The sequence below is a fragment of the Typopeltis vanoorti genome, chromosome 20 (genome assembly GCF_054136105.1).
Source record: "Typopeltis vanoorti isolate ZY-2024b chromosome 20, IOZ_Tvanoo_1.0, whole genome shotgun sequence".
Classification (NCBI taxonomy): domain Eukaryota; kingdom Metazoa; phylum Arthropoda; class Arachnida; order Uropygi; family Thelyphonidae; genus Typopeltis; species Typopeltis vanoorti.
Window position 1 is genome coordinate 74,630,929 of NC_143568.1, and position 288,358 is coordinate 74,919,286.

The 288,358-nt window shown below is 35.5% G+C and overlaps 2 protein-coding genes across 3 annotated transcripts; one reads left to right on the forward strand and one right to left on the reverse strand.

The window, feature by feature from the left end:
* Window positions 1–987: 987 nt before the first annotated feature.
* Window positions 988–163,580, reverse strand: Plap (phospholipase A2 activator protein). Its single transcript, XM_090410020.1, has 10 exons — window positions 163,438–163,580; window positions 127,531–127,724; window positions 107,678–107,899; window positions 100,371–100,674; window positions 86,970–87,133; window positions 70,640–70,797; window positions 63,466–63,682; window positions 37,710–37,832; window positions 22,735–22,989; window positions 988–6,267 (listed from the first exon to the last, which is right to left on the reverse strand). Exons 1-10 carry the CDS (start codon window positions 163,578–163,580, stop codon window positions 5,702–5,704), a joined length of 2,346 nt encoding a protein of 781 aa, XP_090266146.1. The 3' UTR covers window positions 988–5,701.
* Window positions 163,581–217,940: 54,360 nt separating this feature from the next.
* Window positions 217,941–277,166, forward strand: LOC150095570 (peroxiredoxin 2-like). Of its 2 annotated transcripts, none has more exons than XM_090410453.1 (6): window positions 217,941–218,097; window positions 256,372–256,513; window positions 264,531–264,647; window positions 268,949–269,071; window positions 271,612–271,742; window positions 276,981–277,166. In XM_090410453.1, exons 2-6 carry the CDS (start codon window positions 256,374–256,376, stop codon window positions 277,061–277,063), a joined length of 594 nt encoding a protein of 197 aa, XP_090266579.1. In that variant the 5' UTR covers window positions 217,941–218,097; window positions 256,372–256,373; the 3' UTR covers window positions 277,064–277,166. The 2 variants fall into 2 exon arrangements, with proteins under 2 accessions (XP_090266579.1, XP_090266580.1); XM_090410454.1 differs by lacking the exon at window positions 217,941–218,097 and adding an exon at window positions 226,275–226,397.
* The last annotated feature ends 11,192 nt before the right edge of the window (window positions 277,167–288,358 follow it).

Below are 288,358 nucleotides of genomic sequence, written 5' to 3' on the forward strand. Positions count from 1 at the left end.
AGCCAGCAACTGCTTGCATCACTACAGAAAGTTCTTTCACTTGATTAGAAAGTAAATTATACTTGCCAATAAATTATATATTCTTGTTAATCTTTATCCAAGCGAGCAAACATTGCACATGAAGTATCTTCATGACCAGGCTACTTATATACAGAGGCTATTTGACTTCACAGCAATTGCCCAATAATACAAAGTACATTTCCTTTTGGATATGTATAATGATATGCTTTATGGGAGGGCCACTACCCAGACTGGTTTCAACTTTTATTGCGGTTTCATCAATGGGAGCCAGATTCAGGGAGAACACCATGGTTTAATGAAGAAGTCATATTTCTCATTTACAAGTAGCAAATCTTCGTTTGTTACACTTAGATAAAGGATTAAACAAGAATATAATTTCTCGGCAAAGTATAATTTGCTTACAACTATTAAGACAGATAATCTCATGCATTAAAAAAAACTACAAAAAAAAAAAAAAAGTCCCAGTCAAAGATTAATAGAATCACTTATTACAAGACTTCATCTTAACGCAATTCACCTCTGAAAGGATTTACCTATTCTAGTAAAAATGTTTACGTCTGAAATTCATATACAAAGGCATAGATATATTTGAAAAGAGCCTAGTATGAACGATGCGTAAAGTAAAATTGATTTTCATATAAATCAATTAAAAAAGTAGATTCCAAATGGCATATAGCCCTTTCTTTATACTGTATATTTTAGATTGTTGATTTAATTTACATATTTGTAAACAAATAAATATTTTCCATTGTATCTTTGCAATTCAAAATAAACATTCTGACTTTAATGAATTTTCTGTGAATTATCTTATTATTATTATCTCATTCTCGCAAGCACTTACTCATGTTTTTATGTGCTCCCACTGTGCTTAATGTGTTGCAGTTATAAAATACATCTACAGCAATGCCAATCACAACAAGAACTATTAATATCTTTTATATGTGCAGTATTTAAACAAAACAAAAATAAAGGAAAACACTGTTTATTAGATTTTAAAAATGAGATATTTCAATTTGAAAATGCAGCATAAATAAATTCATTAATATGTAAATATGTATGTAGCAGTACACACCTCAGATAGTGTTTTCAGTAAACCAAAGTTTATACTCAAATATGAATTTAACATAATTAAATTTTCTTTTACAGCAGTTAGCAAATGCCTTACTTACAGAGAAATGTAACATTTTACTGTAACAATGCTCTAATTCCTAGTTGCAAATGATCAACTGCTGTCCATCAGGAAGATCTTTTTATCAAATATTTTAAATATTCACAATGAATAAAAAAAGTTTTTTTTAATAATTTTTTTTTTTTTAAAGATTTATCACATCTACTAAATGTTTAAAATCAGGATTTTATTAGAAATATTTTCATTAAAATTTTTGTATATTAGACGCTACCAGCAGCGTATATACTTACTGAATCATCACTAATAACTATTTCTTTCTAATGATATCACATTAATGCTTCCATGTCAAGCAAAGTAGTCAATGTATGTTTTCTTGTCACAAGGCATGATGTTATAGCACAGTTTGCTATTATTTTGAACTGGAAGGGGAGGCAGGATGAATGAAATAATACTTCAGTACACTATATATGTGGCAAATGTCTGGTTATGTATCCAAAAAGAATCTGTATATTTGCTTTTAATTATAATACAGATTACAAATTTCAAGAGAAATTTCTGAAATAAATTATATTAAAACACAAATATCACTTAAATTAAACTTTAATTAGAAACAGTTTAATTTTGCATTCCTATATAGTACAATAACAACTATGAAATGTTGATGACAAATTATGAAGTCTTCAAGAATGTTATTTTAAAAGTACTTTTGGCAGTAAAGGCAACTTACAATTAAAAATCAGTGACCTTATTATTCATCTATGTTTAAAGCAAGAGCTTTAAATACAGAGGGAAAATATTTCAATTTTAGGGGAAAAAAATACTGTACATCATATACTGTGCAACACTACTAACTAATGAGATAATTTGGACATGGAGAAAGAATGGGTGAAGAGCAAATGGATAAATAAGCTTTCAAGATAAGGTCTGATGGAAAGGGATGTAGAGGAAGACCACAGTGATGTTGGGAGAATAATATCCAAAAAAAAAAAAGATTTTGATGAGATGGGAATTCTGCACCGGACTGGAAGAACAATGTAAGATTCAGTGATGTTGGGAGGATAACATCCAAAAAGATTTTGATAAGATGGGAATCCTACATTGGACTGGAAGAACTCAAGACAAAAAACAAAAGTGGAAGATGGTACTTGCAGTAGATAACCTTAGAGGTGAAGTAAGCTAGAAGAAGCAGAATGTGTAACAACACAATTACTATGAAAATCATAAGAAAATGCTTATAGACTGAAAAATGTTTTTTTTTTTTTTTCCATACTTAAATATATATATCATGCATTCTGTGTTAACTTTAAGATGGTTAACATCAGTAAGGCTGGACTAGTCACCAGTTGCTATGAAAATTATGGTAATTTATTGAAAATTTTAGCTGACTGGCAAGCTAGAAATACAAAACGTTAATTTACAAATTTATTTCACACTTTTACCAAATCAAAATTATGAAACTTCATAATTAAGAAGCTGTAAGGTGATATAGTCAACTTCCAGTATAATAAACACTAATACAGCCAACTTGTGAGTTTACTATAAAAAAAAATCCTCAAGTCACATAGCGTAGTACTAAAAGAAATTCACTTTCAAAAACCATTCCTTTGATTCTTACAAATTCATTACAGTGAGAGGCCAGTATATCATCCAAGATTTAGAGTTCTAGGTTGCTACATTTAATAGTACATATTTAAAAGTATAGTTTCAGGATACTAGGCACATCATCATTAGCATCATTAAATGTTACACTCCTGATATGCAGGTACCTGCATATCAGAAGTGTAACATTTCATCCTTATAAACAGTAGATCTTTAAACCAACTATGCTTGCTTTCATTATTATTATTTTAATATTTGGGGTCAGGATAATATGCATAAATTCAATTTATTTTCTTACGTGTTATGTACTAGTTTCCTGCATTTCACTATGCCTAAAAGCAGGCTATGACATATAACGATCAAAATTATGACAAACTTTTACTTATCAGTTATTCTCTAAAATGGTGCAAGGCCCAATTAATTCAATTACTATATAAGCAATAAATGTGCAAAAATGAATTTAAAATTATACACATTTACTGAATCTCTCTCTCTCTCTTATGTTTGTTCATATTTGTATAATTTTAATGAATAAAATACATTTATTATATATTATTCTCATATCAACCTTCATGGAGCCAGCAAACTTGTTGTGGGAGGTCCACTCAACCAACTATATGTTTATCATATTGAACCTTAAACTCCTTAACACTACCAGCATTCACAACATTCCAATAATACGTTCTAATCACCCACAATTCTCCACATAAAAAATCTATTCCTCACACTGTTACATAACTTCCAGGATGGCCTCTTGTTCTCTCCCCCCCCATCTTCTACTTTTTAATAATCCTCTATATTAATCTGATAAATTTCTATTATTAACTTACACATCTCGATCATATCGTCTCATTTTTGCTTATTCATCAAACTTTGCAATTTACATTTAACCTCTCTCCATAACCAAAATTCCAGTCCTGATTGCTTTAGTCGCTCATCTCTAGAACTTCTCCAATGAAACCTAGGTAACCATACCAGACCACAATTATATATATATATAAACTAAATACTTCTTAATTTTTAAATGATGCACTGAAATCATATTAGAGACTACATCCGACCTATAAGAAAAGAAACTTTTTGGGGGGGATAAGAAATCTTCCTACTCCAATTCTCTTAAAGTTTAGTTGAAACTAAGAAATTCCAAGCAATTTTCAATTTTTTGTATGAAAAAAAAAAAAAAAAAAAAAAAAAACTTTTTGGTGATATCTAAAGTGGTTAATTACCTGCTAGCCAGACGTATGCAGCATTTCAATGGAAAAGGTGGGAGAGAGAGAATATCAATATTCTATTCAGTAATCAAGATGTAGAACAATATCATTAAACAGAAAATGTGCTCATTCTGTCCTTAGTGTGATACAATTAAAGCTTTGTTCTAATTTATATCAGTAATACTACTACTAATAATAAAAAGAAGCCACTTTCATCTGAAATGACATTTAATCTAGATACCCGTAATTAGTGGCAGCACATTAACAGAGTAAGATAGATAATAAATACAAGTGTAAAAGATCGGAGTACTGTTAGTGTAAAAAATTACAATCTTTGTAAAAACAATTATCATATAAATTATGTCTCAGAAAAGCATACAATTTTCTTTTTCAAATGAATTGCAAAATGTAATTCATTTAGACTTTATATCTCATTACATTCATTAGCTAATCAATTTTTGGAAGAAATCAGTTTTTCAAAAAGTACTAATTACTGTATTCTTGTTTTTAATTTCACTATGAAAGAAAAGTTTCAATCTGCAGCTAACAAAATATTTTCTGTAGGTGTTCTTTACTTTAAACATTAACAACATACATTCCTAAGGTCAAATCACATTTAAACTGAACATGCAATTATTGGAAGAGTACTAAGCACACAGTAAAATGGTCTATGATGTTGTAGGTAGCAACCTGCAAAACTACTCTCATTCTAATTATATCAACATTCACTTGGATCTGGAAGCATCTAAGCTTAAAGCTTCAGTCAGTTTTAGAAATGGCTCCAAAATTAATCAGAAAATGTTCCTCTTTCTTAAAGCATTCATTTGTAGCAAATATATCACTACTAGAAAGGAGTAATATACTTTCATGAAAAAAATTAGTGTAATTTAACATACAAAAGCTTTGTGTAATGGAATATAAAGAAATGCTGTATAAAGACACAAATGACAAAATTAAGAAATATTAATTTAACTAACATTATCACGTTCCAAGCTTGGAATTTGCGCACTAATTCAAGTTCACTCAGTTAAAAAATAAATGAGTATTCTGATGCTTACCTAATACAGAGACATTTCTCACTACAGTTGATAACACTAACAGATATAAATTTGGTTGCAGAATGCTCAGAAAGCATTGAAATATGTATGTGCATATTAATAAAATTTACATAGGAACAGTATATGCAAAGGAATGTGCTTCACTATTAATTCCTGGATTACAAAACTCATAATACTAAAGAAGTCATTTCAATTTTCTAAATATCGAAGAAATCACCTGTGCTATTTTCTGCTTATAATAATAACAATATTTTCAGTAACAATATATATATATTTTATAGACAACTAGATATATATACCTAGGTATACACAAATGTGTTCTTACACTGTCTCAATGTGACACAATTTTATTAATTTACTTAAATAATTTTATTCAGTTTACTCACAAGGTGCCATATAAAGAACAGGAATAGAACGGTATTTTAGGAGTATGTGTAGAATAGCATAATATCTGATTTAGACATTCTGGACTGTTTCTTGACATTTACAAATATAATACTTTGAATCACATCACAGTAGCCGAACAACATGATTGATGTTGTCCAAATACAACACTGAACAGTAGAACAGAGTGCACGACCAACAATACAATCAACTGGTTGTTAAATTTCCTTCCCCAAGTAAATACATTGGATGAGCAGCTGCTATACTTGAAGTATTTAGGCACTATTAGAGAAGTCACATTACTTAAGAACTTCAAGTAATGATTCTGCACACTGTTTAACTTTAGGAGTATCATTCAAATTTTGGAGAGGTTCAACAACCATACTAATTTCAGACTGCTTAGCACTCTCAATCACTTCGGGATCTCCCCATAGCAGGGTACCAATGCACACTAATAAGCGAAAATTGACTTCAGGATCATTAGCAACATTTAGCAATTCTTTAGCTGCTTCCATGCACTTCTTCTTAGCTTCTGGATCAGGATTTTTGTGAAATGCCACAGCATAGTTAAGATATAAAGTTGCTAAGGCAACCTTTGTGTTTCTATTAGAATATCTAGCACAATTCTTAGCCATAATTAGGATGCGTTCATGAAGGCTAAGCACCAAAGTTTCTCCAAAGGAATGACCAAAAAGATTGCAAAGTGTTCGAAGAGAAAGCATTTGGTTAGCTGAAGGATTATCTTGGGAAAGGAAATTAAGGAGATGGTTTACAAGAGGAACTCCTGCAGACTGAGAAACTCTTTGATTTACTGTTAATCCTCGCACAGCAAGCCGCAGTACATCTAAAGCTGGAAAAACCATATCTAAAGAAAAGACAGAGAAGTAAAAACAGTTGATTACTGCTATTTTCTAATCTATAAACTGACTGTATTATAATTATTTTTATATATCTCAGTTCTGAAAAATTTTTCAGTTTCTATAGTAGTATTTGTAACACATAAAAAAAAAAAAATCTACATACAAATCATTGATCACACATTGTGTGTGAGTGAGAACTATCTGCAGCATTCCACAAACCTTTTAATTGATTTTGGCACTCTTTCTTTATAAATGTAAGAAAAGGAGTGGTGTTGTCCATAGATAATAATATAAGAAAATAAATTAAAAGCATTAGGAGGCTTCATGAAGGCAAAGTACCAGTAATATTCAAAATGAATTTTGAGAGTTGTATTCCATAGTCACTTTTGAGAATTCAACCATTTCTTAGTCAAAGTTATGAATAAATGAACTGGCTAAATTTTCAAGTGTCGATATATACAGGGTGTTCGGGATAAATTTGACAGTTTCGTAAGGAAAAAGAAAATCTTCTTTGTATCTATTAAATTTAATGAATTGACAAAAAACATTACAGGCAGAGTTAATTACAATACTATCAACAAGATTTACTCAAAATAACCACCATTAGCATCGATCACAGCTTCAATCCTGCTTCGGAACCTCGAACAAGCTGATGCTACAGTCTCCCTGGGAAGGGCTGCAAAAACTGTTTTAATTTTATCCATTAACTGGGCTTTTGTATTACTGGAAGTGCGATTGGTGTCTTTTTCAACTGCGCCCCATACAAAATAATCCATGGGGTTAAGGTCTGGGGAGTTTGGAGGCCAAACATTTGGACTGGTGAAGTCGTAGAAATTTTCAGACAACCATTTTTGACTTTTCCCAGAGGTGTGGCAAGGGGCCGAATCCTGCTGCCATACATACGGCCTACCATTGGCTACCCTTGTTATCCAGGGCTTGACTACAGTGTTTAGCAACTCCACGTAGCCATCTGAAGTCAACCTGAGGCCCTCTTGGAAAAAATGCGGAGGCATCACATTGCCTTCAGAGGATACACATCCGAAAACCATCACAGTTTGGGGAAATTTAGTCTGCATTACACGAGGAATGTCCTTTGTACTGTATGCAAGCCATCTGTTATTCTGCGTGTTGTGTTTTTGATCCTGGCAAAAGTTTTTCTCATCGGAAAAGAACCAGATTGTTTGTGGTTCCGCAGGATGTTTCACTTTGCTTAGAAGTTTCTTTGCGTTTATCAAACGTTTTTCACGGGCCTTTTCTGTAAGCAGCTGACCTTTGCGGCGCTTGTATGAGTAGTAGCGGAGGTCTTCATTGAGTGCAAGCTTCATAGTAGAGGCTGCAACATTCATTTCACGTGACAAAGCCCGAATTCCAATGCCAGGGATCTTCAACACCTGTTCCTGCAGATTTGCGAGGAATTCTGCTGTACGAACGCAATCAGATCGTCTGCTAGGGATCTTTCTTCTTGCTACATTCTCGTAGTCACCATTGCAAGTCTCTAGTTCATGCCTGATTGTTTTTACTGTATTCAGGGAGCATTGGGCAGCAGTCGAAATATCCTTATTTTGATGGCCGGCACGAATCATCATGATACAAGTTATTCTCTTCCATGATTCAGGTGGGTTCCAGCTATCCATCCTTTCTGACATCTTGTATATGAATGAAGAAGGGTCCAACCTTTTAAATGAAGAGAAGTGTGTGTTAATACATGTAACTTACGGAAAAATATAATTAATTATAAATATGTCAAATTTATCCCGAACACCCTGTATATGTACACAAAACCAGTCAATGAACGAATCATAGTAGCAAGATTTCAAGCAAAACCATTTAATATATCAACAGCCCAGATATATGCATCCACATCTGACAGCACAGATGAGGATATTGATTTATTTTACAAAGATCTCACAGAGACAACAGAAACAATAACAAAGGAAGATGTACTAATTATTGAAGGAGATTGGAATGCCAAAGTCGGAATAGATAATGATGGTTGGGAAAGCGTCATGGGAAAATATTGTTTTGGAGAAAGAAATGAATGAGGTGAAAAAATGTTAGAATTTGTTGTGGACCACAAGATGATGATCTGTAACACAAGATTCCAACAAAAAAAACTATAGAAAATGGACGTAGCAATCAAATGATTGGAAAACCAAGAACATGATCGATATGATTACAATTAAAAGAAGATGGATCACATCAGTACAATAGTGTCGAACTTTTCAAGGAGTGGATATAGACTCGGATCATAGTTTAGTGATTGCAAACATCAAGTTGAAATTAAAAAGAAAATATAAACCCCATCATCAGAAACGAAGAGGTACAGCAAGAATAAGTGAAGCAGAAAGAAGAAGGTACAGAACAGTGCTAGAAGAGAAACTTAAAAGTGTGGACAAAGAAAAAAATTCGAATCTGAGAGTGAAAGGAGTAATGAAGGTGATAGAAGATGCAGTTGAAGAAATAGTACCAGAAGAAGAGAAGATCAAGAAGAAGTGGATTTTCAGAACAAATAGAGGAGCAATATAGAAGAAAATGTAATGAGGTGAAAAAGCAGTCAGAATGGATAAGATGAAATAGTTAGAAGCCCAACTATGGAGAGCATAAAACTAGGGTGGTGTGCATAATGATTAGAACCATTAATAGAAGGTGGCAACCAAAACAGACCACAATTAAAGATGAAAAAGGCAAAGTATTGATGAGTAAAGATAAAATTGTACAGCAGTGGACAAGATACTGTAGCGAGTTATATGAAGAAAAACTAGAGTTAGATAGCGTTGGGAAACTGACTGAAGAATTCAAGCAGATATCACCACCATGTAATGAGTATGATATGGACATTTTAGGAGGAGAGGTAGAAAAAGCAACAGGATGACTAAAACAAAAGTCCTGGTAATGATATCACTGGAGAAATGATTAAATATGGTGGCGAAAGTATGGTTACAGAAATGCACCAATTATGTAATATGGTATGGAAAGAAGGGAGAATGCCAGAGGAGTGGGTGAAATCGATTAGTGACATTATAGAAGAAAGGAAATAAGATAAGCTAGAATGTAAAAATTATAGAACAATTGCCTTGACAAGTCATCTTGGTAAGGTGGTGGTGATGATAATATTGACAGAAAGATTGAGAACACAATTGGAAGCATACCTTGCAGATGAGCAAGCAGGATTTAGGAAAGAGGAAAGAACTACAATTCAACAAATTTTGACAATGTGGTTAAATAGCAGAGAAAGCTAGGAGAAAAAACAAAAACATACATACTTGCTTTGTTGATTTTCAGAAGGCATTTAACAGTATCGACCAGAAAGTGACATTAGCAGTGCTAGAATCCTATGGAATTGACAGAAAACTAATAGCTATATTAAAAGATGTTTATAAGAATGCAGTTGCAGCAGTTAGAATAGGAGATGATTTGGGGAAATGGTTTAAAACAAGCAGAGGTACTAGACAGGGGGACCCAATATCACCAAGCATTTTCATCGCACATTTAGAAAGAGCAATGGATAAAATGAAGGAAGATGCAAAAGGACTATCAGTGCATGGGATGAGAATTAACAATCTGAGATTTGTGGATGACACTGTTATTATTGAAGACGACGAAAGAGAACTGTAAAAAACATTGAAACTGTTAAATGAGGAAAGGAAAAGATTTGGACTTGTTATGAACTTGGAAAAGACAATGGTAGTTGGTGAGAAGAACATGAAACAAAAGATACAAGTGGATGGAATTGATATAGAAAATGTAGAACAATTCACATATTCGGGAAGTAAAATGACATATGATTTGGATTGTAAAAAAGAAATAAAGACCAGGCTTGCAAAGGGAAGAACAAGTCTGAAGGCCATAGATAACATCTGAAAAAGTAAAGTGATCAGCCTGTAAACAAAACTAAGAGTACTGGAAACATGAATCTTTACTGGTGTACTGTATGGATCTGAAACGTGGATAATAAATGAGGAATCAAGAAAAAGAATTTTGGCATTTGAAAGAATTTGTTACAGGAAGATTCTAAGAATAAGATGGGTACAGAAAGTCACAAATGAAGAGCTCTATCGGAAGATACAACCAAAGGAGAATCTAATGCAGAAGATTATAAAACGGAAGCTGCAATTATTTGGACACATCTGCAGAATGAATGAGGACTAGAAGATAAAGATTCATGTTTGGTATTATGGATGGTGTGAACAGAAGAGGTAGACCATACAGAGAATGGATAGACAACATAAAGGACTGGTGTGGAATGAATGTGCAGAAACTGCGACACTGGACAAAGACAGGTGGAAGAAGATAGGGAAAGAAGCATCGGACACCAATGGGCACTGAGCCCATGGTTTGTGATGATGATGATGATATATATATATATATATATATATATACACACACACACACATATATATACATATACAGCAACCCCTCGATTAGTGCACCTAATGCGTTTTTTAAAACAGGCGCATTAACTGAATACACACTAATCGAGTATAATAACCTATGGGAAAAAGTATAATTTGTTCTTCAAATTTATTTTTTGACCCTTAACTTCGTTTATAAAAGAATTACGATATGTCTCAGGGCCTAGTTAAAGGAAACTATGAAGCTGAAAGACAATAAAACATATTCAAAATATAAATCTATTATTCTGGCAGGCATTCTGTTTCTTTTTTTCATACAACTGCTTCTTTCAAATTTTCCTGCTTCTCTCTTCACAAGAGCTAGTCTCTAAGCATTGCTACTTAAAAGTTTTGGTTGCATGAAAAATATTTTAAATTTGTTTCTGCAAAATCTCTTTGGGCTTGTCACTGATTAAATTTTCTTCATATTCTTTAGGATCTTCCCGCTGTGCATCTATATTTAGCAGGCCGAAATCACTCAGTTTCTCAGAATGAGATTTAGTTAACTTAGATTCATTTGAAAAGGCTCTAAAATCATTTGCACAACGTAGAAGAATGTGCTTCCAAATGGATCGCATATTGCTAGCAGTAATTTCATTCAACTTTGGAACTTTATAACCAGGCTGAGATTTCTCTGATTTAGCCAGAAAAGTCTTGGAAGGCATTGGCTTCCAAAAAAGGCCAGTTTCATCGACATTAGATATTTGTTGGTCACAATAGCCCCCCCCCCCTCCTTATACAAATTTTCTTCAAATCTCTGGATAATTTGCGGCTACCTCCTTATCGGCACTTGCAGCTTTGCCTGTGATTAGAACATCATGTAGGCCATTTCTCAAACCAGCCACCACTAACGTGAAATTCTTCTTTTCCATCATTGATAGCCTTTTCTTTCAAGGTTGCAAAGAGACTTAATGCTTTTGATATAATAAGGTCAGTTCTTAGTAGGATCTGTTTTTGGTTACAATCTTCGATCCGTGTACAAAGAAGTCTCTCTAATTCAATCATTATAATACTTTGTATTCAGCAGCTTAAAATTGCTCTTATAGTTGATTCACCCATTTTTGTGTTCTTGTCTTATCTTTGCTCTGGACTTGTCTTGTTCACTTTCTTTATTATTTCAAGTTTTTCTTCCAACAAGATTACTTTTCGAATAATTTTCACGCTCACTTTTTTGCTCACTAATTCTTTTCCTCATGATGAAAGGTTGGGAAAATACTTTAAAATAAAAAAAAAAAAATGTAAGGAAAATAATGCAAAGGAGGTACGATATATGATCAGGAAAAATGCTATGTAATTAGCATACGATATAAATTTTGACAGTAAAAATTTGGAACATAGTAAACATAGCGTACACGGAAGTAGCGTAGTATGCCATTAAAAATAACTTTGTAAAATGCTTTAAATCAGTAACTAAATTATTTCATTCTGGTGTGATTTTTTAAAAATAATTAGCCATAAAAAATGTATAGATAGAAAATTTTTAAAATCTGTAGCATTTATTTTTAAGATGTATATAGACGCACTAATTGAATTTTGGTATCGAAAAAAAATGACACACTAATCGAGGGATTACTGTACTCAGCACAATAACAAAAATGGATTTCACTTTTTCTGTATCTATAAAATATATATACAGTTACACCCCAAGTTACATAACACACGACTTACATAAATTTACAGTTACGTAATAAATCTACCAGTGGGTATGAACATGTTTACAGCTTTGCGCAGGTGTGTCTTTGACAGCCTTTAATACCCTTAATAATAAAACTATATTATTACTGAAAGAAGACTATCCATAAGAAAGATGTTTTTCTCATGTTATCTTACATAGAATTTAGCTTTGATGTAGTTTCTAATTAATTAATTTGTATTTTTTTTATACTAGAGGTCATGCCAGTAGAATAACTGGTGATTAAATCATTGTTTCTTTACTTACTGTGTGTAATGTAACTCAGCTTGTCCTTGTATATTTGTATATACTCCAGATGATGATCTTAATATGAAGATTGAAACGTCGGGAAATTAAAAGAGTTATTTATAACACGGTTGTAAAGTCCAAAATTTCTAAAATAATTCAAGTATACCAACCAAATATAGTATTCTCCCTAAGTATTGTTTTGTAATTTTTGTAATATGCCGGCCTGGTTGGTCGAGTGGTTAGTGTATCAGCTCACCAGCCAAAAGGCTGTGGGTTCGAATCCCACTGTGAGCATGGATGTTTGTGATTGTCTGTGAAAATAGTGGTGGTCGGCAATAGATGGAGTTTTTGTAGATGGAAAAAGTAGTTGCAGTTGGTGGAGATGGAGAGTTGCAGAATAGGTGCCAACCCTCAATGAGTCTTTGGACTCCCTGGAGATGTTTTGTAATAATAATATAATGTAAGGCTTGGTAAATTTGGAGCTTGTGTAAAAGTGGTGGTTTTTATCTGCTTTATTGTGTTTTTCCCCTTAGAAAATTTGTGTATTATAGAATATTAATGTAGATTTTTGTGTTTTTCCATATTTACTTGATAACTCACCCTTGTGTATATCTCGCACCCCTGATTTTACTTTATGAAAAAAGAAATTGAAAAATTTCACATGTACCTCACACACGAAAAAAAGTTTAAAACTTTAAGAAATAGATAGTGAATGTTGTTATGGCAGTTTCAAATATTTTGGAATTCAGTTGAAGAGAATCAGCATTTCAGCTTAGCAATCGTCAGTTGTCATTGAGTCGCACAATCTTTTGTTAATACCGCACCAATCATATGCACATCTTTATAGCTGTGCTATCTCTACCGGTCTACCATTGCTGTCCGTTTCACACTCCGCTTCCACTTCTCATTAGTCATTCGTGAAGGATTGTTCATAATGTATCTCAAGTCTTTCATATTTCAAGCAAAAATTGCTAGTAATTTTTGCTTGAAATATGGAGAGATGTTCAAGTTACAGTGCTGGTTTTAAATTCAAAGATCATATAATTCCAAAATGATAAAAGGAAAAGCAACAATGAAACTGTTTGTTTTAATTTAATTACAGAAGCATTGTCACTAAATATTCAAATATATTGCTTGATGAAGGTGAGCCGCCGATCGCATAAAATTGATAGTTAAAATTTAAATGCATTCATTTTATAAATAATGTGAGCAATTATAAATTCTAATGAATACTGAGGATTTAATTATAAATGTTAATTTAGTTTTTTTCTGAAAACTTCGGTTTCCAAAAATCCTTGCATATATCTCGCACCACAATTTTTTAACTTTAATTTAAATTTTAGGGAAAAAAAGTGCGAGTAAATACGACATAACATATTCTTTGTTAAGATATTGCTAAAATAAATATAGTTCAAAATGGGTCAAAAACACACAAGAAACGTAATGCCAAGAAAAGCAGCAAAATTAAGAACAAGAAGTAACCTCCTTAGCTCCTCGCACAGCTAAGGAGGTTACTGAAAATGAATTAACCTCCGAAATAGCGAAATTAAAACAGATTATCAGAGAGAGAGAGAGAGAGAGAGAGAATGCGGGAATTACAGAAAGTCGAGGAGCATTTGAATGAACATAGGGAGGAAAACAAAATTAAGCAGCAAAATAAGAAACAACAAAGCACAGAATCAGGTAAGTCAGTAAGCAAAAATCAGGTAAGTAATGTTGGTTGTAACATTACTTACCTGATCATATCTGGTATGGTGACTCGATCATAAAACATGCTGTTGAGTGAGTTATTACATCAAGTTTTCCAGTAGCTAATTAAAAATTATGGCCTAAAAAACTATGGCCTTTAAAGGACAAGATCTAGCAAGAGCTAAAATAGTAATAGATAACAAGATCTTAGAACAGGTGAATTCATTTAACTACCTAGGATGTATGATCACATATGAAAATGAAAAAGATATAAACGTAACAATTGCAAAATATTTAAAAATAACAGGTGTAATTAACTCTATATTTAAACCAAACCTAGTTCAAAAACAAACCAGACTAAAAGTATACAATACATTAGCTCTACCAGTCTTAATGTATGGAAGCAAAATCTGGATAATAAAACAAAAAGACAAACAAAGATTAATAACAGCAGAAATGAAGTTTATGAGAAAAACTGCAAAGTATATCCTATTTGATCACAAAAGAAACGAAGAAATTATGAAAGAATTAAACCAAGAATGAAAAACCAAAACAAGCCTTAAAGTAAAAGCCATTAGGAAAAAGAAAACCAGGACGTCCTCTTAAATGATTACTTCTAAGGCCGGAATAGGCCATGCTAGGCCTAAATCCTTGATACGCATGATGATGATGATGATGATGATGAAAATTAAAAATATAGCACATGCAATTCAAAAACAGAAAAGTAAATGAGATTGTAAATGTAGTAGGTACTAATGACTTAACTAGTGATAAGGTCAGTATGATGGGGCAATGAAAAGGGTTGTGGGAAGAGGTGAGAGTGAAGAGTGAGAAAGCAAAAATAGTATATTATCTCGATGAAAAAATGAATTAAGAAGAATGATGGCAAACTATTCAATGCTGTGTAGAAGGTGTGGATGCAAGTTTTTTGATCCAAACGCATTCAAGTGTAGACTGTTGCTTGATACCAGGAGTCCTGAAAAACTAATAATTGGTGAGACCTAACACGGAGAGTCAGGGAAATTAAATTATAATGGGAGGAATGATGAGAATATAAGTGTAGGAGCGACAATGTTAGGTAACTGTGTTAATGACGAGAAAGGGCATTATCATGGAAATGATTACGAGGAGAGAACAATTTAGACTGTGTTTGTCCAGTTCATACCCATCAAATGTGTGCAAAGATGTCTGCATGTATAGGATGCTACAGAAGAATAGAGATCTGCAAGTTGTCCAACTGTGTCATGCAGAGTGCAGACGAGCATATACAAAAGAACATGCAGGTAGCTTATTATGTCTATATACGAATGCTAGAAGTACCAGAAACAAAGAGGCCGAGTTTGTTTCTTGGTCAATATGTTGGGACCTCCAATTGTAGGTATTAGTGAGACCTGAATATCAGAATCAGACATACTAACTGGTAATTGAGTGTAAAGGGTATAGTATTTTTAGGAAGGACAGATCAATTAGATAGTGCAGTGTTGTTACAGACCTGGTGGATCAGTTGCTAGTGATGAAGAAATGCACCACCAAATAGAAATGATGACCATGAAGAGTAATCATAATGGGAAACTTTAATTATCCAAATATTGATTGGGTAGCACTAAAATCTCACGAGAAGAATGAAACTGAATTTATTGAGCTGTTGCAGGACAACTTCCTGAAGGCAGGATGCAACAGAAGGAACTTCAAACAGTGTTAGATTTGATCATAGTGTTAGAGGATGTTTCAGTTAAAGACGTAACTATTCTTCTTTGGGGTTGGTGACAGTGATCATCCCGTACTAACTTGGGAAGTGACAAGTTTATGAATGTTCCATTTAGAAAAGGTTACATGCTAAACTACAAAGCAGGAAATTATGACCAGCTGAGGTCAATTTCCTGACCTGAGTAAACTGAGGTGTATACAGAGTTCAGCAAAATGGTATCGGTTGCTGGATGGGAAGGATGTCGACAGTGCATGGGAAGTATTTCAAAAATACTTAAATGATGCAATATCAGAATGTGTCCCAAGAGTTCAAAGAGTAAATAGGATAGGAATCAAATGGATGATGTAGAAGGAATACTGTCTGCATAAGGATGATCTCTGTTATGAAAGTTTATAAGAAGCAGGCCAGAAGTTTCAAAACTGTTGTACGCAGGAGCGCACCTAGGGTATTTGCCGCCTGGTGCAAACTTTTATCAGCCGCCCATCTAACATCTAAAAGTAAGGGTTATTAATATTATATTAGTTAATGTCATGTTAAAGTCAATGTTGCTGCCCGGGTGCGATGCACCCCTGGGTTGGCACGGCCCTGGTTGTACGGAAAGCTAAGTCTGAGTATGAAAAGAAACTGGCTCTGACAACCCACGAGAATTATATCAGTATGCTTCAAGTAAAAGAAAGAATGAATATGAAAGAATAACTCTTCTGAATGCAGATGATGTGAGGGTGACAGATGCAGAAGAGGTTGTTCAACTAATGAGTGCCAATTTTGCTAAAAGCTATCAACCTGGTGTATGCAACACTGAGTTCACTGCTACCTCTTCTGAAGAAACTCAGGTGTACGAAAAGGAGGTATTAGAGCTGTTGCACAAATTGAATTAAAATTCAGCCATAGGGACTGATGGGATGTCAGCAAGGTGCTAAAAGTGTTCAGATTTGGTTCAAAGTTTGCTGAACTGACTATTCCTTTGACTATGCTATATAATTTGAATCTCAGAACAGGGTAGATTCTGCAGGAATAGAAAGAATGTATAGTAATCTCATTGCACAAGGGAGGTGCAAAGACCAATGTATCCAACTATGTTAGGGCTCGCATTCATTCAGAAATGGGTTGACAGTGAATCTCTACTTTGCAATGAACAGCATGGATACTAAGGGAAGGTAATGTTTTAGCTACTTGCTCACATTCTATAATAATATTGCCATTGAACTAGACAAGGGGAATGGACACACCATGATACTTTTGGATTTTGCTAAGGCTTTTGACAGAATACAGCATGGTATTATGTAAAAGTAAAAGACTGTTATATAAACTGGAGAATATGGGTTTGGATTATAATATATTGGTGGTTAAGAGGATGACTGATATCAAAAAGTGGTATACGGGGGATGTGAGTCTGCAAGATTTAAGTTAACTAGTAGTACCACAAGGATCAGTCCTTGGTCCACTACTGTTATTCAATCTGTACATTAATGATATTGGGAAGGAATTGCCAGGCAATATACAGCTATTTGCTGATGATGCAAAAGATAAGCGGATTAATCAGGAATGCTGCTGATATGTAGTACTTGCAAAATGGATGTCATTTCAATATCAGTAAATGTAAAGTCATGCACTTTGGTGTGATTAGATATCCAATGTCATATTATATTGGTGGTGTAAAAATAATCATATTAAAAATTTTGAATATTTTTACGTATTAATTATGCTTGTTAGTTTTGTTTTCATACACGCAGTGTCGGCACTTGTGATGTGCTCGTTATGAAAATGTTATATTAGAAGTAACATGTAAAGAAGTAAAAAATATATTGATGTACTTACTAAACTGAATATTTGTGTTACTTATAAGAAAGTTTGTTGTGGTTTAAAAATGTTGAATTTTGTGTTTTGTGAAAGACTTTCTCTTAGCGCTAATGGATACAGCGAGTCAGCCATTTTTATTGCAGTGCGTAGTTTCTGACTTTTGTGGAGTGCGCATGCTCCCGGAGAAAAAAAAATTATTAAAATTATTATTAATTATTAATAAAATTATTAATCATATTAAAAATTCAAAATTTTTAATATGATTATTTTTACAGTGGGATTATGCTAGAAGAAACTGATCAGGCTAGGGATCTTGAAGTATTAGTAGATAGCAAGTTGAAGTTTAGGGGCCATGTAGCAAAGATTGCAAATACAACTCAAAAGACAATTACAATGCTGAAACGAACTTCAACATGTAAAGATAAGGATGTTATTTTGTCTCTTTACAAGGCCTTGATAAGACCTCACTTGGACTATGTCTTGGTTTCCGTTGTGATTCTGATACAGTGGGAGAGTGCAATGGTGAGTGTTAAAAATTATATCAGGATTGTGGAATACTGATTATGAAGACAGATTGAGAATTTCTAGACTGCATACACTACTAGCAAACAACAGGAAAAAGAGGGGGTGATATGATTGAGATGTACAAACTTCTGAAAGGGTCATACAGTATTTCATTTGATGGAATTTTTCATTTTATGGAGAGTGGAGAAAGGACAAGAGGACATCCCTGAAAGCTGAGAATGAATGCAGTTAAGTAGGGGGGAGGAGGGCTAGGCTTTTCTCTGATAGGGTGATGCATGAATTCAAGAATAAGCATGATAGCTGGTGTGTGTAGTATGTGGCCTCCCTCGATGAGTTCCTGACTCCCAGGCAGTCTCTCTTAATAATAAAATTGATATAATAATATACTGAAAACAAATGCATTCATCCCCCCCCCCCAAAAGCAGATTTGGTTAACTGAAGAACCTTGTCACAATGTGACACATTGGTCAATATGCAAATGTAAAATTGTGGAAGAGTGTTTTAAATGCCTCAGTGTGAACATGTTAAAGCTAGAGATGGCACTGAATTTTATTGAACAAGTTATTGAACAATATATATATATATATATATATATATATTGAACTTAGCTCAACACACACACACACACACACACACACACACACACACAGTGCTAAAGAACCCCATTCAGTCCAATCTGTAGAAAGAACTATTAGAAGAAATACTCTCATCATGGGTAAGAGATTTTGCAATAAAAAAATTACTTCAAAAAATGACATACAGGGAAAATATGGTACTGTGAGTGAGAAAAGATGGTGAATTTTGCATACCATGCGAGCCATAAGGCAGAATAAATGGAAAAGCAAGACTAACTCTACAGTAATTTGACATGTGCAACGGGTCTCACTTTCCTGAAAGTGCCTTGTTTGTGAAGTGTTTCTATATGAATGGGAAAAATGCCTGCAACAGCAGCACTTTGCTAGTACAGACGCCTAAAGACTGAAAAGCCCAACAAAATTGACACCAAATACAATGCAATTCATGGTTTGTCAATTGATAGGCAGTTTGATAGTCCAACCAGCAAGATGGCATAAATCCAAAATTCTGCAAATGACCGAAGATGTTGCAATTGCAGTCGTTAAGCAGTCAAATGAGAATGCTGTAAGTTCATGCATTGCACATACTATACCAAGAAATTAGATCTGCCATACACAGCTGTTATGGGAACTTTGTGTGAAGCATTGTAATGTCACCAGCATAAACTCAGCCACAGCCAAGAGTTACAAACAGGTTATTGTCAGTATCTGAAATATGTTTGTGTTAACATTTCTGGCATGCATGGAAGTGGACGATGATTGGCCTTGGAACATCCTACAGAGTGATGAAGTGCATTTTTATGTTTGTGGAACAGCAAACACTGAAAGCTGCTGCTCTGGGCCACAGAAAATCTCCATGCATCTCAACAAGTTTCCTTACATTTGCTAAAGGTCACAGCATGGAAAGAATTTACATTCATTATCAAGCTGTTTTACTTTGAAGAAATCCATCAAACCAGACCTGTGATCTGCACGCAGCCATGGCAGTGCATTATCAGGATATGTTGAGAAGTTTTGTCATACTGCAAATGCAAAAAAGATAGTGCCTGAACACAAACAGTGTTGATGCAAGATGGAGCACCTCCCTACACATAGAGTCAGCTAGCTCTATGTGATACGTTTCCCACCCCCCTCACATTTTATGAAATGAGCAAAATAAACATCATCAAATAACTTCTTTGGCATTGAAATATTTTGCAGTTCACAATGTAATTTTCTCTACTCACAGTGCCATGTTTCCCCTATCAGCCATTTTTGCACCCCCCCCCCCACCATCAATGAAGCTGTAATAGCTCACAAGGTTGGAATGCAGCCACCTGTTATTTTCAACATGCTAAAAACACTCTGGATCAGTAGGATGTTTGTGTATCGAACTATTAACCATACAGAAGACATATCTGACTGCCAAAGAACAGGACCATGCTGCATTAGGACACAACAGCTTGTGAGGGATGAGGAAACACACCTCTGCCAAAATCCTGTGAGAACACAAAGTGATGTTGCAAGAGATGCACTTTTCACAGAGAATGATGTCATGCATACTAACTGATGACCTGGGGATGAGAGCCTATCATTGTTCTACTGGACATTTCCTAATGCCACATTAGGAAATGTCCAGTATATCTCTTCACAGATGAGAAGATTTTCACCTCTGAAGAGTTGTTTTACTGCCAAAATGACTGGGTATATCCCCTGGATGGCAGCACAGAACATGCCACAGCACCCAGGATTCTAAGAGGTAATCACTGCATTGGCAATCGTTTGGTGGTGGTGATGGTGGTGTGGGTGGGGGGATATTCAAGTTGCAATTCTGCGAGAAAGGGGTCAAAACCTCTGCCAGTGTATCAAGACAACATGCTGAAACCTGTGGTACAGCACCTGAACATCTTGCTTCATGGTAGGCAGTGGACCTTCCAGCTGGACTCGTCTGCTGCACACAACAGTGGTTGGAGGCAAATCATCATCATATAACTTGCACTTTTATCTCCAAAATTAAAGCTAAAAAATCGTACCATGAGATATATGCGGGACTTCTGGAATCTAAAGTTTTTCAGGAAAAAACTAAATTGACGTTTATAATTAAATTCTCAGTATTCATTATTATTTATAATTGCTCACATTATTTATAAAGTGAATGCATTTAAATATTAATTATCAACGTTATTTATGCGATCTGCTGCTCACCCTCATCACGCAATATATTTGAATATTTTAGTGACAATGCTTCTGTAATTAAATTAATTATTTCTGCCAAAATCATGTCCCAAGATCTCAAAATTCAGTTGCACAACAGTTCTAATGATGGTCTCTTAATCCACCCTCATGCAATCTAAGATCGAGAAGAAGTCAATGCCCTCACTCCCACATTTCCTCTACTTGTTGCTTCCATCTCTATGCATATGATTGGTGTGGCATTAACAAAAGATTGCACGACTCAACAATGAAGGCAAGCTGATTGATGAGTTGAAATGCTGATTCTCTTCAACCGAATTTCAAAATATTTGAAACACATAACATTCACAATCTATTTCATAACGTTTTCAACTTTTTTTCATGTGCGTTTTTTTTTTTTCTTCAAAAAATTAAATTCAGGTATATGCAAAACTTTTTAATTTCTTTTTTTCATAAAGTAAAATCAGGGGGTGCAAGGCATACAAGAGAGCGAGTTATATGGTAATGATACCCCCAGCATCCCCACCCTGAAGATGGATTTGGAGTGAGCAGTGGCAGCATTTCTGTTGGATGTTGTGCATGCTGCCATTGATGTGACCTCACAGACTTCAGGCATGCATGTAGGCAAAAAGGGAGACATTTTAAACATTTATTTATTTATTCGTATGGAGTCTCCTCCCTTTTTCTCCCCCATCCCTACTGGGGCGAGTTGAGCCCCCCTCATGGGGGATTAAGTATTTATGGCTGTAGATCCGTGTGTGTTCATGGGGCCGATTTGCCTGCTTGCGGGATGAAAACGCCAGATGAACTGGCAGAAAAAACCCTACTGCCCGCACCCAAGACCGGCTAACTTGGCTTTGGCTGAGGAAGATCCTCAAATTCCTCACATCTTCGACGGGAATCAAACCTGGGACACTCCTTTCCCAGTCATATGGTTGTGAAGCGCACAGCCACTAGGCTAACCGCACGGACATCTTAAACATTAGTGCTGCTATATGCATGTTATGCACATGGTTTATATGTGCTGAAAGCTGTAAATGATTTACTTATAGATTAAAAGTTTGTGCACTTTCCAAGGTGTGTCTGTGTCCCCCTTCTTTTATCAAGTGATATGAGAATTGTGCCCCATGCACATAATATGGTTTGTAAAATTTCTCGTAACTGGGTAATCTAAAATCAACTGAGTTATTTCAGACACCTATTCAGATTCCAATCTGAAGTAATGTCAAAGTTTGTTATTTTGCAAAAGCTAAAGATACAGATGTTTAATTTTGTGTAACAGAGTAAGTGTGAACTGATATGAATTCTCATCACCTAAGTTATATGAATTTGTTCTTATATTTTACTTATTTGTAATTTATTCTTGTTAAATAAATGTTACTGTTTTGTTAAATTATTAATCTCTCCTGCTCTCTACAGACAACTGATATATAAACTAAGTTGATATATAAAACAATATGGCACGACTCAACAACAGCATTTACAATTCAATATAGAAATGCTGAATCGACACATACACAGTTTTTATAATTAATAATCTAGTTTACATTATCATTTCCTAAAAAATTAGAAGCCATGTGTAACCAATGTATAAGCTTATCTACAAGAATCGATATATAGTTACAAGCAATTTTTCTTATTCAAATTACAGAAAGACAAAATAAAAAATGGTGCTAAAGTAACTCAATTACCTTTTGGCCAATGAATGATACTTTCTAGAGAAGACAATTGTTCATCTGTAACCTCAGATACAGAATCGACTAGAAGAAGAACTTCTTTTATCTTATTATCTGATATCTGCTGATTTACAGGAACTTTCCTATTTAGTTCAAATAATTTATTTTTAATACCCTCAGTGTTTGCTGCATCAAACCGCAAGTATGTTTGTTGAGGAAAATATAGAGTCCCTTTGTTATTATCACCTGCTGCTCCATCTGGAGACGAATCTGTCAAATAAAACAGTTCCATTTTAAAGCAAATAAATGATATATTAACTTTGAGATGCTCAACCTAAAAAAAAGTCTGGGTTTTCACACCACGTAAAGGAAGAAATACTTAAAATTTGCATAATAAATTGTAAAATTTACAAAATTAAGAAATAAGATTACATTAATAATTTAGAACTGGTTCAACCTATTTCAGAGAGAGAGTCTGCTGGTATTTGCAATACATGCCAAGCTAAACTCACATAACTTTATTGCCATTGTTTTATTTACTACATACATACATACACACACTGTGTGTGTGTGTGTGTGCGCGTGTGCGGTATATGGTACAATTGACTAACTGTACCAAATGATCCTTAAAAGTTCATTAAAGCCAACTGCATTTCTGCATTCAGGCTTAAGTGCTAGTTGCTCATATTTTGGTTCATGAAATGAACACAATTGTTCTGTGTTGCTTGTATGCATGTCACAATTCTTACATTGTATCCTTGATGTTTCTGTGACAAAGATGAAAAACCGGATGCGATAAGCCAATGTTTCTGTTGGTTAAATGCTGGTTTATTGAATCCAGTATTACGTTCTTGTTGCAGAGACATCATCAGCACAAGGAATGATGTCTCTGTGATGATATGTTGGAATGGAATCAATAAACCAATATTTAATTAATTTCTTTATCTATTTTTTCGTTATAACCAAAAAAAAAAAAAAAAAATGTAGACTTTTAGTATGTAGCTGAAGACACATGAACTTGTATTTAGAATGTTAAAGGACAGTTACTATCTCACGAAGATTTATATGCAGGGCTCAACAAATATGTTAGTCTTTGCCTCTCTTAGAGGCAAAGACTAAAATCCAGAGGGAGATATTGCAGTAATATCTCCCTCTGGATGATACTCTTGCAAAATGTTCACTTAGTAATTCTACTAGTTCGACTAATTACCTCCCTTCTATCAGTATTCATTAAAATCATTCTGTCATAAACATTCTTCTTTTTACTTGCAACATATCGGAAGAATTGCTTGGGATTATCTTTGGCCTGTACTGCTAATTTCTTTACATACTCTCTGCTTCTGCCTTTCCTATCACACTGGTTACCCTTCTGGCCTGTGCTTTGTACTGCTCACGTGCCTGCTGGTCAGCTTTCTCCATGAATTCCCTCTGTAATTTTTTATTTTTATTTTTTATTTTTTATTATTTTTTTTTTTAGCTCAGCTTAATGATGATATTCATTCAATTTAACTCTCACTTGATTTACTCTCCTGATTCTAGGTATGCAGTCTGCCATTACTTCCCATACACACTCCTTTACCACTTCCCATGCACTACTCCTTTACCACTTCCCATGCACTATCAACATCACAGTTTCACATGCCATGGCTGTAATCCAAGCAATCTCCTATACTTGTGATACTTACCAATCCTGTAATTCCACACATTTAACCACCTGCCAGGTCAAGACCATATGATCACTCTCACCAATTGGTGGCAACATGGTCATATTGGTTATAGACAAATTCTCAGATGTAATTACAGTGGTACCTCGCTAATTCGAACTAATATAAACCGTGCTCATTCGGATTAGCGAATTTTCTCCCAAGAGACAACAATAACTAGCGTTTAAGACAAAAATAATCAGATTCTAATGGTACATCAATTTAATTCTGTAAATAAATGAAGTAAGTGATAGAAAAAAAGCTACTGCACTGTAATGTAAAACTTAATAAAATAATACAGTACACAAGTTTATTTTAGTAAAAAATTTAATTTGTATGTACCTGTATTGTTGAGGATTCTGATTTAATAAAATTGCATAGTCCAGTAGATAACTTAATTTGCGTAAAAAATATTACTTTCTTGTTAACACAAAAAAAAGTTTTTTTTATTTCTTTATAAAAAAAAGTCACTGATTTTCTTTTGCTTCTTGGAAGCTAAACTTTTTTCGAATGCTTCTTCTCGGAGCTACATTAGCAACAAAATTTTGTGGAATGGCGTATCATTCTGCTTAGCCCATTCTATACACATATTAAAACTGTCAACTGCCTCTTCATGTTTTACTTTTTTTTTCTTTCGAGTTCTTTATCGTCATTATCATCTTTCATTCATTCTGTAGTGTCATATTTATAATTTCAGCATCTGATTTGATTTCAAATTCACTTTTGGTTTTACCTGTAATCCATTCCATAACAGCTCTTTTGTGAAATTTACGCAGTATAAAAAAGCAAACACGAACACACAATAAATCAAAATAGGCCTACAGTATAATCGTACAATCGACAGTATGAAAAAAATACTGTACTGTAATAATAATAATAAAAAAAAATAATAATAGTTAAAATAATAATTATTAAATAAAAATAATAGTACACAAAATAATAATGCATAATAAATAAAACTTCTTTCAAACTCAGTTCGGATTAGCGAGATATCACTGTACTAGCTCTAGCACTCAAATCTCTAGTACATTTCATCACGTTGTCTCAGATAATTATTCCTTAGTAACTACATAAATTCCATTTCCTTCCTCCCATATGTCTTCTCCTCCTTCCAATCTATTCGCATAGTTGAAATCTCCCATAATAATTACCCACCCTCCACTCATTGAGCTTATTTGCCGATGCATACCATCTCCAACATCCTTTCCATATACTGGTCTACAGAAGCATCCAACTATATATTTTGTTCTGCTGACCTCTATCTCACATCAGATAGCCTCAAATGTGCCGTTTTCACTGGCCTGCAGTTGAACTTCTATTCTCATTAGTTGCAGTTCATTGGCTATCATCAGTAACCCCCTCCCCCTAATTCTTCACTCTCTGTCCTTCCTGAATACACTATATCTTTCACATTCTATCCCACTAACTATATCATCTTCTGTCAACCGTTGCCTCAGCTTGCACTACCTTTAGGGTTAGTTGCTGCAGCATCCAGGTATTTGCTTACGCTTGGAATCGCCGAACTTTATATAGTTTCTACTATATTCGGCATGAAACTCTGAGTTTCTTATTCGGCTAAGAAACTATATGGGATGTAATATCCCTTAACTTAAACATGTCTCACTACTACCAATAACCTTAGTTCATCTTGGCTAGGGTTAGCCAAGATGAACTAACCAATGCCAAAAACTCCTCATTTTCTGAATGCTCCTGGCATTAGTGTACAAAAAGTGCAAAAGCCCCTTAGGTCCATTGCTATCCTATCTCCAATTCTGGTTTGTTAACAGTGGTACTAATTTAGGTATTTAAGCATATTCTTTCACTCAATTGCCTCACCAATATCTGTACATCTACTCAACAGCTTCCTCCATAAAAGCTCTAGTTTTCCCAATTTTACACATCCACTTTCACTTCATTCAACAACACTTTTTTCAGACTCTGAACACCAAATGCATCCAGATGAAAAACCATCCTTCTTGTATAAGTCCTTTCACCTGTCAAACTCACTCCACACATCCACAAACTTCACATTATTTTCTCCTGCATAACCTATGCATCGAGTCATTCGCTGTTATGACCCTTCTCCTCAGCTCTACTCTGACATACCACAGCAACAGACTCACTATCTTTCTAGCTCTTCTCTTTTGCTGTTTCCAGTAATTCTTTCATGTCCTCCCTCATGCCATCCTTTTCTCCTTTCAAATCATTTGTTCTAACCAAAACGATCAACTCTTTCACTTTACTCTTTTGCACTCTAATAGCCTCACTAACATCATTAATTTTTGCACCTGGGAAGCACGATTTTTTCAATCTCTTGCCAATCACACCTTTTACGATATAATCGCCATACAAGACTTGCTCCTTGATTTTTTTTCTTCTCTCTTGGTCAAGCATTCATTTCCCTTTTCTTACACTTCTTTCTTTCTGATATCAGCTGATTCATTCACTGCAATTCCCACTTCGTCCTATATATCACTCTATATAGGTGAGCTATCTCCCTCATTACAGCCAACTCTGTTCTTTTCATTCATCATACTATTCTTTCAATCAACACTTCTGCTCTCTATCTCAAATGTGCGACTTTTAAATACTGTTTCAAACCTATCTGCCATTACACCATAACAGACATTTTCACGTGTATTCTGTTCCATTCTCTGCTTCAATCTTACGACAGCATTCCACCAAAATCAATTTCAAACTAAATTCCATTTGCTTTTTGCCTTTGATGATGTGTACATCTCACAGATAGTGCACTATACGAAGTCCCTTTAGTTGAATTATTTAAATAATGATGCCTTGGACGCCATTGTTTTCTTTCGCATCTGTGCGATGAGCCATGCAAATAGCATGGCTCATCATTAACTATACTAAGATAAAGCTTTTAACTTAAATCTAATTAACACCACAATGCAATCTAATTCTAATTTCACAATTTTTAACTAATATCACTATTTTTTTTAAAGCTAAACAACTTAGCTTGCAGAGCTCTCCAAACAGAGGCCTACCACCACATGCCACCTGACAGTATTCAATATAATCGCATAAACTTCTGATTATGCTTATAAAAAATTAGAAAAAAATATTCTTTTCAGGATGGGCAATGCAGAGTTTCCTGCTGAATATCTAATATTATAAGTTATTTGTCATGATTGTATTTATATATAACATATTTGAAAAGTCTTGAAATGGAAGGATAATAAAAGGAAATTTGTGAGTAATGCAAGTTTTTTTTTTCTTTTTTTTTTTCGGTATCATAAGTTGACTGCACCTCGTTATTACTATTATAAGTAATAAACTGTCATAGAGTCTACACACTCACTGTAGGAAGTCCCACTCAACTAGTAATATTTCAGTTCGAAAGGTTCAATATAAGACTATCATAATGGATCTTAAATTCATTCATTCATTCACAGCACCTTAGTAAAATATCTCTAATAACGTATTCTGATCTGATCTGATTTTCTATTTCAGTCGTTTCTGACCGTAGGTGACTTTGTAGGCATTGCCGACAAAGTATTCCTGGTGAGATTTTTACAGGGTAGTTCACCACTGCTTTTCCCAACATCCCAATTTTATCTGGGCTCAAGACCGGCATGTAGCTGGGACATATTCATGACTGTAATCCACATGTGTTCAAGGGGCTGGTTTGCCTGTTCTGGGGACGAAAAACCCAAGTTTCTGGGTGAAAAAACCCCCTACCTCTGCATGAGACCGGCTAACTCACCTTTAGTTGAAAGAGACCAGATAAAGGTTCCTCACGTCACTGATGGGAATGAAACCCCAGATCTTTCTGACCAAAGGGCTATACTGAGCTATGGAGGCTCTGATTAACAAATACTGGATGAGTAGAATAACGTATTCTACTCACCCAGTATTCTCAATGTAGAATATGCTCCTTATACAACTTTTAGGTATGACCTCTTGTTCTCCTCCTCCTTCCATTCTATGTATAATTCTTACATGCTAATCTTGTAAATTCTTTTCACCAAATTAATCATCTCCACTATATCACCTCTTTTTTTTTCTTTTCTATCCACTAAATTCGGCAATTTACATGTTTTCAACCTCTCCCCATAACCAACATTTCAATCTTGATATTGTTGTACTCATTTGTCTCTGGACTCTCTCTCTCTCTCTCTGGTCTTCTCATTACAATGAAAGTGTGCATAATAGTCACGTGTTGTAGTCTGACAAAACCTTGTACAATGTTCAATTATTTATTCTGTCAGTGGTATAGCAGAACACAGATTCAGATCCAGGATATTATTATAAAAATAAGTTAACTTAAGAATTAAAAAGACTGAGTGAGAGGCAAAGTTAATTCAAAATTATTTACAATTAAATAATATTAGCGTAAAGTTTGGTATTGCATGGGTGTGTGTGTAAAATGTTTGTTTTGCAAGCAATATATATATATATATATATATATATATACACATATATACATACCTGCATTATACATTATACCACAAACTTAACATCAGACAAAAGATCTGATGTTAAGTTGAGAGAAGATTTCTTCTTTTCAGATCACAGGATTTGATAAGAACACATACACAAAAGCAGTTAATTTCAAACTTATAAAACAGTTTCTTCCTCTCTCAACAGTGGTCATTGAAATATAATTCTTTTATCTCTTCTCTAACATATCAGTGCCATTTTCTATTTCTTTGGAACACAAAAGATAATTTTAAAGACCCCCCCTTTCTCCCCCAAATTTCTTCCTAACTTTCAGCAGAAAAAAAAGCTCATCTCTTTTGTGTTCAAAACATTTAATTAGAACAAGTTTACTGCTTAATGCATCAAAAGGAGCTGCCCATTACTTCAGGAGAAGATATATAATTTTTATCATTTTTATCTATGCTACACTCCAACTTAGCATCCTTTTAAAGAAATTCCATTAATTTTGGGAGAACTGCTTGTTTCTCTCCTAATGCTCTTTTCCAGATTTTTTTGATTTAAGAAATATCCTTTCCTTTAAACTATATTTCTCTCATAAACTTCCAACTTTCAGACTATATTCTGTTCTAATCAACCACTAGTTTTTTTTTTTTCTTTCTCACTACATCAATTCCTATTCAGAAATACAAACTCTGCACAAGTGCCCTACTGCCTAGTGTGGCAAACAAAATGGCAGTGAAACAAAAACAAAACCATTGCTTGTTATGTGAACAAGACTATGGTTCAGTCAGAAAGTTCAATTTTTATTTCTCTTGAATTTTAAGTTACAGAAATGAAACTAAATTTGAGGTGAGTCATTTTCACTTGCTTGATATTTAGAAATATCATAATTAAACAGTTTGCAACAGGCTGTAATATACAAAGATTTCTTTTATACAAAACATAACCAAACAAATTTCTAATCACAAGAAATAATGCATTATTATTTTACATTTAGTGAAATGTTCATATAATAAAACTAAAACTTATCCTTTCCTTTTTAATTATTTATTTTTTCTAAATTGGCCATTGCTAAAAAAAGTAAGATAATTTGATATTTCCAAATAACTGATATCCTACAGTACAAATGTCACTTTATTACTTTAATAATACGTTTGCCTTATTATAGCAACAACGAACTGTGCAATCTTGCGATGTGTCTTCTGATGACAATCATCCACCAAATCCTTAATCTCATCCAATAATACAGTAAACAACCTTACCCCTCTGTACTCAAGAGTACAATGCCTTGCACTTATTAACAATAAAAGTGCAGTGCACTGTTAATCACCCAACCAAGCTAAACATTATTGAAAATTTCCTGCAAGGACTTGATATTAGCATTACTTCTTATAATTCTTCCCAATTTTCATCATCAGCAAATAACTGAATATCTTGTTCAATGCACACAAAATATAAAAAAATAAACTGAATAATATTTGTCAAGAAAATAATCTTGTGGCACACCACTGGTTTTCCTTCCACTTCTCTGAATTTCTCCCTGCTATAAAACTTTGGTATCTATTAGACAACAATCTACTGCCCATCTGACTAATCTATTATCTATTCTCATCTTCTTCCCCCAGTGGATAATAATACTATTAGTCAGAACAGGGTAGTAGACTCACCTGTATACCCACTTGCCAATGTGGCAATCTGTCAAATGCACCAACAAAGTTCAAAAATATCAGTGTGTGTGTGTACTACTACTACTATCTAACATATTTTGTCTCTTTTTCATAAAATGTAGACTGCTAAGACAATTCTGACATCATAGAGAATCCTCTATGAACTCTTGACTCTACCTTGGTGCCAGTAGCATTTCTTCCACCAAGCTCCTGACCCCCCCCCCCCCCCAACACACCCTACTGTTGAACTCTCATTAAATAACCAGCACAGAGCACAGCTCCTTAGTACATTCTCTAAAAATATGCTCACGATATCACCATTCAAATTACTGGTTGGCCAAATGGTTAGCATATTTGCTCTCCAACCAAAAGGCTATGGGTTTGAATCCTGCTGCAGGAACATGGATGTTTTTGATTGTCTTTAGATGGAAGATGAATTTCATTGCCTGTATACCTGGTGTAAGACCACTACTCTGCTTAATGGAGGCCTGAAGTCACCAGAAAAAGTTCAGTCTCTAGCGTAGTTTCCAGAACAGGTAAAAGAAAAAAAAAAAATCATCTACATAAAATTAAAAAATAAATAAATAAAAAACTAAGCCCACCCACAGCATGAACGTACTATAGGTTTTATGGATAAGAACCACAATAAAAAAACCTACAACTTTATTAACATCTAGCCTAATGTTTTTCAAATTGCTGGTTGTGACCCATTAGTTGGCTGTGAAATCAGCTTAATGGGTCAAAACAACATTTTTTAAAATGAAATATAACAGAAAATATCAGTGTATTTTCTCCTGGATTTTGTACCTTTAACACATTCACGGCACATCCTGCATTTTTAAGCTGATTGTTTTCATTCCAGATGTCTCCAGCTTATATTAATTATTGCTATTTATAGTACATACGCTAGTTGTGACCATACTGTATTTAGTGGTATAATAAACTACCTTGTTTTTCTTGTGTTTGGAGTCTGGTGTCTGTTGGAAACAGGATATTTATCACTACGCAAGAACATTTTCATTCATTTTCCAAAACAATAGGTATAGTAAGCAAAACTGTTAGTTCAAATTAATAAAAACCAATCCTCCTATGTTTTATGGCACACTGTGGCATTAAATAAAGTATTTTCTAATTTTTGTTTTGGTAGTTTATTTTTATTTTTTCAATGTCGTATTAAATCTTAATACAATTCGTTTTGGTATTAACTCGTTACATTGTTTTGTGGAAAGTTTAAGTTTAGTATATATACGAGGGTGGTCTGAAAAGTTCTCGGCCTAACAATGAAAAAACGAATTTATAATTTCGAAATTTTTATTTTTCAACATAATCTCCCTTAAGACTAACACATTTATTCCAGCGCCATTATTCCGTCCATGTAGTGGTTCTCAGTAAGATCTGCAAAATACCCCTCTACAGCTGCAATCACCTCTTGATTCGAAGAAAAACGCTGACCAGCGAGGAAGAGTTTTAGTTTTGGGAAGAGATAGAAGTCAGAGAGAGCTAAATCTGGATAACAGGGTAGATGTTCCAACAATTCATAGTGCGGATCCCTTAATTTTCCCATTGCCAAAACACCTATTGTGGGCTGTGCATTGTCCCATTGTCCTGATGAAAGATGATTTTTTCCTTTTGCAAACTGGGTCTCACAAATTTTTTCATCTAGTTTGGTTAAAAGATCAGAATAATATTCCCTGGTTATTGTTTTTATCCTTTTCAAGATGATTAATAAACAAAATGCCTTTAGCATCCCAAAACACCGATGCTACGACCTTTCTTGCTGATGGAACCAACTTTGTCTTCTTTGGTGCTGAACAACTGGCTTCTGTCTACTGTTTGGATTCTGGTGTGTAAATGGCGAATCCAAGTCGCATCCATAGTAATAAATCGATGCACGAAATCTGTTTTATTCTTGTTAAAATGCTCCAAGCACTGTTCAGAGATTTTCATGCGAGTGCGTTTTTGATCTGCTGTGAGCAAGCATGGCACCTATCTTGCACAAAGCTTTTTCATTTGCAATTCTTCATGCAAAATATATCCTACATGTTCTTTTGATATGCCTATAGTCTTAGCAATTTCACTCAGTTTGACTCGCCGGTCATTCAATAACATATTGTGCATTTGATCAATGATTTCTGGTGTTGTTACACCTTTTGGACGTTCTTCATGTGGATCATCTTCAAGGCTGGTACGCCCAAGTTTAAATTTGCCAGCCCATTTCTTAATTGTTGAAAATGAAGGAGAAGAGTGCCCATAAACTTTTATGAACTTCAAATGAATTTCTTTTGACATTAAACCTTCTTTTACAAAGAATTTTATAACCGCACGATACTCAATTTTATCCATTTCAAGGGATACAGACAACACTTTTGCTTCAGACAGCTGTATAAAACAAACTACTTGATAGAATGATTTGCAATTTCACATGGATGCTTATGACAGATGTACCAACTTAGAAAAAAAAAAAAAAAAATCTTGCCGATAGTGTTCTATGGTCAAAAGGCTGAGAACTTTTCAGACCACCCATGCATGTGTGTACACACACACATACACACACCCTCCCCGATTTAGAAAGAACAGCAGGGAAACTTGGGGCAAAGTGGAGTAAGTTCGTGTTCACGTATACATGCACACAAACATACACACAGCTCTCAGATCCATAACCTAAAACTAGTTTTGAACGCTGTCTGGTATATGCCCAGTTTAGTGTTTTGGCTAAGTTCTCTTTCTTACTTCATATAAATCTATTCAACTGGCAACCCACCATATCTTTGTTTATTCTGTTGTCTCTTTCCAGATTTAACTTGCCATCTTCACTAAAAACTGTGCTAAATAGCTGAAATATTTTATTTGTTCTATAGACTCTCTATTAAGAATACAGCAGAAGTTTTCTATGTTCCTGCTTGTTTTTTCCCCCTCATAGTTTTAGCCTTTTTATTGCTGATTTTCATGCCAAATTTGTTACAACTGTTATTGAATTTAATTAAAGAATCCTAAAAGCTTGCAATGGATGTGCTTAGGAGTACAACATCATCTACATAAAGGAAAGAGGTAAATTTAATATCTCCTTCTAATATCATAAACTTGATATGCCATTTTCTTTCATAATGCAATTCATTATGTTCAATATGATGAATAAGAATAGAGATAATGTGCATCCTTGTCTTACACTTGATTTTATATCAAGCTATCTTCCTGCATTTTCTCCAATTCTAACTGCAAACTTACAACTTAAATATAGGCTATTTATTGCCCTGTATAAAGTTCCATTTATCCTATATAACTGTAGTGTTTTGAAAAGCTTTTCCCTGACATCTTGTTAAATGCCTTTTCCAGATCTAGAAAATTTAAGTACAGATCCTTGTCATACTCCCATGACATATCAGCTATTTGTCATAAAGTAAAAAATCTGATCCTGACAACTTCTATTTGGCCTGAATCCAGCTTGCTCTTCACCGAGCTTTCCTTCCACAATTTTTCTTAGCCATTTCTCAAGTTTATTTGCATAAATCTTGCCACAAACATTCAGTAGGGAAATACCTCTGTAATTCCACATTTAGCTTTATTCCTTTTATTTTTATTTATTTTTACAGAGGGAAAACTATGAGAGGCCTACTCTAATAATCTGGAATTCGACCTTCTGACCAGGCCCTCTGAATTGTGCAGTGTAGCTAATGCAAAACTTTTATACCTCCATATTTGAGAATTTCTGATCAAATATCATCTACTCCAGTTGCCTTTTCATATTTCACATATTCAACATTAAAGATATATTCCAACATAAACTAAACAATAGATTTAAAATTCTTATTATAGATGACAATGCTGATCCATCAGAAAGTAATGACATTACTACCCAAAATATTTTGCAATGTTCACTTGAAATAGCCAAGCAGAACAGAAACAAGACAATTTCTAAAGAAACAAAGAGAAATAAAACTAGCGGATAACTCACAGAATAAACTGATTACACTGAATTGCACAAAACAATCAGAAAATGTATCGAGGAAGAAATAAGAATATTGAATTGTAAACTCATACAATAAACAATCAAAGACAACTGTGATCTCAAAAATGCAGGACAAGTAAGACAAGAACACACACATTGATAAACAGCAATAAACAAATAGTTGCAATCAAACTATAAGATAGGACAATAACCAAAGATAATTATACTTTAACAAAACCAATTGAAGAATTTTACTCAATATAGGATAAACAATCAAATGAAGAAGACAACTACGAAAAAATAACTCAAGTGCCACAGATTCTACCAAAAGAAGTTATGTGGAGCATCCAGAGCTTACAAATGGAAAAGCTGCAGGTTAGGATGGAGTTATAGCTGAACTTTTAGAAGCAGGCAGGGAAATGATTCAACAAAATCTTGGCAAAACTCTTTACCCTATGTCTGAAGAAAAATTTATTTTCTTCAGACATAGGGTCATGGAAAAAGGCTACCCTAATTCTGATAAACAAAAAATATCCATGAAGTAGAAGACTTGGCAAACTACTGACCATCAATCTACTATCAGTGGTTTACAAAATGTTTACAAAAGTCTTGGCTCATAGGCTTTGGCAACTTTAGACATAGCACAATGAAAAGAACAGCCAGGCTTTCAAAGTGGCTTTGGCACAATGGATCATATTCAAGTTGTACAACAAATTATTGAATGGTGTAATGAATATCAACTACCATTATGTCTTGGTTTTATTGATTATGAGAAAGCCTTTGATTCAGTAAAAACTTGTGCAATACTTAAAGCATCACGAAACTAGCAAATCAACAGCAACAATTCATTTCAGTGAAACATCTCTATTGTGGAAATACAGAGAGGTATAAGACAAGAACACACAATATCTCAAAAACTATTCACAGCATACCTAGATGAAATATTCAAACTCTTGATTAGGAAGAAAAAGGTCTGAAGATATTTAAGCCATTTATACTTCAGATGACATAGTTAGTTTGCTTCAACCACACGTGAATTACAGACTCGTATCTATGAACTTTAAATTGCAAGCAAAACAGCTGGCCTTAAAGATAAACCTAAAGAAGATCCAAGTTATGTTCAATAGCTATGCATAACCAGAAATAATAAAAATCAATAACGAAACTGAACAAGTAGATTCCATATAAGTAGGACAACACATATCAATGGAACAAAATATCATGGATGAAATTAAAAGATGCATGATGCTTGGGTAGAAAGCATTTGGAAAATTACAGTCAATATTCTTGAAAGCCAATTACCATTATGCCTAAAATGGAAAGTTTTTAACCAATGTATTCTTCCTACACTATATTCACAAAAGTATTTGGACACTTTACATGCCATGCAAATATCAGATCCTACCACAAGCAAATTCAGGGAGTGTGTGTATGTATGGTAATAAAAGTTAGGATGTGCTGCATGTTTTGCACTGTACTCTATGTCAAGATGCAATGTTCAGCTGAACTGACAGACTACCAACATGGAATGGTAGTTGGGTATCACACTTCAGTGGTCTATTTTTCTGTGACATTGCTACCCATGTATACTGAAATCCACCATTGCTTATGTCATTCGTAGCTGGAAAGTTGATGGCGCCATGACAGCAGGAAAATGCCTTGGGAAGTAAGTCACTGACCAAGATCAATAAGCTGTCTCAGAATGCTCAAGCATCCCACGCATCATCAGTGGCAGCACTTGCAGTCAACCCGGAACATGTTGCAGAAACATCTGTCAGTACTAGAACTGTCTGCAAAGAGTTGCATGTCTTAGATTACCATGGCAGAGATGCTACATCATCCCCCTCAAAGCCAAATGACATTTGGAGTGGTGTCTTTCACAGTTCCTGGCTGTAGATGATTGAAAAAGTGTTCTGTGGAGAGACAAGTCACGCTTCCAAATGTTTCACTCTGACAGTTGTGTTTGGATCTGGAGATTACCTGGGGAACAGTTCTGGCAGGACTGCATCATTCCAACTGTGAAGTTTGTTGGAAGTTTGGTAAGGTATGGAGTGTTTTAGTTGGATGGGGCTTGGTTCATTGATGGATGTGCCCAAAATCATGATGTCTAATGGCTACCTGGACAACTTCATACTTTCAACACTGTGGAAGTACTTCCGGCAGTGATCCTTGCATTTTTCAGCATGACAATGCTCCATGCCACATGCACTGTGTGCCTTAGACTGGTTTCCACAAACAATGTTGAAGTGTTGGATTGCCAGCTCAGAGTTCAAACTTCAACCTCATCGAACATCTTTGGCATGAATTAGAATGCTGAATTAGCTCCAGACTAAAAGCAGCCATCACCAGCAAGGTTGGGAGGGGGGGGGAGTAGCTTTGCAAAAGAATGGAAGAATATTCTTGTTGCAACATATCAGAAATTGGTTGAAAGCATGCCCTGAAGGGTAATTGCTGTCATTCAGGTCAAAGGTGGTCTCACTTGGATCTAAGTGTCAAATACTTTTATCAACATAGTGTATATTGATATATGCTGTGAAAAAAGGACACTAAATGCAAAGAAAATTCAAAAATTAAGCACACAATTTAGTATGGAAAGAACTATGCTTAATATCACACGACTGGATCACAAAAGGAATACATGGATAAGAAATCAAACCCAAGTCTCTGACATCATAGAGTGAAAAATACCTGAGGTGGCAATGGACTGGGCATATTGCTTGAAGACAAGATCAATGATCTTGTCAAGCAATATGCCCAAGTTCAAAGTGAAAAAAATTTCACTTTTCACACACACTGTTTCTGATTACTATAAACTGTTTCAGTTATGCTACTCAAATAAGATTATTCATCATTCTTCATTTTCCTCTAAATATACTTAAAAGATGAGATGCACAGTCCAACTTCAAATACACTGAACTAGCTTCTCTTCTGGTTCTCTTTGATTCTATTCTTCGCAGGACAAACATCTTTATTCTGTATTCCTAAAGCATTAAATAACTTGCAGTTGATGCTCAACAGATTCTATCCTTGTTCTCAATAAGGATAGAATTGGCCTGTGCATGAAGGTTATATTAAAAAGTCTTTTTAGTCAATTTTTCTGACAGGAAGTAATTATGTTGAAATGGCTTGCTGTTATCATTAACATAAATGCAAAACTATGACTAACTGGTAAGCATGCAATATATCTGGAGTCATATGAGGAAAAATTTTATGTGGAAAAATCTGCTGCCCTAGGCAAGTTTCTACAGGTGACACTTGAAGATACTACATTACCTCCACTTTCTTGGACGGGTGAGTGAAGAGGAAGCTGAGAATTAGCAACACTTCCTCCATTATACTCGCTACGAATATCAGTAGATGAAGAAATAGCACCTCCTGGAACATATCTTGAGCCACCTAAAAAAAAAGTTTAAAAATTAAACACTTCATTAGCCTTGCTGAACTACACACGACTACAACAGGACAATGATATTTACAATTAGATGTTAATTTCCTGCTTAAAGCTATCTGCATTCAACTAAATTAGTAGCTGTGAACACATTAGGAAAAAATAACACACTAACAAATAACGAAATCCGTATTCCACTGCCTCTTAAGAGTCGGAAATGATGGCACCACCTCAGACTTACCCTATAATGAATGAATAAGTGTCAAGAAATACCACTATTAACAGCTTAAAACCCAATACCCCCTGAGACAAAGTTCAAAGGCAGCTTTATGCCATCGAATTTTGTGTTGTATTTATAATGAATTTATTAAACTTAGCAATATATGTAAAAGTGTATCATTTCTCAACACAGTTCTAATGGTCTGAAAGGAGCCTCCATAGCTGGTTCAGCCATTAGCAGCAATGCCCTTTGGTTAGAAAAAACCTGCATTCAAATCCTGTCTTGGATGAAAAGAATCTTTTTTAAGGGCTTTTCAACTGAAGGTGAGCTGGTCTCATACAGAGGCAATCAGATTGTCCTCCTGGAAAACTGGTCAAAAGAATACACAAGTAACAGACATAATGCATATTGGTCTCATAGCCTTAGTTGCTTTGGCTATAATTTGAAACAACAAAACCCAATTTTGGTCTCATCTGAAATACACTTCCAGCAGTGCAGAAACTATGTACTGGCAGGAAAATCTTTTCTGTTCAGCATCTACCTACAAATGGACTACCTGATCATTAACATGATACCCTGCATTATCTGACAACATGCTACTCAAAAACCCTTTTGAGTGGCTTCCAGTCATATGAAGTTTTACCTTGTGACCAAGCCTGACTAAGCTACAGAACCTTGCAGCAATATTATCTGCTGCAGCTATCTTTTCACATTTCTAGTTTTCCATGAAGTTTTTTTATCCTGTTCTGTTTGTTATTATCTAATTTAATAAGTTTAAAGGGTTTTTTTTTTAAATGAAAATCCCACTCATAGAGGTAGTAAACCCATGTCCACATTATTGCTCCAGTTGATTTGGATAAGATAATCCAAAACCTAGATTATCTGATCTATATTATAAACTTGGACTACATTATAAAGACTAGACAACTTTTTCACTCTGCTTCAGGCTTCCCAATAAGTAGGATGATGGTTTCACACCAGCTAATTAAATTAATCTACTGCCTAAACTTCTTTCATGAATGTCTAGTTTCCACAAAATAGGTAGTTCGGCAGATTGCTGTGTGTGTGTGTATGTGTGATCTCTTGCAAGGAAGATGTTAATAGTCAAAGTGCCCTAAAAATAGAAGGAAATAGATACCATCATTGTATGTGTGTGTGCATATATGGGTTGTTTAATATTTTCGTAAGGCTACCATGAATCATCTGTATTGTCTATCCACTGCATGTGTTCTCTAGCTGGCGTTCCTGTTTTGTAACTGGAGAACTCACTCTAGTTTCTTGGAGAAAAACACTTATAAAGATTGCTTATGTTTTATACAGGATTTTAACTCTGATGTCGTAATTACAACCAAACAGGAGAGAGAGAGAGGATATTAGCATATCCTATCTTCAACTAACATGCTGTGTTGTGATTGTCATTAAGTGGGAGATGAATTTCATTTCCTAGTATGAGCCCACTGTCCCACTTACTGAAGGCCTGAAGTGACTTGAAAAAAAAAGTCCCATATTTGGTCTCTAGAGCAGGGTTTCTGGAGTATATAAAAACTAAATAAAAGTACAAAATATATACAGTAAAACTTGTCAAAGGCTGAAAGTGAATAAGGAGGAAACTTGCTCATTGTGAAAAAATTATATAGTCCCAGAAGAATAGGCATTACAGTGTTATTTTGTATAATGCGGAATCTGCCCAATGTGGAAACGGAAAGCAATATTTGAAGAATTTATTAAAAATTACCTGTATAAAGTGGAAAATGTTTTAAAAATACACTTATATTTATTAGATTTTGGCACTTGTTGCTTTTACTGTTTCGTAAAACAATCAACAAATTGATTTCATCATATGAACCTAAAAACATTTACAATGCGGACGAAACAGGATTGTTTTTTCAGGCATTAACAACAAAATCATTCGTGGTTAAGGGAGAAAAGTGTACTGGGGGTAAAATGTCCAAAGAAAGACTTACAGTGTTATTGTGTGGGAATATAGTGGAAGAAATGGAAAAGCAGCAAAACAAAGATGTTTTAAGAACCTGAAAATTAATAATTTACCAGTGATTTGGAGAAACAATAAAAAAAGCTTGGATGACTGCAGCTACAAAGGAAGAGTGGTTAAACATGTTTAATGCAAAAATGAAGAAGGAAAATAGAAATGTCATCCTTTTTCTTGACAATGCTACCTGCCACCCAAAGGTAGCACTTTCAAATATGAAAATCGCCTGGTTCCCAGAAAATGCAACAAGTGTATTACAGCCCATGGATATGGATGTTATTTACACATTCAAATCGCACTACAGACGATTTCTGATGCAATCTTTGATTTCGAATGTAGAAGAAGCCGATAGTCTTACGCATTAACAAGATCTGTATCAGTTCTGGATGCTGTGAATTGGATCAGGTTGGCAGTGAAGAAAATTAAAACAGAAACAGTAAAAAATTGTTTTGCTAAAGCTGGGTTTGGGGAAAGTGATGTGGCAGATAATTTGGAGGAGGCAAGTAAAAACATTTGCTGCAATATCCAATCTCTGCCAAAGAAAAAAACTTTCCTGTGATACAGAGAACTTTGTTCGGAGTGATGCTCATCTAGCCACACATTATAGCTTTGAATCTGCTACAGCTCTACTAGCGATAAGAAATACACAAAACGAAGATGTGGAGGATGAGAAGCAGCAGCCGGAGAACAGGATATTTCAACGAAAATTCATACACATGAACAGGTCCTTCATTGCATCAGTGAAGTAATGCAGTTTGCAATTGATTCAAACTCTTCCAGCCTTCTTGAACTATTGTATACAGTTAAGGACTGCATTCAAAAAGACATGATCACAAAAAAGTGGAAACAAGTTTCTTTGTTGGATTTTGGAAGAAATCTCAACGAGTTGTATATTGGAAATGTGTAATGTGCAGTGTAATAGAGCATTAATACAGTACTTTAATAATGTGTTATTATTATTACTACTATTATTTTAATAACATAGGTCTACAAGTGAGATTATGATTTTCACTCATAAACAGGTATGTACCATGTAATATGATTTTAATGGATTTAAAAATTTTTTTTTTTTTTGCAATTTTGTATAATGCAGAAACTTGGCCAATGTGGAAAATATATTCAATCCCTTGGGATTCCGCTTTGAACAAGTTTCCCTGTATATATAAAATTAATACAAATAGGAAAAAATCTTTAGTCCACCCATGGTACAAATATACAGGTTTGTAGAAGCCTTAAGTCCCTTCTTTGAAAATAAACGAAATTCTTTCAATATTAAAGTAGTAATAATATACATAATCTCACCTGTTAATACATTAGGCCCAATGGACTATTACAGCCAAATACCTTAACAACTGAATGAGTGTATGTGTTCTCTAGATGGTTTATTGATCTGCAAGAGAATTTTTTTTAAGAGAAAATTCCTTCCACTTTCATACAATTCATCTTCAGCTGAATAGGCTTTCATATTAATGTTCCAGATGGTAATGGAACATGATGTTCTTCTATAAAGGTAGCAGTATTCATAATACTTGGCTGATATATCTAGCACTCATACATTCTCAGTCATTTAGGTCATATTGTTGGCTCATTATCATGTTCTAGTTTTTATTATTATTTGACACCTCCAGAGAGTCCAAAGACTCATCGAGGGAGGGCATCTACTCTACAATTCTCTATCTCCACCACCCACAATAAACCACAACTTCACCAATGCCATCTACTGCCCATCACTAATATTTTCACAAACAATCACAAAAAATCCTTCCCACGGCAGGATTCGAACCTGCAGCCTTTTGGCTGGAGAGCAGATACGCTAACCACTCGGCCAACCAGGCCTTTTTGAGGGAAACTTGTGCCATAGTATCATAAATTATCTACACGTAAACACAAGAAGTATTTTTCATTAAATATATTGCCAAATATTTCATTTTGAAACTAACAAACTATAATCAGTGGACTGAACAACATTTTTTACAAGGTAGAATGTAAACAATTGAATTATTCAAAATTATTCTACCTAGTAAAAAATGTTGTTCAGGCCACTGATGATAGTCTGTTAGTTTCAAACTGAAATATTTGGCAGTATATTTAATAAATATTACATCTCCTTGTGTTTGTGTTTACATGTAGATAATTTATCATTATCATGTTGAATTGTGTATGAATGTGCACACATCTGCCTAACTACTTTATACAGCCTGGAACACGATGCTGGTAAATGCTTTGCCCAACATCCACAATTCTAAGAATGATAGGAGTATATTTAATATACTGGATACTCGGTGCATATACACTTATGAGCCAAAACATAACCTAACTAATAGGTGGTTATAATGTATTGGGCTTCTTTTGACCAAGATAATGACTTGCATCTGCCTTGGCATCGACTCCAGCAGATCATGGAAAGTGTCCTAATTTATTCTGGATTACCTAGTCAGAATAACATCCCAGAGATCAGTGACCAATAGAGACAGTGGTGTCAAATGGAGTGGATGCTGTGTAGACAGCCAGGGAAGCACATGCAATACTTAGGTATGTTCTTCAAACAATGCATTGTGATATCATTGTCTTGCCGTAAGAGACAAGATCCATCGGGGAACAGTGTCACCATATAGGGCAATACCTGGTCCAAAACAATCCCCAGATAAGAATTAGTGGTCAAGGTGTATTCAATGGGGTGGAGAAGATCCGATGATGTTCATAGGAACAATCCTCACACTAGGATACTATCTGTAACCAGGTTTGTTTTTGGCCAACCAGACTGCATGCATTGCTGCCCAGAAACAAGCTAGGTGGTGTCATAGTGTTTTGGCTTGGTGTGTGTGCGCGTGCACACGCACACACACAAAATCTAGTGTGTGTGTGCGCGTACACACACACAGTAGATTTTGGTTAATTGAGTCACATTTGGAAAAGCATAATTTAGCCAAATTAAATGAAGTTGCATTTCAAGAGTTTAAATGGTGTATGTACATAAGACAAGATACAAGTTTAGACAAATTTTTTTGTTTACTGCATAGCAAAATCACTGACAAACAACTGGCTTTAATTAAAGTAAAATATTGCCATAAAATAATTTCATTTATATATGCATTAAACACGCATGCAGTTCTTGGCGGTTAATAATGATGTAGGAACTGATCGAGAATAGCCCGTTTTGTTTTTCTTTTGAATGACTAAACAAAAGTTAAACAAAATTAGTGCAGGTATTTGGTGCAGATATGATAATGTCCTCCTGAATGAAACGATTGTAATCTAGTAATAACTTTTCTATCATCTTGAGTGGCTACTTTTTCAAGCTTTGGAGTGTCATCCTCTTCACTTCCTTTTTTCTTCTAATGTCCACTGATGCTTAGCTTCAATTTACTCATCAAAATCTTTTTTCATTATAGTACTGAAGGCAACTGTCAACAGAAGCAAACACTTCATAGTTTCATAGCAGTAAAAATTTTCTTGATTTCTATTATAATTCCATGTCCCAACTCATAAACCAATTTTTAAAAAACTCAGACATCAACCATACACTTTAGTTCGCACAGTACTGAATTCCTAAAGTCTTGATTCTAATCCCTTTAAAGCAGGGGTGTGCAAACAGTGGCCTGCATGCAGCCCTGGACTGTTAGTAATGCTTCCCCATAAGATCTTTTAACATTATTATATGATGCAAAAAATATGTTTTTCGTGTCATATAGATTGCAAAAAAAAATATATATATATATATCAATTTTTTTTTGTATATTTGTGACTCCATTTTCAGTCGACATAAATACATTACCTTTGAATTTTCATATGGAATGCATAGAGTTGTAATCAGATATTCAACTCAAAGAAAAATTTGATCATGTCTCTTTGCTAGATTTTTATAAGATGTATCTTCCCAGAGAAAAATATCCTTCGCTTCACAATCACAGTTTATTTATGTCCACTTTTTGGTAGAACATACATTTGTGCAAAACTATTTTCAAGAGTGAAGCATACGAAGAGTAAAGTTAGATAAAAAATTTCTGACGAGAACCTTGAGAGCTCACTAAGAATTGCAACCACATCCATCGAACCAGACATTGATGCATTGGTTTCATGTAAACAAGGCCAAATATCTCACAGGTTTTGCATTTATGCTGCACACATTTTTTTTGAATGTTATAATTAAAAATTAAAAAAAAAATAAATGAAGTTTTGTTACTTATATATGAGGGTGGTCTGAAAAGTTCTTGGCCTCGACCATAGATGGTAACACTATCGGCAATATTTAATTTTCTAAGTTGGTACATCTGTCATAAACATCCATGTGAAACTGCAAGTCATTCTATCAAGTAATTTGCTTTATACAGCTGTCTGAAGCAAAAGGGTTGTCTGTATCCATTGAAATGGATAAAACTGAGTATCGTGCAGTTATAAAATTCTTTGTAAAAGAAGGTTTAACTCCAAAAGAAATTCATTCGAAGTTCATAAAAGTTTAGGGGCACTCTTCTCCTTCATTTTCGACAATTAAGAAATGGGCTGCTGAGTTTAAACGCGGGCATACCAGCCTTGAAGATGATCCACATGAAGAACGTCCAAAAGGTGTAACAACCCCAGAAATCATTGATCAAGTGCACAATATGTTATTGGATGACTGGTGAGTCAAAGTGAGTGAAATTGCTAAGACTATAGGCATTTCAAAAGAGCATGTAGGATATATTTTGCATGAAGAATTGCAAATGAAAAAGCTTTGTGCAAGATGGGTGTCATGCTTGCTCACAGCAGATCAAAAACGCACTCGCATGAAAATATCTGAACAGTGCTTGAAGTGTTTTATCAAGAATAAAACTGCTTTTGTGCATCGATTTATTACTATGAAAAACAGTGGCTGGTTGTTCAGCGCCAAAGAAGACAAAGTCGGTTCCATCAGCAGGAAAGGTCATAGCATCAGTGTTTTGGAATGCTGAAGGCATTTTGTTTATTAATTATCTTGAAAAGGATAAAACAATAACCAGGGAATATTATTCCAATCTTTTAACCAGACTAGATGAAAAAATTTGTGAGAAAAGACCCAGTTTGCAGAAGAAAAAATCATCTTTCATCAGGACAATGCACCTGCCTACAAAGGTGTTTTGGCAATGGGAAAATTAAGGGATCTGCACTATGAATTGTTGGAAGATCCATCCTATTTCCCAGATTTGGCTCCCTCTGACTTCTAAAACTCTTCCTCGATGGTCAGCATTTTTCTTCGAATCAAGAGGTAATTGCAGCTGTAGAGGGATATTTTGCAGATCTTACTGAGAACCACTACAGGAATGGGATAATGGCACTGCTGGAATAAATGTATTAGTCTTAAGGAGATTATGTTGAAAAATAAAAATAATTTTGAAATTATAAATTAGTTTTTTCATTGTTAGGCCAAGAACTTTTCAGACCACCCTCGTACATTAACTATATTATACATCTTGAATGTGGCCCAAGACAATTCCTCTTCACTCAATTTGGCCCAGGCAAGCCAAAAGATTGGACACTCATGCTTTAAAGCAGTAGTTCTTAATCTTTTCAGTCACAGAACACTTTTGATTATAAAAAAAATTTGGGGAACACCAAAAGCATTAGGGTAATAAAACTAACAATAAAAATATACACGTACTTGCCTTTTATAAAAACGGAATTTATTTTAATGCGATGAGCTTTTCGGTTTTTGCAGATTTCAGCAATATCAGGTCTAATATGTGATATAGGTACCCTCATTTCTTCGTAAATCTTTCACGATTTTAGTTTTTATATTGGTTAATACTGAGAAACCGAGCTCACACAAATATGATGTTGAAAACAAACAAAATTTTCAGTGCCCTTGTGGAGAGAGCTGGGTATTCGGCTTGGACAAAAATCCAAAATTCCTCACGGGTTATTTCAGAGAATTTCATTTTTAAAGTACGATTCCATTGACAAGGTAACTAATTGTTCTGGTAATGAAAATTTACAATTCGATGTATTAACTGTGCCAAACGGATTTCACATCCAGTCATAATTGCGTGTATTTAAGGAAGGAAAGTAACTTGAAATCTTTTCTTCCAATATTGTTAAATGTTCTGTTATGTTATAATGGAATTCCCTCGACATTTTTATTATGGAGTGAAGAAAACATATCTACTGTATTTTTTTCTGACATGCGGTTTTTCCAAAGAGATACTTTTTTTTGAAAGCTGACAATTTTTCGGTGGATGTCAAAATATTTTCATTTTTCCCTTGGATCCTTGTATTAAGGCTATTTATGTAATTAAAATATTAGATAAATAGGCAATTTTAGCACACCATATATCATTTTGAAGACATTTTACAAAAGCATCTGTACCTTCATTTTGAAAAAGGCCAATAATTCATTCTTAAGTTCTAAAATTCGAAATAGCACTTTACCGTTGGATAACTATCTTATTTCAGTGTGCAAAAGCAAAGATCCATAGATATGCAAATTTTTATAAAAAATGCATGCTATTAAAGGTCTTGATTTGATGTAATTTACCATATTTGCAACTTGGTCTAGTACAGGTTTTAATATTGCCAGTAATGTTTTTGAAACTAGGGATTCTCTGTGCAAAAAAACAGTACATAGATATAATATTTGGGTTTATTTTCTTTGCAAGGGTAACAAATCCTTTAATAGAGCCTACCATTGATAGAGCACTGTCCATACAAATATCTACACAAAGCTCCCATGAAATTTTAAAATTTTCTAAATATGATGTAACAGAGTCCAAAATCCTGGGGGTGCTTAAGGGTCAAAGCTGAATAACTGAGAGGAGACCTCCACATAGCGCTTCTGACATAATGTCCAATCCTCACCTTCTCGTGGTGCACCCTGTTGGGTACCTACCTGTATAACTGAACGAACAAGGATGGGCTGACAATTTGGGATTTAGCCGACCAAATTGTATTCTTATTGGCTTAAACCAATATACAAAATGATGGTAAAACACGATAAAATTTCATGCCAGCTGGGGCATCGCCTGGTTAAACAAGGCTCCCCATTGTTATTGCCAGGGAACCAGGACGAACAGCGAAAAGTCAGCTACTGGAACAAATCTGAAAACAAATGCCAACTCAACATCACCAGAGTTAAAGATCGGTACTATCAATGTAAGAAGCCTGAATGGCAAAGAAATGGAGCTAGCTGAGGAATTACATAAGTACCAGATCGACATAATAGGGGTGACTGAAACAAAAAAGACAACAACTGGTGAGATCTTGATGAGCAATAAATACAAAATGTTATAATCAGGCAATGACAATCAAGGAAAAGAAGAGGGTGTAGCCATAGTATTCAACACAAAATACGAGGCTCATCTTGAATGGCAGGCAGTGTCAAGTAGAGTGATGTGGGCAAATATCAGAATGGGGAACTGGACAATGAGACTTATTTGTGCCTATGGTCCCACAGAAGGCTCTACTAAGGTAGAAGTGGAGGAATTTTTTGAGGCTCTAGAGAAAGCTACTGACACAATGAAAAAGGAAAAGTTGGTCCTTGTTGGGGATCTAAATAGCAGAGTAAGAAGTGATTGTCAGACATACAAAAATGTTTTATGAAAATTTGGAGAAAAGAGCAAGGCTAATAATAATGACAAATACCTGTTGGATTTCTGCTCAGGACATGGACTGGTTATTACTAACACCATGTTCCAACATAAAAATGTGCACAAATTCAAATGGAGAGAAGAGGCAAGGAATAAGAAAAGTCTCATTGACTATGTTGTTGTTGTTGTTGTTGATAGTGATGTTTTCTACCCGGTGCAGGACACCAGTGTACAGAGAATTTGAGCAGCTCTCAGATGTGAACTGTAGACTAAAATACACAAAGATTATTGAAGAAAAATGAAAGAGTTTGAGAACAAGAACCAGACCTTGGAGATTCAGTGGCAACCTTGAAGAAACACCCTGACTGACTTAGAGAGGCATGTGGTGAGGTTGTCTGCAAGGATAGAAAAATCAGAACTCAATGGTGGACACAGGAAGTTAAAGAGGCAGTGAAGGAAAAGAAGAAAGCATATCAAAAGTTCCTAGCAAATAAGTCAGCTTATGCTCTTAGAGAATACAGAGAGAAATGTAAGAAAGCTAAACAAAAGTCATGGGAGGATTTTGACAAGAACATAGAAATTAAATATCAAGAAGGTGGTAAGATATTCTGGAGGTTGTTGAAGAAGCTTAGAAATGGAGGAAAAAGTGCTGTAAAAGGAATTAGAGATGATAAAGGTGACATGAAAATGGAAGAAAAAGATATCCTTGAAGAATGGAGTAATTACATCGAAAAGTTGCTAAATGAAACAAGAAGTGATAGCACAGTGGTCAAAAACACTCAACAGGCATACAGTCAGGAATACATATCTATACTTGAAGTAGAAAAAGCCATCAAAGGCTTGAAATCTGGAAAGGCAGCATTAGTAGATGATATCCAACCAGAAATGCTGAAGTATGGTGGTATAAAAGTCATACAGTGGCTGCACTGCATAGTTCAGAAGGCCTGGACAGAGGGACGAATTCCTGATGATTGCAGTAGAGCTCTAATAGTACCCATATATAAAAAGGTAAATAAAACTGAATGTGACAATTACAGAGGTATTTCCCTACTGAGTGTTCTGGGCAAGATTTATGCCAGTATACTTGAGAAAAGGTTGAGAAGAATTGTGGAAGAAAAGCTTGGTGAAGAACAAGCTGGATTCAGGCCAAATAGAGGCTGTCAGGATCAGACCTTCACTTTACGACAATTAGTGGAGAAAGCATGGGAATATAACAAAGATCTGTATTTAAGTTTTGTAGATCTGAAAAAGGCACACAACAAGGTGCCAAGAGAGAAGCTATTCAATACGCTACAGTTATATGGTGTCAATGAGGCATTATATCAAGCAATACTTAGTCTTTATTTGAGTTGCAAGTCAGCAGGCAGTTAGAATTGAAGGAAGTACAGTTAGATGGTTTAATGTTAAATCTGGTGTGAGAGAAGGATGTACATTATCCCCTATGTTATTCATTATCTCTATGGATCATATTATGAAGGAAAGTGGTATGAAACATGATATCAGAATTGGAGATGTTAATGTCAGCTCTTTGCTTTATGTGGACGATGTTATACTACTAAATAAATCCGCAACAAGTTTGCAAGATTCCCTGACTAAATTGAATAACTTTTGTAATAGATATGGTATGAAGGTCAGCAATAAAAAGACAAAGACAATGAAAATAGGTAGAATCGTTGAAACTGTCAACTGTGTTTTGAATGGGGGAACCTGTGGAACAAGTAAAACATTTCAGCTAGTTAGGCATGATTTTTAGTGAAGATGGTAAATTAAATATGGAAATAAACAACAGAATCGACAAAGCTGGTATTGTAGGAAGTCAACTGAATAAATTCATATGGAATAAGAGAGAAATTAGAACATTAATTAGCTGTATACAATACAGTGTTCAAACCAGTTTTAACTTATGGATCTGAGAGCTGGGTCAGAAGTAAAACACTTGACCAAAGACTAGAGACCGCAGATATTAGAGTCCTGAGAAAGATTAGGGGCGTGAACAGATGGCATGAATGGCAATATCATATTAAAAACGAGGATATTAAGAAAGAAGGTGACATTGTCAGCATCCACTCTGCGTTAGCAGAGCTAATCTCAGGTGGTATGGTCACTTGAACAGAATGGGCAAAGAAAGATTAGCAAAACAAGTGTTCTCTGCCAGATTGGCAGGAAAACGACCCAGAGGAAGACCAAGATATAGGTGGAGTGATACGGTACAAAGTGCCTTAAATGATAGAAATATAAGATTTGATAATGATATTGGAGTCTTGACAAGTAACAGACTGATTTGGAGGAAAATTATAGATAGGAAGTTAGTAATGAGGTAAATTTTTCATGAAGTACTATCATATCCTGTACACCCCCTTGAGGGAACATGTCAGGAATTTGATGATGATGATATCTTGTCCTGTTGTACATTCAGCAAGTTCTCTTCAGCATGCATTGGAACAAACGAATCCTAGTATATTAGCTTTACCGCTAATGTCAGTGGACTTGTCAATTTGTAAAGCAAAATGCTGTTTGGAAAGTTTATCGGTAACTGTTTTCTCAATATCATCTGACATACCTTTAATTTTATTTTTTTATTGTATCATCCGAATGAGGAATTTTCATAAATTTATTTTTTGCTTCGTCGCCAAACATAATGTCTACTATTTCACAACATGCTGATAAAATAAGAGACTCTGCTATAGTATGTGGTTTTAATTTTGCAGCAATTAATTCAGCTACCTTATATGATGCAAGTTGTGCCTTATCGGAAATTTTAACAGTCTTCTCAAAATATTTTACTTCAACTTGCATGTCCAACAATCTCTTAAAATAATCTTTAGTTTTTGAAGCAAGATTGACATGCTTTGTAGTAAAGTGGCATTTCAACTTAGCAGGAACCATTGGGCTATTGGATACTTATTAAATGAATCACGTTTTCATTTAATAACAAATTTATCGATTGTGTGCTCTTACGATGTTAGACAACCTACAAACCAAATACACATTAAAAATGGACTGCGTGCTATTATTATGTTACACAACATGCACAGCAGTTTTCAGTTGTTAGGATCAGAGTAGCCAATTACACTCAGAACTGTGTTATGTGACATCTTTCACCGGCAGAACACCTGTAACCAGTTAGCGGAACACAAGTGTTCCGGGGAACACCGGTTAAGAACCACTGCTTTAAAGCATCAAGGTCTAGTCTTTTTTCCAATAACTAACGCCTACCAATAACTGTGCCATACTAAAGGTTACAAAATTAGCATTTACAGAAAATTTAAAAACAATATGTCTGTACAAGAATCTAGTTTCACAAAGCAGCATCTCTAGGTAAACAGAACTGCTGCAGAGGGCACAGCAACACACAAGGTCAGAGGTTATTAACGTACTGCAAAAATAGTTAACAATATAAGTTAATACATAATATATGAAACACTAAGCCTAGGTATGCAGTATATATGTAAAATTATAATAGATGCCTTTATAGCAGTACAAAAATAGGCAAAAAGGGATTATTATACAATATGCATGGATGAAAATTAAATTTAGCAATGCAGTAGAAACAGAATTTAGAACACATATAAACAGAATTTAGAACACATATAAACAGAATTACTAGAAAGTACACAAATAGGTAAGATGTCCTACAGCACTACATGATTATTCGAAAAATAAAGTAGTAAATAAGATGCATACACAAAATGTATGTTAAGTGATGCAGTTATCTACATATAAACAAAATTACTGCAGAGATTTCAGCAGTACATAAATAGATAACTATAGGTTAACATATGTATATACAAAACAAGTCAAGGAAAGCAGTGTCTACATCTAGTAAGATTATAACAAACATTATTATACTAATACTGAAAGAGACAGAAAGGAATTATTATACAGCATTGATGCATAAAATTTAAGTTTAGCATTATGGTATTTACATATTAACAAAATTACAGCAGGGTGATACAAATATACAAGATCAAGGCCCATGGTAATACATAATTGGTCAGATTTAACCTAATGAATAATATATATGTATGAAAGTTAAGTTAAGCAAAAAAAAAAGTATTTACATATAAACAAATTTATGGTCAAATGAGTTTGTACAAATTAATTCTTTCTAAAAAAATTAAAAACCTCGTGCAATTTGCCTGAGTCTGCTAGCATTTCCCTGTGTATATGGCTTGGTTAGATAGGTGAAAATTTCATTCCTCTCTCGTGTAAATTTTTGACAATCTACCAGAATATGATGAATAATGAAATGTGTGTTGCATTTTTCACATATGGGAGGGTCATCAGCTTTCAGTAAATAAGAATGCGTAAGGCGACTGTGACTTATGTGGAGCCTAGCAAGGACAACCTCCTCCCTTCTCTTTGTACATTGACTAGAATGCCAGTGTTTAATTTCAGGTTTAATGTTATATAATTTGTTTGTTGATGTTTCTTGCCATGTTAACTCCCACTAAGCAATTAGCTTCGATCTTATAAGTTGTCTGTAGTCTGTATATGGAACAGTCAAATAGTATGTAGAGAAGGGTATGGGTTGATTTAGCAGCTGCATCTGCAGCCTCATTTCCTTTGATTCCGATGTGGCTGGGAATCCAGCAGAACTGGACATCGAAAGGATTTTTATTTTGTGAAGCAGATGTAGCACTTCATAAAGTACTGGATGAGGATTATACATAGGAGAGGAGATAGCCTGTAAAGAGCTCAATGAGTCTGTATAAATTATACACTTTTGGTAGCAGTTTTCTTTTATATGCATAAGTGCAAGCTGAATGGCATGTAACTCTGCTGTATAATTACTGCAGTCTGGTGGGATCTGATTTGAGATAATGTCAGGAAACACAGCAGCACAGCCAACAGAAGTGTTAGTCCTTGAACCATCAGTATAGATGGGTACGAAATCAGCGTGTGCTGCTCTGTGTGCATTAAACAATTGTAGGTAAATGGATGATGGGGTATAAGATTTCTGTAGCTGACAAAGTGAGAGGTTGCAGGATGGTGTGCAAACCTGCCATGGAGGAATGTTGTTATGTTTAGTGTAGCTAATGTTGTCAACATTTATACTAACAGCTTGCACAGTTTCTTTAATATGCATACCAAAAGGATGTATAGCAGTTTGATGTGTGTGATATTGAGCTTCCCAATGCAGAGAGAAGATACTATTCCATGTAAGGTGATCTGGGAGAGATTTTATTTTTAGGGAGTAATTAAGAGACAACTGTTTCCGTCGAAGTGATAGAGCCGGTTCATTTGCTTCTACATAGAGACTTGGGGTGGGTGAGGTGCAAAAGGCACCAGTAGCTATCCGTATATCCTGATGTTGGATGGAATCCAACCATTGTAGGTTACTCTGTCTTGCCGAACCGTAGATTTGGGACCCATAATCCAGCTTTGAACGTATAAGTGCACGATAAAGATGGAGCAATGAAGCAATGTGAGTTTTCTGTCAAAAATGAGTCCCAAGAACTTGGTTTCTGTAGTTACTGGAATAACAGTAGGTCCCATTCTTAGTTCAGGATCTGGGTGATGAGTGCGTTTTCGACAGAAGTCTACACAGACACTTTTTTCTGTCGAAAACCTAAACCCATTATTAAGAGCCCACAGAGAGAGAGAGAGAGAAATGATCAATTGCTTGCTGAAGTTGTCTTTAAATTACCCTCATGTTACATGAGTGACAGTAAATTGTGAAGTCATCAACATATAGAGCATTGTCTACAGTGGGAGGAAGCTATCCAATGATTGAGTTGATTTTAATAGCAAAAAGGGTTACACTTAAAACAGCCTTGGGGAATACCTTGTTCTTGAAGATATGGTCAATCTCTTCAAGAACAAGTCAAAGTGGGAAGTAATAGCATACTTCCCACTTTGACTTGGAAAGTTCGCCTAGACAGAAAGTTTTTAATAAATATAGGGAGGTGTCCTTTGAGACCTAGGTTATAGAGGTCTTTTAATATGCCATATCTCCAGATTGTGTCATAAGCTTTTTCCATGTAAAAAAAAACCGAGACAAGATGTTCTCGCTTCAGAAATGCATCTCTTATACAAGTTTCTAACCAAACTAAATGGTCTAAAGTTGATCGATGTCTACGGAAACCACATTGTGTATTGGAAAGAAGACTGTTGCTTTCTAAATACCAGAGAAGTCTGGCATTAACCATTTTCTCTAGTATCTTACAAAGACAGCTGGTCAGAGCAATGGGTCGATAATTATTTGCTAGTGTTGGATCTTTTCCTGGTTTTGGGATAGCAATGACAATTGACTTATGCCAAGAATTTGGAAACTCTTCCTCTGCAAGTATTCTATTGTATAATAAGAGAAGAGCATCCATAGAAGATGATGGTAGATGTTTTATCATTTCATAATGGATGTCATCAGGTCCTACTGCACTAGGGTGAGATTTTAGGAGAGCTTTTTAGTTCCTCCTTGACAAATGGCTGATTATATGGCTGAAAAATGTTGGTAGAAAAATTAAGCCTTTGTTTCTCTTGCTGCTCTTTCAGTATTAAAAATTCTGGAGAATATGAAGCTTTTGCTGAGATTTTAGCAAAGGTTTCTCCCAAAGTATCTGCAATAGCTTTAGGATCAGCAAGAACACTTCCATTATAGTCTAAGGTGGACAAACAATGTGTAATATATCTGCCTTTCATTTTCTGGATTTTATCCCATACAATTTTTGGACTGGTCATTTGATTAATTGATGTAGTAAATTGGATCCATGATTGTTTTTGACTCTGACGTCTTACAAAACGTGCTTTGGCTCAAGCACACTTGAAAGTTATTAAATTTGATGTGGTGGGGTATCTACAAAATATGCTCCACATTGATCTTTTTTGGCTGCCTGACATTCTGGGTTCCACCAAGGCTTTGGATAGACTAGAAATCGAGATGATGTTTTTGGGATGGAGGTTGTTGCTGCCTGGACAATGCATTCTGTTATATATTTTACAGCTTCATTGATAGGTGTTTGACTAATGGCATCAGCATTAAATTTTGCAAGATGAGAGAAAGTGTTCCAGTCAGCCTGGTCCATTTTCCATGTAGGTATCCGTGTGGGTGAACATGGTTCCTGTGAAGACATTGTACAAAGAAACAGGAAAGTGTTCACTTCCATATATGTTCTCTTCAATGTCCCACATGAGCAGTGGAAGAATGGAAGGGGAACAGATTGTAAGATCAATTGCAGAATATGAGAAGGTAGGCATATGGAAGAAAGTATTGAGTTTATTATTTAGAAGGGAAAGGTTATTATTATCAAGAATTTTTTCAATGATTCGACCTCTTCTATTAATGTTGGCATTACCCCCATAGAGTATTGTGACCGTTAAAGTCACCCATCAAAAGTATGGGTTCAGACAGTTGCGAGATAAGGTTATCAAGATTAATTTCATTTAACTCAGCATTTGGTGGTAAATAAATTGAACATACTGTAATAAAAAATCCCACAGAGAAGCGAATCGCTATCGCTTCCAGAAAAGTATTAAGTTGGACCTGATGGAAAGGAGTATGACTGCCCACTAGGATAGCTACTCTTCCATGAGCAGGACCATCTCCAGTTCTATCTTTACGTACAACAGCGAAATTCCTAAAAGTACGGTCCTCATTGGGTCTTAAGAAAGTTTCCTGTAGACAGAAACAGAAAAGTTTGTGTTTCTGCAACATCTTGATATCATCAATATTCTGGCAGATCCCACAACAGTTCCATTGTAAAAATTTTCCTATTGTTTTGATTTTATTGACTTGTCTGGTTTTCGAGAGGTTGAGGGCTTACCTTTGTTAGATTTATATTTATCCACTGTTTTAGGGAAGTATGGACAGCCACTGTCCATCTCTTCTTCTGGTAGAGTGTTCAGAACATCAAATGTGTTAGGGTCAGTTACTATACTTAGTTTGCTTTCAGTGGGTATCGAGGAATCCATTTTTTCTGTGCGAGTATCTGGTGGTTTTTATCTCTGAGCGAAGTCTCCACCATAATTTTTTTGACAGATGAGTTTTCATTGAATGGGACCATTTTTGAAGTTGTCTCTGGAGTAAGGCCATAGGTCTTGTGATTAATGCACTCAACAGAGAAGCGCTTGTGATCATAAAGTTCAGATATGGTGAAATTATCAAATGGTGGAAGAGATATACATGTTTGAGTTGCTGTTGGCACTTTTTTTAATTGTTACTTTTTCAGCATAAGAGAACAGGTGTAATGGTGGCTAGCTTTCTTTTTGCATCCTGATATGCTATGTTTTGTTCTGTTTTAATTTTTTGTATCTCTTTTTCATCTTTCCATTTCTGACATGCACGAGAGTATGCTGGATGATCTCCCTGACAGTTGACACATTTAGCTTTTTTTTCCACAGCAAGATTTATTTTCATGTTCTTTACTACCACACCGGGCACAGGTAGTAGAACCACGACAGGCAGTTTGGGCATGCCCATATTTTTGACATTTAAAGCATCTCAGTGGGTTAGGGATGTATATTTTAACAGGACAGCTGAGCTATCCTGCTTTTACAGATGTCGGAGGCCTAGGTGTATCAAAAGTAAGGATGATGTTCTTGGTTGAGACCAGGCGACCATCCCTGCGTATCAGGATGTGCCTCACACCCATCACTCCTTGATCTTTAAGCTCTGAACATATCTCCTCATCAGGAACATCAAGGAGATCCCATTCTGATATCACTCCTCTACTGGAATTGAGTGTTCTGTGAGGTGTTACTGCAATTTGTATTCAACCCATTGTTGTTGCTCTCAGTAGTTTCTCGGAATGTTGTTTGCACATTGTTTCCACGAGGATATCACCAGAACACAATTTCTTAACAGTTTTGGGAGGTCTTGCCAGTCCTTCTAAACCTTTTTGGATAAAGAAGGGTGACATTTTCCCAACTGGTTTTTCACCTGTTGCATGAATGATTAAAAAGGTTGGTACATTTATGTTAGTATCCGATATCTTTTGTTTCTTACTTCTGTTTCCATATGTTGTGTTTTATTATCAGTACTTGGTTGGGACTTTGTTAGGGTCCCTGAAACATTTGAGGATGAAGAATTCATATTTAAGGAATTTTTAATTCGGTGCCAGAGCTCCCCACCCACCACGGAGTCACATGTGGACGCCCCCTACCCGGCAAGCAAAGATTACGCTCAGGAGTGGAACGGCAGTACCCTGGACACTATACCAGCACTGCAGCAGGTCTAGGATCCCGACCCCGGACCATGGGGTGAGAGACTTGCTGCAACACTGTCGACTCTTGCAGGCAAGCCCACTAGCTGATTGATCCTGGCTGGGCCATCCAGGACCACCCGTCTTGCCGAAGCAGGGGTCAAAGTAGTGCAAGACTACCAGGATCCCTCTTTCCGGATGTCCATGGGTCACACCGCACGGCAAACATGGTGGCAGGGCATTGGATCCCAGTGATGGTGGTCTGGAAAAAGGATAGTGAAAAAGACTCAGGAGGAGAAGTAGAGCAAAGAATACGGGAAGAAAAGCAAAGAAAAAGAGGAAGAATGAAAAGGGCCAGTACCATCACTGGGAGGTCCCCTCCACCACGAACAGGTGCCCCAAATGGAGGGGAATAACACAGGGAACCATCTGATGTGGTACGATAAAATAGCTGTTTCCTCAAGTTTTGAAGGTATCAGTAGCACTAAATTTTTGAATTAAGGTTATGTAATTTTTTCTAATACTCCACATGGCAGATGTCATTGGATGGCCCAATTACACATCATTGTGTTCCAAATAAACAAAGCAAATTCCTGTTATATTCTCATTTTGTTTTTGTTCTTGTTTTCTGATTTTCAATTCAGACAAATTCTGCTAATTATGAGACCAACCACAGCAAACACAACTTCATTACATGTCCAAACAAAGCAAGAGGAAACACTATCAGTTGTTAACCCTCCCCTATGCTTATTTAAAAATTCAATGAAAATATCACCCTTGCTGTAAACTTTATATAAAACATTTCACTGTAATCATGCACTTTGTTCCTCATCTTCAGAAAGAAATATCACAAGGAATTATAAAAGATTAGAATATAAATACTGGAAATACACTCAATTACAGATGCCATTAAGATTTAAAGATGGAAAAATTGTTTTGTCAATTGCCTGACATCAAGATAAAGCACTGAAAAAACAAGTGCAAAATAACATTCTTAGTCTGGTGATTTAATCGAACTTAAATTTTGTCATCCTCTTACTTCTAAACTGTATGATTTACCAAAAATTTACAAAGTTGGTATAAGTTATCCAATTTACTTCTTAATGAAATACTTAGCTAAGTTTTTGAAGAAACCACATAGAGCATACTGATTCTTTCATTGAAAATTTTTCTCATTTTATTGGAAAACTTTCCAAACTATTGGTAAACTATTCTGACATTCCAGCTAGTTTGGATTTATTGTCTATTTATGTATGTATTTTATGAATTTTACAAGTAGAATATGAAGCTATTTTTTATACAATTTCATCTCTTGTTCTCACAAGATATAACAAAACTTTTTAAGCACTTCCTCCACTATTCTCACTTCAATATAGGTTTTAGAAAGACGAGATCTATATTAAACTATATGGTTCTGAGTTCTTTGTTATCATCACCACCAAACTAGTCATAGAGTTGCATTACACAGGCAATATCTTTATTGTTTGCACAGCCTGGATGACCTAACTTTGCTGTCAAACTAATGGCCCATGGAATGAAATTTTGCAGCCCTCCAAATGAAGAATAAACTTAAATTTTCTTCCCTATTTCATTATCTCCAGTAGAACATTCTATCCTAAGCCATATCAACCAAATGTGTATGATTATGGGCCAACAATCTTACTTTTTTTTTTTTTAAATAAATATGATTAAAATTTACTTCAATTATAAAAAGGCTTTTGTTAAAGTCAATCATAATAAGCTACTGGAAATTTTATAAAATGCCAACATTCCTAACAAGTTAATTAAAGTAATTTTCAATATAACAATAACCAAATTAAAATAAAGATAGTCACACAAAAATCTGAATCACAGAACACACATGGAGAGCATGCAGGTGTCCAACAAGGATGTAGTCTATCATCGCTCCTCTTTAACATCTATAGTAATAATACTATAAGAGAGTGGAGAGAAACAACCAGTTTGACATTCACTTCACTCCTCTTTAATATCTATAGTAATAATACTATAGGGTGTCCCAAAATTCACGCAAGATTTAAACTTAGCGCCATTTGTGCGGTAAAGTGTTGCCAACAAGAAAAAAAAGACAGTGTGACAGCTGACAGTTCAAGGTTATTAAAAATGGAGAGCTACACGAAAGAACAACGCATTTTCATTGTTGAGCAATATTTTAAAAATAATGAAGGTTTGGCAGCTACAGTTCGCAATTTTCGTACAAAATATGGTCAAAATAGTTATTTAACTTCATCAACTGTGAAAAGATTAATTAAAAAATTCAAGGAAACTGGATCAATTAGTGATCTTATACACTCTGGCCGTCCTTCAACGTCGTTCAACAGAAAACATCGAAGCAGTTCGTGAGAGTGTTGCTGAGAGTCCAGGAACATCAATTCGGCACCGTGGTCTTGAATTGGAAATTTCGAGAAGCTCTCTACAGCGTATTCTCACGAAAGATTTGCATCTTTATGCTTACAAAGTTCAATTGACTCAAGAACTGAAGCCTACTGACCACACACAGCGAAGATAGCTCGTTGAATGGATTATGGAACAACAAGTGGATGCTTATTTTTCGAACAAAATCATCTTCAGTGATGAGGCTCATGTTCATCTTGATGGTTTTGTTAATCGACAAAATTGTCGCATTTGGTGTTCAGAAAATCCACGAGTGATTGTTGAGAAACAAAATGCATCCACAATGTCACTGTTTGGTGCGGATTTTGGTCTGGAGGCATCATCGGTCCATTCTTCTTCGAAAATGCGGCTGGTAAGGCAATAACAGTTAATGGTGCTCGCTATCGCGACATGATAATCCAGTTTTTTGTGCCTAAATTGCAAGATATGGATGTGGACGACATGTGGTTTCAACAAGACGGTGCCACATGCCATACAACCCGAGAAACAATTCAATGACTGCATGAGTCATTTCCTGGTCATGTAATTTCCCGTTTTGGTGATCAGAATTGGCCGCCCAGATCATGTGACTTAACGGCGTTGGACTTTTTCCTTTGGGGTTTTTTGAAGTCCAAGGTTTATGCCAACAAGCCCACGACCACCCACGCCTTGAAGGAGGAAATTGAGCACTGTATCAACGAAATTCAGCCACATTTATACAAAACGGTCATGGAAAATTTCGACAAAAGAGTGCGTATGTGCCAGCAAAGTCGTGGAGGCCATTTACCCGATATGCTATTCCATGCATAACCCTATACTGTATACTTTATGAATCAATAAGAAATTACAATTTTTAATTAAAAACCTGTGTTTTTTATCAAAATTACTTCTTGCGTGAATTTTGGGACACCCTGTATAAGAGAGTGGAGAGAAACAACCAGCTTGGAATTCACATAAATGATTACATCAACATCGATACAATTTTATTTGCTGATGATCAGGTTCTAATTGAAGGTAACGAAGATTCACAGCAAGTAACCTTTTCATTAAATGAAACAAAAACACACAACATGGAATTCTCCAATTCCAAAATCAAAGTCATGGCATTTAAAAGCCGAGATCCAATCAGAAGCAAATTTTGCATCAATGACATTATAGAGCAGGTTTAATCTTTTCAAATATCTAGGCATACCACTTATCTTATGAAAGAGAGAAAGATATACAACATAAAATAACCAATTATATAGGAATAACAAAAACTATTAATAAGATATTCAATCCAAATTTAATAAGCAAGAAAACAAGAATAAGAATCCATAACTCAATAGCAAGACCTATCCTAACATATGGTTCAGAAGCCTGGATCATAACTCAAGAAGATAGAAAAAGACTGATAAGCTCTGAAATGAGATTCATGTGCAAAACAGCTGGATATAATAGACTAGATTTCAAAAGAAATAGTGATATCTTAAAGGAACTTGAGGTGATATCTGTTTTAGATTACAATGATCTTTATAGAGAGAGAGATGGAGATAACATACAGAATAAATGAGTGAAGGAAGACTCCCCAGAGAGAGATATCAACCTTTCAGCTATATGCCCCTTGTTACCGACTGCTTGATTATAACTTTGTAAATATGGCACGACTAAAGAAAACATTGGAATTGCTGGTTTTCTGAAAGAGATAATCATCTTTATAGTCATATAGCTGGTATTCATAACAAGCTACCATTGTTAAAATCAAATCAACAAAGAAGCAGTTTGACTCTTCCAAAATTTTCAAGAAGCTTTTTGATGAAATGACAATACTCGGTGAAACTATAGATTTTAAAGCATTTGTTCTATGGTATAAACAATTTAATGAACTCAAACCAAACATGTACCTGTTAAGCAATATACTGAATGATTAAAAGCACAAACACCATTTATCAAATGAAAATGTATGAACTTCAAAAGCAAATGAATTTATTAGAACTTCACTGAAGATTGGAGTAGAATGGTTTACTTTTCTTAGTGAGAAATACCCAAATATAAGAGATTTGAGATTGAAAATTATTACAATGTCTGGAGGTACTTATATATGTGAGAGGGCATTTTCTGATATGAAATATACAAAGTCAAAACAGGAACTGTATGAATCACTGTGCACTTGAAACAATTACTTTGACTTTCCATGACAAGCACTGAAGTGGATGTGTAATAAATTATAGCTTTTAATGGAGTCTAATCATAGTTCTCTCATTAACCGAGTTTTTATCAAATTTTAAATTTCAGTCGGTCTAATTTTAATATTAAACCTTGAAGTTATTTTTATGTGAATTAAAATAGCTTAAAGATTTAATAAATTAAGCACAGCATCTTTACATTTACATCATCTTATGTATATTTCAAAAAAAATTACAGCCCACCTCCACCACCATCTAACTCTTTTAAAAACCTTGTCCTGAAGCTCTATAAACGTTGAACAGATAACAGGCATTTTTCAAAAACAAAGATGACACTTCTTTTAATTTTTATAAATGGTCTACATTCATCATCAAAATAGCAAACTCTCCTTTTTTAGACATGCTTGCCAATAAGATGGTAGCAGTGTAACACTGAATGTTTAGAGAAAGTCCACTCAGATGGCATCTTCGTGTCAGCTCACTTTACCATACCCGGCAAAAAGTTGGCATTTTTACCAGCTTAAAAAAAAAAAGTTATATGTATCCTAGAAGAGGACATTGACCATCAATTCATTCTAAACTGTTACCCAAAGAGAGCTATTTACAGACTGTTATATATAGAAAAACCTGCACATGTCATTACAGACATCACATATAATAATTTCATCTCTTTATCATACAAGACCTGTCATCAGGTCTGTAAGGCTTTTACCCCAAATAAGTTTTGTTTATTTTGTTTTGTTTATTTGAGTCTACAGTTCCCCTAAAAGCTACATAACTTATCTTTTTACAACTTCTGTACTTCTTTTTAACATATCAATTTTTATCTTGCTCAAAATTAAATGTTATTCACTTCCTATTTCAAATTCCATTGTCTATTCACAACCTGAACTTAACATATCACTGTGACAAATGATAACTAACACTGGATTTAATAGGTTGTGAATATAGATAGTTAAACCGACTAGTTTTGCCACATATGCTAGTGGCTTCTTCTGGATTAGGAAGAACAAAATAATACAATAAGCAGTAAACATGAACCATTCTATACATGAACATGTAGGAACTGTTATACAAAAGTCAAAAAAAAAACCAAACACGTAGTGCATAGAAGCTGGCATGGGTCAGTAGGCATGCACGATAGTTTGCAGAAAAGTTAAAGTCTGACATGTGGAAAGATCTAATGAGTGACTTCCAAATATCACATAAAATCATTCCATGGTTTCTGTTGAGTGTGCCTTGTGAGTGAATAACCATCATAACCTTTGTGATGTTGAGGCCACTGAAATTGCCGTTTATGTAAGGCATGGAGCTCTTGTCCCATTCAATATTGTGATGAGTGTGGAAGAAATGGAAAGCTAGGTCTGAGCTGTCTTCTCTGATGTTATTAACATCTCCAATAAGTTCTTTTTGTCTAGTTTCCAAACTTGCAGATGTTTGCCCTATGTAAGCAAGGCCACAAGAACATGAAATATTGTAAGCTCCAGGATGTTCGTTGAAAGGGTTGTGATCCTTAGGTGAACGTATTAGAGCTCGTATAGTCACAACGGGCTTGAAAGATGAAAGCCACTCTTATGTCATAAGATTGGCGATTTTGAGAGAAAGTTTGCCAATGGAAATCAAGGCTCTATAGTGAATGTCAGGGATATGTTGTGGACAGGAGTAGAGAATAGTATTCTTTGTACCATTTTCTTAGAATATCCATTGCTCACCAATAGTTGGAGAAGAGAATGTAATTCTTCTTTTAGTGTTTCTTCATCTCCTGTAAATAGAGAGACCCCCCCCCCGCATATGCATAATAGCTAATTTTTGCGATTTATGGTGCAATGAAGAAAAATGTGGGTAACAACCTGTATGTTGGACTTACAGTATATGCTAAGAGAGAGAGGCCTCCTTCTGCTTTTTTCAAAATTAAAATAAAGGTAAAATTAAGATATCATTATCAACAATGACATGGTATCTATAAAGCTGTTCCTTTTCTTGTGTTGTTTTCCTTTCATGTGAATTTATGATCATTTGTGTTGAAACATGGTATCAATAATGACTAGTTCGTGTTCTGAGCAGAAATGCAATAGATACTTAATAGATATTAAGATCTTGGTTTTTTTAAAAATATTACAAATAATATTATATTGAGAGAGTATTATTTTTTCAAGAGATTATTACTTTTACTATGTGATAATCTCTTGAAAAACATTACCTGTAAAAGGATCAGATACTATTCCAGGAGTCTGCTTTGGCACTGTATTTTTACTGTTGATAATAATGAAATTTGCTACTTGGTCTAAGAACAACTGGCTGAGATTATGCTTATAAATAAACTTTTGTGCAGCCAACCAGGGATCTTCTGAATTATTGTAAGGTAACTTTAATGTCTTGCCATCTTCAATATCTACATTGAAAACATAGTCATATTCCTAAAAAAATAAAATGCTATATATATTAAAGTGCACATAAATTAAAAATGTTCCAATACACATTATATAAATTAAATTTAAACACTTGTTCATATATATATATATATATACATATATATATATATACTGTACTATCATCATGAGTAAAATATACTGCTATATCAATTCTTATCACAATGACTTCAAGGATCAAAGGAACAATCTGAGGTTTGATATATGACTTTAAAGTTTGAGAAAATTTTTAAGTTTTTACAGTTACTGAGTTTCACTATAATAGTGCTTGCAACTGTGAAAGCTGACTGTATAATATTTGTGACTTCTGTGATCCATGATAGCTAAAATGGATTCCCAAGTTTGCATTTAAAGCTGTTTACCTATTACTGATGTTTAATGTCTTAAATGCAGCTCTCCATGTCGGATTCCACTTTTAAGTAAACTGATAACAAAGTACAGGGCCTAAGTAATGTGATGCTAGTGTAACATAACATTATTCAAAAGTCCAGTATAATTCATTTATCAGTAAAGTTCTTTCATTTCTGTTGGCACATGTGAATAATCAACTTTTACAACTATCTTTTATCATTTCTGTTTCACTATAAGTCATGAAGGGATTTAAAAGAAGTGGTTTTTCATAACTAATAAAAAAAATATATATCCAGGTTCTATATTTCATTATAACGAAAAAATAAAATAAATAAAAAAGTTATTAAATGTTTAAACCCATTCATGACATATGGGCCACCCTATAGTTCAAAACATACTGCCTTTCAAATTATGGCAGCCAAACACAAAGAGGTTCCTTAAGTTCTCGGTCTCATTAAAGTGGTGGTCAAAGAATCTTGATAGCAGACATCCTGCTCTTTATTCTCATCATCTAATTGATTACCACCACCTCATTATTCCTCCAAAATGACTGGTTACTTTCATCTATTTACACCTACATTACTGAATTCTTAACCTCTAGAATACATTCAGAGATTGCTGCTATTAAACATATCTAGACAGTTAATAAATTTGGATTTATCCAAATAAATCAAATCTAAAGCAGACTTTGTAAGGGCTAAATGCACTAAGCTTGTCTTCAGCTTCCTCTCTGACCGTTCACCATAGGTTATGGTAAATGGTTTTCTTTCATCCAATTTCTCAATTCTGGTGTATCCCAGGGCTCAGTACTGTCACCTATGCTCTTCCTTCTATATATTAGTGACTTTCTCTCCCTGACATCAAATCCTATTCACAGCTTTGTTGATGAACGTACTCTCCACTCCCCTTTTTCATTTTTAAAACTTTGTAGTGCTCAGGTAACTCATGCTTAAATCATCTTTAACCAATATCTCCTAAACACTGATCTTATCATTCTCGTGTGAGGTAAGGATAACCTGGTGAATTTTGCTGTTTTAAGGATACTTGTGAGATAAGACTGAATGATAAATGCACGTAAACACAAGAAAGATATTTAATTAACCAAATATTTCGGTCCAGACCGAAATATTTGGTTAATTAAATATCTTTCTTGTGTTTACATGCATTTATCATTCTGGTGAATTTTAATGCCATCAAAATGCAACCCAATCTAATTTTTATAAAGAAAAAAAGACCATTCTGACCTTTCCCTCCTTGGGTTAGCTTTCACATCCAATATATCCTGGCATGAACACATCAATTAATAGCTTTAATGGAGTATGTGCACTAGACATATTAAAGTTTCACGGCTTACATATTAACAAAAATATACAAATGAATCAGACTGTATGCCAATATCCAAGTTTTGGGAAGTGATTGCAATTAATTCTTCACAAGGTTTTTTTTTTATTTTTTTATTAATAATTATTTTAAATTATCTCTGCAACTTGCTACATTGTTCTTTTCAACTCTATTAGTGTAATATCATATACTTCAGCTGCAATCAAAACATGAGCTAATATATGCATGATTTATGAGTCATTATTTTGATTCATCTTTTGAATGTAGTTAAAGTTAACAGTCAATCTCCCTAATGATGTCCATGTAGCATTGGATGAAATATATTGGAGTTTTTGAATAAATTCTATATAATTTTTGTTACATGTGTAAGATGTGTAACTCACTTTATTATGCTTCTTCAGCTCCAAAAAACTAGGTATTCTTTTCTGTACCAAACGGTACTTTCATCATGCTCAGCTCCTGACACTTTATAAAGCTCAAATCTGTCCAACCTTAAAATGCTGTTCCCACGTTGGGGGGGGGGGTGCACATTAAACTTTCCTCAGAATGCTTGACTGTATATAGAAGCAAGCAATTGATTAACTGATAAACCCTCCTTCACAGCCTCCCTCCAGTCACTTTCCTATAGATGTTCTGTTGCTGCATTGTTTTTTCTACAGGTATTTTCATCATAAGGACTATTCCTCTGAACTGGTCACTACAATCCGTCCACTTTTCTGCGCTCATATATGAACGAGGAGCTTCCAGTCAACACTGATATGCAGTTCAACTCCAAATTCAACGAACCAATTTCTCATCGTGTGCTCTTTGAAATAGTCTTTCCCAATAACTACAATCCTCAAAAAAAACCCACATCAACAAATTCTTCTCTTCCATCTAACCACTTATTCACACATAGCACTGCTATGCCATAGGTCTTGATACCTCTCGTCTTTGAGGCTGATATATATAAAAAAAAAATCTTAAGGGAAAAAAAAAAGGCATTAAACTATGCCTTAAATCAATTCACAGTTTCTGCCATCACCACACTTTCAGGCAATGCATCACACTCACCAACCACTCTCAATGAAAAGCACCTTCTCCTCACCACCTTGCTCAATCTCTCCTCCTCCTCCTCCTTATACAGTTTCCAAGGGAATGGCCCTTTGTCTTCTTCTAATCTATGAAAAATCTCCTCCACAATAATCTGGTAACAACCCTCTCACAAACTATGCATTTCAATCATATCCCTCTCCTTTTATTCATTCATCAAGTTGTATTCTCTTAATCCATTCTCATATTCCACAGACCTGAAATCAACCTTTGCCAGCCTGGTTAGCTGAGTGGTTAGTATACGAGCTCTTAATCAACAGGCTGTGGGTTTGAATCCTGCCATAGGGATGAATGTTTGTGATTCATCCCTACGTCAGGATCAATAGATGGGTAGATGAATTTCATCGCCAAGTGTGAGACAACTGCCCCGCTTACTGGAGGCCTGTAGTGGCTTGAAAAAGTTCCACATTTTGTCTCTTTCCATATATGTACTATAGGTTTGCAAATATCTTTGTGTGTGTCAGAGCAACATAAAAAAAAAACTTAATGAACCCTCTTCTAAACCCTCCCTAATATATTCTCATCCCCTTGAAAACCAGGCAACCATAAATCTGTGCACAGTAGTCCATATGCAGCCTGATTAAAGCTTTATACAAGGGAACCACTACCTCTTTGCTTCTGCATGTTAAGGTTCCTCCACATCATGATGTTCTTACAGTTTAACAATGTAATCCCTAAACTTCAAGTCTCTGTCCACCATCAACTCCCAGATTTCTCATCTCTTTTCTATCCTTCAAAATTTCTCCATTAATTGTACTCTGCATTCAAATCTGGTCTACCAAATTTCAAGACCTTACACTAATGCAACATTAAACTGACAGCTCCACTCACTTGCACACTCAGTCTACTGAGATCCTCCTGAAAATCCTGTTTCAAGGGTGCACTTAATTCCTCATATACCTCTTACTCATCACCATCAGTTCTTCCTCTACAATTTAAATGCTGCTATCTCTTTGTGATTATCTTCCTGTGATGTACTGAAAATGGCTATGAAACAGAAAAATTTTACAAATAAAATAAACAATTTCACACAAGTGACTTTTGACATTAATTAGTATTATAAATACTAATTATTTATATATATCTTATCTATATCAGATAAGCTGTTCAAGCAAAATGTGAACAGATTCCTCCTATTCCTCTTACCCACATGACACTAACATGCTATAGGTCTTGTGGCCTTTCATGTGTGGATCAGATATGACACACACCATTGTCATCAATGTAGTCTTCCAACAGTCATTCTTTCTTCTACTTGCCACATATCAAAAGAAACCCACTAGGATTTTTTTCCTGGTGGCTTCAATGGCTAATTTCTACTCATAGTGCACTTTACACTCTTGACCAACAAAAGTCACTTTCCTGGCCTGCTGTCTGTACTTGTTATGCAACTGATTAACATCAACATTCATTTTGCATGGCTTCTATAGTACCTTCTTCCATCAATCATACTTACACCTTAGCCTTTTCACCTTTGGAATACACTCAAACACTGCTGCTGTCAGAAAGCTTGATCAATGCCCAAGCAGCATCTGTCTCCTTTCCACTCAACTCCTCTTTCCATGATATAGCTCTCAGCTGTCTCTTAAGTTTTCCATTATCACCGGCCCTATAATTCCACATATATTCCTTCCTTCCTCATATGACTGGTTAACACCAAGATCACTCTTGTCAACTGGAGAAAGATTACACACTCCATTCACATGTCATCTGATGATATCAGATTTAAAAATCTCAACCCTCATTTCTTTTCCATTATATATTGCCTTAGATAGTTATCCTTTAAGAACTCAAGAAATTCAATTCCCTTATTTCCTGATGCATTCTCCTCAATCCAGTCAATATTGCCATAATTAAAATCACCCATAATGATCACTTTTTCTTGCTTACTAAGCTAAGTTGCCTATACATTTCTCTCTCTCCACACATTCCCAAGCCTATAGCAATGCTCAACTAAATATCTCCTCCTACCAACCTCCACCGCACTGCTTCAAAACTTCTGTCACTATTTCCCCCTCATATCTTAACCTGTGCAGATGTAATTCCCCTGATATCATCAGAGGTACTCTCCCCCTCTTTTCTTACCCTTCCTATCTTCATGAAAAACATCATATCCTTCAATATCTATTCCTGTGAGAATATCATTCTCCTCTAACCATGTTCCACTCACTCAACTATTTCTGAGCAAATAAACTCAAACAATACAACAATTTCATCTCCCTTATTTGTGATACTCCTGGCATTCGTATATAAGCATAGCAATTCATTTCTTCGTCTATAACCAATTTTACCCATACTATCTTTCATCTGTGACTTCTTCACACCTGCTCCTGTCTGCTCACCATTACCCTTGTCTCATCTATTCTATCTATGCTGACCAGTTCCATACATGCAATGGGTGAGCCTAAGATGCATGAAGTTTGAGGCTACCTTTACACTATCTCCCTAACCCACTTCTCCAACCCCCTCACATTATGGGAACAGAAGCATCAGGAAAGGGTAAATTTTTTCTTTAATAATAAATTTCTAACACTGGCATATCACACAGGCAATATTTATCTCTCTTTATTGAAACAAATTATACTTGATCTCAATAAAGGTCAGTTTAGGTCTGGCTAGTGACCATTTTCATCCACAGTACATCAGTGCTGTTAATGGGCACAGAAAGGCAAGGAGAAAAAAGAAACTTGTTAATATTGGATTTAAAGACCTGTAGATTGTACTCCTGGAAATCCATGAAGGAAAAGTAAACAATAAATTACATGATAACTACAGTAATTAACTTTAATGAAATGAAAGTACAGATATTTCATACTGAAAATAACAGTACATCATCCAGTGGGAGGAAGCTCGTCTTCTCCATAGAAGCAGGTTTAAAAATGACAGCTTTTCAATGAAAGTTGCGAAGTCCTTTTACATCAGCCAAATCTGAATTGGAATGATTGTTGCTCTCCCAAAAGTTTGGGAGATTCTTATTTTATGTAACCATCAAAAAGTTTTTAATATTATTTATTAATATTAATTTCTAGGATGTAGCAACAGTTTTTAATTGGTAAAACATTGAATGCTGTATGTACCTTGTATTCCCGTTTTCTTGATCTGCTTGTTCAAGCAGATCAAGAAAACGGGAATTAATTGTAAACAATGAAAACTAATTGTTTCTATGCACTGATGATGTATACTGTTATTTTCAGTACGAAATATCTGTACTTTCATTTCATTAAAGTTAATTACTGTGGTTATTGTGTAATTTATTGTTTATAGTCATATCGCAGGTACCTTTAAAGATTAAACATAAAGAAAAAGCTATTCTAAAGGACAGCAGTGGAAGGGATGTAATAAGCAGAACCAAGACTCAAACTCTATTCAACCCTCCTCTGATTTTTGGTGTAATCAATTCTATCCTCCTAGTAGATGTTTTTATTGGAGAGGCATGGCACCCTACATGATCATTTGTTGTTATACCTTATTCAGGACAGGATCCTATTCATGGCATATTAAGAAACACTCACTCACAATCATTTGATCATCTATAGTATATCTACTAGAGTATGATACTTCACCTGACTTTCACATTGTTTAGATGTTTCCAGCCAAATGACTAACATAAACCTGATGTTTATCACACCATTCCTGGGATTCCGTTGCTAATGGACATCTAGCTCCCACTATCATTTCTCCACTGGAAACTCAGGTCAAATTTTGTGCACATCACACAAACCTGAAAGGGACAATCTACTGCCTGACTAAACATAAAATCTACTGCCTATTGATACCTGATACGTGCATTATTAATCATATGCTACTGGTTGGTTCTATTTAGAAAAGGACGTAATATTCTGGTCACTGGATGTATATAAAACACAAACAGGCATATGTTTACATAATTTTTGGGCAAAAGCTTGAGAACGACAACCACCTTCCTTGAGTGCACTTATGAGCAAAGATTTGTAGCATGACAGTGAAAAAAGGACAGAGAAAAACGTGGTTTTCTTAAATGCAAAGTAAGAATGGAGTATTTTTTCTCACCACTTCCCTGGAATTCCAAGAGGATCTAATAATAAAATAATATACTGATAAAAGAAGTTAGTGAATTAGCAAGAGAGAAATGATAGATTCTTAAACAAGAATGAATATCTGGATGAAAAAAAAAAGCCATACCTCTCCTTCAAACAGTGTTTTTCCTGAAGTTTCCTGAGTGCTTCCACTTGCCCCCACCACATCTCCAATCTTGATCCACCGCTTGTCTGCCACACTCCACTGATGAACTGAAACTTGATTTCCATCTCTTATGAGTTTATTTTGTCCATCACGCTTACCTATATAAACATAATAATTTAATTATTATTGTTATTATTAAAACTTCCATGGAGTCAAGAACTCATACCAGCTGTCATAGCTTCTCTTAAACTCATTCACACTACATGCATTCACCACTTCCATAGGCAAATTATTAACCATGTACAAACAACTTTCATGGATCTCCCCACCTTCCATATAATGAAAACTTTCATCAACTGATATTCAGTATAGATTGAACAAGAATGGGTTAAGGACAAATTCCTGGGGCACAACAGTGATCACTTAAATATGCAAGGTTCAAAACCCAATATATATGCCACTTTCTGTCCACCAGCCACCTGCTTATCCAAGTCAACAGTTTATATTCTAATCTCATATCCTCCAATTTATGCAGTTTTCATCCTGATAAATGCCTTAGCAAAGTCTGACAGTATCACAGTACATCCATTCTCTTTATTCAACTCAGCTGTAATATTAATATGAGCAAACTGCTAAGACATGATCTCTCTTTAGTAAACCTATGATGTTCCTTGCAGAGTATGGCTTGCCTATCAACCTATTTCTGTATGCAGGATTCTTACAACTTCTCTAAAATCTTCACTATCACTCCAACAGGGTGATGATGCATTCTTTCCATTACTATGGAATTTTTAATGAGCCTAGGACAGATTACAGAACCATATCAAGAGCCTAACCAGTTTAGCTGAACATTACTTCCACATACATACTGATATCCATCTGTTGCTATTGCTAAATTCTTATTCAGGTTATGCAACAGCTCTAGAACCTCCTTCTCATGCACCTTTATCTCTTCGTTCATTGTAATGGTAACACCACAATGATTTATCCTTACTGAAATGGTTTTCATACAAAGGAAATGTTCTCCAAACAATGAGAAAGTGCCAATAATCACTTTGTGGAACTCCTGTTGACTTATGGTCATATCATTAAAAATGGGAAGGGAGGTCATGAGTAAGTACTTTGTGTGTGTGTGTGTGTGTGTGTGTGTGTGTGTGTGTGTGTGTGTGTGTGTGTGTGTGTGTGTGTGTGTAGCAAGTAGGATTTTGTATAATTTGTAAAGCTCTTCACCTGGTTGAAGAGCTTTACAGATGACGCATGGGTAGTCTGAGTACATGGTTTGTTGAAAGTGTAGGATGAATGAAGTATACTATTGTCAGTGATACTGTGGACAGGATTAATAGTGACAGGGTAGGTTGTTTATGTATATGAAAGAGAGGGTAGGTGATAGACCACAGCTCTGAGGTACTCCTGCACTGGTGACAAAGCTTGAAGAGAGGGCGCCATCCACCATGCCATGCAGTAATAACCAGAGAAATATAGCTGAAGCCCTGGAAATGTCAACAGTGACAGCGCATATATTTTCCAAACCATTCCTTGGCATGTCTCCTCAGCTTTTATCACTCACTAGTGGAGACATGCCAAGGAACGGTTTGGAAAATATATGTGCTGTAGCTGTCATGCGGTCAGCTACAGATCTAAATTGGCAAAATCCATACTGGTGGTTATTACTAATTAACTGGTAAGCCTCTAGGTAGTGGAGATATTGAGTGATAACTTTATTATTTTAGAGGGGAATGAAGTGATGGCAGTTGGTCAGCAGACTTTTTATCTCTCCTTTTTTTGAAACAGACAACATATGCTTGCTTCCATGCATTGGGATAAGTGCCAGCTGAGTAGAGAAGATTGACAAAGGACAGATGTAAATTCTGAATTACCTCAGAATATAATTGGAGATGCCATTGGGATCAGAAAACGTTTTAGTGACCAAGTAGTCTAGTATTTTTCTGATGTCTTTTTGAAAAACTATAGGAAGCATATCGGTGCTGAGTTTCTAGTAGTTTCTGAGTTTCAGCTTCAGTCCTCTATGTAGGGGGTTGTAGGAAAAATAGTTGGAATGCAAACATTAAAATCTTTGAAGAAGATTTCACTATTAGCAAAGATGAAATGGAGAAAAATTAAGATTTAAAGAAAGGAAATCAAAAGTTCAGAATGATTTGGTGGTATAAGGATAGCAACAGAAAGAAAAGCCGAACGAGAAAGATTTTTAGCTAAAGAAGATCAAAAACAGGTTATATAAGTCAGAAAATCTCTGTCGCAGTACATCATGTGTATATCTGACATGGTATGTCACGATATATTTGACAAAAATGACATGTCATTTTTGAAACAAAAAACAAAAGTCAAAGCATGTGTAGGAAAACTGAGATGAGTAAATACTTAAAGATGAAATTTGAGTATGTTAGGTTTTGTAGATTGTATATGGAAATCAACATTGTTGAAGTTAAAGTAAATAATAACGTGTGTGTACAAACTAAAAAAAAAAACTTGATCAACCAATCCAGCCAAGTGAATTTGAAAGGTTTGCATTTTTCTGGATGTAAGCTGTTTCTGTTTACTTGCCTTTTCCTGGTTATTGCTTAAGTCAAAATTGAGAGTGACATGGAGTAATGGATTTTCTATTCATACTCATCAGTGTCTCCCCACATATCATTATCAACTCCTCCCAGATGTACATGGCAAAACAGATAATCTGAAATAAAACAGTACATTGTTTTCATAACTGTTTCACAGCTGCATCCCTTGAAAGGAAGAAATGTTCAGTCACTCCATATGTGACAAAAGTAAAAATCTCACTCATATTGCATGTTGGGAAGAAAAAAAAAAAAAAAAAAAAAAAAAAAAGGAAAAATAAACTGAAACTTTGTGACTAAAGTCAAACATGGTTTTTGGTCACCGCAAGCATCCAATAAGCAAAGTGGTGGTATTATATAGGAATGAAACTTTTCTACCAGCTAGTGCACTTATTTATTCTTATAGCAAAAAGAATATAATGCAGCTATTCCCCTGTCTAGTCCAGAAAGCCAATCCAGGGCCTCATCAGTCACCTCATGGATGTCTTGGAGGTTACCATGAAATTGGCACTTTGGGCAATCATTCACAATATGAGTGATCATCTGGGCTATGAGGGATGAGTGATCATCTAGGCTACGGGAGAATAGTCGCAATAAGGGTGGTCTGACAGTTTTCATTTGTGTAGAGTAGGATAGCCACATCTGCCCTGGTAATTCTGATCCTGTTGACAGATGACCAAATCTTCCTAGAAAGAGCAAAATCAGACTGCGGAGCACGGGGGATCTTCAACTAGGAAGCCATTTGTTGAGAGATTGTTGGACCAGTGTTCTCTCCACGTGTCAGATGTTAATGGTAAGGCAGCAGAAAGATAGTTCGTCCATACACCAGAAAGGGTTTCTTGATTTTAAGCAAAGACTAGGTGGATTTTTGAGAGTCTGGTGCAAGGGCAGGAGCAGGTTGCTCATTACTTTATTAAATTTTTTAATCGAGGCTTGTCTTCTCCATATATTTGGCAATGTTGGATAGGACAGGCAGCCAGGGGAGAAGGGTGCATCTCAGTGTCCTGCTAATTGTGCTCTTGGTAGTTTAGCTGGGTATTTATGATGTTAGTGCATGTACAGTGATGAACCATAATAAATTTAGTTTAATCCTTTATCCAAGTGTGAGCAAACAAAGTTTGCACCTGAAAGTATCTTCAGGACTGGGGTAAGGTGGTACAACACCGGGCAACTCGCAGCAAAGGTGGACCAAGCTAACATCACTCCTATCTTAGTATCGCCCATAATGCAAAGCACATCTCCTTGCAGATATATATAACGTTATGCATTAAGGGAAGGGCCACTACCTAGACTAGTTTCGACCTTTATTGAGATCTCTTCAGGAGCCAGGCCCAGAAGTGGAGGTACAAGGCAGAAGCAACGGCAAGGTCATCTTTACCTACAGGAGTTGCCAAAAGGTTTGCCACCTTTTTATTAAATTACTCTGGATTTAGAGAAAGATGTTGAAAGTTTATTTTTCACTTGGTTAGACTATAATAAATTTAGTTTAACCCTTTATCCAAGTGTGAGCAAACAAAGTTTCCACCTGAAAATATCTTCAGGACTGGGGTAAGGTAGTACAACACCGGGAAACTCGTAGCAAAGGTGGACCAAGCTAACATCACTCCTATTGAAGTATCTCCCATTAACTGTACCCCAGAGAATTGGCCTTTTCTCTGACAATACATCTCAATTCTTGCATATGGTGTTTTACAACTAGATAGTTCCCTCTGGTACAATAGATATTAACTGGTGGAATGTTGCCACGTTAAAGAAGAAATAAATAGTTATTTGTGTTTTTTTACTTTGATGATGCCTTTCTTTAACAATGAATTGTCAAAAAAAGGCATCATCAAGGGCATAAAAAAAAAAACTACCTAATAGTCAAAACTATAACATAACCAGATGTTTTGATGTGTTCTGCCTCTGTCTTAGAGAGGTGCACAATGTCTGAAGTATATAAACAATACAATATGAAATGACGTTTAATGTATAATCAACGAAAGTATTCTTCTGAAGATATATAATTCAAGAAACTGGAGAATAAGTTGATGCCTGGTGTAGAAGAAAAATATTTCTGAAGGTCACTATAACAAGTTCACAATAGCATTGGAAGAAATGCTAGTGCTCCTTATAACTATTTAACATATGAAAAAGCAAAGAACTGTTCAAGAAACAACTGCAAACAGAGTAATTAAATTTATTTCATACGAACCATAATAGTACAACAGGTACAATAACAGTACAATTATCATACTACAGTTTAGAACTGATTCACCAATGAAAAACATTAATGCCCTTTTAACAACTGTGGGAATTTATACTTCAGATGTGTTAGCACAGACACTGACAAACATGGCATCTACAACAATAAACTAAATAAAGAGAGAAATCACAGATGCCATATAACATGTACAACTTACCTCTATCCAATCAAAGATCTTTCTATTACTTTGACTCAATATACTAAACAAATCCGTTTTGAATGTCGCATTAAAGAGAATGAAAAATCAATGCAATATGGAAAATTACTAGTGAACCTTTAACTGGTAATTAAATGTAATGAACAAAATCAAAAATAAAGAAAATAATACCATCATACCATGTGTTTAATACATCATCATCAAATTCCTGCCATGTACCCTCAAGGGGGTGTACAGGATATGATAGTACTACATGAAAAAAATCATCATTACTAACTTCCTATCTACAATTTTCCTCCAAATCAGTCTGTTACTTGTCAAGGCTTCAACATTATCAGATCTTATATTTCTATCATCTAAGGCACTTTGTACCGTATCAATCCACCTATATCTTGGTCTTCCTCTGGGTCGTTTTCCTGCCAACATGGCAGAGAACACTTGTTTTGCTAATCTTTCTTCGCCCATTCTGTTTAAGTGACCATACCATCTGAGATTAGCTCTGCTAATGCATTCTTGGATGTTGACAATGTCAAGTTATTTCCTAATATCCTCATTTTTAATATAATATTGCCATTGATCCCATTTCTTCACGCCTCTAATCTTTCTCAGGACTCTCATATCTGCAGTCTCTAGTCTTTGGTCAAGTGTTTTACTTCTGACCCAGCTCTCAGATCCATAAGTTAAAACTGGTTTGAACACCATCTTGTATACAGCTAATTTAGTGTTCTGACTAATTTCTCTCTTATTCCATATGAATTTATTCAATTGACTTCCTACCATATCAGCTTTGCTGATTCTGTTGTCTATTTCTATATTTAATTTACCATCTTCAGTAAAAATCGTGCCTAAGTAGCTGAAATGTTTCACTTGTTCCACAGGTTCTCCATTCACAACACAGTTGACATTTTCAATGATTCTGCTTATTTTCATTGTCTTTGTCTTTTTATTGCTGACCTTCATGCCATATCTATTACAACAGCTATTCAATTTAGTCAGAAAATCTTGCAGACTTGTAGCGGATTTATTTAGAAGTATAACATCATCCGCATAAAGCAAAGAGCTGACATTAACATCTCCAATTTTGATATCATGTTTAATACCACTTTCCTTTATAATGTGATCCATATAGATAATGAATAACAGAGGGGATAATGTACATCCTTGTCTCACACCAGATTTAACATTAAACCATCTTCCTGTACTTCCTTCAATTCTAATTGCTGACTTACTACTCAAATAAAGACTATGTATTGCTTGACATAATGCCCCATCGACACCATATAACTGTAGCGTATTGAATAGCTTCTCTCTTGGCACCTTGTCATACGCCTTTTCCAAATCGACAAAACTTAAATACAGATCTCTGTTATATTCCCATGCTTTCTCGACTATTTGTCGTAAAGTGAAAATCTGATCCTGACAGCCTCTATTTGGCCTGAATCCAGCTTGTTCTTCACCAAGCTTCTCTTCCACAATCCTTCTCAACCGTTTCTCAAGTATACTTGCATAGATCTTGTCAGGAACACTCAGTAGGGAAATACCTCTATAATTCTCACATTCAGTTTTATTTCCCTTTTTATATATGGGTACTATGAGAGCTCTACTCCAATCATCAGGAATTCGTCCCTCTGTCCAGGCTTTCTGAACTATGCAGTGCAGCTACTGTAAGACTCTTATACCACCATACTTCAGCATTTCTGGTCGAATATCATCTACTACTGCTGCCTTTCCACATTTCAAGCCTTTGATGGATTTTTCTACTTCAAGTATGGATATGTATTCCTGACTGCATGCCTGGTCAGTGTTTTTCACAACTGCACTGTCATCACTGCTTGTTTCATTTAGCAGTTTTTCAAAGTAATTACTCCATACTTCAAGGATATCTTTTTCTCCGGTTTTCATGTCACCTTTATCATCTCTAACTCCTTTTACAGCACTCTTTCCTCCATTCCCAAGCTTCTTCAACAACCTCCAGAATATTTTGCCACCTTCTTGATATTTATTTTCTATATTCTTGCCAAAGTCCTCCTATGACTTTTGTTTAGCTAGTTTTACACAGTGTTTAGCATTTTTTCATTTGTCTCTGTATTCTCTAAGAGAACAAGCTGACTTATTTGACAGGAACTTTTGATATGCTTTCTTCTTTTCTTTCACTACCTCTTTAACTTCCTGTGTTCACCAGGGAGTTCTGATTTTTTTATCCTTGCAGACAACCTCACCACATGCCTCTCTAGCAGAATCAATCAATGTTTCCTTCAGAGTTTGCCACTGAATCTCCAAGGTTTGATTCCTGTTCTCAAATTCTTTTATTTTTTCTTCAATAATCTTTGTGTATTTTAGTCTACAATTCACATCTGAGAGCTGCACAACTTTTATTCGCTTTAAAACTTTCTTACATGTTATTCTTTTCAATATGAAATTCAATTTTATCCTGCTCAAGACTAAATAGTGATCACTTCCAATTTCAAATCCTCTGTACACTCTAGGGTCCTGCACCAGGGAGAAAACATCACTATCAACAATAACATAATCAATGAGACTTTTCTTATTCCTAGCCTCTTCTCTCCAGGTGAATTTGTGCACATTTTTATGTTGGAACATGGTGTTAGTAATAACCAGTCCATGTCCTGAGCAAAAATCCAACAGATATTTGCCATTATTATTAGCTTTGTTCTTTTCTCCAAATTTTCCCAAAATATTTTTGTATGTCTCACAATCATTTCCTCCTCTGCTATTTAGATCCCCAACAAGGACCAACTTTTCATTTTTCATTGTGTCAGTGGCTTTTTCTAAAGCCTCAAAAAATTCCTCCACTTCTGCCTTAGTAGAACCTTCTGTGGGACTATAGGCACAAATAAGTCTCATTGTCCAGTTCCCCATTCTCATATTTGCCCACATTACTCTACTTGAGACTGACTGCCATTCAAGAAGATTAGCCTCGTATTTTGTGTTGAATACTATGGCTACTCCTTCTTTTCCTTGATTGTCATTGCCTGAATATAACATTTTGTATTTATTGCTCAGAAAGATCTCACCAGTTTGTCTTTTTTGTTTCAGTCACTCCTATTATGTCGATCTGGTACTTATCTAATTCCTCAGCTAGCTCCATTTCTTTGCCATTCAGGCTTCTTATGTTGATAGTACCGATCTTTAACTCTGGTGATGTTGAGTTGGGGTTGGTTTTCAGATTTGTTCCAGTAGCTGACTTTTCGCTGTTCGCCCTGGTTCCCTGGCAAAAACAACGGGGGCCTTGTTTAACCGGGCAACGCCCCAGCCGGCATGAAATTTTGTCATGTTGTACCATCATTTTTTATTTTGGTTTAACCAATAAGAATACAATTTGGTCGGCTAAATCCCAAATTGCCAGCCCATCCTCGTTCGTTCAGTATCCAGGTAGATACCCAACAGGGTGCACCACGAGAAGGTGAGGATTGGACATTAGGTCAGAAGCCCTGGTCGGTTCTCCGCATTCCTTTAAAGGCTATGTTGAGGTCTCCTCTCAGTTATACAGCTTTGACCCTTAAGCACCCTGTGTTTATCACATTATAGTATTAATATACTATAATATATTAAATGCAAATAGTGGAAAATACAGTACATGATCCACTGTTGTAATAAAGCTATGCAATACTGAAAGATGTGCTATTTACATAACCGTGGAAAATGGCCAAAATATGCTCATCATAAAGAAATATCATTCTCATTACATCATCATCAACCAAAAAAAACCTATATTTAAAATTATTCTACCGGCCACTGCATACAAAAATACGCAAAAAACAGCCTCGTTAAAAGAAGTTTATTACATTGCAATTTTACTGCAAATGAGATGCCAGCAAGTTATAATCATCCCATGACATGAAAATTCTGAGTGGTATGGCAGAAGAGAAAATTGTTAACGGAAGGTAATAACAGAAAAACATATTTGACATAAAAATATTTTCTAGATTAACTGGGATGTGCAGTTAATTGAGGGGGGGGGGGGAGAGTAAAGAATGATGGACGATTTAGAAAGCTGGTTGATCTTACCCAATACAGGTAACCCTAGTATAATGCGGATGTTAGGTTCCATAGAAATGCCGCATTATATAAATCGCGTTGTGCAAGACTCAGATCACATATAAAAAGTAGGGTTAGGTTCCGAAATCGTTTTTTTTTCCCTTTTTTAAATATATATAAACCACAATGACATACCCAACAAAAATATATTTTTATTTAATTCAGGTAATTCATGTAAGTTAAGAAAACATGTAAACTATGAAACAAATACATAGTATAAACTTATAAAATTACAAATCATACTTAAACTTCATTGCACATAATGCATAAACGTTTTAGGCAACATAAAATAAAAGTGCATATTTTAATCGTCATCGCTGTCTTCAAAACTAACATTTCGTAGGTGTTGTTTATTTACAAGTGCCATCACTTGAAATCACTTGGACAGTATTTGTATAATTCTCACTGCATACTTCGGCTGGTTTAATTATCAAGAAGTCAGTAATAAAACCTTACTTACCACTATGCTGCAATTTTTTTATTAAGTTCACGATATGTAGCTAAACAAATATCCAATTATCTTGTGAATTTTCTGGGACGCTCCATTCAGGGATCGTTATCCCTCAATGCAAGTGAATGGTGTCTCTGTTTTCCAACTTATGGTCATGGGTTCAAAATCCCACTGTAGCATAGATGTTGAATATCTTTAGGTGGTAGATGAATTTCATCATCATCAAATTCCTGCCGTGTACCCTCAAGGGGGTGTACAGGATATGATAGTACTACATGAAAAATTTACATCATTACTAACTTCTTATCTACAATTTTCCTCCAAATCAGTCTGTTACTTGTCAAGACTCCAACATTATCAGATCTTATATTCTATCATCTAAGGCACTTTGTACCGTATCAATCCACCTATATCTTGGTCTTCCTCTGGGTCGTTTTGCTGCCAACCGGGCAGAGAACACTTGTTTCGCTAATCTTTCTTCGCCCATTCTGTTTAAGTGACCATACCACCTGAGATTAGCTCTGCTAACGCATTCCTGGATATTGACAATGTCAAGTTCTTTCCTAATATCCTTGTGTTTAATATGATATTGCCATTGATGCCATCTGTTCATGCCTATAATCTTTCTCAGGACTCTAATATCTGTGGTCTCTAGTCTTTGGTCTACTGTTTTACTTCTGACCCAGCTCTCAGATCCATAAGTTAAAACTGGTTTGAACACTGTCTTTTATACAGCTAATTAATGTTCTAATTTCTCTCTTATTCCATATGAATTTATTCAATACTTCCTACAATACCAGCTTTGCTGATTCTGTTGTCTATTTCTATATTTAATTTACCATCTTCAGTAAAAATCGTGCCTAAGTAGCTGAAATGTTTTACTTGTTTCACAGGTTCTCCATTCACAACACAGTTGACATTTTCAATGATTCTGCCTATTTTCATTGTCTTTGTCTTTTTATTGCTGACCTTCATACCTTATCTATTACAACAGCAATTCAATTTAGTCAGAGAATCTTGCAGACTTGTAGCGGATTTATTTAGAAGTGTAACATCATCCGCATAAAGCAAAGAGCTGACATTAACATCTCCAATTTTGATATCATGTTTAATACCACTTTCCTTCATAATTTGATCCATATAGATAATGAATAACAGAGGGGATAATCCTTGTCTCACACCAGATTTCACATTAAACCATCTTCCTGTACTTCCTTCAATTCTAACTGCTGACTTACAACTCAAATAAAGACCAAGTATTGCTTGATATAACTGCAGCGTATTGAATAGCTTCTCCCTTGGCACATTGTCATATGCCTTTTCCAAATCGACAAAACTTAAATACAGATCTTTGTTATATTCCCATGCTTTCTCGACTATTTGTCGTAAAGTGAAGATCTGATCCTGACGACCTCTATTTGGCCTGAATCCAGCTTGTTCTTCACCAAGCTTTTCTTCCACAATTCTTCTCACTGTTTCTCAAGTATACTTGCATAGATCTTGCCAGGAACACTCAGTAGGGAAATACCTCTGTAATTCTCACATTCAGTTTTATTTCCCTTTTTATATATGGGTACTATTAGAGCTCTACTCCAATCATCGGGAATTCGTCCCTCTGTCCAGGCCTTCTGAACTATGCAGTGCAGCCACTGTAAGACTCTCACATCACCATACTTCAGCATTTCTGGATGAATATCATCTACTCCTGCTGCCTTTCCACATTTCAAGCCTCTGATGGCTTTTTCTTCTTCAAGTATGGATATGTATTCCTGACTGCATACCTGGTCAGTGTTTTTTTACCACTGTGCTGTTAAAACTGCTTGTTTCATTTAGCAGTTTTTCAAAGTAATTACTCCATACTTCAAGGATATCTTTTTCTCCCATTTTCATGTTACCTTTATCATCTCTAACTCCTTTTACAGCACTCTTTCCCCCATTCCTAAGCTTCTTCAACAACCACCAGAATATTTTGCCACCTTCTTGATATTTATTTTCTATATTCTTGCCAAAGTCCTCCCATGACTTTTGTTTAGCTAGTTTTACACAGTGTTTAGCATTCTTGCATTTGTCTCTGTATTCTCTAAGAGCACAATCTGACTTATTTGACAGGAACTTTTGATATGCTTTCTTCTTTTCCTTCACTGCCTCTTTAACTTCTTGTGTCCACCAGGGAGTTCTGATTTTTTTATCCTTACAGACAACCTCACCACATGCCTCTCTGGCAGAATCAATCAATGTTTTCTTCAGAGTTTGCCACTGAATCTCCAAGGCTTGATTCCTGTTCTCAAACTCTTTCATTTTTTCTTCAATAATCTTTGTGTATTTTTGTCTACAGTTCACATCTGAGAGCTGCTCAACTTTTATTCGCTTTAAAACTTTCTTACATGTTATTCTTTTCAATATGAAATTCAATTTTATCCTGCTCAAGACTAAATAGTGATCACTTCTAATTTCAAATCCTCTGTACACTCTGGTGTCCTGCACCAGGGAGAAAACATCACTATCAACAATAACATAGTCAATGAGACTTTTCTTATTCCTTGTCTCTTCTCTCCATGTGAATTTGTGCACATTTTTATGTTGGAACATGGTGTTAATAATAACCAGTCCATGTTCTGAGCAGAAATCCAACAGATATTTGCCATTATTATTAGCTTTGTTCTTTTCTCCAAATTTTCCCAAAATATTTTTGTATGTCTCACAATCATTTCCTCCTCTGCTATTTAGATCCCCAACAAGGACCAACTTTTCATTTTTCATTGTGTCAGTGGCTTTTTCTAAAGCCTCAAAAAATTCCTCCACTTCTGCCTTAGTAGAACCTTCTGTGGTACCATAGGCACAAATAAGTCTCATTGTCCAGTTCCCCATTCTCATATTTGCCCACATTACTCTACTTGAGACTGACTGCCATTCAAGAAGATTAGCCTTGTATTTTGTGTTGAATACTATGGCTACTCCTCCTTTTCCTTGATTGTCATTGCCTGAATATAACATTTTGTATTTATTGCTCAGAAAGAGCTCACCAGTTTTTGTCTTTTTTGTTTCAGTCACCCCTATTATGTCGATCTGGTACTTATCTAATTCCTCAGCTAGCTCCATTTCTTTGCCATTCAGGCTTCTTATGTTGATAGTACCGATCTTTAACTCTGGTGATGTTGAGTTGGGGTTTGTTTTCAGATTTGTTCCAGTAGCTGACTTTTCGCTGTTCGCCCTGGTTCACTGGCGAAAACAACGGGGGGTCTAGTTTAACCAGGCAACGCCCCAGCCGGCATGAAATTTTGTCATGTCGTACTATCATTTTTTATTTTTGTTTAACCAATAAGAATACTATTTGGTCGGCTAAATCCCAAATTGCCAGCCCATTCTCGTTCGTTCAGTATCCAAGTAGATACCCAACAGGGTGCACCACGAGAAGGTGATGATTGGACATTAGGTCAGAAGACCTGGTCGGTTCTCTGCATTCCTTTAAAGGCTATGTGGAGGTCTCCTCTCAGTTGTACAGCTTTGAACCTTAAGCACCTCCCAATATAAAACTGCTTTGTTCATTGGAGGCCTGAAGTGGCTTGGAAAAGTAGCATGTAGTCTTTAAAGCAGTTTCTAGATTTTCTAATTTTCAGCCCACCTGCAGCAGAAGTCCAACCAGAGGTTTAGATTTCATGGAATTGGGGGGGGGGATTCACAAATATATAAACAAACATTCATGTTTGAAATTAAATTTTACAACTTCAAGTTTAGTAATAAAATATCTGGCTTGGTTTAATAGTCATTAATATTATATACAAGTAGATTATGCACTAAGAACCAGTATCTTCTTCAGGGTGGTAGTTTAAGAAAGAACTACAAATTAAAAACAAAACTTAGGTAGCGGGCTTCATGGTGTATAGTGTTTGCAGAGAGCTCCCAAAGAGAAGTATTATTTTGAGAATAAATTGGCAATATTGATTTAATCTTGATGTTCTATTGTTTGTTTTTGGTAGTTTGGTGTGTCTGTGAGATTTTTGGTGTGATTTCTAGTAGTATTTAGTAGTTTTCTAGTAGTTACAATTGATAGTATAGCACATGGCGGCATTGCGACGAAAAACAATGGCGACCAAAAATTTGCTGTCTTTGCTCAAAAACTTGAATGTTAAGGAATTCATCCAGTGTGATATGTGTGGTATGTATGCATTCTCAGAAGAGGCTGGAATTTGGATAGATAATGATAGTGGTGGGAGAAAGTGCCGAAAGTGAGGAATTGTAGTGTGGGTCAGGTTGTGAGATAGTTGTTGTAGAAGAAAGCCAGAATGTGAAAGTAAATAGTGGTTTGACAGTAAACTGTGATGTTGTACAAGATGGCAATGAGAGCGATGATGAAAGAGAGAGTGGAAGTAATTATAGAGAGAGAAAATGGTGTGAATGATGAAAAAAATGAGAAATTAGCTGTAATGAGTGAGATCGCACGGTTACGCGGCATAATACAAAGGCGAAGCAAGAGTTGGAGAGACTGCAAAACTCCTTCCCGAATGCCACGGCAAACGGAAATTAACAAGTGTAAGAAAGGAAAAATAGGTGTATGATTGGGAGTGTTTCAGTAATGAAGGAAAGAGTGTTGTACGGTGACGTGTTAGTAAGAGGTGTGATAGATGCGAGTTTAACTAAATCGTACTTACTGGGTGCGAAAATTAAGGATGTAAGTGAGAGCATTAAAGTGCAGAAACAGAGGGTGAAAGAAATGATAATCGTAGTGGGAATGAATGATTTTAAAGGAGATAAATTTGAAATGAGAGAGGACGTGAAGGAATTATTAGAGGTAGCGAAAGAAAAGAGTGACAGAGTTAGGATAGTGAGTCTGTTGCCGCAGTATGACAGAGAAGAGTTTAGAAGGAGGGCCATTATCGCAAATGACTTTATGCGCAGGTTATGCAGACAGTGTGCTGTGGAGTGAGTTTGATGGGCGAAAGGACTTGTACAAGATGGATGGCTTACATTTGAATGGATTTAGTGTGCGAAGACTGAAAAAAAGTGTTGCTGAGTGAAGCGAGAGTGGATGCAAAAATAAGGGAAACTTGAACTATTAAGGAGGGGAAGAAGCGGATATGCAGACATCAGTAAGGCAGTTGAGTGTAAGAATGCTTATAATGTACCCAAGCCAGTACGAAGGACAAGAAATCAGAATGGGATAGTTAGTATAACACATCAAGATAGGGGTGGGACAAATGGACCTCTGCATTTCATGTATACTAATGCCAGGAGTATTAGGAACAAGAAGGAAGAATTTTTGGCCTTGGTTGGCTCTTCCTGGCCACAGGTTATTGGCATTAGTGAAACATGGCTGACAGAAGATGACATAGTCAGTGGGATTGAATGTTAGGGTATAGTGTGTTCAGGAGGGACAGAGGAGGAGGAGTGTTACTGATGATAGCTGATGAACTGCAACCAAGGAGAATAGAAGTTGTATTGCAGGATAGTGAAAAGAGCTCATTTTAGGCTATTTGGTGTGAGATTGAGACTAACGGAACAAAATGTATTGTTGTTTCTTATTGTTTCTTAGCCGAATAAGAAACTCAAAGAGTTTCATGCCGAATATAGAAACTATGTAAAGTTCGGCAATTCCAAGCATAAGCATCCTTTTATATGGATACCAAATATGGGATATAATATCCCTTAACTTAAATAAGTTGATGTCGCGAATTGAAGCCTTTGGCTCTTCATTATGATTAGTAATTTAATAGGACACCTCTTGGCACTTCTCATAGAAGGGATGCAAGTTCTGTTCGCTACAAACTTGGTATTAACTTGGTCTACCTACTCACTGATGAGACCTCAAAAAAGGTTGAAACTGGTCTGGGTAGTGACCTTCTCTCATAATGTTGAACAATAATACCGCTCCTAGGAGTTAAGTTCACATTATGGGTAAATATCAAGAACAGTGATCGGAGCTTGCTCCACCCTTTGTATGGGTTGCCTCAGCTTGCACTATCCAAGTATTTGCTTACACTTGAAATCGCCGAACTTTATATAGTTTCTATATTCGGCTAAGAAACAATATGGGATATAATATCCCTTAACTTAAATAAGTTCATGTCGCTGAATTGAAGTCTTTGGCTCTTCATTATAATTAGTAATTTAATAGGACACCTCTTGGCAATTCTCATAGAAGGGATGCAAGGTCTGTTCGCTACAAACTTGGTATTAACTTGGTCTACCTACTCACTGATGAGACCTCAAAAAAGGTCGAAACCGGTCTAGGTAGTGACCTTCTCTCATAATGTTGAACAATAATACAGCTCCTAGGAGTTATGTTCACATTATGGGTAAATATCAAGAATAGTGATCGGAGCTTGCTCTACCCTTTGTAGAGTTGCCTTAGCTTGCACTACCTTCAAGGGTCAGTTGCTGCTCTATCCAGGTATTTGCTTACGCTTGGAATCGCCGAACTTTATATAGTTTCGATATTCGGCATGAAACTCTTTGAGTTTCTTATTCAGCTAAGAAACAATATGGGATATAATATCTCTTAACTTAAATAAGTTCATGTCGCCGAATTGAAGCCTTTGGTTCTTCATTATAATTAGTACCATACAGGTGTTTCTAGGATTTCATGTTCTGGTGTCTACCTTACACAGGTGTAAGACAAGAATATGGAAACATGATAGACAAAAGATTCATATACGTGCCACATTGTATCAACAACTGATTGAATTACTGTCAGTGACTGAAACGGATTGCAGAAAAAAAAAAAAAGGTGGAAGTGCTATATTAAAGTCAACTGTATCAGAGGTTTAATTAAATAGGATTTATTGCACATTTCTTTAGTCTTTAAAAGAGCTCTTTCAATGTTACTCTTTTAAAGACAAAAAAAATACCTGGTTCTAGGAGTACTTCTTTCCCAGGAAGTTCTTCAATTTTAAGGTCTCCTATTTCTCCTGATGGTACAGCTGTTTTTGTTATTTCATGTTCGAATGCTTTTTGTTCTTCATCAGGTGCATACAACTCCTTATGCCAAGTAAAAACTCGTGCTACTCCATCACTGTAAGAATAATATGGATTACTTTTCAAAAAAACGATGGATTCCAGTATGAAAGCAACTAAGAAATTAGCTCTAATCACTTATGTATTAAATAATTTAAAACTGTACAACATTTGCTCAATTCATTTTCACCAACTTAGGTAATTAAAAGTCACCTATTATTAACTCTTTGTATCATTAACCATAAATGCTAACCAAGAAAATTACCTCTAAAATTCTAACACATTAAAAACAAGAGCATATAAAATTGCTATTAAGCATATTACCCAAATTCATCCTAACACAAATTTTATTTATGAGGGTGGGCTGAAAAGTTCTCGGCCTGGATCATAGATAGCAACACCATTGGCAAGATTTTTTTTTTTTTCTAAGTTGGCACATCTGTCATAAGAATCCATGTGAAATTGCAAGTCATTCTATCAAGTAGTTTGTTTTATACAGCTGTCTGAAGCAAAAGTGTTGCCTTAGTCCCTTGAAATGGATAAAATTGAGTATTGTGCAGTTATAAAATTCTTTGTAAAAGAAGGTTTAATTCCAAAAGAAATTCATTTGAAATTCATAAAAGTTTATGGGTGCTCTTCTCCTTCATTTTCAACAATTAAGAAATGGGCTGCTGAGTTTAAATGTGGCCATACCAGCCTTGAAGATGATCCACGTGAAGGACGTCCAAAAAAGTGTAGAAATCATTAATCAAGTGCATGATACGGTATTGGATGACCGAGTCAAAGTGCGTGAGCTTGCTGAGACTATAGGCATTTCAAAGAACGTGTAGGATATATTTTGCATGAAGAATTGCAAACAAAAAAGCTTCGTGAAAGATAGGTGCAGTGCTTGCTCACAGCAGATCAAAAACGCACTTGCATTAAAATCTCTGAACAGTGCTTGGAGTGTTTTAACAAGAATAAAACTGATTTTGTGCATCGATTTATTACTATGGATTCACCATTACACACCAGAATCCAAAGAGCAGTCAAAACAGTGGACAGAAGCCAGTTGTTCAGTGCCTCAGTTCCATCAGCCGGAAAGGTAATGGCATTGGTAGTTTGGGACGCTAAACGCATTTTGTTTATTAATTGTCTTGAAAAGGTAAAACAATAACTGGGGAATATTATTCTGATCATTTTAACCAGACTGGATGAAAAAATTCGTGAGAAAAGACCCAGTTTGCAGAAGAAAGAAATCAACTGCTCACAAAGGTGTTTTGGCAATGGGAAAATTAAGGGATCTGCACTATGAATCGTTCGAACATCCACCCTATCCCTGAGATTTGGCTCTCTCTGACTTCTATCTCTTCCTCGCTGGTCAGCATTTTTCTTCGAATCAAGAGGTGATTGCAGCTGTAGAGGGGTATTTTGCAGATCTTACTGAGAACCACTACAGGGACGGGATAATGGTGCTGGAGCATCGCTGGAATAAATGTATTAGTCTTAAGGGAGATTATGTTGAAAAATAAAAATTATTTTGAAATTATAAATTCGTTTTTTTATTGTTAGGCCAAGAACTTTTCAGACCACCCTCATAGCTTTCATGAGACAGCAGTGTATTTTACACAAATTCAGTCAACTTACTATTTCACTTTGATCTTATTAATATTCAAAACCATTCAGAGGATTCTCAAAAATCTTACCTCTTCACAGGCATGTTGCAGGTTCATCAAATTATATAAATCTAGAACTCCCCTCCTCCTCATATACATGGATTGCCAAAAATCCATAAACATGATGGACTACCGTGCCAAACTGAGGATACATTGATTTATTTAATTAGTCTTTACAAACACAATGTTCCAACATAAAGATATGCATAAATTCACAAGGAGGGAAACAAGAAAAATCATATTGACTATGATTATAAAATAACTTTATGGTTTACACATGTAGCAAAAATTAAACAGAATTTTATTTAAAGACTCCAATATATTTTATCCAACGTTATGCGGACTTCATCAAGGAGACAGACCATTAATTACATTAAAAGATGAATCATAATAATGAATCTTAATTCATGCACTCTCGTCTCAGTCGCAGCTGAAGTATATGATATTACACGATTAGAGTTCAAAGAAGCAATTGTAAAAATTGCATAGATAAAAATTATATATATATATATATATATCAAGGGTGAATATTCCATGTGTGCGGTGCTCATCCACGAAATATCAGTATCATCCATATCATATTTTTGCATTTATTCCCGGTAAAGACTCCCCCAATTGTTTGCAGATTTCGCACGATTCCTAAAATTGAACACAATATACTGTACTAATGTTTCATTGTCCTCTTCAGGAGGGTAATAAAGCATTAGTGCTTCATGAAGAATGCACTTTTCTTCATAAAGCTGCGTAAACATTGTGCCACATTCGCGTTAATAGCCCAGGTGTGCTTTTGAAATGCATACGCCTTTGAGCCATTCGAAAAGATGTAAAAAGGGCACATCCGGACAAATTCTTAGCTTTTTAATATTTTTAAACCACTGAGAAGGCGGGGCCGGGTGAGCTAAAATTTTGTGCTCACTCATCACCTAGCATCTATGATTGGTTATTGTGTCAACCAATCCAATTGGACGTTGTCACTTGTCGTGAGTTGAGCGCTTTTTGTATCCAATATATATTACAAACAGTTGTTACGCATGTTTTCTGGAACTGAAAATTTGAAAGTGGATGTTAGGAGAAAAATGCTAATTGTTTTTTCTTTTGCTTGTACAGTATAGCATCTGTACAAGCAAAATTTTGTACAGATTGCAAAGTTTTTTAACGGTATACAGAGACATTTTTATTCTAGTTTTCGGAAATAACAGACAGTAAAAAATATCTATTCCTGAATAAAAATGAATATTCTGTGTATTATAAGATGTTGTTGATCTACAACAAAATACCAGCATATGTGAGATTGATAAGACAGATAGAACCGCTGATACTAAAAAAAAAAAAAAAAAAAAAAAAAAAAAAAAAAAATATGATTCCTGAAAGCGTGGATAATTCCGATAATGATCGGATGTTATGTATACTTAATCTCAGTAAACAAAATAAAATTCTTGAAAAACGGAGAGAAATATACACAAACCAGAGAAATACACATAACATGTGCAACAAATTTTACAAGATGATTGCTGCACCATCAAACCATATTTATTCCTGCAATATTCTCTCTCTCTCATCATAAGTTTTATTTTTTTTAATTATGCCAACATAAATTCACTTATTCATGTTTAGAATTTATAGGATCCTGCTATTCGCTCTATCCAGCAACTTATATGACACACATATCACAAATGATAATTATTAATTATTCTTTACCATTAATGAAAGTGTTTCTATTCACACTTATTCTTTCCTATTCTCACATATCTTATAAATGATGGTTCACATTTTCATCTTTGAGTATTTCAAAAATACGAACCAAATACAGGTAACCCTCGTATAATGCGGATGTTAGGTTCCACAGAAATGCCGCATTATATAAATCACGTTATGTGAGACTCAGATTACATAGAAAATGTAAGGTTAGGTTCCGAAATCATTTTTTTTATTTATATAAACAACAATGACATATGCAACAAAAATATATTTTTATTTAATTCTTGTAATTCATGTAAGTTAAGAAAACATATAAACTATGAAACAAATACATAGTATAAACTTAGAAAATTACAAATTGTACATAAACTTCATTGCACATAATAAAGTGCATATTTCAATCGTCATCAGTCTTCAAAACGAACATTTCGTAGATGTTCTTTATTTACGAGTGGCCGGAAGTCGTCATCACTTGAAATCTCTTGGATTTCAAGTGATTTCATTTGTATAATTCTCATTGCATACTTCGGATGGTTTAATTATCAAGAAGTCAGTAATAAGACCATGCTTACCACTATGCTGCAATTTTTTTATTAAGTTCATAATATGGAGTTAAACAAATATCCAATTGTCTCGTGAATTTTCTGGAGCTCTCCATTCTGGGGTCATTATCCGTAAAATAGCTTCCTAACTTTCTTGCCAAGTCAAATCCTTCTGCTAATGTCTTTAAACTGAATTTTTTAACAGATTCATCACAATCAGAATCTTCGACAGAACTTTCCCCGCCATTTGGTTTGACGTCATCTATTAACTGTACCAGTTCCTCCTCATTTAAATCTATTTCCCCATCAATTAATTCACTAATTTCATTTTCAACCATATCGCAAAAACTCTCCATGTGGCCATTACTAAAGAAATAATTTTTTTACATAAAAAAAGCATTACATATTGTATGTACGTAACTCAGAAGAAAATAAAGTGCTCAGCTTGAGAAGATTAACACACTTTTGATTTTTAATGCGCTTTCCTGGCAAAAAAGGAAGACACTTTCAACAATAATTAACACTTTATACGGTAAACAATTGACGTACATACGTGCTAAAGGATATTTCCCCTAAAATTCGCTACTTATAACCATGCGTGATACGGGCAGACACAAATTTAACGAAGATAAAATATATGAAAAGATAAAGGATTACTGCAATTCGTAGATCGCGTTATATCAAAACTGCGTTGTATAAGTACCATGTTATACAAGGGTTGCTACAATTTGTAGATCACGTTATAATGAAACCGCGTTGTATAAGTACCGCGTTATGCGAGGGTTACCTGTATAGCATTCTCCTTCACTGTTGTTTTCTCATAAATCCTAAAACAGATTGTTCCCCTCCTCTATGCAGAAGTACTCAAAGTTATCCTGCAATTAATTGCATTGGACCAATTAAGATGAGCGCTGCGCTATACCCTCTCAAAACTTTCATCCATAGATAAAATGCAATCACACGGTCATGGGCGTCTGCGCGTGGGGGGGAGACAGAGCACTTCTCCCGGGATCGATTAAAAAATTCCACAAATTATAATTGTAAAATTGATCGAGATAGGTAATCTTACACCCTCGATCCTGGGAATGCTTGTTTGTCTTAAAATTTTATTATGGGTTGGCCTGTTTCAGCCCACGGCAGGGTAGCCATAGAACATGTGTTTTATTGCAGCAATAAATCACGTGTTCCTGCTTTTGGTTCATCTTTTTCTGATTTGTGAAAAGTGACTGGTTAGTTTTCCCTCTGTGTCTAGTGAGTTACTGAGTGAAGTGTGAAATGCAAATTTATAGTGAAACAAATTTAAACAGAAAAATAAATTTTTAAAAGGAAGTGTATGTAATTTAATATTATTTTACTTGTTAGTTTTATGTTTTTTTTGCTTTTAAAGTGAAATAATTTAATTTAGGATTAATTAATTAGTTAATTTTTAATAAAAAATATTATTATATTATTATTATGTAGACCTGGTACCCACCCTCAATGAGTCCTTGGGAGTCCAAGGACTCATTGAGGGAGGGTACCAGGTCTACAACTCCGTCTCCACCATTCAATCACAACTGACCACAACTACACCAACGCATTCTACTGCCTACCACCACTGGTATTTCCACAGACAATCACAAACATCCATGCCCACGGCGGGATTCAAACCCACAGCCCTTTGGCTGGAGAGCAGATACGCTATCCACTCGGCCAACCATGCCGGTCAATTTTTTTATAATAAATTTCAATTTCAATTTATCTAGCACGTCACGAGAATGTACTAAACCTCAACTCAGCTAGGGTAAGGTGAAGCCTCAATGCCTTCAGATTTAAAAAGAAGAAGTACAGTGCCACCTACCGGATCATCATATGCCCTATATAGAAGAGAACTACCGTTCCAGAACCTTCAAGGAGGCTGCTATGGTCGCCAGTTCAACAGGAAACCTAAATAAGAATCAAGGTCTAAATCCTACAGGAAATTTGGAAAAAAACTTTAATTAGATCACTAAACATCAAAGAAATGAAATGAACTTTCACGCCAATTACATTATGTCTTGTAACAAAGGGTCAAAGCTGTATAACTGAGAGGAGACCTCCACATAGCCTTTAAAGGAATGCGGAGAACCGACCAGGGCTTCTGACCTAATGTCCAATCCTCACCTTCTCGTGGTGCACCCTGTTGGGTATCTACTTTGATACTGAACGAACGAGGATGGGCTGGCAATTTGGGATTTAGCCGACCAAATTGTATTCTTATTGGTTAAACCAAAATAAAAAATGATGGTACAACATGACAAAATTTCATGCCGGCTGGGGCGTTGCCCGGTTAAACAAGGCCCCCGTTGTTTTCGCCAGGGAACCAGGGCGAACAGCGAAAAGTCAGCTACTGGAACAAATCTGAAAACAAACCCCAATTCAACATCACCAGAGTTAAAGATCGGTACTATCAACGTAAGAAGCCTGAATGGCAAAGAAATGGAGCTAGCTGAGGAATTAGATAAGTACCAGATCGACATAATAGGGGTGACTGAAACAAAAAAGACCAAAACTGGTGAGATCTTTCTGAGCAATAAATACAAAATGTTATATTCAGGCAATAACAATCAAGGAAAAGAAGGAGTAGCCATAGTATTCAACACAAAATACGAGGCTAATCTTCTTGAATGGCAGTCAGTCTCAAGTAGAGTAATGTGGGCAAATATGAGAATGGGGAACTGGACAATGAGACTTATTTGTGCCTATGGTCCCACAGAAGGCTCTACTAAGGTAGAAGTGGAGGAATTTTTTGAGGCTTTAGAAAAAGCAACTGACACAATGAAAAAGGAAAAGTTGGTCCTTGTTGGGGATCTAAATAGTAGAGTAGGAAATGATTGTGAGACATACAAAAATATTTTGGGAAAATTTGGAGAAAAGAGCAAAGCTAATAATAATGGCAAATATCTGTTGGATTTCTGCTCAGGACATGGACTGGTTATTACTAACACCATGTTCCAACATAAAAATGTGCACAAATTCACATGGAGAGAAGAGGCAAGGAATAAGAAAAGTCTCATTGACTATGTTATTGTTGATAGTGATGTTTTCTCCCTGGTGCAGGACACCAGAGTGTACAGAGGATTTGAAATTGGAAGTGATCACTATTTAGTCTTGAGCAGGATAAAATTGAATTTCATATTGAAAAGAATAACATGTAAGAAAGTTTTAAAGCGAATAAAAGTTGAGCAGCTCTCAGATGTAAACTGTAGACTAAAATACAGAAATATTATTGAAAAGAAAATGAAAGAGTTTGAGAACAGGAATCAAACCTTGGAGATTCAGTGGCAAACTCTGAAGGAAACATTGATTGATTCTGCCAGAGAGGCATGTGGTGAGGTTGTGTGCAAAGATAAAAAAATCAGAACTCCCTGGTGGACACAGGAAGTTAAAGAAGAAAGCATATCAAAAGTTCCTGGCAAATAAGTCAGCTTTTACTCTTACAGAATACAGAGACAAATGTAAGAAAGCTAAACAGTGTGTAAAACTAGCTAAACAAAAGTCATGGGAGGACTTTGGCAAGAATATAGAAAATAAATATCAAGAAGGTGGCAAAATATTCTGGAGGTTGTTCAAGAAGCTTAGGAATGGAGGAAAGAGTGCTGTAAAAGGAATTAGAGATGATAAAGGTGAAATGAAAACAGGAGAAAAAGATATCCTTGAAGTATGGAGTAATTACTTTGAAAAACAGCTAAATGAAACAAGCAGTGATGACAGCACAGTGATAAAAAACACTGACCAGGCATGCAGTCAGGAATACATATCCATACTTGAAGTAGAAAAAGCCATCAAAGGCTTGAAATGTGGAAAGGCAGCAGGAGTAGATGATATTCGACCAGAAATGCTGAAGTATGGTGGTATAAGAGTCTTACAGTGGCTGCACTGCATAGTTCAGAAAGCCTGGACAGAGGGACGAATTCCTGATGATTGGAGTAGAGCTCTCATAGTACCCATATATAAAAAGGGAAATAAAATTGAATGTGACAATTACAGAGGTATTTCATTACTGAGTGTTCTGGGCAAGATTTATGCCAGTATACTTGAGAAAAGGTTGAGAAGAATTGTGGAAGAAAAGCTTGGTGAAGAACAAGCTGGATTCAGGCCAAATAGAGGCTGTCAGGATCAGATCTTCACTTTACGACAAATAGTCGAGAAAGCATGGGAATATAACAAAGACCTGTATTTAAGTTTTGTCGATTCGGAAAAGGCATATCACAAGGTGCCAAGAGAAAAGCTATTCAATACGCTACAGTTATATGGTGTCAATGGGGCATTATATCAAGCAATACTTAGTCTTTATTTGAGTTGTAAGTCATCAGTTAGAATTGAAGGAAGTACAGGAAGATGGTTTAATGTTAAATCTGGTGTGAGATAAGGATGTACATTATCCCCTCTGTTATTCATTATCTATATGGATCACATTATGAAGGAAAGTGGTATTAAACATGATATCAAACTTGGAGATGTTAATGTCAGCTCTTTGCTTTATGCGGATGATGTTATACTTCTAAATAAATCCGCTACAAGTCTGGAAGATTCTCCGACTAAATTGAATAGCTGTTGTAATAGATATGGTATGAAGGTCAGCAATAAAAAGACAAAGACAATGAAAATAAGCAGAATCATTGAAAATGTCAAATGTGTTGTGAATGGAGAACCTGTGGAACAAGAAAACATTTCAGCTATTTAGGCATGATTTTTACTGAAGATGGTAAATTAAATATAGAAATAGACAGCAGAATCAGCAAAGCTGGTATGGTGGGAAGTCAATTGAATAAATTCATATGGAATAAGAGAGAAATTAGTTGGAACACTAAATTAGCTGTATACAAGATAGTGTTCAAACCAGTTTTAACTTATGGATCTGAGAGCTGGGTCAGAAGTAAAACACTCGATCAACGACTAGAGACCACAGATATTAGAGTCCTGAGAAAGATTATAGGTGTGAACAGATGGCATCAATGGCAATATCATATTAAAAACGAGGATATTAGGAAAGAACTTGACATTGTCAGCATCCAGGAATGCGTTAGCAGAGCTAATCTCAGGTAGTATGGTCACTTAAACAGAGTGGGCAAGGAAAGATTAGCAAAACAAGTGTTCTCTGCCAGGTTGGCAGCAAAATTACCCAGAGGAAGACCAAGATATAGGTGGATTGATACGGTACAAAGGGCCTTAGATGATAGAAATATAAAATCTGATAATGTTGGGGTCTTGACAAGTAACAGACTGATTTGGAGGAAAATTGTAGATAGGAAATTAATAATGATGTAATTTTTTTTTATGTAGTACTATTATATCCTGTACACCCCTTGAGGGTACATAGCAGGAATTTGATGATGATGACATTTCCTTGTAGGTCAGAAGCACAGATATTTGTCAATGATTTTTATTTTTGGGTACTTATGGTTGTCATATTTTTAAGAGTATAAGCTAATTTTGTGATTTCCCAAAGGTCTGATTAGTTTTCCACTAGAAGATCAATATCATCAGCAAACTTCAGATGGTTTACTCTTCTTCCTACTACCACCACTTCAATATCACAGTTCTCTAGAGCTTCATTTACAACATATTCGAGGAAGCAGTTGAATAACACTGGTAATAATTTGCAGCCCTATCTCACTCCATTGGGAAGGGAGAACTATAATTCCTCTTGATTTCAACCATCATTTCAGAAGATGAGTACAGAGATTCAATCAGTCATATTATTTTGTTATCTATTCCGTAAAGAAGACAATTACAGTAAAAAAAAATATGGAAATATTTTGTTAAGAAAGTAGATAAATATCATGAAAGCAGAAAAGTGATCTGGAAACCATTGAAAAGAATAGAAATTAAAATACTATAAAAGAAGCCAAAGATGACGGTGGTATAATATTAATAAAAGATAAAGGTATTCTGGTATTTGGAATAGTTCTTTTGAAATAAACAATGACAAAAAATGGTAGGAAATATTCAAGAGAAATGTAGTAAGTAGTACATATCAATATTTGATGTTGGAAAAAAAATCACCAGAAATCTGACAGAATTAATATCATCATCAATTTCCTGATATGTACAGACAAGGGGTGTTCAGATTACTATGACAGCACTACATGATTATGTTTACATTATTATTAAACTCTTATCAACAATTTTTCTCCAAATCAATCTATTACTTGTGAGCACACCAATACTGTCATACCTAATAATGGATTAGATATGACAGTATTGGTGTGCCTTGGAATATAGAAGTGCCTTGGAAGCATGAAATGCTTCCAAGGCACTTCTGACTGAATCAATCCACCTAGACCTTGGTCTTCCCCTGGGTCTCTTTCCTACCATTTTGGCATCAAACACCTGCTTTGCTAACCTATCTTCACCAATTCTATTGAAGTGGCCACCACCTTAGATTAGCTCTGCTGACACATTCTTGAATGCTAATAATGTCAAGTTCCTTTCTAATATCTTCATTTTTAATATGATTCTGCCAATAATGCCATCAGTTAACTTCCCTAATTTTTCTCAGAGCCCTCATATATCTCTGGTCTTTGATCAAGTGCTTTATTTCTAATCCAACTCTCAGATACATAACTTAAAACTGGTTTAAACACTGTCTTGTATACTGCTAGTTTGGTGTTTTGGCTAATTTCTCTCTTATTTAGCTGGCTAACCACCATATCAGCTTTGCTTATTCTGTTGTCTATTTCCAGATTTAACTTGCCATCTTCACTAAAAAAAAACTGCTTAAATAGATTAAATATTTTACTAGTTCTATAGGATCCCATTCAGAATACAGCTGAAGTTTTCCATGCCCTGCCTATTTTCATAGTTTTGGTCTTTATATTGCAGATTTTCATGCTAAATTTGACATATCCAATTCTAATATCAGGCTTAATGCCACTTTCTTTTATAATGTGACCATATGGATGATGAATAAGAGAGGAGATATTGTGCATGCATGTCTTAACCCTTATTATATTAATCTTTTATCAACAATTTTCCTCCAAATCAATATATTACTAGTGAGCACTCCAATATTGTCATATCTAACATTTTGTGCCTAAAGCACTGCTGATTGACTCAGTCCACAAACCATGTTCCTGTATTTCCTCGATTGTAACTGCTGACTGATAACTTATATATAGACTATGTATTGCTCTGTATGATGTTAAATTCATCCAATATAATTGTATTGTTTTGAAAAGCTTTTCTCTGGCACCTTGCCGTATTCCTTTTCCAGATCTACAAAACTAAAGTACTGATCCTTATCATATGCCCACTATTTCTTGATTATTTGTCTTAAAGTGAAAATCTGATCTTGACAACCTCTATTTGGCCTGAACCCAGCTGTTCTTCTCCAAGTTTCTCTTCCAGAATCTTTCTCAACCTCCTCTTTTCAAGGCTTGTATAAATTGTACTGGAACACTTAGTAGAAAATTCTTCTGTAATTCTCACATTCAGTTTTATTCCCTTTTTTTATAGATGGGTACTATGAGAGTTCTTCTCCAATCATTTGGAATGCAATCTTCTGAAAAGGCTCTCTGAATTATGCAAGGTAGTCAACGCAAAACTTTTATATCTCCATACCCAAGCAATTCTGGTCGAATATCATCCTACTCCAGCTGCATTTTCACATTTCAACTTTTTGATGACTTTTTCTACCTCAAGTATTGATATGCACTCCTCTTCAATACTTGAGGTAGAAAAAGCTATCAAAAACTTGAAATGTGGAAAAATGGAATTAATAGTGAACTGGAAATTATGCTGGCTACACCTGAAAATTCAGAAAGCCAAGTAAGAAAGATGAATTCCAGATGATTGAAACAGAGCTATCATAGTACCCATCTATAAAAAGAAGAATAAAAGTAAATGTGAGAATTATAGATGAATTTCCTGAATGAGATTTATGCAAAATAAGATAGCCAGCATACTTGAGCATAAGCTAAGAAACATTGTGATATTAACCTGGGGAACAAACTGGATTCAGTTTAAATATGAATTATCAGGATCAGATTTTCACTTTAAACAGACAGTTGAGAAATCATGGGAATATGATGGGTTTATAACTAAAACACTTTTTTTGAATGTTAGTCAAGTGTGTTTTTAATTTATTGTCCTACATGTTTCGCCGATTTTTGCTATCAGCATCTTCAGGGAATACAATTGGTAAGCTATATGAAGGTAACAGACTAGGTTTTAACTGACAGTTGTAATTCATACAAAATTAGTATTGTGCGAGACAATGCATGTGTCTTGGGAACATGATTTATTTGTTACGAGACATAATGTAATTGGCGTGAAAGTTCATTTCTTTGATGTTTAGTGATCTGATTAAAGCTTTCCAAATTTCCGGTAGGATTAGACATTGATTCTTATTTAGGTTTCCTGTTGAACGGGCGACCGTAGCAGCCTCCTTGAAGGTTCTGGAATGGTAGTTCTCTTCTATATAGGACATATGACTCTTATCCCACTCAATGAGATGGTTGGTAGAGGCAAAGTGGCAAGAAAGGACTGAAATATCTTGTCTGTTGTTTCTGACATATCCTATGTCAGAAACAACAGACATATAACACAGCCTATACAAAGAAGAATTTTTACATCTTTATGATCGCGAAATAATTGCGAAACTGTGTTGAATAATGATAGAAACATATTTATTGCTCTAATTTCAGAATTCAAGTGAGGAGAATATCATATCCTCTTCATAGATATCTGCAATAATAAAATTACTATATTTTTGGAAGTTTTCTGGCAACTTGTACAGGTAAATATGACTTCTCCATTACTTCCACCGTAGTATCACTGCCTCTGGATCTGGCTCCCACTGACGAGACCTCAATAAAGGTCGAAACCGGTCTGGGTAGTGGCCCCTTAATCATAGCATTATACATAAGACAAGTGATGAGAGCTTGGTCCACTTTTACCACGAGTTGCCTCAGTCCTGAAGATATTTCAGGTGCAAACTCTGTTTGCTTACACTTGGATAAAGGATTAAACTAAATTTATTATATCTTGTGGATATATGTGTATAATAAATGTTATAATAGCATAAGTTCCAATAAAAATTCATCTAATGTTCTCACTGGGAACTTTTAGTACCCGGTAAGACTAAAAGTAACCTTTAAAGGTGCCCATAGAGGCAACTTCCTATATAGGAATTAAAAAACTAGACTATCTCAATTTGAGGCATCACAATGAAACTAAATCAAGAAGTATTTAAAAAAAAGTCCCACTGATATCAATAGGATTCAAACCTCAGACCTTATTGAATAGAAGATAATTTCCATCTGGGCCAATTAAGAGAAAACTGAAGATATATTTAAAAGTTCACAACAAAATATAAACATAAAGATAAAAAAACAAAACAAAAAAAAAACAGATTTATATAACAGAAAATATTTACCTTGATCCAGCAGCTATATCTCCATTACTAAGACAAGCAACTGTCCAAACTGATTGTGCTGGAAGACAAATGGTTTGTTGGCATACTTCTCTATTCCAGATACGTATAGTGTGATCTTCACCACATGTAACAAAGCCTTCGCTATTGCACATGGCCGCAACTCCATATATATAGTTAGTATGACCATAATAAACTTTCAGACATTCTCCAGTAGTCTGCCAATGTCTCACTGTAGCATCATTAGAGCAAGACAAAAATTCCTTAGTTGAAAGTACTGCAAGACCTCTGACACAATCTTCATGTCCTAAATTAACAAAATAATATGAATAAGCTAAACTTTTAGAATGTTTGGTGTTTTTATATGAACACAGATTAAGATTTTAAATTATTGATAATATCTTAAAAGTAATTTAATTGCCTGAAAATGCTATATTCAAGCAATGACAATCAAGGAAAGAAGGCGTTGCCATAGTATTCAACACTAAATACGAGGCTAATCTTCTTGAACGGCAGGCAGTCTCAAGTAGAGTGATGTGGGAAAATATGAGAATGGAGAAATGGACAATGAGACTAATTTGTGCCTATGGTCCCACAGCAGGTTCTACTAAGGTAGAAGTGGAGGAATTTTTTGAGACTTTAGTAGAGAAAGCAACTGACACAATGAAAAAGAAAAAGTTGGTCCTCGTTGGAGATCTAAATAGCAGAGTAGGAAATGATTGTCAGATATACAAAAATATTTTGGAAAAATTTGGAGAAAAGAGCAAAGCTAATAATAATAATGGCAAATACCTGTTGGATTTCTGCTCAGGACATGGACTGGTTATTACTAACACAATGTTCAAACATAAAAATGTGCACAAATTCACATGGAGAGAAGAGGCAAGGAATAAGAAAGATCTCATTGACTATGTTATTGTTGATAGTGATGTTTTCCCACTGGTGCAGGACACCAGAGTACAGAGGATTTGAAATTGGAAGTGATCACCATTTAGTCTTGAGCTGGATAAAAATTGAATTTCATATTAAAAAGAAGAACATATAAGAAAAGTTGAGCAGTTCTCAGATGTGAACTGTAGACTAAAATACACAAAGATTATTGAAGAAAAAATGAGAGTTTGAGAACAGGAACCAAATTTTGGAGATTCAGTGGCAATCCCTGAAGAAAACACTGACTGATTCAGCCAGATAGGCATGTGGTGAGGTTGTCTGTAAGGATAGAAAAATCAGATGGTGGATACAAGAAGTTAAAGAGGCAGTGAAGGAAAAGAAGAAAGCATATCAAAAGTTCCTGGCAAATAAGTCAGCTTGTGCTCTTAGAGAATACAGAGACAAATGTAAGAAAGCTAAACACTGTGTAAAACTGGATAAACAAAAGTCATGGGAGGACTTTGGCAAGAACATAGAAAATAAATATCAAGAAGGTTGTTGAAGAAGCTCAGAAATGGAGGAAAAGAGTAATGTAAAAGGAATTAGAGATGATAAAGGTGACATGAAAACAGGAGAAAAAGATATCCTTGGATTATGGAGTAATTATTTTGAAAAACTGCTAAATGAAACAAGCAGTGATGAGAGCACAGTGGTAAAAAACACTGACCAGACATGCAGTCAGGAATACATATCAATACTTGAAGTAGGAAAAGCCATCAAAAGCCTGAAGCGTGGAAAGGCAGCAGGAGTAGATGATATTCGACAAGAAATGCTCAAGTATGGAGGTATAAAAGTCGTACAGTGGCTGCACTGCATAGTGCGGAAGGCCTGGACAGAGGGATGAATTCCAGATGATTGGAGTAGAGCTCTCATAGTACCCATATATAAAAAGGTAAATAAAATTGAATGTGACAATTACAGAGGTATTTCATTACTGAGTGTTCCTGGTAAGATATATGCAAGTATACTTGAGAAACGGTTGAGAAGGATTGTGGAAGAGAAGCTTGGTGAAGAAAAAGCTGGATTCAGGCCAAATAGAGGCTGTTAGGATCAGATTTTCAATTTACGACAGATAGTTGAGAAATCATGGGAATATATCAAAGATCTGTATTTAAGTTTTGTAGATCTGGAAAAGGCATATGACAAGGTGCCAAGAGAGAAGCTATTCCAAACGCTACAGTTATATGGTGTTAATGGGGCATTATATCAAGCAATATTTAGTCTTTATTTGAGTTGTAAGTCAGCAATTAGAATTGAAGAAAGTACAGGAAGATGGTTTAATGTTAAATCTGGCGTGAGACAAGGATGTACATTATCCCCTCTGTTATTCATTATCTATATGAATCACATTATGAAGGAAAGTGGTATTAAACCAGATATCAAAATTGGAGGTGTTAATCTCAGCTCTTTGCTTTATGTAGATGATGTTATACTTCTAAATAAATCCGCTACAAGTCTGCAAGATTCCCTCACTAAATTGAATAACCGTTGTAATAGATATGGTATGAAGGTCAGCATTAAAAAGACAAAGACAATGAAAATAGGCAGAAACATTGAAAATATCAACAGCATTGTGAATGGAGAACTTATAGAACAAGTAAAACATTTCAGCTACTTAGGCATGATTTTTAGTGAAGATGGTAAGTTAAATATGGAAATAGACAACAGAATCAACAAAACTATGAAGTCAACTGAATAAATTTATATGGAATAAAAGAGAAATTAGCCAAAACACTAAATTAGCTGTATACAAGACAGTGTTTAAACCAATTTTAACTTATGGATCTGAGAGTTGAGTTAGAAGTAAAACTCTTGACCAAAGACTAGAGACTGCAGATATGAGAGTCCTGAGAAAGATTAGGGGCATGAACAGATGGCATCAATTGCAATATCATATTAAAAACGAGGATATTAGGAAAGAACTTGATATTGTCAGCATCAGGAATGCATTAGCAGAGGTAATCTCAGGTAGTATGGTCATTTAAGCAGAAAGGGAGAGGAAAGATTAGCAAAACAAGTGTTCTCTGCCAGGTTGACAGGAAAAAGACCAAGATATAGGTGGATTAATACAATAAAAAAGTGCCTTAGTAGACAGAAATATAAGACCTGATAATATTGGAGTCTAGACATTTAACAGACTGATTTGGAGGAAAGTTGTGGATAGGAAGTTAGTAATGATGTAAATTTTTCATGAAGTACTATCATATCCTGTACAACCCTTGAGGGTATATATCAGGAATTTGATGATGATTAAGTAATTTAATTCAACCACTGAAAACCTGTGTAACATTATTCAATTTTACTACAAAAATAAAAATAAAAAAGTGCTGAAATGAATTACTTTCACAATGTTGTTTAATTTGGCTATACAATATATATATATATATATATATATTCAAGCAGTGCTTTTTTTTTTTTTGGAGACAGTACGTAATGATATATATATATATGTACCAGCAGTTCTATTAAACAGTGACTTGTGATACATGGATATGGTACATTTAGAAATTTGTAATAGTGAGTAATTTTTTTTTTTTTACATGTTTGCCTACTATTCAAATAAGCTTAGTTATTTAATGAAATTTGCATTTTTATTATGCTTAATGTTAAAATATTTGCTATAATTATTTTTTGAATTTTAAATTAGTTTCATGTTTATATAATTTATTAACACATTCATGACAGGCTGTCTTTCGTAAGTTGCATCTCAAGCAAGACCGTACTGTATTGTAGTGCTACAATGAACCTTACTTTGTTTGGTTTTTGTGACTGTGCAGTACGGTGTTCATTATAGTTCTTTTAATGTGTGTGTGTGTGTGTGTGTGTGTGTGTGTGTGTGTGTGTGTGTACGTACATATATTAGTTCTTTGATATGTGCAGTTTAACTGTTTTATAACTCTCATTACAGCAAACTCATAGTGACAACAGGAATAGTCTGGTATAATGAATTTCATTTAGAATAACAAATAACAGCTTATCTTATCCAGTGGCTATTAACAGGCCTTTAAGCGCCCACAACCTTCAAAGCATGCTTGGATTTCATATGAGGATAAGATGGTCAGCCCTATGCCTCTAAGTATTCATGACTAATTCATGTGCGTTCGTGGTCCGGTTTGCCTGTTTGCGGGTGGAAAAACCCCCAGATAAACTGGGAAGAAAAACCCCTGCTGTCCATGCCCAAGACTGGACAACTTGGCTATGTGAAAGATCCTTAAGCTCCTCATGTCAGCAATGGGAATCAAACCCAGGCCACTCCTTTCCCAGGCATATGGTTATCAAGTGCAAAACCTAACCTAACTCTTGCCTATGAAAGGACATTAACTATGAAAACAACTTGAAGAAATTGGCAAAATGGAAATAACAGTTGGATCATCAACTACAAACAAGGAAAGTTGGCACAGAAATCAAGCCAACATGGAGACCAGTACGCAAACACTGCATAGGAAACATGCACAACCCTTGCAGTCAAATATATGCTCAACAGAACATTACATATTCAATTCACTAACATTTGTAGCTCACTCCAGCCTTAATAGCATCCACTACCACCTTCAGTCTACCAAACCCCACCTACTCTTCCTGGCAGAAACCCAAATCTCACCCTCCCCCCAAAAGCAGTACTCATCTCAGCTTTCCCAACTACACATTGACTCCTTTTGACACAAGGGTAGCATCTGCGCATATATATGCTTTGACATATCATTCCACACATTTCCCATCTAGAATTGCCTGACTTTGACCTTCTTTAATTCAAATTCATTTTCTGTCTCTATTACTGTTCCAATATCACCACCCACTCGGAGCTGTTTAACTTCCTCTCCTTAAACACTGATCTTTTCCAGTTCCATTTCATTAACAGCAAAATCATCCTTGTAAGAGATTTTAATGTCCACAACACCAACAGGCTTTCCTCCTCCAGTTGAACACGCCAAGTATGGGGAGACTGAAATATTTGAAATTCCATCACTAACGACCTTATATAAATTGCACACAAGCCTACAAGAATACCACATAACCCTAACTTCATCCCAAACACCTCAGATCTCTTTCTCACCAGTGGCCTTGTCAAGTAAACAGCAAATATAGTGCCACCTAGGTAATTCAGACCACAATTTAGTGCTTGTGTCCACTCCTAAACAATAGTTTGGCATTATTAACAGTGCCAAGTGGGATGGTCTCCATGACTTCTCTGCCTAATTCCCATGATTGGACTATTGTTTTCGACTTTCCAACCCAAACATATCAAAGCAATCCTTACTGGTATGTCATGGAAACATGCATTCCTGCACTACTCTGAACTGCCACCCCCTAACAAAGCTCTCTGAAAAGATGTGCCAAGGCTGCACAAACAAAAAAAAAATCAAGCATATCTCAAATGGCTTACATCATGAACTCCATCTTCCTTTAATACTTATACTCAACGCCTGAAATTGTTCCAAGAAAACCATCAATGTTTCCAAAACAGAATCCAAATGAGCAAAAAGCATGAAACTTGCATTTTGTCCAAACAACAGACAAGACTTTTTGGTCTCTTGCATAACTGGTCATAACTTTTTGTGCAGCACTACTCCTTCCTCTATCATACCCACATGGATCTACTGCATCATCATCATCTACAGAAAAAAACAATTTCCTGGCTTCACACTTTGTCTCCAATGTATGCATGACTGACCATGGTAAATGTTCTCCAACCATTCCAGATGCCCAATACTCAATGTCTCCTCTGTTCTTTCACCAGAAAGGACACTGTCCTAATTAGACATAAAAAAGCCTCCTGGCCCTGATGACACTCCTGTAATTGTCCTGAAGGTTTGTGCACCAAAACTGATGAGCAGATGAACTGATGAACAGATGACATAGGACATTCCTGTCCTATGTCATCTGTTTTGCTCTCTTACTTCACTAGCATCTAATCACTGAATGGAAACTAGCCAATGTTCAATCCATTCCCAAGAATGGTGATAAATCACCACCGTCAAACTATCACCCTATCTCACTCACCTCTATCCTATCTAAAGTAACAAAGAGAACCATCAATACTCAACTCCTACACTACTTTGAAGGTACCTAGCTAATAAATGACCACCAGTATGGATTCTGTCACTGTCGATCAACAAGAGATCTACTCACATGTCACACATCTCTGGACAAATGACATGGGAAATTTTGGTGAATCTTCGGTGGTTGCAATTGCCATCTCAAAGCCTTGGACCAAGTCTGGCAGAAAGCCTATTAATCAAATGCTCATCATTTGGTCTGTCCCATAACTTCAGCAATTGAATTGCCAGATTTCTGACTGGATGCATATTATGTGTAATGGTGGATGGTTCCTTATTCTTCACTATTCAACTAACGCTGGAATTCCATATAAAGTTCTGTTCTCTCATAAACCCTCTTCCTTCTGTATATCAATGACCTATTTCAGTTAACCATTAACCCAATACATAGATGACAGTACATTGCACTCCCTTTAACCAACCTTATTCTAGACAAATCACATCAACTAACAGAACACCAACCACCACTGTCCTCAAATTCTGATCTCCAAGCCATCCTCCAATTGATGAGGTTATTCGAACTGCATTGGAGGATGGCTTGGAGAGCAGAATTTGCCTTATTTCCCACACATACACACACACACAAAAAAAAGAACCAGTTTCTTCCAGTATCATCATCATCAACAACACTCAAATCTCTAAACAAGATAAGGATGCTCGCTCTCATCTTGGAATCAACCTGACATCAAGCCTATTTATAGCATAAATACATCACAACCATTTCTTCTTCAGCTTTCAATAAACTAGGATTTCTCTTTTTTCAATGCATTACTTCACCTTCAAACAGCTGTTAACCTTATACAAATCCACTGGAAGTCAACTATTCCCACAGAATCCCTGCTATTGCTGTACTGTGGAACACTACATGGTATACTATTATTAGTATACATGGTATACTAATGTATTATAGGTGGATTAACCAACTTCTTGCATATAGGCTCAACCTGAAGAAAAAAAAGAAAAAATTCCCTAACAATAAAACATCTTGGTTTCAATAGAATAATTTAAAGTTCATCAGAATCTTAACTAAAATTATTTAGTCAGTTTAGGGTTAATCAAGCTATTTAAACCATAATAAAGTAAAATATGCTTTCTCCAAATGAACTGATGTTTCTACTTAAATCATGAATATCAAAGTTTCATATACAGTAGTTTAGTACACTTCTAAACAAAGAAATATATTTATAAATATTTCATTTCTTATTAAGTCACAGGAATTATTTGCATAAAAGTATCTTAATACTTTCCAAAAAAGAAAATGAAATACAATAAATTAATAATAATAAAATAAAATAAAACAGTTATTAAAAAGACTTCCTTTACCTAAAAATAACTTTTCACAATGTCCAGCTCTCCACATTCTAATTGTCTTATCAGCTGAGCCTGTAAGCATAAGATCTTGTTCTGGAAGAATCTGCACTGTCCAAACTGCAGCTTGATGGCCTTCAAGGGTCATGGAACATTTTTGTCCTAGCCAAACTCTAGCAGTTTTATCCCATGAACCACTAAGAACTGTACCAAATTTTCCAGCTGCAAGCGAACAAACTGAAAATCGAAGTATTTTGAAGTTTCAAACATAAAATATTTGTGAAATATCACTAATACTTATGATACATTACTTTTAAAATGTTTAAAAATATTCTAAATTTGTTCTGTATTATTTAATGATGAATCTTATAATGGTTACTTTAGGTGTCTCTGCTCATATAACAGAGAGCTGAACTGCACATTTTTTGTATGTAGCATGCAAAGAATGAGCAGAAGTGATCATGGCTTCTGAACCAATCCAATCCTTACATTTTCATAGTGCACCATGTTCCTGAGTATCCATTGTAACGATGAACAAACCAGGATGGATTGGCAAGTAGGGCTTAATGATCAAACTGTATTCTGTATTAGTATAAACCACAAACACAATAGTACAACATGAACAAATGTCATGCCAGCCAAGGTCTTCACTTTGAAAACAAGATGAAGTTTTTTGGCAGGAAAAAAAAAAAAAGGAAGAAAAATCAAACTTCAGCTGTTAAAGCAACTTGAAATTCAACTGAACTGAAGACAGACACAATCACCATTAGAAGAATCAATGAAAAAGAAGTGAAGCTAGTAGAGAATCTACAGAAATAAAGTCAACATAACTGGAGTTACCAAATTGAAGAAGATTAAAACAGATGAGATCATCATCATTAAATTTCCTGATATGTACCTCCAAGGGATGTTCAGGTTACTATGACAGCACTACATGATTATTATTAATCTCCTATCACAATTTTCCTCCAAATCAATCTATTACTTGCAAGCACTCTAATATTGTCATATCTAACATTTCACACTTCTAAATGAATCAATCTGCCTAGACCTTGGTTTTCCTCTGAGTCTCTTTCTACATCTTGGCATCAAACACCTTTTTTGGTAACCTTTCTTCACTCATTCTATTTAAGTGGCCATACCACCTTAGATTAGCTCTGTTTATATTCTTGAATGCTAATAATGTCAAGTTATGCTAATAATGTCTAACATCTTCATTTTTAATATGATTCTGCCCTCAGATTTACACATTAGATTTACTCCCCTAATTTTTCTCAGAATCCTCACTCCTATCTATGGTCTCTAGTCTTTGATCAAGTGCTTTATTTATAACCCAACTCTCCAGATCCATAACTTAAAACTGGTTTAAACACCGTCTTGTATACTGCTAGTTTGGTGTTTTGGCTAATTTCTCTCTTATTCCATATATATTTATTCAGCTGGCTACCCACCATACTAGCTTTGCTTATTCTGTTGTCCATTTCTAAATTTAACCTGCCATCTTCACTAAAAACTCTGTCTAAATAGCCGAAAAATTTTACTTGTTCTATAGGATCTATATTCAGAGTGCAGCTGAAATTTTCTATGCTTCTGCCTATTTTCACAGTTTTGGTCTTTTTATTGCTGATTTTCATGCAATATTTTGTTACATCTGTTATGCAATTTAGTTAGAGAATCCCGGAGACTTATACTAGATGTGTTTAGGAGTACAACATCATCTGCATAAAGCAAAGAGCTAAGTTTAACATCTCCAATTTTTTATATGAGGCCTAATGCTACTTTATTTTATAATGTGATCCATATAGATAATGAATAAGAGTGAAGATGATGAGCATCCTTGTCTTACCCCTGATTTTACATCAAAATATCTTCCTGTATTTCCTTCAATTCTAGCTGCTGACTGACAATTTAAATATAGATGTATTGCTCTGTATAATGTTCCATTCACCTCATATAATTGTAGTGTTTTGAAAAGCTTTTCTCTGGGCACCATGTCATATGCATTTTCCAGATCTACAAAACTTAAGTACAGATCCTTGTCATATTCCCACGACTTCAACTATTCGTCTTAAAGTGAAAATCTGATCTTGACAACCTCTATTTGGCCTGAACCCATGTTCTTCTCCAAGTTTTTCTTCCACAATCTTTCTCAATTTCTTTTCAAGTATGCTTGCATAAATCTTACCTGGAAAACTTTGTAGAGAAATTCCTCTGTAATTCTCCCATTCAGTTTTATTCTCTTTTTCATAGATGGGTACTATGAGAGTGCTACTCCAATCATTGGGAATTTGACCTTCTGACCAGGCCCTCTGAATTATGCAGTAAGCTATTGCAAAACTTTTATACCTCCATACTTAAACATTTCTGGTCAAATATCATCTACTCCAGCTGCCTTTCCACATTTCAAGTTTATGATAGTTTTTTCTAACTCAAGTATTGATATGTACTCCTCTTTGCATTCCTCTTGAAAATTTTCTAGTATGGTTCTGTCACTGGTTGGTTCATTTAACAGTCTCAAAGTAATTACTCCAGACATGCAGGATATCCTTCTCCTCAGGTTTCATGTCACCTTTGTCATATCTAACATTTCACACTTCTAACTGAATCAATCTGCTTAGACTCTGGTTTTCCTCTGAGATTTTCAAGAACATTTTACCAACTTCCTGATATTTATCTTCAATATTCTTACCAGTCTTCCATGACTTTTGTTTAGTTACTTTTACACACAGCTTAGTTCTTACATTTTTCTCGGTATTCTTTTAGGGCATCTGCTGACTTATTTGCCCGGAACTTTTGGTATGCTTTCTTCTTTTCCAGGACTGCTTCTTTAACTTCTTGTGTCCAGAATGGTGTTCTTATCCTTGCAGAGAACTTCACCACGTCTCCCTAGCTGAATCAATCAATCAATCAATGTGTTCTTCAGAGTTTGCCACTGAGACTCCAAGGTTTGGAACTTGTTTTCAATTAGTTTCATTTTTTCTTCAATAATGTTTGTATAGTTGAATCCACAATTTACTTGTAAAAAGTGCTCAACTTTAATTCTTTTTAAAACTTCCTTACATATTGTTCTTCTCAATGTGATATCCATTTTTATCCTGTTTAGTCCTAAGTAGTAATGGTCACTTCCAATTTCAAATCCTCTGTACACTCTTATATCTTGAATGAGCATGGAGATATCACTATCAACAATATCGTAGTCAATGATTATTTCTTGTGTCTTCTGTCCATGTGAACTTGTGCATATTTTTATGTTGAAACATGGTATTAGTAATGACCAGTCTGTGTCCTGAGCAGAAGTCCAGTAAATACTTACCATTATTATTAGCTTTGCCCTTTTCTCCAAAATTTTCCAATATGTTCCTATATGCTTGGTGGGATTCATTTCTTACTCTGCTCTTCAACAAGAACCACTTGTTGAAGATTAGCTCCAGCTTCCTGTTCTAATGACTCAAAAAATTCCCAATTCTTCCTTGGGAATTTCTGTGGGACCATAGGCATAAATAAATTTCATTGTTCACGTCTCCATTTTGAAGTCTGCCCACATAACTCTACTTGAAACTGCCTTCCAATCAAGAAATTTATCTTCATGTTTGGTATTGGATACTACTGCTACTTGTTCCTTTCCTTGATCCTTATTTCCTGAATATAACGTCCTATACTTATTATTAGTAAGATCTCACCGTTTTTGTCTTCTTTCTCTAAGTAATGCCAATTATGTCCACATAGTACTTTTCCAATTCTTCTACAAGTCCGATTTCCTTTCCATTAATACTCATATATTGATCGTTCCTATCTTCAGTTCTTGATATTGGATTTATTCTTCTTCTTCAAGATGTTGAGTTGGAGCTTGTTCCAGTAGCTGACTTTTCACTGTTCGCCCTGGATTTTGGATGAAAACAAGGGGGGGGGGGGCTTGTTTAAATGGGCAACTCTGAACTTCAGGTCTTCTGAAGTGCAGCCACTGGAAGACTTATATCTCCCTACTTAAGCATTTCTGGTCAAATATCATCTACTCCAGCTGCCTTTCAACATTTCACGCTTTTGATGGCTTTTTGTACTTCAAGTATAGATATGTACTCCTGATTGCATGCCTGGTCAGTGTTTTTTACAACTGTCCTGTCACCGATTGTTTCATTTAGCAATTTTTCGAAATAATTACTCCATACTTCAAGGATATCTTTTTTCTCCTGTTTTCATGTCCATGTCACCTTTATCATCTCTAATTACTTTTTCAGCACTCTTTCCTCCATTTCTCAGCTTCTTCAACCTCCAGAATATCTTGCCACCTTAATAAATTTAGTTTAATCCTTTATCCAAGTGTAAGCAAACAAAGTTTGCACCTGAAAATATCTTCAGGACTGGGGTAAGCTAGTGCAACACCATACAATTCCGAGCAAAGGTGGACCAAACTCTCATCACTCCTTGTCTCAGTATCTACCACAATGCAAAGCACGTCTCCTTGGTGTTGCACCACCTTACCTCAGTCCTGAAAATATTTTCAGGCGCAAACTTTGTTTGCTTACACTTGGATAAAGAATTAAACTAAATTTATTATAGTCTAACCAAGTGAAAAATAAACTTCCAACATTATTATGACCTTTTTTCATGACCACTAGTATTAGTAAATTAAAGACTTAATTCGGTATGTTAGTCTAGTAAATAATTGTTTAATATCCGCCATGTTTCACTGACTAATATCTGTCAGCATTTTCAGGGATACACTGGTAAGCAATGGAATTTATTTATTACAAAAACTAGGAAACCAACCGACAATTCTAAAAATTATATAAAGTTATCACTGTGCGTGATACAATACGCATGTCGCAAGTACAACATTTTATTTGTTGAGATATTTATTGTAATTTTCATGAAAGTTCATTTCTTTTTGGTTAAATGATCTGATTAGAGTTTTCCATATATCTGGTAGGATTAGGCCTTGATTCTTATTTAAGTTACCCGTTAAACGGGCGACTGTAGCAGCTTCTGTGAATGTTCTGGAATGGTAGTTCTCTTCTATGTAGGGCATGTGACTCATATCCCATTCAATATTATGGTTGATAGAGGCAAAGTGGGAAGAAAGTCCTGATATATCTTGTCTGTTATTCCTTACATAGCCTATGTGTTCTTTCTTTCTTGTTTCAAAACTTCTAGATGTCTGTCCGATGTAATTGATGCCGCATGAACAGGGTATGCTGTAAACTCCAGAGTATTTGTAGTAAGGATGGCTATCTTTTGGGGATCTTATAAACTTTTGAATGGTCTCCATAGGTTTGAAGGTTACTCTGATATTATATGGTTTTAGAAGAAGATCTCATTTTTTTGGATATGGTACTAACAAATGGAATTGTTATAGAGCTGATGTATTGGGCTTCATCTCGTTGTCTTTGTGGTATGTCATTAAAGAGAATCTTGTTGATGAGTCTTGTAGGGTAGCCATTTAGGGAGAGATCTCTGGATATTTTCATTAATTCTTATTGTAAGTTGCAAGGGTCTGTGGTACACTGTACAGCTCTTTTTTTAAGCATATGGATAATGCTGAGTTTCTGGGATATGTGGTGAGACGAGTTGAAATGGAGGTAGCGTCCAATGCTGGCAGGTTTTCTATATACTGACAGGTTGATGCTATTGTCAGTTTGTTTCTTAATAAGAACATCTAGGAATGGAAGTTTATTATCTTTTCTAGTTCCAATGTGAACTCGATAGTGTTGTGGAAGCAATTAATTTTGTTTAGATAATCCATTAATTCTTCTTTTTTGTGATTCCGAATGATGAAGATGTTGTCCATACCTAAACCATGTGGTTGGTTTAGGGGTAATTTGGGATAAAATTTGAGTTTCCAAATTTTCTAAGAATAGATCGGCACAAGAAGGAGAGAGAGCGCTACCCATGGCTAATTCAGTAAGTTGTTTGTAGAAAGAACACATAGGCTATGTAAGGAATAACAGACAAGATATATCAGGACTTTCTTCCTCCTTCGTCTCTACCAACCATAATATTGAATGGGATATGAGTCATATGCCCTACATAGAAGAGAACTACCATTCCAGAACATTCAAAAAAGCTGCTACAGTCGCCTGTTCAACAGGAAACTTAAATAAGAATCAAGGCCTAATCCTACCAGATCTATGGAAAACTCTAATCAGATCATTTAACCAAAAAGAAATGAACTTTCATGAAAATTACAATAAATATCTCAACAAATAAAACGTTGTACTTGTGACACGCGTATTGTATCACGCACAGTGATAACTTTATATAATTTTTAGAATTGTTGGTTAGTTTCCTAGTTTTTGTTAGTTTCCATTGCTTACCAGTGTATCCCTGAAAATGCTGACAGATATTAGTCAGTGAAACATGTCAGATATTAAACAATTATTTACTTGACTATCTTCTTCTATCTTTCACTATGCCTTATCCCATGTTAAACGGGGTCGGCGCACCGATCATTAACCTTCTTCTTCCAAGTTCTCCGGTCCAGGGCGTCCTTCGGACTCCCTCCTTTCTCCCTAAGATCCTCTGTCACCTTATCCCTCCACCTGAGCTTGGGTCTGCCTCTTTTCCTCCTTCCCTCCAACTCCATATACTCCACTCGTTTACCAACATAGTTCTCACGCTTCCTCTCTACATGTCCAAACCACCTCAGCCTACTTTCTTGTATCTTCTTGCCAATTGGTCCCACCTTAACCGTCCCTGTGATGTAGTCATTCCTTATCCAGTCCTTCTTTGTCACACCACTCATCCATCTCAACATCCGCACCTCTGCTACCTCCATCTTCCTCTCCTGTGCCTTTGTTATAGGCCACGTCTCCGCACCATGAAGCATCGCCGACCTCACCACCATCTTATACAGCTTTCCTTTCCTCTTACAACTCACTCTCTTGTCGCACAGGACCCCACTCATCTTCCTCCAGTTCATCCAGCCGCATGTTATTCAGTGCTGTATTTTCTCATCCAGGTCACCATTCCTCTCGACGACCAACCCAAGGTACTTGAATTTCTTCCCTGAAATTAGCCTTTCACCCTGAAGTTATATGATCATATCCTCGTCACTTCTTCCCGTTGACATATATTCAGTCTTCTCTGTTAATTTTCATGCCTCTCTCCTCCAATATCTTTCTCCACTCTTCCAGGGTATTTTCAAACTTCACTCTGGATGATTCGCATAGAACAATGTCGTCGGCAAACAGCATGCTTCATGGTGCCTCCTTCATGTCATGAAGGAGGCACCATGAACTCTTTGATCCATGACCAGATCAAAGAGATAGGGGCTCAGAACTGACCCTTGGTGTAGCCCTACGACAATGGGGAACTCATCTGTCATGCCAACACTAGACCTGACCTGAGTTTCTGTTCCCTCATACATCTCCTTCACCATCCTCACGTACTTCTCCGACCCCCCCCCTCTTCCTCATACACCTCCATACCTCCTGCCTGGCCACTCTGTCATATGCCTTTTCTAGGTCTATAAAAACCATGTGCAGCTCCACTTGCATTTCTCTATATTTCTCCATCAATCGCCTTAGAGCAAATATCGCATCTGTTGTCCCTCTTCCTGGCATAAATCCAAACTGCTCCTCACCAATTTTCATTTCCTGTTGTATGCTCCCTTCAATTACTCTTTTCCATATCTTCAATGTGTGTGACATCAGCTTGATCCCTCTATAGTTGCTACAGTCTCGAACATCTCCTCTTCCTTTGTAGATTGGGACGAGAATACTTTTCCTCCATTCCTCTGGTATCTTTTCCTGTTGGGCTATTTTCCTCATCAGATCCCATAACATATCCACGCCCTCACTGCCCAAACTTTTCCACACTTCCCCAGGTATCTGGTCTGCCCCCACAGCCTTTCCATTCTTCATTTTTCTCAGTACCCAATCCACTTCCTCTCTACTTATGTCTTGCACCGGTCTCTCGTTTGCCTCTCTATCCTCACACCTCTCTCTCAGATTCTCCTCATTTAGTAGTTTACGGAAATATTCTTTCCATCTTCCTCTGATTTTGTCCTCCTCTTGTAATACTACTCCTGAGGCATCCTTTATCTGCTTGACTGATGTTATGTCTTTCGAGGCTTATCTCTAGCTTTTGCTATTCTCAACAACTAAGCTTCACCACTGTTTCTCTCCAGTTCTTCATAAACCTCATCAACTGCCCTCGCTTTCGCTATTCTCAACAACTGAGCTTCACCACTGTTTCTCTCCAGTTCTTCATAAACCTCATCAACTGCCCTCGCTTTCGCCCTTGCCACAGCTCTCTTTGCATTTTTCTTCGCTAATCTATATGCCTCCTTGTCGGCTCTAGTTCCAGTCATGTCCCATTTTTTCTTTGCCTCTTTCTTATTTATTATTAATTATTTACTTGATTAACATATCGAATTAAGTCTTTAATTTATTAATACTAGTGGTCAAGAAAAAAAAAAGGTCATAATATGAATAGAATCGACGAAATCACAAAATGAAAGGTATGCAAGCTTGAAAGTTTAAAAAGTAAAAAGGCTAGGTATTTGAACCATTTGACTTTCTTAAAAAGGTGTCGTGACAACATTATCCCAAAATTTCTTCGCCAAAAACAACTTTTTAAGTCAAAAAAAGATATCATTTACCACAATACAGCATTCGCTCTACTTAGAGAAAGAATTTGTCATTCGAGATTCATACTCAACCAAATAGACTCTCAATGCTATGACTTATTCACAGACGTTTCTAATATACTAGATGAGGAAACTTGGCAACTTTTGGACAACATGATTCACAAAAGTTATATAAAAACCTTCAATCAAAGTAAAAAGACACAAATTAAAAAATTTAACATCACATCAACTCTAAACCTTCCCTACCAGACAACCAAGTCATTGTAAACTAATCTAATCACATCTTAACAAAACCAGAGATTTCTATTCTCAAAAAAGGATTCAATTTCGCCTTAAAACCAACTACTATTCCAAAAATGGACTTTATCTGCAACTTAGAAAAAGCCTTCTCATTATTTTCACACATAATAGCCAATGACCCACAATTAAAAAGCAGCTTAATCCTCTCCGCTCCTTCTAGATATTCTCACACCAACTCTAGCACTATGGAAAGAAAAGTACTACTCACATTAAAGAACAACAAAGAAATCATTATACTGAGAGCAGACAAGGGCAACAACACTGTCATCTTAAATACTAAGGAATATGAAGAAAAGATCAATAATCTATTATCAGACACATCTGTCTATGATGTTCTTAACATAAATCCTACTCACAAAAACCATCTTGATACCAATGAACTATTACGTGATATGACCAACTGGCCTGTGGACGTAATCAAAAAACTAAAATCTATGCATCCGTTAACTCCAAGAGTATATGCCATTCCCGAAATCCATAAAGAAGGTACACCACTACATCCAATAGTAGATGGTATCCATTCCCCTACTTACAAACTATCAAAATATCTAGCCAAAATGTTACAGGAACACATTCACAACATGGATTCTTATATCAAGAACTCCCAACGTTTCTCGGAGAAATTTTTCGAATAATGTTATCTCTGAAGATAACATTATGGCTAGCCTGGATGTCACATCTCTATTCACAAATATTCCAGTTTCAGAAGTCATCGACATCTTAGAAAACTTGTTCCCACCAAACATCAAGTTGTTCAAGCATTGTTCAACTTCAAATTACTTTACGTGGCAAAAAATCTACTACAAACAAATTACTGGATTAGCCATGGGTAGCCCTCTCTCTCCTTCTTGTGCCAACCTATTCTTAGAAAATTTGGAAACTCGAATTTTATCCCAAATTACCCCTAAACCAACCTCATGGTTTAGGTATGCGGACGACATCATCATTCGGAATCACAAAAAAGAAGAATTAATGGATTATCTAAACAAAATTAATTGCTTCCACAACACTATCAAGTTCACATTGGAACTAGAAAAAGATAATAAACTTCCATTCCTAGATGTCCTTATTAAGAAACAAACTGACAATAGCATCAACCTGTTGGTATATAGAAAACCTACCAACACTGGATGCATCTCACCACATATCCCAGAAACTCAGCATTATCCATATGCTTAAAAAAAGAGCTGTACAGTGTACCATAGACCCTTGCAACTTATAAGAATTAATGATTATATCCAGAGATCTATCCCTAAATGGCTACCCTACAAGACTCATCAACAAGATTCTCTTTAATGACATACCACAAAGACAACGAGATGAAACCCAATACATCAGCTCTATAATAATTCCATTTGTTATAGAGCTGATGCATTTGTTATAGACCATATCCAAAAAATTAGATCTTCTTCTAAAACCATATAATATCAGAGTAACCTTCAAACCTATGGAGACCATTCAAAAGTTTATAAGATCCCCAAAAGATAGCCATCCTTACTACAAATACTCTGGAGTTTACAGCATACCCTGTTCATGCGGCATCAATTACATCGGACAGACATCTAGAAGTTTTGGAACAAGAAAGAAAGAACACATAGGCTATGTGAGTAATAACAGACAAGATATATCAGGACTTTCTTCCCACTTTGCCTCTACCAACTATAATATTGAATGGGATATGAGTCACATGCCCTACATAGAAAAGAACTACCATTCCAGAACATTCAAAGAAGCTGCTACAGTCGCCCGTTTAACAGGTAACTTAAATAAGAATCAAGGCCTAATCCTACCAGATATATGGAAAACTCTAATCAGATCATTTAACCAAAAAGAAATGAATTTTATGAAAATTACAATAAATATCTCAACAAATAAAACGTTATACTTTCAACATGCGTATTGTATCACGCATAGTGATAACTTTATATAATTTTTAGAATTGTCGGTTAGTTTCCTAGTTTTTGTTACTTTCCATTGCTTACCAGTGTATCCCTGAAAATGATGACAGATATTAGTCAGTGAAACATGCGGATATTAAACAATTATTTACTTGACTAACATACCGAATTAAGTCTTTAATTTATTAAACCTCCAACATCTTTCTCTAAATCCAGAGTAATTCAATAAAAAAGGTGGTACACCTGTTGGCAACTTCTATAGGTAAATATGACCTCTCCTATTGCTTCTGCCTTATTATCTCCACATTTGGGTCTGTCTCCCACTGACGAGACCTCAATAAAGGTTGAAACCAGTCTGGGTAGTGGCCCTTCCCTTAATGCATAGCAGTATACATGTCTACAAGGAGATGTGCTTTGCATTATTCGAGATACTGAGACAAGGAGTGATGAGAGCTTGGTCTACCTTTGCTCGGAGTTCCTTGGTGTTGCACTACCTTACCCCAGTCCTGAAGATATTTTCAGGCACAAACTTTGTTTGCTTACACTTGGATAAAGGATTAAACTAAATTTATTATAGTCTAACCAAGTGAAAAATAAACTTCCAACATCTTGCCACCTTCTTGATATTTATTTTCTATGTTCTTACCAAAGTCTTCCCATGACTTTTGTTTGGCTAGTTTTACACAATGTTTAACTTTCTTACATTTTTCTCTGTATTCTCTAAGAGTACAAACTGACTTATTTGCCAGGAACTTTTGATATGCTTTCTTCTTTTCCTTCACTGCCTCTTTAACTTCCTGTGTCCACCATGGAGTTCTGATTTTTCTCTCCTTGCAGACAACCTCACCACATGCCTGTCTGGCTGAATCAATCAATGTTTTCTTCAGGATTTGCCAGTGAATCTCCAAGGTTTGGTTCCTGTTCTCAAACTCTTTCGTTTTTTCTTCAACAATGTTTGTGTATTTTATAACTTAAGTTTTTAACGGTATTAAACAACACCAAACAATTTAAAAGATGTTTAATTAACTGCTTATATTTCGCCGAATTTCAAATCAGTATAATCAGAGCACAACACACTTGTACATGCGACAGTGAGTAAGTAAAACAATAAAATTGCAGTGTACAAAAGATATAGTTCTATTTATGGCACCCTCTAATGTTGGGAAAAAAAAAATCATTACAGCTATGTGGGAGTTGCTCGTAAGATGACAGTCTCCAAAATCTTTGGCAAATTAATGCAACCATATGGTTGCATTAATCTGAACATCTGAACTCATATGTGAAAAATCTGGTGCATAGAATGTAAAAGATTGACCACCTCTGTTTTATTATATCGAAATGGAGGTATTATATATATCCATCTATATTTTATATGGTTAAATTAATTTCCCAAAAATTTGGGAGACTGTCATCCTAAGAGCAACTCCCACATAGCTGTAATAATTTTTTCCCCCAATATTAGAGGGTACCATAAATTGGACTTTAGATCTTTTGTACACTGCAATTTTATTATTTTACTTACTCACTATTGCACATACAAGTGTGTTGTGCTCTGATAATGCTGATTTGAAATTCGGTGAAATATAAGCAGTTAATTAAACATCTTTTGATTAAATTGTTTGGTGTTGTTAATACCATTAAAAACTTAAGTCATGAATAACCGTCAACACCTATGCTTATCTGTTAGATTTGTGTATTTTAGTCTGCAGTTGATATCTGCAAGCTTCTCAACTTTTATTCGCTTTAAAAATTTCTTACATGTTCTTCTTTTCAATATGAAATTCAATTTTATCCTGTTCAAGACTAAATGGTGATCACTTCCAATTTCAAATCCTCTGTACACTCTAAGTGTCCTGTACCAGGGAGAAAACATCACTATCAGTCAATAAGATTTTTCTTATTCCTTGCCTCTTTTCTCCATGTGAATTTGTGCACATTTTAAGGTTGGAACATTGTTTTAGTAATAACCAGTCAATGTCCTGAGCAGAAAACCAACAGATATTTGCCATTATTATTAGCTTTGCTCTTTTCTCAAAATTTTCCCAAAATATTTTTGTATGTCTGACATTCATTTCCTACTCTGTTATTTAGATCCCCAATAAGGACCAATTTTTCATTTTTCATCGTCAGTTGCTTTCTCTAAAGCCTCAAAAAAATTCATCCACTTCTACCTTATTAGAATCTTCTGTGGGACCATAAGCACAAATAAGTCTTATCGTCCAATTCCCCATTCTGATATTTGCTCACATCACTCGACTTGAGATTGCCTGCCATTCAAGAAAATTAGCCTCGTATTTAGTGTTAAATACTATGGCTATTTTTTCTTTTCCATGATTGTCATTGCCTGAATATAACATTTTGTATTATTGCTCAGGAAGATCTCCCCAGTTTTTGTCTTTTTTGTTTCAGTCACCTCTATTATGTTGATCTAGTGTAACATTAGGCGTTATCTGCCTATATTGTAAGCCTGTTAGGTTACCGTGCTATTGTAACGAATGAGATCTAATGCGTTATTGTAATATCTTCTTTATTCTAATTAGCAGTGCACTTTTGCTTTCATAACCTTTCTTACTTATTCTATTGCGTACTATGTTTATCCACCTTTTGCATTTACTAGTTGTATACCTATGAACACTGGAAAATTTATTTTTTAAGACTGCACCACCAGTATTTCTATATCGACATAAGACTCAGTAATAAGTCCGGTAGATCTCTCTTACTAGCATATATTCCTTCAATAAAGTTTACATAAACAATCGTGGTTCTTAAGTACTTAAACTACCTTTTAATGCCTTAGTTATTTGCCGCTCGCATATCCGACTATATTTAGGAACAGTGCATTGTAAAATAAAAGATCAGGCGGCACTCTATTGACATATAATTAAAACACATTTATTTACATTAATAACAAAGTGTCACACCCTGATAACTTAAGAATGTAAAAACCCTGTATAGATAACTAAGTAAGCAAGCTTGTTCCTAAGCAGATATTATTAAGAACCTTTGAAAGAAACGAATACAAAAAAAAGAGAAAGAAAAACATGCTTGCATCCAAGTGAAAAAAAAATATAGCTGAAATTGTTTGTTGAAGAAAAAAGAGGGAATTTTATTACAGTTCTGATATGATAAAATAAGGTTAAATAAAGCAAAGAACATTAGTCATAGGATTTTGTATGTGAGAGGCTAGTTTTTACACTTGAAATAAGAGATTAAAGATTCGAGTTAATTCTTAGAAAATTTTGGAAAGGGGATTAATTTAGTATAGATGACATAGAGGTTAGCTTAAACAAAAACCAAAGCTCAAGGTCATAATTCCCGAATTTGAGACTTCGTCACGTGCACACTGACTACATGTTTTGGCAGAAAAACGCCACTCTAATTGGTCAGCGAAATCGACTCCAGTAAGGTGGAAAGAAAAGAAATTGAAGAAGGTGCCGGTAGGAACCATCGTATAAAAGAGTTAGGAATCCCTCCCCCCGAAAGAGGGCTTTTTTTTTCTCAGAGTTTTACTTCACGAGTCTTCGTATAGATCTCACACGGTTTTCCTGAGTGACGGGTTAGGAGTTTTCTCCATTCCTACACAACAAGGAAACAAAGTGTGCGGGATTTCGATTCCATGTTCTTATTGTAAGAAATGAGGGACGCCATTTAGTTAAAAGGGGAGAAGATAATGTCAGTGTGTTTGATCGTCCAGTCATCGTAATGAGAGAAAGAAAATTCTATAAAGAAGTCAGTGCCCACGTGGTGAATTTCACAGCCATAGAATAGATGATCCTATGTATGTCCTTGATTGAAGAATGTAAGGTAAAGATTGTGAAAGCCCATCTTAGTGCCAAAAGAACTTAGGAGTGATAAGTTATAGAAGAGCTCGTCCTAGGAAGGTAAAATATCGGAAAAAGGAAGAGACCAGTGTAGAAGACCCAAGTCAAAAGGTACTGTAAAATCTCATGTCAATTCAAATCACATGTAACTGTAGTCATTGTTCAATTGCTGAACAGTTGAAAGGATCAATGAGAATTATACTAGGACTTTAGTACATGTCAAACTAGAATGAAATTGAGCTTGTTATTATTAATTAATACGTAATTCATGTGCCTAGAGATTTATGCATGTACATTTTATTTTAATTAAGAGACTTAAGTATAAAGAGCTAATAAGCTTCATTTCGGCAATGAAAACATTATTTAAATTAAGGGGATATTAAATCCCACATAGTTTTAAAACCGAATAAGAAACTCAAAGATTGGAATCAGAGAGTTTCTTGCCGAATATAGTATAGTAAACTATAAAGTATCGGCGACCACTGGCGTGAGCAAATGCAAGTGACCCTAGCATGTAGTGCAATACCAGAAGACTTGCAGCAAAGTCGGTAAATTCTGATCGCTATTCTTAGGTATTTTCCATAATGTAAAAACACATTTCCTAGGAAATGTATGCTGTTATTACACTATGGTATTTAGGTCACTACCCAGACCAGTTTCAGCCTTTTTTGAGGCTTCATCAGTGAGTAGCTAGACCTAAAGGTTTAGGCGCCTAGCTACTTGAATATTTGTATCTGGGTGATATCTCGTATATAAACAAGATTTGGACAAAGACAAGTAGAGTTTCACATGTAAGGATAGTTGAAAGCCTAATAATAGTAGATTGGGACACAACATAAATGGTGCAGTCGACAGGATGTAGTTTAGCTAATTAAATCCTAATTACAAGCTAATCACAGCAAGTTGGTATTAGGTGCAGGTCAGACAACCGAAAGGAAAAAGTTTAATTAAGTGTTGTTGAAAATTTTAAAGAGTAAATTACTGTAAACTGGATGCAAGTATGACTGATCCCTCTAGTAGTTTAGGCATGGATAACAGCAAATTGTTTCATTATATTAACCCACAGCAGTTGTTCCCACAATTTTCGGGCGAGGAGACTGATGACGTCCTCAATTTTTTTAGTTATATAGAAGAGCTTAGAAGAGTTGGAGGATGGACTGATTTTCAGTTGTTAGTCTTGCTCCAGAGTAAACTGGTGGGAAAAGCTAAAGCTTTCCTGTATCCCCCCCATTCTCAAGGAAACCCTGGATTACTCCTGATTTAAGACAGTCCTAATTTCTGAGTTCTAAAAACTGAGAAGCTTAGGACCCAACTTATGGAAGCTCCAGAGGTGCACTCAGAAGGAGAAGGAAAGTGTGGCTGAGTTCCATAACAGGTTACTGATGGTAGCTAGTACCCTGAGTGTCCTTAGTGAAGAAAAGCCTCACTTAAACTGGGCCATCTTCCAGCACTTTAGGGCAGGATTGATACAAGAACTTAAGGAAGCGGCATACGGAAAGGATATATCAAACTTAGAGGAATATTATAATGCAGTAAAACAGAGGGAACAACTTCTTGGAGACATTTGTCCTGCAGGCGTTATTGGGTCTGTCAAAGAAGAAAAAGACAGCACTAAAGATCAGGGCACTGAAAAGGTAGAACATCCTGAGAGGAAAGGAAACGAGAGGGCACAGAAAGGATGTGAAGAAAATAGACCTGAGACAGTCTATCGGGTTGCTACTAGCAGTCCAAGTCTTAGCGAAGTTCGTTCTATGGTTAAAGAAGAAGTTGAACGACTTCAACAGTCCGTAATGGACCATCTTGATGCTGTACTGAAACTGCTGGTGGCAGTCACAGGTAAGACTTCAAAATCATCTATTCCTCAGCCAGAGAAGACTAATGAATTAATCAGACTAGAAGCAGACGGTTCAACACAGACTTCAACAGCCTATATTGAACCGTCTGGTTGATGTAATGCAAAAGTTGGCGGCAGTGACAGAACGGAAACCCGATGTGTCTCTACCTCAATCACAGAGAAATAATGACCAAGGAGACAAAAGAGAGCCTCCTAGATGTTTTAATTGTAACAAGACTGGGCATTTAGCTCGTAACTGTTTTAGTAATAGGAGACCCCTCCATGAAAAATAATAGAAATGAGTTGAAGTTTGGGCAAACTCCTCATAATTATGAAGGTAGACAAAGAAATCATGAACAACAAGGAAGGTCAAAAATGATAATTAAGGGTAAGATTCAAGGATCGCATTGTGACGTATTGTTAGATACTGGTTCCCAGGCCTCTGTCATAACGGAAAATTATTTTCAAGGAATAAAATCCCATGTATGGCAAGGCATTTCTAATCTAAGGAGACCGATCAGATTATCGGGGTTATCGACATCTAAAATTTGTGCAACAAAAAGGGTTAGAGTAAAATTATACTTACCTGAGTTTAACATGTGTGTTTGGCAGGAGTTGTTGGTCCTCCCTAGGACATCTCGTCCACACATTCAGATAATTTTAGGAACTAACTTTCTAGAGAGGTACAAGTTCTCTTGCAACTTCTCTAGAAATGAGATAATCCTAATGGGAAATAAACGGTTTAGTAGAGGGAACGAAAAATTTAAAGGTAGAAATAGAAATGAGAGATCTTGTGAAGAAAGAATGCATAGAAAAGGGAATGTCGCGCCAACTGATAGAGTTAATGAAGTGTCTCAAGATATCCAGATTGATTATGAATTAGCTTCAACTTCAGAAGTAAACAGTCAACCTGAGACTTACCAAATATCAAGCGTAGAATTTGTAAACGACCAAGGTGTAACAGAAGAAAATTTAGGGGAGGATTGTCCGAGAACAATCAAGGTAAACTACATTGAGATAATTAATAGATCTAGAAGTTCCTATAACAGACCGATAGGAACAAGTACAGAAAACATGAAGTTATTATACAACATCAGCGGCAGTTTGATTATGCAAACTTCCTCTGTTTTCTTTTTATGCTTAGAAAAGCTATAAGTGGTTTATTGTGTTGGAATTTAGCAACTGCTACAAAAAGGTGCACTTACCAACTGATTGTGCAAGCTTTATGAATAAAAAGAATGGAATGTTCGTCCCGAGAGAATTGAGGGAGAATAAAAGAGTTTTTCTAGAAAATTAGAAAACTTTTTTATAAAAAGGGAGGACCTTTGTTACACCCTGATAACTTAAGAATGTAAAAATTTCAGTTATCATGATGTAACAGGAGAAGAAATAAAAACCCTGTATAGATAACTAAGTAAGCAAACTTGTTCCTAAGCAGATATCGTTAAGAACCTTTGAAAGAAACGAATACAAAAAAAGAGAAAGAAAAACATGCTTGCATCCAAGTGAAAAATATAGCTGAAATTGTTTGTTGAACAAAAAAAAAAAAAAAAAAAAGGAGGGAATTTTATTACAGTTCTGATATGATAAAATAAGGTTAAGTAAAGCAAAGAAGATTAGTCATAGGATTTTGTATGTGAGAGGCTAGTTTTTACACTTGAAATAAGAGATTAAAGATTCGAGTTAATTCTTAGAAAATTTTGGAAAGAGGATTAATTTAGTATAGATGACATAGAGGTTAGCTTAAACAAAAACCAAAGCTCAAGGTCATAATTCCCGAATTTTAGACTTCGTCACGTGCACACGGACCGCATGTTTTGGCAGAAAAATGCCACTCTAATTGGTCAGCAAAATCGACTCCAGTAAGGTGGGAAGAAAAGAAATTGAAGAAGGTGCCAGTAGGGATCATCGTATAAAAGGGTTAGGAACCTTCCCCCCCCCCCCCCCCCCCAAAGGGGCTTTTTTTTTCGCAGAGAGTTTTACTTCACAAGTCTTCGTATAGGTCTCACGCGGTTTTCCTGAGTGACGGGTTAGGAGTTTTCTTCGTCCTACACAACAAGGAAACAAAGTGTGTGGGATTTCGATTCCATGTTCCTATTATAAGAAATGAGGGACGCCATTTAGTTAAAAGGGGAGAAGATAATGTCAGTGTGTTTGATCGTCCAGTCATCGTAACGAGAGAAAGAAAATTCTTTAAAGAAGTCAGTGCCCACGTGGTGAATTTCACAGCCATAGAATAGATGATCCTATGCAGTCCGTGTGCACACGACTGACATCAAACATCCAAATCCAATGAAAGCTGTGGAGAATAATGCACTTGTACATTCTTACATATACCTTCTTACCTGTCCTAACAAATTTTTTTTTTTTTTACAATTCTGGAATTCTCAGGAAATTACTCACCTCATATCCATACATCGATGTGTAACATGATAGAAAAAGACCAGATTCTTTTAACATTAATTTCTGAGTCAACTATTTATGTTAATTGCACAAAGAACATGTGGAAGCAAAATTTTGGTTAATTTAGCATACCGGGACTCAGGCAATTAAAGGAATTGCCACTGAAATGGCAATTCCTTTAATTGCCATTTCAGTGGATATATGAAATTAATCCTGAACAAGAATGGAAATCTGTTACATTAATGAAAATAAACCATTTTTCCAAAAGCACTATCTTTAAGATGCCATGTAAAATAAATAACCAGGCAAATGTAAAATTGAAAGCAAAATATATTTGAGAACTGTGAATTTGAAAATGGGAGAACTATGATAATGGATGCTGTGGTGGTGAGGTATGAAAATTAAAAAAAAAAAAATAATAAATAAAGGTTAAAAACACAATAATACTATTACAAAATGCGTAATTTCAAAACAAATGAGAATCATTCATAAACTCCAAATTAAAAAATACTATGGTTATAGGATCTCTAGGAAATTCCTTAACTGAATATTGATTATAATAGTATGGAACAAGAAAAAGGTAATTCTTAAACATTGCACAAAAGCAAGAAAAAGAAAGCAGAATAAGCAATTTTGTGATAAGTGATATTTCTGTTATTACACTAGCTCTTTTTATGATCCTTAATATCAAAGTTGCTTATCTTTATTATTATATGGAGAGTAGAGGGTTTATCAAGGAAGGGCATCTTTGAGAAAATGCACTCACAGCATCCACTGGCTAGCCATTCTACATACTCGCCACAGGTCACGCAAAGAGACTCAATCTCACATTTCCTAACCACACCCGTACCCAGTGTCCAGGGATGACCTACGTACAAATCTATGTAATGGCAGACATGGATTTTATTTGTTGTATATTTCCATTTAATATAAAATCATAACATTTAATTTAATCTAATTAAAATGTAAACATTTAAATAATAAGTTTTTCTCATATTAAGAAAAAATGTATAAAAAATTAATACCTGTACCACTATGTCCTAGTAATTTGAAAATTGGCAATGGTGAATCTAAACTGAAGCCATAAATTGCACAGTCATTGCTGCCAACCAAGATTAGTCCACAAGGATATTGATCACTAGGGGGAAGAGTGCAAAGGCTTGAAATAAAATTTGTGGGTCCAGACATGGAATGGCCCTCAGCATAGCCTTGATCTCGACTGCGGCAAATTAAAGTAGTAAAATTAACATAACAATTATTATTTTAACATGGTTACACTGATCAAAATGTGCATGTTAAACATGTTTCAAGTAGTAGTTAAATGAAGAAATTCCAAAAAATGTAAACATTAAGATTGTTATTGAAATAACAGATAGCAGAAACTACAGTTAAATTTTACTATAGAAAGAACTGTGTTACACCAAACCAAATTAACTCCTAAATACATTCCTCAATTTTTAATATAAAAATAACATTTAGGATGCAGATTGAAACCACTATACTCTGTGATAAACAAGTCTCAAATTAGAAATTACATCCTAGAGTGACAGTGAAAAAACAAACTGAAGAATGGCCATATTACACACAAAGGCAAGTACCAGTCAAAAATTAGCAGATTGTTTTGTTTAAAAATAATTTTTTTTCTCTTCAAAATTTCCATTTATTATTTGTTTGAAAAAAAAAAAAATTAAAAAAAAAAAAAAATATATATATATATATATATATATATCCTTATACATATAAATTATTTTATTTTTAATTTTTTGACATTTAATATACAAATTCAACACCAAACATGAAGATAAATTTCAAGTAGTTATGTGGGCAAACTTCAAAATGGGGAAATGTAAAATGAAACTTATTTGTGCCTATGGTCCTACAAAAGATTCTCCTAAGGAAGAAGTGACGATATTTTTCCAAGTCATTAGAGTAGGTAGTTGACACAAAAAACAAACAGAAAAAGTGGTATTTGTTGGAGATCTAAACAGCAGAATAGGAAATGAATTCCACAGGCATATAGAGACATTTTGAGAAAATTTTCAGAAAAGGGCAAGGCTAATAGTAATGGTAACCATCTGCTAGATTTCTACAAGATACAGAATAGCCATTAGTAACACCATGTTTCAACATAAAGATATGCAACAGTTCATGTGGAAGGAAGATACCAAAATTAAGAAAAGGATCACTATGTCAATGTTATTTTTATTATTATTGTACAGGTACTTCATTGTAGTCCGAAGGCTCATTGCAGGAGACCTGAACAATCCACACAATCTATCCTACCTCTCCTTGAACCAATTAACACAAAGCATTCACAACTGACTCTGGCAATCCATTCCACTCATTCACAACTCTCTAAGCAAAAAATCTAGTCCTTACATCCAGTGGCAGCGCTAGGGTCTTTGCCGCCCTCATGCAATTTCTATCTAAGCACCCCTGTAACGATCTGGGCCTGTATGTGCCCCGGTGGCAGCGCCGCCCTTCGTAGCAGCAACCGCATGCTCTGAATGCCCACTTCTGCTGGCCCTGCTCACATCCCTACTAACCACACCTTTATTCAACTTCCAGGGATGACCTCTTGTTCTGGCTCCTCTAGCCAAGTGCTGAAACATTTCCTCTGCATCAATCCTATATAAAACCCTTCAAGCAACTTAAATGATTATATCATATTCCCTCTTTTTCTCCTATCAACCAACTTCTGCTATCCATATACCCTTGTTCTGGCTCCTCTAGCCAAGTGCTGAAACATTTCTTCTGCATTAATCCTATATAAAACTCTTTAAGCAACTTAAATGATTATATCATTCCATCTTTTTCTCCTATCAACCAATTTCTGCTATCCATATACCCTTGTTCTGGCTCCTCTAGCCAAGTGCTGAAACATTTCCTCTGTATCAATCCTATATAAAACCCTTTAAGCAACTTAAATGATTATATCATATCCCCTCTTTTTCTCCTATCAACCAACTTCTGCTATCCATATACCCTTACAATCCATTCTCATAGGGAAAATTCCACTGACCACTTATCATTTTGGTCTATAATAAATTTGTTTAATCTTTTATCCAAGTGTAAGCAAACAAAGTTTGAGCCTGAAGTATCTTCAGGACTGAGGCAACTCATAGTAAAGGTGGACCAAGCTCTCATCACTCCTTGTCTCAGTATCTCCCATAATGCAAAGCACATCTCCTTGCAGACATGTATAATGCTATGCATTAAGGGAAGGGCCACTACCCAGACTGGTTTCGACCTTTACTGAGGTCTCGTCAGTGGGAAACAGACCCAGAAGTGGTGATACTAAGGCAGAAGCAATGGAGAGGTCATATTTACTTATACGAGTTGCCAAAAGGTGTACCACCTTATTATTAAATTATTCTGGATTTAGAGAAAGATGTTGGAAGTTTATTTATTTTTAAAAAATAAATAAAAAATAAAAAAATAAACTTCCAACATCTTTCTCTAAATCCAGAGTAATTTAATAATAAGGTGGTACACCTTTTGGCAACTTGTATAAGTAAATGTGACCTCTCCATTAGTATCACCACTTCTGGGTCTGGTTCCCACTGACAAGACCTCAATGAAGGTCGAAACCGGTCTGGGTAGTGGCTCTTCCCTTAATGCATAGCATTATACATGTCCACAAGGAGATGTGCTTTGCATTATGGGAGATACTGAGACAAGGAGTGATGAGAGCTTGGTCCACCTTTACTATGAGTTGCCTCAGTCCTGAAGATACTTCAGGCACAAACTTTGTTTGCTTACACTTGGATAAAGGATTAAACTAAATTTATTATAGTCTTACCATTTTGGTTGTTCACTTCTGAATCTTCTCCACTGCTTCCTCATTCCCAAGAAACCAGACTTGAGCACAGTAATTAAGATGTGGATATATCAACGATATATCCACAACTTCCTTATCTCTACTTGTTAGTGTTCGATAGCCAAGTAATCTTATGGGCTACCTTAGCAATGTGTCCTCTAAACTTTAACTCTGTCTATCACAACTCCTAAATATTTAGCTTGATCTATGTCCTGGAGTACAGTTTTATCAATGTCGTACACAGATTGTAATCTATCTCAAAATGCATGACTACATTTCTCCACATTAAACTGACACCTGTTATCTTTTGCCCATACTGGCAGCATATTTAAAATGTCCTGCAAGCTCTCAACATCGCCTTGATTAACTATTATATCCTCAGTAAACAAGTGAATATTTCCTTTCAGGCTATTTCTTATATCATTTAGGTACAAATTATTAAACAGTAGTGGTTCCAGTACTGAACCTTGCAGAACATCACTAGTCACCTGTTTTCACTTTGATTCTGCCGTTCCATATACCACTTTTTTGATATCTGTCCAACAGTCATCCACTTCACCAATGTCATATCCATTCCCATTTGTTCTAATTTGGGTAGCAGAGTTCCAGGTAGTATTCTGTCAAATGCCTTTGCAAAAAAACAGAAGAATCATCATGTAGCCATTTCTTTTATTGAACTCAGCTGTTACTCTATTATAAAAAGTCAGTAAATTGCTAATGCATGACCAACTCTTCACAAGGCTATGTTTCCCCTCATGCAGTATCATATTATAATCCATCCATTCTTGAATTCTCATTTTGACCAATTTTTCCAGTACTTTTACCATCATGCCTGAGATACTGATTGTTCCATAATTTGCTACTGACTCTTTTGAAACTTTATCAGAACTGAGACTTAGAGCCAGAGGCATTGCCAGTTTCCTTGCACATTCTCGCAAAACCTGAGCTGATATCCCATCTAATGGGTAACAGAGTTCCAGAAGTCATCTCTTCACCATCAGCAGTCATTAAAGTTAATTTTCCATAGTCATTCTTCCTTGCCACGTAACAAAAGACTTCTTTGGGATTTCCTTTGGCATGATCAGCTAGATTCTTCTCATAATCTGATTTTGCCTTCCTTGCCATGCTGGTCATCTTTCTTGCTTGAGTTTTGCACGTCATCTTTCTTGCTTGAGTTTTGCACTGTTCATGAGCTTGCAAATCACCTTTTTCCTTATATACCCTCTATAGCATTTTCTTTTTCTGCAGCTCAAGCTTAATGACATTACTCATCAATCTAATGCCTACCCGATTAAACCTCCTAACCTTAGGTATACAATTTAATATTGCTTCCTCTAAATTACCCTTAACTATCTTCCATGCACCACTAACATCTTCCCAGTTTTTTATGCCATGGCACAGATTTAAGCTACCTCCTATGCTTGTCATAATCACCTGCCTTGTAGTTCCACATATACCCCTTCTTGACAGAATATTCCTCATGTTTTCTAATCTCTCAAGTCAAGAATGTATATTCACTTTTGCCATTCAGAGGCAATGTGGCCACCTTGGTTATAAATAGCTCTTCTGATCCTGTTACCAGGTCCAATACTCTCATACCTCTAGTCCTCGTCCATCACATGCTGCCTCAAGTAATTATCTCTCAGTAGGTGTATAAATTCCATTTCTATATCTACATAGATGAAGTCTCCTATAATAATTACTCGACCTGCACTCATTGTACTAATTTGCTCATTCATATCTTCAAGATCGTCCATGGAACCCCCTGGCATATATCAACAACCACTGTATGTTTTGTCTTACTGACCTTGATCTCAACACCCGACTGCTTCACATGAACAGCTGCCCTCCTACCTATCTCTTATTCTTTTTGGCTGCAATTCATCTGCTATCATTAGCAGTACCTTTCCCACATCCTATCTTCTTTATCTTTCCTGAAATTCTAAATCCTTCTCATTCTAGAAATCCCTGAAACTACATCATCTGCTGTTAGCCGAATCTCACTAATGCCTATAGCTTTTGGCAAGGTTGCACTAACCAGTGCCAAAACTCCTCCCTCTCGTTCCTGATACTTCTGGAATTAGTATATAGAAACTGCAGCATCCCTTCCCTTTAGTTCTCCCCCCCATCTTTAGTTCCTGAATTGATTATCTTATTCAATATTTTTCCTTAAGAGACTAGATTCTGCACTTAGTCATTCTCACTCACTTGCCTCAGTCCTTCACACAAACTCACCTACTTCTGCCCATAATAGTGATATCTTAATGCTGGGTTCAGGATAAAAGTATACAGATGATCTGAAATTAGAAGTGATGACCATCACTTAGTTTTAAGAATATTAAAAATGAATATCACATTGAAAAGAATAGTACATAGGAAAGTTTTAAAAATAATTAAAGTTGAGCAGCTTTTACAGGTAAACTGTAGGCTCAACTATACAAACATTATTGAAGGAAAAAAATGAAATCTTTCAGAAACAAGAACCAAATTTTGGAATCTCAGTGGCAAGCTCTGAAGAAAACATTGATTGATTCCCTAGCCAAGTAACCAATGGCTTGTGGTGAAGTTGTCTGCATTAATATTAAAATAAGAACACTGCAGTGGACACAAAAGTTAAAGAAGCAGCCCTGGAAAAGAAGAAAGCATACTGAAAATTCCTAGATAAAACAAGCAGTGAAAGAACAGTAGTAGAAAATTTACATTCAAGAGAAACATAAATAGTAGTGGAAAGGACTTAAAATATGGAAAATGTAGAGTAGATGATATCTGACCAGAAATGCTCAATTATAGAGATATAAAAGTTTGCAGTGGCTACACTGCATACTTCAGAGGGCCTGGTCAGAAGGTCAAATTCCAGATGATTGGAGTAGAACTTACTTAGAACGCTTAGAGACATTTCTCTACTGAGCGTTCAGGGTAAGATATACTTCTCAAGTATTCTTGCATACTTGAGAAGAGGCTCTGAAAAATTATGGAAGAGAAACTTGGAGAAGAACAAGCTGGATTCAGAGACCAAATAGAGGTTATCAATATTAGATTTTCACTTTACAACAAATACTTGAAAAATCATGGAAATATAACAAGGATTTGTAAGTTTCATGGATCTCGAAAAGGCATATGGCAAGGTGCTCAGAGAAAAGGTTTTCAAAACATTACAACTAGATGGGGTAAATGGATAGAGAGGGTCTCCCACGATAAGTCTCTTGACACCATGGAGTGCCATATAAATAATAATAATGGAACATTATAGAGAGCAATACATAGCAATACTTAAGTTGTAAGTCAGCAATTAGAATGGAAGTTAAAACAAGAAGATAGTTTGATATAAAATCAGGCTTAAGACAGATGCATATTACCTCCACTCTTATTCATCATCTATATGAAAACATTATGAAAGTCAGTGGCATTAAACCTTATATTAGAATTAGAGATATCAAACTTAGCTCTTTGCTTTATTTCAGATGATGCATTTCTAAACAAATCCAGTGAAAGTCTTCCATGATTCTCTAACAGCTGTAGAACACACAGATACTTGTTGCGCATACACTCGCCATTGTCATGAGAAACATCTTGCGGTGTGTACAAACATCAACAAAGTGGATCAAGTGACAAATGAACACTTTTTTTTTTGTTTTGTTTTACCAGGTAATCAGTAAGTAAAGAACAATTCATTAAATTTTTTCTCTCGAATTTTAAACTTTTTAAATTAATTTTTGTTTACATGTTATTTTATAATTTTCTTAAGGAACCATGGCCAAATGCATATTAAATAATATGTAAATATTCATTTATTATTTTTAGTAATCCTTGCCATGTCAAAAAGATGTCAATGGAAAGACGATTATGTTGCTTACGGATTTACTTGTGCAACAGAGAAAGACAGTACTCAAAGACTACAATACATTTTATGTTGCAAAATATCTTCAAACTCCAATCTTAAACCGTCAAAGTTGTTAGAACATTTTAACAATTTCAAAAATTTCAGCATGGTGGTAAAGCTGCAGGACATAACATCTTGAAATCTAAGAAGGCACGATTCGACAGCAGTGGTACCATTACAAAATTTGACTCTGTGGTAATTCAGAAGCTAGAAACTTCTTATCAGGTTATATCAGTTCATATCTGTGCGTAAAGAAAAAAAAAGCCTCATACAATAGCTGAAGAATTGGTGAAACCATGTGCATTGGAAATTGCAAAAATTGTATTAGGTTCTGAAACACATAAGAAAATTCAGCAGATTCCATTATCAAAAGATGTGATTCGATCACGCATTCAAGACATCAGTTCATGATATTTTACTGCAAGTAGTAAAAGATATAAAAACCAGTCCTCTGAAAATGTGTATTCAATTGGACGAGTCAACTGACATTGATAATTGCAGTGAGTTATTATTTGTGCAATACATAAAGGAAAAGGAAATTTTGGAAGAATTTTTATTTTATGATCAACTGGAACTGACGGCAAAAGGAATTGATGTTTTTAATCACATTAAAAACTTTTTCTTGAAACATCAAATACCAATGGATGTGATTAGGTCAATATGTACTGATTGTGCACCTGCGATGTTAGGCAAAAATTCTGGTTTTTTTGCCTATATCAAAAAAGAAGTACTGCATAAGATGGCTCTCCAAGGGACATATGCTTTGCAGGGTTTTTGAAATGCACGAGGAGATTATTCAGTTTCTTACTAACCAGAATTGTAATTTAGTTCAAGACTTTGAAAGAAGAGATGCAGTAATTCAATTGGCCAACTTAGCAGATATTTCTGCTCACCTAAATGAATTAAATATATCAATGCAAGGGTATGGTAAGAACATAATAACATCTAGTGAAAAATTATTTGCTTTATTGAAAAACTAAAAATTTGGATATGTCAAGCTGAAAATGGTAATTTTGCAAAACTTTCCCTTGCTTGATGAAATTGTTCTGGAAAACAAAAAAATCACAATTTTACCTGAAATTGTAATGCATTTGCAACAATTGATTGATTCTTTTGATATTTTTTCATGGGAGATATTGGCAAAGAGCAGCGGTGGATACCGGATCCATTTCTTTTTGATCTTAATTCTATAAACGACAGTAATTTAATAAAAGATGATCTTATCGAAATGCGAGCCAGTGTACATATTGAAATGGAATTTGAAAAATTGGATTTAGAACAATTCTGGTTTACTCAGAACCATTTCCACAACTGGTGAAGGCAGCACTGCAGGCACTTCTACCATTTGCTACCACCTATCTTTGGGAAATGGGATTTTCATCACTTTTGCACATAAATACAAAAGCCCGAAATCACTTAAATGTAAGTGATGATATGCGAGTAGCCCTTTCGAAAAAGGAACCTCGCTTTCAAAATATTATTATGAAAAAGCAACAAATTAGTCACTAAAAATTGATATGTTATTTTGATTTTATGTTTGATACATATATGTATTTTTCAATAAATTTTCTTTTCTAACAAATAAAAAACACATTTTTCAATGGGGTGTGAGAATGTAAATTGAAGTTCACTGGGGTGTGGGCCAGTAAAAAGGTTAAGAACCACTGATCTATACCAATGCCATCTACTGTCCACCACCACTAGTATTTTTGTCTGTAAATTGCACATGTTTTCAAGGCGGATTTGTCTGTTATGCGGGATGAAAAACCTGAGTTTCCAGGAGAAAAAACTTTGCTACTTCTGTATGAGATTGGCTAACTCACCTTCAATTGAAAAAAAAAACCCATATAAAGATTCCTCTCATCACGACAATATTCGAACTTAGGCCTTTTCAAATCGAAGGGTGCAATGTACAGTCATTCTTCCAATTGTGCCACAGAGGTGCTAAAACTATAAAACAAATAAAATATTTCAGCTATTTCAAGCATAGCTTTAGGTGATGACAGGAAATTAAATGTGGAAATTGACAAAAAAATAAGCAAAGCTGATATGGTAGGGTGCCAGGTGAATAAATTTATATGGAATAAGACAGAAATTAGCCAAAACACTCAACTAGCAGTACATAAACCAGTTTAAAGTTATGGATCTGAGAGCTGGGTTAGAAACAAAGCACTTTAAAAGATTAGAGACCATGGATATGAGAGTCCTGTAAAAATTTGGAGACTGAATAGATGGCATCAATGGCAGAATCATATTAAAAATGGAGAAATTAGGAAGAAACTTGATATTGTTATCATTTCAGGAATGTGCAAGCACAGTCAATCCAAAGTGGTATGGTCACTTAACCAGAATGGAAGAAGAAAGGTTAGTAAAACATGTGCTTGATGCCAAGGTGGCAAGAAAAACTCAGAGGAAGACCAAGGTCTAGGCAGTGATGGCGAACCTTTTTACCCAGGTGTGTCAAACATCTTTTTTTTTTTTTTTTTTTTTTTTTTTTTTTTAAAATATTGACGTTGTTGATGTGCCACTTGCATACATGCATTATAAATTTAACTACTTAATCATAGATGGTAACTTATATCATATTAGGCTATTTATTTAATAGGACATTGATATACAATCTATGAATTCATATTATACAATTAATTTAATAAACTGAAATTATTGAAATTACTTTTTTCATCAGAATACCAATATTTTTCAACATCCAAGGTGTGTCACCTGAAACCCTCAAGTGTGTCAGTGCTGACATGTGTGTCATAGGTTTGCCATCACTGGTCTAGGGAGATTGATTCAGTCATAAGTGCCTTAACCCCTTAACGTACCAATTAAAAATCAGAAAGCGGTCGTTTTTCTGCCAATTTTTTGGACGAGGGTGATTTGCTGGATCAAATTCATCATTATTTGAAAAATAATGATGAATTTGTGCAAACGCAAATGAAATAGCCGATACATGACGTTGGCAACTTTTCTCGGCTGAAAGGAAATAGGCACAAGATTGTCTAGCATCTATATTCGGTTGTATTTATATGTGAAACCAAAATTGAAAATCAATTTTGGTGCAATAAACAAAAGAACGTGTCACAGACATCTTTGTATGTTAAGGGATTAAAAGAACAAAATGTTAGATATGAAATACTGGAGTACTAAGAATAGATTAATTTGGAGGGAAATTGCTGATAGGAGATTAATAATAATGTAAACTTAATCAAGCAGTGTTTTCATAATAGCCTGAACAACCCTTGAAGACATATCATTAAATTGATGATCCATAAATTTAACCTTTGTTTTGCACATATTGCATGGTTGTACTTCATGTAGGACATATCAATGATATTCAAGAATTAAATGCTCTAAATCAGCGCTTCCCAAACTGTGGGCCGCGGCCCATAGGTTTTGTTGAGGGGGGCCGTGAAATAATGAAAATAAATTTAAAATGTTTTAAGACTAAGTAGTTTTTTTATTTTAAAAGAAACGTATTTAACTTTTATTATTTCTTTTTTGTTATTTTTTATATTTTAATGGAAAAATTCACACATTGGTGTTGGTTCACAAACTTTGCTTCCTGCATAAACCCCCATCGGGCGCGTCCCCTGGTGGCGGATCAGGGAATGCTCGTCATAGTTTACTATGAAGGGTAGGAGGGAAATAAAATACCTCCCGTGGACCAACAGGATAGCACTTCCCTCATAGGCCGGTCTGGGGGACTCGAAGGCGGCAGCCGCACCACCAGACTCGGGTGCTGAAGGCTAATCCCCTGCACACCTTAAAATTTCACTCATTAAAAGAAATAACAAAGAGATAGCCGAACTGCCTAAATGGTTAACGACAAAGCGAGGAAAAAGGTACATGAGATACGGAACATGGAACTTTAAAACTCTACATGGAAAAGAAAACGAATTAATTGATGAATTTAAAAAATCAAGATTGGATTTGCTAGCAGGCACAGAAACAAAAAAGAAAGGTCAAGGCTGCCAGAAAATGAAAGATGGGTGTATATACTTTTCTATTCAGGGGTAAACCCAAGAGAATGGAGAAAACAAGGGGTAGCTTGCATAATTAAACCAGATCTCAAAGAATATATTACTAAATGGCAACTAATAAACGAAAGGTTGTTGACAATCACTATAGATTTTAAATCAGACAACCAAGTATTCACTGTAATTGTTGAATATGGCCGAAACGATAATGCCAATAAAGAAATTAAAGATGAATTCTTCGAACTCTTACAAAAAAACAATTGAAGAAGTTCAAGGGCATATCACCTACTAGGAGACCTTAATGGCCGGGTAGGGAATCAAGTAGATGAAGAAACGAAACAAGTGTTGGGATCACAAGGAGAAACAAACCGGAATAATAATGGAGAAAGAATAATAAATCTTTGCCTTACAAATAATTTAGTAATAGCGAATACTATGTTCAAGCATAAAGAAATCCATAAGTTTACCAGGGAAGAGCCCAATAGAAACGAAAAATCTATAATCGACTACGCCATCATAAGCAAATCATACTGGAAGTATACAAAAAATGCAAGAGTCTACAGAGGTCCTGAAATAGGCAGTGACCACTACTTATTAGTATTGGAAACAATCCATAAAATAAAAGTTGAAAAATGTAGAAAAAGTAGCAAGGAAATAAATGTTAAGATAAAGAACTACAAACTAAAGAAAGAAGAAACAGCCATTGAGTATAAAAGTAAAATAGAAGAGAAGATGAAAGAAGTAGAAAAAGAGATATATGAAGACCAAGATGTAGAAAACCTATGGTACAGGTTCAAAACACTTCTTCTAGAAACAAGCAAAGAAATTTGTGGTGTATCATTAAATAATAAACAGAAGAAACATAAAACACCCTGGTGAACTGAAGAACTAAAAGAAGAAATTAAAAAGAAAAAGCAATTATGGAAGAGATATATAACATCAAAGCTGCAGGTTGATAGAGAACTATACAACAACCAAAGAAATAAAGTTAAAACCTTAGTGAAAGCAGAGAAAAGAAAATGCTGGGAAGACTTCGGACATACTTTAGAACAAAATTTTAAAGGAAACCAAAAGCTCTTCTATAATGTTTTAAGAAGAATGAGGTCAGAGAAAGAATGCCCCATAAAGTTTATCAAAAATAAGGATGGAAAGTTACTCACAAATTCCGAAGACATCATGGAAAGATGGAAACAGTACTTTCAAGAATTATTGGAAGATGCAGGACACAGAAAAAATAGAACCCTAAGAGCAAGACACACAAGCAAAATAGAAGATCAGAGTGAAGAAATTCATGCAAATGAACTGTTAGCAGCAATAAATAAAATAAAACTGGGCAAATCAGCAGGCCATGACCAAATAACACCAGAAATGGTAAAGAATTTAGGAACGAAAGCCATAAAATTTCTTTTACCCTATTCAATGTTGTATGGAAAAAGAAAATTATTCCCAAAGACTGGGAAGTAGCTATAATAATCCCTATATTTAAGAAAGGAGACAACCGCAAATGTGAAAACCATAGCGGAATTTCGCTTTTAAGCGTTCCAGGAAAATTATATACCCGCATTTTAGAAGCAAGGCTTAGGAATCAAATAGAGGACACACTGGATGAAATGCAATATGGCTTTCGAAAAAATAGAAGCATACAGGATCTTATCTTCAGTCTTAGACAAATATCAGAGAAAACATTGGAATATGGAAAAGAACTACATTCATGTTTTATAGATTTTGAAAAGGCCTTTGACCGAGTTCCCAGACACTTAATATGGCAAACATTAAAGAAAAACAAGATACAAGATAACTTAATAGCAGCCATACAAAGCCTCTACAAAAGTAATAGAAATTATGTAAGAACCAGTAATAATAGATCAAAAGAATTTGAAACAAATGTAGGAGTGAGGCAAGGCTGTATCCTCAGCCCTCTTCTCTTCATCGTAGTAATGGATGAAATTTTAAAGGCATGCCAAACAAAAACAAAAAAATTCCACTTAGGATACAGGAAACTGAAAGAAACCAGGATTTCACATATGGCTTTTGCAGATGATGTAGAGATTCTAGCAAATACAGCTGAAGATCTGCAGTACAATATCAACATTTGGTATGAAGAAACAAAGAAAAGGAATATGACCATAAATATAAATAAAACTAAAACAATGATCAAATCTAGAAACCAACAAAAACACATAATAAAAATAGAGAATCACCAACTGGAACAAGTCCACTCCTTTAAATACTTGGGATTATATATACAAGGAGATGGTAGACTAGACACAGAAATTAAGAACAGGATAAGAGGGGGAACAAAGCTATTCTATGCAATGAAAGGCTCACTCCTAGATAAGAAAGAAGTCACCCAAAATACCGAAATGGCGGTGTACCGTTCAGTGTTTCTACCAACATTAACATACAGTTGTGAGTCTTGGTGTTTAACAACAGGAAGCACAAATAAACTACAAACAATCGAAATGAAATATCTCGGGAAAGTGGCACAAAAAACAAGACTAGACCGAATAAGAAATCAAACCATAAGAGACAGCCTTCAAGTTGTACCTCTGAATCAATTCATAACACAAGCCCAAATGAGATGGTTTTGACATCTCAATCGAATGGAAGAAGGAAGAATAGCAAAAACTGTATACGAAAGCCAGAAAATAGGAAAAAGAAACATAGGAAGACCAAGGAAAGGTTGGCAAAAGGAAATTAAAGAAAAATTGGAAAAGAAGGGAATTAACTGGAAAAAAGCAAAACAACAAACCTTGGACAGGACGACATGGAAATCTCTTTGGCAAAATCTCGACGCTTAAAAGCATAAGAGATCACGGACGAAGAAGAAGAAGATGATGAATATTAGTAAATATTGCTTATTTATATGTTTCATTTCAAAGCACTGGTTAATTGTATTTACTTCGAATGCTCTCCAGGGAAGCTCCAAATCTTCCTGTCCCTTTCATCACACGTTCGTAATCAGGGACTGTTGATATTAACTTTATATACATATCAAAACTTGTTTTATATTATCACTGTCATCCGAACTAGTTTTCTGTTACCAATAAAAGTTTTGCATATACTTCACACAAGAAAAAAGCTTAAGTTCATGTGGGGAGATAGTAACTCCCTTGCAGCTACTATACTGCAGAGGCAATAAAAACAAGTACTTTTATTATGCCAGTGAATACGGTATGAGGAGTCTGTGTAATATATTTCTCAACAAATAATGCAATTAGAGACAACTGGGATAAAAACACACTAATTAATGAATCACATGTCCCCTCATACAGAAACTATGCTGTATAGACTGAAACAAAACCATATGTTGCATGGGAAAACACAGTATCTAACTAAAAACTATTGTTATTAATTAGATGTGTGTGAGTTCGATTTCCCAAGGTAGCAATAAAATTCAACCGAACATGTTAAAATTTGTAAAAGTGTTAAAACTAAGTAATATATATATAATGAATGTTATGGCAGTTTCACATATGGAATTCGGTTGAAGAGCGTTAGCATTTCCAGCTATGATTTTATCTTTCGGTTGCACGATCTTTTGTTAATACCGCACCAATCATATGCACGTTTTAATAACCTGCCTTTGCTGTCTGTTTCGTGTTAGGCTTAATTACCTTAAAGGGAGAAAAGTCACAAAAGAGAAAAATGTTCCTGGTCCAGGGATTCCCTTATTCAGGTAATATTCACTAATTTCATGTTATCAGTCTGTGCTATGCCAGTATCAGTAAGTGGTGATATTTGATCTATTCTACGTTAAAAAATTTAACCCTGAGATGGATAAGTGGCTGATAAAAAATTAAAAAAATTCCCGCAAACAATCAGAAGCAGCAGAAACAGACTCAAAAAAAAAAGGACAGTATTTCATATTTTACCAGAACAGCCCGCATCGTCTTCAGAACCAAACGGTAAGAGGCAAAAAATGTAATATATGCATTTGATTTTTGCAATATTCGCTGTGTATGTTTTGTATTGAATATAAATACGATAAATATTATAATAATATAGCTCTCTATTACAAGATTTTTTTTCGAGGGGGGGGCGTGAAATATTTTAATTTTGCAAAGGGGACCCTGACATCCAGAAGTTTGGGAAGCACTGCTCTAAATGTTTTTTCCAGATAAAGTCTCAGGTCTATACATGTACATGATTGCTCAACCAAAATGGAACAGAACAATATTTTAAACATATGTGACCAAGGTAAGCTAATAAGAGCTAATTATCCTGCTTATTGGAGGTCTGAAGAGCCTTGAAAAAGTTCCAAGTTTGGTCTCCACAGCAGGATTTCTGGACTATATAAAAAATAAATTTTAAAAATACAAAAAATTAAAAAAAAAATCCTTAGCCCACCCATGGTACCAAATGTACTATAAGTTTGGAAATAACCTTTCGTGGACAGGAGCAACATTATAAAATAAACTAAAATAAACTGGAACTCTGTGCTTTTGTAATATGAAATGTCTTATTAACTGGAATTCAGCTATATGTCTAAAGCACTCAAAACCAAAAAATTATGGCCATAGTAGAAAATACTACATGTGCAAGGCACAAGAAAACAATTAATTGAATTGTTTTCTTGTGCCTTGCACATGTAGTATCGTTTTCTGAAGGTAGAAGGAATGTCAAACCAGAATGCGATTTTTATTTTTCTCAACTGTAATTTTTACAAATACATGGTAGTCTAGGAGGAATATTAGCTGTATTAGCTGCAACTAAACATTTACATGATTGCTCACCTACCTAGAACAGGACAATATTTTAAACATGTGACCAGATAGTATAACTGACCATAACTAGAGAAAGCTTTGTATATGGTGTGCAGGTTGGTCCTTTTTGTTTGAGAGTGATGAGAAGATTCCAGAAAAATTCCAGAGTGAACTGAATACCATCAGATCTTGAAAGCTGGCAAGAACAACAGAGGAGCTGATATGAAACATAAATAAATGAAAGGTTTCACCAAATCGATGAGATCAGAGTGGGAAAAAAAAAGGGGGGGGAGAACCATCTCTAGAATTTGCATATGGAGAATGTTTTGAAAGGAAAAGTAGGATTTTTTTTTTTTTTAAAGTGAAATGCATTGCCAGAGAAATTTGCTGAGTAGAAATGGTGAATGAGTACAAAGTGCAGTATTATATGCAGTGTATTAATAGTTGAAACTTCCCACGACAAGCCTGGTAACTCAATGGCTGTCTCATGATAAAATATCAACAACCTGATGATCAATGAATAAACTTGTTTGCCAATGGAATTGGTAGGATACAAGATTTTATATTTTATAATTTCATTAAGACTGCTTAATTGCAAGTTTGTTGAATAAAAATCCTTACTTACATATTATTGGTTTTCATGCTAACTAGGCCATAAACATGTAGAAATAAATACAAATAAATAAATTGGAATATGAACATCACTTCTTATCTTGCATCTCATGGGAACTGATCTTGGGAATGGTGAGAGATGGACACTGCCTATCTATTTCCATAAAGTTACAGTTAAATGTTACCAACTCACTTTGGGTGATGAAAAATCCTTCGATTATTTATAGGAAATTTTCTCACTTGATTTGGAAGTATAGTAATTTGCTTATTGCTTAACTCAAATTATTGTAATTTTTTCCTTTGATGAAGTGAACTACAATGTACACAAAACTAGTAGATGTTTTAAACTCAATAAAAGAACTGATCAACAAACAGTCTCCATTCAGAATTTATACAGCTAAATACGAAGTTAATGCTAGTTCAGAACAACTGAAAAAAGTTTCTACAACCTTCTCTCATCTAGGGTATTTTAATAATATGTGATACACCATTTTACTATTTGTAGAGGGAAAATTACTTCTACACTGATTCAACCTCAGTATCTTCCTGGGTCTTGGTAATATGATCCTTCACAAGCAAACTTTGAAAAACAAGAATATACATCAGATAATTTAGTTACTTATTTTTAATACTAAACAGAATTAACTTCATAATGAGTTATCCTAATGTCAAATATTTAAGTGCAGTATAAATTCAAATGGAGATGGTTTGTTGATCAATTACTGATTTAAACTAGTAGAGGTTTAAACCTCTACTAATTTCATATACAATTATAATTCACTTCATGAGGAGAGTGAAAAATTATACATTAAGCAAATTGATGATGGTACCAGTAATATAGAATATTTGAAAAATGATTAACAATGGCAAGTGTGCACGATTCATGTATTACGATTACTAGCTATGTGAAGAGAAGAGTGTCCAAGATCTGCATGTCAGGTTTTTGATGAAATATGACCAACCCTGTTGTAGGCTTTTTAAAAACATTTCCAAGTCAATGTATTCCATTTTTGTATGGTGTATAGTATTCGATATTTTTTCTCTGTTGTATGCACTGCTAGTCCTAATTTGTTTTTTCTCCATGTCTTTGATGTGCATTTCTCCTGACTGGCAGCATCCCAAGTAGCAAATTCTATATGCACAAGATCTCATCTCCTTGAGATAGGACTAAAGAAATTATCACAATATGCTGTAGATGTAACCTGCATTCAAATAGCAGCCATACTACTTAAAGCCATGCAGAAATATCCTAAAAAAAAAAAAATGGTTGGTGCTCCAAGAACATTGTAATATTAAATATGGACAAAGGTAATGCCATGGAATGGAAGTTGCGAACATGTTGAAAAATTGTAAAACATACTCAATAATACCATCTACAAATTCTACTTGACTGTGACCCCACTTTCACACACACAAAACATGAACAATTTAATTACTCGTTTTAACTGGCCTGAAGTACCAAGAAATGTCTCACATCTAGACATAGCATACACTTTAGTTCCCAGAATTTTGAACCTCCTAAGATACATAGACAAGACATACCACTGTGATGACCCATAGTGGATGTCAAATATTTGTCCACCTCTCTTCTCCCCAAATATCTTGCACAACTGATAGTCCCACTTAAAGGCAAGAAAGACAACTATATCAGAAACATAGTGCAATTTATTGAAAAAAATGAAGGATTCTAAATTAAAATCTTCTGACCTACTAGAAAGTTTGGACATCATCATCAACCTGTTCACCAATGTACAGAAACTACAGGCCTACAACAAGAACTATTTCCACCAGACACTGTTTATCTGAACACTGCATCAACATATCCTTCCAATTTCAGAAAATTTTAGAAAGAAGGCCTATCAATAGGCTTGCACTTTCTCTGCTTTTAGCTAACTTCTTGGTGGAACTGTAGATGTTCCACCAAGAAGTTATTACATATATGGCCAAGCCATATATCATCATATGGCTTGGCTCTGCAAAACATCTACAAGACTGTTGTTCATCTTAACAACATTCATTCCTGAATTAAGTTCACTATTGGATTAGAAAACAATGGGCACCTGCCTTTTTTTTAAGATGCTTTCTGAAAGCCTCCAGACAAAACAAGCTAGGCTATTCACAGCCTACAGAAAACCAATGCATACAGTGAGATATCTCCATTCCACAACCATTTGTCACAAAAAAATGTTAAAAAAAACCCACAAGAAACAAGACACGATCCCACATCAGGTTTGGCCATCTTTTGACAAATACCTGATGCATGTAGATCTAGGATGCTCTTCTCAGATCAAGTAGCTAGCCATCATAATACATACATTATGACAAACAAAGATGTAGAGTTATTATTCCTCTTTATAAGGCTATGATTTGGCTGCATCTTGACTACTGAGCACAGATTTGATCACTAGAATTTCTTGGGAATCAGAAGATGGCAGAGAGGAGTGACTAAGCTGGTGACAGGTCTGTGAAATGCTCCTTATGAGGAGAGAATGAAGGTGTGTAGATTGAAAGGCAGAGGAGATGGGGCACGATAGAAACTTATAGATTACTAAAGGGACTCTATATAAGATTGACACAAAAGAAAATTTATGCTTGGAGACTGATGAATGGTGAATGTGGAGTGGATTGCCAGAAGTAGTTGACTGTGTCCTGGCAGGGCAGTGAATGAGTTTAAGGAGAGATATGATAGCTACTGCATGAATAATGGTTACCATGGGTCTCTGATGAGTCTTCTGTCTTTATGGAGACACACTGTATAATAATGCTAATAATAATAATAACATCAATCATATGCAATCGCCACTGTTAGTCCTTTTCAAATATTCTATGTTAACTGTTTCTGATAATTTTGTTACAGAGAAAAGTGGATATTGAAGATCCAGCATTATTTCATAGCCGAGTGTTTGTAGAAACTTATGAAAGTTTCATAAAATTTGATCTGAGAACTTATGAGAATATAATCTTCGGCATCGGAGTTGCCTTAGCTTGCACTACTTAAAAGAACATGACCACTGTCCAAGCACCCATATGTTCACCTTTTATTAGCGCATTTTTTAAAGGTTTCACAGGCCTGATAGCTGTTTCGAACTGGGTGGTTCTCTTCAGAGACCAGGCAGAAACTTTAAGAGAGCAAAAACTCTCATTCAGTGCTAAAGAAATCAAATGTTAGAGAAATGTATTTTTCGTAAGAACTCTCAGTCGGTGCGTAAATGTAATTACTAAAGGAAGAGCCATACAGCTTCATTCCGGAGATGTACATAGAATTACATAGAAAAGTGGATATTAAAGATTCAGCATTACTTCATAGTTGAATGTTTGTAGAAACTTATGAAAGTTTTGTAAAATTTGACCCGAGAGCTTATGAGAATACAATCCTTGGCATCAGAATTGCCTTAAAAGAATACTGCCACTGTCCAAGAGACAGTATGTTCGCTTTTTATTAGTGAATTTTAAAATGAAACCTTAAAGGGAAACTTTAAAAAAATGCATTAATAAAAAGCAAAAAGGAGGTAATAGAGCTCTTTTTAGTTCCTCCTTAAAGAATGGCCAATTGTACAGTTCTAGCCCATTTTTAGAAAGTTGGGGCTGTGGTTCTCTTGTTTTTCTTTCAATATTAAAAGCTCAAAAGGAGATGAAGCTGTTGTAGAAATTCTAGCAAAATTCGTTGTGTCTGCAATGGCTTTCGGTTCAGCAACAGCATATCCAATATGTTCCAAGGTAGACAAATAGTGTGATCTATATCTACCATTCATTTTCTGGATTTTATCCCATACAATTTTTGCACAGATGACGTAAACTGGATCCAAGATTGCTTGACTCTGACGTCTAACATAACATGCTCTGGCCTGAGCATATATGAAAGTTATGGCATTTGATGCAGAAGGGCATCTACAAAATATACCCCATGCTCTGTCTAGATCTGTTTTGGCTGTTCGGCACTTAGGGTTCCACAAAGGCTTTGGATACAGAGGTTTAATCAGATTATGAGAGAAAATTATCTAAGCAGGCCAAAGTAAATCCAAAATTATTTCACTATGTAGCGAGTAAGCAGAAGAATGTTTATGGAAGGATATAACTTTAATCAATACTGATGGTAGGAAGGTGATAAATGCAGAAGAAATATTGGGTTACTAAGCGATCGCTTTATGAGGATATATCATCCAGGTGAAGATTTTGCTCAGACAAGTGATGTGAAAATTGAGGTAGACAACTGGAGGTGTTCGGCATATTGAAAAATATTAATCTGAATACAACAGTAAACTAGATGGCATGTCAATCCATGTGCTACAAAGGATGTGCAAGAGAATTGGCAGTACTTCTGATGAATTTGTTTAATCTAAGTCTCAGCTATATTCTATATATTCTTGCTTTTCACTACTCTCTACCTAAAACTGACCTTCACAGGACACTATATATTTAGAATACATCAGCACACCACCCTTTTCAGAAATATGGCATCATAAAATCCTTAGTGACAAGAGCACACAGGATTGGTTCTTCTGAAGGGCTGCTCAAACAGGAATTGAAAACCATTAAACTGTTGTACTAAATGGATTATATAACGGAAAACAACACAAAAAATGGTTAACACCACTCCAAGACAACATCCAAGAGAAGAAGTAGAACTACACAGAACTCCATTCAAAGATGTGTTTGGAACAAGTTGCAAAAATAATAAAAAAAATATCAATTTATCGCTGCCTTCAAACCCATTAACAAATTCATAATCTGTTACCCTCTCCAAACGATAAACTCTCAACAATGATGCTACCTGGAGTATACCAAGCCCCGTGTTCATACAATCAGTCATACTGTGGACAAACAGGAAGAGCAGTTTACAAATGTATTTCTAAACATCAAGACCACATCTGGCTCATCAAACTGCACAAATCGAGCTTGACTCAGAATGGAATAGTTTCTGTTCTCATTCAGTAAATATGTATAAGATGACTGTGACCTATGAGGAGCATATCCCAAAAGTTTGGAAAACTGTTATACTCAATTGTGTTAAATATATTGTATCATTTGTTTAAGTTAAGGGATATTACATCCCATATAGTTTCTCAGCCGAATAAGAAACTCAAAGAGTTTCGTGCCGAATATAGTAGAAACTATGTAAAGTTCGGCGATTCCAAGCGTAAGCAAAATACCTGGATACTGCCGCAACTGACCCTAAAGGTAGTGCAAGCTGAGGCAACTCGTGTCAAAGGTGGAGCAAGCTCCGATCACTATTCTTGATATTTACCCATAATGTGAACTTAGCTCCTAGGAGCTGTATTATTGTTCGACATTATGAGAGAAGGTCACTACCCAGACCGGTTTCAACCTTTATTGAGGTCTCATCAGTGAGTAGGCAGACCTAGTTAATATCAAGTTTGTAGCGAACAGAACTTACAACCCTTCTACGAGTTTTGCCATGAGGTGTCCTAATAAATTATTAGATATATGAAGAGCCAAAGGCTTCAATTCGGCGACATATAACTTGTTTAAGTTAAGGGATATTACATCCCATATAGTTTCTCAGCCGAATAAGAAACTCAAAGAGTTTCTTACATAGTTTCTACTATATTCGGCACGAAACTCTTTGAGTTTCTTATTCGGCTGAGAAACTATATGGGATGTAATATCCCTTAACTTAAACAAGTTATATGTCGCCGAATTGAAGCCTTTGGCTCTTCATATATCTAATAATTTATTAGGACACCTCATGGCAAAACTCGTAGAAGGGTTGTAAGTTCTGTTCGCTACAAACTTGATATTAACTAGGTCTGCCTACTCACTGATGAGACGGCCCCGAGAGAAACCTCCATGTTCCAGTCTTCTTTTGGATTCCAGTTGCCAGTTACCAGATCCCGAGAGAGAGCTCCTATTCCAGTATTGTTTGGTAAGAACCCTTCTAGTTTCTCTTTTGTTGGTTTTTACCTTTTTTTGCGGCCTCGTTCCAATCGTTGCAGGTCCGTTTTAGGGTATTTCCTTTCGGGGACTGAAATTTGCTATTCCGTTCATAAGGTATTTGCTTTCAAACAATGTCGAAATTCTTGCCAAGAGTTCGTACTCTCAGGATCGAAATTGACCCAAACATCGACAAAGCGACGTTTGTGAGAGCTCTTCTCAAAGTCGTCAAAGCAGAAAGTATTTACGGGCTTACCCCTTACGGGGGGGGGGGGGTAGATTCCAAATAGTAACAAACAACATAGAAACAAGAGAAACGCTCCTTAAAGGCGTAGAATGTGAAAGGAAAAAATACCTACCCTTTCTAGTCGGGAGTATTTTAAAATCCGTAATAATTGACAGGTTTCCACTCGAATATCTAGAGAAAGGGGAGGAAATCATTAAAACCATTTTCTCCAAGTGGGGGACTGTCCGAAACGTAACAATCGGACAAGACGCGGATATCCCTGAGTGGAAATCAGGGGAAGTGAGCATTTCAATCGAGATGAAAACCGAGATTCCCAACTTGATTTTTTTAGGCTCAGCAAGAGTAATAGTCAATTATCCAGGCGTAAGAAAACAATGTTTTCGGTGCACCGCTTTGGGTCACCTTAGCGCTCACTGCCCGAAAAACAACACATGCCGCAACTGCTTATCGACAGAACACACATTGAATCAATGTGAGTCACCATGCCGTAAATGTGGGAACATATCCCATAAAATAGACATTTGTCCTAATAGGACCCTTGCAGAAAGAGCAGGAGGCGCCATAATACCTGTGGCAGTAGCCCTTCCTAAGCTCACAACACAGGACTCTCGAGCTACCGGCCAAACAGTAAAGGAACCACAAACAACTGAACCAGAAGAGTTTCCAGCCCTCCAACCGCCAGCTATCGCAACGACTACATTAGGAAATCGGGCAATAACTGGGAGGAACGCAGAAGGGAGAATTAGGAAGAAAAAGAAACAGAACACTAAGAAATCGGAAGGCAACAATGACAGCACAGAAACAGAGGAAATGGAAATCAACACCAGTACAACTAAACGACCCATCGCGCCGGAAGAAGAAGGAGAAATGAAACGAAATAAACAGGACACTGAAAGCCAAATAGAAGCCTCAAGTTCAGATGAGGATGAGGAAGGAAATGAGATAATATCGCGAAACAACTCAGAAAATGAGGAAGAAACCTCATCATAAGAAGAAGACAGAGAGCAAGGAAACAATCCAGAAATTAAGGAAGGAACAGACTCTGTTAAAAGCAAGACTCCAAATGGCTCTGTCATTCTGCAGAACTTTAAGGGATCTCCTAAAACGGCAGAAAAACTATTTCAGATAATGACCACAAAAGGAGAGCCAACTTTCTTGTTCTTTAAGAGGAGCAATAGACTCATATGGGGAGAACTCTATGTAAAAGATATAACCAAGGTCGAGCCCCAGCAACTGGACGGTCACCTGGACTTAACAGAGGAAGAAAAACAACACTTATGCGACACATTGAAGTCGCTGACACGAGTAGATCTGGAAAAGAGATACTCAGGGATAATGAGGGAATTTGAAAAAAGAAATTTACCAGTAGATTCAAACACCGGTTCTTCTCACCCCATTACAAAACCGGTAAAAAGAAAAGACCCCCGATATGAATATTCGAATGTAACAAAACGAATCCTATTCTATCTTAGGAATAAACCCGAGATAAAAAACAAAGTCCACACAGCAGTACAGGAAAAGGGAGACGTGGGTTTGCAATGTGAAGGTGAGCTAGAGAGTCATAGAATATGGCTCAAGTTTGGGAAAGTCACTTACGACCGAGCGGAATGGAATGAATGCTTGAAGAGAATATGGCAACTTAATGATGAAGAGTTAGTACACGTACTCACAGTGATGGAAAACATGGTAAAAGACTATGAGGAAGCGGTAAGAGATAGCAGGGCAAATATGGCATAATAATAATAAAAAAAAATAAAAAAAAAAACCCTTCTAAGTTTCTTGGTTCTGTTTCTGTATGTTCAGGCTTAATCCAAATAGGAGGGGGCAGACCTGAGAACCCGAGCGGCGAAGGCTTACAGCGAGGCGGTGCAGCTCCTTGCGGGCTGCATCACTCGGGCCAGGCTCTTCCCCCGTTCTTGCAGTACTTTTCTGTTAATTCAGTGACTTTTGTTGTTCTGTTTATGTGTATTCTAGCTCCTTTGTCGTTTCTGTTTATGTGAATCTTAGTTCTTTTGATTTTCAATTTATGTGTGTCTTCCTGCATTTGTCTTTTCACTTCTTTCATCGGCCAGACATCTGAAGAGGTGGCTGGCCGGAGAACGCGGAGGAGAACGGATGGAGGGAGATGATGTCGGAGATCTGCTTGGTGCTGGCATTTAAGTCAGGCCAAGTAGATCGACTGAGGCCTCTTTTAACTATCTACTACTATCCACTCTACCTTTCCTCTCCTCTCTCACTATCAGGCTGACTCTCAGCACAACTTTTTTTTTAAATCTAAAGAGGCCAGTGATGAAAGGCATGAACTCCCATTCTACCTCAATAAAGGTTGAAACCGGTCTGGGTAGTGACCTTCTCTCATAATGTCGAACAATAATACAGCTCCTAGGAGCTAAGTTCACATTATGGGTAAATATCAAGAATAGTGATCGGAGCTTGCTCCACCTTTGACACGAGTTGCCTCAGCTTGCACTACCTTTAGGGTCAGTTGCGGCAGTATCCAGGTATTTTGCTTACGCTTGGAATCGCCGAACTTTACATAGTTTCTACTATATTCGGCACGAAACTCTTTGAGTTTCTTATTCGGCTGAGAAACTATATGGGATGTAATATCCCTTAACTTAAACAAGTTATATGTCGCCGAATTGAAGCCTTTGGCTCTTCATATATCTAATATTGTATCATAATAATTTATCATTTCAGCCCAATAGTTTTAACTTAACATACAACTGCTTGTACAGAGGGATTCTCTTTTTTTTTTCTACGTTGACTAGAATACCAATGCTTAATTTCGGGCCTGTCATGTAATATGTTTCTCAATGCTTCCTGCCATTAAGAGAGCAAAAACTGTCATTCAGTGCTAAAGAAATCAAATGTTAGAGAAATGTATTTTTCATAAGTGAACTCTTAGTCGGTGCATAAAAGTAATTACTAAAGAAAGAGCCATATAGCTTAATTTCGGCGATGTAAAATTACATCTGCCATTGGACAATTAATTTTGATATTATAAAGTGTCTGAATATGGTAGTGTTAAACAGTATGTTGAAAAAGTATGAGCTGGTCTAGCAGCTGTAGTCTCATTTCCCTTAATTTCAATGAGCTGGGAATCCAGCCCAACCAAACATCAAAATTAAAGGTTTTCATTTTGTATAACAGGTGTAACACCTCACGCAGAACTGGATGTGGATTATACATAGGAGAGGAGATAGCCTGTAGAGTTTTCAATGAATCTATAAATTATGCACTTTTGGTAGTGATTTTCTTTTATATGTACAAGTGCAAGCTGAATGGCATGCAACTCTGCTATATAGTTACTGCAATTAGGTGGGACTGGTTGGACATAGTAATGTCAGGAAACAGCAGCAGAGCCAACATAGATGCCAGTTCTTTAGCCATCAGTAAATGGACAAAAAATTAGAGTGGGCTACCTCTGTGTGCATTAAACACAGGTAGATGATGAAGTGAGAAGTTGTAGGATGTAGGAAGTTGTAGTTGTAGGAGTGCAAACCTGAAATGGAGAGTTGATGTTATGTCTGCTGTAGGCAATGTTGTCAACATTCAGGCGAACAGCTTGCATTGTCTCTTTAATACACACACACACCAAAAAGACATACGACTGTCTGCACCACTGCAGACAGTCATATTTGGGGGCAAGGGATCCTGCCCCCCCCCCAAAAAAAAGAAAAAAAAAAAAAAAAAAAAAACACTAGAAAAATTTCCAAAAATCATTTCCTAATTAAAATTCATTTTTTAAAATTTATGTTGTGTCTTCTATTTCTATACTACTTATGAATTAGCAGCCACATAAAGTGGGAATACCCTATAGCTCTCGGGAATCCCGGCCACTGTGAACGCAAGGCAAATGAAGTAGTGCTCTTGAGGACTGAGCGCTACTTCATATGCCCTAGGCGAGCCACCAGAGGAGATCATGGTATCATGTATTGGCAATCACTGCAGATGCTCAGTCATAAGTCGTATGCAATGCAGTGTGCATTCTCAAATCATCAACTCAACTCGTCCCCCCCCCCCAAGATTAAATCTTGAGTGCTCGGCCCCCTCCAAGATTAAATCCTGAGTGCACTACTGACTGTCTGACATGTGATATAGGGCTTCCCAATGCAGAGAAAAGAGACTAGTCCATGTAAGATGATCTGGAAGAGACTATCTTCAGAGCATAATTAAGAGACAACTGTTTCCATCTAAGTGATAGCGCCAGTTCATTTGCTTCAACAAAGATTTAGAGTGAGCAATGTGTGAAAGGCACCAGTAGCTATCCATATATCCTGAGGATGGATGTGTCCAACCATTGCAGGTTATTCTGCTGTTACACCTGATATCCTGAGAATATAACATTCTCAGTTATCATGGTGTAACATGAAAAATAAATAACATAAATAAAAACCCCTGCATAAAAGGAATAATTTAATTAATATAATATTCTTGCATCCAGTGTAAATTGAGTAAATTGTAAAGGTCTATTGTTTAGTTAAGATAACAAAAGAAAAGAATGTATTAAGATGTATTATGACTAAACAAGGAATTTGTATTAAATAAGTAGCTAACTAAGAATTAATATAGTAATGCGATTAAGAATGAAAGAGTTAAGTACATAAGTGGAAAAGAATGAGTCATGGAATACGCTATGTGAGAGGCTACAGATTAAGCATTAAGTAGAATTCTGAGAAAGGTATTTGAAAGGGGTTAAGATAGAGGCTAACAAGAGAAATAATGGAATATCGCTTAGGGCCTGTACACGGATAGAAACTTCGTTGCGAGTTGCCGATCAAAATGACGTATGGCGCCAAAATGCTACCCAATTGGTAGACAGACGGAAAACAAGTAGGAGGCGGGAAAAAGAAGTAAGAAAGGGCGCCGTTAGGGAAGCAGCTATAAAAGGGTTGGTAACCCCCCCTTCGAGGCCTTTTTCAAGGAGTAGACTCCTTTTGGTTTTTTGGGGAAGACGTTTAGATAGTCAAGGAGGCTTGAGGCCTTTTTTGCCTTTTGCCAGAGGAGAAGAAACGTTTGGATAGTCGCGGTGGTTTTAGTTTGGTTTTCGAGTGGATTTCACGGTGTTCCTGAGTGGAGAGATATGGCTTATATCCTCTTGCCACAACAAGGAATCGAAGGTGAGCGGGAAAGCTATTCCCGTATTCCTATGTAGAAAGCGAAATATGCCATAAAGTCATAGGAAGCTGTGAAAATATCGATGTCCTCGTTTCGGATAGTACAGCCGACAGCGCCGATGTTTATATAGCCCTGAATTGCAAGAAGTTATGCATGCAAGTTCGTTCAGTAGAAGGTAAAGGCCCGTAAGTGAAGCTAAAGAAAGGTTTTGTGAATTTTGTCTTATGTTAACTAGAAGTTGTTTGTGATAGGTACCATTGTCATAATACGGAACTGTTAAAGTGATTAGGGACAAATTATAATAGGACTTTAGAATTTGATAGCGAGTGTTAAAAGTAAGCTAGCTAGTGTTGATAATTTGTGAATAATTAATTGTCCTAAGAATCTTGAGTGCCTACTATATTGTAAAAGGAAAGTTAATGACATAGATATGTTAATGAAGTAAAAGGTTTTGTTAATATTGAGTTTGATTAGTGTGAATTGAGTAATCAAGTATCCTGAGGAATTTGAATGCCTAGTGTGATGTGTAGAGAATCGGAATTGTCATAAGTATGTGCTAGAGTAGTTAATGATTTTGTTAGTGTACTTGAAGTTGAATAATCTAATAGTGTGTGATAATCTAATTTGTCCATGTTAAGTGAATTCATGTTTTGTATGAAATTTTGTGGCGGCATGATTGTAGTAACTTTTGTCGAATCATAGTCCATCTACTTGTATTAAGCTAATTTTAGTGTGTAAGTAATTTAGTTGAGTATTTTGATATGTACCATGCTTAGAGAAATAATAAACCTTTTATTTAATGATAAAAAAAGTTGTCTGATATCGCTAATCCAATGCACCGCTTAGAAACATTCGTGCCTAATCACGCGGGAAATTAATGTTAAGAAACGGGAAGTTTAAGGAATTAATGTTGAGTAACAAGAAATAGTGTCATGACTGCAATAGTTACACTTTCAGATATTTGAGTTCTTTTTCTCTGTTTATGTATAAAATATCCTAAACTAAATATCCCAAAGGGCGCAGTTAAAATACAAATACTAGGGATACTACGGGGAAGAATAACTCAGAAATTAGTAGAAATTTTGGTGATGTCTTGAAAGTAGAAGTTAGAAGAATATAGACGAAGGCAATTTGTAAGATAAACAAAATCGTAAGATAGAATAGGGACATAACACTGCCTACAGAACCACAGACTTGAGATCTATAATCCAGCACTGAACATGATAAAGATGAAGCAATGAAGATCAATCCACCCCATTCAGTAGCAGATACAGTGCAAAGGATATTCAATGCTCTCTTGCACTTTTCTTAGTTAATGAATCTGTGCAAAGAATGTAAGTTTTCTGTCAAAGATGAGTCCCAAGAACTTAGCTTCTGTTGCTACTGGAATAACAGTTCGTTCCATTCTTAATGCAGGATCTGGATGAAGAGAGCATTTTTGACAGAAGTGTAGAGACACTTTTTTCTGTTGAAAACCTGAACCCATTACAAAGAATCCATAGAGAAACATGAGCAATTGGCAAAAATGAAAAAGAAAGGAAAAGAAAGAATTGTTTGCTGAAGTCGTCTTTCAATTACCCTCAGGTTATGAGAGTGACAGTAAATTGTGAAGTCATCCATATATAGAGCATTGTACAGTGGGAGGAAGCTCTTTGATAGCAAAAAGTATCACACTAAAGACAAAGCCTTTGGGAACACCCTTTTCTTGATGATATGGCAGACATAGTATACTTCCCACTCTGACTTAGAAAGTTCACCCAGACAAAGTTTTTAATAAATACAGGGTGTCCTCTGAGACATAGGTTATAGAGGTCATTTAATATGCCATATCTCCAGGCTGTGTTATAAGATTTTTTTTTTCCATGTAAGTAAAAACTGAAACCAGATGTTCTTGCTTCAGGAATGCATCTCTTATACAAGTTTATTAACAGACCAAATGGTCTAAAGTTGAACAATGTCTAAGAAAGCCACATTGTGTATTGAAGAGAAGACTGTTGCTTTCTAATACCAGAAAACTCTGGCATTAACCATTTTCTCTAATATCTTATAAAGACTGCTGGTCAGAGCAATAGGTTGACAATTATTTGCTTGTGTTGGATCCTTTCCTGGTTTTGGGATAGCAATGACAACTGACTTATGCCAAGAATCCAGAAACTCTTCCTCTACAAGTACTTTGTTGTATGTTAAGAGAAGGAGATCCATAGAAGATTGTGGTAGATGTTTCATCATTTCATAATGGATGTCATCAGGCGCTACTGCACTAGGATGAGAAGGTTAATGAGTTCCTCCTTAATAAATGGCTGATTGTATGACTCAAGCCCATTGATAGAAAAATTTAACCTTCCTCTTGTTGCTCTTTCAATATTAAAAATTCAGGAGGATATGAAGCTGTTGCTGAGATTCTGGCAAAATTTTCTCCCAAAGTGTCTGCAATAGCTTTGGGATTAACAACAACACATCCATTCTAAGGTCTAAGGTAAATAAACAGTTCTACCTTTCATTTTCCCAATTTTATCCAATAAATTTTTGCACTGGTCATTAGATTAATTGATGAGGTAAATTGGATCCAAGATGTTCTTGACTTTGAATTCTCACATAATGTGTTTTGGTCCAAGCACACTTACAAGCTATTATATCTGATGTGGTGGGGTATCTATGAAATATACCCTATGCTCTGTGTTGATCTTTTTTGGCTACTTGGCATTCTGGATTCCACCAAAGCTTTGGATAAAGTGGAAATTGAGATGATGTTCTTGGAAAGGAGGCTGATGCTGCCTGGACAATGCAGTGTTATATATTTTAGTGTTCCACTGATAGGTGTTTGATAAACTGTATCCGTATAAATTCTGCAAGATGGAAAAGGGGTTCCAGTCAGCTCTGTCCATTTTTCCATATGAGCATCCAAGTAGGAGAACATGGTTCCTGTGAAGAAATTGTGCAAAGAACAGGAAAGTGATCGCTTTCATATGTTCTCTTCAACATTCCATGTGAGCAGTGAAAGAATGGAAGGGGAGCAGATTGTAAGTTTGATTGCAAAGTATGAGCAGTTAGATATATGGAAGAACGTATTGAGCCTATTGTTCAAAAAGGAGAGGTCATTATTGTCAAGGATTCATTCAATGATACGACCTCATCTATTTGTGTTGGCACTACCACACAGAATGTTGTACCCATTAAAGTCACCCAGAAGTGAGTTCAAGCAATTGCAAGATAAGGTTATCAAGATCAATGTCATTTAACTCAGCACTTGATGGTAAATCGAACATACTGTAATAAGAAATACAATGGGCAGGCAAATCACTGCTTCCAGAGCAGTATTAAGCTGCAAATGATGGAAAGGAATATAACTGTCCACTAGGAGAGTTACAGCTACTTGAGCAGGACCACTTCTGGTTCTGTCCTTACATAGAACAGTAAAATTCCTTAAGGTACGGTTCTCATTTGGTCTTAAGTATGTTTCCTACAGACAGAAACAGAAAGGTTTGTGTTCCTACAGCAAAATCTTAATATCATCGATATTCTAGCAAAACCCATGAACTTCCATTGTAAAAATTTTCCTTTTGTTTTGGCTTTATAAACTTCTCATTTTTGGGAGGTTGAGGGCTTATCTTTGTCAGGTTTATATTTATCAATTGTCTTTAGGAAGTATGGATAGCCAAGGTCCATCTCTTCCTCCTCTAGTAAAATATTCAATACATCTGATGCTTCAGGGCAGTTGTCCAGTTAAATTTACTTTCAGTGGATAAAAAAGTATCAATTTTTTTCTGTGGGGGGGGTCTCTATCTTTAAGTGATATCTTTGCCATAAATTTTTGACATGTGGGTTCTCACTGAATGGACCCATTTTTAGAGTTGTCTCTGGAGTAAGACAACAGCTTGTACAACTGATACACTCAACAGAGAAGCACTTGCAATCATAAAGTTAAGATATGGTGAAATTATCAGATGATGGAATAGACATATGTGTTTGAAATGCTGTTGATATTTTCTTAGCTGCGACTTCTCAGTATAAGAGGATCTCAGAACAAGTGTAGTGGTAGTTAATTCCTTTTTTGCATCCTGATATATTTTGTTCTGTTTTAATTTTTTTTTGTATTTCATCTTTCCACTTCTGGCAAACACGAGAGTAAACTGGATGATCTCTGTCACAGTTGACACATTTAGCTTTTTTTTTTTTGCAGAGCAAGATTTGTTAATTTATCATGCTCTTTACTACCACACTGAGCACAGGTGGTAAAGCCATAACAGTCAGGCGCCATTTGGGAGAATCAGTTTGGGAGAAACCGTTTGTATACTGCTCTGTCCTGCACAGTTGAAACAATTTTCTTATTTAATTTTTTTTAAATCTGGGAGAACATTTCTCTTGTGTATATCTACACAAGAAAATTGCTTTGGCATTCATAAGGGAAGAGAGAGAGTAGAGCTCAATTTTTTCTACTTTATTTATCAATATATTAACTAGCAACAAAAATTCAACATAGTAATGAAATTCATCGAAATTGGAAATAAATCATGGAAATATCTCGGAAGAAAAGAATGGACACTGCTGAAATGAGAATGCTGAGATTTGTGAGTGGTGTAACAAGATTGGACAAGATCAAAAACTCATTGACCAGGGGAACAATGAAGGTAACCCAAATATCTAAAAAGATTAGAGAATCAAGAGTGAGGTAGTTTGGTGATGTTATGTGGCGAGACAAAAGCTATGTGGGAAGGAGAGTGCTGGAGATGAAGCGACCAGGCAAAAGAAGTAACAGGAGACCTAAACAATGATTGCTGGACAGCTTGATAGAGAAATCCAAGACACTGGACTAGAGGAGAAAATGGTCTTGTAGAGAACTGAGTGGAGGAGGTTGAACCTCCTCCACATGACAAAAATGCCATGTAGGCTGGGAGCAAAGTAATCTGTTAATATTCTTCTTAAACAGCTGGAGGATGTAGTCCTTGAGGAATACTTTATGGGAAAGTTTGTTCTGCAGAGATGAGACAAATGGAATAAGACACCTTGGAAGTAGCAGGTTGGTGAGTCTATGAGTCAGCAGCTTTTTAAAAGTGACAAATGCAGAAACACACCATCTATGAGACTGTGGCTGAAGAGAGAAAGTATGAGAGAGGAATCATCAATCAACCAAACCACTCTCCTCTGATTTGCATAAAGAATTTTAGAGGGGTATGTGTGTGTCATCCCAAATGTAACAGAAGTATTCCAAGATTGAATGGAATACAATGGAAGAAGAGTAGTTCCTTGCATGAAAATAAGGATGCTGATTTTGTTAAAAAGCAAAGATGCTATAAGAGTGATGTGATGCTTGGATAGGCTAGGCATAAAAATCAGTCTAAGAAGAGGGATTTGATCTTGATTTTTAAGTTGAAAATTAGCAAAGTGGAGAAAAAATAAGGTCTTTTTTAATGAAAAAAAACAGATAAAACTATGTTTTGGAAGCAATGAAGGTGACTAAGTTGTTGTCACTCCAATGAAGAATGGTGAGGAGATTAGTATTTAGTGCACTTACGAGAGACAATCTTAAAAATTGAAAAGTGTGAGCACTGCAAAGTTTGTTGTATGAGTAAGATGAGCGGCAAGGACTCTCATTAGCAAAACTGTGAATAGGGTTTGAGGTCAATGAGAGCAGGTTATATATATATATATATATATATATATATATATAAAAGAAGAGGATGGGTGAAATAAGACCTTTGAGGAATGCTTGAATTAACAGAAAAATCTGAAGAGAGAACACCTCCTTCCATCATTACACAGTGAACAACCTGAAAAAACTGCCAATCCAATTACAAGGAAAGAAGACAGACCATAAGATGGCAATTTACTGAGAAGTCCTTGATGTGAGACCCTATTAAATGCCTTGGAAATGTCAAATACAATAGCACAATTTCTCTAAACTTTTCAATCACGTGTGTTCAAAGGTGGGTGATGTAGGCCAGCAGATCAGTTGTGAATCTTGATTGGTGAAATTCATACTGATGGTAGTCCATTAGTTGACAGTTCTCCAGATGTCAAAGTAGTTCATATTGATAACCTTCTCTATTACTGTAGACAACACTGACACGAGAGTAGTAAGTTGATGGTAGACATCACCTTTCTAGGAATTTGCTGGATATATGGGATTACTTCCATATACAGCCAATCCACCCATGCTGTAGGGTGGATTCCAGCTGAGTATAATATAATGAACAGATGATAAAGAACAGGTGTTAGTTCATGGCATCTTTTTTCAGCACAAGAGATGGGATTCCATTAGGACAAATGCCTTTTTGGTATCTAGGATGTTCAAGATTCTTCTGATGTATATCTTTTTGGCAAAAACCTACAGGAGGCATGCAATGTAATGTTTTAATTAAAAGAGGTGGCAATTATCCTTCATCATGTATATTGGAGTTGGATGGGAAGGATGACAGCAGCAGATAAGTCTTATGTTTGCATAATATTGTAATGCTACCATCTGGGTGAGAAAGCTATGCTCAAAAGTTTTTATGAAGGACCAGAAAGCATGACTGCCATTGGCAAAGATGATGAGTTTTCTACATTTAGCTGCATCACAGTTAGACTTGGCACTTTTAACAATAGTTTTGCAAGTATTGAAGGCTTTGGTGTAGGCTGTGAATGAAGATGGAGTTTGTCTCAAGCCACTTAAGATAAGCTGCTTACTTTTTCTTGAAATACCCTGGCATACTCTTTAGAAAATGACGACTTTGATATAGGATAGGAATTCTGAACAGAGTGAGGAATAAAAACTTCCATTCCAACATGGATAATTTCTGTAACAAGTATCCAGATCTAAAGATCAGAAACATTAGTCTGATCACAGAAAGGAGGATTAAAAGTTATGATGATCTTCCTACTTGGTGCTGTTGTAATGCCAAACCACATGAGGTTGTTAATGGCTGAGGGGAAGACATTCCACAAGCAATGAAACTTGGATGAGACTGTAATCTGAATTACCAACGAAGGGAAACTGAATAAGAAAAACCTAGTGTTGAATGAATGAAGAAGGTTGTTAGAGATTCTAGTCAGGCAATGAATGATTTGTTTTAAATTATTATTTACTGCAAATACTTCTGCTGCTTAATATCAAATGTTTCTTTGATATATGCTATACTAAGACCTATCCTTAGCAGCCACTGGGACATGGTCGTCTGCAATACATCAACATTCTTCATATTTGTCATATTTGGTAGACTAACCACTCATGAATGAAAACTGAATGCTGTTACTACCATTAATAATTATGCTAAAAGAACTAAAATTTTCCCTGGGAGGGAAAATATGAGATTGTTGCTTCATCCTCTGTTGAAAAGTTTTCATAAACTTTTCTTTTCTATATACAGTATGAGTTTAATCATACTCTATACAGGATTCACAGGCTTGTTTATTTTAGCAAAAAAAAAAAAAAAGTTAATCAAACTAACACTTTTGAGAACAGCTCTAATGGATCGATTTACCTTAGCATTCAATCCATATGGAATCTGACATGATTTTAAGGCGGGCTAAAATTCAGGCTAAGGCAACTAATTCTGTAAAGCATTTTGTACCTGATTTACCAGTTTTGTGGAATGGAAAAAAAAAAAAAAAAAGGGAAAAAAAGCAGAATGTCCAAAAAGGAAAACCTTAACAACTGCATATGAGATATAGCTAGCTCATTCTCAACAGAAAAGATCTTCAATTGAATAGTACCTCCATAGCTGAACACTGCAGACACCGTGTCCTTCAAATGGAATTGCCTGAGTGCATTCATGATGAACAGCATCTTTATATGGACTTTTTCAAATGAAGGTTGGCTGATTTCATCCAAAGCTAGAATAATTTTCTCCCAGAAACTCAGGTGTTTTTATCCTGCATACAGGCAAATTGGCCAGAAAGAAAAGATAATTAACAGCCAAAAATACCATTCATGAGCAGTAGATGACATTGTGTAGACAGAGGATTACGTGTAGGCAGTGGGCTGTTTTTATGCTTTTCTATGCAACTGATTCTCCCACAATAAGTCTTTGGAGTGTCCCAAATTAATACAACAGTTCCTTTACACATCCTAGAGGATTCGAATTTAGATCTTTTTGATGACAGGTAAGTATGACTTTCCCTATGAATGCTCCAAATTGTAAGCAAAAACGTTTAAGTTTGCAAATTTTATTCCATTTAATAACCTGAATGAATAAATGTCATTAATGTTCGATTTATTATTATTACATCACACCTCCAGTGAGTCCAAAGACTCATCGAGGGAGGGCATCTACTCCACAACTCTTCGTCTCACTACTTCACCAACCTTCATCATCTAACACCAACGCTGACTACCACCACTAGTACTTTCACAGACAATCACAACATCCATGCCCACGGCGGGATTCGAACCCACAGCCTTTTGTTGGTTGGAGAGCGGATACGCTAACCACTCGGCCAACCAGGCCGGCATGTATAGTTGTATATTATAAACAGGTTTATAATATACAACTACAACTGACCATTAAGTTAAGCATGTCTGTAACATGCCTCTGTACATCTTTTAACTACAGTACCATACTGAATGGATAGTAAGTTAATTTACAGTTTATATATATTTTTTTTTTTTTCATTTTTTTTTTTTTTTTTTTTAGGATTTAACTACTATACCAAGCGGTGCCCAATATACTATGAATCAGAGTTAGTTAGAACTTACTCATTTGGGATCCACACTTTTATTGTCTTATCTCTCGACCCAGTCACAATAGCACCTTCAGGAAAATAAGCCGGTGCAATTGCACGAACATCCATTGAATGTCCGATAAGCGAACATCTCAGTCTATACGCGTTAAGCGCCATTACTGAACGTCGACGACGCCCTCTGAAAGTTAATAGCGAGAAATTTGATAATTGCGATTTATTTGTCAATGAAGTTCATTTAAACTACAGGCAGCATTTTTATTCTCCAGACATCTTTCTCTCAATCGACGATTATTATGTATGAACTTCTCTCTCTCTCTCTCTCTCTCCAATTAATTTATCATAATGGATTGAATAAGTCGCTAGCACTCTGTTAGATATTGAAGTATCATGTACACAGCAGCTGCTGTTTCTGAAAGGAGGAAAACTAAAAATCAATTTCTAAAGAGTTCCGTAAATGGACTGCTGTGATCAACCTATATATTAATGATAGTATGTATTATTTTAAGGAAATTAATTAGGAATGGTGCTGATGTGTGTTTCCTTTAGGATGATTTGGATAAAGTAGCAAAACAAAGAGATAAATCATATCAGGTCAATATTTTTTTTCTTCATTTTTTTTTTTAATGAATCCTAACATGAGAATTCAAAAACCTATTGTACATTAGTATTATGTGGGCTTCGGAATAGATACTCAGCAAACTTTGCTCTAAAAACGAAACATAAAACTTTTTCAAGCCAAATCAGGGCTACAATAAACAGGGCAGTGATTTCCAACTGGGCGATGAAATTAATTTCCTACCCGAAGACATTTAGAAATATATTTAGGTGGCGGCGCAGTAGTGTAGGCTCGTTTCTAATGTGCACATCTTTAAATTAAAAAAAATTATATTTTATGGCTGTGTATTTCTCAGTTAGGTGCTTCTTTCAAGTCAAGCGTGTTTATTTTGTGTCGAGTAATTTTGCATTTGGCATAATTGGTTTGTATTTGGTATCAGATTGTATGATTAGGCATCGTTGCAGCTAAGCCTAATCTCGCTATTGTGACTGTTAAATCTTCTTTGTAGCTACGTATGTAAATCCTTGTGTTAGATATTTTTGGTTATTCATATAATGACGTGTTTGATGAAACATTTTGAGAATGATATGTTATAGTGATCGCGTTCTTGTTGTTAAGCCTATTACTGCCATTCTCTGAGCATATATACTGGATGTTAAATGAAATCTATTGATTATAAGTGTATAATACTGAGATAATTATTTCAAGCAACGTATGTAAATTTTGTTAGGTATTGTTTAATGTTGGTTAATATGAGTATTTTATTTTAAGCTTAGTTCAGAACTCAATATGATAACAAGATCACAGATAATTTGTTTGAAAGGGCACAATTACACACCTAATATATTATCTGTTTTTAATAAATTACTTGCTAGTGAAAGTTTGGTGGATGTAACATTACTGTGTGAAGGAATGACCCTTAAGGCTCACAAAATAGTACTATCTGCAAGCAGCACTTTTCTATACAGCTTATTTTTAGAGAACCCAAGTAGTCATCCTGTTGTGACATTAAATGACATGAAGTTCAACGACTTAAGGTTGATGATCCAATATATGTACCATGGTGAAATTAATATTTCATGGGATATGCTTCCATCATTGTTAAAATCTGCAGAGTTCCTAAAAATGAAAGATTTTTTGGAAGTTGCTAATAAGTACAATGATTCTGTGGAAGGCATACAGCAGAGCGCTTTAGATTATGATCGTCACGAAGCAGGGAAACCGATCATTGTTCACTTGGTTGCTGAGGGTCATCTGTCAGGTGAAAGTGTGCATATGGGTGTATTGTCTTGTTCAGTGTCTGATGCTACAGTTGATTCTCACCTAACAGTCACAACCTTGGGTTGTGATGACAACAGTCCTTTCATCAATTCAGGTGAATGTGTGCATAACGGTGTGTTGTCTGTTTCTGATGCAGCAATCACGGTTTTTAGCGGTGATGATCGTCCTTTCATCAATTCAGGTGAATGTGTGCATGGCAGTGTGTTGTCGGTTTCTGATGCTACGGTTGATTCTCACCTGCCAGTCACAAACTTGGGTATGTCATCTGAGTCAGCTATTTCTTCTGTGGTTGCTGATGATGTCAATCCAGATTACTTAACATCTTGTGTTTCTATAGTATCCCCTCTTGAATCTGATGTCAAAGTAGAAACGAAAGACTGTGCAGTCCATTCCACATCTAATATATCAAATGTTTTGCCTGTATTAAGTGACTCGTATGATCGCAGAAGTTTTAATGTAATATATGATGATACATCTGGTTTGACTAATATCCCAAGTTTAAGTGATCATCAAGACTTCGCAGTTAGCTACCATCAGTCACATAGGGAACATACATGTTTTATACAGCCATATCCCAATGTATCGGATAGAAGCATGTGGAGTAGACTGTGTTGTGCAAGTTCTCCTGAAACAAATGAACGGACATTTTTAAATGACTGTAATATATTTTATAATTTTGATCTGACCAAATTGTATAATCTATCTTTTAGAATTCCAATATGTTCTAATATTTTTTATGGAATAGGAAGTATGGGGGGATTAAGAATGACAAAGTATGAGAATGACAGAAGTGAATATGTGCATGGAATAAATAGTGCAGAAATAGATACAACATATTGCTGAGTGATATACTAAAGAATGTGAGAGAGGTTCAGGAACAAAAACAAGCATCAGTGGGAGTAAACGATGTCAAATTAAGAAGAAGCAAAAAAGATGTTGTGCTGTATGGGAATTCTATAATTAAGGGTGTGAAGGATGGTAGAGTAATTAAAGCGTGTTACCCAGGGTCAAAGATTAAGGATATAACTAGGGCTGTGAAATTGCAGAAAGATAGAGTGAGTGAGATTATTGCAGTTATAGGGACGAATGATCTTCGTAGCGAAAGATTTTCTGTAAGACGGGATTTGAAGAATTTAATGATTGCAATGAATGCAAAGAGTGAGAGTGGAAAGATCATGAGTGTGCTACCACGATTTGATTGTGATGAAATGAACAGAAGAGCAATTATAGTAAATGGAATGGTGTCCAGATTGTGTAAAAGGTTTTGCAAAGAAATGAAACTGAATATTCATTTTATGAATGTCTGGGATGAGTTTGATAAAAGGAAGGAGTATTTTAAGAGAGATGGTTTGCACTTAAATGGATTAGGAGCTTGGCATTTAGAACATTTATTGATAAAGGACAGAGTAAAGGGTCATAAACAGGGAAATGGGATTTGCTAGGGAGGCAGGTGATAGAGTTAGCTGTAAATAGTACTAAGGTCATTAATCGTTGTGAAACTGGGATTAATTGTTCGCAGAATGTTAACAGTAGACAGAGTGGGGTAATTCGCACACAGGGATATTATGGGAGGAAGGGTGTATTGCAGTTTATGTATACCAATGCTCGAAGTATTAGGAATAAGTGTGAAGAATTTTTGTCATTACTGAGTACAACATGGCCAAAAATTATAGGAATTAGCGAAACTTGGTTAACCAAAAATGATATAGTTATTGGGATTGAATGTAAGGGGTACAGTATTTTCAGGCAGGACAGAGATGACAGAATGGGGGGAGGGGTTTTATTAATGATAGATGAAACATTAAAGCCAAAAAAGATAGAAGTACCTCACTGTGACAGGTATGTAGAGGGCAGTTCATTAGAGGCTGTTTGGTGTGAGATAGAGATTAACAAGGCGAAATATGTAATTGGTTGTTGCTATAATCCAAGGGGAATAAGGGAGAATGTACATAGCATGTATTGGCAAATTAGCACGATGAGTAAAGGTCAAGTAATTATTATGGGGGATTTTAACTTTGGGGACATAGATTGGGGGAAGGAATGGTCACAAGGAACAACGGAAATGGAGTTTATACATTTGTTAAGAGATAATTACCTGAGACAGCATGTGATGGAAGGGACAAGAGATTCTAGAGTGTTAGATCTGGTCATAACATCGGAGAACATATCAATAAGTAATTTAGTTACATTGTCTCCACTTGGGGAAAGCGATCATGTGGTCTTGACCTGGGAGATTGAAAGACGTACTGAATATTCTAATAAGAATGGGTATATGTGGAATTACAAGGCTGGTGATTATGGCAAGCTGAGAAGTCAGCTTTCAGCTGTATTATGGCATGAGAAATTCAAGGGGAGAGATGTTGATGGTGCGTGGGAGATTCTCAAGGAGTATTTGAAGAAAGCTGTATCAGACTGTATTCCCAGAGTCAGAAGGAGAAATCAAGTAGGAGTAAAATGGATGACTAATACTATTAAACAAGAGTTGCAGATAAAGAAAAGGTTGTGGAAGACATATAAAGAAAAAGGTGATGAGCGTTCCAATGAGCAATATAAGGTACAGGCAAAGAGAGTAACCTGTATGGTAAGGAAAGCCAAAGCTAATTATGAGAGGAAACTAGCTGATGAATCCAAAAGAAACCCTAAAGAGTTCTTTCGCTATGTGGCTAGTAAAAGGAAGAATATCCATGGAAAGATTACTTTAAAAAGTGTTGATGGTAAGGAAATTACTGAAGCTAATCAAATAGTTGAGTTGCTTAGTGATCATTTCGCAAAAGTGTACCATCTTCGTAGTGATAGTGCAGTGTCAGATGTGCCATTGACAGATGAGAGTATAGAGATAGATGAAATTGAGGTGCTTAATATATTAAAGAACCTTAATGCTAACACTGCCATTGGGTTAGATGGCAATTCGGCCCATGTGTTACGAGAATGTGCAAGAGAATTAGCAACTCCTCTAACCAGGATGTTTAATTAAAGCCTCAGTTCTGGTAAAGTGCCAATAGAGTGGAAAGAGGAGAAAATAGTTCCATTGCACAAGGGAGGCTCTAAGACTGATGTTGCAAATTATAGACCAATCAATATATCTGGAGTGGTGGTTAAGATTTTGGAGAAATTAGTTAAAATTAGAATTCAGGACTGGGTGGACAGCAATATGATACTTTATAAGGGGCAACATGGTTTTGTGAAAGGTAGGTCTTGCCTAAGTAATTTGCTTACGTTCTATAATAAAGTAACAGTGGAGTTGGATAAAGGAAATCCTTACTCAGTGATACTGCTTGACTTTGCAAAGGCTTTTGACAGGATTCCACATGGAACTCTGTTACATAAATTAGAGCAAATGGGTTTGGATCCGAAGATGGTGATTTGGATTAAAGGATGGCTGGCGGACAGATATCAAAGAGTGGTTTACGGAGGAGCTGAGTCCAGGAAAAGGCAAGTGACTAGTGGTGTACCTCAGGGCTCAGTTCTTGGTCCTCTATTGTTTAATTTGTACATCAATGATATTGGAAATACCTTGAATGGAAATATCCACTTGTTTGCTGATGATGCAAAATTGGGAAGAGCGATAATCAGTTCAAATGATGTGGATATTTTACAGGATGACTTAAATAGGCTGACGCTATGGACTGAGGTAAATGGCTGTCAGTTCAACGTGGCTAAGTGTAAGGTGATGCACTTCGGGAGGATGAAATCGCATGCTGTTTACTATATTAACGGAACTGAACTGCAGGAAGTTGATGAGATAAGAGACTTGGGAGTTATTGTGGACAGAGAACTTAAGTTTAAAGGGCATATTGCTAAGATTGCCAAAACATCACATCAAATTACATGGTTGTTGAGGAACACACTAACAAGCAGGGATAGGGAAGTTATTATTCCACTCTATAAGGCATTAATAAGGCCGCATTTGGACTATTGTGCACAGATCTGGTCGCCAGGATTTCTTGGTGATGCGGAAGTGGTAGAAAGGATTCAGAGGAGGGTTACAAAGATTGTTGCAGGTCTGTGGGATGTTCCCTATGAGGATAGATTGATGATCTGTGGGCTCCAAAAACTAGCTGATAGACGTAGGAGAGGAGATATGATAGAGGTATTTAAATTGTTAAAGGGATTTTACAGGATTGATACTGATGATATTCTTAAGACCAATGCAGGATGTGCGAGAACGAGGGGTCATCCCTGGAGATTGTGTAAGAGTGTGGTTAACAAGGGTGTTAGGACTAGATTTTTTACTTGGAGGGTTGTGAATGGGTGGAATGCTTTGCCAGAACTGGTTGTGAATGCTTCAACTGTGAATGAATTTAAGGAGAGGTATGACAGGTATTGTGTAAATAATGGTTAGTGTGTCAATGTCGGGTCTCCCGCGATGAGTCTTTTGACTCCATGGAGACACCGTTAAAATAATAATAATAATAATAATAATATTTAGAGTGAGTTTGATGGGAGAAAGGACTTATACAAGATGGATGATTTGCATCTGAATGGATTTGGTGTGCAGAGACTGTAAAAAGTGTTGCTGAATGAAGTGAATGTGAAGAATCAGAGAAACTAGAGCTATCAGAGGGGGGGAGTGGATATGCAGACATCAGTGAAGCAGTTGAGTGTAAGAATGTGTATAATATATGATAATATATAATAACCACTCAGCCAGCCAGGCTGGCTGGGTGGTTAGCATATCCGCTCCCCAGCGAAAAGGATGCGGGTTCGAATCCCGCCGTGGGCATAGATGTTTGTGATCGTCTGTGGGAATACTAGTGATGATGATCGGCGATAGATGGCGATGATGTAGTTGCGGTCAGTTGGTGGATTGTGAGTGGTGCAGATAGAGCTGTAGAGTACATGCCCTCCCTCGATGAGTCTTTGAACTCCCTGGAGGTGACAAATAATAAAATGCCTGAGCTAGTACGAAGGACAACAAATGAAAATGGGACAGTTAGTATAAGGCATCAAGATAGGGGTAACAGGCTTTTGCACTTCATGTATACTAATGCCAGGAGCATTAGGAACAAGAAGGAAGAATTTTTGGCTTTGGTTGGCTCTTCATGGCCCCAGGTTATTGGCATTAGTGAGACATGGCTGACAGAAGATGATATAGCAAGTGGGATAGAATGTGAAGGGTATAGTGTGTTCAGGAGAGAGAGAGAGAAAAAAGAATGGGGGAGGAGTGTTATTGATTATAGCTGATGAACTGCAGCCAAGGAGAATTGAAGTTGAACTGCAGGATAGTGAAGAGAACACATTTGAGGCTATTTGGTGTGAGACTGAGACTAGTGGAACAAAATATACAGTTGGGTGCTGCTATAGACCAGGTGATGGAATAGATGGTGGGGATAGTATGCATAGACAAATAGATTCAATGAGTGAAAGGAAGGTAATTATTATGGGGGATTTCAAGTATGGTAACATTGATTGGAAGGAGAAAACACATGGGAGGAAGAAATTGCATTTTATGCAGTTATTAAGGGATTACTACCTGAGACAGAACGCAATGGAATATACTAGGGGTTCGAAAGTGCTTGACCTTGTAATTGCATCTGAGAATTTGACTGTAATGAATATGACCACGTTGCCAACAATTGGTGATAGGTGGCTAAATGTGTGGAATTTTAAATTAAGAAAGGATACATGTGGAATTAATGGGCTGGTAAGTATTATAAGCTTAGGAGATTGCTTGGTTCAGTACCGTGGCATGTAAAACTGCAAGGAATGGGGGTTGATAGTGCATGGGAAACGGTAAAGGAGCGTTTGAGGAGGTAATGGCTGACTGTATACCTAGAGTGTGGATAGTAAATCAAGTAGGAGTTAAATGGATGAATAACACCATTAAGCTTGAGCTGCAAAAAAAGAAACAACTGTGGAAGGAATTTAAGGAGAAAGGTAACCTGCACGCACACGAACAGTATAAAGCACAGATCAGTAGGGTAATGAGTGTGGTAAGAAAATCAAAAGCGGATTATGAAACGAAATTAGCCATGCAAGCTAAAGAGAATCCCAAATAGTTGTTTCGATATGCTGCAAGTAAAAAAAAAAATGTATACGGCAGAATGTTTTAAGGAATGCCGATGGTAGGGAGGTAACTGAATCAGTTGATATAGTGGAATTACCGAGCGAGCATTTTGCAAGAGTATATTATCCAGGTGGTGTTATTGCAGGAATGAAGGAACCAATAGCTTATACGGGAATTGGTGTGAATGAAATGGGGGTGAATAGTATATTACAAAACCTTAATGTGAATACATCTGTGATTGGATGGTATACAAGCTGGGTCATACGTGAAGCGGCAAAAGAATCGCCAGTGCCCTTGACCATTTTGTTTAATTTGAATCTCTGGTCTGGGTTAGTCCCGACCAGGGACCAGGAACCTTGACAACGACTCCTGATATGCTGTTGCAAATTACCGACCGTTCAGCAAATCAGGAGTCGTTGTCGAGGTTTTGGAGAAAGTAGTCGAGAAAAAAATACAGGAATGGATAGATGAAAATGGGATACTGTATGGGGGGCATCATGGTTTTGTGAAGGGTAGATCATGCCACAGTAACTTACTCACGTTTTATAACACAGTGGCAGCTGAATTGGATAAGGGTAATCTGTTTACAGTGATACTGCTGGACCTTGCTAAGGCCTTTGACAAGACACCCATGGAATTCTAATCAGTAAACTGCAGCATATGGGGATGAATATAAAATTGGTGAGATGGATAGAAGAGTGATTGATGGAGAGATATCAGAGAGTAGTTTATTCAGGAGTAGAGTCCAAAAGATGGCCTGTGATTAGTGGTATGCCGCATAGTTCTGTTCTTGGACCACTGCTATTTAATTTGTTCATTAACGATATAGGAAAGGATCTGAGAGGAATATTCATTTGTTTACTGATGATGCAAAGTTGGGTTGGGCAATAGTGAATGCACATGATGTCAAAATTTTACAGGATGATTTGGATAGTTTGGAGGACTGGGCTAAGAAGAATGGATGTCAATTTAATGTGGCAAAGTGTAAGGTTATGCATTTTGGGGTGAAAAGATTAGCAGCAGTATACCACATTGGTGGAACTGTACTCCAGGAGATTGACGTGGCCAGGGATTTGGGAGTGTTGGTGGATATGGAGTTGAAGTTTAGGGGACACATTGCAAAAGTGGCTAAATCAGCTCAACAAATCACTTGGTTTCTGAAGAATACCTTGACGAGCAGAGACAAGCCAGTTATTGTTCCTCTGTATCGAGCCTTGATAAGACCCCATCTTGACTACTGTGCCCAGATCTGGGTGCCAGGGTTTCTTCTTGATGGGGAGGAGGTAGCGAGGATCCAGAGGCGAGTGACCAAGATTATAGCAGGTCTATGGAATGAACCTTATGAGAAAAGGTTGAAGATTTGTGGGTTGTTACAGAAATTGGTTGATAGGCGGAAAAGGGGTGATATGATTGAGACATTCAAATTACTGAAGGGTTTCTATAAGATTAAGATTAATTCAGAGGATATTTTTCAGAACAGGTCTGGTGGTGGGAGGACTAGGGGCCATCCATGGAAACTGGGCAAGAGGAAACTCTAGTTAGCAATGGTGTTAGTACTAGGTTTTTTACTTGGAGAGTGTTGAATTAATGGATTAAGTTGCCAAAGTCTGTTGTGGGTGCCATGACTGTAAATGAGTTGAAGGCAAAGTATGATAGATACTGTGTGGAAGCTGAATAGTTGTTCTTGACATGATGTTTAGAGCCTCCTTCGATTATTATTATATAATAATAATAATAATAATAATAATAATAATAATAATAATAATAATAATAATAATAATAATATGGAATAGCAGTAGGATTCGAAACGGCGATCTATTGGTTAGAAATCGGAGAGGCTATCAATTTAGCATACTAGAACAGCATCTAAATGGAATTTTGCATTTCTGAATTCAAAACATAATGATATATAATATACTTTGTTGGAAAAATCTTTTGACACATGGAGGAAAAAGAATTTATTCATTACAGTTATTCCGGTTTTGTGACCACGTTTATTAAAGAAACTGCTTTTAAAACTAAACATGTAGTAAAAACAACATCCCACAAGTTTCGTTAGCCGTCAGACTAACATCTTCAAGGGTAAAGAGAACTAAAAGTTTAAAGCACAAACTACTAGAAATTACGAAAATTAGTTCATTTGTTGGTATTGTGAACATCTAAACAGTTCGTTAAAACCGAATAACAGATTTTTACAACCCTTAATGCGTGTTCGCCGGAGGCAATGCTATTTGTTGTCGCGTTCTGTGGTTCACGTTTACTCTGTCCGAGATCTGAAATTGATAATTTTTTAATAAACGATGACCAATCTTGATTTAAAATCAAACCTTGGTGTTTATTGCATTGCGTAGGAATTTTAATCATATTTGCTGCCTCTTTGAATTTTCTTGTGAAACAGTTTTTATCAACGTAGGACATGTTTGTTCTATTCCAGAGAACATCATGACCGATAGTGGTTGTGTAAAATGCCAATCCCAATTTATGTTCTCTCTTATTTTGTATGTCCTTTTGATGTTCGCTCATGCGGATTTCTCCCGATCTCCCCGTCTGGCCCACATAGCAGATGCCACAGGAACAGTGAATATTATAAACCCCTGTTTTTTTTCAATGGGTGAAAAAAAACAGGAGTTTATTCACTGTTTTTCATGTGGAGGTTTCGGAGGATGAAGAGATCATGATATTTTTTCAAGTGGCAGGAAAGTCAATCTTTGCTTATTGATTTATTTTGTGTGCTATTTCTATCATCAAGAAAGATATAGATTCAATCTATGCCAAGTGAACACAGACGGATTACAGTCAGGAACTTAAGAAAGGATCATTACTTAAGAAACTGTCTCTTCAGCCATAGTCATGATTCATTAGCTATGCCGGTCCCGAGCCTGGATAAAATAAGGGAGAATTGAGATGGTGCCTTAAAAGGAGCTCGCGGCCGTTGTATCATCATACGAAATAAATAAAATCTATAACTGACTCAAGATATTTTTTCTAGGCTATTTATGATTGGTCCTTGAGTTATTCGAAATCCGTTTGACATCCTGTAACAATGGAGGGAATGTCCCAATGATGAAAGGTGAAGATGTAATCTACTGATTTCGTTCAGTTTGAAATAAATCAGTGCATGTTATTTACTTTGGGGAAAATGGAAAATGATTTAAATTCAATTTATTTATTTATTTATGCAAATCAGCGCATTTAAATAATTAAATGTTTGTAAATCTTTTTGGCATCTGAAAAAAATGCCTCATCCCCACTGAGTCTCCTGACTACCTTGACAGTAAAGAACTAATGCTAAGCATTTTATCACAAAGAGTAAATAACCTATCCTTCCTTCCCAGCTTTTTCTTTCTTTATGATCGTCCCAGACAATTTTAACGAATACCATGTAAGGAAAAGATAGAGAAGAAAGATGTGATTCTTGTTGTTTAGCATTATTAGTGCAGAAGAAACTTATTTCAGTGTGTATTCTGGTCGAAATGATGTTTTTTAGGGTGAAAACTCTGAGTTTTCGGTAGGAAACCCAACATTTCTGTGCGAAACTGAATAAAATCGCCTTCAGTCGAAAAAAAAATCTTTTATAAAGGTTTTCGCGTTTTAGACTGGTCGTCTTGAAACCACTTTTTTTCGGTCAAAAAGCATCAATATCGACTCTACCGAGTCTCGGGAAAGAAAAAAAAAAAGCATTAACATTATCAGAGAAAATCTACACACATTGTGTTTTAGGATATACATATAAATATAATTTTCCACATAATACCAGTAGACAAAATGAGATTGGTTGATTAGTTCTTTTGGATATACGGCCGTATCAACTATGGCTGCAAGGCCATTATATTATAGGTATTATTTCTCGAAAAATTCCCAAGCTACTTCTCTAAAATAAACTATTATTTTTATGGCTAATATAGCCTACTTTCATTTAGGAGTGTCCCTTTTTTTACGATGTCATTGGCTCTTTACTTAAATCTGGCATTACTGATATGTTATAAAACTAATATATGAAGAATAATATAGGAAACAAAACTCGGACATACCTTTTTTGGATGTTGTTTGCTGTCTCCTTATCCTGGCGGTGGGAGTAACGGGATGTGAGCCGTTTCGACAGTGCCTCCTCTTCGGAACTCTTGGATGAAGTGGAGGCTATGTCATATCGGCTAGGTGTTTCTGTCTTTGGTGTACTTGTGTACTTCTAAAACCTACTTGTACTTGTGTTGTCTCCTATTGGTCGGAGACAACACAAGTACAAGTAGGTTTTAGAAGTGTTGCCAATTTTTGGTTCGTGGTGAACACCAGCTTATAGTCGGTGTGTCAGAGAACAAATACAAAGCCTACAAATACATTTTCAAACACACTGACTATAAGCTAGTGTTCACCACGAACCAAAAATTGACAACACTTCTAAATCCTACAAAATCTCACACACACAAAGAAATAGTAGAACACCACACCGTAGTTTACAAATTTCCTTGCCATAAAGACTACACAGGTTCTACTATCAGGTCTTTAAGGGGAAGACTACAAGGAACACTTCCGAGACTGTAACATCCCTATTCCAGAACATTTAAACCATATAAAACGCAACAACAAAAAGAAAAACAGAACACAAAGTACAAAAAAAAACTAAAATAGCAGTCCACCCCTTCAACAGAAACACACCCTCAGCAAATCGACAAGGCCATAATATTAGACATACAATGCTTAGAATATTGGAAAATAGCCATAAAATGTCATGAAATCTCAATAAACCCTACATAATCTCCGAGAGTTGGATGCTCCATAACATAAAAATTAGGTCACGACTCCGACCAATAGGAGACAACACAAGTACAACAAAGACAGAAACACCTAGCCGACATGACATAGCTTCCACTTCATCCAAGAGTTCCGAAGATGAAGCACTGTCGAAACGGCTCACATCCCGTTACTCCCACCCCTGACATTTTCTCATCAATCTCTCCTCTTCCCCAAAGAATAATTTCTATTTTCAGATCCCTATCTCACTTCCCCTCCCGAATGCTTTCTACCCACCCTTAGTAAAAATAATAATATTATATACATATATAAAAAATGGGTTTTTTCTCAAATAATTTCCCCACATTACTTTCCCCCCACTTTCCCCAAAAAAACCTTTTTAACGGCTTAACAGCAGATGAATGCATAACCGGCAAAGGTTGGTCGATTGGTAGAGCCTTTGCTACTAATGGCACAGTTAAGTAAGTTTGAGTGCGGTTAGTAGTTGCAAAGGGGCCAATCGTTCGATGCTGTTGACACATTCTCCCTCGATGAGTCTTTGGACTCCCTGGAGGTGTCAAATAATAAAAATAATAATAACAATTTATCGCCAGGATAAGGATACAGCAAATAACTTGCAAAAAAGGTATGTCCGATATATTATTCTTCATATATTAGTTTTATAACATATCAGTAATGCCCTAAGATTTGAGTAAAGAGCCAATAACATCGTAAAAAAAGGGGCACTCCTAAATGAAAGTAGGCTACATTAGCCATTAAAATAATAACCATTATATTATATCTCTGAATTGCGTGGCCGGTTTAGCTTTTTTTTTTTTTTTTGGATGAACAAACAGATTTAGGAAAGACAAACTACCTCCATTTGAGACTGGTTAAATCACTCCAGTTTAAAAGTTCCTTTCAAGGTTCTTTGTGTTGTAGAAGGGAATCGGTCTTCATTTCAGAATTTTCAGTTGAAAAACTGAAGAGTATCGTAGGTAGAACGAAGGGAAAGAAATCTTTGATTTTGAGTTTCATATGAAATGGAAATGAATCATCACTGGTCTTAAGATTTAGAAGAAAGTGGAAAGGTTACCGATGTTAATTTTTTATAACCATAACAATGGAATTATATGTAGAAAATGCATGCGTCAGCAATAAAAATTTAGTGACAGAAAATAGAGTAAATAGGGGACGAGAGAAGTCACTAGAGAAACGGCATTACTTAGAAGGGATTTCATAGAATCTTGTCTTATTTACATACTTCAGGTAGGTCACATGTATGCTCTCACGCAAGGAAGGATTTGTGTTTAATCAGCAATCAAACTGCATTCATGCATTCTACTTATATTATATAAATGCATACATATAAAAGATACAAACATATTCACATGCATCAATTATATGTATCAATATTTCATACAAGCATACATGTGCAATGAAAGTGTATTGCTATATTTTACAAATTTTAAAGTAAAGTATGGAGGTGTTATATATATTTACACTACTGTAGTTGTAATATGTTTGGTTAATATAGCAATTTCCATTTGAAAGCTTGTTAAGTTTATCTGTGGATGATATTGGTCAGCTTATTCAATTGAAGGAGAGTTAGAAGTTCTGATAATGAAGGTGGCAGGCTTTTCCTTCCGGAAACTAGAATTTTGGGCAAAAGAACAATCGCAATTTACAGATATACTTTACTGCCTCATCGACTTAGATGCTTCGTTTTTTTTTCCCTAGAAATTAATTTTATTTCAATCATTACAGATCTTGAACAACAATACGAATTACTCTAACGTATATCGTTTAAAATGCAAAATAGTGAACAATAGCTGGAGTTCAAAAGTTAAGACCTCTTTGACGTACTCTTCCTTTTATTTTGTAATCCAAAAAACTGAGTAGATTTCCGGAAGTATGATTAATACATTATCGTTGCTAACTGTATATTATATTTAATGCTTATTATATTATTTGCATTAATATTAGTATTAATTTTAATATTAATACTTCAACTTAGAGAGCCTGTGTAGCTCAGTGGATGTGGCGTTTGTACACCACGGCGCTTGACCGCACTAAGAAAGACTTTGTTTCAAATTTAGTCGTCGACTAGAGGAACTTTTTCTAATCTTTGTTCGACCGGTTCCCGAGATAGTCGATCTCTGGCAAGGGCAAGCGAGTTTTTTCTCCTGGAAACTCGGGTTTTTCGTTCCGTAAACTCAAAAAAATCGACCGTAGAACCCACATTATTTCAGACATTAAATATATTGTGTTAGGGATCACGAGATGGCGGAACTTGTTGAGACTGCTCTCTCTCCTCACTGCGTGCCGTTTAATTAGTGATAGCCTTGGGTTAGCTATCTCTGATTGGCTGCCAGTGGAGATTGAACTGCCACTCAGTCTCCAAAAGTTAGATAGGGCTAAACGGCCTTGCCTACTCCCTATATATACGGGAATAAAAAGGCGTTAGCTGATTTCTTTTTTTTGATTTACTTCAACTTAATAATAAAATCTTATTTAATTTATAAATTAATAAAAAATTACTAAAATAGATAAGAAACATTAAAATAAAAATATGTAGAAGATTTCACTGTCATTATATAATGGCATTAAAACATTTTTTTTCTTTTTAAGGCATATTAAAACTCAATTATAAAAAAACTTTTCCTGTGAAAACAGGAAAATGAAGCAAGAAAAGAAGACTGTAAGAATAAATTAGTGAAAGAGGGAAAAGAGATCATTTTTACAACTATTCTATGATAAGGGAAGTACTTCACGAAAGCGCTACAAAATCTTTTCTCTCTGGGGTGAAAATTAATAATATTATTGATGCTATCCAGAATGCAAAAAGGGAAGCTGAAAGAATTGATTGCTTTGACTGGAACCAACGGCATTTATGATAGAGGGAGGAATGAGAAAGAGTTATTGGATGAAGCAAGAAAGAAAAGGGAGAGGTTGAAATTGGTAAGTTTTCTGCCATACGTCTGCACAACCTGTACCAATACGCAAGTTGAGGAGCATCTGCATGAGTACATGATCATCAACCAATAATCACGAACTACAAAACAAAAGAGAAAATGTTGTGGAGGATATATAATGAGAAATGTACCCAGCTAACTCAATTATGTATAGTACAAGGATCAGCCAAGAAAGGTGACCAGCATGGCAAGTAGGGCAAAATAGATTATGAGAAGAAATTGGTCGAGTAGGCAAAAGGACATATCACAGAGTATTTTCGTTATGTCGCAAGTAGGAAGATGAATGACTATGGAATGATAACGCTAATGAGTCAGGATGATAAAGAGGTAACAAAGGCAGACGAAATTCTTGAACTACTGAGTGACAATTTTGCATTGGCATATCATCCAGGTGAAGATATTGTTATGGTAGAGGTGACAGGAACTGATGTGAGAACAGAAATTGATAAAATTGGAAGTGCTTAGGATACTATAGAATCTGAATGCAAATACAGCTGTGGGACAGGATGGGATATCGGCTTGCCTTTTATAAGAATGTTTAGGTGGAAGTGGAAGAGAGTGGGAGGAGGGAAAAATAATTCCTTTATATAAAGGAGGGTCTAAGTCTGTGGCAGAAAATTACACACTAATCAGTATCTCAGGAGGGCTGAAAAGTACTGGAAAAGTTGGTCAAAAAGAATTCTGGAATGGGTGAATAACAATATAATACTCTATGAGGGGCAGCATGGCTTTATGAAGGTTGGTCATGCCTTAGTAATTTACTAATTTTTTATAATAGAGTGACAGGCTGAGTTGGATAAAGGGAATGGTTAGATGATGATTGCTGGATTTTAAAAGGAGTTTTGACAGAATACCACATGGAACTCTGTTATGCAAACTACAACAAATGGGGATGGATATGAAACTGGTGATATGGACACAAGGGTGACATTTTTGGTATCTGATTGTGCATATGCCAAAAAGTAATATATGGAGCAGAAGAATCCAGGAGAAGGCAAGTGACTAGTGGTATGCTGCAGAGCTCTACGCTAAGATCACTGTTGTGTTTGTATCGTTTTGTTCTCCTACGACGAGTCTCAGTACTTCATGGAGGTGCCTTGCAATAATAATGATAAGAAGAAGAAACACTTAGAAAAACTTCTTCCAGTTGACAACCAGAATTAAACATAAAACCGATATCGTTGAGTACGCTTCTGTCGAGAGAGAAAATTCTAGGCAAATAAAGCATTGCATAGAATAAGAATCCGTTTTTATTACTTTTGCGACCAGTTATTGTGGTGAAGACTGTTCTTGTGAAAGTGTAGATACTAGTTCTTTGCTGTAAAGAAGAACAACTGCAGATTTGGTAGTTAGCTGAGTATGTATATGGATAAGGGTGAAATATTCATTTTCTTTGTGCAAACAGCCACAGGGGAGATTGCAATTTACCTAGACAAATAGTAATTTGTCTCTGTAATTTCTCATAATTATCAAATGCCTCGGAAGACATTTGATAATTATTAAATTATTACCCCTCTCTCTCTCTCTCTCCCTTCTGGATGCAGAGGCTCATACTGCACCTTACTTTCCCAGTATTTTTTCTTCTTCTTCATGTAGCTTTCTCAATGCGAGGGTACAACACAATGTTCTTCCAATCCTCTCTGCTGGCACCTCTTCATTTTGTTTCAGCATAGTCACATGATCCTGTCCATGATCTTATATCATCATACCATGTCCTTCTTCTTTTAAATCTTGATCTTATTCCCATAATCTTTCCTTCTAAAGATGTTAGTGTCCACTGTCCTGTTGATCCACTCAATACATGCCTGCCAATCTCATCATTTCCTGCAATAAAGATTTTTGTGTTTGCATTCTCTGTAGTACCTCTGCATTTGTCACATGCTCTGTTCATGAGATTTTCAGGGCTCTTTTGTAGCATCATATTTCAAAGGCCACTATCTGTTGTCTTACTCTCTTCTTGAATACTTAGGTCTCACCACCAAATGTGAACACTGGCAAAAACTAATGATCTGATCATTCTCTTCTTTGTCTCTATACCCGAAGAACTTTTGAGCAAATCTTTATTTTTCCAGAAGGCATCTTTAGCTACGGCGGTTCTTATTTTTATTTCTTTATCTTGATTACAGTCTGCAGTAAAGTAATCTAAATAGTTGTATTCTCTTGTATGCACAATGTTTATATTTTTTATGATTATTTCTGGTTCGGATATATTCTGTTTTGAGATTCTCATAAATTTGATCTTTTTTTTCATTTAAAGGTAGGCCAAAATCTTTACCTTCTTCAATTAGCAGTAATTTGATTAATTGTTTCTGTTTTCTGCAATTAGAATGGTATCATCAGCATATCTAAGATTGTTGTATTTTATACCATTGACACTGATCACTACATTTTGTTTTTCAATCTTTTTCATCACTGTCTCACTACAAATATTAAACAGATTTGGTGAAGGGATGCAGCCCTTTCTAACTCCTCTTTTTATTTCCACTTCAGAAGTCTCATAGGTAAACAGTTGCATTTTCTCAGTATTACACTTGCATTGAATTAGTATATTCCAATTCTTAGTTATATAAGGAAGTGCTTCCTAGGTGAATTCTGAAGTATTTCTTTCCTTCTGTAGAATACAGGCCAAGCATAAAAGAATTGGTTCGGATTCTACATTTTTCACTCCACAATCTTGTAGTTTTATGTATGGTTAGTTTGGCTCCTGGAGTTGCTTGATATTCCTTGTGAGAGAAGTCCTCCTCCTGGTGGGCTATAATAATAAGCATATGCTCTTTAGGGTTATAGGACTCTAAATAAGAAAGATTGGGAGAGGTTGCCTTAGCCAGCATGTTTGCTTGACATACAAAACGTTCTATAGCGGTTTTATAAAGGACCAGAAAGAGAAACGTCTTGTTTGCCTCTGCTGTATGGTATGGATATGGTGAATCTGTTGTTTACCTGTATGCAGAAATGAGAATTAGAACTTAACATATTAATAATTTGAATGATTCCAATGCCATATCCGAAGACTTTCAAGTGCCTGAAGAAGCAACGATTCAGTGCAGTTGAAGGCATTTTCTTGAAGGCATTATAAAGATAAGAGATCCGTGGTTTCACTATTGTTAGCTATAATTATGAGATCCTTTAAGCCTTTATTTCGAGTAGAGTAGGCCTGAGTTTGTTGTCAACGGCTTTTGATGTTATATTACAGTCAATGTTTGTAATGGAGATGCGTCGCCAGTTTTCCAGTTTTTTAAATCACATTTCTTTGGGATAAGCTTGATGAAAGATGTTGTCATATGGGTAGGAAGTAATTGGTAGTTGCTTTGGCATATACTCTGTATAGAAGAGATCCAACTGCTCTCAGAAAGATTGCTAAAATTCAGTAGAGTAAGCCTATGTCAGAAGATTTGTCTTTTGATAGAAAAGTGAAGGCAGACTTTTATCAGAGGTTGCACAGAATGATGGAAAGCTTTGTTTTATGGCATATCGTAATGAAGTGACCCTTCAAGCAGGAGTTCACTGAGATCTTCTGTGATGCTTCCACTCACAAGGCTAGCGGACACTTGTTGAATATTTTAATGGAAAATAAATAACTTGTGAGGGAATCTCTGAAGTTTATCTGCCTACATGTGTATATCACCTCTGCAGAATTCTCTTCCAAATATGAAAGATGGTAATGTCTGGCAACTGATATCCTCAGAGCCCAGATGATGGGCTATATGCTGTTATTGCTGTAGTTGGCATGAGATTAACTGCCCGCTGAGATTCGGCTTGTGGCTGTACAGCCTTAGACTTGAAAAATTACTACCAGTAAGCGACTGGTCATTATGTGAGCATATTTCTGATTAGAGTAGCAGTAGTAATTGTATAGCTTATGAAGCTATTCAGGACATCTGCGTATTTTAGAACGCTGTTGTTACACATCTAGTATTCTCTATTTTTAGGCACAGCGTGTCTAGAAATAGCGATGCGGAGGAAAATGAATTCACTGCCCAATACAGTGCGTGGAAAGAAGTCATTATATGAGGAACAAACTGCCATGGCGCCCACTTTAATAAGAGTAGGACCTCTTTCACTAAGATGATCGCAGCAATCCGACGGGCAAACTTTCCACAAGCGTACGATTGGGATCAATGCGAATTTTGGACCATTCTTCCTATAGACATGTGATGAGATCCTGGACCTCTTAACAAACTTCAGTTTGCTAAGAGATACAACACTACGTGAGATTCCAAACTCTCTAGCAATATCCGCAATTTTGCGGCCTTCTTCAAACTTTTTAGTAATTCTTCTCTGTCTAATGATGTCTTTGCGAATTTACAAGACATCCACGTTTGTAACTTTATTCCTTCGCGAAAAGCGCTTCCTTCAAACACAATTCGCTTAGCTCAGCCGTTTGCCTTTTATCTTGTTGAGTGCTACCACGTGACCCATATGCGCACGATTCGAAAATTGGAATGTGTACCCGCTGTCTATTCGAAATCGTCAGTTATACTAATTGGCACAAGCTGATTCGTCCGAATTTGCTGTTATACTCTTCAGACATAGTATACGGGTATCCTTGGCCGTGTAGAAACCACTTTTTAGTGTGGACGTAGACGTCTGAATATATCAGTCAATTCGTGACTGTTGATTATATCCTGGAAGAATTGAGTTTAGACTATGCCTGGCATTGTTGTTTATCCACTATAGGGTTCAGGGTACAGTTAAAACTTCTGACTACTATGAGATGGTGTTGTTAACATTGTTGATGTCTCGTTGTAAAAAATTCGTAGCTGAATGCAAGATGTTCATTAATTGCATGTATTTTCTTCCAATAGTAGTTAAGAGTGCATAAATCACACTCCCAGAAAACTACAACGATCTATGATTTTAATGAGCTTTGTGGTGGGCACAATAGTTTCTGTGATGCATGCAGTTGTATGGCTGGGTAATGATACCTAATGTATGGCTAGTGCTTTCATGTCTGAAGGTGTGTGTGTTTGTTTGTGTATGTATGTTTGTGGTTGGTGAGGAATGTAAGTTAGTTTCTGATAGCATGACTGTTTCTGGATGGTGGTCTTGGATATGCTGTAGGATAAATTTGTTTCACAATGGCGTGGCACATTCTGTGGATCTTTTAAATAATTTAATTTCAACAGGCAACTGTTACAAAGGTAAATCACTTGGGGAACATGCTCATACACTTTAGTGTAAAATAGTAATAAAAGTACAGTCACATCAAACTCCCTATCTAAAGTAGCAGTAAATGTATTTTTCAAATGTGCAGATTTCTTCTTTGTACTATAAGAAATGATCAAATAATAATAATAAGAAGAAAAATATTCCATATTCTGTTTTTCATCAAGATTTTAATAATTTCATACTTTTTCAGAGACCTGTATTTTACATTTCGGTAAACGAAATCTATAACTTCACTTTATCTGTCGAGACATGAAATCAAATAATTATTCTCTTATCTATATCCATATTTCTTTGCTATTTGATTATTCCAACCATTCTTCCTACTTTCTTTTCTTTCGGAGTTCCAGTGTTCAGTTATTTAGGGAACAGCGATCAAGTAAAATTATTGTATTTTTTTACAAATAAATTACCTGTCGCTTCTGTTTCTACAGAATATTTCCCCCTTTGCCATAACAACATTATTATTATTTTGCTATTTTGTAATAAAATATTAATAGTGCTACTTTGAAAATTTATCATCTGTGGCGCACGCTGCTATGAAAAATTTAAGACAAAGTTGCCCTATCGGCAAAACGTACTCTTATTTACTAAAGTCGGTCTTATAATAGGCAAATTTCCAAAACCAGTTGCATTAGTGGGAATGTTTCAAAATTTTTTTTAAAAATCCTGATAAAAACTGGTATTTCATGAAAAACAAAATGACTATTATGAGATAACATGAGCATCTTCTGTTGAAGTTTGCTTTGTAGTTATTTCTGAAAAGTGTATCTTCTAATAACAAATGGTTTTCTTTATTTTCTATTTGAAATGAAATTTGATAATAACAGTAATCGTTAATCTTATTTTCATTCATTCTTCTTAAGACAAAGAGAATAATAAAATGTTATGTAACTAGTGTTATTATCACTCTACTGTTATTATATAATACATTTTAGCCTCCATAGCTCAGTCGATATAGACGAAGCCCTTTGCCCGGAAAGACCTGGATTCGATTCCCGTCCATGATGTGAGGAACCTTTATCTGGTCTCTTTCTGCAAAAAAAAAAACGAGTTAGCTGGTCTCATACAGCCCAAATTCATACCACCAGCTTTGTATCCATTCCTATTTGCATTCCTATTTGTATCCAGTTTTCCGTATAGTATTCTGTCAAATGCCTTTGCAAAGTCCAACAGTATCATGGTATAGCCATTTTCCTTATCTAATTCTGCTATCACTCCATTATAAAATGTAAAGCAGGACCAATTTTCGACAAAGCAATGCTATCAACCATACAGTATCATATTCCTCTCCACCTATTCCTGGATTTTACAATTAACCAACCAAGTTTTCCAAATACTCTAATCAACTTCTGTGATGTTCACTGGTCTATAATTTGCTACTTCCATCTTGGAGCCTTTTATGTAATTGGACTATCTTACCCTCTTTCCATTCCTTTGGAACTTTCGTAGAGCTGAGAATTCTCAGCTAATCAGCTAAACGCCTTTTATTCCCACATAGGGAGGAGGAGAGGCCGTTTTAGCCCTATCTAACTTTTGGAGACTGGGTGGGGCAGTTCAATCTCCACTAGAAGTCAATCAGAAATAGCTGGCCCAAGGCTATCTCTAATTTAAGCAGCCTGCAGTGGAGAGACTGCAAACCGTTCTGACACTCTAACTTCTACTTCAACAACGAGGACAGGTTGGCCACCGTGTGAACGACTGTCCTCCCCCCCCCCGGTACCATAACCATCTTGCAATAACGAGAGAGAGAGAGAGTAATCACGGGATCCCTGTACTAATAATCTCACCTTTCATTGAAACAGATTGGAAAAAGATAAACATTTCGTTTGCAAACTTCTAATTGGCTTAGTTTGGATAGAAATAAAGATGATTATGATGTTTCAAAGAAAGCAAGTCAGAAATAACACCTATTTCACTTCCAGCAAAACTTCATATGAGAAGCTTATAGAGAGTCATCTTCAAGTAGGTGTTAGAAATAATACCTACTTCAGTATCAGCAAACTCTATGAATGACCCTAGTAAAGAGTCGTCTGCTTTCACATTCTTTCCACTCTAAACTCGAATACTAAGAGAGATTTTGTCCATATCAGAACAGCATATTTTTACAGCCCGGTAGATGGCGCTGTGTGTTGATGGTAGTCGTGTCGTGTAGAGAATTAAGTAAGGGAGATGGTGAATTGTAGTGGAGTGATGTGGCCTCCCATGATGAGTTCCTGGACTCCTTGGAGGTGCCAGGTAATAATAATAATAATAATAATAATAATAATAATCAATAATCTTTTAGCAGGTAATCACTGCACTTCCGGTTAACACTACCCAAACGTGATGATGTATGTATACAAGGTTGTTAATAAAGAAATAAAAAAAAAAAAACAACGATCAGATAATCGGATATAACTGTGTGTCCAATATCGAATGACGTAGATCAGATATCTGATGGGACAGGTGCACTACCAGGGCCGGTTTTAAGGTTTCTATGATCCTAAGCTATAACTTTTAAGAGGTCGGCTGCAGAATAAACTTTGGAGGCCATAAGCTTGTTTAGCTTATGCGTAGATCATGCCCAGTACTGTCGTGTTCGCTTTGTTGTTTATTGTACTTTCGTTTTTTATAGTTAATTGTAGGAATTTTTTTGAAATGGGTAAACGAGATATGCATTTCACTAAAGAATTCAAAAGAGGATAGAAAATATGAATGCTTGAAGAAAGTGGAAGATAAGGAATACAAAAATGTGGTAAAGAGAGCGCTGGTGTCACACGAAGAACTGCGAAAATGTGAAATGAATAGCCAATTCCCTTGACGATCGATTTTATAAAATCAAAAATAAACAACTTGAAAACTTTTTTCATAAAAAAGAAATAAAAGTTTACTTTAAATGACTCTCCCATGGCGAGAAAACTGACCCTAGAGGTAGAGCAACACCAGGCAAATCGAGGTAAAGGTGGAATAAGCTATACCCACTTTGCTGCTTTTCAAAAATCAGTTTAAAATCTTGGGGATATTAAACTGATTTTTGAAACTGATTTTTCAATGCGGCCCGTATCAGATATTATACTGATAAGTATAAGAAAGAACATAGCAGAGTTGTGAAGGTAACTTATATTCTTATATCCTCGTATTATATTTCGTACGGCATTTCTCATTTGAATGTCATTTTTTTTTAAATCCCAGACATTGATATGGTATATTGTTTTATTTATACATATATTCAAAATAATATTAAAGAAAGGGGCTTTACGTTTATTACTGTTTTTAATACAGATTGTAGAGTGGTTTTAATCCATTTATAGTAAAGAGTTTTTAGTATACCAAGGAGTTTATATCTATTTCTTCAAAAGCTTTTTCATAATCTGCGAATGCTAGGCGCGTGTGTAATTGAATTCTCTTCTTTTCTTGAGTAATAATTTGACAGTGAATATAAAATCTATGCAGTATATGTGGAAGATCTTCTTCCAAAGTTCGTTTTTTTTTTAAAGAAGCCCCGTTCTTTAAAATAAAAAGGAGAAAAAACTATGCAAAAAGAAAGAATTCTCCCAAATGCATTGGATGACTTGATTCAAAAACTCAACAACCGGTAATTATTGTGGATAACAGGTCTAAGGGAGGAGATACTACTGTAGGCTGACATTAAAAAATAAATGAAATTTTAATAAAATATATTCCATCGTTAGCGTAGTTTGAAGAACGACGGGCATTACTTTTTTTAAATTAGGAAATAATGAGTTTGATTCTCGTTATGATGAGAATCATCTTTTATATGAGCTTTTTCAATTGGCAGTGAGTTAGCCGATCCATACGTTTTATTTATTTTTAAAAATATTTATTTATTTTTTTTATTTTATTTTTTATTTTTTAAAATTTTTATTTATTTTTTTAAGTTTTTATTTTATTTTATTTTATTTTCGCGAACCTCGGGTTTCTCATCCGGCACATACAAACAAATCGGCAAGAGCACACAGAAATAAAAGACGAAAATACGATTAGTGGGCAGTAGATGGCGTTATATGTAGATGGTGATCAAGTAATAAGTCGCGTGGTGTAGAGAATTTTTTTCAAACTTTTTTAGTTATAGAACATTTTTCATCCCACAAAATATTTACAGAACACTTATATTCCCCACACCACCAGTACTGTGTAAATATGCAAAAACGTGTCTGCGAAGGGTACTTTGTTTTATCCTCCGTAACGATGCATGATATGCAAAGGTTGGTCGCAGGGCCGACGGAAGCGGGCATGCAGAGCATGCGTTGCATGCGGGCGCCGCTACGATGAGGGGGGGGGGGGCCGCCGCCAGGGAACGGTCATAAGTTAATTTTTAAGAAACAAAATTTTTATCATAAAAACAAAAAATTCTTAGATGATCAATATTAAAATAAATAAGGCCGGATACACCGAATAAAAATTTAAAAAAAAAGTATATTGCCGCCTCTTTGATCAGCTAGCTGTTTACAAAATGTTGGAGTTTTAATGGATTTTTTACAACACTCAGAAAGGATTCAAAAGAATTTAATACTTCCTATATTTCGTCCTAGTCACTAGGACATCTACGGGGATTACAAAAATAACTAATGTAACATAACACAAATATCATACAATACTAAGCCCAACCAGGTGGGTGACATTAAAGTCCTATCTAGGTGAAGCGCCCTCTAAGGGCGGTTGTAGGTGGCCTGGAATATAAAGTAGGATCTCTGGTGATGAGTGTTTCCCAAATTTTCGGAAGCTTACTGCAACCGTATTTTTTAAGATTTGGTTGATTTCTAAGAGCTGCTGCTGCTTCTAGGAATAGTCTCTCTTTCTTGAATTTGCTGTGATGGAGCATGGTGGTTTTCTTCCATGATACTCTGTGGGTGGTTTCCAAGACTGAGTTTTGTAAAAAATCCATTAAACCTCCAACATTATGTCTTCACAACACTTAAGCCTCTATACACGAGTAGCTGTTTACAATTTTGCAGCTAGAGCAGGCTAAATGCTTGCCTGCAGAATGTTGTGCCTCCTGCAATCTATCTACAGTGAAACGGTGAACGGTTTTCATGCGCAGAAACGAATTTTCGTACAAAACATTTGTTGCTAGTTAACCAGTCATGTGGTACACATCTTAGTAGGCTACTGACAGTAACGCAGCGCCGACTATTATTTCGTCTGTGTCGTGTTGTGTAATAATTTCTTGTGGGTATAAAATAGAAATGGAATCAAAAATTAAAAAAAAGTTATTCGGTGCACAAAATCGTAAGCGTCATGCTGCGAAAGAAGCAGATATTAAGAAACAAACTGGGGCTCTTAATAAATTTGTTAAAATATTAAAATATTCTGATGCAGATTGTAACCAACTCAATACATCAGAAATCAGAGTCGAAGAACCGTGCACATCAACCAGTTTGCATCAAAGTACTATTGCAACTATTGAAGAAGATAATTGAACATGATTTAAGTGAAAAATAGTTAGGATTTAGTCAACTACAACAAGATTTAGTTGTAGTTGACCACGAAATTAACACATTGTTAGTGTCTGTAAATTTAGAAGATCCAGGTGAATGGGGAAATATTGATGAAAAATTACGAGTTGTTTTAATTGAAATGAGGCCTGTTCAAAAGAAAAATATAATATATCCCAGAGATATATATGGTCGTAAATTTGGCGACACGTATTATAATAGAAAAATGGGGGAGCTCTTGCCAAGAACATGGCTCATTTATTCAGAAACTTTAAATTCTGTTTTTTGCTTTTGTTGCAAACTTGTCGCACTTACTGAATCAACTGAATCACCTACCGAGTCTTGTAGAAGGTTATAATGATTGGAGAAATGTAAGTACAACTTTACATAGACATGAGACTAGTTTAACTCACATGAAAAAATTTTTAAAATGGAAGGAACTTGATAAAAATTAAAAAAAAAAAAAAAAAAAAACTACTATTGATTTCCAGACTCAAAGCATGTATGAAATGGAAAAGAAACAACGGTCGAGTGTTTTAGAACGCTTGAATGAAATTATAAAATTCCTTGGTAGTCGAAATTTAGCTTTTCGCGGATCATCTGATAAATTATATGAAAGGAATAACGGCAATTTTTTAAAATTAATCGAACTGTTTGCTTTGGTTTATCCCGTTATGGAAAATCATGTTAAAAGTGCCCTACAACGGAACAATAGGGTACACTATTTGAGTAAAGATAGTCAAAATGAAATATTGGAAACTTTAAGTAACGCAATCAGGGATACAATTTTATTATCAATTCGCAAATCTAAATATTATTCCATAATTTTAGACTGCACACCTGATGCAAGTAAAACAGAACAAATGACCATTATTATTCACTTTGTTTCCTGTGACAATGGAATTGTCAAGATCAGAGAAAACTTTTTAGGTTTTGCAGATATATCAGATTTCACAGGACGTGGTTTATGTGCAACAATAATGGAACAACTGGAAAAATGGAACATTCCCATTGAAGACATGCGAGGTCAAGAGTATGACAATGGGACAAATATGAAAAAGAAAAAATATGGGCTTCAAAATTTGCTTTCGAACAAAAATCCTCGAGCTTTTTACGTGCCATGTGCTGCTCATACTTCAAATTTAATCATTAACGATGCAGCCAAAGTGAATGCAGATACAATTAGTTTCTTTGCCATTATTCAAGAAATATAAAATTTCTTTTCATTCTCTTACAAACATTGGGCAATCCTTTTAAAGTTCGTAAAAAATTTAACATTGAAACAGCCATCAGAAACGCGATGGGAAAGTAAAATTAATGCAATCCGCCCTCTACGATATCAGTTAGGAGAAATTTATGATGCACTTTTTGAAATTTTAAATAATGAACATTTTAATAAAGAAACTCAGCATGAAGCACAAACATTATGTGCTAAAATAAAGGACTACAAATTTATTTGCTCTCTTATAACTTGGCATGATTTACTTAACAGAATAAACCCTGTGAGTAAAATGCTTCAAGACAAAAATATGAACATTACACTTGCTTGAATCTATCGAAAACTTAAAAATATTCTTACAAGAGTATCGATCAGATACAAATTTTAAAGAAGTTCTAAAAACAGCAAAATAACTGAGTGAAGAGGTGGATGGAGAACAAGAATTTAAAACTGGTACGGAAGTTCGACGACAAAAGAAGACAAGACTACGAGCATCATGAAGAAACGCCACAATCTCCAGAAGATAAATTTAGAGCGAATGTGTTTTATACACTTCTAGACGTTGCAATGTGTTCGTTAATAGAACGTTTTGAACAACTAAAAACATATTATGATAATTTCAATTTCTGGTATAGATTACTACAAATTAATAACGAAGATTTACGTAGAAATTGTGACGATTTAGAGATTCTCTTGAAGGACTGCGACAATAAAGACGTAAATGCAGTAGAACTATATGACGAGTTATGTGCTTACCGGGATATTTTTCGGAAGGATAATTTAAATATTCAAAAGCCCTTTCGATATTCTTAATTTTATTGGGTCCAATAACTTATCTTTCCCTAACTTTTCAATTGCTTTAAGAATACTATTAACCTTAACTGTTAGTGTAGCGAGCGGTGAACGTTCCTTTTCCTAGTTAAAAATTGATTAAAACCTACTTAAGAACAAGTATGTCACAAAAAAGCTTGTTAGTTTGGCATTAATAGCTATTGAAAATGATATATGTGCGGAATTAGACGTTAAGACCATTATTTCTAATTTTGTGAATATGAAAACAAAAACCTTAAAATTTTAATTTAAAAAATTTCAAGTATATTTATGTAATTTAATTTATTTTCTGTTATTCTGTAAAGATGTTATTTTTTGAATACTTATATTAAATGTTCTAATTATTTCTCAATTCTTTTCTTATTTTCTCATCTATCTTGAGTTTCTTTTATTTTTCTAAAAGATAGTTCCACTTATTAGTACTCCAGACTAAATCGTATACGAATAGCATTTTTGCGACATTTCATAGATGTCATTACTTTTACGCATACTTCTCTATGCGAAGACCGCTAAAATAAAGTTTTATTATTATTATTATTATTATTATTATTATTATTATTATTATTATTATTCCTGATACCTCGTCTATTTGATTATTAGTCTATGCCAGAATATTAATAACCTAAAAAATGGTCAAAATTATAATGATATAAAAGTGGTGTACGTACAAATATGCAAAATTTATAATAAGTATTTTAAATTATTAATTAAGATTTTTCACCGAACATTTGTTTACATTTCACGAAACTGCAGCATTCCGCGGAACATAGTTTGGGAAACGCTGGTGAAGAGTGTATCCTTCCACGATATGTGCTTGCACTCCTTGGAAGTGTCACGTAATAATAATAATAATAATAACAATCTGATAATGGTGTTGATGGATAAATACATGCAGATAAGGGACCAAATCAGAACACTTCCAGTTAAGATAAGAATATTTTGAAATGTATAGTAACAATGCAGATCGTTATATATTATGCTCACTTACAATGCATAACGATCACTAGTGCCACCTGTTTTAATATACGCAACATTAAAGCTAATTAATGCAAGGATCATTTTAATTTATTTAATAATATTGGTTTCGACCCGTTAATTAGCACTTGTTTATAAGAAGCTTCCTTTGAAGAGACTTGCATGGACTTGAGTCAGAACTCGATCCAGTTTATTAATCAACACCGGTTCCATGTGGAATATCAATTTTGTAACTTAAGGACATTACTTTTCAAAAACTTAAGAAAACTGGCCATTGCCAAAATATTAAAAATATACATTTAAGATTGGAAAGTAATATATTATAAATGAGTTCTTCAGGAAGTGATTTTAATTTTAATCTCCCTAAAAAAAATTTTTTTTAAAAATCACACTTCCGTCAAAACAGTATAAATGTGTATATTTTTACAAATGGAAATAATAAACTGAATGTAGAATTTAATACATTTCATACTTTAGTATTGGACAGACATTATTTGTTAATTATATTCCAAACAACTATTTTGAATGATTTCAAGATCTTCTGGATAGGATTCCTCCCCCCCCCTTCCAAAATAAGACCCTGAGTATAAAGTATTACGCATGTTTATAAATATAAGCAGTCGAACTACCCAAGCAACTTCGACTGCATATGTTCATTTCAAAATAAACAAACGAATCTGGTTTCATGAAAAAATATATAAAATAGTAACCTTAGCAAAAAAAAGTTGAAATACACTTGGGAAGAGACATTTGGAAAACAAGTTGTCATGTGAAAACAAATCTACTTCTATTTTGGCCTCAAATGTTTATCAAAATCTCCTGTTGTATTTTCGTATATTGTATATTTTCTCAGCTAAGACTACAGAATAATGGAAACATCTTGAATGAGTTTCCCTCACACATCTCTGTCAGCATACAGATAAGATAAGCATAGAGATATGCGTACATATATCTTTTTTTTTTTTTTTTCCGTTTTAGGTCGTTTACAGACCTAAAAACGACTGTGCTGAAATCGAGGATTTTGAATGTGGAAGTTATAGGTTTGTCATAATTATTTGGAATGGAAAGATAATGGTTTTGCTTCAAAGACTTTTGTATTTTCATTTTCAACATTCAGAATGCTTTTCAAATATCGGCTTTTTATAATGATATTATCTCCTTCCTGTCCGCGCGGTTAGCCTAGTGGCTATGTGCTTCGCAACCACCTGCCTGGGGGAAGGAGTGTCCTAGGTTCGATTCCCATCAATGACGTAAGGAGCTTAATGATCTTCCTCAGCCATAGCCAAGTGAGCCGCTTTTGGGCGTGGACCGGGTTTTTTTCCCGCCAATTTATCTGGTGTTTTTCATCCCGCAAAGCAGGCAAACCGGTTCAAGGAGACACACGGATTACATTCAGGAATACTGACCCAGCTATAGGTCTGATTCGTCAGCTTTTGCGGGTTCCGGAGCCCGAATAAATTTTTTTTTTTTTTTGGGGGGGGGGGCTAGATGGTACCGTAAAAAGGGGAAACGCAATATAATCACACAGAATTTATTTGTTTTCTATCTTCTTCCTAAATGCCTTTGAAGCTATTTAAGACTTTGCTACAAATTTTCGACTTCGTGCAGGTCACAAATAGTAAATTCATGGGATTACAAATAAAGTGGCCGAAATTAAAGATATTGTCACTATAGAATAGTCTGCTGTGCGGTATCATCATAAATGATAGCTGTACGGATATTCGATCGACTTACTCGGAGGGTCTGATCTGAGAAGGGGCGATTTACAATGCATAGGAATTTTGATCGCGTCCTCATAAAAAAATACAATGTGCTTAGTTTAAAAAAAATTCCGTGAAAGCATGATATAATTAATAAAGGTGCAACATGAATGACCAGAATCAAAGAATATATATTACGTTTTCTTCAAAAGTCGATAATCAGGACTTCTCGTGAACAAGTAAATAATTTATTTCCTCTGATTACTTCTTTATAAGAAGTTCCTTTTAAAGAAGTGTAGCGATTCGTTTATTCCCCCCCCCTCTTTTCTATGTTTCATTTAATTTCATTTTTATCAGACGAATTCAGCATTTTAACAAGAAAATTTTTTTTGACATATTTTTCATTCTGTGATATATGACTCATGTCGTCCAGTGCCGCTCGCCATCATCCACATGTAGAGGTTTGAAGTGGCTTCAGAAAGGTCCATATTTGGTCTCTAGAGCAGCCAGCATATCTAACCCTTACTTACTTACGGTACATTAGTACCGTAAGTAAGTATACGTTTCCAACCGTTTTTGTGCATTGGATTTACACACCCACATAAAATAATAATAGTAATAAAAAAATTAAAAGTAACAGATCGTATCGCGTGTGTGATGGAATGAGTTATCTGACACCTTACGGCGCCTCTAGTGTCACATTTCACGTAATGTGGATATTCTAAGAATAAATGTTATATCAGCAGTACAGAGTGCAAAACACTATGCACTATGTATTGCTATAAAAGTTGCCACGAAAATCCAAATAGTGAATATGAATTTTAATCCTTACAGTTATATATAATAAGCTCATCGTATAAAATATCTCTAGGTAATCTGATTTGTAAAAATATGCTCTGAAAAGGTAAACATAATTTGTTTTAACATAATTTATCTGCTTAATTGTCATTCCAAGCTGGATATTTAAAATCTACTCAATTTATTCGTTGGCAGAGTTTACTGGATGAGCCACAAAAGGTCAAAGAGCTTCTGTAACTTTTTTTTTTCTTAAAAGATGTAAAAAACAATCTGATTAAGAGATCTCTAAGATGCTAGATAAAGATTGTTAAGCGGGAAGGAAAGCTAAATCGGAAATAGGAGTGAATCTAGATTTCATTCTTCCTCCAGTTGCAGATTAGAGGAACCTTTTGACAAATAGGGTTTCTTTATTTCTTACACGGTTTTTAACCCCACATCTCATGCCTGATATCTAAAAATGCCAAACATGGAAGAATTTCAATCCATTTCAGGCCTCTGATAAGTTGGATTGTGGTCTTATATTGAGCGATAAAATTCAGCTACCATCTGAAGTCAGTCAAGAAATATAACATGATTGCATTGAGATTCGAATCCACAACATATCGATTGGAGAGCGGAAGCACTATCCCACTCGACAGGCAATTAGACCCTTAGAAATATATACATGTTTGCACAAGAATAATGTTTAATTTGCCAAATATTTCGGTCTGAATATTGCAGACCATCTTCAGTGGCTACATAGGAATAGCTTTGAAAAACAAAGTGGAATACAAACAATTGATCATTCATACATAGAACGAGCCGCGTGATGTCATATCGCTAAGTATTAGAAGAGTTAACATTTTTAAAGACATAATTAAAGATATTAATTCAGACATTCATATAATAATCTTAAATAACATTAGACTGATATAAAAAAAAATTAATGTGTTATCCTGATTAAACTTTCCCAAAATTTTGATACAGATATACAGTCATTACGATTCAAGTTAGGACGTTGAAGTAAGGCCTCCACACTTTCTTTAAATAAACGTTCAAATTTGTAGCGACATCTGTGTAGGAGGAGAGTCTTGGACCAAAGGATGTTGTGGCTTGTTTCTAATCCATGCTGAGCTAATCCAGATTTCTCAGGTTTGTTGTGTTGAATTGAACGTTTATTTAAAGAAAGTGTGGAGGCCTTACTTCAACGTCCTAACTTGAATCGTAATGACTGTATATCTATATCAAAAATTTGGGAAATTTTAATCAGGATAACACATTCATTTTTTTTTTTTTGTAAATTTCTTATATTAGTCTAATGTTATATTTAAGATTATTATATGAATTTCTGAATTAATATATTTAATTATGACTTTAAAAATGTTTACTCTTCTAATACTTAGCGATATGACATCACGCGGCTCGTTCTATGTGCGTGAATGATCAATTGTTCGTATTCCACTTTGTTTTTTAAAACTATTCCTATGTGGCCACTGAAGATGGTCTGTAATATTCAGACCGAAATATTTGGCAAATTAAACATTATTCTTGTGCAAACGTGTATATATTTCTAATCATTATGTCACAAGTATCGTTAAAAAAATCAATTAGGCCCTTAAAATACATGCATACAAGCAATTATGTTCTCCAAGGTTCTTTACGAAGCAATTTTTGTTTACTTTTTTTCTGATTTAGTGCAATTACTATGTAATTATGTTGAAATCAGTAAAAAAAAAAAACAATAATACACTAATATCGTATAGAGCTTACAGAGCTTTATTCATTTGCTAATTTATTACTTACAATTAAAATGAAATCGTCTAACAACTTTTCGTACTTTGTGCCAAAAAAAAAAAAGATTCAGTAACCTATTGTCATCAGTAAAGAAAAGGAATAATCAATTCAAATGAAAAAACAAACAGAAGAATTCATCAAAGCATATTCATTCTATAAAAATGAGAAAAATTATTCTGAATAATGTGAAAATTAATTATTTAGAGTAATCATTCGAGTAGATTAGACAAATGTTTACAGATCTTCTTGTATGTTGAACACTTGATAACGATAAATGCACTTTATTTGTAAAAACCTGAGTTTGAATCATGTCTAGGAGGAGAAATAGATAGTTAGTCAATCGGTCTCATATGAAGGTGGAGGGTTTTCCTTCCTTAAATATATATATACACCCTCTGTCCAGAAAGGAACCGAACTTTTCGAAAATAGAAGAAACTAGTGGCGCGACCTGTTGTATCTTTTTGTTGTCGAAAGCAGTAACCTTCCTTAGTGCTGTGTGAACAGTGTGTGACATTTGTTTCATTAGAAGCCGAGTTATAGTGCCAAGAGTGGCAGTGTGTTTTGACGAACGGTCGGAAAATGAGTTTCAAACAGAGAGCTGCGATTGACTTTTGTGTTAAACTTGGTAAACGTTTTACCGAAACGCACGAATGCTTCAAAAAGCATATAGTGATGAATATACTCAAGTTTACGAGTGGTTTAAGTGATTTCAAAGTGGTCCTGAGACGCATGAGGACGACGAAAAGCCGGGCCGTCCAAAAACTGGACCAAGCGAAGCTAACATCCAAAAAATGTGTTATTTCATCAAAGAAAATGAGTTTCATTTTCATTTTCTTCATCAAAGAAAACCCGAAATCGTCCGTGAGATTGATTGAAGATTCCAAAATCAGCTGTGCACAACATTTTGACCGAGAGTTTGGGCCTTCGTAAATTGAATTCGCGATTTGTTCCCCACAAGTTGACCGACGACCAAAAAATGTATCGAATTGAAAACTGCAAGGACCTCATTAAAACCGCTCGTAAGGGTTCAAATGTCCTTGAAACGATTGTTACTGGTGACGAAACGTGGTGTTTTGAGTGTGAGCCCGAAACAAAGCGTCAGAGTGCTGAGTGGAGACCACCAGCAGAGGGGCATCCGAAAAAAAGGTCGCTTGGAGAAGTCAAAAGTAAAGACAATGCTGATTTGTTTCTACGATTCCAAGGGCATTATCCATTCGTTCCGCCTGGCCAAACGGTCAATGATGAGTTTTATCTCGAAGTGTTGAAACGATTGATAACGAGAATTCGTCGTGTACGGCATGAATATCGCGACGACCGACCGTTCGTCAAAACGCACTGTCACTCTTGGCACTATAACTGGGCTTCAAATGAAACAAATATCGTAAACAGTTGATACAACACTAATGAAGGTTGCCGCTTTCGACAACAAAAAGATACAACAGGTGGCACCACTAGTTTCTTCTATTTTTGAAAAGTTCGGTTTCTTTTTGGACAGAGGGTGTATATATAAGTGACGTTTACGCATATGCAAAATACTTGGTCACGTGCGTCACCACGTGTTCTAGGCAATTATTTTAGAATGCTACTGTCAGTAATCGTCAACAGTTGATCACAGTGGGAAAAATAAAGGATCTCTCGGAGTTCGACAAAGGGCTTATTGTGGGTGCCTGTCTGGCTGGAGCCAAGATTTTGAAAACAGCAGAGCTGACTGGCTTCTTAAAAGGCGAGATATTCTGGGTGTGTAATCAGTGGAAAAATAACCCTCGTTGCTTGCCTGAGAAGCATAACTGTGGTCCTCTGACAGTCTATAAGGAATGAGATCTCCCTCATCTGAGAAGGCATGTACGGAAAAACATAACTTCCTTGTGCAGCAATTGACCGAAGCATTTAATTAAGGCTGTTCCATATCTCGTGGAACTATGCGCAGAAAGTGAATACGATCGGTATTGACAGTCGCATTAAATAGCAAATTAATGTGATCTTTGGGATTACGAATGAGTTCTTCCCATGTACTTTTCACGTTTTTGGACCTCATTAGAAAGCTATGACGGGAATGTAATTTAACTCGGAAGATACTGGTATATTAGGATTCATTACATGGTCACATTCTTTCTCATGTAACAGTCGTTTTTCGAAGGGAAGAGAGACATGTTTCTAACTCGGAACGGGTTAGGGCACACGTCTCAACTCAACTGACTTGACAAATTTCATTTAGATAAATAAGTCTCTTATGTTTAATTTTCAGCTTGTCCACTTTGCTTGAAGGACTTCTTCGTCGAGTGTTACAAGGTTGATAACATTGGCAAGTTGCAAATGTTATCAAACTATAGATAACAACTTACCGGCTTTCAAACTAAATTTTGAATAGCCTCCACAGATAGTATATAACAAGAAAAAAAAAAAGAATGGTTTTTCGCGATATAGTATACGTCTTATTTACAGAACAGTTTCGCTGAGTGTCTGTGAAGGGCAGTAGCTTGGTCTAACTTGTCGCTGATATGACATAGTCTCAATCACTCTAACATTGGAAAGAAATATTAATTTAATTGTTTTCAGTTTTGTAGATCAGTTTGAGATTATCTAATGATTTTCTGCCAGCAGATACTCATCGATGATTTCTCCCCGTTCCTTTTATTTTTATTTTATTTATTTATTTATATATATATATATATATATATATATATATATATATATATTTATTTATATATATATATATATATATATATATATATATATATATATATATATATATATATATATATTTCAGGCGCAAACAGTTAAGTTTGCGCCTGAAACGTAGTTCAAGTCTGAAGATGGTACAACACCAGGGCAACTCATTGTAAAGGTGGGTAAAACTCTGATCGCTATTCTTAGTATTTCCCATAATGTAAAGCACATCTCACTAAAAGATGTATACGGCAATACATTATGGGTGGGGTCACTACCCTGACCGGTTTCAACCTTTTTTGAGGTCTCCTCAGTGAGTAGCTAGACCCTAAATACCAAGGTTTTAGTAATACAGAGCCTTATCAACTTTACCTATAGAAGTTGCTACAAGGTGTTTTAATATTTAATAAAAATCTCTGGAGGAGATATAGATGAAAATGAATTTTTAACTTGGGGATATTGTATATTGCATTACTTGGGATTAGGAGTAAAAATAACCAAGCTTATAAAATTACTTGGTTATCCTAATATACAATATCCCCAAGTTAAAAATTCATTTTCATATATATATATATTATATATATATTATAGATAGATAGATAGATAGATTTTTTTTTTTTTAATTTAACTTGTTAAAATAAACATTACACGATAGGTAACAAGGACTATTTACATATTATATATTATAAGTTTTTAAGTATATATATTTCAGAGAAAGAAACATTTTCCTTTCGGGTGTACAATACAGAATGCAACAAATGAATTAAAAATTTACAGTTCAGTTTCAGTCTGAGTTATCTTTCAGATGAAGCACATTGTCGTCGTCAATCCAGAAGAGGGTACCAGTCGGATTCCACGCCTCTATGAATTTCGCGACAGTTCTTGTTTCTTTGAAGTGCTCAAGTTCCAATATCAGCCTGCTTTTTAGTTTCCGACGGAGGATATACATGAGGGTTTGTGCAGTTTCAGTGATGGATGGGTGCTGGTTACTTCTTGTCTGTTTTAGGTAGAAGCTGTAGATGACGGCCTTAGCGCAGATGAAGAGGAAATTGCATGTTCTGTGTCTGTTTTCTTCTGTGTGGACTAAATTCCAGTAGTCTTCTTGGCTGTGTGCGTAGTTACAGGTGCTCGAGGCAGTATTCAGGGCATAGGTGATTATCATTTTGTTTGCGGGACAGGTCAGATATGTGTGTTCCAAGGTACCTGAAACGTCACAGAATAGACACAGATCCGTGTCTCTTAGCTGAAATTTGTAGAGCTTAGAAGGAGTTGGCAAGATGTTGTGCCATAGTCTCCACTGTATATCGGAATCTGGTTTGGCACATTTTGATTTATATGGCAGATCCCATGAAAACTGTGTGGTATATGCAGCCTTGTAGATGAGAGTGTTAAGACTGAGTATAATAAGGGCGAGGATGGGGACACTGACATGAGGAAGTGGTATATTTTCTTGTAGTTGGAGGGAAGAATTGGAAGTGAGGCTTCAGATTGTACAAGATGAAATATTGGCCCCGAGCAGTTTCTAGAAGGAATACGGATTTCCTGAGGTGTAGCGATATCTGGATAGGCTTTTATAATGGAGGCTTGCAGCTGTTGATATTGCTTTTCAGTTTTGGGGTTGTTCATTGGTAGGCTTGTGAATGCTTTCCACTTTAGGGTGTGGGTTAGGAGGTCTCCTATGACTCTTATTCCTGCCCCGTTCCATGTAGGGAAAAGAAAAGGCTGGCCCGTTGTGAGACTTGTGATGTTTCTGTTCGCAAATAGTGGTTCTGTAAGTACAGCTGATTCTGTTGATCCTGTGAGTGTGTGATGAAGTCCTGTGTTTTTCCATTGCTGTAGAGCGTCTTTGTAAAAAAGAGGTAGCTTAGGAGGAGATGGTGCAGGACTGACCATTCGGAGGATTGTGGAAAGTGTAAGTCCTCTGGTGGATGATTTCGTGATGTAATCGAAGGTGGTCACATAAGTGTGATTGCATTGAAGTGTTTTTAGGAGGAGGATTAAGGATCTAATCTTGTTTTCAAGGGAAATCAGGCCTTGACCTCCCTTGCTGAGTGGCTTGCAGAGTTGAGGGTATGTTGTCCAGTGAGTTTTGTTCCAGAGGAAACGTTTGATTTCCTTTTGAATGTGGTAGAGAAATTCTTCAGGAGGTGTGAGTACTTTGAGGGTATGCCATAAGATACTCGCAGCCATCTGGTTAACTATTAGTACTCTTCCTCTAAGTGAAGACATGGAACGAACGCTGTTCCATTTACCTAGCACCTGTTTAAAACGATTGTGCAGCTGTGTCCAGTTCAGTGTGTTATATATTTTGGTGTTGCCAAGGTGTACACCTAAGTATCTTTATCCTTCGCTTGACCAGGTACATTCGATCGGAGAATCATTTCTAGACTTCCATCTGCCTGACCACAAGCCCGTGGTTTTGGCAGAATTTAATTTGTCCCCTGAGGCTTGTACATAAAGTCTGTGTGCTTCTTCGGTTACTGACATTTTTTCTTCATTTCGTACTATTACAGTGACGTCATCGGCATATGCTGATAAGGTAATTTTTATGTGGCTCTATTATTCTGGTTCGTTTGGAGATGATGGTGTCGTGTACTCTTTTTAAGAAGGGTTCTATGGCCAGTGTGTATAATTGACAGGAGAGGGGGACATCCTTGCTTGATCCCTCGAGAGTATGACAAAGTGCGAGTGAGCCTGTTGTTGATTTTTAAGCAGAAGTGTGCATCTCTGTAAAGCAATTGCACTGTTTCAATGATGAGAGGACCATACCCAAATGACTTGAGAACTTCATAAAGGTACTCGTGCTCTACCCTGTCGAAAGCCTTCTCCTGATCAAGGCTGACGAGAGCTAGGTCTTCATGTTGGCTGTTTGCGATGTGGATGAGATCTCTTATTAAATGGAGGTTATCATGTATTGATCTTCCTGGGACAGAGTACGTTTGATGTTGGCCAATAACTTCGGACAGTGTTGGCTTTATTCGGTTTGCTATAACTTTGGAAATTATTTTGCAATCGGTATTAATTAGGGAGATTGGACGCCAGTTCCGGATATCCGTGTGGTCTCCCTTCTTTGGTATCAATCGTGCTACTGAGGTCGTGACGGATTGTGGGAGGCCATCGATGTAGGCTTCTTGCAGTGTTTTGAGAAGAAGTGGTCCAAGTTGATTCCAGAAGACTTGGAAAAAATCTGACTTGAGACCATCAAGGCCAGGAGATTTGTTCTTTGGCAAAGATGTGCATGCGGTTTTCAGTTCATCTAGCGTGATTTTCTTTTCTAAGTGGTTCCGATCTGTTGCAGAGATTTTTTTTGTTTCTTTCAGTATTTTGTGAATGGCATGATGGGATGTTCCTGTAGTACTGTATGCATTCTTGTAGTATTGTAGGATTTCAGAGGTGATTTTGTAGGATCTTCTGTGATGCTGTCATCTTGAAGTCTGATAGCAGAGATGGAATTTACTGCCTGGCATTTTTTTTCCAAAGAGAAAAAATATTTTGTGGGGGCGTCTGAAAGATTTATTTGTGTATGCCGCGATCTAAGTAGGGCACCTTTTGCCGATAATTCTGCCTGTCTTTGCATGGCTTGGAAGGCAGAATGATGTTCAGGGCTTTCTTCTGGGAGATACTTGAGCTGTTCTTCAAGTTGTCGGATTCTAATGTTCCTCTGTTGATTTTTCTGGTGACTGTAGATCTGCGTAAAGGATTTTATTCGTGATTTTAAGTGGGGCCACCATGTTTTCATTGGTTCTGTATCCACTTTCGAGTGAGTGAGGTTGGTTATTAAAGCCTGAATGTTTGTTATATAAGCTGGATCTTTCAGGAGAGTATTGTTGAAGATCCAATAGGCACTTCCTGATTTGGATGCTTCCCAAGATAATGAGAGTTGCAGCTTGACGAAGCAATGATCTGAAATGTAGGAAGGGATGTGTGAGATGTTTCTAACTAGAGGCAGGGTGTGTTTGGAAATGTAGTATCTGTCCAGTCGTGCTTGGTAGAGTGGCCTATTTGTCGCTGTGATTGCTGACCTCCATGTGCAGGATTTCTTATCAGGATGTTGATGCCGAAAGACGTCGATGAGTTCATTATCGTTTACCAGTGTTTGAAGTTTGTTTATTAATTGGCTACGATGTTCACCACACTGAAGTCTGTCTTTTTCTTCTTTAACATATATAATATATTGTATATATATATATATTCCCTAATGGTCTCCCAAAGGTACACAAAGAAAACTACCCACTGAGACCTATAGTAGATAGCATTGACTCACCCACCTATAGGTTATTAAAATATCTGGCATCATCCTTAAAAGCTTTTGCAGGGAAATCTTCTCATATAAAAAACTCAACAGACTTTGTCTTTAAAATTAAGAATATAGAACTCAAGTCTTCTGATATCATGGTCAGCTTTGACGTAGTAGCCCTATTAACAAACATTCCGACGCAAGAAGTTCTCCATATTTTAAGTAACAAGATTTCAAAGAAGATGTTTGCTCTGCTATCTCGCTGTGTTAACTCTGGCTACTTTGAATTTGAAGGTAAACTTTACAAGCAGGATAAAGGATTAGCAATGGGCAGCCCCCCTCTCTCCAATACTAGCGAACATCTTTTTTGAAGACTTTGAACAAAAGGCAATCTCCTCTTCTACTTTTAAGCCAAACATTTGGCTTAGATATGTGGATGACATATTCCTCATCTGGGAACACGGTATTGAGAATCTTCACAGTTTTCTCAATCACTTAAACCACTTCCATCAAGACATCAAATTAACCATGGAGATGGAAGAAAATGGATCTCTATGTTTCCTGGACGTTAATCTTACTAAAACTCCTAAGTCCATAAAAATCTCCATCTTTAGAAAACACACACACACACACACACACACACACACACACACACACACACACACACACACACACACACACACACACACACACACACACACACACACACACACACACACACACACACACACACACACACACACACACACACACACACACACACACACACACACACACACACACACACACACACACACACACACACACACACACACACACACACACACACACACACACACAGATACCTGCATGCGTCCTTGCATCACTTATCCGGCACACTATCCTCACTATCACTATCCGTCTCGAGGAACACCAAAGAGACATCGCTTACAAAAGAACTAGAGCAAGTGTCCTCTCAAGCCATGTCCTGTTTTCGGTTAACACAAATAATGAAGGCGACCAACATGAGATAAACTAGACAACAACTTCAAACCTGAACATATGCCACGACGAGGTAGAACGCCGCATAATCGAGTCTAAAGAGATTGTCATGGACTCTCTTCATATAAACAGTAACCTCAGCTATAATTTGCCTGACTCTTTTAGCTCTGCTGTCAGATATTGGCGCACTCGTGAAATCACACGTGCACAGGTTTCTAGCAATAGAACTTTAACACGGACTGCAGCTCCAGTTCAAAATAAATGTAGTTTATAGTCGATTTTATAATTTATGGTTTTATAGTGACTCAATGTTTCTTTACAGTGTTTTTTATTGTCTGTCTATGTTCTATCACGCCTGAAGAAGTCGGCCACCCCGATGAAACATGTTGCGTATTTTATTAAATTTCATTATTTATTATAATTCTCGGATCTCAGTCAGTATATATATATATATATATATATATCATCATCTTCATCTTCATCATCATGCTATCAAGGATTTAGTCCTAGAGTGGCCTGTTGCTGTCAACTTAGAAGTCATCGTTGAATCGTTTAAGAGGACGTCCTGGATTTCTTTTTCCTAATGGCTTGTACTTTAAGGCTTGTTTTGGTAATCTTTCTGTTTTCATTCTTTGAACGTGTTCCATCCATTTATATTTATATTTTTTAATTTTTTCTCTTACTGATTCCTGGTTTAATTCTTTCATAATTTCATAACCAGATGAATACATTTTATTTAAAAATAATAGGAGTCTTTCTTTGAACCTTGTTCCTGCATAATTATATAGTTCTGAACTTAGCTTATCTTCTCCAGGTGATTTTCCGTTTTTCTAGTTTCTTTCAGGCTGATTTCTAATTCTTCTTTAGTTATTTCCTTTTCATTTTCATTAAATGTTTGCCAGTTATCTTTTTTTAAAATATTTAACTCTCCACAATTCTGTATAGAAATTTAGAAATTTTTCTGATTTCAATTCGGTGTTTAATTTTATGTTTTCTTTGGTATCTGCATTTAAGTGTTTCAAAATCTTATATACATTGGGTCTTATTTTATATAAATCATGTTCTAAATTAGAAACAAATTTGTTCCATGATTCTCTATCTCTTTTCCTGACTTCTCTTTTAGCTATGGCTCTTATTCTTTTATATTCTATTTCATCTTCTAATCTTTTATTGCTTAACCACTTATGATAGGCTTCTTTTTTTTTTCATTTTGATTATTTCTTTGATTATATTATCCCATATCTTCAATTTTTTCCTTCTATTGAATTTATGATCTTTGTTAAGCTTTCATTTGCTGCTGCATTTAGTATCGTTTTTATATTAAGCCATTCTATTTCTATTTCTTCATTTTATTTTATTTTATCTAAATATTGGTTAATTCTTTGTTCATATAGCCATTGTATATTTGTGTCCTTTAATAATCTAGTTTTATAAGCAAATGTTTTAATTTTTCTTTCTTTTCTTGTTATTTGTAGCTATTTAGGTGATAATCTTAATTTTATTTTAACGAGGAAGTGATCACTACTTATTTCACATCTTCTGTGAGCTCTAACATCATCTTATCTTATCTTCCTTTTTCCCTCTTTTACCTTGCGGTGTTGAAGGTCTCTTAATCATCGGACCTCAAACCGTTCACAGGATAAGGTGGTCAGCCATACATCCCGGTGTATCCTATATGTATCCCGGTGTATTCGTACTGTTGAGTTCTCAAGGCCGGTTTGCCTGCTTTGCGGGAGGAAACTCCAGGATAAACTGGGGAATAAACCCTACTGTTCACGCCCAAGACCGGCCTTGGCTATGGGAGATCCTTCAGCTCCTCACGTCACCGACGGGAATCGAACCTGGGACACTCCTTTCCTCAGGCATATGGTTGTGAAGCGCACAGCCACTAGGCTAACCGCGCGGACCAACTCTAACATATATCTTTATATATTGCAATAATCGCACCATAGAATCGATTTCCAAATCCCGTCGGCTATGTATTTATTACAAGTCTATTTAGACTCATTAACTGGAGCTGGCCTAAATTCCTCTACTTTGACCTTAGACCAAGTAAGGAACGAGTGGTAACCAGTTTAGCGTCTGCTTAAGGCAGACGCTAAACTTTTGGAATCCGGTGAAGATATAAAGAAAATACTTTAAAAAAAAAATTAATTTGTGCGAATGCTTAAATATGATCCTTAGAAGAATTTTTTTAAATATAATTATTGCTATCCTTACACACAATTTTTAGTAAATTATGTTCTCATAAATATGAATTTTAATGGCCCTTTAATTAAAAGACTCTTTTAGTGCCGTTGCACATAAATCCGAGATCTACTTATTCCAGTTTCTCTGCCTTTTGCAACTACTGCTTCTTCTCTCCAGCTCTCCCAACCAGATCCATGTTAAAGCGCCCTTGGACTTACTCCCGTATCCATTTTCAGTATATGGTCCATTCATCTGCGAGGTTTCAGATTTAATGCTAGTAAAGCAATATTATTTCTCTCCCCCATCCTCATGTACGTAGAAATCGAGTTTTAATAAACTAATCTTAAGTTCAAAACCACTTTTTTGTCTACGAGAAAACAGCGATTCTTCAGGGAACATTTGGATAGCTGGATTGCAGTTGGTCGAACTTCACAGATAGAATGGGTAAAAGTCAGAGTGGTTTTCGAATTTTGGAGACTGGTAAATACAGTTAATGAGCAAAAGCAGGGAATTCTAAATTAGCCATTCTCTGGCAAGCAATGTTAGATTATAACAAAGGCACAGGAACCACCTTTGTGAAGAAAGGCATGGTGCAATGCGTAATTTGGGCGTAAGGTGAACACCAACTGATGTAGCTGCAATTTGGATTTTTCTCAAGAGTAGGAGGTCTGTTCTGGAAGTCTTTAAGTCGTGGTGGCAGCGGATGTCACCTATGTTGGTGTTTATGCCAGGAACAGTGGTAAAGTGGATGAGAAAGAGGGACGTTTATGGGGATTCTGGCCATGTTTTGTGTGTTGTGCTTGGTCTTTTTTATTTATTTATTTTTGAGAGAGACTTGTCATAGTCGTAGTGTTACTCTCAATGTTTGTATATTTCATTATTGGTTTTGTTTATTGTTAGATGAAAGGATACAATACGGACATACAAAAAGGGGAGTAGACTCTTGGACATGATATGACACCCATGGAGAGAGCAACCAGTTCCCATACCATAAAGTGGCCTCAATGTATACAACATGTCACCAATCTGACTCTCTCTCTCTCTCTCTATATATATATATGTACTTATCTGACTGCTGTCCTGAGGCACTACTCTTTTTACTGATGTATCCTCGAAATAGAGGAGTTTGGGGTCTTTGTTTGATATCCGCAAATCACATCTTGAGAGTTTTTTTGCGTCGCCAGCATTAATGTAAATTTAGAATAAACATTAAAATAATATAAATTTTTATACCTTTATATCAATAACTCATCCAGGCGACAATGTAATTTTATATTAGTAGTTTGCAAAGAACAGTTGCACTCCATTTTGATATGCTTATACAGTTTTGTTGTATTTTAAGCAATTTTATTTAGCCAGGTGATAAAAATAACCAGTATTCATACTTACCACTTAAATGTAATTACTGTTTCCATAGGACCCAAAAATTTTAATTTTAATTTCAATTTTCGTAGCGATTCTATACTGAGTCAAATTTATTATTAAAAGTCGCCACCGTAAACATAGCAGACATTATCATTCAGTTATGGTGAAATAATGTTTGATGTTCGAGTGACTACAACAACTTTAAAACTCTCCGAAGGAAGAATAGCACACCGTAATCCTAAAAAAAATATCTTATTAGTTGATGTACTAAATAAGTTGAAGGATGCAACAAATTTTTTTTTTAAATTGCATTCATTTTCAAACGGCTATCTAGGCTGAAAATAAACGAAAACCAGTTTTGCTTTACCTCCACCTGTCAAGAGTCTCTCTCTCCGAAAAATTTAATTATAAAAATTAAAAACTAATGTAGTCTAGGTTTACAGTCTTTCGTGGATAGAAGTCACATAAAAAATTCTTTCATAGAAGAAAGGCTTCACTCAAGGTGCTTTGGGGTATACGTTCACTATACGTATAAATAAAGCACATAAAACTCACACAAAAAACAGACCTGTGGATTCAATCTAGAGCTTACAGGGTAAAATACAAAACTAGGAAAAAGAGCACTCGAAACACCTGAAGGAAGTGGCCGCCATTTTGAAAAAAAATTAGTTTGTCCGAAAATGCAAATAAGAAATTAACAAGTATGCATGCACCTTGAGCATTCAAATTGGGGGAAAAAATCAGAAATGGGACAATCTGGAAATAAGCTGAGATTAATTGTAAAATCCTTGTAAACTAAACTAAAAAATTCGGTGGATTCGCCAGATAGAAATCACTATCATATAATACGTGGGTGTGCGTGAGTGTGGAGAGTAACCAAATACTCCCTTTCATCAAAATACAAAATTATGAAGCTTCAATTTAATATTTTTAATTTGTAAGTTTTGGAAGCCCTCCTATACTTTCTACGGCTTAATTAATTAATTTATTTTTTATTTCACGTGCTACACAAAACTTAATCGTGATTCACAATTAAATACGAGGTACAATTTGCGAATCAATCGTCGAAAATTATATATATATATATATATATATATATATATATATATATATATATATATATATATATATATATATACAGTATATATATTTTAAAAAAGGGTTTTGGATTGTGATTACGATTGAGGATGAATCGTGGTAGTTTTTCTTTCTCCTAGTTTTCAAGATGGTTAGGCGACGGATTTGACTGGAAGGATTTTACCGATTGGATTCGTTCAGCGCAAGGTAAGGTTCTGGCTTTAATGCAACCCTCCCTCTCCTGTCCCCCCCCCCTCTGCCCGTCAGTAGTCTTCTACCTCTAGTAGGAGATTTCAACAGCCGGTCTACACTTTGTGGAAAGAAGGGACAAGGCAAGTCTTGAATCACACAGCCCCATTAAATCATGGGTTGATTTAATTTAAATCATTGCTGCTACTTCGAGCGTTTTTCCAACGCTCGGTTTTGCTGGCAGTCCTTTGCTGCTGCGGGATTCTCTCTCTCTGTGGGTAGACCATTGATTGGATCTATGGGCCTTTTATGCAGACCTAAGCTTAAACAGTGCTTTTACACCTCATTTTCTCAAAATGAGTGAAGTTGATGCTGACGCCCTGGTAGAGTAACTTAACAGATGGCTAGCCATAAATATACTTAAAAAGATGCTTAAAAAATTTAAAATCAATTTTTACTCTATGTCAGGGGACGACGAAGAGGGTGACGAGAATGCTCCAACAGAAGAGAAGCTGGACTTGGTGATCTCCGCCCCCTCTGACTTCACTGAGGTTCGAGCGCGTAAGAAGCGAAAAACCACGGCCTCTGAACCACCAAAAGAGGATGGAATGGAAGAAGATGGCCCAGTTTCGGACCCTCCACCAGAGAAAAGGTACCTCTGATCATACACCGCGAAAAACAAACATCGATGTCTCTTAGGGTCACCATGTCCAATCTAAAGATCTCTTATATCACTGCCAAAAATGTCACCTACGGCATCAAGATAGATACAGCCCACCACAGTGATGGATTACCGAAAATCGACAGGAGAAATATCACACCTTCTCGCTCGGCTCAGAGAAAAATCTGAAGGTGGTGCTCAGAGGAGTGTCTGAAGACGTATCAACAAAAGAAGTGGCTGCTTATCTACGCCATCAGGACCTGCCATGACCATCATTCAGCAGAATGACCAAAAAAGAGAAAGATTCCAATGCCAGTGGTTGAGATTCATCAATCTTACGAACAGATTTATGACTTGACGTCAATCTGTGGACTTAAAATCAGCCCAGAACCCTTAAGGAAAAGGGCTTCAACAGGTCAGTGCCACAGATGTCAAAAATTTGGCTATGCCAAGAAAATGTGTAAGGCTGAGTTTAAATGTCTAAAATGCGGGGGACAGCCACCCAACCTATATCTGGAAAAAGCTGAATAACTACCGCTGCTAAATGTGCCAACTGCGTTGCCCCACACACACAGCCAATTACAGAGGATGCATTCAAAACCCAAAAAAATTGAAAAATCAGAAACAGACAGACACTCTTCCTCCCCCTGGTAGATCCACGCCAGATGCCTCAGCTCCGCAGCCTCTCAATGACCAGCTAAAATTGTCAGAAGCACATCTGCAGGTTATCAAGTGGAACGGGAACGGCCTCAGAAATAAGGTCTTGGAGCTCCAAGAGTTCACCCAAAGACATCAGCGGGATGTAGTTTTGATAAACAAAACGCATATAAGATCATCGGACAACCCCAAAATCAGGGGATATCATCTGTACAGAACTGACCAAGAGAGGCGGCGGCACTGCCACTTTAATCAGGAATTACATTAGTCATCACTCTGTAAATATCCCACCTACCACTAATCTTGAGATTACATGTGTAGAGGTTTCTCACGAGCTCGGCTGGTAGACTAAAAATCAATACAGCATACAGTCCTCCTCCGTTAAAATCATTACTGTCCGGATTTGAACGTCATCTTGGACATTAGAGAGTCTGTCATAATTTCCGGTGATTTAAACGCCAAGCATCTCGCCTGGAACAGTCGAACTACCAACAGGAATGGCCACATACTTGCTAACTATACAGGATCCAACAATGCGGTTGTGGCAGGTCCTAATGAACCTATCCATCATAATACGTATGGCACTGCTGATGTCTTGGATATAGTCTTACTGCAGAATCCAGTACAGTTTAATGACACTAAATGACTTTCATCTGATCACAATCCAATACTGCTACAGTTGGGAAACCAAGAAAAACTGTCCCCCCCCCAACACACACACCCTCATTCATATCACGGGAAAGGTTGACCAAAGTACTCCCGAAATATATTGGTCCTGTCCCGCTTATAAAATCCAAAGAAGAAATTGAAACAGCTGTTAAAGACCTGACCCAACAAATTAACACAGCCTTTCCAGCAGTCACTACTTCCACAACTGCCCTCAGGCCAAACCACTTGCCAGAAGATATCATGAACTTGATCAAGGAGGAAAATAAGGCTAGAAAAAGGCTTCATAATACCCGCACACCACAAGACAAACGAATCCTGAATAGGCTCGATTCTGCAGTGAGAGATACCCTTAAAGCATATAGAAGACTTTGGAAGAGAGATTGACTTCTATCTCTCCTGACAAATTTGGAATGTAATCAGAAAGATCAAAAACAAAAACAAATCTCTTCCTCCCCCCCCTCTCCAAACAGATCTGGGCCTCATCTACACCGATGAGATAAATCCGAAGCAATAGGAGAAAACTTAGACAAGCAGTGTAAACCCTCATATGAACATCTAGACTTCAATCACAGCTACAAGATCGATCAACATGTCAGATGTTCATTAAAATCTTCTGTAATCTGCTCCAATCAAATTGCACCCAAATCACCAACAGAAATATATGATATAATCAAGAAATTAAAAAACAAAAAGACTCCTTGACCTGACTGCATCACCAACAAGGTGATTAAGCTGCTGCCTCGTATAGCTATTGTACATCTGACCAATATAATTAATTCCATCCTCCGTTTCAAACATTTCCCTTCATGTTGGAAGGTGGCAAATATAATTCCAATCCATGAGACTGGAAAAGACCCACACCTGCCTCAAAATTATCGGCCCATCAGTCTCATCTCAAATTTGGGTAAAATAGCAAAAAAAAGTTATTCTTACCAGACTCCAAGCCTCCGTACACAAGTTAAACAGTCTTCCTAAAGAGCAGTTTGGATTTCGTCAATTCCATAGTACCACCCAACAGATACATAGACCAGTCGAATACATCTCCATTGGATACAACTGGCATCAATGTACTGGGGCTGTTTTCCTTGACATAGCCAGTGCATTTGATAAAATTTGGTATTTCGAATTACTGCATAAACTGATCTCAACTGGAATGCAATTGGAAATGGTTCACCTAATTAAGTCATACCTTTTTGACAGGCATATACAAATCAAGATCAACTGTACAATATCAGCACAGAAACGTATCGTGGCTGGAGTCCCACAAGGATCCTTACTAGCACCGATTCTGTTTACATGTACATGTTCTGATATCCCGTACAATCTATCATGGCCCTATACGCGAACGATACAGCAATATTAGCCAGATCTCTACAACCACATCTTACCATCTGCAAGAAAACTTATTACAGATTGAAAAATGATTTTACAAATGGAGACTGCAAGTAAATTCCCAGAAGAGCATAGCCATGTATTCACCAGAAGACTGATGCTTCTTAAAGGGGAGATCTTCCTGTTTAACACAAAATAGGAAGATGTCCCCTGGCAAAGAGAAGTCAAATACCTTGGTATACTACTGGATAGAAGGCTAACTTTCAGCTGCTATACCAAGGCTCTCTGTGCAAAGGCATCAAAAGCCATTGCTCAACTCTATCCTCTAATCAACAAGAACATAAACTAAACACCAGAATCAAACTACTTATCTACAAACTGATAGTTCGTCCTATACTCACTTACGCTTCTACGGCTTGGAGCCATACAGCTGATACTAATATTCTCAAATTACGAGTGCAAAATAAATGTCTACGTATGATCCTAAACGCTCCATGGTTCGTCAGAAATGTGCAACTTCATCGCGACACAGATGTCCCCTATATTGACACTTTCCTGCAAACTATAGCAACAAAGTTCTTTTCAGAAGCATCTGTACATCCCAACAAACTGGTTCAACTAGCTGCAAATTACGAAGCAACGGATTACTACAAACATAAATGACCAAAAGCCATCTTTAACTCCAATTCTAATGTTTAAATCTCCAAGCCCGCTCCGGGCGAGCAATTGGCTCATAAATATTTCTACTCACTGTTTCCCTATCAGATAGCAGAGAGTATGAAAAGCATTTTGCCTCACACTTTATGTCAGAAATGTTAATCGTTAATATATATCACTACTTTGAGGGTCAGCTAGACTCGCAATACTGCAGGCACAAACTTGACTTGTTTGTCTGTTTGCTTACTTGGGAAATGGAGTAAAACCAGGTTTAAAATAGCTTGGTATCTTTAACAATTATTATACCCAAGGTAAAATACTTTCTACATTTATATATATATATATATATATATATATATATATATATATATATATATATATATATATAATATTCATCAAAGCTTAATTTGCTTCGTCAGTCTTAAGAAAAGGCTGGTTATATTCGACTAATTCGAGCTCTACCCAAGGGCCTATGAGTTGTGCAAATACTTTCTGAAAATGAAAGCTGTGCCGAACAAAGCGGCCTTTTGCAGCGCTGCCCAATTTTTAATCTATCTAACTAACTAATTATATAACATATATATATATATATATATATATATATATATATATATATATATATAATATATATATATATATTAAATATATTTAATATATATATTTAATATATATATATTAAATATATATATATATATATATTTAAATAATTCAATGTTTATTAGTATTCCTTTCCTTTATAAATACCTGAAGAAGGCTGCTATATGCCGAAACTAGTAGTATTTATCATTAAAATCTTTATATGTTATCTCGGTCTTGGAGTCATTAAATCTATTTTTTGAAATATATATATACATATATATACATATATATATATATATATATATATATATATATATATATATATATATATATATATATATATATATATATATATATATATACATATATACATACCGTATATGTCGGCGTATAAGACGACTCTCAAAATACTACAGAAAATCCCTCGAAATCATGGATCGTCTTATACGGCGAGTATAAAAAGGGAAGCTTAATTTCTTGGATTAACATTTATGTAGTTACAATACATGGTTATATAAGAAAATAGGCAGTGTTTATAAACAAATCAGATTAATTTTTTATTACATAAATTTATTTAAAATATAACAATAGATTAAGTCTTAAAAAACAAATAATAATTATTCATGTTAATTTTCAATATTCATTGTATAAATGATGGTCATATGGATCCAAGTTCGAATCCGGTGAATTGATTTCGTTTTCATCGTCATCAGTGTCCCACAACAGATCATTTTCCGTACCATCCATAAGATTAGAGCTACCACACTTTTTAAATGATTTTGTTACAGTCTCTACTTTTACTTTATTCTATGCTTTGATCACAAAATTGCACAACATATCAAGTGACGTATAGATTCACCGTTTGTAAATCATTTTTCACCAGTCAACATCCATCTCGCATGTGATCTTTAAACGGTTTGTTCAAGAAGACTTGAAATCCCATACTAATAAACTACGTTTCTTCATTATACTGCCTGGTAGCGTGATCCACACATTATTTATTCATAATTTCACACCATTTTCGTGTGAAAATAACAGATATGCATAGATATAAAAATAACGGATATAACAACAACAACACCTAACATTGCATTAATACAAGAAAGAAGAAATGGGGGGGGGGTCGTCTTATACAACCGAAATAAGCTAAAAACCTAAAAATAGCCTAAAATTTAGGACTCGTCTTATACCCCGACATACACGGTATATATATATATATATATATATATATATATATATATATATATATATATATATATATATATATATATAGTTTGTTTTTTTTCTTGCTGAAAAAATTCAGCCCTTCGGTTTTTAAATTCATTTATATATATTCGACAATATCACACACTGTACAGGTATGCTTCGAAATGTCAATCTGTTTTGTATTACATGCAAATAAATTTCTTTGGTTAGTCTGTTGTTATTGTTCTTGTTTAGGAATAAGACAGCACAAATAAGGTCGACAACAATGAGTGCGTGCTGTGTGCAGATTGCGAGTTCCTCCCCCCCCCCCCCAGTTATTTGCACTGCGTGTGAGAGAAACATCAGTTCTTGGTGAAAAAAAAAAAGTAAAGCCACTGCCATATTGAGATCAGCTAACTCACATTCAATTGAAAACGCTGTTAACTGTTTTGGGTTCCTACGATCAAAGTTAGTGTAATATATTCTGATGTCTGATAATAATACTGCTACATACTGAATTAAGAGGGTCGTAGAAATGGATTCATGTTTTCATCTTAACAATTGTCTTCAAAAAAAATAAATAAATAAAATAAATAAATCGATGTCGCCACTTCGGGTGTAGTTGTTTTTTGTTTATTATTTCTGCTTCTGTTCTGCATTTTCATTGTTCATATTTCTTAAATATTACATTTTTCGTGATCTCTCTCTCTTAAACATTTTCGACCTTAAGCGTCATATTCTGCAAAGATTAAGGAACTACGTGAAAAAAAAATGCCGTAAATTTTTAAAGATTCCTATTCGGTTTTAGATAATTAAAAAAAAACGCGAAAAAAGGTCCTTATTCCTTAATTAATACCTTGTCACTAAATAAATTTCACAATAAATATTTTGACACAGTAAATACAGTATTTTGTCCCAATGTATTTTTGCCTCACGCGTCTTCCCGCAGAATAGACGCTAACCGAAGCAATTATAGACCTTCTTGCTTCGGTCATTCCAAGCAGCCCAGCTCAACTCAAAGCATCTTCAGATGGCAAAAGCCGGCGGCAAATTTTGTTAACAATGACTGGACAAATACTGTAGATAAAAATAACTCTCCTACCTACTTCCAAAAAGGACCAAGGGACAGAGAAGTCTACCCGCTTTGGGGAAATAAAAGGCGTTAGAGGAATAATAATAAAATATCTTAGTACTTCATGTTGGACTAATTTCAACGCTAATATTACCGTGAAGTTAATAAATTCTTCAGCACAATTTTCTTATTTTTTTTCTTGTTGTTCTTTTAATTCCAACTCGCATTACGTCCACACCTTCAATGCCAAAGCAGCTTCTGGAGGTCAATGATGCGAGATACGAAAGGATCGTCACCACACCACTTTCATTAATCTGTCAAAGCAAGGATTAACTACCCGAAGAGTTTAATCCACAGCTAGTCCCTTATCTACAACTGGTTTCCTTCTTTTATGGCAGTAGTACTAAACCTTAAAAAAAAATCCTTAAATTCGAACAGACTTGCGTGTGTATGTGTGGGTACAAGAGAAATCCAATACAAACTTATATGGTTTATAACCTTTTTTTTTATTACTATTCTTATTTTTATTATCTAGAAGTAATATTTATTGTCACAAACAAAAAACAATCCCATAAAAAGTGATATGGTTTGTAATGTTTTTTTGTTTGTATTCTGATTTTTATTTTCTAAACAATAATAATGAAGAATACAAAACAAAACATTATAAACCATATCAATTATTATCAGTATTTCCAGAAGTATTCAGAATACACAGAGTCAGTTCATATTTAGGGACGTCATAAACAACAAAATTATAAGCTACACACCAATAATAATATCATTAGTATTAATATTTTATACGTAATATAAATTCGATTAAAATCAGCTGGTTTACAATGAAAACGGTAATATATTTTTATAAAAATATATTATAAAAATTATTTTATAATATATTTTTATATAATATATATACATTTTTTTTCAAATATTTTTCATGCAATGAAAAATATTTGAAAAAATATTCGACCTCAAAAATCCTAAAATTTAAAACCGCTAAACATTTCTAAAATTTTAGGGTCTCAAATATCTGGGATCTTGATACATCGCATCTTTCTTCCCATCTTTAGTTGATCCTGATTTTATATTATTATTATCCGAAAATCTCATGGAGTCTTAAGACACATTGGCATTTACTCTCATACGTATTAACATTTTATTATATACGCAACAGATGACATTTGCAAATAATGTCGAGAAAATAAACTGCTGAAATATTTCGTTAAGCCATGACTAAGCAAAAATTCACTGACCTGTACAGGAACGGATATAAAGAGAGATTTTCCTGTATCAGAAAAAATGGCTTGTGACGTAACCTATTTCCAAAGGAATTCGAAATCTCATTTTAGCATGTTCGAAAATTAATTTGAAAGCATTGCACAAGCTCTGGCTTTCTCTGGCTTCTTACTAAACCGGATATTACATTTATATTACATTATCTATGGATTTCAAAACTTGCAATACTAGTACATCCCATAATTCTCATTATTTCTACGAAATCAACCAGGAAAAGCATTTGTGAATGGGTGTGGCGTGATTCATCCTGTTTCAGAAATACCCAGAGGCTTATGTACTCGTACTTTATGAAGAAGAGATAAAGATAAGTTTAAAAGTGATATCTCGGTCATTTCGGGAACTGACAGTGTAAGCGGCGGATACTTGGTTTCATTTTCCCGTTAAGTTTCTAAGCTACTGCGAGACTCGTTTTCAGGTAGGTGTTATAACCAACTTTCTACGAGTTTCTATAGAGATCTTTCAAAATTAATAATAAGTAAAATTTTTAATTAAATTATAGAACTTTCTTATAATAATAGCAATTATTATACTTTTATTTTAAGGAAGCCATCATGATAAGATAGTAAATATCGATATTTTTCTCTGTTTATTATTCTCATGTAAAGAAAATAGCCATTTCATCCTATAAGTTTTAGAGTCGGCATGATTGTCCGCAAATTGATATCCATTTATTTTACAAAATGGAACGTAACTACATATGACAAAATATGAAAAAAAAAAAAAAGAGAAATGTAACATAATTCCTTTTGTATTTCTTTCTGATTTTTATAATAATTTCTTTTCGATTTTCATCAAGTCACTTCCACTCACGAGAACTAGCTAAGCCTATATCAGCGCTATTTACAGCTTGGCTTCAGGTACATTATGCAATTTTCCTTTATTTAAAAGTTGAAGTATTAGCTTTTCAACCGTACAGTCACGGATCTTCATAACTTACAGCATGCGCAGTTGTAACACCAAACTAATAGACATGACTGCCTCTATATTCATGTACTACAGCAAAATAATAAACGGCGAACGGCCAGCTCTTCTGTTATAGACTGTCTTCAGACTTCGACGATGTTATCTGCGCATGCCTAGAGTCGTAAACATTAATGATCGCAAAGTTGCACGAATAATATCATAATTTTACTTGACACTTCTGCGTTTGAAATAAACTAGAATGTTCTAAAATCTGAAATCTGCCTGAGTGGGTGGATTTAAAGATCTTCATTTGGAAGTAGGATAGGCTTGGGTCTCCTATATTTGGAGAAGTCTGTTTCATCGTAATTTGCTGCTTGTTGCACTAATTCATTTGGATGTGAAGAGATGCTGAGAAGAACTTTACTGCTGAAGACTGCGGGGAAGAGTAGATGTAGGGGATATTTGTATCCCGGTGGAGTTGGACATTTCTGATATACCATGATGCGTTTAAGATCATGCGGAGACATTTGTTTTACATTTTCTGTAGTTTGAGGATATTTGTAACTTGAGGTGTGGCTCCAGGCTGGGGATGCATAAGTAATAATGGGTCGAATCATCAACTGATAAAGGAGCAGTTTTATTTTGGTATCCAGCTTGCTATTCCTATTGATCACAGGGTAAAGCTGTGCAATGATTTTTGATGCTTTTGTACATGAGGCTTTTATATGTGGACAGAAGGTTAGTTTTCTGTCCAGCAGTACACCCAGCCAGATATTTGGCTTCTGCTTTCCAGGGAAAGCAGATATTAAATTTCCTTGATATTAAATAGGAAGATGTTATCTTTGGGAGATATTGAGTTTTTAGTGAAGAGCATGGCGATACTCTTCTGAGGGTTTACTTGCAATCTCCATTCCGAGAACCAGTGTTCTAATCTACGCAGGTTTTCTTGCAGTTTCTTGGTGACAAGGTGCGGTTTAATAGATCTGATTAGTATAGCTGTGTCGTCTGCGTATAGGGCAATGATAGATGACATTGGATTGTGTGGAATGTCCGCCATATAAATCATGAAAAGTATCGGTGTCAGTAGGGACCGTTGAGGCACTGCTGCCAAGATTCGTCGCTGGGTAGATAATATATCATTTAGTTTGACTTGCATTCGTCTGCCACTAAGAAATGACTTTATAATTTGGACTACATCTAATGGAATGCCAGCTAAAATCAACTTGTATAGTAGTCCAAAGTGCCACAATTTGTCGAACGCCTTTTCTAAGTCAAGAAAAACTGCTCCGGTGTATTGGTTCCAATTGTAACTTGTGGTAATGATTAGTCTATGAATTTGTTGGGTGGTACTGTGAAACTGGCGAAAACCAAACTGTTCTGAAGGATGTATAATTTTTTACTGAAAGTTGAATTCTGGAAAGGATAGCTTTTTCTGCTATTTTGCCCAAATTAGAAATCAGACTTATGGGACGATAACTTTGAGGCTGCATGGATATATATATATATACACTAGGGGGCTCTTTCCCCCTGGCGCCCAACTCCCCCCCGAGTTCTGGACTGGTAGGCCGGTTCTCCCCTCAGTTTTAAAACGTTTCAAATAACTTGAAAAAAACGTGACATATATATATATATATATATATATATATATATATATATATATATATATATATATATATATATATATATATATATATAAATCAGGGGCGAATATTCCAGGTGTGCAGTGCTCATACACCGGAAAACAATATCAGCGATATTATATTTTTGTATTATTCCCGTGATTCCTAAAAGTAAACACAATATAGTAATGCTTGATGAAGAGAACACTTTTCGACGCGTAAACATTGCATCATATTCGCGTTAATAGCCAGGGTGTGCTTTCAAAATACATACACCTTTGAGCCCTTTAAAAAGATGTATAGATGGCGCAGCGGTCTGAGCGGTTTAAAACTATTTGAACGTTAGTTCTACTCGTTTTAAACCTCTCACCAGGTGAGAATGGGTGAGCTCAGAGGCAATAGCACCTAGAGGCTGTGATTGGTTATTATGTCAACCAATCCAATTGAACGTTGTCATTAGTCGCCGTTGGTTTTCTGAGTTTCATCTGTTTTGCATGCGTGAAGTGTAAACTGACGTGGTAGGCCAGTTTTTATATATATTTTTCGATAAATTTATAACTTTTTTGCCAATATTTACAATGGGCAACTTTATTGTAAACGAAAAAGGTAAGCCTCGTTCTCCTCTTCCAAATTTTACACCTTTGAGTAATTCAAATATAACATTCGCTTTCATTATTGTTGAATGATATAATCACGTAATCACAAGAAAGATATTTATTTAACCAAATATTTCGGTCTGGAAATAGCAGACCATCGTCGGTGGTATTACAAGAACAGTTTAAAAAATATACAAGCTAGAATACTAACAATAGATCGTTGAAATTAGAACATGCCGCGTGATGTTATATCACTAAGTATGAAACGAAATATTTTGAAGTAGAAACATGATTGAATTTGCTATTAAAAAAAAAAAAAAAAAAAAAAAAAAAAAATATTTTGAAGTAGAAACATGATTGAATTTGCTAAAAAAAAAAAAAAAATTAATGAGTAATCTTGATTAGGCTTTCCCAGATTTTTGATATAGATATGCAGTCATTACGATTCAGGTTGGGATGATGGAGCAAGGCCTCCACGCTTTCCTTGAACAAACGTTCGAACCTATAACGGGATCTATGTAAGAGGCGCGTTTTGGACCAAAGGATGCTGTGGTCAGTTTCAATCCCGTGTTGAGCCAAACCAGACTTTTCAGGTTTATTGTGAAGAATGGATGATTGATGTTCTTGGATTCTTTTTTCAAGAGAACGTCCAGTCTGTCCAAAGTAAGAGAGATCACAGTTGCAAGGAATTTGATAAACTCCAGGAAGAGATAAAGTTGAGCGTTTGTCTTTAGGAGAAGGAAAATGAGAAGACAATTTGTTAATAGGAGAATACGTAGCTGTTAAATCATATTTCTTCAAAATTCTTGCGATAGGTTCTGAAATACCGGAGATATAAGGAATAGGTACTCGACGTATTGAATCTTTGTTGTTTTGTGGAGGATTATAAGATGTAAGAAGACGTTGAATACTTTTTTCAGAAAAGCCATTGAGTTTCATGTGTTGCTGGATAGTAGAAAGTGTATTATAGACACGTATATAAATATATATTATATACATATATATATACATATATATATGTATATAATATATATACATATTATATACATATATGTATATATATATTATATACACGTTGAAAAAAGTATTCAACGTCTTCTTACATCTTATAATCCTCCACAAAACAACAAAGATTCAATACGTCGAGTACCTATTCCTTATATCTCCGGTATTTCAGAACCTATCGCAAGAATTTTGAAGAAATATGATTTAACAGCTACGTATTCTCCTATTAACAAATTGTCTTCTCATTTTCCTTCTCCTAAAGACAAACGCTCAACTTTATCTCTTCCTGGAGTTTATCAAATTCCTTGCAACTGTGATCTCTCTTACTTTGGACAGACTGGACGTTCTCTTGAAAAAAGAATCCAAGAACATCAATCATCCATTCTTCACAATAAACCTGAAAAGTCTGGTTTGGCTCAACACGGGATTGAAACTGACCACAGCATCCTTTGGTCCAAAACGCGCCTCTTACATAGATCCCGTTATAGGTTCGAACGTTTGTTCAAGGAAAGCGTGGAGGCCTTGCTCCATCATCCCAACCTGAATCGTAATGACTGCATATCTATATCAAAAATCTGGGAAAGCCTAATCAAGATTACTCATTAATTTTTTTTTTTTTAGCAAATTCAATCATGTTTCTACTTCAAAATATTTTTTTTTTTTTTTTTTTTTTTTTTTAATAGCAAATTCAATCATGTTTCTACTTCAAAATATTTTTTTTTTTTTTTTTTTTTTTTTTTTAATAGCAAATTCAATCATGTTTCTACTTCAAAATATTTCGTTTCATACTTAGTGATATAACATCACGCGGCATGTTCTAATTTCAACGATCTATTGTTAGTATTCTAGCTTGTATATTTTTTAAACTGTTCTTGTAATACCACCGACGATGGTCTGCTATTTCCAGACCGAAATATTTGGTTAAATAAATATCTTTCTTGTGATTACGTGATTATATCATTCAGTCTTATGTCGCAAGTATCCTTAAAACAACAAATCATTATTGTTTGTATTATACCGTATGCTAATCTAGTATACTAGATTAATATATATTAGTATATACGTGTCTATAATACACAGGGCGACTCGTGCATTGGTATTACGGAACTGAAGTAGCCCCAATTTTTCTCCATATATAAATATATTTATTAATTTATTTATATTTACTTGTAATATTTAATTTTATCATCAACAATCCTATAAAATTCTCTTATTTTGTATAAAAAATAATAAAAATCCATCTTTTAGCACTTAGGAGGGCGAAGGACTCTAGCAGTACTGTCATATTGCTACGCGCGCAAGTATATGCACGTCATAGTGAGATACGAGCTATTAGTGTAATGCGGCACTGCCCTTCGCGCAGTTCCACTGTTGTTTATATGCAGTTTGCGCCAGTAGTAGTAGTGTTCGTAGTGCTTATCGTGTTTACTCCGTAAACACAATAAACACTACGAACTATTTTCCATGATCAACAAAGAAAAACTTGAAACTGAACTTCCAGTATTCTACAGTAGACCCGATATGCATGATTCTTGTAAATTAATTGACTTGTTAAAATTTATAACAGAAAATAATTTAGATTGTGTTCTTAGTGAAATTACTGTATTGATAAAATTTCTCTTGACATTACAGTGGCATCTGGTGAAAATTTTAAGTGGGGATGCTGCATATACAAAAAAAAAAAAAAAAAAAAAAACTTTTTTTTCCCCTAATCAGTAACGAATTTATTAATAAATAAATTTACATATTAAAAATTGCTTTATTAAAAATATTTCATCCTTACCACGAACAAACACCAATAATAAAAGTTTCGTATCAATAGCAATGACAAGCTCGCTATCGGCATTAGAACGCAGTGCAGCATTTGTTTTGTGTAACGATAATTTGAAAACATATAATTCTTTTCATATTTTCAACAATGACACTCGTCATAATTCAGCCTGGTATCTATAATAAATAAATAATTATTTATTTATTATAGATAACAGGCGACCCCTGTTCTAAAGTCTTTTTAGAACAGGGGTCGCCAAACTTCTTTGACCGTCGACCCCTTCAAGAGTTTCTTGACTTTTTATCGACCTCCCCCCCCCTCTGTTTTACTATTACGTAATTATAATAGGATAAGCAAAAAAGACGCTTGTTGGTAAATACGTCATTTTGGCCCACTTGATTGGCCTCTGTAACTATTTTCATGACCTTGCTCCATCTTACAGGTCCTATTCATGTCAATGTTCCCACGATTCACTCTTAATTGCGTTGTCATTCAGGATGGAGATAATTCAAGTTAACCGAATTAAATATTACCTGTACAATGATGTCTTATATTTTTCTGTCGACCCCCTAACAATGTTATATCGACCACTTTGGCGACCACTGATTTAGAGTCTTAAATATCGGCCTTAGATCGCAGTGCATTTGTTTCGTAATCTAAAGCAGTACTTCCCAAACTTCTGGATGTCGCTCCCTTTGCAAAAATTAAAATATTTCACGGCCCCCCTCGAAACAAAATCGTAATAGAGAGATATATTATTGTAATATTTATTGTATTTATATTCAATACAAAACATACACAGCGAATATTGCAAAAATCAAATGCATATATTACATTTTTTGCCTCTTACCGTTTGGTTCTGAAGACGATGCGGGCTGGTCTGGTAAAATATGAAATACTGTCCTTTTTTTTTTTTTTGAGTATGTTTCTGCTTCTTCTGATTGTTCGCGGGATTTTTATTTTTTTTATTTTTTATCAGCCACTTATCCATCTCAGGGTTAAATTTTTTAACGTAGAATATATCAAATAATGTCACCACTCACCGATACTGGCACACCACAGACTGATGAGATGAAATTAGTGCATATTACCTGAATAAGGGAATCCCCGGACCAGGAACATTTTTCTCTTTTGTGACTTTTCTCCCTTTACGGTAATTAAGCCTAACACGAAACAGACAGCAAAGGCAGGTTATTAAAATGTGCATATGATTGGTGCGGTAGTAACAAAAGATCGCGCAACCGAAAGATAAAGGCATAGCTGACAATTGAGTTGAAATGCTAACTTTCTTCAACCAAATTCCATATGTGAAACTGCCATAATATTCATTATGTGTATATATATTACTTAGTTTTAACACTTTTACGAATTTTAACACGTTCGGTTGAATTTTATTGCTGCCTTGGGAAACCGAACTCACACACATCTAATTAATAACAATAGTTTTTAGTTAGATATTGTGTTTGCTCATGCAACATATGGTTTTGTTTCAGTCTATACAGACTAGTTTCTGTATGAGGGGACATGTGATTAGTGTGTTTTTATCCCAGTTGTCTCTAATTACACTATTTGTTGAGAAATATCTTACACAGACTGCTCATACCTTATTCACTGGCACAATAAAAGTACTTGTTTTTATTGCCTCCGCAGTATAGTGGCTGTTAAGGGACGGCATGTTGTTTACCACTGCAAGCGAGTTACTATCTCCCCACATGAACTTGTTTAAGCTTTTTTTCATGTGTGAAGTATATGCGAAACTTTTATTGGTAACAGAAAACTAGCTCGGGTGATAGTGATAATATAAAATGTTTTGATATGTATGTAAAGTCACATCAACAGTTCTTGATATTAAAATATAAAAAATAACAAAAAAGAAATATTAAATAAAAGTTAAATACGTTTCTTTTAAAATAAAAAAATTTACTTAGTCTTAAAACATTTTAAATTCGTTTTCATTATTTCACAGCCCCCTCAACAAAACCTACGGCCTCCAAGGGGGACCGCGGCCCACAGTTTGGGAAGCGCTGATCTAAAGCGTTAATCGAACAGTTCCAATTATTAACTATTCAATCAATGTCAAAACATAAACTGTCACCTTTAACATGTTATATTGCATTTATATAATGTTGTAAGCATTGTTATTATTTATAAACACAAACAAAATTTAAATTTTTCATTTTTTCCTTGGGGGTACTGCAGTGTCGCAGTGCTTATGTACGGGCAGCCACTGCTTGACAATTCCTATGACTATATCAGAGACTGAACGCTGTTTTTCAACATTAAAGAGAATAAAAACATTTCTGAGGAGCACTATGAATCAGGATAGGTTAAATGCACTTGCGATGATTTCAACGGAGAAAAAATTCTTCAACAGTCACACAAACATCAAGGAAAAAGTTATTGACCTTTTCGCTCGAAACAAAACAAGAAGAATTGATTTTATTTTTAGGTAATTTTGAATTATACTAAACTGTATAATTTTATCGATAATAAATAATTTTTTTTCATGTTTAATTTTTTTAAATTTTATATTTTATCCAAACACGTATACACTGTACTTACAGTGTATACGTGTCCTTGGATAGATTGTTACTGCATGATGCTGCTTAAGATGAAAAATACCTATTAAAGTCTGGGTGGGTGTGTTTTGCGTGACATATACCTGAAGCTTGTGGCGCTAGCGTAGATAGTAAGTTTGAATAAAGAGACTACATAGCATTCAGTCTTGCGGGTCTTTTGCAAGCATTGGTTGGCTTCGTTTCGGCGTGAAAATCTCCTGTGTTTCAGTCTTTTGTTAGGTGGTTTTTATTGAAAATTAAAGGTGAGATAGATAATGCAATTTTTTTTTGTTGTTTACTTTTAATATTCTCGATATTTAAAGTTGTACTGTAGCTAATTATGATAGTTGCTTTGAAATCGATTTTTTTTTTTTTGTGTGTGTGTGTGTGCAATAACACATTTTACAAGTTAGACTGATAATCAACCAGTTACTGCAATTTGTTATTTCCAGGAACCTAGTATGGATGAGCGAGCATCTAAGAAATCTACTAGCCGACTTAGCATAATTCATTACCAGAATACAGTTGTCACAATAATCTAGGAGGGCATTTATTTAGTAATAAAAAATCGCTCTTTTCTAATGCAGTAACTTATTTTACATTGATGCAATGAAATCGAATCAAGACGCCTTTGTTCGAAAAATCCGTTATGAAGGTTCTTGTAACGAGATTCAATTGTATGGATTCCATAGGTGACGGTACTGAGACTGGCTTCACTTGAATGGATTAATTGTGCATTAAAAAACTCCTGGAAAAACATGTAAATCAACTATTTCTTAGCATAATCTGTGGGTATATGAATTACTTTAAAAAATAGCAGTGAAAAGTACTAAATAAGCTGTGGGTTTGAATAGCTGATATCATTAATAATACTGCTGTGGATGTTTGAGGTAACAAGCGACTTTCCATTTTTCTGAAACAGCCTAAAAAAGTTGTTTGGCATCTATGAGGATTCCCAGTTTAACCCTTTAATCTACTTACAGTACTAATGTGTAATATGTTTACAATTCGCTTGTGTTGAAGACATTAAAATAGCTTCAGCTTTGAAAGTGACAAAGAATTCAGCTCTGACAATATGAACACCACTTGTTCATCTTGCTAAAAAAAAAGTTATAACAGGAAAAATTATAAACTGATACTATTTGCTGACCTCAAAATAGCTGTTGATTTAGAATTAGGAGATGAGAGTAAATGCTCAATAGATGTATTTGATAAAAGTATTAAAGCGAAAATACAAAAATGACAGTTCACTTCTAATCTGGAAGATTAACACTACATATACACGTTTGTTTTAGTAAGATGTACAACAGAAGATTATATTAATGTTAATTGCTAGTCTGGAAATAATGTCGAGGTTAAATCAAAGCACCTTTTTAGCTCGCCGTTAGTTGACATGCAGAAATTTAATTGCACCGAAGCATGGAGTAATTAAAGTACCAAATATGTGTCTGAAACATGAGTTCTTTGCATCTTCTGCTAAACAGATTACTATTATTGGGTGACACCTCTAAGAAATCCAAGGATTCATTGTGGTAGGATACACCACCTCACCATGCACAACTTGCTACCCTACTTAATCCTCAACTACATGCAGCATCTCCTCCCAACCAACAGAATAGTGTTTTTTGTTTATAGTCTGCATGTTCTCATTATAAATTTCACATGTATGTAAATTGTGATTATCCCTAAATGTAACCCATCATACTTGTACAACCTTCTGTGTTTCAAACTAATCAACCAATGGATTAGGAGATAAGCACAAATAAAACCAGTGTCAGACCACCAGCCTGTTTAATGGAGTGCTGAAGTGTTGTGAAAAGTTCTGTTTCATCTGTTTCTGTTTTGGTAGTTAAAAAAAAAAAAAAAAAAAAAAAAAAGCTTGCCTATGCTACTATATACTTTAATTATAATTTTTTTCCATGTTGTGTATTTGTTAAATTAACATAATTTTATACTGGTCTAGTGACATCAGATGTAGCAGGTAGCATCATGTGTTATGGATTGAGGTAGCAACGAAATGTAAGATTGGCTATTTGACCATTTTTGAATGATTCATTAGTTTTTGATTATGTTGAGTGATTTCATTTGTATTAAAACTGATCTCAGCAGTCACACCTGTGAAAGTAAGACAAAAAAAAAGTTTAAAAATTTTGATAAATTGTCACACCAAAGTTGGTCACTAAACTGAAGCAAATGGGATTGGATGATAGACTAGTGAGTAGAGTAGACTAGTGAATGGCTGTTGGATCAGCAAGTTGTGTATGGGGCACTATCTCGAAAGAAAAAAGTCACTAGTGGTGTGCCACAAGAGTTAGTTTCAGCACCATTGTTATTGAATTTGTATATTAATGATGTTGGGATATATGACTGCAGATGATCCAAAATTGGGGGGAGTGATGTGAAATCAAGCAGATGTGGCTTTACAGGAGGACTTGAATAGATTGTATGAGTGGGCAACAGTATGGAACTGTCAATTCAGTGTTGCAAAGTGTAATGGTGTGAAATTTGGTAGGCAACAACAAGATGCAAAGTATACACTTGGTGGGGAAATTTTGGAGGAAATTAAGATATGACCTTGGAGTGGTGGTGGTGGTGGACAAGGATCTGAAGCTCAGAGGTCACATTGCACAAGTTGTGAAGACATCACATCAGATTATGGCAATGATGCAGAGGACCTTAACTTGTAGAAATAGACTTGAATAGATTGTATGAGTGGGAAACAGTATGGAACTGTCAATTCAGTGTTGCAAAGTGTAATGGTGTGAAATTTGGTAGGCAACAACAAGATGCAAAGTATACACTTGGTGGGGAAATTTTGGAGGAAATTAAGATATGACCTTGGAGTGGTGGTGGTGGTGGACAAGGATCTGAAGCTCAGAGGTCACATTGCACAAGTTGTGAAGACATCACATCAGATTATGGCAATGATGCAGAGGACCTTAACTTGTAGAAATAAGGAGGTTCTGGTTCCATTGTATAAGACTTTGGTCAGGCCTCACATGGATGACTGCACAGATTTGGTCCCTTGGATTTCATGGTGGTGATGAGGACATTTTGGAAAGGGATCAGAGAAGATACAGGTGGTAACTGGTCTTTGGTATGTGGAATATGACAGATGGAATGCAGTTTTCAGTCTTGTGAATGGGAAGAAGAGAGTGGGGTGGGATATCATTGAGACATTTAAGTTGATAAAGGGTTGTTATCAGTGTAATGTGCACAATTTTTCATAGAATAGGGGAAAGAATAGAACAAGGGGATATACCCGGAAGTTATAAAGAGGGTGTGAGCAGGGACAAAAAGAGTAGATTCTTTACATGGAGAGTGGAATGCTTTGGCTGATTGTTGTTTAATGCAGATACACTGAATGAGTTTAAAGCACGGTTTAAGCTTTGTGTAACAGCTTTTACCTCTCGTGATGGTCTTTAGACTCCATGGAGGTCTGAAAAACTCAACATTTATAATAATGTTGAATTTTTTATTTTTTATTTATTTATTTTTTTTAAATTTTTTTTACTTGGCATCTACTATAAATTAAAGATGCCAAGAAATTATATTCTTGGTTTATCCTTTATCCAAGTGTAAGCAAACCATTCACCTTCACCTCAGTCCTCTCCATTCAGAATGGTGTAAAAAAAAAAAAAAAAAAAAAAAAAAAAAAAACTTCATTAGAGTTTCACCTGTTAATGACCAACCTGGATCTACACAAGATCTTCCCCTATGTTGCCCACCATTGGACATGTGCATTGAAAGAAGAAATGAAATCTGTGTTCACACTTTGGAGCATCATTTGATTGTGTCTGGCTTTGAGGCCTGCTCAGTAAATTGCCATCCTTTAATTCATTATTCCATCCCATGTGACTAGGTAGCCAACTTCCTCTCTGATCATTCACTGTGGGTCAGGTGGATTGACAGGATTCCACCAAGGCAGGGTGCTTCATGCTCTATTCTATCATTTACTCTTTGTCTTATATTAGTGACCTCTCATTGACTAATAATTCTGTCTAGTTTTGATATTAGTACTCTGTTCTTCCTACTCATTTGATAACCCCTGCAGAGCACAAACATCCCAAGCTTCAAGATTTATAGCCAGTGCCTTATATTATTTTCCATACCATTCTTTAATGGAATGAGGATAACTTGGTTGCCTTGAGTGCTATCAAAATGCAGTCTTTGCCTTTTTTATTTTATTTTTAATTGCAAAAAGAACATCTTCAGTGATACAAATCGGACAATATCAGACTTCTTCTCTTTAAACTGATATTTATAACCAATGTCAGGAATAAATGGATAAACACGTTACGTGGATAGCTTTTCAGCCTCACAAAAAAAAAAACGCAAAAAAACTTGCCATTGTTTTACTGTTCAGGATGCCACTTTTTGCCTATCCAGCTACCAACTCTACAAATTCCAAATTATCCTGTCCTTAAAATACTGTTCACATGTTTGAGGTGACGTATCTGAAACCTCCCTAAAAAAAATTCTTTATGCTGTTTAGAGTAGAGATTCAGATGATCACTTCTTCACTGATTTACTTCAGCCACCATCTCAGATGATCTTTCAGATCTCTAACTGATACTTCATTGGGACACTGCTCTACCAGACTGGCAACCATCTTTCTATCCTTTCTGCTATGCTTGTTAAGACATGAAGCTCTCATCAGTTTTTCAGTCCAACTGCACTGAACCTGCTTCTCTTCTTTCATCTGCATTTTTCTTTGCAATAGTGAGGGCCAGAAAAGAAAGATATTTTTTTTTTAAGAAAAAAAAAATTCACCCTCCATTTTTTCAAAAAGAGTTTTTTTTTCTAGCCCTCACCTACATTCTACCGATATGCTATGGATTCTTCTACCTCTCATATGTACAGTTGATATGGAAGAAGCCACAGTTGATTGTAAACATGATCCTTGTTTTAGTTTGCATACAAGAAAAGTCACTGTTATAAACAGTGACTTTTTGTGAGATGTTGTGAATGGTGGACTGCCACCATTTATTTCTACTAGATCTCATTTCTGATGCCCTATAGTCTAACAGATTTTTGTTTTACGACTGTGCCAGTTAGACTATGTATTTAGTGCGAGATTATAAGATTTTAAACTAAAGACAAAGCAGATATTGTTAGCATTCCCGTTTATGTTAATCTTTACTGTTAATTAGTTGTGCCTTGATTATTGATCACTTAAACTTTATCTTATGCAGGTTCGAAATTTTCAGGATAGTGCATTGACAGAATCAGTTCAACGTGTTGTTCACAAACCATTTAATTAAAGAGGAATATTTACAGCTTGATTCATGTTTATATATGTTTGTTTATATATGTTTATTTATATATATATATATATATATAGTTTATTACAATTCTTTGTTATTTTCAGTTCTTCCTAATTCAAACTTAGTTCTAATTTACTTAAAGCTAAATCACAATCTAGATTATCTTGCTAATCATATATATACACAAACTGACAGCATAGCTTGAGTAAGCTTATTTCAATATCAATTTACATTATCTGATTGTACACATAAACACACTCTTGGTGTATAATCTTGCTCAGAATCAGCACATAAGTGCTTACAGTTCTTGTTCAGCACTGCTTCTTGCATGAATTTTTGTTCACACGGAAGTGCTCCTTGTCTTTCTTTCCTTCTGCTGGTTCATTCTTGATTTCCCACCAAATTTCTTCTTTGTCCGAGTAGTTGATTATTCCATGCCCTATAGGACCCTTAACATGGCAGCAATGTGCAGCTGTTTCCTTTCGATTCCCGACATCGAACCTCACATGGTGGCAGACTCAAGTAGAGTAGAAGATTCAGAAGTGTACGGCATGTCTCTTTTGATTACTGGCAGCAGACCCAGGTAAGAGAAGATGAAAACCCTAAGACAAAGTCTTCTCAACGTCTTGCCTTATATAGGCCCAGATTTCGTGCTTGCGTCTCTTGAAACTTCCATATATAGTCGCATATTGACATCAGACAACGATGTCATAATTCACATCTTTTTAAATTGCCATATATATGGCAATTCTTAGAATTCTTTGCTATTCTTAGAATTAGAGTTACTAATTAGACATGGAGTAAACATTGTTACAAGTCATGCACCACTTTATTTTAACAAAGGCTCATGGTTAATTTATTACAAATGCAAGATTATTTCAGAAAAAATTTGACATTTCTTTAATCTCCTTAGAAAAATATGTAAAAGTGAACATGAGTTGCATATCATGAGAGATTTTACATCACTATTTGGACTCATGTTAAACTTTGTGCTATTTGTAGGAATAGAAATAGTCTACCAATTATTGGTGTTATCTATTCAAGTGACATGTTATCCTAGTCCCTTCCACTGCTTCTTGGAATGGCTTCTTCCCAGTTGGCATCACCATAATAATATCTAAAGATAAAGCTGATCTTTGGCTCTTTTCTCTCCCAACTCTTATATGGTTGACCAAGGGAAAGACTCCCTGTTCTATCATTAATAGCCTATATGCCTCCTTGATCTTTTGCCGGGAAGACATCAAATACAACTCAAGCCACATACTACCCACACCAGTAATTTCTGGTGTGGATAGTATGTGGCCTTGTCGATGAATCTCTAACACCCTAGAGGTGTCTCTTAATTATAATATCTATATAATAATAAAGTGTCTCCTGGTCCAATAGTACTCTCCATCTCCCCAATTGCACTCAATGTGCACTGCACAATTTCTGCTTATCTCCAAAAGTGGACAATTCAAGCCAGTTCAAACTTGTTCCATTATTCTCATTTCAGTCTTTGAAAACAGTGGAGAAAGTTATCAGCACTATCTGCTTCCTGGATTCTTGTCACTTAATCAGTGATTAAGTGACATGTTTCTTTATTTTTGCTACAGTTAATCTCTTGTCAGTCTTTTCCACCTCTTGTAATACAGTGATAGGCGTGCCTGCAGAAACTAGTGCTGGTTGCTTTGGCATTTCCTGGTATGATTGGGTCTGACACAGAATCTACTTGTCAAGCTACCATGTTATGGTCTGCCTTGAGTGCTTTTGTAATTGGGTAGTTTGATTTTCTTTTTGGTTATTCACTATATATCAGATGGATTTCTTCTTTTAATTTCTTTTGCTACTAGAGTACTTTAAGGCTCTGCTTTTTGCTCATTTCCCCTTACATTCATCATTAATGAAATTTGTATTCTTGCTGACAGCAGCACACAATTTTTTAGAGTAAGCCATGTAGTGCTAAAATTAAAACTTCATGTCTTTCAAAGATCTTCATGATCTTTGACATTACCAAAGCTCTCACTTCTCCCCCTCTCTTCTGATAATATTCAGATCTCCATTCAATATTAGATTTCTTTTCTTGAGCCAACTTACACTTCTAGCTTTTCCTTGCACAAACTTGTTTATATCCATATCCTCATCCTCTAAAACTTAATACCCTCTTATTTGAGACTGTTCTCTGAACAACTCCTATCACTATCTAATTAAAAGAAACATGCGTATTAACCACAGTGAAAATTATTTAATTGTAAATATTTCATCCTAAGCATCTTAGGACATCATCAGTACAGTAGTTTAAAACAATAATAGGAATAACATACCGTTAGGGCGCATGATTACAATAGAATCTCATGAAATGTGTGTAACATGTTACAGAAGTAAAATAAATAAATAAATATTAAAAATAAATAAAATAAATTAAAAAAAAATAATAATTATTTAACACAATTTTGTATGACAATTTCCCATACTTTAGGAATAGTAAGAACTTCATTGTGGTTTTAAGTTTGGTCTGTGTAGTAGGGCTTCAGAACTTTCTTTGTATAAATGTTCATGTTTATATAAAGATCCATGTAAAAGTTTAGATTTTTCCCAATGTATCCTATGGTTTGGATTTTCAATTTCGTGTTGAGAGAGACCAGATTTCTGCAGTTTAAAAAGACAAATGTGGTCTTGATGTTCGAGATGCGTTTCTGAACAGACCTACCTGTCTGTCCAAAGTAAGACAATTTGCATGAGCATGGAATCTCATAAACGCCACGCAACATCAAAGGTGAGAGTTTGCCCTTAGGAGAAGGTAACAAGTTGTAAATTTGGTTGATAGGTTTGTAAGTAGGGCCAAAATTGTATTTCTTCATAATTTTAGAAAGACGTTCGGAGACGCCTTTGACGTAAGGTATGGGAATCCTATGGACTTCTTCCTGTCTGGTTTGATGTGTGGAGAAGTGACTGATGATTTTTTGAGTTGTTTTAGGATTATATCCATTTAGGATGGCTGTATTTTTGATTACTTCTAATTCCTGGTTTAAAGATTCTTCAGAGGAACAGAATTTGTGTGCTCTGGAAACTAGCGATTTAATAATGCCAGATTTCTGAGATGGATGATGAGTGGAAGAATTGTGAATGTAGGCTTGCGAAAGACAGACGTGGCGATGGAACCGTCTTCTTTTCTTTGGATGTGTAAATCCAAAAAGGAGGTACCCTGTGGAGATTCTTTTTCTAACGTAAAGTTGATGCGATGATGAAGAAGGTTAATTTTATCTAGAAACATTTGTAATTCATGTTCGGGATGATCCCAGAATGCAAATACATCGTCGACATGTCTTAACCAAAATTTTGGTTTGGGTTCAAAAGTGAATATTTTTTCCTCAAGGTGTTCTAGAAACAAGTTTGCTAGGTTTGGTGAATAGTGCTAGTCTTGCTCTATTCAGAAACGCATCTCGGAACATCAAGACCACATTCGTCTTTTTTTTAAACCGCAGAAATCTGGCCTCTCTCAACACGGAATTGAAAATCCAAACCATAGGATACATTGGGAAAAATCTAAACTTTTACATAGATCTTTATATAAACATGAACGTTATACAAAGATAGTTCTGAAGCCCAAATTTAAACCTCAACGACGTTCTTACTATTCCTAAAGTATGGGAAATTGTCATACAAAATTGTGTTAAATAATTATTTTTTTTTTTAAATTTATTTTATTATTATTTTTAATATTTATTTATTATTATTTTTTTTTTTACTTCTGTAACACGTTATGCACGTTTCATGAGATTGTATTGTAATCATGCTCCCTAACGGTATGTTATTCCTATTATTGTTTTAAACTACTGTACTGATGATTTCCTAAGATACTTAGGATGAAATATTTACAATTAAATAATTTTCACTGTGGTTAATACATGTTTCTTTTAATTATGATCGCACCACAGGTTTCGTTATGTAAAAAAAAAAAAAAAAAAAAAAATCACTATCTAAATCCTAAACTTTGGAATAATGTACCACAGACCATTTCTTGAAATGGTTTTTCTTTCCAGAAAGAGGAATGATCTATTACTGCTTAATAGATCATTCCTCTCACAGATTCTCACCAGTCACTTTTCATAATGTATAGTTTCTATGTTATGCCATGATATTTTAATCGTTATTGAACCAAAAACTTCAACAAATTTTAATGCACGAGACTGCCCCAAATCTGAGAAGCAGTCATCCTCAGATCTTCAGCACAGTGGCCAAGACCACCCACGCTAGCCTATTACAGGATGCCATTTAGAACCAGGCCTAATTTTCATTGCCCTTCTTCAGTCTGATTTGCCCTGTGTTAGCACCTGCATACACATCTTTTTTGTGATCCTTGATGATGGCAATATAATGTTGCTGATATATAGAAAAGCATTGGTTTTTATAATTAATATCTTAGTATGTTATTTATGGGAAAATAATGGGCTTATACATTGGTTACTCATGAGTATCTATCAAAATTATCAATTTAATGTTGCAAAATGTGGGGTTATGCACTTCAGGTTGAAAAGGTTACATACTGTGTATCATATTGATGTTACTGAACTGCAGGAAATTGAAGCTAGGGACTTGAGGATAATGGTGGATGAAGTTGAAGCTCATAGAGCATATGGCAAAAAGTTGGTAAAACACCTCAAAGGATTACTTGATGTTGAAAAACATACTAACAAGTAAGGATAGGGAAGTTATTATCCCTCTTAGGATGTTTTGGCTGTGCTCAGATTTGGTCATCTGGGTTTCTTGAGGTGGTAGAGAAGATTCAGAGATAAGCCGGTGACAAGTCTGTGGAATGCTCTCTGAGGATATAAGTTGAAGGTGTGTGGGTTACAAAGTTTGGTTGATAGGTGGAAAAGAGGGAAATAATAAGCTTAAGATATTAAAGGAATTTTATAAAATTTGATGCAAAGAAAATTTTTAATGACAAATGGTCAGGTAACTAGGTCATCTGTGGAGGTTATGTAAGAGTGTGGTTAGTAGGGATGCATAGACTAGATTTTTTAGTGTTGAATGAGTGGAATGGATTGTCAGAATTTAGTTGAGTTTTCTGACATTGAATGGGTTTAAGGAGAATTATGATTTTGTGTATATAAACATTAGTGTGGGTTTTCCACATTGAGTCTCTGGACTCAATGGAAATAACATGGAAATACCATATAATAATAAATGAATGAATGGTGCTTCAAATAACCATTTGTCCCTCCAGGAATAAAGCTGCTTTACCAGAATAAAACATAGGAATCATTAAATAGCTGTATTATGTCATTTGTATTAGTCAAGCGGCTATCATCTCTCTCTAGCAATATCATTCATCCGAAATTTTCTTCCTGTTGGCCACATTACTGAAAGAACTACTTAGGATTCTTCTTGGATAAGTGTTGGGCTTCCTTTTAGTATAACTTTTCTCTTTACTATGTTAGTCACCTTGTTCGTCTTGCATTGCTCATGCCATAATCACCAGCCTTGTAGTTCCACATATACCCTTCGCAAAAATCCTCACATAGTTGGCAACCACCCAGGTAATCACTTCATAGTTACTCTCACCAACTTGAGGGAAAGTTGACACCTCGTAATATCTTCTAAGATGATCAAATCCAAGACCCCTCAATCCTCATGTGCCCTTTGTTACATACTGCTTGAGGTAGGTTGAAACCCATTTTCTTTACTTCCATTTGTTATCTCATAATTCTAATTTGTATTTCTGTAATTAAGATTGCCCATAATGACCACCTTTTCCTATTTGCTTAGATAATTTGCTTATACTTTTCCTGGTCACTACCCTCCACATTCTCAGGTCTATAGCAACATCAAATAAAGTATTTCACTGTTTCACACCATACTGCCTCAAAACCACTACCATTATTTATCCCTTGCATCTCTACCTTGTATGGACATAATTCTTACTATCATCACTTACACCCCATCTGCTTACTTACTCATACCTTTCAATCCCTATTCCAGTTAGGATGTTGTCCTCATCCCACCATGTCACTTATTTCAGTAATTTTTGGGTGAATGAACTCAATGCAACCACTTAATTTTCCTTGTTTCTGATACTTCTAGCATCATATACAAACAGTTCATTCTTGGATCTATATGAAGTTTCACTGATACCACTTATTAGATGCGACTTCTCCATGCCTTCCTCAAGCCATATCATTTTCTCTTATTCATCCCAAATCCAACTGTTTTCTCTTCATCTCAGGTCATCCCCTTCCCTTTTTTGTCTACACATGCATTCACATCCTCTTGGGACATCAACCTTTCTCATGCTTTGTTCCCTGTCCACCCTGAGTCTCCATGTTTATCCTGCACACTTGTTCCCTCATTTTCTGCACTCTTGCTATCCATAAGCATTCATAAGCACCACCTGAATCTCTCCCTCCTTACTGTTCCACTCTTTCACATCATTTCTTACTTGCTCAGATTTCACTTATTACTCTCCTTTCCAGCAGCAGTCTCTCCAAACAACTCATACCAAAACCATTCAAATGCAGTCCTTCACTCTTATACAGTTCAATTCTTCATTCAAACTCGTTCCACAGATTAACAAACTGTACTCCTTTCTCTTCACACATTTATGCTAACATATCATTCATAATACTTTAATAAAATACTTTAACAAGCAGAGATAAACAAGTTATTCTTCCTCTGTATTGAGCCTTGATAAGAGCCCATCTAGACTACTCTGCCCAGATATCGGCACCAAGGATTCTTCTTGATGGGGAGGAGGTGGAGAGGATCCAGAGACGAGTGACCAAGATGATAGCAGGTCTATGGAATGAACCTTATGAGAGCAGGTTGAAGATTTGTGGGTTGCAGAAATTGGTTGATAGGCAAAAAAGGGGGTGATATGATTGAGACATTCAAATTACTGAAGGGTTTCTATAAGATTAATTCAGAAGATATTTTTGAGAATAGGACTGGTGGTAGTAGGACTAGGGGCCATACGTAGAAGTTGGGTAAGCGTGTGGTTAGCAAGGATGTTAGAGCTAGGTTTTTTACTTGGAGAGTGGTGAATGAGTGGAATAAGCTGCCAAAGTCTGTTGTGGGTACCATGACTGTGAATGAGTTCAAGGCAAGGTATGATAGATACTGCGTGAATGTCGAATAGTTGTTCTTGACATGGGCCTCCCTCAATGAGTCTATCGACTAATTGGAGTTGCCCGTAATAATAATTCTTGCTCTCTTCCTTATCTCATCATGTTATACCTGGGCAACACATTACCTTTCTTATCACACTATTATCTTTCTCAACAACCTCCTGATATCCATTCTTACATTATTCTTGTTTTTTTATTACACTGGGTTAGACATATCATCTTGTTACTCTTTAAATTTGCATACATAAGTATTAAATTTTATGTATGATATTTTGGTGAATTGCCAATTGACTTGATTGTTTTTACTGGTATGAAAGGTCAATCTAGATTTATATGCTTTGCTTTTTCTCCATATCTGAGTTGTTCTTTTTGATGGATTTCTCCAGAATGTCCTATCAGTCCAGTGTGACACACACTGCAGAGTTGCAGTACATTTTTATAAACTTCTGGTCTCTTCATAGTTTATACTTTTTAGTCATCTTGTCTTGGAGCCTGTGATTGCTATTCAGTAAGTTTTGATGTAATTTTTTTTTTTTTTTAAAGAATGTCTTTAATGTAAGTGATTTCTTTCTTTTATTATCACTTTATAATATAATGGCTCTCATTAATATGTTGATACCCCATTTTTGTGCCATCTGGTGAAGGTGAGAATTTGCATGCAGATACCTGCATTAAACTTTTCTGTATACTTCAAAATGTGATCTTTGACTGAGATAACAGCCAAAAAGGAAATGGATCTTTTTCTACATCTGCTAATCAACGTTTAAGACATTAAGGAAAACTGGCCTTGTGGAATCATAGCTGAAGTTACTAAGACAGTCCCATCCAATCTTGTCTTTTTCTTGCTGTGTTATGCCTGTTATGTTAACTTTTTTTTTCTTTTTTGTGTAAGTAATCATTGTACCTTATTTGTTCTACTCACAGTGTTAATTTTATGTTTTATTTCTAATGCAACTCTGAGATCAATAACTGAAATTTTACTGAAGTGTTTTACTTGTTTCACCATTGATAATTTCAGTTGGTGTTTTATATATTCCTGCCTGCTCTTGTAGTTTTTTTACACTTCTCATATCTCTTGTTACAGCAGTGTTTAATTTGACTAAAATCTGATTTAAGCATTATCATCTACATGCCAATTTTTATATCAGGATTAATACCTCATTTTCTCGTAATGTAATCTGTTTAAATAATGGAAATATGCATTCTGTACAATTTTTTTGCATCAGACCCTTCCTATACTCTTCGCTGTGTGCATGTGTAAAATGCAAGAATGCATGCTTCAGCAGTTAAAGTGAAGAGTATTACTGAAAACTTAATTTCATTAGTTTGGTTTCCTGTTTGCAGTTGACACATTTCAAAAATGTGCATCCGTAAGAAAGCACATGCCAGCAGTGGAAAGTCAACCTGATAGTTTTGTACTGGGTTTTTCACATTGGATATGCTGTAAAAATTGTTATGGGTGCCTTGATGTAAGTTTATGGACTGTTATGTTGAAGTGTGAAACTGGAGCATTGCAGAAAATGGAGAGAAGTGCTGTATAAACAGTAATAATGGAAAAGCAGAATAGCTTGGACAAGAAATGGTAAATGAAGAGTTAAATGAAGCATGTACACTTGAAATGTCTAAAGAAGCAATTGGGGAGGAAGCATAGGATGATTGTGTGGAATTGTATGAAAACTGGTAAGATGAGTAACAGGCACATTAAGACATCTTTTTCCTTTTCCTGCTGCAACATTGATACACATCTGATCTTTATCATGGAAGGAACAGGTATCAGAATTTGTAGTTGTGGGGACAAATGACTTGGATAGTGGGGAAAAAAAGTGGAAAGTGATTTGAGGAAGTTTTTGAAGGTAAAGGATAAATGCTGAAAGTGGTTAGCCTCCTGTTGTCCAAACATAGGTGAGTTGAGAAGTAGAGAGCAGAAAATGAATGGCAAGGTGGGTTGTATTATGTTGAGGCAAACAATGTGCAGTTTGTGAAAATATATATATAGAATGCATTTGAAGTGAAGTTGGAAGAATGGAATGGCTTTAACTGGATTGCATTTGATTAATTTGACAACAGCAGAAATGAAGTTTATGAGAAAAACTGCAAAGTATACCCTATTTGATCACAAAAGAAACGAAGATATTATGAAAGAATTAAACCAAGAACCAGTAATTGAAAAAATTAAAAAATATAAACATAGATGGATGGAACACATTCAAAGAATGAAAACAGAAAGATTACCAAAACAAGCCTTAAAGTACAAGCCATTAGGAAAAAGAAAACCAGGACATCCTCTTAAACGATTCAACGATGACTTCTAAGGCCGGAACAGGCCATACTAGGCCTAAATCCTTAATATGTATGATGATGATGCATTTGACTAATGAATTGGGGTGTTGGACATTTGGAGCGACTGTTCCAAATGTCCAACATCACTGACTACTGAGAGTAGTCAGTGATGTTGCTAAATGATCAGAGGTTGAGAAGTAGGTTGTGGAAGGATAGAAAGGATGTGAGAAAGTGATTATGGCATGGCAGTGGAATGCATAAGAGTAAAGATGAGTAATGTGAATGCAAACCAAAGGAAGGGACTGGGGGGGGGGGTGTCATTGGAGGTGTTCTGTAGCAGTCAGAATAAGGAGGGATGATGTTTGTGGAATGGTCTGAGTGGGATTATTTTTATATATTAATATAAGGAGTATTAGAAATTTGTGGCATTGTCACTGTATCCAAAGATAATTGATGTAAGTGAAACTTCATTGTCTGAGCATAATATATGGTCAGCAGTAGAAATGGACGTATATAAAATAATCCAGAAGGATAAAGATGAAAAGAAGAAGAGTGCTTTTAATTATAGCAGAGGAATTTTCCACTATGAATGAAAATGGAAAATAGTGGAACATATGAAGATTTTGAAGCTGTTTTTGGTGTGAAATTGAAATTATTAGAATAATGTTATAGGCCAAAGAATGTGAAGCATTGTGAAATGTTTAGACAAATTTGAGCGTGTGAAGGCTGTCCTAACGGTAGGTATTAATCATAGAAATGTGTATTGGAAAGGAGGAGGATATAATATATGGAAACAAGGAGTGATATTGCTGAGTTTGAGGGATAACTACTGTACGTCCACAGATACGAGACCCTTTGACACTCCTGCACATGTCAGAAGGAGAATCCATTCTGATAATAGGGTAATCAATCTGTATTGTGGGATGAGTTGTTTATTATTACACATTCGAAAATTAATTTTTCTTTTATGAACATTGTAGTTTTTAAGGTGGTAACTATTTTGCTTGTTATAGCAGTTGGAAAATTTTATGTATTAAGCATGTGATTTTGTGTGTTGGTGACCAATAGTGCATCAGCTTATTTCTTTTTCCCCTTCAAAATGAATTGACTCTTCTTGGCAAGTTGCCAGACTAGGGTCTCGGATCTGTGGTCGGACAGCATCTTAAGTAGCATATGATAGAAGCAGCATAAAGTTTTAGGTTGGATTTGGTGATGTCCTCACAGAATATGATTATGAATTAAGGTATCAGTGCTGCTGCTAGTTGGTGCAATGACGTGCTAGTTTGGGAAAAGGTTGCTGTTAAAAATATAAAAGGTGGGTGTTTATGAGGAGATGAATGTGAAAGTGAAAAATGTTCTTGAGGCTAGTTAAAAATTAGGGAGGAATACTGTAAAAGGAATCTGATTGATGGTAACAAACTAAAGATATTCTAGATGTCTAAAGTAATTACTTTAAGTGAAACAAGAAGTGACTGCAGCTTAATGTGGAAAGACAGCTAGTGTTGATATTTGACCATTTAACTCTCAAATATGGAGGAGCTTCTATAGCTCAGCTGGTTTTGACAATGCTCTCAGTTGGAAAGACATGGGTATGAATTCCATTTAGGATGTGAAGAACCTTTGTCAGAGCTTTTCAGCCTAAGGCAAGTTAGCTAGTCTCATACAGAGGTGACAAGGTTTTCCTACCCAGAAAGTTAGGTTTCTCATTCCACAAAACAAACCAGCCATAAGAACACATCATTAACAGATATAATATGCAGGCCTTGTAACCTGAGTTGCTTTGGCCATTAATCCAAAATTTTTTTGGATTAATGGCTTAAAATTAATGGTTTAAAATTTTTTTGTCTACTCTGCTCTGTGTTATTCAGAAGGTCTGGTCAGAAAGGAAAAAAAACAATGGGAATTAGAATTTCTGTACACATTGTTCCAGGCAATATTTACTTCAATAGCTTTGAATAGGCTAAGAAAAATTGAGGAGGAGAAACAACTTGAATAAGCTGGATTTAGGTGAGTGGATGTGAGGATCAGATTTCATTGTATGAACACAGCTGAGAAATTATGGAAATATAAAAAAAAATCTTTTTTTGTAGATCTGAAAAAGGCATATGACAAGAACATGAAGAGAAAAGCTGTTCAAAATGCTACAGTTATTTGGTGTAAATAGGACATTATACAGAATAATACACAACCATATTTGAGTTGTAAATCAGTAGTTGGAATTGGAGACTCAAAATTGCTGGCCTGGTTGGCTGAGTGGTTAGCTTATCTGCTCTCCAGCCAAAAGCTGTGGGTTCGAATCCCACCGTGGGCATGGATGTTTGTGATTGTCTGTGAAAATACTAGTGGTGGTCGGTGGTAGATGAAGGTAGTTGCAGTTCATGGAATTGTGGAGACTGCAAGTTGTAGAGTAGTGTCCTCCCCTGATGAGTCTTTGGACTGCCTGGAGGTGTTATGTAATAATAATCAGGTGTAAGACGAGAGCGCACATTATCTCCATTGCTATTCATCAATAAAGTAGCATTAAACCCGATACCAAAATTGAGAAGTTAATCTAAGCTCTTTACTTCATAAATGCAGTATCGGTCGTCTATATGGTTCCTTAAGTAAATTGAATAATTGCTGCAACAAATTTTTGATATGAAAATCAACATTAAAAAGAAACTGAAAATAGCCAGGAATTTGGAAAACATTATCCTAAATGGGAAGCCTGTAGAAATGTTTATTTAGATAACAAACATTTCTGTAGGCTTTTTTTAAGATGGAAATAAAAACCTCAGCAGGTGATGTGATGGAGTTGATGAAATTTATAAAGAACAAATTTCTCCACACTAAACTTTCAAGTATAAGTAATAAGATCTAGCTTTATACAAGATAGTGTTTTAACAAATGGATCAGAGCTGGATTAAAAAAAAAAAAGCTAGACCATAGGTATGAGATCTGAGAAAAATTAGGGGAATGAATAGATCACATGGCAGAATCATAATGAAGTTAAAAAAAAATATTAGACTAGTGTAATATGTCTTAATTGCATATGTTCTTCTGACCATTTTCTGCTTTGTATGTTAAAATCATTTATCGGGAGGGGGAGAAACCCTGTTACCTCTTTGAAACAAGGTAACTCACCTGCAGTTGAATAGCCTTAAATGTTCTTTGCATTCTGGCTTTCCAACCACATGACATAACGGACCTGAGCTATAGTAGCTTTTAAAGACAGAAATACAAGATGACAGTATTGGAATTCTGACAGATGAATTTTTTTTTATGTAACCAGACTCACAAGACTAGGAATCTTATAGCACATTACTGCTAATGAATTAATGAATTTTATATTTATTTTTTATTCATATATAGTTTGGAAACCTATTCTAGAGACCAAACATTACTTTTTTTTCACGTCACTAAGCATGGTGGTAATCTCACACTGAATGATAATTCATTCAATGATAATAAATTATAATGTAAACTTTGTATTATCCCAGTATCCAAATTAAATGACTATATGTCAGCGTATAAGACGAGGCCTAAATTTTAGGCTATTTTTTTGTTTTAAGCTTATGTCTTAAGACGACCCCCCCCCCCCATTTTTCTTTCTCGTATTAATGCAATGTTAGGTATTGTTGTTATATCCATTATTTGTATATCTATGCATATCTGGTTTTTTTTTTTTTTTGCATAGCATAGATTTAGTATTTAGGTGAATTACCTTAATTAAAAGTAATTAGCCCCAATTTTAATTATTAATTTTGAATTTTTTTAAATTTTAGGATTATTAAAATTTGTTATCATTTAAAATCATGGAACCAGCAACAAAACGAAAGTATGAAGCTTGATTTAAAATAAGGGTAATTGAAATGGCAAAGCAAACTAATAACTGTGCTGCTGCAAGAAAGTTTGACATATCCGAAGATGGTAAGAGAATGGAAGAAGAAAGATATTTTTAAAACATCTGCCAAAGAAAAAATGTGTGATGAAAACGGGGATCACCCAATAGCTGCAACTGGTAAATCATGTTGCAGAACGAGTATTTGAACAAAGGCAGAATGGTAATCTTGTTACAAGAAATATGATTAGAGCATATGCACTAAAATGATAAAGATTGAATCTGGATGAAAGTATAGAATTTCAAGCTACTTCAGGATGGTGTAATCATTTTATGAACAGACAAAATCTAATAATACGACAAAAAACGAAAATTGCTCAAAAACTACAAGCAGATCTTGACCACAAACTTTCCATAAATTTATTATTCAGTTGAGACAAGAACATAAATTTCTACTGTCCAATATGGATGAAACTTCTATGAGCTGTGATATGATAAGCAATAAAACAGTGGCATCTAAAGGTATTAAGAGTGTGCTAGTTTGAAGTATAGGTAATGAAAAAACAAGCTTTACAGTTGTGTTGTCATGTTTGGCTGATGGAACTAAGTTAAAACCAATGATCATCTTCAAACGTAAAACTAAACCTAAGATAAAATTTCCTTCAGGTGTTTTTGTACGTTTTCACAAAAAAGAATGGATGGATGGATGAAAATGGCATGAAATGATGGATAAATAATGTGTGGAACATGTGACCAGCCGGTGTAATGAAGAAATTATTATTATTACAGACATATCCAAGGAGTCGATAGATTCATCAAGGGAGGTCCTAACACCATGTCAAGAACAACTATTTGACTTCACACAGTATCTATCATAATTCGCCTTGAACTCATTCACAGTCATGGCACCCACAACAGACTCTGGCAGCATATTCCACTCATTCACCACTCTCCAAGCAAAAAACCTAGCTCTAACACCCTTGCTAACCACACTCTTGTCCAGCTTCCATCAACCAGCAGTTCTATTCTCAAAAATATCTTCTGAATTAACCTTATAGAAACCCTTCAGTAATTTGAATGTCTCAATCATATCACCCCTTTTTTGCCTATCAACCAATTTCTGCAACCCACAAATCTTCAACCTGTTCTCATAAGGTTCATTACATAGACCTGCTATCATCTTGGTCACTCGCTTCTGGATCCTCTCCACCTCCTCCCCATCAAGAAGAAACCCTGGCATCCATATATGGGCACAGTAATCTAGATGGTGTCTTATCAAGGCTCGATACAGAGGAACAATAACCTGTTTGTCTCTGTTTGTTGAAGTGTTTTTCAGCAACCAAGTGATTTGATGAGCTGATTTAGCCACTTTTGCGATGTGCCCACTGAACTTTAATTCCCTATCCACCAACACTCCCAAATCCCTGGCCTCGTCAATCTCCTGGTGTATGGTTCCATCAATGTGATATATTGCTGCTAATCTTTTCACCCCAAAATGCATAACCTTGCACTTTGCCACATTAAATTGACATCCATTCTCCTTAGTCCAGTCCTCCAAACTATCCAAATCATCCTGCAAAATTTTGACATCCTGTGCACTTACTATTGCTCTACCTAACTTTGCATCATCAGCAAACAAATGAACACTTCCTCTCAGATCCTTTCCTATATCGTTAATGAACAAATTGAATAGTAGTGGTCCAAGAACAGAACCCTGCAGCACACCAGTATGTTATGTTATGTCACTTATCTTATTTATTTACAGCTCTTCCGTTGCCGACAAATTTATATTCTTTAAGCCGACTGCGTCAGCCAGCAATAGAAGTCTGAGACACAATTATAAACTACTGAAAACAATATAGGGATCAAGTGGTTTGCAGACGTGGTCCCCCTTTCTTAGTTGCTAATGGATTCCCCTCTAATTATGCATGGTCCAAATTTTAACAAGTGGTAACTCAATTCTCAGAACAATGACAGACTCATGAGGTTTAAATTAAAGAAGTACATTTATTTAGACAAAACACACACACACACACATATATATATATATATATATATATATATATATATATATATATACACATACACACTTTAGTCAGAGATTTCAATTCTAAAGAGCCTGAACTCCCCCCCCCCCTCTTAAATTTACATATCCAAAAAAAATTTACTCTAAAATCTTATGGTATCAATCTCGCACTCTTCTTTGTATAACTATATTCAGGCTCATTTAATTCTTACAGAGTACTCAGTTCCCATATATTGGAATAACACATATACATTCTACAATTCTAATGTGAAGCATATCAGACGTACTCCGTCCTGCAAAATTCACATGAGACAATATTCTGTCTTATGTTCTGGCTTTATCCTCCCCCAAAATTCAGTTAATATTTAAATTCAAATTTAATACAATCATAACAATGTTTCTTCTAACATAAACAGTCCGAAGCCTTGGTTCCCAGCTCAGTTTAAGCTTAGGGTGTTACTTGCTCTTTAGACATAGACAGAATGTCCAAAAGATTACAGTTCTTTAGATATAAAGTAGAAGTTGACTATATGGAACTCCTTAATGTTCTGTTTCTTATACCTTCTTTGGTTATTATTCAATTTAATACGAAAACTTGCATCTTACCGTTCTTGCTTTTCTGGTAATTGTTGGGACTTCCATAACTAGATTTCCAGGTTTCCTCACCGTATATTTCTTATGGCGTCCGCGACATTCTTCTATTCTATTTGAAAGAGATTCACCTCTTCGCTGTTTTATACATCGGCATGGCTAACCAACGGCTCTTTCTGGCAGCATTCCTTCAACGTGTCTACACTCAACACTGGCACGTACAGCAACGGGTGAATCTTGCCGGGCACGGCGGCAAGCTTCACAGCTATCCAGCACTTGGAACCAGGAACAAAAAAAAAGAGAATGATTGAATTCAGCACCGAAACCTATATACCTCATGTGAGTGCCCTCTCTTGGTGGCTACGTCACGCACATAGCAGCGGCCGATTGGTCACCGCAGCTCCGAACTATTTTTTGACGTGGCTCAATACACTTATTATCTTATATACATCTTTCAGTAATTATACATAATTTTCCTCTTTTAATTAATCCACAAACATTATCTATTTAAATTATGGGTTAGTCAAAATTCACTTAATATCTACAAAAATGTTTAGACACAGTTCTGAGTTACCAAGATGCACATTTTCTTCTGGTAGGCATAAGCATGTCCATATCCATGGCTTTTAACGTTACCTTATGTTGGGTTGGAAATGGGATAACTCATTAAAAGTGAGTTTGCACTTTTTCCGACACAACAAGTAGTCACAGGCCATCTTTTGGACTCTACTCCTGAATAAACCATTCTCTGATATCTCTCCATCAACCACCCTCCTATCCATCTCACCAACCCTATATTCATCCCCATATGCTGCAGTTTACTGATTAGAATTCCATGTGGTATCTTGTCAAAGGCCTTAGCAAGGTCCAGTAGAATCACTGTAAGCCCATTACCCTTATCCAGTTAAGCGTCACTGTGTTATAAAGCATGAACAAGTTACTGAGACATGATCTACCCAACAAAACCATGCTGTCCCCCCCATACAGTATCCCATTGTCATCTGTCCAGTCCTGTATTTTCCTCTTGACTATTTTCTCCAAGAACTTGACAAGATTCCTGATATGTTGATCGGTCGGTAATTTACAACAGCAGTCTTTGAACCTCCTTTATGCAGTGGAACTATTTTCCCTTCTTTCCACCCCCTCGGGACTAACCCCAACCCAAGACTCAAATTAAACAAAATGGTCAAGGGCACTGACAATTCTTTAGCTGCTTCACGTACGACACGACCTGGTATACCGACCCACAGATGTATCGACATTGAGGTTTTATAATAGATTATTCACCTCCACTTCATTCACCACAATTCCCATATAATCTATTGGTTCATTCATTCCTGCAATGTCACCACCTGGATGATATACTCTTGCAAAGTGTTCGCTCAATAATTCCACTATATTAACTGATTCGGTTACCTCCCTACCATTGGCATTATTTAAAATCATTCTGCCATATACATTTTCTCTTTTACTTGCAACATATTGAAAAAACTGTTTGGGATTCTCTTTATCCTGCATGGCTAATGTTCTTTCATAATCTGCTTTTGCTTCTGACCACACTTGATTTATTATTATTATTTAGTATAATGCAGTTTATTAGTATGGTATATGTTTTGTAGTCATTTAGCTGAGAATACTAAGTCTTCTAGAAAAAAAAACACAAAAAAATTCTGTTATACCAGGTGGTTTAATTTCTATATTGCAACCACTAGACGTCTGCTTGAACAAACCATTTAAAGATCACATGCGAGAAGAGTGGAATAATTGGATGTTGGCTGGTGAAAAATCATTTACAAATGATGGATCTATGCATGCTGCATCACTTGATATGTTGTGCAATTTTCTGATCAAAGCATGGAATAAAGTAAAAGTAGAGACTGTAATGAAATCATTTAAAAAGTGTATCTCTAATCTTAGATGGTATGGAAGATGATCTGTTGTGGGACACTGAAAACTAAATGAATTCATTGGATTCAAACTAGGATCCATATGACGATCATTTAAACAATGAATCTGAAGAACCATTTTCAACAGATGATGAAGAAATTAACATGAAAATTGAGGTTAATAATTATTTGTTTTTTAAGACTTGAATCTATTGTAATATTTTAAATAAATTTATGTAACAAAAAATTAATGCGATTTGGTTATAAACACTACCTTTTTCTTATATAACAATGTATTGCAACTACCTAAATGTTCATCCAAGAAATTTAAGCTTCCCTTTTTATACTTTCCGTATAAGACGACCCATGATTTTGAGGGGTTTTCTGTAGTATTCAAGTTGTCTTATATGCCGACATATACGGTATTTAATTTAAGTCCTCGGTATTCTATAGTATCCTGTGCTAGGCAGAGATGTCAAGTTATTTCTTTTCTTGTGAATTTATGTACATCTTTTTTGGAACACAACCACAGTAATGACTGTTTTGTCCTGAACAGAAATCAGCAAGGAGCATTACTATTAATGTTCCCTTTTCTCCAAGTTTTCTTAGATAGAAAGTTGAAATATTTGCACTTATGGTCTCATTCAAGGTACTGATCTGTTTTCAATTTTCCATTTTAAATTTGCCCACATCACTACTTGAAATTACTTGCCAATAAAGAAATTTCTTTTCTGTGTAGTATTTAATGGTTAAGTTGGTTTATCCTTCCACCTAATGACTTATGGTTAAGTTTCTATAATTCCTTGGCTGGCTAGCTTTCCCTTTTCCACCTTCAGTCCTCTCAAATCAAGTAATTGACTTCTTATATGTTTGGGCTTGTTTGTTTTCATTTGGATGGAGGATTAAACCAAGTATATAATTTGGGATAAAAATGGGAATAGTGACTGATGCAGAGGACATAGTGGAGTTGTTCATTGAACACTTTATTAGAGAAGTATGTTTTAATACTAGAGGAATAAGGTAGGTTTGAGGTTTAAAAGTGCAAAAGGAGTGTTTCAAATACTGAGTACTCCAGAGATGTCAGTAAAGCTGTGGGACTGGATGGTATTTCACTGCAGGTTTTGAGGGAACGTGCTAAAGAACTGAAGCGCCAATTGTTGACCTGGCTTTTCAACAGAAATCTGGCTATGGGAAAGGTACCCAAAGAATAGAAGGAAGGTAAGATATGCAATGGCACTAAGGGTGGTAGCAGACTGGAAGTGTCTAATTATTGGCCAGTTTGTGTGTCATCAGTAGTTATGGTCTTGGAGAAATTAGTGAGGGACCATATACAGCATTGGGCAGATGAGGGTAATGTTATCTGTGAGAATCAACATGGATTTGTTAAGGGGTGCTCTTGCTTTAGTAATATGATTGCCTTTTATAAAGTGACAAGTTGCAGTTGATGAGGGGAACGCATATACTGCAATTTTTTTGAATTTTGCAAAGGCATTTGACAGTGTGCCACATAAGCTTATACTTAAGTAGCAGCACGTGGGTTTAGATGTCAGGTTAGTCAACTGGATTCAGGATTGGCTGCCTCATAGGTATCGGAGAGTTGTGTATGGTCGGGCAATATCAAGGAGGCAGAAGATTACAAGTGGGGTTCCACATGGCTCACTACTAGGACCTGTATTTATATCAATGACATTGTCAATAGATTGCAGGGGATATTCAATTGTTTGCAGATGATGTGAAGCTGGGAAGGGTTATTAGTAATAGTGCAGATGTGGCAGCCTTACAAGAGGATTTGAATAAACTAGACAGCTGGGCAAATGAATGAGGGTGTCAGTTTAATGTAGCAAAATGTAAAGTCTTGAAGTTTGGGATACATCGATGGGAGGCTGCATGATTGGAGGAAGTGGGGAGACGAGATCTGGGGGGGGGGTGATGATTGATAGAAAACTGAAATTCAGGGAACATATTGCAAAGGTGGTGAAGGTAACACAGAGGATTACCTTATGCTGCAATACTGAGAAGAACGCTCACCTGCAGAGATAAGATTTATCATTCCATTGTATAATACCCTGATCAGACCACACTTAGACTATTGTTCTCAGATTTGGTCCCTGGGATTTGAAGGAGATAAAACTAACTGTGGAAAGGGTACAGAGATGGATAACAAAGATGGTTTCAGGACTGTACAATGTTAGTTATAAGGATTGGCTGAGGGAATGTGGATTGCAGAGTTTGGTGGATAAAAGGAGATGTAATATGATAAAGACTTTTAAACTGTTGAGAGGCAGTTGCAGGGTTGATACTGGGGAGTTCTTTCACTTGGTGGAACAGCGGGAAGGAGTGATGACAAGGGGCAATCCCTGGAAGTTATGAAAGGAAACTGAACAAGAGGGCAAGGAGTGGTTTCTTTGCATGGAGAGTGGTTGAACTGTGGAATGCATTGCCTGATAAGTCTTGAGCAAGAATGGTCAATGTGTTCAAGGAGTGGTATGATAGACTTTGTGTTTCCTAGGACGGTCTCTCACAGTCGGTCTCTTGACTCCATGGAAATCTGAATGATATTTCCTGATGAAGATAGAGTGGTTTTAACTTTAATGTGAGAAGTATTAAATGGCAGGACATTTGTACCCCATTGTATTGTAAAATTATTTCTGTCTTTTGTCAGAGATACTTCTGAAAAGGTAGCCAAAATGATACATGAACAATCTTCAGATTGATTTTAAATTAGAAACCCTTTTCTCTCTGATGGAGAAAGTGGTTCTAGTTTAATATTAGCATATTCAGTATATAGTGCTATCTGCCTGTAGGTTGACTGTTTTCAGCATTGGAAGAACTATTAATAATACATTCACCACAAAGATATGCATATGCCTACCATCACTGGAACACGTATATTATACTTGATGAAGTATATTCTTATTTAATCCTTTACCCAAGTATAAGTAAACCGAAGCATGTGCATGAAGAACCTTCATGACTAGTCTGTTTATATATAGGGGACTTCTCACTTCATATCAGTTACCTCAGTATCCCATAATCAAAAACATTATTGAATGAGTCACTGAGATTGGTTTTCACCTTTTGAGATCTCATCAGTGGGAGCCAGCCCTAAGAAGATACTAAGGTTAAATTAATGCAGAATATAATTATTCACGTGAATAGATATCAGTGTGATATACTAGGACTGGCGGAGTTGCGATGGACATCAGCAGGAAAGATACACGTAAATAGATGAGAAGTCATATGGTCATGGCATGACACCAAGCATGAAGCAGGAGTTGGTTTCCTTTTTAACAAAAAAAAAAGCTAGAAAGGCACTCTTGGGTTACAAACCAGTCAGTGAACAAATCATAGCAGCAAGATTTCAAGCAAAACCATTTAATATATCAATAGTCCAGATATATGCCCCTGTCTGACAGACAATAGAAACAATACCAAAGCAAGATGTACTAATTATCAAAGGAGATTGGAATGCCAAAGTCGGAATATATAATGGTTGGGAAAGAGTCATGGGAAAATATGGTTTTGGAGAAAGACTTGAACGAGGTGAAAAAATGTTAAAATTTGATGTGGACCACGAGATGATCTGTAACGCAAGATTCCAGCAAAACGAGTTTAGAAAATGGACGTGACGATCAAATGATGGGAAAAAACAAGAACATGATTGATATGATTAAAAGAAGATGGATGACATTAGTAGCAGTGTCGAACTTTTCAAGGAGTGGATATAGACTCGGATCATAGTTCAGTGATTGCAAACATCAAGTTGAAATTAAAAAGAAAATATCAACTCCATCGTCAGAAACGAAGAGAGCAAGAATAAGTGAAGCACAAATAGGAAGAAGGTACAAAATAGTGCTAGAGGAGAAACTTAGAAGTGTGGACAAAGAAAAAAATTTGATTCTAAGGGTGAAAGGAGTAATGAAGACGATAGAAGATGCAGTTGAAGAAACAGTACCAGAAGAAGAGAAGATCAAATAGAAATGTATTCGACAAGAAACACTGAAGTTAGTACAAGAGAAAAGAATGTTGAAGATAAGAAGGGATACATCAGAACAAATAGAGGAGCAATATAGAAGAAAGTGTAATGGGGTGAAAAAAAGCAGTCAGCCGTATAAGATAATGGTTAGAAGCCCAATGCAATAATATAGAACAGTACTATGGAGAGCATAAAACTAGGGAGGTGTACATAATGATTACAACCATTAAGAGAAGGTGGCAACCAAAACAGACCAGAGTTAAAGATGAAAAAGGCAAAATATTGATGAATAAAGATAAAATTGTACAGTGGTGGACGAGATACTGTAGAGAGTTATATGGGGGGGGGATAGATTTAGATAGCATTGAGAAACTGACTGAAGAATTGAAGCAGATATCACCACCAGGTAATGAGTATGATATGGAATCACTCGATTGGTATCGTGGACCTTGTTGATCCAGGCGAAATCGAGCCAGCATGTTGTAGCTGTTGATTGTATAGGCATCAGATAACAATTGTTTTTTCTTTACTGTCAGAGCATCAACACTTATCTGACCAACCCTCCTCCTTTATCCAGGCTTGGGACTGGCATGAGACCCCTAAGGATTGCATGGCAGCTTTTTGCTTTGCTTCCTGGCAAATCAGAATTAACTTGCAGCAGATTATTCGGTGCCTTTTAAAGGGCTCACATTCATCATTAGGTTCTGAAACATTAATGGTTGACTTCCAGAAAGCAATTATCAACACTTTTTCTAACATATTTACATCAACTATAACAGGTTTGTTATTTCATATGTCACAAAATCTTTATTGCAAAATTGTTGCCGTTGGTTTGAAGTTACACTATCAAACAGATGCTGAATTCAAAACAAAAATTAAATGCTTCATAGCATTAACATTTTTTTCAATGAGCGATTACTGATGGATTTGTTGAATTGACGATACACAACAAAAAGTTAATTTACGCAGCATCTCTTTTAATTTGCACAATTTTTAAATGATATCATTGTTCACCTTAATAATCTTTGCCTTTTTAATGATTTTATAACATCCTTTATTATCCATTGATTATTTGCGAAAATGTTTGTAGCGAATTTTCCTAGAATCTCAAGGAATAGGCTTTCATACTTTTCTATTTGATTTCTATGAAGTGGCCTTTTTCCAACAGATTCTCTAGCACTATAGAATAGAAGGCATGGGCTGCAAGTCTTGAGCAGCTGATGTGATGATACCAGATGGAGTCATTGTTTAGAGATTCTCATCTTTCCTTCTTTTGTCTCCCACCTAATAAAATTTTTATTTGTAAAAATTTCATTACGTGGGATATATATAGTGCCATTACATTATGTAAGGAGTGTTTTTTTATTTATATTAATTTTTTTTTGTTTTACATAGTCTGGAGTCACTTCTTTAGAGACCAAATATTGTACTTTTTTTTTTTTTCTTCTTCTAGGCCTTTAATTAGTGGTGTCGCATCGGGCAATGAAATTCACCTCACACAGTTGCAAACATACGTGCTCATGGTGGGATTCAAACTCGCTTCCTCGATTGGAGGTGGATATGCTAATCACTCAGCCAACTGGACCAGCAATAATAGAGATGCTTAAGCTCTAGAGCACTGGACACTGTAAATTTATGGAATATAGCTGGTCTTTAAGAGTGGATCATTTATGTATGAATAAGGGAAAAAAAGTAAGCTGTCTCCTAGAGATAGCTCACTTTTATTTAAGACTCACTCTTATGTGGTAAATATCAGATGGTTTGGATCTCATCGAAAGGAAGTTTGCTTGTGTATTGCAAAAGCTTTTCTTGATCTTGTGGCACCATTAGTTGTCCCTGTAGCAAACAAGGACACTGAATATAGGTGAAGGTGAGTGTCTAAGTCGGTGTCCCAGTCACTTCAGCTGACTTGTTTCTATTAGGGATATTTGGTGGCTTTCTTCAAGAATGACAGGAATGTGATTTTTCCATGTGTATGTACTGAAGGCATATGTCCCAAAGCTATTGATGGTATTAACTGCTCGTTGAGTAGTGATGTTCCATATCTGGGAACGATATGTAGTGCTTGACTGGTAGCACAGAGTTAGGGATGCCAACTTTTTTGTGGTCTGAAGGTGGTAACTAGTTTATTTCTTCAGAATTATTTAACTTCATGAATGTATGGGATTGTAATAGTTTTAGGAGGAAGAGAATGTGCATGGTATGAGATGTCAGTATTTTTGATCCAGTAGGGACTGTAGCCCTTGCTAAGAGGAGAGGACACATGTGAGGAAGGAAATGGATTTTATTCAATTATTAAGGGATAACTATCTGAAACAGCATGTAATTGAAAATACTAGGGGTGTGAGAGTGCTTGACCTGGTAATAGTATCTGAGAATTTGACTGTAATGAATATGACCATGTTGCCACCTATTGGTGAGAGTGATCATAAGGTCGATTTTTCAGCAGGTCGATGTTAACTGTAGTATTAAATGTATCTTCTGATGAATGGCCTGTCATTTTTTCAGATGTTTCACTGTGTTGATTGCCTGCACCATTTCTGCCTTTGAAGTATGCCTACTGGTCATTGTGCAATAACCTTTATGAGTAAGATTCTGCCTCCATTTTGAAGTCTAACTTTACAAAAGCAGCAGCAAACAAAACTATCACTTTTTAATCATTTGGACTTGCAAGTGAGATTGAAAACTACCATATCATTCCACTGGCTGTGCATGTGATTTGAATGATTGACATCAAAAATCCGTAAGATTTTTGGAGTCGTCGATGGCTCCAAATTTGGGTTCTGGAAAGCTAGAGTGACTATTACTGATGAACTATAGTTTTAGAATTGCAGAACCAAAATTACTTACTAGAATTTGATTTGAACTATCTGAAATAACTAATAAAAAATTATGCTCATTAATATATAGAATATATGCCAAAAATACTAGAATGAAAGTTTTTATATATATGTATATATACACATACATGAGAGGCTGTCTAATAACAAACCTATCAGATGAATTAAGCACCCTCATTAGAAAACTGAATATAAGAATGAATTTATAATAGTGGAAATTTTTAGGTTTTTACTTACAGAATATTAATATTGGGTAACTTAGTTTTTTCATGCAGTTTTATTTACATATTGTAGATAACTCATAATGGAGTTTTCAGGGGTATTAATCCTCAGTACTTGTAAGGTACTATATATAAATGCATCTTAAAATACAAACTGATAAATTTTAATTTGAAAATTTTAATGATTCACACTAATATATCTAACTTTCTTTTTGTTTTTAAAGATATGACTGCTCAACTTCCTAAACTTACTCAGCCTGCTCCAGATTTCAAGGGCACTGCTGTTGTAGAATCTGCCTTTAAAGAAATCAAACTTCATGATTACAAAGGGAAATATCTAGTTCTTTTTTTCTACCCGTTGGACTTGTAAGTTAACTTTTAGTTGCATTTGTTTTTAATATTACTTCAATAATTCTGGATAATATTTGTTACATTAGGATGTTCACTATGCTTCTAACTTGTGGTTATCACTTTTTTTTTTTGTCTTACAGCCTGGAAGAGATAAAAAAATTTTTTAAAGTATGTAGGGAAGGATAAGTTAATTATTTAAGAGAAAAAAAATTGTGCAAAAAAAAAAAAAAAAAATCCAATGTGCAATTTTTGGATGTTTGAAGATCATCTGTAGGTCAAAGATGACTTATGAGGATGGACTGAAAAGTTCTTGGCCTAACAATGGAAAAACAAATTTATAATTTCAAAATTATTTTTATTTTCAACATAATCTCCCTTAAGACTAATACTTTATTCCAGCAATGCTCCAGCATCATTATCTCATCTTTGTAGTGGTTCTCAGTAAGATCTGCAAAATACCCTTCTACAGCTGCAATCACCTCTTGATTCAAAGAAAAACACTGACTAGCAAGGAAGAGTTTATTTTGGGAAGAGATAGAGGTCAGAGGGAGCCAAATCTGGGGAATAGGGTGGATGTTCCAATAATTCATAGTGCAGATCCCTTAATTTTCCAATTGCCAGAACACCATTTGTCGGCAGGTGTATTGTCCTGATGCAAGATGGGTTTTCCCCTTCTGCAAACCGGGTCTTTTCTCATGAAATTTTTTTGTCTAGCCTGGTTAAAAGATCGGAATGATATTCCCCAGTTATTGTTTTTACCCTTTTCAAGATAATAAACAAAATGCCTTTTAGCATCCCATAACACAGATGCCATAACCTTTCCTGTGGGTGGAACTGTCTTCTGTGGCGCTGAACAACTGGCTTCTGTCCACTGTTTTGACTGCTGTTTGGATTCTGGTGTGTTATGGTGAATCCAAGTCTCAAAATCAATGCAGTTTTATTCTTGTTAAAATGCTCCAAGCACTGTTCAGAGATTTTCATGCAAGTGCATTTTTGATCTGCTATGAGCAAGCGTGGCACCCATCTTGCACAGAACCTTTTCATGTGCAATTCTTCATGCAAAATATATCCTACACGTTCTTTTGAAATGCCTATAGTCTCGATCCAATACCATATCATGCACTTGATCAATGATTTCTGGTGTTGTTACACTTTTTGGACGTCCTTCACATGTATCATCTTCAAGGCTGGTACAGCCACGTTTAAACTCGGCAGCCCATTTCTCAATTGTTGAAAACGAAGAAGAGTGCCCATAAACTTTTATGAACTTCGAATAAATTTCTTTTGGCATTAAATCTTCTTTTACAAAGAATTTTATAACTGCACGATACTCAATTTCATCTATTTCAAGGGATACAGATAACACTTTTGCTTCAGACAGCTGTATAAAACAAACTACGTAATAGAATGACTTGCAATTCCACATGGATGCTTATGACAGATGTACGAACTTAGAAAAAAAAAATCTTGCCAATAGTGTTACCATCTATGGTTGAGGCCAAAAAATTTTCAGATCACCATTGTACATTATCCAGTATGCCACCTTGCTTATTAGAGGTCTGAATTGGCAAAAACTTTGGTCTCCAGAGCTGACTTTCAGGAATACTTGCTCTTTAAACTCATCCATAATACCATTGTACTATAGATTCATTTCAGACAGATTATGGAGACTACAGCCATGTTGGAAATAATCACTATAGATTCGTTTTAAATTATGGAGACTACAACCATGCTAGAAATAATCGCTTTAATTTCCCGGTGTTTTGACCTTCATATTAAGATCATCTGGAGTACGCATGCACACACGGAAAACAGTACAAGGTATTCAGTTAACAGAACTATTATCAATACAATGCTGTATGCAGATACTCAGATTATATTACAAGACAATGAAGATGACCTTTAAAAATCGGTTTATGAATTAATAAGCCAACATTATAATTTAAAAATTTCACGAAAGTCATGGCATTTTAAAGGTTCAGATCATGTTAGATCAAAAATAATCATGGAAATAATAGAAAAGAAGTAAACTGTCACCTGTTCTATTATTTTACTTATTCAGGTTGCATAATAACATATCTAAAAATATAGATGAAAAACAAAATCGCAAGATCTGTGGAATAATTAAAAGGACACTGAATAAAAAAAGAGAGAAACTAGACTAAAATTTTATAAAGTAATGGCCACTCCCACTCTGTTATGTGGTTCAGAAATATGGACTGTTAATAAGAAAAATGAAAGTAAACTTAGAAATGGCTGTAGAAATGATTTTTTAAGAGCAGCTAAAGGATGCACAAAATTAGACCATATAAAAAATGAAGACCAGAAGAGAACATTACAACATAAATGAAAAGATCAAGTAATGTAGAGAGAAATGGAAAGAGTATATATTTTGGATGGAAAATTTAACTACCAAAAGAGGTGGATAAATATAGACCATAGGGAGACCTGTTGCATGATAGAAAGATAGTGAAACTAGACAGACGATGCCTAATCCTTGAGGAGGAGAATTTTTTTAAAACAATATTATATCGGTTTGCAAAATAGCCACACCTTTCAGCTTATTCAGTGATGTGATGTTTTGTATTTTTTAGATGCACTGGTTTGGTTTTTGTTGAAAGTTTATTTTTCACTTGGTTAGAATATAATAAATTTAGTTTAATCCTTTATCCAAGTGTGAGCAAACAAAGTTTGCGCCTGAAAGTATCTTCAGGACTGGGGTTGTACCACCTTACCCCAGTCCTGAAGATACTTTCAAGTGCAAACTTTGTTTGCTCACACTTGGATAAAGGATTAAACTAAATTTATTATATTCTAACCAAGTGAAAAATAAACTTTCAACATCTTCCTCTAAATCCAGAGTAATTTATTAAAAAGGTGGCACACCAATTGGTAACTCCGATAGGTAGAGATGACCTTGCTAATGCTTCTGACTGGTATCTCCACTTGGGCCTGGCTCCCACCGAAGAGACCTCAATAAAGGTCGAAACTAGTCTGGGTAGTGGCCCTTCCCTTAATGCATAACATTAGACATCTGCAAGGAGATGTGTTTTGCATAATAGGAGTGTTGGTAGCTTGCTCCACCTTTGCGAGGAGTCGCCCTGGTGTTGTACCACCTTACCCCAGTCCTGAAGATACTTTCAGGCGCAAACTTTGTTTGCTCACACTTGGAAAACGGATTAAACTAAATTTATTATATGGTTTTGTTTTTGTTTGAAATATTCACTGTCATATTTTATGGGTGTAATTAAAACAATAAAAAAAAACTTCAACAACATGTTAGATTACTATTTTTGTTATATTGTTTTGTAATGTACTGAGTGCAGCCTCTTATGTGCAAAAGGATTTTTCTTGTATCCTTTTTTACTTTCATGCTACCTGCACAAAAATTACCTTGCTCTTTCTCTAATTAGAAACACGAGCATGCAAAGAAAGTAAGTCAGAATTTAAACTTGAAAAAAAAATATTCTATGCAGTATGACATCTTTGAGTTCATTGCTTTTCTGCCAAGTACATGCTTGCATTAATAAGTTGCATCAAATTTCCTGTTTTTTCAACTAAAAATTGTGTACCTTTTTAGAAAATCATGTCAAGTGGGTAAGATTTGATAAGTAGACATGCATTGTATTAATTTTTTTTTTCCTGAACTATAGTTATCAAAATTATGATTGTTTGTTAGGTGGAGTTAGTGTGCATCTGCTCTTATAAAGCATGCCACTGCCCACAGTCTCATCCATTTCATGGTGTCATTTCTACTATACTTGGATCCCCTCCAAGAATGATTTGGCAGAGTAAATGGAAGCTAGATTATTTGCTATCTGTGAGAGTTCCTAATATCGTACTATCCAATGTGATCTTATTCCTATTTAGTGGTTGTGCTGTAGAACCATTTTGCTGCTGTACTCTCAGAAGGGAGCACAAAGTGCTTTAGTTTTGCATACTCTTGAGGCTGTTCCCCACACACAAAAAGGAGCAGAAACTGAAATCCTGATCTGAGGACCAAACATAGCAACAGTGACTTCTAGTAAGTCACTTCCTTTCACTTTGTCATGCATCATCACCTAGTCTTCATAGAAATCTAATGCTATTACATGGCATTTAATCTTAATTTAGTCTCGATGTCTCTTATTTGCATGTCTTCTGTAGTTTCAAGGGTTTTCGAAGATGAAAAATTAACACTTCCCAAAAAAAACTTGCCTCCATGTGAGACTAACTCAACTAACCTTCAGTATGAAAGTTCTTGCATTTTAGATCATATTTGAAGCCAGATCTTTCCATTCAAAGGGCATTGGTCATTACTGGTTTGAGTTATGGAAGCTTCAATTGGTCAGTCAGTTTGATTCTTGACTGACCAATCAAACCTTTTCAACGGCCACTTTGAACTTATGGAAAGTATTGCTGTTAAATATTTCCACCAATAGACTTAAATTTCTAAACCAAAGTTGTACTTCAGAAATACTGCTGCTTAAGAATATTTACTACTAACCGCCTGTGTAGCTCAGTGGATGTGCCGTTTGTACACCATGGTGCTTGACCGCACGAAGGAAGACTACTGGGTTTCCAAACTAGTCGAGCGACTAGAAGAAATTTTTCTGAGCTTTTTTCGACCGGTTCCCGAGTTAATCGATCTCTGGCACGAGCAAGTGGGTTTTTTGTCCTGTAAACTCGAGAAAATCGACCATAGAACCCACATTATTTCAGACATTAAATAAGAGTGTTAGGGACCACGAGATGGCGGCACTTTTTGAGCCGTCTCTCTTCACTGCGTGCTGCTTAATTAGTGATAGCCTTGGGCCAGCTATCTCTGATTGGGTACCAGTGGAGAAGATTGAACTGCCCACATAGTCTCCAAAAGTTAGATAGGGCTAAAACGGCCTCGTCTATATACGGGAATAAAAAGGGGTTAGCTTATTTTTATTTTATTTTTTTTTTTTAATGTATTAAATTAGGAAAATTAGTGACTTGTCATTTATACTGCCAGATGTAGTTTTTTAAACTAATGCAAAAACACTACAAAAAAATTCAGTAAATTTAAATAATTTGATGCAGTGCTAAAATAGTATAGCTTCTTTAAACGGATAATGGAATCTTAAGTGACTGAAATACTGCAACAGATGATTCTAAGCTAAAAGTTGATCGAGCATGTGGAATACTTAAGTATAATCTCTTGTTCTATATATATATTGGTTCTAAACATTTTTGGTTCTAATAAAAAATAAAGCAAATTAGCTAATGGAAAAAAAAAATTAGGAAAATATTTTTGATTTTGGCTATAATTGTTTCTATATATTTAATAGGGAAATTAAAGAAAAGGTAGTCAGACAGAAGACTTCAGAACTAGCTTTTGTGCAAAATTCTTGTTTCCCCATTTTATTCTGTTCTTGATGCTGATGCCACTACCATATCTGGATATTTTTGATATTTGTATTCTTTAGTCAGATGTGCCTCCACCAGTTTGCCTGTTTATTCAGTGGGTCTTTTAATGCAAGATGTGTTGCAACTCTTGAAATGGCCCCATTTAGTAATGGGGATTGTCGGCAAAAAAAGTTTGACTAATGGTCTTCTTGCTGAGGACTTCTGAAGAAGAAATTGATTTGATTAGTTTTAATCCACATTTCAAGTGATTTCCTCAAATAGAAGATTTAAAGAAAGGATTTTAACACATCTTCCATTTATGAATTACTTTTATCTTTTATGCACAAGGCAAAAATGATAGTGTCCCTTTGTTCATAAATTAAGGTGTTCAGGTGAATGTCTCTGAAGTGAATTTTATCCTAAAGTATGCCGTTGACAGCTTTTGTTCCTGAAAAAAAAAGCGAGCTGTTCTGAGGTGTGTGGTTAATGGGTAAATACATAAACATAGCACGGTCACTTATACGCTGACACTATAAATAGCAACCCATGTTAATTCAGTAACTGATTAATTATTTTAGTCACCAACTAATTTAGTGACATTCATCACCCTTCTTAAAAGTGGAATAATAAGGGCCAAAACTCATTCAGCTCTTCAGTCCATGTTGCAAGTCAAACTTGTCTATTGTACATTCTTCTATCAGACTAAGCTTTCTTGGTTCACAGTGCCATGCCATTAGTAATTTTTTGTGAGTCCTTGGCTAAAGGAATAATACTTGACAGTTCAGTTTATTAAGCAGTAACTCCAAACTGCTAGGTATTTTGAGTCTTAAAAACTTGGTAGCCATTTGAAGGGGGGGGGTGCTGTTTTTGCCAGGATTCTGCAGCACATAGTTTGGGAGCTATTGTTCTATGTTGCAGTGGCCAAAAATAGTGATTTGTGAACATAGAATTTCAGTTACTAAAGGAACATCGTAATGTATAAGAAAACTTATGTTTCATATAACAATGACTAACAAGTAGCACATTCTTTCAGCATTTCACTAAAGAAAACTTATTGGCTCCATTTCACCTAGGTATTTATCAGGTGCTGTGTTCATATTCTATTTTCTGTTGCTGGCAAGCTAGTAGATCAGCTAAAATTTAAATTTGATGTGAATGGTTTTATATCTGGATTTATAAAAACATAGATATAAATCAGGTTTAAAAGACGTCCTCCACAGCAAACAAGTTTAGAAAAGATAAAGAATCTAGTAAGACTTTAAATAGTCTGGTCTTTGGGACCTTGAATAAGAGATCTAATGTAATCCTGTATCATAGACTGCTATTTATAATATCCTCTAAACACAAGTTTAAAATTTTATCCTCTAGACTTGATTCTTGCTGCATAATTGAGTCAATTTTGTATTCTTTCTTTTTGTCGTGATTAACAGTTCTGAAACTCATCTAACTTGCATTATTACATAAAGGTATTAGGGATGAATGTGGCAACATTCTGTGATATCTTTGGTTTAATACTTGTTTACCTATTTATTACTGAAAAAAGTGTTTTAATATATTCTGCTTAAATCATTAGAAATAGCAGTTTATTTGCTCTGAGAACATTTTAAGCTGAAATGTTTATACTTATTTAACAATAGTTCAAAATCATGTGGCATTTATGTAAGAGGTGTGTTCAAAAAAAGACCGAACTTTTTAAATAGCATACCAACTGACACAGAACGTGCTGCGGCTACTGAGTGAACCTAGTGGCAGGTTTTGACAACAAACTGCCATTTGTCCCATTCTACTATGAGTAATAGTCGTCAAGTTACATCTGCTGAAGTACGTGCACAAGCTGTTTGTCAGATTAGTGACAATGAAAGAGCTTGAAGGATGCATGTGTGTGAAATTTTGCTGCATACTTGGTAAAAATTTTACAGAGACATTTCAATCGCTTAACCAAGCATATGGGGAGGACTGTATGAGCCGAATGCAGTGCTATGAGTGATTTAAGCTTAAAAAGGGCAGAACAGTGATGTTGGTTGTTGTTTTTTATTGGAAAGACATTGTCCGTTATGAATTTTGTACCATGTGGTCAGATGGTAAACAAAGAGTTTTACCAGGAAGTTTTAGCATGTTTGAGGAATGCTGTGCACAGGAAGAGGCCTGAATTATGGGAAAAACCAGACTTGGATGTTGCACCATGACAATGTGTTGGTCCTCATCTGCAGTTATATGGCAAAGCATCAGACATCCATTGTGCCCCATCCACCCTATTCTCCAGACTTAGTCCCAGCAGACTTATTTCTGTTTCCCAAACTTAAAACCACTTTGAAAGGTTGTCGTTTCCAAACCATAGAGGAGATTCAGGAAAATGTGATAAGAGAACTGCCTGCCATCACAGAAAGTGTGTTCCATTCGATACACCATCCATACAACATTTCTTCAATGGAAGAAACATTGGGAATGGTGTATCACCAGTAGAGGAGACTGTGCTTAAAACGTAAAATGAGCAATAGTCATTTTACGTTTATTTCTTTGTAGCAAAAGTTTGGTCTTTTGTGAGTACACCTTGCATTAGTTAGTTATTTATATAACTTATGCCATCCAATAAAGAGTAAAGTCAGTGTATTATTTCTTCTGTGTGATTTATTGACTAACTTAATGCTATGTTAAATCTTTTTCTCTCCTCTTTTAGTACATTTGTATGTCCAACTGAAATAATTGCCTTCAGTGATCGTATTGATGAATTTAAGAGAATAAAGTGTGAAGTAGTCGCTTGTTCAACTGATAGCCACTTTAGCCATCTTGCATGGTAAGACTTTTATCATAGATTAATTTTGTTTTTTTAGTTTATAAATAAAATGATTGATTTGCCAAACTCTTTAAAGTCCAACTGAATGTGAAACAATCAAATGTTGCAGGTTCTCATGTGAATCTGGAATTTTTTATCTATGACTTGCAGCAAAGTGTATAACTTTTTGCAGAGAAATTTTAGTTGCTGTTTATTCAGTATCAGGAAAGAAATAACAGCAGAGACGTATTCTATAATATTGTATATATTTAAGTTCTGACATTATTCATATATTTATGAACATCCAAATTTGATAAATGAATGACCTCGTTCATTAACATTAAGGTCAGTGGCCTTAAGTTGGCTTTAATTTTAATGTCTTTTTGCTGAAACAAGCTGTATTCTGCTTTATCAATTGCATATATTCTCAGCTAGTTTGTTTGACAAGAGGAAAGAGACCTTCATATTTTTATATGAAACAGATTTACTTTTTATATTAGTATTGGAGATTGATTGACAGACTGATTCTACTAGAGGAGCATGTATTTCTGGTATAAGCAAAACCAGAACTCTGTGATGGACTTTAGAAATTTTAAAAAATCAGTACAATTTGAATAAATATGATTTTCATAAAACTTCCCAAAATATGGGAAACACTAATACTTTAAGATCCTATTTTCATCCTATGCCATTGACAGGTGTTCATAGAGGGTTCCCCACCTAGTTAGGACTCTAGTCTTTTGTCTGTCTGCCTGTCCCAGTTTTATTCTCTGCACTCCCTGGTGAAGTCTCTGTAACTGAGATGAAATATTGGAAGCATTAAATACTATTTTTAATTGTTTCTTAGTGCTATTTCACTCAATTACTTATCATGGCCAATGAGCTGCAGTGCACACTAGTTGTGTGCACTGCAGCTCATTAGAACTTGAAGGTTAACAAAAGTCACAAAAAGCAGTTCATTTTTTTCCCTTATTTTTTGATAAGGGTAAAAATGAACTGAACCGGATACCAACTCTGTTTTTTAAACATTCTGACATTTTACCTATGGCCTTTCCTGTCACATACTGTCACTGGTAGCCTCTTAATCTTTTTAAAAATTTGGTATACTTTTCTGCTTAAGATTTTTTTTTTTTTTTTTTTTGCTTGGTATAAGATCACTAATGCTTATTCTCTCTAAAGTGGCTTAAAAAGTTTTATATTTGGCATCTAGAGAAGGGAGCTGAGTTATCTAATCCTTGGCCTATGCATGATGGTACTTGTGTATAATAGGTTGACAATTGTCTGCAGTTAGGACTTAAAAAATAAAAACTTACCTGTCATTCAACCTAAATCTCCACTCAACTCGAGAATTTTGTTTTTGTGTTTTTGCTTGATGGAACAGAAACATAAAATTCTTAATGCCATCCATAAGATGATAGTTTGGCTAAAGTGTTTTCTTTCACTTTAGCCATTATTTCACAGATGAGTGTTTCTGCATTGTCTTTCATATAGGTACTTGTACAGGATCTGTTACTCTGAAGTAGCTTCTGCCATTCTTTCACTAAGCCTGTCACCACCCAACATCCTTGTACAGTTAAGTTGCAAACCCACTGAAATGACTTCTCTTTTTTAATTCTCTTCTGTTCTCTGAAATAGCCTTCTTGAGTAATAAGCTGAAAGGCTATTTTACCGACGAATTTGTTAATTAAGAGGGAGACATCTCCCTCTTAATTAAGCCTTCTTGAGTGTTTGGCAACTACAATTTCCCAGTTACTGAAGAATAATATCAATAGGTTCTTTCTAACCACTGCTCTTATTTTATAGCAGTTGTACTATAGTTTCTACAAAAGGAGTTGGGAAAATTTATATTCAATACTTTCAATGTTTTTTTTTTTTTTCAGACAACCCCCAGATATAGATGTAAATAAATTTCTGATAATGTGTATATTATGGAAGGTGGAGGAGATGGGAATGTTATAATTGATCTATTTTACGTTACGGGGATCAACCAGCCTTTATTGGGCTGGATGATGTGCCTATTTATGTATCTTTTGGTGTCCCACTTATAAATGAAAAGATAGTGGAACATTTAAAAAATTTTAGTTTTTTTCATTTGGTAATAAATTAGATGCCAAGAAATTGATATTCTTATTTAATTCTTTATCCAAGTGTAAACAGAGTTTGCAAATGAAGTATCTTCATGAACAGACTACTTGTATATAGAGACTAATAACTTTACATTAATTGCTTTAGTATCCCATAATGCGGAGCTCGCATCCTTTTGAGAATGTATAATGCTATGCATCATGGGAAGGGCCACTCACTACCTAGACTAGTTTCAACCTATAAAGGATGATTGATAATGATCTCATCAGTGGGAGCGAGAACCAGAAAAGATACCAAGGTTAAAGTAGGCTTTCAACTGCTAGTTTTAATCCATAGCATTTTAAGAAAGTCATACACCTGTTTTATTAATTATAAGAAAGTTTTTGATTGTGTGGATCACAACAGATTGCAGATTGTAATGAATACAATGGGAATACCTGATCATCTAATTCTCTTGATAAGAAAGCTATGCTTCAGTAAAGACGGTCTTTGGAGAAAGTGTTTGAGTGGAAAAAAAGAGGGATTCTGCAGGGTTGTATGCTGTCACCCTATCTTTTTAATATTTATAGTGAATATATATTATGAGAATAGTTAGCTTAGACAAAGATCCAGCTGGAATTAAGATTGGTAGCAGAAAAATAAATATTTAGGATATGCAGATGATATACCCCTCATAGCAGAAACTAAAGATCTGGAGCAGTTCTTCTGTTAAGAAGGAAAGCAACAAAGCCAGGCTTAATTTAAACATCAGCAAAACCAAAGCAATGGCTTCTGGCAATTTAGATGAATTTATGATGGGAGATAAAATAAAGATCATTGGAAGTTATTTTCTGGGGTCCAGAATAAGAAATTATGGTAAATGTGAAGATGAAATTAAAGAGTAACATTGTTATTACAACTATCTTAAACCTCAGAAGTTATGCGAGTAATGCCACGAAAGTTAGAATTTCCAAAGCTATGGTACTTTCAGTAGTGATGTATGGATGTGAAAGCTGAATTAAGAAGAAATTCAAAGTGAATGATTCTTTTGAATTATGGATATGGAGGACTTAAGGATCCCATGGGCTATAAGAATTGACTAATAAGGTTTTAGAAAGTATAAAGACAGAATGACTTCTTGCAGTCAATGATCACTAAACAGAAGTTAATGTACTTTGGACATATGTGAGCAGATGAATCATTGTAAGAGGCAGTTATATTGGGGAAGATTAAGGGCCTGAGAAGGAAAGCAAGACTGCAAAAGAGTTGGATGGACAACATAAAAAACTTACCCACTTGAACTTTAGTTGCTGAAAGAAATGACAAGAGGCTGAGTGGGATAGTTTACTCACAAGCTCAGCAAGAGTCAAAAACACTGGAATGGCTTATAAAAACATGATTTCTGCATTACTCCAACCTCAGTATCTCTTGGTATCTGAATGAGAAATTATTGTTAAAGACAGAATTTTGTTCACTTGTGTTATTGAGTATTACTGGTTGTCTTGGTGATAAATATATGTGCAAGGCTACTAATGAAGCCTAGGATTATGCCATGACCTAGCATTGAACTGCAGTTTTGAAACTTCTGCATTTACCATAGCAATTTTTCATGACATATTTGTCTTAGTGATGTTGACTGTGAAATGTGTTTTTACTGTAGGAACATAATTTTTCATTACCAAGTAAGTACCTTGGGGAAAAAACACTGAATATTATTTATATATTTAAGAATCATTTTCAGCATTCATCAAAGACTGATGGAAAAAAAATTCTTGTTGAAAAGTTTTTTTTTTTTAAGACTATGCATATCACTGTTTTGGCAGCTTATTGTGGAGCACCTAAACACTCATTCCCATCTTGGTTGACTCTAAAGCATGAGATACAAGGATAAAACTTGGTTCTGACAATTATTTTTAATCCTACTGAAAAGGTCTCAACATGATCTGTTGTACATGTTAGAGGAGTAGATGGTACAACAGAATGTAGATGTTACTAAAGGAAACAATACCCAAGGATGTTGAGTAGTTTACTTTCAAACAATGCTCCATGTATTTCAGTTATGCAGATTCATCATACAAGTGACTTGTTACTGTTTAATAACTTTTTTTTCTATTTTCTCATAAATGACTTCCAAATTTCATTAATACTCATACAGTACCAGAGCATGCATGATAAACTGAAAAATGCATAATTCTCAAAAATGATTCAAATATTATTTGAAAGTCAAACAATATTTTTAGTAATGGTTTATTTTATAGGATCAATACCCCCAGGAAAGAAGGTGGACTTGGTAGTCTTAACATACCACTCTTAGCTGATAAAAGTGGACTTATTGCTAAGAGTTATGGTGTTTATAGGGAAGAAGATGGAATTTCATTTCGGTATGTATGAGCTTCTGTGTTATAATTATTAAAACTAAACATAATTAACTTCCTTCAAGATTTAAATCAATAATTACATATATGACTGTCTAATAGGAAAGTTAAAAACCTTTAACTTAAAATGTATACTATATATGTAGAGTGTGTAGTTTATCAGTTTATATAGGAGTAGTCCAAAAGAAAGCCTATGATTAGTGGTGTGCTGCAGGGTTATGTTCTTGGACTGCCACTGTTTAATTCATTTATTAACAATATAGGAAAGGATCTGAGAGAAAATGTTAGTTATTTGCCAATGATGCAAAGTTGGGTAGGGCAATAGTTAATACAGATGTCAAAATTTTGTAGGATGATTTGGATAAATTGGCAGATTGGGCAAAGGAGAATGGAGGTCAGTTTCATGTGGCAAAGTGTATGGTTATGCATTTTGGGATGTATACCACTGTACTCAGGAAATTGACAAAGTCAAAGATTTGGGATTATTAGTGGATAGGGAGTTAGTTTAGGGGCCACATAGAGAAAATGACTAAAGCAGCTCATTGGATTACTTGGTTACTGAAGAATACTTTGAGCAGAGACAAGCAGGTTATTATTTTTCTTTATTGAGCCTTGATAAAGTCCCATCTTTACTACTGCACACATCTAGACACTAGGGTTGATTGATGAATAGGTGGAGAGGATCCAGAGGCAAGTGACCAAGATGGTAGCAGTCATGGAATGAATGTTGTGAGAGCAGGTTGAAGGTTTGTGGATTATAGAAATTGGTTGATAGGTGGAAAAGGGGTGATATGATAGGCATGCAAGTTGGATGGGAGTCAACCCAAGAAGAAGTGGGTGGGAGCGATCATTGTTGGCAACCAGAATATCGATTGCCAAACATTTGAAGGAGAGTGACGTTTTCATTCTAGAAATGAGATGATAGAATTGTGTTGTGGTGGCATCAAAATTCACCAGATTGACCTGAATAAAAGGTTTTGAAAATGAAATAGGATGCAGAAGGATGTCATCAGCAAAGCTGTAACTAGGATCAGATGTTAAAGATCATTGATAGGAAGAAGAGTGTAAGTGAAAGCACAGAACCCTGGGGTATACCAGCATTGATAGAAAATCTGAAAGGAAACCATCCACATGACCTAAAATGAATGTGTGAATCTGGTAGTGCATTCACAAAGAGGAGGAATTATCATGAGATGGTTGCTTGATAAGGTCTTAATGCTACACTCGAATGCCTTGGAAATATTATGACTACTTGAGTTTTTTTCCTCCAAACTTTGCATTATTTTCTGTCTAAAGATGGATAAGGTTAGATAAGTCACTCCAAATAGTGAAGCAAAAGTTGTTGACATTTTCCATTGAGAATTGAGCTCAGTGATAAGATAAGTTTTGACAGCTATCTCCCTTTTTTGGGAACATGATGAATAAGTTTGCTTCCAAGCTATTGGATGGATATCAGATGAGTATGACAACTTGAAGAGATGATTAAGATTGTTGTGAATTCTGTAGCATAAGCTTTCAGCAGAACTGGAGGAATACCATTAAGGCCCCCAGTTAGCATCAAAGCTACTGAGTATTTTATCTCCTTCTGGGCAATCAAGACATATTATGAAAAGTATGTGGAATAGGGGGAGATCTGCCTTGGTTCTCTCTGTATAAGAATTTCAGGAAAAAAATTGATGCCAAAAAGTCATTGGAGTGTGAAAACAAGAAACATGGACAGAAGTTACATCTCAGTCTTGGTGATGGACCAGAAAACTGGAGTATTGGGAAGCAGACAAGCTTATTGCATTTGGTCCTAACAAATTCTACTAATGTATTTGCTGATAGTTTTTGTATTTGAAGTTGAGTGAGGCTGAAGTTTTTGACCAGTGCCATTGGATATGTGCTGAAATTTTGACGTGGGCTGCTTTTGTCCAGTTTCATAGGAACCATTGTTTCGATAAGGATAGTGTTTTAAGTGGAATGGGGAATAAAAGCACTTATCACTGAAAATTTGTTATGAAATTAGAGCAGGTGCTAGGATCAGAAGAGTAGAAGTAATAATCAGATGTACAAATATCCTGAAGGTCATCTTAACTGGCACTATTATGGTGCCACGGGATAATGAGGCTAAGAAAAACTGGGAAAGGACAATATGTAGAAAAGGAAACATGGACAAGGTTACAGTCAGACTTGCCAGGAAGAGAGCTAACATCAACAGTGTATTTAGAGGGAATGCATTTTTCTAAATGCTTCTAAAAATGTCATCTTGTTTAATATATTCATTAAGCATAAGTCTATAAAATTCCTGTTGTTGCAGTAGATTTTGATCCGTCTCTAAAATTGTCACAAAGATAAAGCTAGATATTAATTATTCTAACAGTAAGTCATTAACTTTGTCACATATTTAGTTATTCAACAATTTGTAAACAATTTTGTGCTCATTTCATGTGTATAAATTATGGATGGAAAAACACGATGTATTAATTACTTGTATATGAAATATTATATATTAATCTGAATTTTTTTTAAAGAAATATTAATTTTATTATTATTTGGTAATTTAGGGGTCTCTTTATTATTGATGACAAAGGATTGTTGCGACAGATCACAGTGAATGATTTGCCAGTAGGACGATCTGTAGATGAAACACTACGTTTAGTGCAAGCCTTTCAGTATACAGACAAACATGGAGAAGGTTTGGAATTTATTTTAATATATTTTGAGTTTTAATTCAGAATGCACTACATTCCACACTTTTAGCAAATTCATGGACCAAAGTTCTAGCCAGAATTCCATATCAGCAGTGCTGTTTTAAGGATCACAGTCTGATTTGAAAAATTCATTAACAATCTAATTTAGGAAACCTTTATATAAATGAGTTATCAGATTTGTTAGTGAATTTTTTTAATTTTTTTTTTTTAATTCTCACTATTAGAAAACTCCATTCTAACAGTCCTGAAATTGACAGAACAAACACCATTTCAGACATACCTGTCCAGATTTATCAATACAAGATGGTGGCTCATATATACCATAATCTCTCCCCTGAAAGTCTTGATTCACTGATGGCCTCAAATTCATTGTCAGAGTTGGTTGAAGGCAGAGACTCAACTTTCTCATTGATCTAATTTTTTTAACTCTTGAGTCCTTGACTCAGATAATATCTTCATAAATGAGGAGAATGGTTAACAAGGAACCTGTTAATCTGTTCTTGGAGGTTGTTCCGAAGAATGCATTGATAAGAAAATAAGTACCTTTTAGTAAGTTTGAAGTTGAATTGCATGAATTAGAAACAGTGGTTTCTAATGTTTTTGCATGCTTAGAGGAAAATGGAGGAAGGTTAGTTTATAATAGCGATGTCCCTGGAAATATAAGAACGCATAAAGCAGAAATCTGAGAAGATGATTTAAATGGAAAGGGCCATCTTAAGTGGGCTATCCTCTTCTGGATAGCATCACTTTAGTGATACTTTTGATGCTCATTCCATAATGAGCATCAAAAGTAATACCATATGGTTAGAATTTGTGATTGATATGGTATCAGTTGTATAAGTAAATAGTATTGAATATTAAACTTTTGGAGAGTGAGGAGTTTATAGCTGTAATATATTTGTATTAGGAAAGGTTAGGTTAGTCCAAGAAGAGAAATCTAATCTTTGCTAGTAGAAATGTTAATGGCAAGGTCAGTACTTAAAACAGGTTATAGATGATCTTGGAATTAAATGATTTTGCATAACTGTAGTTTTTTGCTTGCATATGTGGTTTGTAAACAGAACTTAAATTTGGTTTACTCATTCAGCTTGAAGAATTAGTTTTTCATGGCTCAGTAACTCTTAAGAATTTGTAATGAGCAAAAATTGAGTTTAAAGAGTCTAACATTTTGGTTTCTTCACTTGGCTGGAAATGACATCTAGAGTTTTTTTAAATAAGTAACTGGTACCAGTTAAGAATGAAACCAGCCATGTTTCTATGAGGAACTGGTGTTCTGAAGTAGGTTGTTTTGCCTTTATATAATTCTATGTGAGATACTCTCATAATGCTTAAAACAAACTCCTATCCGCCATGCTTTTAAATGCAAATCCCACCTACAAAAATAGATGGGTGACCTTGTATGTATTAGCACCATGAGTAAGATGGTTACATAAGTTTGGAAACTTTGCTCAAGAGATCAGATGTGGACTTTTCAATCCATTCCCTGCATCTAGTAAGCTGGCTCAAGTTAGTGAAATTCATCTACCACCTAAAAACAATCGCAAACATTCCATGTCCAGAGTGGGATTCAGATCCACAATCTATTTGTGAAAGGATACACTGCCAACTTGCCAGCCAGGCTTGTAGTTGTCTTTTATTAATACATTAATAGGTTCCATAACTTGAGGGCCATGTGCAGTCCCCAGATATTAGTGTCAGAGTTTTCATTTATGAACATTGACAATGTCAAAGGATGCAAGAGAATTGATTGCATATTCTAAACCTTATTAATTTGAGTCTGTGGATTTCTAGAAAACTTAACAAAGGGGGATACCACAGAGCAATAGACTTTTCTCTAATTAATTGATTGCTGTATGGAGGATGAAAACATGCTCTTGACACTGTAGCTCTCAAACCTTGTATCTGGCTAGATAAGTTATGTTCTCTGTTTGGCTACATGTCACTTCTCCTTCACCTCAACAGTCAACATCCCAGAATCCAGTTCACTACGGAAAAGCCTTTTGTAAACATTTCACTCATCACCTTAAACAGTGCTTTCTCAGTTTACACAAACCTACCCATGCAGGTAAATACATTCACAAACTTTTTTCTTATCACCCTCCTCCTAACAAAGTGTGATAAATAAAAGAGAGTTCAGCTGTGAGAGATCTAGTTGGAACAGGTAGGAAAAACAACCAGATCTTAATAAATGTTAGTGTGAAATTTCAAATATTTGAAAACCCAGTAATTCTTAGACCTACCCATCAGCCAGCATCTACAGAGTGTATTGTCTTTCTTAGGACTTTAGGCTTAGTCAGTCTTCCATTTTTTGTGTGTTATAGTTGTATATGCTATTACAATTTTCTTGTATCCCAGATTTTTTTGTAACAGACAATAGGATGACCATTAAAATCTTAACGTGAACTTCAACAAGCAACTAAGCTGCTTAAATGTGTGATCTCTTTCTCTCATAACTACATGGCATGTAGTTATGAGAGAAAGTTATGCAGTGGTTATTTTAGGTTCAGTTTTTCATTTTCCTGAGAGGAAAGTCCATTAGAGGTGTGATCTACTTTTTTTTTTTTTTTGTCCTATTTTCTGCCAGTGTTGTTATTTAGTAATGAATTCCTTGAAATCTGCAAAAGTAATGTTAAGTATATTACCTTTTTAAAGGGAAGTCAAACTTATTGGAAATGAACTCCCTTTTAAAGGAAGTTTATTACCTATATGCAAGTTTGATTTCTCTTTAAAGAAGTTCTGTAAAATGAAAATTTTATCCCATCTTCCTATGATGAGCAGTTAATCTTACCTCCATAATTTCTCAATACATGTACTCAGTTCTGATTCTGGCTAACTTACCTTCAGTTTGTCCTGATTAACCTTCCTACCAGCTGAGGTGGATGAAATAGTGAGATCAAATTGCACTTCTTATCCATGTTATTCAACGGGCGTTATAGAATCGTATTCAGATTTAGCTGAATGTCTATAGACGTCATGGCTGGTTGGGGTGTTAACATTTATTGCATCCATGGATAGGATGTAAATTCCAGTTTTTTTAAGCAAAGTTATGGTCACTACCAGCTGTGCTAACAGACACATTAGAAAATCAGCTTTATTTAACTGATGAAGCATTGGTGTTCAATATGTTGAATAATTTTGCCTCCATCAGTTTTATAATTCATGTCAGCAATATTTCAATCTTATATCTAATACTTGTTAATGGCTCTTTAGTTCTCAAAGTTATGATAATGAAGGCTGCACATCTAGGCACAAGGTATTGAAGTGTTATTGAACATAATGCAGATTATTCCAGCTTTATCTATTCACTTGAGATACTAGATTCTCCCTCCTGTCTTTGCTAACCTTTTCTCATTCTATTTAAGTGGACATGCTATCTTATTCAGGTCACATTCTTGGATGCTTAGTGTCAAGTTCTTTCCTAATATAAATTTTAATGACTGTTATTGATGTCACTTGCTCATTTCCCTAATTCTCTCAGAAGTCATGTCTGTGGCTTTTTTTTTGTAACTACACTACAAATAAGAGATCTGAGAAAACTTAGGCTGGGTTATTTTTAACCCACTCAACTCTGATTCAGAAGTTAAATACAGTCTCAGTGTTAGTTTACTGCCTTATAAACAAACAGTATACAAGTTTTAGCTAATTCTTATCAATTTCCTGTTATTTAAAAATTATACAAGTTTTACTAAGTAATACAACCAAATCATAATTTCTAATCTTGAACCAATCAGTGCTCAGTTTCTAGTATGGTAGGAATTGATCTGCCTTGGTCATCTATATGAGAATTGGAGAAGTAACATTGGGAGGTCTGATTTGTCCATGGGCTGTTAACAGTGTCCATCTGAATGAGAGAGGTAAAACAAGTGAGTAAAAGCTTCATCTGACAGTCTTTGCAAACAAGTGGATAATTTCTGCAATTTGCTCAGAGAAGCAGTGTGAAAAACTGGAGTTCTGGAGGTCACTGGTACCTTTTTTTTTTTATTTGTAGTGCTAAAGGACAAGGTTGTGATGTAATTGGAGGGAAATGTTCTGTATGAGAGTTTTTTGTAGTTGTTTAGTTTTCTTTGAAGAATATTTCTGCACCTTGGTCATTAGTGTTGTCAAAAAGTGAAGCCAATGGAGAGGGGATTGCAAGCATTGTCTGTTTATCTGGATATCAGAATTGCAGAAAATTGCATCAGGGATAAGAAGATGAAGAGGTCAGGTTGGTTTTAGAATTGAAAGAGCAGTAAATATAGCAGATGAATGCTACTAAGTGGGACAAAACCTTAAGTGAGAGCAGCTCAAAAATAGACAATTCTAAATTTTGCATTCTCTGGCAAGCAGTGTCTGAATCAAAAAAAAAAAAGGAACAGGCACCCCCCCATGGCAAAATTAATCATGCAGTGTGTAAATTAGAAAGTGGAATGATATGGTTGTATTTTGAATTTCAGTCAAGAAAAAGTCCGATCTGATGTCTGTAGTTTGTCATTTATGTTGGGGTTAACTAACCATTATACACACATCATATATCAGTAAATTATACATATTTAGTTATTAGCCTTTAGTTATTAATCTGACGTCTACATGTTTATTACATTACAGAAATCACCATACTAGATAACATATTAAGAGCAGCTCATTTCTCCTAGAAGTATTGCTTAAGTGTTGTTCTAATACTAATTTGCATGTTAAATTTGCTGTTCATGTAGTTGATCATATATAAATACAGAGTATATTATTTACATCAATACTGATGTGACTGATTTTTTTTTTTTTTTTTTTTTTTTTTTTTCACTGTTAAATGTTGAGGCCAGTTGAAATTTCAGTTTTGAAGTATAATCGAATGATAAAATGAATTTTCATTCTTAAGCTTAGTGCAGAATTTATATATTTAAAAAAAAATTATCTAAATTTTATTTTAGCAAACATCTATTTCTCTTTAACCACCATACCATCCTGGACCATACATGTGTCCATAATTACATAGATGCAAACTATTCATTGAGGTCAATATAACCATTGGATATTATAGAAAACATATGGCTCATGTATATTTGATCCATGTGGCTGGTTGGGTGGTTAAACAGGTAGTGATTGAATACACTTGAACTAAGAATTGGTAACTAAATTTCTCTTTTGAGTTTAGTCCTTTGAACTTAGCATAATGAAACTCATTTATTCTCTTTAACTGATCTGATCATTTTTGCCCAAAAATTGAGGTTTTAATTTGATTTTTGTAGTATGTCCTGCAGGATGGAAACCAGGTTCTGACACCATGAAGCCTGACCCTGAGGGTAGCAAAGAATATTTTATTAAACATTAAGGAGTTGAGTTTATGTTAACAAGAATATATCTTCCCTGTATCCTCATCGTTTGAAGTTGTAACAATTTATGATATAACTAAAAATAAATTAAAGAAAAAAACAGCTGCAAATTGTTTTGTATTTAATGTTTTACCTTGAGAGACTTACCAGCTGCAAGATGGAAGGACCAGTGAAACCAGAACAGGCAAATGTCTAATCCATGAAGAGAAGAAGACTTATTTCATTTGATTATATCTAGAACTAATTTACTTGACTATTCATTCTTTTAATTTTTTTTTTTCCAACTTCATGATTATGACTGCTCCAAGAATAGTTAATAATTTGAGCATCCAGTTGTTTTACTCCATTTGATTCACTGTGAATAATGTGTTACATGCAATGTAACATTATAAATGGATATGTATGTAAAAATACCCACACTATCTTAGTTTTCTGTTTTGATCAACCTGCTGAACAGTTAGTTTAAAAAAGAGGAAGCTGCACGTGTTTATTATGTATAGGAATGTTAGTATGTGGGGAGGCTGAGATTTTAAATACCTATTCTTTTAGTGATATTGCATAATGTGGCTAGCTTGCTGTATTTTTAATAATGTGTATAGAACAGGGAAATGGTTTGATTCTGCTAATGATATCCAGACCTTAAATCCATGAAGGTGGCAGATGAAAGAATTTCTAATAATTTAGAAACTATTTTGTACAGGGATCAAATTTATACCTTTTTTTTTATTATAAAGATTTAAATTGTTCTGACACACCAGACCTGGGTGGTCTCCAAGTAGGGATGAGATGAATTTGAGTTAAAAATATCCATTTTATGAAATATAATGGATGGCATGAGAATGATGAGAGGTGAATTTTATTTGGCAGGCTGATTGTCATATAGTACTAACATACTTGTGGATGATAGAAGTTTTGGCCTAGGTTGCAGACTGAAGTAAAAGTGTGTGTGTGTGTGTGTGTGTGTGCGCGCATGCAAGTGTTCCTTATAAAGGGCAAGGACCCCAGTTTTCAGAAATTTTTTTATTGCATTTTTAGTCTGAGTATTCTGTTGCTGATAAAATGCTTTGTATAATTATGTTTAGTGCATTAGGTATATTTTCTGTTTTAAGTTGAGTGGCCAAACCTCTGCATTTCAAGGGTTTGAATTAGACTATATTTGCAACCAAAACAATCTAAATCTTTAAATTTGAAAGATCAAAATGCTCTGAGGGAGAGAGCACTAGATTACATTTCTTAAATTGATTTGGATAAGTTAATTATCTTGTTTTGCATGGCCATTCTTATCCTGAGATACTGAATACCACCAAGCCATTGAAGCCACTCTGAGTAAGTATTTGCAGAATGCATATTAAGATTGCTGGCTTAATATGCATTCTGCAAATCTTATCTCACTTTTGCATGAATGCCTAAGAATGTTTTCAGATGGTAAATGATTTTTATTGGACAATGATTTTTCATTGCCCAATACAAGGCCACCACTGCCTTGGTTGTAACATTCTCAGATATCCCTCAGCTCATGCATATGTGTGTGTTGTAGATTTATCTTTTGTGAGTGATCTTTGCATAAATCAAAATGTATTCTGTAACCATGTAGATCATTCTTGTATCAGTAAAGCAAGGCTGTTTATAGAGTATTCACAGGGAATGGTGGTTGAGTATTTACAGAGTAATATTTTAAATGAGTTTCACACATCTAAGAGAACTAAACTGAATTGCTCATATGTTTTTCTCATTATCATGAGCTTCATTTAGGGAGAAAGCAGAACTAGTTATAAAATCCTAGGTAAGAAAATAGGGTCTGGGGGATAACAAAGAAATGTGGATAGACGCATTCATTAAGGAGCATGCTTGGCTGGTGACTAGAGGAATTGTTAGAGGAAATATGAAAATTAGGGCAGGGAAAAGGTAAGCTGAAGGAAACAACTTCAGCATGCTACAAATGAAAAATAGGTTTCTAAACACGATTCCCAAGAGTAACTACCAAAAATTAGATATTTTGAAACAGATATGTACTTGGTTGTGATTTACAAGAACAAGGATAGTACACATTTCAATGAGATGCCATCTGATAAACTGAAGCCAGTGAGAGAATCATTGCCAAGGACTGGTCATAACAAGCTTAGTCTGCTGTATTATTGGTTGGATCTAATCTACAGCATTCAGGTAACTCAAATGACAGTTAATATTTGTTGTAATCAGAATATTGTCCAAGATGTTTTGGAGTTGGGAAAAACCATAGTTTAGGAAAAAATTTTTTCTTTTTAAAAAACAAAAAAAAAAAATTAACTTTTTATTATTATTATTATTCAGGCCTCCATGGAGTCAAAAGACTCATCGTGGGAGGTCCTTCCTAAGAACATAAAGTCTGTCAAGACTCATCGAGGGGAGGTCCCCCCCCCCAAGAAACACAAAGTCTATCATACCACTCTTTAAACTCATTGACCGTTCTCGCTCCCACCACTCCATCAGGCAATGCATTCCACGGTTCAACCACCCTCCATGCAAAGAAACCCACTCCTTGCCCTCTTGCTCAGTTTCCTTTCGTAACATCCAGGGATGGCCTCTTGTCATCACTCCTTCCTGCTGTTCAACCAAGCGAAAGAACTCCCCAGTGTCAACCCTGTAACTGCCTCTCAACAGTTTAAAAGTCTCAATCATATCACCTCTTCTTCTTCTATCCACCAAACTCTGCAGTCCACATTCCCTCAGCCGATCCTCATACCTATCCTTGTACAGTCCTGAAACCATCTTTGTATCCTTTCCACAGTTAATTTATCCTCTTCCTGGGGACCAAATCTGAGAACAATAGTCCAAGTGTGGTCTGATCAGAGACTTATACAACGGAATGATAACCCTCTTATCTCTGCAGGTCACTGTCCTTCTCATAATTGTAGCAATCCTCTGTGTTACCTTTACCACCTTTGCAATATGTCTCCTAAATTTCAGGTTTCTAGCAATCATCAACCCCAGATCTCTTGTCTCCCCTACTTCCTCCAGTATAACTCCTCCCATCGATGTTTCCCAAACTTCAAGACCTTGCATTTTGCTGCATTAAACTGTAAACTGACACCCCCATTCATTTGCCCATCTATCTAGCTTATTTAAATCCTCTTGCAGGGCTACCACATCTGCACTATTACTAATAATCCTTCCCAGCTTCGCATCATCCACAAACAACTGAATATCCCCTTGCAATCCACTGGCAATGTAATTGATATAAAGGTTAAACAATATAGGTCCTAGTACTTAGCCCTGTGGGACCCCACTTGTAACCCTCTGCCTCCTTGAAACTGCTCCACCATACACAACTCTCTGATACCTATCAGACAGCCAATCCTGAATCCAGTTGACCAATATGACATCCAGACCCATGTGCTGCAACTTAAATATCAGCTTATCATGTGGCACCCTGTCAAATGCCTTCGCTAAGTCTAAGAAAATTGCAGTATATGCCTTTCCCTCATCTAATGTTCTTGTAACTTATTATAAAAGGCTAGCATATTGCTAAAACAAGACCGTCCTTTCACAAATCCTTGTTGACTCTCACAGATAACATTACTCTCATCTGCCCAATGCTGTATACGGTCTCTCACTACTTTCTCCAAGATCTTAACAACTACTGATGACACACAGGCTGGCCTATAATTAGACACTTCCAGTCTGTTACCACCCTTATGCAATGGCACTATCTTACCTTCATTCCATTCCCTGGGCACCTTTGCCAAAGCCAGACTTTCATTGAAAAGCCAGGTTAAAGGCACTGTCAGTTCACTAGCACATTCTCTCAAAACTCGGGTGAAATACCATCCAGTCCCACAGCTTTACTGACATCCAGAGTACTTAGTATCTGAAACACACTCTCCTCCTGTATTTCTAAACCTCGAACCAGCCATATCCCTCTAGCATTAAAACTGACTCCTCTAGGATGAAATACTCCAGTAAAGTGTTCATTGAACAATTCCACTATGTCCTCTGCATCAGTCACTCTATTCCCATTTTTATCCCACAATATCATTCTTCCACAGTCATTTCTCCTCCTACTGGCCGCATAGCTAAAAAATTCCCTAGGATTTTCTTTGGATCTTAGGGCCAATCTCCTCTCATATTCCAGTTTCGCTTTCCTTACCACACTAGTCACTCTTCTGGCCTGTGTCTTATATTCTTCATGCATCTTCTCTTCACCTTCTCTTTATATCTCTTCCATAGCCTCTTTTTCACATGCAATTCCTGTTTAACATTGTTTGTCATCCACTTTACTCCAAATTGTGTCCTATTCTTCACTCGTGGTATACAACTTACCATTGCTGCTAACAAATATTCTTTCACAATTTCTCACGCACTAATGATATCCCGGCCTTCTAATTCCTCCCTCCATGAAACTTCCCGAAGTTGACGTCTAAGACTATTATAATCACCTGCATTATAATTCCACATAAGTTCTCGGCTCTTTGACACTCCTGCATGTCTATTCATTTTTCAAGTCAAAACCATATGGTCACTCTCTCCAACTGGTGGGAGAGATGTCAACTCAGTTATTATCAACTCTTCTGATGCTATAACCAAATCCCAAACTCTTGAACCTCTTGTTCCCTCTGTTACATGTTGCCTAAGACATTTGTCCCTCAAGAATTCTAGAAATTCCATTCCCCTATTGCTACACATGCATCTTTCTCTCTCCAATTTATATTACTGTAGTTAAAATCTCCCATAACAATCATTCTTCTTGCATTTGCCAAACTTAGCTGTCTAAACATCTCCTGGCCCCCATCTTCTGTGCTCCTGGGTCTGTAGCAACACCCCACTAAATATCCTGTCTTGCCTACCTCTACCTCACACTATATGCTCTCAAAATCATTTGTCTCACTTCCTTCCAAAGCCTCCTCTCTTAGAGGACATAGGTCATCACTTATCGTAAACAGTACCCCACCACCATGCTTTCCCCTCCTATCCTGACGAAAAATGCTATACCCAGCGACTTCTATTCCTGTTGTTATATCCCCTTCTGTCAACCATGTCTCAGTGATCGCAATAATTTTTGGCCAGGCTGATGCTATCTGCGCCACCAATTCCTCTCCCTTATTCTGGATACTCCTGGCATTAGTATAAAGCATATAAATGCCATTGTTTCTATACCCAGCATTATCCCTTCTAGATTCCACTGGGCTCAGTGTTACCTGACATCGTCTCCCTTCTCCCAAGTATCCATTCCCACAAGAGGCCACCCCTGCTATCATCCTCCCTGGGACACACTGACTCGTTCAGAACAGCAATCTCTCCAGATGCCTACATCCTTCCTCATTCAAATGCAAACGGTCTCTCGCATACAATTCCTCTCTTTCCTCAAACGCACTCCAAGCATTCACATATACCAGTCCTCTCTTGTCACACATTCTTGCTATTATGCCATTCAATATCATTGCTCTTCTGCTCAGCTCATCATTATCATACCTAGGCAACACGCACACTATTTTTCCTCTCTCTGTCTTCTTCCGTACAGTCTCGAGCAAAAATCTCATATCTCTCGCTGCCCGACTTACATTACCACTCAAGTCATTCGTTCCTACCATCACAATCATCTCATCCACCCTTTCACCTCTCTTAATTGCCATAGCCACCCTTTCTATTGTTCCTCCTGCCAAACACTCCTCGCGCATCCTATCTTGAACACCACAACACCACGGATCATTGAGTCGCCATACATTATACCTCTTGCCATTCTCTCCTCTTCTTTCATTCCCATAGGTCTCTCTCATTCCCTCTTATTACTTGACCTTATAAATCAAGGTAAAGGTGTTCTTATAGGTGAGTAGTGATTTTTCATGAACTCTTATTTATACATACGAGCAACTAAATTAAACTTATTCATCATTGGTTTCTATATAGATATGTAACTGCCAATACTGAACCTTTTCAATTCCTTGTGCATGCATTGTTTGGTGGGATATTGATCAGGAACAGCCTTCATTTAATGCTTTGGTCAACTTCTGTCTGTATAGGCTTTCTCAAAGATTATCTTAGAACCACACTTGTTGCCTCTTAGACAAGCAGTGTGCATTATTTTTCACTGATTAAACACCTGGGATATCTCACCTTTTGAGAAACCAGTTAGCTCTGCTGTTTTCAAAATCATGGCTCCAGCCAGACAGGCACTCACAAGAAGCACTTTATCAAACTCCGAAAGATGTTTTTTTTTTTTTCCCATCAATACTATTGATTACTGACCAGCAGCATTGTTAAATAGTTGCCTAGAACTATTTAACAATAGTAAACCAACCGTTTTGCATATACGCTAAGTCATGTTTAGGTATATCTGTGTAAAGTTTCTAATTCAGTGGCCAGTATTGGTAAAGTCTTGCCATAAATACTGTTACAGTTTCTGCACATACACACGCACCCCCTTGCTGCCCACAGAACTGTGAGAGATGGGTCCATTATTGGCACCGTGAGCAGCCAACATTTGTTATCAGTAGAGAGTTGTCTAGTTATGAGTTAATGTGTAGTGGAGAAATTGAAAACAACCATGTAGTTGCAATTCACAAAGTTGGAATGTTTTTTTTTTTTTCTAGGATGTTTATGTATCGCACTATTAACTGCTATAACGATGCTGCATTAAGAAGCAACAGCTTGCATGGGCTGTGAAGACATACATTTGCTGAAATCCTGTGGAATGCAGAAAGTAATGTCATGAGAGATGAACATTTCACAGAATGTTGTGTACTAACTGGTGACCTGGAGTGAGCCTATCATTATTCTACCTGACACTTCCTAGCATATCTTATAATGCAGAGGGTGATAAAATCAAAGGCACTTGTCTAGTGGTATGTGGTATGCAAATACTAGACACAGATGAAAAGATTTTCACCATTGAGTCATTTAAATTCCAAAACGATTAGGTATATGTCCCAGATGGTTGTACAGCGCATGCCATAGGTCATCACCCTATGGCATGTGCTATGTGACCATCTGGGGCAAACTGTCAGTGATGGTTTGGTGTGGGATGAGGGGGTGACATATTAGGGAGTATCTAAGTTGCTTATCTGCAAAAATGAGATCAAAACTTCCACCAAAGTGTGTCGACACTGCTTGAACCTGTGCTATGGATCCCTAAACAACCCGTTTCATGGTAGACAGTTGACCTTCCAACAGGACTCGGCCCCTGCACACATGGCAAGACCACACAACAATGAAGGTGAATGTGCCCAAACACATCACCTATCTGATTGGCTGCCTGGAAGTCCCATTCTGAATCTGTTGGATTTCAAATTATGTCTTGAGAGTAGCCTATGAAAAAAACAGTGCTCTAGTATTGCAGCCTGAAGATAGGTTTGGAGTGAGCATAGCAGTGCTTCTGTTAGATGTGTATATTGCCATCAATATATGGCCTCATAGACTTTGGGCATGCATGAAGGCAAGGGGGGGGGGGACATTTTGAACAACAGCTATATGCATGTTATACATGTGGTTTGTATGTACTGAAAGCTGTAAATGATTTACTGATAGATTAAAGGTGCACTGTTCAAGTTGTAACAGTATTTATGGCTACACTAGGTACATTACCTGCATAGTACATAGATGTTTTATAAGTCTGGGCATGCTTTTTCTTTAACTATTTGTTAAACATACCAAGGAAGGAAACAACTGCAATCATGACAAGGAATGTATTATATAGTAACATGATAACAAACCTAGGGCTGTTTTAGTACTGTAAACATAATTTTGCCATTAAAATGGACTAGGGATATAAATTTCATCAAGCTTTTTTTTTACAAATCAAATAATGAAAAAATATCGACCAGGGCTAAGTTCAGGAAACATTTCACTTCACAGTAGCATAGTAATAGAGCTGAATGCACATCACAGCAGCAATATTTTAATTGATATGTGGCCATTTGAAATTGACTAAAATGATCAGTATTCAATTCTATGAAGAAGTGGAATTATCTATTAATATGGAAGTTTAGCATATTCCCCTATTTTTGGCCTATTTACTCTAATTTTGTTTCACCTAATTTTAACAAATGGTCAATTTGAATGTAGATTATAAATAAACATTCATTAAATTCTATCCAGTCAGTATAAAATTAATATAAATTTGAATTCCACCAGTTTTAGCGTGCTCTTGTAAATGGTCAAATTTAAATAAACAAACAAAAAGTGACTTCTTTTAAGGATTTAAAATAAGCAATTTAAATAAAATACACTCAGCCTAAGTCAGACTTGATAAGTATCGAAACATTGTGAAAAGCATGGGGGGGGGGGCTGTAAATAAAAAATGCTTGATTTTTACCTGTGACCAGAAATGGAAGTAGTGTGTGTAGAATGCTGCCAGCTGAAATTCTCACTTCCAAATACCATACTATTAGCATCATCACTGAACCAAGTATATTCAAAGCCAGGATGTTTGAGAGGTGATGAATTTGTGCTCCATCATAAATTAAGTCATCAGTTTAGTTAGGTTCCTGTTTTCATTGGTATTGTTAAAGGATTATGGGATTTTTAATGGAATACTATCCACAAAAGGTTTAACATGTATGCAAACTACTATTGTAGGATTGAGTTTCATAATTTGAAAAGCCCTTTCAAGCATCCTTTAAAAGAGAGTGTACACACGGAATGAAATTCATGTACCACCTTGAATGACATTCACAAACATCCATATGAAGAGTGGGATTCTAAACAGCTAGTTGAGTGATATGCTATCCACTCTGCCCAGTGGATCAATAGGTGTATGAGAGCAGAAATATGCGGTCATGACAGTAATCAATAAATGCTGTTAATGAAGAAATTGTGTTAAACCAATAAATATTTCTGAATCTCCTCCAGTGTGTCTGCTGTATTATCAGTTACAGCATGAAATCTGATTTCCTGCTCTTTGAGAGGGCCATAGTGATCTCAAGACCTGGGTTCAAATTCTGTCAAGGAAGCAGACAACCTTTATCAAGACTTTTCAGCTAAAGTGAGTTTGCCTCATATGGAAATGAAAAGTTTTTTATTCCACAAAGCAGTCAAACCAGCAAAAATACATGCAATTTACAGACAGGGTAGTTAATCCTGTCTGCGTTCTATAAGTAGGTTGCTTTAAAAAAATATAGGAAAGTTACTAGGCTATGAAGCCAGCATTTAGAGAAGATGGGATGATCTTGTGATCAAGCAGGTTACTGCTTGAGCCAAACAGGCCAGTCAGATGGAAAGCAGATCTCTGAACATTAATGCTAAATTTGGTTTAATAAAATTCATCTGGATTGGTCCAATGTTTAGTTGATATTAGTCATGGGATTCTTTTGGATATACTATATTTTTAAATATGAACATTTTTTTTAAAATAAATCCTGAATCATTATGCTATCTGAACCTTAATTGCAATGGACTTTGTATTCCAAAATTAGGAATTTCTATAGTTCCATAAAATTTGACCTTTCTAAATTCCTACTAGTGTTTAATCCTAATTATATATATATATATATATATATATATATATACACAGGGTGTTCGGGATAAATTTGACAGTTTCGTAAGGAAAAAGAAAATCTTCTTTGTATCTATTAAATTTAATGAATTGACAAAAAAAAACATTACAGGCAGAGTTAATTACAATACTATCAACAGGATTTACTCAAAATAACCACCATTAGCATCGATCACAGCTTCAATTCTGCTTCGGAACCTCGAACAAGCTGATGCTACAGTCTCCCTGGGAAGGGCCGCAAAAACTGTTTTAATTTTATCCATTAACTGGGCTTTTGTATTACTGGAAGTGCGATTGGTGTCTTTTTCAACTGCGCCCCATACAAAATAATCCATGGGGTTAAGGTCTGGGGAGTTTGGAGGCCAAACATTTGGACTGGTGAAGTCGTAGAAATTTTCAGACAACCATTTTTGACTTTTCCCAGAGGTGTGGCAAGGGGCCGAATCCTGCTGCCATACATACGGCCTACCATTGGCTACCCTTGTTATCCAGGGCTTGACTACAGTTAGCAACTCCACGAACAAAGCCCGAATTCCAATGCCAGGGTTCTTCAACACCTGTTCCTGCAGATTTGCGAGGAATTCTGCTGTACGAACGCAATCAGATCGTCTGCTAGGGATCTTTGTTCTTGCTACATCCTCGTAGTCACCATTGCAAGTCTCTAGTTCATGCCTGATTGTTTTTACTGTATTCAGGGAGCATTGGGCAGCAGTCGTAATATCCTTATTTTGATGGCGGGCACGAATCATCATGATACAAGTTATTCTCTTCCATGATTCAGGTGGGTTCCAGCTATCCATCCTTTCTGACATCTTGTATATGAATGAAGAAGGGTCCAAACTTTTAAATGAAGAGAAGTGTGTGTTAATACATGTAACTTACGGAAAAATATAATTAATTATAAATATGTCAAATTTATCCCGAACACCCTGTATATATATATATATATATATATATATATATATATATATATATATACAGGAATTCCCGTTCACAAGAAAAACACTGGAAGTATTTAGCCTAATTTTTAGCAGATTTTGCTAAATTAATCAACTCTCCAGAAATAGTAAAATCTGTCGCTGATGAATGTTTCAATTTTCCTTTTGTCAAAAGGAGTCCATTCATCGCCTTGAATGGACTGTAGTTGATTTCTTATTTTATTCTTGTTTATTGTCACTGCTGAAAATATTCTTTCAGTTGCTGCTGATCCAACAGCATTTTTCATTTCGAAAACTTTCCAAAAAACTATGAATTCTTGACCTTTTTTCAGTACCAGTCTTCAATAGTTGCCATTCGCTATGAAGTTCTTCGTAATTATTTTCTTCAATAACATTAGGAAAATTTACAGCAAGTGGCATTATACTGTAAAAACAGATTTGCACATTTCAGGATTCAACATCGCAAAATTTTTTAATACATTTTAATACATTAGATCTTGGAAATTTTTCTTTTGTGTCATTGAATGTGACATGGGGATACGGAAGAAGAGAAAAATATTAAACTCGTATGTCTAACTCTCATGCTGTTGTTATTATTCGGAAGGAAGAGAGCACTAGATCTGTTGGTGAACATACTAGAACACTAAAAATTTATATTTATAAAAAAATACCAGATCTAGTACGAAAGTACTGGTGGTGGCCACACTTGCTGTCACTTCGTGAGCAAATACGCGACAACATCGCCATCTAACGGAGAACTGAGTTGCTCAACAATAAAAAAACATGCCACAGTCAATATAATTTTTTTTTTCATTTGATTTTGCAAACAAGTTAACTACTAACGTTACTCTCTCTTCTATTTCTATAATTACGTTTTTCACTTCGTTTTT

Coding starts and splice junctions, on each gene's coding strand:
- Plap (XM_090410020.1), bottom strand. CDS start 163,580: ATGGCGCTTAACGCGTATAGACTGAGATGTTCGCTTATCGGACATTCA. Junction 87,134..100,370: donor GATATAGCTGCTGGATCAAG/GTAAATATTTTC, acceptor TTATTCTTACAG/TGATGGAGTAGCACGAGTTT. Junction 37,833..63,465: donor AGTATCTGATCCTTTTACAG/GTAATGTTTTTC, acceptor CTTTTTTTTTAG/GTGGCTCAAGATATGTTCCA.
- LOC150095570 (XM_090410453.1), top strand. CDS start 256,374: ATGACTGCTCAACTTCCTAAACTTACTCAGCCTGCTCCAGATTTCAAG. Junction 264,648..268,948: donor CACTTTAGCCATCTTGCATG/GTAAGACTTTTA, acceptor TTTATTTTATAG/GATCAATACCCCCAGGAAAG. Junction 271,743..276,980: donor TACAGACAAACATGGAGAAG/GTTTGGAATTTA, acceptor TGATTTTTGTAG/TATGTCCTGCAGGATGGAAA.